The 288358-nt window shown below is 40.6% G+C and overlaps 4 protein-coding genes across 10 annotated transcripts; 3 read left to right on the top strand and 1 right to left on the bottom strand.

Annotated features, from left to right (window-relative positions):
• Nucleotides 1–90830: 90830 nt before the first annotated feature.
• Nucleotides 90831–118958, bottom strand: fam204a (family with sequence similarity 204 member A). 2 transcript variants are annotated; one of them, XM_079560615.1, is made up of 8 exons: nt 118942–118958; nt 118614–118860; nt 118136–118247; nt 118022–118058; nt 117249–117354; nt 114500–114589; nt 91568–91677; nt 90831–91085 (listed from the first exon to the last, which is right to left on the bottom strand). In XM_079560615.1, exons 2-8 carry the CDS (start codon nt 118836–118838, stop codon nt 91034–91036), a joined length of 732 nt encoding a protein of 243 aa, XP_079416741.1. In that variant the 5' UTR covers nt 118839–118860; nt 118942–118958; the 3' UTR covers nt 90831–91033. The 2 variants fall into 2 exon arrangements, with proteins under 2 accessions (XP_079416741.1, XP_079416740.1); XM_079560614.1 differs by lacking the exon at nt 118942–118958 and having other exon boundaries at nt 118614–118935.
• A 44273-nt stretch (nt 118959–163231) lies between these two features.
• Nucleotides 163232–182598, top strand: pik3ap1 (phosphoinositide-3-kinase adaptor protein 1). Its single transcript, XM_079559654.1, has 17 exons — nt 163232–163463; nt 167005–167430; nt 168848–169062; nt 169903–170047; nt 170134–170276; nt 172705–172837; nt 174244–174440; nt 174646–174820; nt 174896–174958; nt 176113–176376; nt 176572–176634; nt 178278–178471; nt 178803–178872; nt 179576–179767; nt 181073–181143; nt 181260–181360; nt 182463–182598. Exons 1-17 carry the CDS (start codon nt 163436–163438, stop codon nt 182575–182577), a joined length of 2595 nt encoding a protein of 864 aa, XP_079415780.1. The 5' UTR covers nt 163232–163435; the 3' UTR covers nt 182578–182598.
• A 2752-nt stretch (nt 182599–185350) lies between these two features.
• On the top strand, nt 185351–284514 carry sorbs1 (sorbin and SH3 domain containing 1). Of its 6 annotated transcripts, none has more exons than XM_079560573.1 (26): nt 185351–185486; nt 210074–210116; nt 210867–210950; nt 211582–211707; nt 213571–213680; nt 216315–216453; nt 217998–218140; nt 218279–218339; nt 219769–219843; nt 221081–221116; nt 222608–222707; nt 227284–227398; nt 232062–232145; nt 247644–247690; nt 253231–253409; nt 260247–261581; nt 263947–264011; nt 264347–264517; nt 268204–268250; nt 270279–270393; nt 271549–271674; nt 272656–272850; nt 275924–276013; nt 277559–277749; nt 279295–279401; nt 283107–284513. In XM_079560573.1, exons 3-26 carry the CDS (start codon nt 210917–210919, stop codon nt 283172–283174), a joined length of 3759 nt encoding a protein of 1252 aa, XP_079416699.1. In that variant the 5' UTR covers nt 185351–185486; nt 210074–210116; nt 210867–210916; the 3' UTR covers nt 283175–284513. The 6 variants fall into 6 exon arrangements, with proteins under 6 accessions (XP_079416699.1, XP_079416698.1, XP_079416697.1 ...); XM_079560572.1 differs by having other exon boundaries at nt 185399–185486; nt 277700–277749; nt 283107–284514; XM_079560571.1 differs by having other exon boundaries at nt 185399–185486; nt 277697–277749; nt 283107–284514.
• On the top strand, nt 273476–274250 carry LOC306966000 (uncharacterized protein; the record flags this gene model as incomplete). The annotated part of the gene is made up of 1 exon (XM_079560631.1): nt 273476–274250. A coding segment is annotated over one exon (747 nt), but the record flags the coding sequence as incomplete, so codon positions are not given.
• Nucleotides 284515–288358: the final 3844 nt, after the last annotated feature.

Genomic DNA, 288358 nt, shown 5'->3' with positions numbered 1-288358 from the left:
TATACTCTTGGCAAAGGGGCTGCTCCCCGGTACGTATTTGATGCCATGTGAATGACTAATCCTCGAAACGTGTGGGTGGGATGATTAACACAGACAGCGGCTCTGGAAATATGTTTGCTTTGAAAACTATGAATAATCGGCGGAGAAAAGCAGCCACTGTGTCGCTTGTAAACTCCGAGACAACGCACTTTATGACGAATTGTGTTAAGTGAAAATAAAGTGCACTTTTGTTCCGGCGGTAATTAGCCGTTTTAATGTGGAAGCGGCTGAAAGGGGGGACTTTCTGCCTCCTCTCTCTCACGGGACGGGGGCCGGCGCAGGTTTGACAAAGTGTGCTCCGACTTTAATGGCACTTTTTGTCATCAGTATTCAGGGCCTTCTCGGCGGCTTAGCGCAGACAATAATTTGGGATTTGATACACTTTTTCTTTTGCAACACCGTGCAACTTTTTTAGAGCAAAAACAATGTTGCAGAGGTCATGTTGTTGTGTCGAGTTAAAGCCGGAGGATCAAATATAGAAAACTGGCTGCCTGCACAAAAGGACATGACTGTTTGTTTGTTTTGTTTTTTTGTTTTTTATGTCTGCAGGCAAGTGGAATGTTCAATCAGTAAGTCATTTCAGAGTAGCCTTACTTACTGTCAGGAAAGGTCCCACAGTCCACAGGGTGCTGAATCACCAAGGCACAAATTCAACCTGTTATGGGCCTGCCGTGGTGGAGGGTGTCAGATGGCAATGCATCTTAGGAGGGGCGTGGCCTTGCCGAGGCACAAGGAAACTTGCAATGGGAATTACACTTTTTACATTTTGTGAGGGACTAAAAGCATATTTAGCACACACTAATACAGTTGAGTCCCAATTGGGTCCTTGAGAATGTTATTAAGTGGGGAAGCTAGCTGTTCTCATGGAGCTTGAAGCTAACGTTAGTCCATCCATCCATCCATTTTCTTCCGCTTTATCCGGGGCCGGGTCGCGGGGGCAGCAGTCTCAGCAGAGATGCCCAAACTTCCTGATCCACACACACCTCCTCCAGCTGTTCTGGGGGGACCCCGAGGCGACACCAGGCGCCGTGGGTCTTCCACCGTGTCCTGGGTCTTCCACGAGGCCTTGTCCCACTAGGACATGCCTGGAACACCTCCCGCGGGAGGCGACCAGGAGGAATCCGGAACAGATGCCCTAGCCACCTCTGCTGGCTCCTTTCGACGTGAAGGAGCAGCGACTCTACTCCGAGCTTCTCTCGGGTAACTGAGCTCCTCACCCGATGTCGAAGGGTGCGCCCAGCCACCCTGCGATCTTGTCCTTTCGGTGATTACCCAAATCTCATGACCATAGGTGAGAGTGGGGACGTAGATCGATCGGTAAATCGAGAGCTTTGCCCCCCGACTAGCGACTAACGTTAGTATTCACTGTTATTTTTGTAGGCTTTTTTTGGACCTCTTTGCTCCTCTCTATTTTTCTGTGTCTTTATGTGGTAGAAAATGCATCCATCATTCAGCATTTGTTCAGGACTGGTGCAGTAATAGGTAAAAGAGTCTTCCCCTTTTGCAGTGTTGCTGTCGTCCATAAAGACTATAACGATATCATTGTCGTTTACGCACTTTTTTAATAACCAAAACGTAACGATGATGAGCTAAAAATAGCTCTTTGGTCTTCTTTGGTGACTAAAACATGGCGAGATGTTCATGAGTGGGAGAAAGTCAGACCTTTTGCAAACACAGCTCGCAACCACAGAGCTACACGCATGACACAGAGAGAGGTCAGGCCACATGGTCTCACATGCGGCAGGCTCAGGCTCCGCCCCTCTCTCCCCTGTGCTCCAGTCTACGCCATTATCGAACCATGGTCTGAGAGCACGACTGACAGCGATTTCCCTGGGACTTTATCTTTTGTCAGGACCGTTTTAAATACCGTAGCAAAGCCGAAGCATGTTGATGACCTAATTGTGGCACTGTTAATAACAGATCTCAAAGCGATGATCAGAGGACGAGGAGAGTGGCCGCTTTTGGGAAAAGTTATGTTCACAATGACACTTCTGCCAGTGCCTATGTGGTGTAATCTGCCTATCAAAAGTACAGCCTTCATCCAAATTTCCAATACTTATCCAAATTAGTTTGTTGAAATACTAATATTTAATTACTTTTTTCAATGAAACTGACTAAAACTTGACTAAAACCTTTCGAGTTTTCATCAACTAAAACTTGAGTAAAACCATCACATTTAGAAATGACTAAAATGTGACTAAAACTAAAAGCATTTTCATCCGAAAGACTAAAACTAAAACCAAGAGTGCAGCCAAAAACAACACTGGACCCATCATCAAAAATAGTTACCTTTTTTTAACGTCTGTCATCCAAGTTGGCAGCTTTTGGTGATCGACCCACGCTCTCCAAATGTGAGCATGGGTAGTGAAACTGTCCGATAACATCCCTGGAATCACCAGAAACTGCCATGAGGAAGCTCCCTAGATAGGGAATGAAATGTTGGCATCTTTCTAAATGTAAATGTTGTTTTTCTTAAGTTTGAGTTTCTCCTAATCCAATACAGAATTGAATTATCTGGGACTAAAACACTTTCTCTCTCTGGGTCAGACATGATCATCAATCTGAAGACCCTGAATCAACAGAAGCTATATTAACCTTATATGGGTCTAGATATCAATTGGTCAAAGTGTATAATGAGTAAATTGTGAATTCAAATACATTTTTTTTGGGGGGGAGCAGCCTGTCATGATGCATTGAGGTCGCGTCCCAAAGCACCTCTTGAAAACCCCTGATCTTAACTATTTGTACATTTCCTTTCTTGTCTCAATACCCACAGACACACAGGCTCAGATTGCGAGGTACAATTGGTTGATTAAGTATGTTTTAAATCCACTCAATGGATGTACTATTTTCTCTTAATTTGTATATTTTAAGTACTACCGGCCGGTGCTTTTACATCTAAAAATACACCTTTTTACTGACAGCGGCCTAATGTGACCCACTTTTGGGCCTGGACTAATAATTATGTTTTCTGTAGAACTGAATCCTTTTCCGTGAAGTGTTAGTCTGCACTCCTTATGTAACCGTCCCTTGAATGTTTCCCATTATATCTGACACTTTTGTTTATAATCCTGGCGCGGGTCTTTCAGTCACCTCATGTGGCACGGCGTAATTAGAATCAGTTTTTCAAAACATCTTTGGAAATTCTCTCAATTCAGCGACGAGGAAGCTATCAAAAACGCTCTACCAGAATGGGCCGTTTAGCACAAAAATGGAGTGAAGGAGCTTTTTTTTTTTTTTTATGATAGAGGAACAAGCAATTAGCCGATGCAAAGCTACCAACAGTGCTCCTGCTGTCACTAAAATATTAAATCTGTCAGCAATTAGACTGAACTCTGGACACGCACTTGTGCTCGGACAAAGGGTCTAAAGGGAAAGCGGGCCGGCAATTCTTACGGCCAATAGCACGGCATTATTTATCTAAACAAGCAGGTTAGGCGCTCAATCTCCTCCTTTGTAACTTGCTGTGTGGTGAAAGGGGTACCACTTAATCTCGGGGGGCTGGAGAGGGTTTTTTTTTTCTTTTTTTTTCGCCAAGTAATCCCAAGGCTTGATCTCATTCTCCTCCATAGAGCGTCCTATACGGATCCAGCGACATGTTTGAAGGCCCTAACAGAAGAGGATGAAGGAGAAGGAGGTGGGAACGAGGAGGAAGGAAGGATCAAAGACGAGGGGAGCTCCTTGAAGGGTCAAAAGCCTAAAGAGTTTAAGCATAAGAAGGTTTCACATGAACAAGGCCGGGGTCGGGCACAAGTGGAGGGAAATATATAATAGGGGGAATGGAGAGGTTATCACGTGAGGAATGAGTAAACTAGTTCTTTTGGGGAGGGTGAAAACACACTCCATTGTCATAATAAAGACCTTTGGTTTAGACCTTTGGGTGATTCAACAGTTTCCTTTGATGCGAACAAGTGCTCGAGCATGCGCAGCTCTTTGCCATTGACCCCAGTGATTTAATGAGCTACTATTGGACCTACCTGAGGATGTGAGATGATGATTGAGAAGGTTGGGAAATGCAACTCACGACCAGTGTTAATTTTGTCGACTTAAATATTTAGTCTTCATTTTAGTCAAAGTGATACTTTTTCCCGACTAAAATAGGACTAAAACTAAAGTCAAACTAAAATTCAGACTAAAACTATGACTAAAATGTCCAGATATTTTAGTCGACTAAAATAAGACTAAATAAAAAATGAAAAGGAGAGACTAAAATCATCCAAACTTTTATTGACCGTCTGAAAAAGCCTCATATCATTTAAATTCACTGCCAAATGAACAGGTCTGTGCTTTATTCATGTGGAAGCAGTCCCATGAAGTCGAGGACCACGATTAAATATGATTATAATAAATATTATAAATATAAGCAGACTAAATTAGTCTTAATTTTAGTCGACTAAATTGACATGCAATTTTAGTCGACTAAAACTAGACTAAAATTGAAACTTTTTTTTGACTAAATCTTGACTAAAATCAAATTACATTTTAGTCAAAAGACTAAGACTAAAACTAAAATAAAATAAAATATGTTGTCAAAATGAACACTGCTCACGACAAGACGGAAATTGTTGTAAAGTGTTTGATTAGAGCCTGCCCCGTGAGCCTCATCCGTTACAAGCCCCGTTTGGTCAGAAGCAATCACAGTTCTGTCCTCAGTGTCGTGCCTAGCTGAATGTCTCTCCCCTCTTTCACCTCGAGATGTTCTTATGCACTAGGAACGTGAGCACATACCTCCTGTGTTGGCCTCCCTGCACTTGCTTCCAGTCAGTTATTCACCTTCATTCCGGAAGTTCGCGTGGGAGCCGCCATTCATTGTGCCCGCCCAGTGCTTCATTTGTAAATTTGTATTTTCAGAAACACTTTTGGTCTGATGTGATGGATTCGAGGGAAACAGGCCTAAAAACATTTGCCGGAAGACTCTCATTAAACACCATTATATAAGAGCAAATCTTTGCCGGATCCTCCTCAATATTTCCCAGATCCTTTATCCTGAAAAACTGGTAATTGGGGGATCAAAGTAAGCACTGTGCCCGCCCCTTCTCCTGTATTAGTTTACACAGGACTGAAAACGTCAAGAAATAGTTACCAACATAAAGCCGTTTTCAGGACGCCCACAGAAACAGTGCAGTGTTGACTTGTTTGTGCAAATGATCATCGAACATTTTACGCAAAGCCATGTCCTAATGTGTAGAATGAGGCCAGATCTATTCACCACAACTGCCTCTAAAATCCTGCACTGTCACTCAAAAAGTTGTGACTGCGGGTCCGAAGTGCCGTCATGCACGGGCTTAATATAGAAGATGCAGATACACGTATGACCTGAGGTGGCAGTAGTGAGCGTAAAATGGCAAACTTGCATCTAGCCCTTTTAAGATATTGTTGATGATATTCAAATGTTTGAAGGTTGACTCCGCCGCAGCTCCAGGACTGTGGAGCAACCATGTCTTTAGTGTTACTTGAGGGTGACGCAGGAGGTGAAGTGGGTCGTCTCATGATCGGAAGCTTCAGGAGTCAGCTTCACCCACCTTGCCTCCAGTGTCTGCGTACATTGGTGTATGAATGAGAGTTTGGATGGGTGACTGGTTCCTTACTGTAAAGCACTTTGGGTCCAATTAAGGTAGGAAAGCACTATATAAGCTGAGACCACTTCACCTTTAAAAAATGGCCCAGTCTGAATTGTCATCTTTTTTTGCTTGCCTTCAACACAAGCTGAGCAAATCTTAAGCATCACTATTGAATATGTTGTAATTGTTTTTGTGCTTTAATTGCATCTTATAATGTTTGTTGTACAGCATTTCAGGCAGATGTAGCTCTCAGTTGACATTGACATTACAGGGGTGACACTGTTCAGGTCGCAGTATTTTAATTTACTCTATACTCAGTAGGCTAAGTTTGCTATTTCCATGAGAAAAATGCTACTCTTAAGTATAGGCAGTCCGGGCAGCAGCACAACCCAAGAATACACAAATACTGAATGAAACTACAACACAGTCTGAGGGGGCTGTGATGAGCACTTTACTCTGAAGAGCCAAGACAAAAGCTATAAGGGAAAGAAGCAAAGACAAACAATGAGTGTGAGCTACGTTTGTGCTAATTTTAGGGCCGTCCTCTCCTTCCTGGCCTCTGATTTGCCAGAGTCTGTTTACGTCATGTTAGTTTCAGGGCAGTGCATTGACCATGCATGAGGTCACCTGGATCACAGTCGAAAACGCAGTTAAACAAGGGCAGATGGGCACCGTGCCACTGGAAAAGAGGCTGGACAATACTGTATGTGTCTCTGAAATACGTAACAAAAAGTACCATGTGTGAATGAGGCATAGATGAATACTCATGTAAAGCGCTTTGTGACCATGTCTGTGAAAGGCGCTATATAAATAAAGATCTTCTTCATCTTCTTCTTCTTCTTAAATAACGCTTTGTGAAGCTCGTCAAGCAACATACATGAATCTAAGGCATTATTCGGTCTCCTCAATGCACTCCAAGTGATGAAACACTAAACTCAGCATTAAAGACACACCCGCTGCTAACGAGACATTTACTTTTAAAAACTTCTGCTAAAAGTAATTAATCACATCTTTCAATTTAAATTTTAATTGGAGCTGTGGATGCACCCGAGCATTCATTTCTTTGAATGTTTGAGGAGCTGCCTGTGTCAGCACTAAAGCTATCACCGTGGAAGATATGGCACCCGGCCAACGATTCTCAAAGCTAGAGTTCGTTACATTTGTTTGACTCAATTACAATTAATACAAAGACTTAGCATGCAGAAATGATACTGTTTAATTCATAGTTTGGCCTTAATTATTAACTTCTCATAAAACTTTAGATGATATGTTGACGACTGAACGCATCAAAGTGAAATTAAATTAGGAGCAAAACTATATTGGTAAAGGCATTGTGCCATTCTGTACCTGTCTGATATTTATGCAATTATGTGCTTGAATGGACTTTACCTTCTAATAAGCACAATAATTACTCCATTCATTTAGCTTTCGTTTCACTCTGCTCTCTCGCTAAACTTTGCATAAAACTTTGGTGTGTGTAAATAGGTAAAATTGTTGATTAAATTATTTTTAGAAGTGTTAGATTCTCGATCGTGATGTTTTTCCAAACACAGTGCCCACTAATAAGCTCCTCCAAACTCCAAAATGCGACTTTACACTAACCAGCACCATCTTCCACTGTATACTTTTCATTTCGTACGGCGATAACATTTTATTCGGAAACTTTGGTTCAAAAAAGGTGCTCATGAGAGACTCATGAGTGGAGCTTCAAAATGCTTTCACAGCTTAAACACATTTAATCAGAGACATTTGACTGACAGGCCCTCAGTCTGTTACAATGTGGTCTTTAAGCCTGGTGCATTCCTCCTCAGCAGCTGCTCTCTCTGTGTCTCATTTAACTCTGAAACCAGCACGACTTTCAAAGTGTTAATCATGTTCAAGAGGAGTTTGGTCGTCTCAAGCTCATCTTTACCACTGTTTTACACTTTGTTCACAAGAAAATGCCGTGTGATCCTTATAGTCGTGATTCACCTTGGCCTTTCTTCCTGCTGTTACATGTGACGTCAAGAGAAGCTGTTCCATATACTGTAATGTACAGGGGGTTCGCACTCATGCTGCACAAACAAGGCCCCGGTATTGATCCCCAGCCGGACGGGGTCCTCAAACTTTTTTTCTCTGGGGGCCACATTATCGTTCCTGACTATGATGGGGGGGCCGGGCCGGGTTGGCTATAACATAGAACTGTATGACCCAGACCAACATGCAGCAGGTTTCAGAGTGAAGTAGAGATTGCTCGCCTGGCACAGTCGTCCCCACAACTATATCCACAACACTTGATTCCAGGCACATATTTGTTTAGCTGTAGTGGTTTGCAAAAAAATAGCGATCAAGTCTTCACACGTTGTTTTTAATTTGAAATACCACAGATATTCCATTTATTTTTGTTTTCAAATAAAACATCATTGCAAAAAAAGTAAGTAATAACTGCATACACTTGTGCTTTACAAGCCTGTGTCACAAGTTTCTCAAAGTACTGTCAACATTATTCATTCACTCCACACTCTGTTCGTGTAAGCTTCATTTACCACGTGGCTATAATGTGTTGTTTATATCCTGATCTCTTTTTATGTCGGTGCCCTCTGCTGGACACGTGTGGAATTCTTTTTTATTCATTTAAGTTACCCTCCTAGTGGCTGGAATGAGTATACTGGTTATTTAGGGAAAAAATATCAGAACTCCACACAGGAATGGGCTGGAGCCTGTTTTTTTTTTTAATACTCAAAAAAATACTTTAAATACTATAGAATTTGTGCTCTATAAGTCAGGGGCCGGGTTAAAGCATCTCCGTAGTTTGAGGACCCCTGCTCTACGGCATGACTTTTATTAAAGGGGGTGGGAGATTTCAACCCACTTTTTGTGTCGACAGAAAGGAATAGTAGAAATACAAAAACATGAGTACGGTGAAAGTTGTCCAGTCCAGCACATCACCAACTCTAACATTATATTTTCTCAACAAAAGTGCAACATCTGCATGAACAAACCGAAGAACCACAGATTTAGTATATACAAACATAAATAAACAATCTAATATGCACATTCACATCTATATTTTGTCAAGTTATTCCCATTCAAACCTGTAGTAAAGTGATAATAACCTTACCTTTATCTGGCACCTGTGTCACCTGTGACTTTGCTTCCTGAAAGCTTCCTTAATGATCAGGATAAAAGATAAACAGATTCATGCAGGAAAACATTGGGGTTCCAGGACGACCGCTCCATTTTTGAGCCTAGACATCTCATTTCTTAACCTTAAACAGGTGTCGTTCCCATGAATACAATACCTTTCACTAATTCGATGAATTAAAGGAACCGATGACGAAGCTCTGTAAAGCCATTAAGCGCTTTCGCAGGTGATTAAAACTAACTCGTGCCGCGGTGATTGGAGGAAATGTCCCACAGATGCGTTAAAGCCTCCTCTGTGGTGCCTGCAATTATCCAGCATTTAATGAGTGCGTCCTAATGGGGAGGAACATGAAGTCAATATTTTGGTAGCAGCCCGGAGTCAGCGGCGCTAACATCTGCGCACAACTGTATAAACGCTGGGACTCGTCGGGCTGAATGGGTCCGTGTGCGCCCTCCGCTCGCTCCGTGACACTGAGGCCGTTCAATTTTCCCAGCAGCTCACAGAGGAGGTCTGTGCAGGTGGAGGCCGCGGGGCACTGCTTTAGCCCCCTATCCCAAAAAACCCCCCACCCCGCTCCCCGTCCCGCGCGCTCTCCCCGGCCCTCTCTCTCCACAGGTGCGTATTAGCACATATAAGCTGCCACATGTTCTCGTCCCGCCACTGCCTGGGAGGCACAGGCACTCCTGGCCCATAAACATCACACTGCAAAATTAAAAAAAAGGGGGAGAATAACAATTTTGAAGTTTTGAGTAGTTTTTAATCTCGCTGAGTGGTTTTCAAATGAGGAACTTCTTCAGACGTAATTGGGGATGATTGCATTTATGTAAGAAAGAGAGAATTCACTGTACTGAACAGAACCATACACTCGGATATGTATCTAAGTTATTCAGTATTTACCATGTGGGTGTTTTTGGTTTCTTTAAGCCTTATTTATCCCAATTTAGGTGAGTTTAGTTCTTTTTTTTTTGGCACTGGTGAAGGTCAAATAATTCATTAAGTCGGCCTCGGTGTGAAAAGTTCGAGAGCCACTATCTATTTGTATTCATTTATTCTTTTTATCTGCTGGGTTAGCAATGAATAAGCGTTTTTATTAATGGCCTATTAGTATGTTAACAGATAAAAGTATAATAAACAGTGTGCTAATACTTTACAAGCTTATTAGCCTCTTAACTCCCACCTGAACCGAGCACATTTTCTCCAGCTTTACCCCAATCCAAAAGCTTCTGGAAAAAAGGTGTGAAAATAGCAACAACTGAGACGAAAACAATGTTGAAAATGTGAAAAAAGTGAGGAAAAATGGACGAAAAAGTGACAAAAAATGTACAAAAAAATGACAAAATTTGACAAAAAAGTGAGAAAAAGTTGACGAAAAATTTAGAAAAAATTGACGAAAAAGTGACAAAAAATGGACAAAAAAGTGATAAGAATTTGACAAAAAAATGCGAATAATTTGACGAAAAAGTGACAAAAAAATCACACAAATTTGACAAAATGAGATGACTGCCCAACAAAAAAAGTGATGAAAAAAAATCCAATGATGTGAGGAAAAAGATCAATTTAGTTTTGTAGGTCTTAGCTTTCAAATGAGGTGTTACACTGGCCTACAGGATTTGGGTAAAGCTGAACTGGAGAAAATGCTCTCGGTTCAGGTGGGAGTTAATACTGGAGGTTAATACATAATGAGCACACCTTAATATAAAGCGTTACCCAAAAATAACAGAATGAATGAAACTTGACATTTCTGAATTTCTTCAGTTAAAGCCACACTGCGTAATATTTCACCCAATAAACAGAAAAGGAAATGCAAGCATTTTATTTAGTGCGGTTATTTTCATTGGTGAAAATGCCTAAAATTGACCAAACAAACATTTGTTTTTGTTCTCATCTCTCCTAAGGCCTGACTGTAACTTTCCTGGGAGGGGTCTCCAGCTCGTCTCCATGGAGATGGTGACTAAAGACAACCAAAAGTGAGCTTTAAACAGGTCCACATGCAAATCCATCATCCATGTTTCATCACACTCTGCAGGAATAGCATTATGTAAGCGTAGCTGGTCATTATAGGAGCATGTTTTGTGTATGATCAAAAATGTTCCGCAGTGTGCCTTTAATATAGAAACAATTACTGTGTTGTTGGATGGCATTTTACCCAACATCATTTATTATTGTTTTATATGCAGCTTTTTATATGGCTTAGCGTTAAAATACAGATTGTTCCTTTTTACAGTGCCAGTCCTCTCTCTCTCTCACACACACACACACACACACACACACACACACACACACACTACACACATATGTTTCTTCTCCTTACACTGGAGGATAACCCCTGAAAGAATGGGCCACCTATATTTCCATAGGTCAGAAATGAAGCTGAAGCGCAGTTAAAAGTAAAAGATATCTATCCTCAGAGGCGCACTTTTGTTCCCCAGGACTTATCAGACAGTTGGGTTGAAATGTGTTGCACCTGGTTGTCTTGACAGAACCCCATTGTCATTTTAACAGCCGCTCATGTGAACGGACCGAGCCGGGGCGGGCAGGCGGGCGTTGTCGGGGGGGTGAGGGGGCCGCGCTGTCCCGACTGCGTTTGAAGTGGGCATCTGGCCGTCGCATTTGCATTTAATGCCCTTCAGATTACTTGTTTTAACTCGCGCTAAACACCTCGCCGGGTTGGGGCTAATTTGATGAGGTCATGGTGCGACCCGGTGACCCCCTGGCCCCCCACCCCCCCTCCCCTTCTCCTCTCTCGCCCCTGTCCCGCCTGTTGGATGTGTAAGTGAAACCAGCTGAGGCAGAGCTGGAGACGAGGAGGAGGTGGCGTTCGGCGCAGGTTTAACGCCGACGGCCACCGCGACAACCAGCCCCGAATTCAGCTGATTCGATTTAAGTTAATAACTTCAGCGGCTCAGGACGGTCCCATGTCTGTGCACTGTTTTAAATCAAACATGGGAACCAAATCAGGAACCAATTTGACTTAGTCGATCATGAAGTTATAAGGAGACAGAGTCGGCACATTTGGTAGATTATCATTGAGATCGTGTGTGTTTTTGAACCATAACTTTTTAGATTAATCTCTGAACCCCCACCTACATGATCACATTTTCTCTTATTATTCAGGTGTCCAGGCATTACCTAACAAAAACGCATCAAAAAGTAACAAAAACACAGTAAAAAGTAACAAAAACGCATCAAAAAGTAACAAAAACGCATCAAAAAGTAACAAAAACGCATCAAAAAGTGACAAAAACACAGTAAAGAGTAACAAAAACACATCAAAAAGTAACAAAAACACATCAAAAAAGTAACAGAAACACATCAAAAAGTAACAAAAACGCATCAATAAAGTAACAAAAACGCATCAAAAAAGTAACAAAAATGCATCAAAAAAGTAATAAAAACACATAAAAAGTAACAAAAACACAAAAAAAGTAATAAAAACACATCAAAAAAGTAACAAAAATACATCAAAACAGTAACAAAAACGCATCAAGAAAGAAACAAAAGCACATAAAAAGTAACAAAAACACATTAAAAAAGTAATAAAAACACATAAAAAGTAGCAAAAACACATTAAAAAAGTAATAAAACACATAAAAAGTAACAAAAACACATCAAAAAAGTAGCAAAAAAACACAAAAAAGTAACAAAAACACATAAAAAAGTAACAAAAACACATCACAAAAGTAACAAAAACACATAAAAAAGTAACAAAAACACATCACAAAAGTAACAAAAATGCATCAAAAAAGTATTAAAAACACAACACAAAAGTAACAAAAATGCATCAAAAAAGTATTAAAAACACAACACAAAAGTAACAAAAATGCATCAAAAAAGTAATAAAAACACATAAAAAGTAACAAAAAAAAACGCATCAAAAAAGTAACCAAACGTGATTAAAAAAAAGGGCCAACGACACGGCAACAATGCATGGAAACAATAACAAAGAAAAATCGAAGATCAGTGTTGTAGGCCTTAGCTTTCAAATGAGGCGTTACACTGGACTGTAAGCTGATTTGGGTAAAGCCGAATTGGAAAAATTGCACTCAGTTAGACTAAGAGGTTGTTGTTTTTTTTATCTAACTTCACCCCATTCGACTCGACTAAACTCAGAAAGATCAAGCGTCTCCCACAAACACCAACAATTCACGACAGATTTCATTTCATTTTCCGACTTTCCAAAAGCGCTCATTGCGTAATCGCCGCTTCTCTGCATTCGTTCCGGCGTTTGGGTGGCCCGTTAGTCCGGGTTCCTCTGCCTGTGTCCCGGGACGCCTCTACGGTCTGCGTATAACGTAACCTTTTCCTCTCTCCCCGGAGTCCCCGCGACCTCCGCTCTGAAACCTCCGCTCCTGCATCCCAGAGCCAAACGTCCCAAAGCCAAACACCCTCCGTGCTCCCACCCCCAAACAATAACAAGAGCGGCTTCTTATCGCCCCGTCGGCTGCTTTGAACAGCCATTTGTCCCAATATACACCAAAGATATGTGCGAGAATTAGGGGCTTCCAAACTGTTTAGCAAAGTCAGCTCAGGACATGCAGTAAATCTTCACACGTGAGGTTAAAGCGCACGGATGTAAACTCGGTGAGGTTTACAGGAAATGTACGTGTGTCCGTGAAAGACCGGCTTCTCTTTATTAGCATTTATTAGCAGGTTTTTGCAAGTTCAAGTTTCACATCTCGAGCACGAATTGGAGAAGGCGACGAGCGTTTGTCCAGTAAAAGCAATCTCAAAAATCCTTGGTGAAATAAAACTAACTAAAACGGAATAATATCTGTTCAGAAAAGCAGAGAGAAAGAGAGAGAGGGAGTCAGAGGTGGGGAGTTCTCAGTTATGTTTACGTCTACTTAACTTCTTGACCCCCACCTGAACCCAGCACATGTTCTCCAGTCTGGCTTTACCCAAATCTGAAAGCTTGAAAACAAAAGCATCAAAAATAGCGACGAAAACGAGGGTGGAAATGCGATAAAAGTGACAAAAACGCTTTTAACCCCTTAACTCCCACCTGAACCGAGCACATTTTCTCCGGTTTGGCTTTACCCCAGTCCAAAAGCTTCTGGGAAAAAAGCTGGGAAAATAGCAACAAAACTGAGACGAAAACAATGATGGAAATGTGACAAAAAAGTGACGAAAAATTGATGAAAAAGTGGCAAAAATGTCACAAGAAATTGACAAAAAATGGACGAAAAAATGACAATAATGCAACAAAAAAATGACAAAAAAATGTGACAAAAAAATTACAAAAATGTGACAAAAAAATTACAAAAATGTGACCAAATGTGACAAAAAAAACCACAAAATTTGATAAAAAATTGACAAAAAAAATTACAAAAATGTGATAAAAATTTGACAAAAAATTGACAAAAAATGACAAAAAAAATGACAAAAATGTTACAAAAATGAGATGAATACCCAACAAAAAATGATGGGAAAAAAATCTGATGACGTGAGGAAAAAGATCCTTTCGGTTCAGGCAGGAGTTAAGAGGTTAAAAAAAAAGTGAAAACTCGACAAAAAAAGCCATGGGGAAGAAAAGTGATGAAATGGCAAAAAAAAATACACAAAGACCGATAAAAACATGACAAAAAAGTGACACAAAGAGCGACAAAAATGTGCCAGAAAAGCAACCAAAATATGACGAAATAGCAACAATATAGAGACAAAAACACGACAAAAACGCTTTGACAATTTGACAAAAAAGTTATGATCACTTTTGTAGGTCTTAGCTTTCAAATGCGGCGTTGTACTGTTGAACTCCAGTTGAGAAGTTTTTAGATTTGGGTAAAGCCGAACAGGAGAAAATGCACTCGGTTCAGCCAGAGGTTAAGTAACTGTTTTTTTCCAAGTCAATTTTAAACAATACTTTTAACTTCTACTTGAGTAATATTGAAAGTATCTGTACTCCAACTTGAGTAAAAAATCATAGCAACTGTTGCCGCTGTGGGTAAATCTTAATTTTGATGTAAAATAGGTGTATTTCTTGTTTTGTTTCATTACTTTATTTCTCTTTTTTTACTCCACTACTTTTTGACTTGAGTAAAATTATTTAAAAGTCACGTTACTCTTACTTGAGTAAATACATAAAAATCATTACTCAGATGTAAATGGAGAGATTGACATAATAGAGTAAAAATCTAACTGTAGTAAGTGAGCTTTAAAAAGTCAGAAAAGGCTCTCTGTTGGTGTAAAGTGAAGTCCTTAAAAGCAGGGGCTCACAAGCTTTTTTGGCTGGGACCCCCAAAATTCACATGTAAACAACTGTATAAAGTTACTCTTACGCTACTTTAGGGAAGAAAAACATTTTAAAATCAAGTTAATATGTATTTAATCCGTTTATTTTGAATATTTGAATGAATTTCACAAATGATTTGCAATTTCACACTCAAAATATATTAAAAAAAACAGTAGCATTTTTCTTCTTGTTTCATCCTGAAAGCATCTGGGAACCCCACCCAAAGCCAAAGACCCTGTGAAGCACTCACCTTCATCCTTTTCTGAGTTTTATTACTCAGATGTACCTTTACTGGAGGTTTTGTCGGGGGAATTGTTACTTTGTTTTCACTACATTTGTAATTTATACTACAGCTATTTTTCTCCTTAGATTATTAAAATTATATGTCCCTTTCTTTAACCTCTTAACCCCTGCCTTGACCATTTTCTCCAGTTCAACTTAACTCAAATCTTAAAGTTTCTTGAAAAAAATCAGACATCAAAAACATAACAAAACAGGCAACGAAAAAGTGACAAAAAAGCAAAAAGATGAGGAAAAATACGACAAAAAAGTGACGACGTTGCGGCAACAACGCTCAGTTAAGGCCCGTGATTGTGTTTTGAGCTCAGTAACGACACACAAACTTAGTACCCAACTCTAAACATGAATACTACCTCAACGCCTCTTTCCTTAAGGATATTGGCCAAATAAATACATGAAAACACACTCGGTCTATTACTATTTGAGTAATTCATGAGTGTGCAGTAATAGTAGCCACCCTGCAGTAACACAGTCAGTATATACACAGTTTGAAAGGCGACTTCCTCATTATATTTAGAAATAACAACATTACTCTGCCCTCTCCTGTGAGTACAACAGCGGAGCAGTGCCTACACACAGCAGAAGACCTACACACTCGGGACATGAAAGGCTACGTGTGTGAGGAGGGGGTCTAAAAGCGCTCCCGAGGAATTCCACTGAATGGGACCCGGCTCAGATCTGGACTCAAGTGCAAGACCCTAGACCGGACTCCGGAGAATAAAAAAAAACCCACCGCCGTTATTTTTTTTTTTGAACCTCCAAGGCCACCGCCCCCCTCCTCCTCTCCCCAGGCGCCTCTCCAGTGTCAAAGGGCTTTTTGATCAGTTCACAAGTTACAGTTTTGGTCTGGGCCTTTTTTCATGCAAATGGGGGGGGGAAATGTTCAAACACAAGTGGGCCGCTCTCGGATGTAGCGTAAGAGGCGCTTCGCTCTTTAGCACGAGAGGCGTTCACGGCCAAGGACCCGCGGTGAAAGGGGGGGGGGGCGTTGAAAAAAAAACGCTCCGGCCCAGGTGGAGACTGGGCCAGGGGGCTTTCTTAAAGTCCGAGCTGCTGCGAGATACGAGAGCACAACAAGTACGTTTGATCGGAGTTTGAATGTGGATTTTCATTTGTCTGAATCAAAGAGTAACTTCACACATGACATTTGTATTTGCCAGACGAAAATGAAACTATGACTCTATGTTAATTGGCAAAATAAGCTTGAAAAACACGAGAAAAAGGGTGTAAAAACTGTCAAAATGCAACATATTGTTTTTGAAGTTGTAAATATGTGAATACGTTAATTGAATATATATTGTGTATATGTTGAACTTGCTGCAAATTAGTATGATTTTGTCATGTGAACGCAAAATAAATAATCAATCCATAAATATTATGTCTTTCTATGAATAATTGTCTCCTTCTTGTTTAATGCAAAACAATACAAAGTAAATCAGAAGGTCCAACAAACTCTTATACTTAATTATTATGAAGGCTCATGTTTGTATCATAATAGTAATCAATTATGGCTGCTGGTCTGGGTTTGTGGCCGAGGTCCGGGGGCCGTGCTCCTCTCCCTCGGACTCCTTCTTCTCTCCGGGCCCCGTCCCGCGGCTGCTTTGTGCCCTCTGCACCTCCGCACCGACTCGCAATTAAAGGATTAGGGCCAGATTATCAGAGCTATTCTCAAAACACATCACATCTACAGGCTTTCCCACAGCACCGCGGGGTCGGGAGGCTTTTTTCCAGCACATTCAGACGAGCGAGTCGCGGAGCAATCTCGAGCAACGTACAGGAGTTTCAACACGTTTGTTTCTGCGCTGGTCCTAAAGTTGTTTCTCCTGTGATTTAGTCCTAATTTACAGTTTAGTGCTGTATTTTTTATTCTAACTGTTAATCCTGGTTTTAAGCTTGGGTTTTTTGCACTGGTTTTAGCCAAAATGTCATGTTGTCCAGGGAGAAAAACATGCTTTTTTGGTAGCACTTTACTTTACACGACCCTTGATACATTGTACCTGCAACTTTAAAGCCACACCACGTAGAATTTTACCGAATTAATAAAATTGAAATACAAACATTTATTTTACGACAGATATTTTCCATCATTGAAAAATACCTCATAAATGTACAAGCAAACATTTATGAGGCTCACCCCTCCTAAGACATGACTGTAAACTTTACTGGAAGTGGGTACGTCTCCTGCTCGTCTCCATGGAGATGTGACGAAAGGCAGTAGAATTTGAGATTTGGAGCAGATTAGTTTCTCATCCAAATCCATTATTTTATCACACACTGCAACAACAGCATTTTCTGTGCTGGTCATTAGGAGCATGTTTTGTTTTGTCGCAACAGTATAGTCCAAAATGTTACACAGTGTACCTTTAAGTACAATGCAATGTGCTCTGTAACAATGTGTGATATGTACCTACAGGTTACATACACAATGGAATATAGATATAAGATATAATAATAAGATATAAGACAACAACTTGGTATCACTTTATTTAGTAACTAAATTTAGTACAATGTAATGCTCTGTAACAATGTGTAATAACTTGTACCTATGTAGTGCGTACATAATGGAATAACTTGTTAGTACTTTGTAAGTACATAATGTAATAGGACACGAGACCCTTAGGGTTAGGGCTTAAGGTTAGGGTTAAAGGCAGAATTATGTCTTATTACACTATGTACCTACAAACTACAAATACATATTATTTCATTGTGTATCTAACCCATAGGTACTTATTACACATTGCTACAAAGCACATTACATTGTACTAAAGTTAGTTGGGTACAATGTATCAAGGTAGTGTAAAATAAAGTGTTTCTGTATTTGGTGTAAAAATTACTTTAATATGTACAAAAACATGTACTGTACATCTTCTACTGTAGTCGTTATTACAATGTTAATTCAAGATTAGAAATAACAAAGTGATGGTTTTGATAAATGTGGTTCTCAGGTCCATTACAAAGGTGTCAGATCATCCTGTGAAGGGGACACACAAAAGGCAAAACTTTTATTTTGTTTATTTATTTTCAAGTTTTTGGGCCTTAATCTTCTCACAAATGCCTTTATAGTCTTATAGCCTTATAGTTTAAAGTCTTTATAGTTAATTTTTTTATCTTAAGCTATATGCTACATGTTTCATGTTGCACGATTGACTGAAAAAATCCCTAGATGTGAACCGGTTCATAACCATGGCAACAAAACCAATTCTGGTTCAGATTCTGATTCACATATAATGCTTCACCTAATCTTAATCAATAACATGTTTCATTATTTCACTGGTTCAATGTTTCCCCCAATGAATATTTGGGGACTTGTAATTTCAAGGACGATGTTCTCATAATGCATATTAATCACATTGGTGCGACAATATCAGACTTCAAACTTTCCTGCCGTGGACTTAACAATATTGTGGAGGTTGTTTGATATCTCTACATTAAAAAAAAGTGTCCCTATTCTTGTCTGGCTTGTCTGGTTGTTTCAGGAGGCGCCCGGTGGCGACAGGCCGCCATAACTGTGAACATATTGTGGTCAAAATGAAGGCGGGACGATTGCGAGGGGGTGGGTTGAACTAAAAGTCTTTGTCAAGGTCATGTTCCGATGGAAAGAGCCAACAATACCAGCTATAATCCTACGCCCCCCTCCACCCTTCCTGCTACTGCCCCCTTCTCTGACCCCCATCCCAACAGCGTAACGGGACAGAGAGAGAGAGAGAGAAAGAGAGGGGAGACAAGTGCCGGTTTGGTCCTGTCCTCAACCCGGCCACGGCCCACGGATTATCTGCCAATTAGCGCCAATTGTAGCGGACGGCATTAATGTGCTGTTCTATGTTCTGTAATACCGTTTAATTTTGGCTCGCCCTCCCCGCTCCCCTCTCTTCTCGGACTAATCAAGATTGTCAGCACTCTTTTGCCTTTTCCTCATTTAAAATAAAAGAGCGGCGGTCTAATTTGGCACTAAGCGGCGTGGAATATGCCAGGCCAGCAGAGTTGGAGAGTTAGCGGTGGAGGAAGGGGGACCAGGAAGAAAGAGGAATGGGGGGAAATCATTTTAGGGGCGATACTGTGAAGGACTTGTCAGAACAGGCCTGTGTGTCCTGCTACATTAGACGCTGGCTTTGTGTATGCGCGGCAGAAGTGGAGCCGGGTCTGAAAGAATTCAACTTAATTACACTCGAGTGGCCGCCCTCAAAATCAGACCAAAAAAAACATCAATATGTGAAAAATATGTGTTGATTTTTTTCTGCTGATGTGCTCCGATCCATATTTCTTAGATTTTGTGGCACAATAGAAAGAACCTTGAAGTTTCCTCTGCGTTTTTAAAGTCCATAAGTCGTCACTGGACCCATTCTGTTGGTTCTACAATCGTGGGTTTATTAACTAGGCCGGTGTAACGCCTCATTTGAAAGCTAAGACCTACAAAACTGATCTAAGCTTTTTTGTTGTGTTGTCGTCACGTTTATGTCGCATTGTTGTCACTTTTTTGTGCCTTTTTTTTTTTTCATTCATTTTTTAATTGTGTCACTAGCTCCAATAGTCACTGCATTTGATGTTCCGAGCTTATGATTTATTACAAAAAAAATTCCAGTCTAGTCCCTAACCCGTCATTCACTGTATTCACCTTGAATTGTGCCCGCCCCCTTTTCTCCTATCAGCTAACATGGGACTGGAAAAGTCAAGATAAAATCAGTTACTTCACAAAACAAAGGCCGCGCAGAGAAATGGTGCAGTGTTGACCTTGGACATTTTACACAAATCAATCGACTAAACATCAGATTTTAGTGTTTTTTTGCTTCCGGAAGTGTCAACACAACAGCGCCGAGGCAAGGCAAAAAGAGGCAAAAGTGGGCGGGGTGAATCACCAGTTGTTCCCAACCTTTTTCCTTCCACACACTGTAGTTTGTGCAAGGCTGTAGTATTCACTCATGTTGTGTCGCTGCTGTTTGGGTTCTCCTCCAAAAACAGAATCAGAATCAGAATAGGTTTTATTGCCATTGTCATGAATAGGTTCACAACTAGGAATTTTACTCAGCATGTTTGCACAGAAGCGCCAAACACAGGGCGACCGTTACATGGCGCCCTTTTTGTTGCTGAAAGTAGAAATCACAGCAAAGCAAAGCAAAGCAAAGCACATATACATACACAATTATACACAAGATTAGGATAATACACATCACAGGCAGAAAACCTGCTGGAAATGTGTCCAGTGGTAGGATCGCAATGCATTGTGATCTATATTGACCTGGTGGGACGGTCACGTGGGGGCTGCGCTCAGTACCCATTGGCTAAGAAATTAAAACGACCTATGGAGCTCTTGTTTGCACGGAAAACATGGATATATCTTCCAAATGGCAATGACATGCCACGAGATCAACCCTATCCGACATTATCATTGATGTAAGTGCGTATGTCACACTTCCGTAGAGCACGCAGTGTGTCGGAAAAACTTTAAATTCCTCTGTCTAACCTGGAAACCCAAAAGGCGATTGCACTTGCTTTTTTTATTGTGTTACATATGATCATGTCATTTAGTAAGTTTTTCCTGTTTCGATCACTTCCTGTCTTACTAAAAGAACAATCAGTATAATAGTTTAATCTAAGAAGACAGTTTGAACCTTTAACAATGTGTTATATATTGTTGCTTTTCATTTGTATCTGTTTCATGAACTTGCAGGTTAGGTTTCTAACATTTCTGTGACAGTGATTCCGAAAAGTGACCCTGCAAGTTGTGAACAGATATAATACATTCAAGGATCCTGTAGTGCTTGGATAGAAGATTGGGACAAAAATCTCGATTAGCGATTACGCAGGAGGCCGACCAAATGCACACCAGTACAAAAGTAAAACTCTTGTGTTTTCTTTTTGTGGCTCTTCCTTATCTTATTACAGTAGCTATATTTGAATTAACTTTCCCTAACCCTGTCAGGTCAGACTTGTTGCCTGTGTAGTGTGCCCCGGGATTAGCAGACTCCATTACATTAGCCTAATAGGTGGATAAAGCCTCCTCTCGCAGTGCACATGATCTGTTAGCATTAGCGCTAGTGGCTAACGGCAGATTTCTCATTATAAAACAGTGATGGAGGCTCACAGCTGCAGAGTGCAGGCGACGGTGCCCAAACACGCCGCGGCTCACAACTTTTATCAGAGCGAGAGGTGCCAAGAGCAGTGAAAATCTATATACCGGGCGTGTTCACACTTCAAAATAACTGCAACACAGTAGTAAAAGTACTTTATAGATGCTGCTCCAGTTACTTTTGATTTATGGGAGGAATAAACAGCACAGGCGCAATGCCAAAAGAACAAAACAATAACTTTTATTTAAGATTGAAGGATTATATGCACAATATCTCATGCAAATAAAGATCACAGTCTGGGAACATGTTTAGGTTTAAAGTAGTATTGTGAGAGACTTCATAAATGGGGGAAATATAGATATAACTACATTACTGAAGCTGTGATAGCTGTCTAACATGACAGAACTGATAAGAACCAGGAAATACGACCATATTAGTCCAGTGCTCCGGTCTCTGCACTGGCTTCCTTGTCGCTCAGAGAATAGAATTTAAAACAGCTCTGCTTGTTACAAGTCTTTTCATTGTTTAGCACTGACGTACATTTCTGACATAGAGCCATAGAAGCCCTGTGGACTTCAGGGAGGGGTCTCCTGATGACAACCAGAGTCTGGACTAAACACAGTGAGGCTGCGTTTCAGTTTCATGCAAAATCTGGAACAGTCTTCATGAGGATGTGAGACAGACCTAAACTGACAATGTTCAAATCGAGGCTGAAAACTGTTGTTTTTACCCGTGCATATGACAACTAAAAGCATGAATCTGCACTCTTGCTTTTTACTGGAATTAATTCATTTTTATGTTGATGTTTTATTGATTTTATCTGCTTTCTTGTAATTTTATGTCACTGAGAAGAACTTTGAATTGCCTTCTGTATGAATTTTGCTCTACAAACTTGCCTTGCCTTGCCTTTTAATTTTATTTTACAGTGTTTCCAGGGGGCATTAGAGAGCATCAAAAGTCATTCAATGAATTGTGCCAAAATCAAGACCTTAAATATCGTTAAAAAGCATTATATTGGATTCAAACTGGCGTTAAATCCAAATGCATTGGCAAATCATGACATGGCTCGCAGTAATAATTGAGTTTTACTGTAAAACTTTATTGGAAATACCAAATTATGGTGAAATTGAACAAATAAAGTTCAGTTTTTTTTTCTCTTCTCTCTGGTTCATGAAATATTTGCAAATCTTGAGAAATAAAAGCACACATTTTTCTGCCTTTTTGGCATTGAAATTTAGTTTTGGGGCATTAAGAAGCATTCAATTGGACTTGCTTATGCCTGTATAAACCCTGTGCTAACTGTGAAGCACTTTGAAATACTTTTAATAACTGAATTTAATAGTTTCATATGGAAATAAGACATTTAAGTGGGGTAAAAAAAAAGCTTATATTTGTGGAATATAATGGAAATGAAAATTCTGTCTTTATTTAGTTTAATTGTAAAAACTATTACACAACAACAATAGCATTATCGGATTTCACCAAAAAAAACACACAGTTACAGTGATAAATCTATGTCTAAACAGCGAAATGACTACGTTGGCCTTGAATGCATCACTGTGGCGGCTTTGAACGTGCGCCCGGGTGAAACGGCTGCTTCAATGAATGCACCATTGTAAGTAAATGAAAATAAAGACGCGCTCAATTAAAAAGCATCTCGAAGAAGCCATGTTTTTCTCTTTTTTTTAACAGTGCAATTTACCCAAATAGTTACTTAAGTTATTGTAATGCCGCGCCGCCCGCCTCCGCTCTGGGCCACGCTGCGGAGGCGTTTTTTCTTTACAAGGGAAATCCAGACTGGCACGGCAATAAACAAAGTCAACAAGCTCCCATCAATTTACGCAAACCCCAAATGATCATCTTCAGTCTGCTGCTCCCCGGGACTTTCCACCCAGGTGACTTTTACGAGACGAAATGTTTTATACTTTGCACATAATGGCTGTCTATAAAGAAGCTAATCTGCAGTTTCTCATGGGATAATGACAGAGGTGATGCGGGTGTCGAGGCATGTTAGAGGCCGCATTACGACAGTCAATGCGCTTATATTGAGATGCATGATTTCAACGACTTGTGTAAGCAATGGTTTGTGCCACGACATCGACATTAATTATAGGATGAACATAAATCGATTTCATTTCTCTGTCTGTCTGTCTGTCTGTCTGTCTGTCTGTCTGTCTGTCTTGAAAACGGCAGGATTTTTGAAACAACATTTAAGTTTGATTTTGTCTAAACTCATTCTAATCTCTCGTAATGCATTTTTACAACAAGTATCCACCTCTCAAATGGCTCTTTTCGTGAACGTCTACTACATTGTGAGGCGTAATAAAGTGATAGAGAAAAGATATTACTGCGCCGGCGTCAAAGTGCTCCAAAGGTGTTATTACGCCTCACAATATAGTTCCCTTTTTATCCGCTTATAAAATCGACACGTTTAATTTTGTGTATCTATACTTGGATCACGTAACTACTCACGTAACCGTATTTAAATCGAGAAAACGTGGAAGAGCTTGGTCGCTTCTAACTTCACCACCATTTGGCCCCATAGAGGAGAGGAGGAGGGGCTAAATGCTAACAAGATCTTTGGTCTTTTGCGTGACTGAGCACACGCGCAAAGACCAGACAGGTACACATCAACTCGTCTAAGCTCAGGTAAGAACATGTCTCAGTATGGAAAAAGTGCACTTTACCTGATTTATTTATTTTTTTGCTAGCAGTGTATTGTAATCTCAGACCAAAATGCTGTGGATCTACATCATAAAGTATTTGTAACAATTGCATGAAGTCTCAGGCTCGTATTCCAGCAAGTGACCCTAAAAAGTGACCCTGCAAGTTCTGAAATGTGCCTATAAACTCATCCATGGGAAGAAATTGGATGCTACAAATATGTTTGGACCACAACTAACACTTTATTTCAGTGGTTTCATTGTGTGTTATAAAAAATACAAGAAAATCAAGTATAGGGCCTTTAAAGGGATGATATCATGCTAGTTTAGCCATTCCAAAGTAAACTATAGGCATTTATATGATATGTTGTACCTCTACCACTGTGGAGTACTCATTTTTGTGAGCAATGTAAGTATTTTCTGTGGGTATTTTTCCAACCTGGAAGACAGGATTCAGTTGACTCCGGCTCTCTCTCCGAGGTCAGAAAAGGAGCCCCTTTTTCTTCGCCGCAAAAATGACTTTGACACTCAGAGCCATTCTTAGCATTCATTCTTACAACAGAAATAATGAACAAGCTGTTATACAAATTAAAATCAGGCCGTAAGGAACACGTGCTGAAAAGTAGCTCACATTCTGCATTATTGCACTTCCTGGATGGGGGTGGTTTTACAATCTGACGTAAGACGGTCAAAGTCAGTCCTTTACCAGGAGAGGGCGGACCTTTAAGGAACTATTTAAAGAAGTAGTGAGTACTTTTTCATACAGTACTTATACAGTACTCCTTCTACAGTACTTACTATTAATATGAAAAATCTGTACTCTAGCTTGAGTAAGAGCTACCCATAAAATAAAATAATACAAGGATTATCTTATCTAATCTTATCTTAAATAAATGTATTTTGTTTTTTGTTTCCTTAAAGCCACACCATGTAACATTTCACCCAAAAAACTGTGCATTTAGTGCAGTTATTTTCACCTAAAATTGACAAAACAAACTTTTTTTTTTCGTTGTTAGCGGCTCACCTCTCCAAAAAGACCTGACTGTAACTTTACTGGGAAGGGTTACATCTCCAGCTCGTCTCCATGGAGACGTTGACTAAAGACAACCAAATGTGCGATTTGAATAGGTTAGGTCCTCATCCAAATCCATGACTTTATTACACACTGCAGAAATAGCATTATCTGTGTCTAGCTGGTCATTAGGAGCATGGTTTGTGTATAATCTAAAATGTTTCGCAGGGTGCCTTTAATTCTTCATAATGATTAACTGTTGTTATAATCTTATCATTTATGTCACGACTGAAACATGAATCCAACAGTTACTCAGTAATCACAGCACTCAAGTAAAATTTTCTCCAAGTACTTTTTTACTCTTACTTGAGTAAATATTTTGCCTACCGGGAGAACTATCTAAACTGATAGAGCCTGGGATTGTGTCGTCAAATTTTTTTAGAGATTTCCATAATATCAAACTAATGGAGATTTTAAAATTGTGATTTTCTTGTTGTCTTAATCAAACCCAGCAGCTTCACTTCCACATGTCGCCTGCAGGGCACAGTGACTAAATGAATTACATTAAAAACTGAAACATCAGATCACGCAAAACACTGGTTACCCCATGTGTGTGATACTTGCCAGTAGTGACCCGGCAGATAAAGGAGTTGCTCTTCTAATTTCATCTAAGTTTATATTCACTCCCAAACTCTATATAACAATCAGAACAGAGCCGCGGGAAGATGTTTTAGTTAGGGGGAGCTGATTTAATTTATCCCCAAATATGCTTTTTCTGTGCATATTTCCTATTTATTAATATTGTCTCCAGTTCCTAAACTATCCACCAGGGGGTGCTGCAGCCCCCTCAGCACTCTGGGTTCCCACGGCCTTGAATCAGAAGCCCTTTGAACATCTTAAACTGCAGGACTTTGAACACTAAATAACTTAAACATCCATAATTCTGCACATTCAAATAGTATACAGTTATTTAAGGCATGTTTGGTAAATGGACGAATCAATAATGAAGCAGTAGTTCACCGTTGTCCCCAATATTACCATGAAACCCGAGAATCACCTGTTTAGCTTCACACGGCAAGCGTTTGTTCTAACAGCGCAAAGAAACATTATTGCACATTTCAGTCGTGATGGAGAGGGGGGTGGACAGAAAAAGGCCAAAAAAAAATCCTGAAATAAAAATTGTAATTTCAGATCAAAGTGAAACGTTGGCGAATGACCCTTATTACACTGTTTGAACATATAAAACGCGCTGCTGTGTGAATGTGGCAGATTACATTAAAGCCTGCCTCTTTGATGTTAACTGTCCAGACCAATTAGGCCTCGGGACACGGCAGATTCCGACGACTTCGCGGGACGGGCGCAGGTCGGCCCCCATGCGCCGCCGCTGCTGCTGCAACCGCGCACCAATCCACGCGCGGCCCACGCCAAATTTACAGGGAATTAAATCATATTTTACCTGTGATTTTGGGGGGTTCGGGAGAGCGCTCTTATTATTTGGAGAAGTGGCTCGCCGCAGAAGTTTGGGAGAGTGGCGGCAGAGCGATAGGAGGATCAAACACATTTAAATGAATTAAAGCGATGATTATGCATTAGCTGTGTAATTGATACGAGCTCGCGTCCTGTAATCAGAAAAAAGCTACTTGGGAATTTTGGGTGTTTTGTTCGAGGCATGAGTGGCATTGCGCAGTTTTACCTTTATTATTACTCATGTATCACGAAATTTAATTGACAAAAAAAGGAGGTCTGGAAAAACATCACACTGCTCAGACGACTAAATGCCTGAATTATAAGGAGCTGTGTGGATTTTGAGTATAGGGTTTTGAGTAGCAGTAACAGGAGAAGCATTTTACCACTTACTTACTTAAACACACCAATTTTCACCTGAAATGAGGCCAAATCAAAATCAATAATCATTAAAATAAACTGCTTGTTCCTCTAATGTTCTTGTTTTATTATTATTATATTATATTGTACATATATATACATAAATACTATCTCGCCTTGACTAGAAGAGTCCAAATAAACTAAATTGTTTTCACATTTACTCCAGTTTGGCTTTACCCAAATCTAAAAGCTTCTTAGAAAAAAAAGTGTCAAAATGAGATAAAACCGGCACCATGAAAAGCGATGAAGAAGTGTCAAAAACGCAACAAAACAGGGACAGCATAGGGATGAAAAAGCAACAATAAAGGGACAAAAGAGCAACAAATAACCAACAAAGGAGTGACAAAAACGTGAAGAAATGAAAAAAAAAAAAAAAAAAAAAGAGTAAAAAGCAGTCAAAAAGTGACACAGCAACAATGAGAGAAAAAAGATTTGTTTAGATGCATTGTGTAGCTTTCAAATGGGGTTACACTGGCCAATAGGTTTTTTAGATTTGGGTCAATCTTGGGTAAATTTCTGTTGTTGTTGTTGTTGTTGTTGTTGTTGTTGGGCTTTATTTATTTATTTATTTTTTTACCAAATATGGCACTAAGCAAATATGAAGAATTCTGTTTACTTTTTTTTTTTTTCAAACCAAGCTATAGAGTTATCCTAGGCATAAGGCGTATAAGGCGTATATACCGTATTTTGATCTGTATTTTTGGTTCAATGTCATATTTTAATATGAAATACAGCATCACTTTATTTTACAGTACCTTGATAAATTGTACCTAACTTAATTTAGAACAATGTAATGTGCTCTGTAACAATCTGTAACCTTTACCTATGGGTTAGATACACAATGGAAAAACTTGTATTACATAATGTAACAGGACACGAGACAGGGCTTAAGGTTTAGGGTTAGAGTTATGTCTTATTACATTTTGTACCTACAAACTAAAAATACATATTATTACATTGTGTATCCAACCCATAGGTACAAGTTATAACACATTGTTACAGAGCACATTACATTGTTGTAAATTTAGTTAGGTACAAAGTATCAAGAGTGGTGTAAAATAAAGTGTTACCGTAAATACAAATAAATATAGTTTTGTTTCGTGAAATAGACATTTCAAAATAAACCTCACTTTCCACTTCAGGTTCACTTAATGCAGAACATCCCAGTGTCTGTAAATGTTGCCAGTACTTAAAACGAGAATTAACTATAATGACATGAAAGAGAATAAAACTCCCCTTGTAAAAGTCAGTTCCCGCTCCAAGTTTTGATACACTCCATATTTACACGATCAAATGTGATGAACAAGAACTTGCCTTTCTCTCTTTCTTCTAATCACCTTGGGAACATCTGTGCGCCGGCTAATTCCCCCTTGATTAGCTCAGTGCTAAAGCTAAACACCTCACGGTTCCACTCACTGCGTTTCCTGGTGGGGCGGGGCTCAGGTGCGGTCAGAGGTCACGGGTCATTAGCGTCGCGGCTTCCCTTCGCGGCGTTAATACGGGGTCAGCTTTGGGCTCCTCCACAACTGCCCCGCGCTCTCTCTCCCTGTTTTCTCTGGGAGCGGTGAAAACAATCCTCATGTGTTCCTCCGGCCCGGCGAGACTGACCTTACCCCCAGGCACTGTACCCCCCACCCCTCACCCCGTGCCCCGCCAGCTGCTGCCCCACTCCTGCCAGTGCCCCCTCTTTGCCGGGGACTTCTCTTTGTGGGCTCGTCCTGCGTGTGAGCAATAGCGTCCCAAGCGTCAGTTTCTCTCCTCGTATGTAGTTCGTGCCCCTGCCCCGGCGCGGCGGGTTCGATCCTGGGCCTCCAAATGCCTTTTAGATCCCTAATACTCCACACTTAAGCCCTTCCTCATGGGTTCAGCTCTAGGTCTCGCGAGTTTAACCAATCCCACAGCGAGAGGCTGAGAGGTCGTGTTTGGGCGCTATAGCGTTACCCACAACAAACTTTTAAAATCCAAACGGAAAATCTTTCTTTTAAAATGCATCTCCTGAAACGCAAACACTATCTGAACCTGTTATCGCTGTTATTGGGTAGTTTGAATCAAGATTTCACCTTTTTTTTTTAAATCATGTAACAGATTCAATTCTTATTTGGGTCGTGGTCATCCTGGAGTGATGGTGGGTCTCGACACCAGAACTAGACAATGAGACAATGATTTGCTACATCAAGACGTGGGCCGGAGCTGTGCCACCAGTGCACAGCTCTAAAGAATGTTTTTTTTTTAACCATAACCTTAGCCTTAATCTGACCCTTTCTGACAAGCACTTTGAGTGCCTGATGTGAGTGGAAAGCCCTATAGAAATTTACCTTTAAAAATGTCAATATAAAATTTCAATAGAATGACTTTCCTTAAAGTCTTATTTCAATCGTCAGTGCTAAATTCCTCCCATGAGAACTGGACAAAAAAGAGGTTTATGTATCTTGATTTATTTGACTTAATTTGACAATTGAGTTTTTTTCATTTATCTTTTATGATATGTCCATTGTAGAGGACACTTGGGTGATATAGGTGAAATATGTAATTATAAATGATAAAGGATTTTTTTTACTGTACTTTAAATCTGATGTGTATAAATCAATATCAGATCAATATAATTCAAGAGAGTTAATATATTAAATGAGGTTACCTTATGGTTTCATTTCAGTTTAAAATCACCTCTATAGTGATTATGATTATGGTTTGGAGTTCCTTTATTAAATGACTGACTACATGAATGTAAAGTGACGCTGACCCCTCACACACCTGTGTTTCCACTGGTGTTTGGGATGTGAGTGTGTCACAGAGCAGTGATGTGTTTTATAAAAAATAAAAGTGCTCACTCAACCCTTTTTCTTAATAACCTCTGAGTTCTTCCCCCATAATCTAGTGCTACAGGACAGACCCAGACCTGCTGCGCCCTCAGCTGATGCTTCCTCTTCTGAACCTCCACTGTTCTGTTCTAACACTGGACCTTCAGCTCATCGTCTCCCAGCTCCAACTCTGAATCTACTGTCACTAATTAATGATTTATTAACATAAAGATCTAGATTTCACTTGAATGATGTCCACTACAAAGGACATGGAAAGAAAATGTTTTTCAAAAGGGCTTAAATGTGAAATATTGGTGGAAATGTTATTTACAAAAAGCCCCTGGAGGTCCTCTGTACAGGACAATAAAATTCAGATAGACTGCATGTAAACAGCCTGACTTACAGACACAAAAACAATGCATGGGCTGGGTCTTAGGAGGCTCGACTACGATACATCACGATACAATATGAATATTAATCCTGAAGGAAATGCAGTTTATCAGCTGCACACGTGAGTCACACATAGCACCAAGGACTGGACACTGGGGACACCTATTGATGAACACTTGAAACTAGAACTTGGATGTGCCAGCGTGTGAATTTGTGATGATCGGTGCACACTCTTGTAATTTGCTCGATGAGAAAATTCACTTTACCTGGCGAAGTGTAATGCTCTGATTGGAACTCTGCAAAAGATAGAGAAGTAGATACCAGGGCACATTGTACTAGTGTTAAACAATTATGACTTCTCCATATTGCTTTCTGTTGCGTGAAAACAAAAAAAAGCCTGAAGGAATCTCCAATTTAGGTCATAACAAATCACCCGCATGTCTCCGCACTCTTCTGAGAGAATCTAAAGTAAACCCTCTCCACGCTGAACTCCTGCTCACCGTACGGGGCTAATCTCTCGCTCTCTCCTCTGCTGTCTCAGTAAACACGCCGCTCAGCTCCACCTGTTTCATAGCCCTGAGAAATGGACTTTTCCTGGAGAGTCTGTGACCTTCGGCCCCTGAGCGGAGGATGGGGTTGCCAGCAGCGAATGCCCTCCTGTGTGGCCGACTGCCTTTTAACCCCATAATTGTTACAAGGCATCTCCCGGCCGCGGCGCAACTTGGTTTCCGGAAATGGCTGTTAAACAATCAAATAAACGCACATGAAGGGAATTCGCTATGGTCTGGCCCTGGGAGGCACAGAGGTGTCCAGGGGTGCAGAGGACACCTGGAGGATTACAGCCAACATTAGCAATGCTAGATTTGACCTGGAGCACCTCTTATATTATGCTTTGATCTGGCTTATTAAACTGTTTTCTAAAAAACACCCATAGACCTGTAGTTATTACATGTTTAATGAATTTCAATGCAACTTGTTTAGGATTTTGAAATGTGTGCACGACTTGTTTTCCGTTTATGCAGCCCAGGCTTTACTGTTGATGGTGAACTACTGAAAAGGACTCTAGCCTAAAGAAGTATCAACTTATAACCAGAGAACCCCGACCTCCTGCTCTGTCCGGGCTGGTAGGGGACTCCTGCAGCCACTCTCGCTATACTCTCACTAGCACCTCAATCTACTGCCTCCCTCTCTCTCTCATTCACTCACTCCTCATTACGGTCACTACCTGCCGCTGGATATTCGGAAAAAAACCTATGAACTATTCTGAAATACTGTGTGATTAGCTGGACTTGTAACAGGAGCACTACGGGACAGTGTGTGCTCCAAATACTACCATAGTGGCGTATATGGTACCACCAAAAAGCTCCCCTCCTGGAACCGCCACCGTAACGTGGTGAAGGGGTTTGAGCGCCCGAATGATCTTGGGAGCTCTGTTGTCGGGAGCTTCATGCCCCTGGTAGGGTCTGAGTTGACGGGTCAGACAAAGAGACCAACAGGCCCGGTTTGAATCGTGAGATCGTCCTTCTGTGGACCCACCACCTGCAGGAGGAGCCATAAGGGGCTGGTGCAATGTGATGTGGGCAGCTCCAACAGCTGCCCCCACGACCAGGCAACGGAAAAGTGGATGGATGGATGGATGGATGGATGGATGGATGGATGGATGGATGGATGGATGGATGGTACCACCAAAAAACAACTCACAGTCTTTCGATAGTCTTCTAATCCTAGCCCATAGTGTCTGGATCATAATCTTCTTCTCGTGCTTATCTAGTGCGTACTGGTGTTCCTTTTATTTAATTGCAGCATATTGGCTACGGCGTGTAGTTATACAACCCACTCCCACTGCTGCAGTTTTCGAAAGACTTGTTCAAATCGACCGAATAAAAATGATGGAAAGCAGAAAAGATGCTCCGGGAAGACAGCATGACCACGGACAGGATCAAAACAAGTTTAGTGAAGGTGTCTGGACTGTAAGCCTCAAAGGAACTTCACACCGATTTCTCAGAATGACGTTTACCAAGACGTAGTTGGGTATCTTGTGTACAAACAACGGTGTGCCAGTGCTTAGCATCAGCATTAAAGAGCGTGGGGCAAACATTACATTGCGTTTATACAGCCATAATACCCTTCGGCGCAAAAGTCTAGTCTACAGTCTGCGTTCAGAAACACAAGATCAGGCCCATCATGTTGTATTAGTAAAGACTTGGCAGACATGATCCGAACCCGGGACCTTCCTGCTCTGAGGCAAAAGCGCTCTCCACTGCACCACACAGACTCTCATCTCAAAAAGAGGTCCCACTGCTTCTGCCAAGGGAACATGCATCACCACCAATTAAATGTAGCACAACATGCAACAATTACCATTTTGAAACTCCATCTGTCATACACAGTCAATAGATGATAGTGTTTTCATTTCGTTTTGTGGTGAATATGTCAAAATATCCTCGAGTCTGAAATATTACGTGCCATTCATCCATGAACCTCCCATCAATCCCACCACTACCGCTGCCCTGTATATTAATTATCCCTGTTTTGCTGTAATTGCATTGAGAGCAAACACCTTTAGCCCGTGCTCGCTCCAGTTAAGATCACTTCATGTTGTTTGGTGTTGCATGGCGCCGCTGTCCTGGGGCAGCTGTAGATACTGGATCCACTTTGCCTTTATCACGGCACGCGCTCCGGCCCATCAGCCCTCTCTGTGCTTGGCTGCACTTGCTTATTTCTAACATTTGCTCACCTCCACACTCCCGGGGCTTACACAGACGGTTTCCCCCCACAAGCCCCTCTCTGATAGCGGGCCGAGCACTGATTGGCTCCCCCCTTCGTTGGCCCGGTGCTCCGCATACACCGCGCATGCTGCCGCGGTGGATCGCGGGTCATTCTCGCAAACCTGGGATTAGAGACAAGAGAAATTAGGTTTTTATCCCCCTCGCTTTGTTTTTGATCAAACTATCGGACTGTCTCAAACTGAGCTTCAGAAACCACTGCGGGTGCAATGACTTGTTTTGGTGGTACTCAAAGGACTTTTGCAGCTTTGTTTTTTTTTTTAAGCTTTTAGTGTGTGTGGTTTAGACTCGGTTCGCCTTGGTTTTGAACTGGTTTAGTCATTGATTTTGGCGTGGCCCAGTTGTTAGAACAATAGTCCACAAATCCAAGCCAGAACCATGAAAGGTGGTTGTCAAAGAGGCCAATGGCATCGATTGGCACCCACATGTTCATTGGGTCTGCCCCTGGACAACTGTGGCCATAGCTTAAAGTGAATGAATAATGGTCAACTGTGAGAAGCTTGTAGAGCGCAATACAATTATTATGTCAACATGGGCACCACCGAAAGCAGAATACGAATCACCAACGAGATCCGTACCACTTTTAGAGAAGCACTGGTCTAAGAATTGTCCTGAGAATTGGCTGAATGTCCTGCTTTCATCCTGGAGTCCTGTTTGTCCCTTTGATCTCTTTCAATAAGTGTTGAAAGCCACACTGTGCAATGCTTCATCCAGTAAAAAGAACACATTTCAAATATTTGTTTCCTTTATTTTCATCTTGGTGAAACAAAGGCTATAGGGCCCAACCGATATGGATTTTTGGCTGATAGCTGATATATACAGTAGGCTGATATTGTAAGCTATTTAATTTGGTGTACTTTTTTCCTATCTCTCAAATAGCCCATCATTAAACATTTATTATGATAGTAAAGGTCTCAATCATAGAATATGTGGGGTTTTCTCAGGCCGATGCTGATATGCCCTGCTGAGATTTTTGGCCAAATTGTTAGAAATGTCTCATCTATAATTATGTGTATTATGTTTCTAAACAAATTCAGTGGGCGCTTTTTTTAAAGACAAAAATCAGCAGATTCTACAACAAAAAAACAGTAAGTCTCTTAGTGGTTCTGGAATTATATGCAAAAATCTACAACTGAAAATATAAAATATGATGTTTCTCCGCTCCCCTGAGGCCTAGGAGGTGGTGGGACGGCTCAGTTTAAAGCTGTGACTGAGCTCTCTCCAGTGCCATTGTATAAGCCGAGAATGTAAATACCCAAATATCGGACGGTCGGGCCCTACTAAAAGCATAAGCTCACCACCTCTCAGACCGGACCTGTTACATCTCTAGCTTGTCTTTATGGACATATCGAAGCTTCGCCTGACTCACCTGTAACCAAACATTAGATTTAAAACAGTGGGGGTCATTTACCAAGCTACAAAACGAGTAGCACATGTAAAAGTGGATATTTGCACTTGAAAAAAAAAACACATATAGGGTTCTCTTATTTACATATCATATTTGGGCCTCTTTTCCAGATTGTACAAGAAATGAGTGTCTCACGGTCATTAGGGGTACATTTGGTATCACTGGAATGTTTGTTTATGCATTTAGAATGATGTTATGTGTGCATGCATTTAGTATGATTTATGTTAAGCTGAATAGAAACATCATTGGTCACAACATCCCCATGGGTTTCGACTTGCATTTGAAAAAGAGAAAACAGCTAACTTTTTACATGACTTCAAATCCCAAAACTTTTCCGCTCCCTTATTAATTGCTTTTGAACGCCGTTTTGTTGGTCTCCTCCTCCTGGTTTTCAACGCGGCTCAGAGAAGTCTGTCCTAATGCAGTAAAACAGCCCCCGGACCTTGAGCCTTTACTGAGTGGCGCTTGCTCCAAAGGCCCTTAGGAGACTTCAAGGTCGCCTCGCATGTGGGAACTGCTGCTCTGGCGGAAACAGTGAGCGAATCAAACGCGCCTCTGAGTGACAGGTTTTGTGGAGGTCACATCTATTTATTACTGTGAGTGGGGCTATCGCATTTACAGCCATGTAGGCCCCCGTATGTCATCAGCAGGTGGCAATGGCCTGTCGTCGAGCCGGTTATTATACAAGTGGCTGCAACTGTCTCCGAGCCTGTGTGGACTTATCCGTCAGTGCGCGGCGGCGTCCACTGTGTTTTGCACGAGGTAAAGCCGCTATAGGCAATTCGCGAAGGGACAAACTTGTCTTCCGGAATCAGATAGATGCCAAGTCTGTCGCTTACGTATGGAAAAAAGCATGTCCAGGGCGAGTTATAGAAAGTATCGCTGCTGCTGTACTGTCGCTGTTCTTTACAATCTTTTTGGCTTTTCTCAACTTTTCCACAGTAAACCAGATGCAGTGAGTTGGCAGAGGTCTCGTGCCAGGTGCCGTAGGTGTCACAACCCTATCCGTGTGACAGGAGTAAGCCATAGCTGTTGGATGACGATACATCAATCCATTTGTTTTGTATAGCCCAACTTCACAGCAATGAAACAAAACAGTAAATGAGACAATGTGAAGTTCAGGCAAATGAAGTATCCATGCAAACATAATGTCCAAATAAGTGTCAGCAGCAGATGGTGATGGGCCGCGTGGGTGTCCCCTGTCCTTAGACTCTCGGACACACCAGGGAAAACTGAAAAATCCAGTGGGAGAAAAAAAGAAACCGCTGGGAGAACCAGGCTATAGACAAACCACAGAAGAACGTCCAGGCTTTGTTGGAGCTTCAGTTCTTCTTGTCCAATCCCTGTAGGCGGGGTCCCTCCCCCCCTTCTTATAAATTTGTGTTTATTCTATAGAGCAGTGTTTTTCAACCTTTTTTGAACCAAGGCACATTTTTTTAATTGAAAAAATCACGAGGCACACCACCAGCAGAAAATGTTCTCATCAAAGTGTCTTGACATGGAGCACCGTATAGTCTCACTAGCCACAATGCCTCAATGCATCACTAATTCTCTTGTCTCAAAGAAATTAACTACCTGATATGGAAGAGTATGGTTACTCTGCCAATCACTAGACAGCATAGACACTCGAAAACGGTACATTATTTGTGGATAATAATGCATTTGTTTAAAAAAAACACAACAACTAGGTAAAATTGGATTATTTCCCAAGGCACACCAGACAATATCTCACGGCACACTAGTGTGCCACGGCACAGTGGTTGAAAAACACTGCTATAGAGATCCGTATTAGCTCCTGACTTAGTGCAGGAGCAAATCTGCCCAGGGTCTCCACAACCACATGAGTCACTATTTCGCATTATGATTAGCCATAAGACACATACAAGACAAAATGAAAGACAGGTTCTTACAATGTGAAGCTTGTGTTGTAAGGAATTTGCAGTCAGTTCCTAAAAACATACATAAAAATGATGTGAACAAACGTATGCCTCCTGAATATTGCAATATCGACTCAAGAATTTCAGCATAGAATGAAACATTAATCACCAGCTGTTTGGCTTTGCAAATACTAAACATATTAAAGAGTGTGGCGTTATTGAAAAGCCACAAATATCTGGGCACCATGACTGACAGCTCTTGCAGTTTTAAAGGGGCAAGATGCAAGTTGGCCATTTTATACTCACTACTGTCACCTCAGGTCATACGTGTAACTGCAGCTTCTATATTAAACTCGTGCATGACGGCACTTCGGACCCGAATTAACACTTTTTGAGTGACAGGGCAGGATTTTAGAGGCAGTTGTGGTGAATATGTCTGGGCTCATTCTAAACCTTAGGACATTGTTGAAACATGTAGGGGGAGGAAAATACTTCATTTTAACATTTTTAAACCCGTATAGTCCAGAACCAGTCTGTATAAAAGGGCGCCAGTGCCTTAGAAAGCTGTCATTTTAATACAGACAAGACAATGCTCACTATAGTCAGATGGAAGACCTCTGCGATATATTGTAGCTTCTTGCATTGCGGATACTGTGTGATGACGATCTGGCGATAGGATTTGTTGTTGCTTGAACCATGACGTTGCTTAAGTTTAAGACAATTAAAATCTCTCACTTCCAGCGCCAACAACAACTTTAAACAAAAGCTGCCTCGACTGCACACTTTTTAAATTTGCACAAAGGGCAACACTGCATTAACGTCAAATGCGCTCAAATTTGTTAACGAATAAAGCAAAAACAGTGCGAGTGTGTCATTGACTTAGACCTGTAATTTCAAGCCTATTGTAATAAACGTCATGGAGAGTTTCCTCCTATTGTAAAGACTCCAACATCAAACAGTTCGGTTAATATTAATGCAGAAATGACATTGCGCTTGTCACTTCGTGTCTGTGGGGCGTATTTGTTTTGTAAATATTTTAAAGTGTCGCCGTGGGTGAGTTCATCTGCGGGAATTAATTATGAAAGCGGTGTTTTAGGTGTTTACATTCACAAGTGTTGAAGAGTTCAGCCTTTTCCTTCTGAAGTGTAAAGTAAATGCGGTTTGTTCGTGCCTCATATTTGGATTGTTTAAAGGGAAAATGTCAAATGTCAAAACATTTATAAACTCAGCTATAAGTCATTGTGTCTGTGCATGCTCCCAACAATGTGTGCTGCCATTGTGTCATCCTGCAACGCACCACATGCTGGAATCAATCAATTCTGCAAATTATTTTCATTCCATAATATTATCCAGTGAATGAGTGATGAAATATTCAGCTTAATAATACACATAGATGAGAGATAGTCCATGGGCCAGACCAAATATCGGTACCGAAAAGGTGGCAAAGGCTATCGTTGATTTTTAAGTAGGTCCATGTCTGAGGTTTATATTTTTGTATGATAGCCTTTTCAGAGTTACAGCTTTATCATAGTTTTCAGCTGTTGAAGTGAACCACCCCCATGTCAAAAAAGTCGCTTTTGACACTGGTCCATATTTTGGTTGAGGCCATTTCCAGCCCATTAGATACTGATTTACACCATTGTATTTGGTATCATTGTAAAGAAGACGTTTTCATGTTTCATTTGAGCCCAAATGTACTACTCTGTGACTATTACCGTGGTAACCATAGCTCCTCAAACTCAAACCTGAGGAAATTTTTTCACCATTTTCATAAAAACAGTTTTACTATGTTTAACGCTGTTTCTTCAAAGAACATCACTAAGACAAATGTTTGATATTGGGGAACTCTCTAGACTCTGAGGATTCAGGAAATGTATAAAATGTCAGTACTTTTTCAACTTAAGGCCTCACAGTGAGCCCCGAAGTAAAAGAATGTCCATCTCACATGAGCCTCTCCCATTGAAATAAGACTATATCTGCCATTCTAAGGTTGGAACAGCTGTTGAGACTTTCTGTCCAGGAAAGGCCAATGCAACTTGAAATTACATTTGTGGAGAAGAACAGCTCTGTATTTTCAGCAAAAAGTTGTTTATCTATTTTATATATTGTAGATATTTATCATATAATATGCTATATACACACAATGCCATTCTGTCTCTTTCACTACTATACATAGTCCTGTACATTTGTCTAAAATGTCTCAATAATCCAAGATAATTCCAAAAGTGTGTCTTTGTAGACACCACATGGTTGTGCCAAAAAATACCATATTTTACACTAGATACTAACTTAGTTGTTAATGTATTTGCTGTAGAAAGTTTGTTCTGAAGTTGAATTTGAATTTGAATTTTTCATAAACCACACGTTTGAACAACATCCTTTTTTACTGATTAGTAAGTTAATAAAGTAAAACATTTTGTAAGGTCATTTCTTATTTCATTACAAATAAATAAAATATAGTAGTATGGAGATGGTGAGGTGTGAGGTGTTATAGATTATAACCAGGACATGAAGAGTCAACTCAAAACTAAAGCTTAGCCTCATCCAGAACTAAATCACAGAGGAATTTCTCCAGCTTTTCTGTTTTTTTGTGTATGTGCTGTATTAATGTATTTGAGTTTTTTGATGTTGTGTAATTTATTTATTTTCTTCCCAGGCATATTGAGTCTGTGCGCATGAAATATGCTGTATAAATGAATAAACAAAAGTTTACTTATTAGTTTTATGGACAGAACTTAAAGACACAGCCAGGAACCGGAGGGGGTCCGGTTTGTGATTCCCAGGATCTCAGGTGTTGTTCTGTTGGTTTCATCAAATCAGGACCTTCAGCTGCCCTGGGGCAGTTTGCAGCCAAGTGTGAAGTGGGATGAGTATCAGCACCTCCAAATCCGAGGCCATGGGTGGCTTTCCCTCTCGGATCGGTGGAGAGGCCTTGCCTCAAGTGGAGGAGTTCAAGTATCTCAGGGTCGTGTTCACAAGGGAGGGATGGATGGAGTGTGAGATCGATAGACAGATCAGTGCGACATCGGTAGTGATCGTTGTGTCGGACTGTTGTGGTGAAGAGGGAGCTGATTTGCTGATTGATCTATGTTCTACCCTCACCTATGGTGATAAGATCTGGGTAATGACCGAAAGGACAAGGTCGCAGATGCAGGCGGCCGAAAGGAGTTTTCTCAGTCACCTAAGAGGAGCTTGGAATAGAGCCGCTGCTTCTTCCCATCGGGGAGAGCCATCTTAGGTGGCTCGGGGACACACTGTCTCTATGTGGCCTGGGAAGCTTCGGGATCCCTTCAAAAAAGCTGGAGGAAGTGGAGAGGGATGTCTGGAAATCTCTGCTTTGCTGCTGCCTCCATGACCTGACCATGGGTTAACTATCTTACCACCATGTGTGGACTGAATGAATTCGTTTGGGCGACTTGTCTCATGTGAAGAGTATTCCTTATACTCATATTCTATCCTTTCTTCCCTAGTTATGAACTATATCTCAAGATATTTTAACTTGACCACTCAAAGCATACCTCCTCTAAAACCCCAGACCTCAGACTTGCCGATGCCAATCCTTGGTGCCGTGTACAAAGTTCAAGGGCCTGATCTTGTGACTGGCACGGTCCGTGCGCAACTCTAAACGCAACGTGGTGCACGTGCGATCTTGCATGTGGCTGCGCCACTAGGGAGAGGGCGTTGTTTAAGAAAAAGAGGCCGACTGAGGCGTGGTTCATTATAAGCAGCACTCGCGCTGCTCTTCTATGGCAACCTTCACATTATGTTCCTCTTTACATCGCGCTGCCTTGTCTTCTTCTACGTCAAATTGAAAACAAAAGCGAAATTGCCTTGAAAAGTCTGTTTGAGCGTAGGTTACGCACGGCCTACTTTGATACAGTAGATCAACACACACACCCCTAACACCAAACACACCCCTACCACCAAAACAACAACAGTTTTCCACAAATAAACCACTCATGCCTCAAGTGCCACAACACCAGGTCTGATCTGAGTTTTAAGGAGACATTTCCATCCTGTGTCAGTGTTTACCTCCTGATGATGCTCCTTGTGTAGCCACAGCTCAGTCCAAAAGAAAGAAGCACATTTTACAGGGGGCATAGCAACGTTTTTTTTCCCCAATTCAGCCGCTCCAAGAATCCTGCAGCTGTAGCGCAAATGTTCCAATACGCTACAGTTTTCTTGCAACTGCTGCATAACTCTGACCCCTCTGCAGCCGATATGATAGTTTCTGATCAATTAAATCCTGTACATTTCGTAACTTTGCGCATTCGAACGGTGTCCAACGCGAGGCTGCTGCCTCTCTGTCCCGCTCGCTCAGCTTGGATCTGCAGCGAGTGGCTGCAGCAGCGGAGGAACACTTTTATTTCTTTAATCTTTATTAAACATTGCACGCTGCATCATGCATGTTACACGTTTACAAGAGAACCCTCGCTGAGCCACCTCTGCAGGGCTCAGCATCACCTCGGGCTGACAATAGTTATATCGAGCTCAGTCAAATGCAACTAGAAAACTGTCTCTTGGGAGCTCAGCAGGCACCACCTCTGAAAGCTCTTGTTGCCTCTTGTGCACATTTTATCTCAATACCAGCATCTTTTATGTTAATGGAAGAAACCAAAGCATCCAAAGAAAATCTGTCCACACAGACAGAGGATGTAAACTCCACACAAAAACACCTACATTGAGCTTCATACTGAGAGGCAAGACAACGCTAAGCACTAAGACTAACCACTGAGGGCATGCAATCTCTCCTGCACATTCAATAATCTTTGGGCGAGATCTTCCACCTGGCACAAGGACAGCGCTGCTCCAAACAAGACAAGACCCACATTATTTTCCTAGCTTGCATGGTGCTGCCTCATGTTCTTCCTTTAGTGTTATGGGCTTCTATAAGCTCTATCAGATCAAACAAAAAACTTGAGCTAACCACTGTCCGTGTCTGAGAGAAAAAGATTTAAAGCCGGTCCTGCTGTGGTTCCAGTCTGTACTCAGCCGAAATTCACCCCTGCTTCTCCCTCGCCCCTTCACAGTCGCAGAGTCTGGTTGGAAGAAAACATAACATTGCTATTGGCCACAGATCGCCATTGTCAACTGTTGCAGGAAAAGCTTGGTTCTTGCATAACCAACTGTCTAACCAACTACAGTTTGTGTCTCTGGGAGACAGCTCTCCCAGATCTCCCTCAGCTGCAGGAGTTATGCAGGACACAGAACTGTGGCTGTGTTTAAGCTGTAGCTAAACTTACAATTTCCACAACTTCTTGGACATAAAGGTATTCCCTTCACCCTTTTCTATCAGCAAAATGTTTTTTGTACAAGGGGATTCAAGAGTGACTGAATGTCTAGCTGTCACCTCACAGCAAGACGTTCCTGGGTTGGATATCCCAAGCCATGGGGACCTTTCTGTGTAGAGTTTGCATGTTCTTCTTTTTGTTTCATGTCCCTTGAGTCAATTTTCTGTAGAATCCAGTTCTAGTACGGTAGAACACCTTGGTACTTCTAACCTAGCTTTTGGCTCAAAATCTAGCAATAGTTAACCCCCTTTTGTCTTTGTCCCGAGGGCCATTCGACTGCACAACTCTCTGGAAGCAAAAGACAATGGTGTCTGCAATGTTATATTGCTAGAAACTTTATTTATTTGCCAATTACCAATGTAGAATTATGTGGTTTCAGTAGTGAATGAGTGAAAGTGATTGAGTGAGTGCATAAACAGTGTATAGGCTACATAATATGTTTTTTTTTGTTTTGTTTTTTTACAATTTAGTATACAGGTTATATAATACAGAATAAATGTAATTTTTATAAATGTAATTTCAAGTTGCATTGGCCTGTCCTGGACAGAAAGTCTCACCAGCTGTTCCAACCTTAGAATGGCAGATATAGGCTTATTTCAATGGGAGAGGCTCATGTGAGGTGGACATTCTTTTACTTCGTGGCTCACTGTGAGGCCTTAAGCTGAGAAAGTACTGACATGTTATACATTTCCTGAATCCCCAGAGTCTAGAGAGTTGCCCAGTATCAAACATTTGTCTCTGTGATGTTCTTTGAAGAAACAGCGTTAAACTTAGTAAAACTGTTTTTATGAAAATGGTGAAAAAATGTCCTCAGGTTTGAGTTTGAGGAGCTATGGTTACCACGGTAATAGTCACAGAGTAGTACATTTGGGCTCAAATGAAACATGAAAACGTCTTCTTTACAATGATACCAAATACAATGGCGTAAATCATTATCTAATGGGCTGGAAATGGCCTCAACCAAAATATGGACCAGTGTCAAAAGCAACTTTTTTGACATGGCGTTGGTTCACTTCAACAGCTGAAAACTATGATAAAGCTGTAACTCTGAAAAGGCTATCATACAAAAATATAAACCTCAGACATGGACCTACTTAAAAATCAACGATAGCCTTTGCCACCTTTTCGGTACCGATTTGCCAGATTTTGGGGTTTGGCCCATGGACTAAGAGGACACAGTGATGATTCTTGAGGCGCAGGTACACATAAACAGAGCATTGACTAAAAACTAAGTTAAAATCTAGCTGTATTTTTGTATTTTTAACTCAGAAAATAGGCTTATGATTAAAAGGCTACATTATTACATTAAGGATTAAAGATGTACGGACTAGAGCATTAACGACTACTGATCGTCAGCTAGTCTAGTCTGTTAATGTCCACTAGTACAGACACTGCCAACTGCATGATTTGACATGAGTAAAAGAGTTTTTTTTCTTCTAAACAACGGTAAACGACCCAAAACACATTGGCAGGTGAGTTTTGTGATTCATAATTCTGTTTGAATATTACTGCAAAACCGCTAATGACACCGCTGACTGCCCTTCGCTGATTGGTTTACTCTGCTTCCTGTTTGCCTGTGTATGTTACGCTGTAGAAATCAAGTTGATGCGGAGTCTTACCAGGCTACAAGAAGGGCTCCTGGTCCAAGAGGGGTGGAAATTTGATTGTTTGCTCCTCACTTTGCAAATTTACAGACTATCACTTTGGCGCTACATTCTGATTGCAGGAGCAAAGAAGAAGCTTCTGTAAATAGAAGCGAAACTTCCTCCACTTAGCCAAAACAAGTGCAAAATTTAAACTTTACGAGGCTGAAGTTAAAAATCAGATGGCTTCACAAATGGGTATGTAATGATTGTAAACACCTCCACCTTGCTGTGGCCTTTACACTTTTACATGCAGACCACACATCTGAACATGGTTTGATTATGTGGCATGTAAACAGTCCAATGTGATATGCATTTCAGATATTTATATAATACGATTTATCTGGTCTAATTAATTAATTGTTATTGTGTGGGTTGATTTTTACATTCCCGGCTGTACTCCACTAAGGACACTCAAGTGTTCTCAAAGCCTGTCTGTCTTTTATTCATTTTATAAAAGTAGCTCACAGTAGCTGGGTCACAGTGTGTGTGTGATATGTGATAGAATGAGTTACATACACACTGCACAGATCATCAGCCATTATTTTATAAGTAGCACAGAGTGATTGAATCGTGAACAATGTCATAAAGTGACTTTGATTTAGTCTCAATGAAGATACAGTATTTTCTTTAACTTAAGTCTGTCCAACATGCAACACTGTCATTCATCAGTTTAAGGCCTCTGGGTATCTACAACTAAAAAGATGAGCTAATATTTGACAGACATGTCATGTTCATAAGACGCCATGACGTGTGTTTGCAAAATAATGTGTGTCACTTAGTTATATCACAAAAAGATTGTTTGGGTTTAAGTCTATTGTCTGCAGTAAATCTCCATAACCAGAACAATGAGGTCAGAGGCATGTGGTTACCAGACCTGAAATATTGTCAAAATGCGTCTCTTTGGTATTTTTATACAAATATGTTTTGTTTTAATGTGATCTGTTTTATTGCTGTTGCATGAAATAATATCACACACTAACAGAGGGTTTGAATTTAGACCAAATGTCCTTTTAAGCTGTAACTTTTTATGCAGGGATTTTCGACTCAGCTGCTCTTTTTGTCTAGGCTTGTCACAGTTTCACGATTTGGATCAACCACATTACAATGGGCAGTGGGGGAGATGTTGTGTCTCTGAGAACGTAAGAGAGTTCATTTTTAGACATAATTAGTGCTACATTTAGGACAGGGGCAGGCAACATCAGGTCCAGGGGCAAAATCCGGTCACTTGGTATCGGTTTTCTGGCCCCCTGAGGCGATTTTGAGAAATGTGACTGCACAGAACTAAGATTAATCCTTATTCTTGAGTTTTGGGACACCAGCCTTTTTTTTCGAGGACCAAAAAAAAGCCTAGCTCATGTAAAGCCATCATATCGGATTGAAGTTTTCAAATGTAAACACTAGCGGCGCGTCCCAATAGAAGGTTATAGTTATTTGTTGATGCAGGAGGGGTTTGGTGGCTGACAGTTGATGCAGAGGACGCCCTGCCCGTGATTCAAATGCTCCTGCGAGTGTACGGGACCATTAACTGCTGTGCTATTTACACATCATAAGCCAGTCTATTATATTGACATCCAGACGACCCGAGCCCACGCTGTTCCGGGCGCGCTCGCTGTTTGCTCTCGGCCGGCCGCATGCTGATTGGGTGATTTTCTTCATAGGACATTCCTCCGCTGCCTGACTACGTGCGCGGCCAGATCCTCCCGCTCCGCAATGGCCTCGAAAGCATCCATTACCGGACGAAAAATGAGAAAAAAGGTCAAGAAAATTGTATGGGCGGGGGAGGAGCCCCGGGCGGGCGAAGGTGGGGTTACAATCCAAGTGGGGATTAAGTTATCTTTTATATCTCTTACTTACAATAAATCCACACGTCCCCCATCTTGAAATGTCTTGTTTAAACTGCGCACAAGCATGAAGCAAATGTTTGACTTCATTTAAAATTCATTGTTGAGTACGACATCGGCGACTGGTGGGGGGGTGGGAGGGGGGGGGGGGCGCAGCAGGGATGGCAGAGGTGAGCGGCTTGTGTAGGTTTGATCCAGAGAGAGACTGTTTTTCAGGTTTATGCCATAATAGAGTGGGATATCTTTTGAAGTGGACATATAATAGTCTTAAAAGCATTATTTCAGTATCTTAGCATTGATCGTTTGCAAGGCAACAGTCAAGAGTGAGAGGCTGGACTGGTTGATTGTTGGCCTGAAGCGCCCTCTGCAGGCAGCCGTGAGGATGAAAGTGGAAACGAGCTTTCGCTTTGATCTAACGCCATGCAAGCAAATCGATGACAACACGAACAGAATTTGTACTCAGACTTTAAAAAATATGGAAGATAGTTTCATGTTCCCTCTGTGACACAATAAAGTCCAGGAAATACAGCTTGGAACGTTTCAGGAGTAGAAGAAAAGACCAAATTAAACAGGATTGTTGTGCGTGAATATGTTTTTGACCATGGGATAACATGGGTAAAAGCTCCAAAAAGTCAATAATATGCATGTAAGAATCTTATGCATGTAAGAATCCTTCATAGTTGATTTATGATAGAGGCCTGTAGAGCTGCATATGTAATAACAGTTTAGAAAGTAATAAAATGTTCACTTCTTTGTGCAATAAAAACACATTTTGTAATAATTTTGCCATTTTGCTTTAGCTTATTATATACTGTAATTTCCTGACTATCAGCCGCTACTTTTTTCCCACCGTTTGAACTTTCGCGTTTGTACACCAGTGAACACAATACTGATTACTGTGTCATGTGTTACTCTGTCGCCGTCTCCTCCACATCTGTCCGCGGTGTTCATCGGGGCGGGAGCAGCAGGATGCCCTCACGCGCTATAGCTAATGTGGCTTCAAGTGCAAAATATTATGGAGTGTCCAGCGATGTGCAGGTAAAAGCCAGCTTCGAGCGGTCACCACGAACCCAGCTCAGAGCAGCTTCAAACACCGGGAAACTCCCAAAGCCGTGTGCGCTAACATGCCGAGGAGGGCGGCTCTGAACACAGCTAAACTCCCGAGGAGGAGTCGCTGTGCGGGAAGCGCTTTGGCTTCACGTTTAAAGAGTAATATAATCAAAGTTTTTTAAAAAGTGAATGTACCTGTAGACCACTGTACACTTGGTAAAACAGACCGCACAAAGAGAAAAGTCTAAAATTTCCAACGCTGATGTTGCTTCTAATGCGCTCAGAACAGATGCGGCTCAGTCTATGTATCTAAAAATCTATGTATGTAAAAAAAAAAAAAAAAGCTTTATAAATGTTGTTGGTGCGGCTTAAATTCAAGTGCAATTCAATTTACGGTCATGTGATCAAATGTGCGCTAACACTTGATGTCAGCGCACCATGAAAGCATTTGTAAATACTTATTTTATCATTTCTAAAACATCTACAAAGCTTTTCTCATCATTTGTTACTCATTTATAGGCAGCTAAACAGTGATTTCCTTTATTGTTCAGTCAATGAATAAGTTTAGACCGTTTCTTGAACTTAACCATGTCTGACCTGTCCCTGACCTTAACCAGACTCATACATGGTGCACATTGTCACTGTTTAGATGCCTATTCATGTTAGCAACGGTTAGCAAATAGTGATCAGTTTTATCACAAAATATGTTGAGAGTTTATTATGAAATGCGGAACATTTATGCAGTTTTATTGTACAATTAATTTAATAATGTTGACTGTGTACTGTTGTCGAGTGGTCTGCAAATGCTTTAACTCCTCCAAATACTTTCTAATAATATATTTTGTCTTTCTATGTAAATTGCATGGAAATATACCTGTTGTGCGTATGCAAATTGAATATGTTAATTTGTGCTCGTCTTTCTCTTAGACATGACTATAACCATATAAATCACAAACCTGCTCCTGCCATGTATATTCATTGACATCCTATTTGACATGGTTCAATAATGGGATGGCATCCAGAGTAATTCCTGCGAGTGCTGTTGACTTTAGTGCCCCGAGTAAAAATACATCTATTTTGGCCATTGATGTGAATGAACTCTGCGTGACCCGTTTTCCAGCATCAACGCAGATAAGGGACAATAGTTTCCTTGCAGCCGCGGCATTAGAATAACAGCAGCGCACTTTCACTTTGTACGACACCACGTTAGAAATGAAACAGATCAGCCCCAAAATGGACGGTGTCAGCGTCAAACTTGGAAAAAAACATCTGGGTTGATGTCATTGCATTTCTGACATTTTGGATCAGATTTTAATTTGACTATTTTGGGTCATGTTACTTATTTAGTACTTTTTTCTTGTCTTGTCTTGTCTATTTTTTTTTTTTCAACAAATGAAGGTAATTGATAAATGATTGTGGAATTAGATATGCAAATATATGTAAATCAGGCTTCAGTCCAGGAGCAATTGCCATTTGAGGGAATACTGGAAAATATGAAGTAAACATATAAAAGAATCCCACGCATTTCAGAACACGTTTGCAAAGTTTAAACGTGTCCAAATTATCAGACAAATAGCTTCCAGAGAGAGGATAATTTGATGTTTGTTACTCGGCTTAAATAATTGCCGTTTTTTTGTAATTATCTAATTGCGGCCATTTCAATTTCAATTTGATTTGTAATTAATCGTGCAGGTTACGAATCAAAATCAATCTGGAAAATATGTCTCTGAGGCAACTTTACAGTAGTTTATAAATTCAAGACTGACAGTGAACACACACACATATGCGAGTCATGACAATGATGAATGAAGCCATAACAAGAGTGTATTGAAAATGACTTAGGAAAACTGTCAGAATATCTAAGTTTGTCAGTATGTTATTTTGTTTTTTTACGGAGTGAGACCTGCTCTGTGTCTGAATGAGACCTGTGGGACACCGTAGGACCCAGGCACTGTCGGAGATTGTGTGTCAACATTTCAAACTGAAGTCAACAATCAATTTTCTAGTTCAAAACTTCTATTCTGAAAGGCCTGATGGTGGGTTTGGGGGATTTTTCACATTGATTTTTATCAAATTAGCTTGAATCAAAAATGTTGCTATTACATTTTGTAATTAATTGTAAAAAAGAAAAAAGTGTATGTGTTTTGAGTGCATAGGATTTACATTTCAAGATGGTTGTGCTGGTAATGTTAAATGTAAAATTGACTGAAATTACCATTTTATTTTTTTTCAGTTGCGATTTGTGCATTAAAATGTTTGACTTGAATTGTTATTATACAAAACTGAAGATTGATCATTTTTAATTAACCTGTTTGACTAATAATTGATTTTAATTACACTTCATTAACAAATACCTGCAATGAATTGTAATGCAAAACAAAATAGCACGTGCAGTCAGGAATTGCTTTGAGGCAGTTTTCATGGTGAAAATGCGTAACTTGCTTTGGGTTTGGACCAACAGTGAAATTACATTGGAATAATCTTATCGATCAGCCCACATGAAAAATCAAATGTATAGTACATTTTAAACGTGCACATTTTTACACGCAAGATCAATAAAACTTAAAAATAAAGTATATAGGATAAAGAAAAAAAGATTAAATGACGTTCACTATGATCATTTGCCCCTTCAAAACCACTATCTTGTTCTGCATCAAAAACGATTCCTCATAAATTTCGCTCATTAACATGAAAATGACTGTTTACCAGCTGTTTAAAATCCATTACTGACCTCTCAATCAAGCCTTAAGCGGAGACTTTAGCGGAGTTTATCTGACTTTTTACGCCTAATAACCGAGTCCTCGTCCAGAGCGCAGCAACAAACATTTTACGCACGGGCCGCGACGTTCAATTAGACAAGTATTTGAATTGGAGAGCCAACAGATGATCGGAATGAGCGATAAACTTGGCAGACAATTTCCTCTCCTCACCTTTCCCATGAGTCCGGGGCCCCGCGCAGGCAGCACCCACACACCAGCCCCTGAGAAGAGGAGCAGCGACGGGGAGGGGTCACAGTGGGAGAGAGGCGCAGTGCGGTTATCAGGCCCCATCTAGTGGCCGGACAGGGTAAAGGGCAGGAGCGGGGCGAACAGGGAACGGGGATGGTGAAGACAGAAAGAGGGGCGCACATCTAGATCGAGGAACAAGAGGCAGTAGTCTAAAGAAATGCGTTAACGCAAGTGCATATTATTCTTTTTTTCTTTACATCCTCTAAATAAAGGTTTGTGAGATTTAAATCAGGAAATGCAGCACTTTTGTGAAATTCTGTGCATCATAAAGGAAGACTTTACCACATCATGATACAGTCTCATTGCAATTGTGTTACAGTAATTCTATATATCTTTGTATATTTTGGAATGACATTTGCAAATCTGCATGATTGTTGTCTGTTTGTTCTGGAGATATTCAGTCTGTACGTTGACTCTTCTGTCATATTGCATGTATCTCATGATAGTCTTTAAAACAGCTCTACTGCTGCACTCATTGACTAGAGCTAAAATACATCTCTGACATGTTAGAGCCATATGAACTAGACCAGAGGTCTCTTACTGATGCCCAGGGTCAGGACTAAACACAGTGAGGCAGCGTTTCAGTTTTGTGACGCTAAAATCTGGGCTGAATACACTTCTTTGTAGCTGGTATGTGGTAACTGAACTGAAATCTTAGATTTTAATGTCACCAATTAAGGTAACACTATTTACACTATCCTTGATACATTGCCTGCCATATTTAGCACAATGTAATGTGCTATGTAACAATCTGTAATAACTTGTACCTATGACATAGATACACAATGGAATAATATGTCTTTGGGTTTGGAGGTACATGAAGTAATAACCCTGACCTTAAGCCCTAACCCTAAGCCATAATTATACTTCCATTAACATCCACTGTCTCGACCAAATAAACAAATATTAACACCTTTCCTCGTGTTTTTTACTATTGATATGTTCTGTCTGTTTCTGTTTTGCTTGTTTTTTTGTGTCAATTGTAGCACTTTGAGATGTGTTCTTCGTATGTAAAGTGCATACAAATAAAATGTATTATTATTATTATTATAACACCATCACCACGACTGGATGATATGATGATAAAAATCAAACCTGGTCTGTAATGGCCTGTAATGATCTGCTCTTTTGGTAAATTCGTCGTGTTGTTCTTCTGTATACATTTTTTCACACCTAATAGATCACACTCCATCATGCTCTGAGTGAGAGACAGGGGATATAATCAATGGCAGTGAAGAGTGAACTGTCAAAAGAAGTACACTAGTTACCTCGTTACTAGTTACCTATTGCCCAGCCCTATCTACTAATAATAATACTGTAATGAGAAAAACAAGAAGAAGCAGACCGCCTCAACTTAAATTAAAATATTGAACTGATTTTCAGAATTAGCGAGAGACTATTATCCTATATTTAACCATGATACAGAAACTCCTTTCCAGAGGAGTCCTGGCCCCAGAGGGGGACCTATAGACCTAGATATAAGTTGCTGGTGTAGACACTGGGTTCTCTTTGCTGCTGGGGAGTCTCCAACTTAAATCTATTCACAAACTAATCACCATGAATGAAAACAAAGCTGTTCTCCTGTTCTGAATCCTGTTGTCGATTTGTTGCCTGACAGTTTGACGTGAGTGACGGATGAAGTGAAAATCGAGTTTGATCTGTGCAACTGCAGTCCTTTACGAAGGCACGGACCGTGAGCTGCAGTGGGTTTTATGTTTCCTTCATATGAAAACCATACAAGAACGTGTGAAAGCGATGCCCTCTCCAGTCTCCCGGTCCCCCTCTCTTTCTCGAAGCCAATTATCCAATCGAAAAGTGATCTTCGGCAAACTCCCATTGTGCGCCTCCTCCACACAATAACTGCGCCAAATTGATCTCAAGCCTCTCAAGTGGTCGGGGGCTCTACAGATGGGACCATTTTCAACTGCTTCTGGTGGCAATTTACAAACATGTACGAAAGCGAAACTCTCCCCGCAGACGGCTCTTGCACCTGTCTCCTCTCACCCGGGCTCCAGTTTGAGGAGTGGAAGAAAAGAAGGGGAAAAAAATGCAGCCGCGATAATGTCTAAGGGTGCATGAAGAAGAATGAAAGCCAACGTAGTGCTAATGTATTGTGACTGCGGCTGTCAGCGGGTCACAAAGTCAGGGAGAAGGTTCAAGAGCTGGCGGAGATTTGGGGGGAAAACTGCGGAGAATGGCAGATTTACAGTGCAGGAGGAGGGGTTTTATTTGAGAAGTGTGAAGGAAAAGGTTTCAGAAACATAAGTGTGGACCGGTCACCACATGACGTTTTGGGGATTATGGCATGGCAGCTGTAATCTTCACACCCAAAACTACACATTGATTAGATGATCAAATATGGGCACAGACAGAAAATCCCTCCCAACAATAAAACACACTCTTTTCAAAGAATATATCACTTTTGTGTCTTATAAATGTCTCATACACTGACTTATACGCTTACGTAACAAGTCTAAATAAACACTGATTGTAATTAACAGAAAAATAATGTCAAACTTTATTCATAGGTGAATGATGTGTGGTCAACCTTTAGTGCAGCTGAAGGGCCCCCAGGGGTCCCCAGATCCCACTACTCAAGGTAAAGCAGAATATTGTACACATACAGGGCCTGTTGCTTTGTTTACTTGTTCAATTTTATACCATCAATGTCATCAGGCAGTTGTGACATTCAAAAAGTAGCACATAACAGTTTTATTTTCCGATCAAATGTTGATCAGACAGTCAGAGAGAAGCCTCTCAACTCAACACTTGGGAATGAAAAGTAGGAATACCGTGTTTCAAGAACACGTTTCATCATTCCCATATTTTTCAGGGCAGATTCTCCAAAATGACCACAAGATGGAAAGTGTCAACTGAGTGACAGTGCAGGATTTTAGAGGCCGTTGTGGTTAACAGGTCTAGGCCCATTCTACACATTGGGACATGGCTGGAACATGTAGGGGGAGGAAAATACTTCATTTTAGCATTTTTGAACTCTGTATAGTCCCTTCAATGAAGCAAAGTTGTGAGGAAAAGTTATTTTATTAGTTTTTTTAAAGCTAATGAAAAAGATAGAGGTAAAGTTCCATAGCAGCTTCACTCATTTCCCATTGACATAACACGGTTGGCACGGCAACAGTTTAAAATGGTTTACCTCTATATATGTCACTTCCTGTCAGTGTCCAATAAGGAAGTGAAACTATAAACATCACAAAACAATATCAAACTAAAGTAAGCTGAGTAAAAAGTTGAGCAAAATCTTAAACCAATACTAAGTAACTTGTTTACCTTAATAAATCCTTTCCGCAGTCCCTCGGGGGTTATACAAGTGTTAATGGGATGATTTGAGGGTGTTTCATCTCCCCCTGGTGTCTCTGGCCAGAAAACCGTAATTGCAACTTTCCTGCCTCCGGACCGGAGCAACCAATACACACTAATAGAATCACAAAGAAGAAGACGCTAACAGACTAACGGGCAAAGCTAACTGCGGGCTAGCGCCACTTTAAACTGTATTTACAGGCAGGTTTGAGTTTAAAAAAATAATATATATTTCCATTGTGTAATTGGATGTACAATATCCCTCTATCCCTTTGTCTTTTCTGTCAGAGTAGTATTTACTCTCACGGACAATTAATATGTAAAAAAAATCTCAATTTGCTAGATTGGCCTCTAGGGGCAAGAGCTACTTAGTACTGCTTCAAATATAATTGTGTTAACTATGTTGATTGATTTGTGAAAGAATAGGCCATTGCTGGAAAAAAAAAAAAGCAGTGTACGCTTGTAATTTTCTATTTGTGTCACAGTGTTTGTCATGGTCAGATCTATTTCAATGAATAATCTTGGTTCATTTGATCCACACAACCTTAGTTTCACTGGTGTCTCCTGTAGAGTAAAAAAAAAAATATAGCAATAGCTATATCTGCTTTTACAAATGAACTGTTGTGCTATAGTGCTGTAGAATGTACTTTTGTTAGGACTGGAAAAGATTGTCTTATAGTGCTTTTTTGTTCAATTTAATGATGCTGTATGTTTAATTACATCATGTCCCCCCTTGTTTTTATGTGACCAGCTCAAAGCCTCACTAGCTCAAAAGCCTAAGAGTTGTTTACTTACTAACATTTAAAATAAAAAAAGCTTCCTCAAACAGCCTTGGTTAGCTGTTCCTCTGTTAACAAAGTGTCACTCATGAGCGGACCACAGGGAGCAGCAAGAAACAGGTGAACACTTCTGATACACCTCCGTTACTTCCACAATCCAAGAGCCTTCAGCCGCTCCACAAGGCGCACTTCCTCTTTCTAATCACCTCATTCTTAACATTCGTCCGTCCAAAGCTCTGACGCAATCTCCTCATCGACCACTCTCCATTCATTGCATGGTTTAACGTCCCAAATCCAGTTGTGCAAATAAACATTACAGTGAAAAGACAAGCCTCCCCAACACGCGGACCGTCCAAGTTGCGTTTTATGTCATTAATCCCTCGCGTTTCGCAGGTCCGCCTCCCAAAAAGGACGGCTAAATTGCGACTAATAGGCTTCAAATCAAGGCCTAATTAAAACTGCATTACCCGTAATGGATCTCAAAAATGAGGGGGACCAATTTATCGAGGCGTGTTTAGACAAGGGGATGGTTTGAATGAAAACACATGACGCAATAAACTGCAGCGGGATGAGCCGGAGCTGATGGGAACCTCCTGTGCGCTCGGTTTGTGTACGGAGGAAAAGGAATCACAGGTGGAGTCACAAGATGCAGGTACTCTTTTACTTTTACACGACTCAAAATACAAGTGATTGAGCAGTTCAGTTCAGGATCAGGAGGGGCGGTCTGCTGTGATTTTGTATAGATCTATGAGTTAGTTTCTTGAAAAATGCAAATCACCCTAATCCTAACCCTAATCCTAACCTTTAAGGAATAGGCCACCGTTTTTTACATACTGAGATATGTTCTTCCCTTAGCTTTGACGAGTTCTTTAGGACCTGTCTGGTCTTCACTCGTGCCTTCAATCATGTAAACACAGCGCAGACGGCGTTAGCATTTAGCCTCTCCCTCTCTCCTCTATAGCTCCAAAACAGGTCAAGATAGAAGCTACCAAGCTCTTCCACGTTTTCCCTATTTAAATATGGTTACGTGAAGTGTTCCACTACAAAGTATAATTACACAAAATTAAACAATGTGGATTTTCTAAGCGGAAAAAGGGGGAACTATATTGTAAGGCGTAATAACACCAGGAGTAGTTTGAAATCCGCGCAGTAATCTTCACTTTACTGCGCAGTAATCTTCACTTTAGTGTGCGGATGCCAAACTACTTGTGTCATTTTGTGTCATGGAATGTCACGTTTTCACAGCAGACCATCTCTCCCGAGCCAACGATCTAGCAACAACCTTGGGAAAACTCAGACAAGAATCTTCAGAGCTTTTAAACACAACTGCAGGTGTTCTGGTAAAGTTACTCTTTCATTTGAGGGTAAGTTGAATACAGTAACTTTCCAAAAATCCAAGGAGTACATTACATCATAACATTTCAGTGTCATATTCATAACAATAAGAAAGAAAAAGCTCTAAGGTATTCTTGCAAAGGGCGTTTTTGCATTAGTATTACATAAGTCCATAACAGGCGGGTAATAGCTGCATGTTTTTAATCATACACCACTTGTATGCATGAATATAATGTAAATCAAGTATTGTAAGACTAGTATTTTGTATTCTAAAGTATTCCCGCCAACACTGGTTTCCAGATATGATGTAATATGGCGTATTAGTCAACACTTCCCTTCAAGGCCAAGCCACGGAGCTAAACCAGACAAGGACTGAGCTCCCTGTCTGGTCTGTGTGCCTGTGGAAGAGCTTGGTCGCTTCTAACTTCACCCCGTTTGGAGCTATTGGGACATACTGGGAGAGGCCAAATGCTAACAGCATCTTTGGTTGTTTTGCATGACTGAGGGTACGCACAAAGACCAGACAGGTACGCATCAAGTCGTCTACGCTCAGGTAAGAACATATTTCAGTATTTAAAAATGGTGGACTGTTCCTTTAACTTAACCTGATTGTTATTTCGCACTATCTTCTTTTGTTTGGCGCATTGAGTTGCCTTGTGTACGAAATGCGTGGTATAAATAAAGTTGCCTTGCCTTTCTTTTTCGGACTTGCTTTTAAGAATCTACTTAATCTACTGTGATACGATAGTCTTTAATCTCTTAACCCCCGCCCCGCCTGAAAACAAGCACATTTTCTCCAGTTTGGCCTTACCCAAATCTAAAAGCTTCTTGAAAAAAGAGATGAAAAGGAATTGGAAAAGCAACAACAATACAATTTTGAAAAATTACATAAACATAACAAAAACAAAAACAATGAAAAAGCAACATAAAGGGGGGTGGAGGGTTATTTGTTATTTATTTTATCTTATGCTGTTCTTAAAGATGAGTTGTGTGTTAGTCTTTCTTGTTTCTTTTCTTTTCTGGTTTCTGTGGTCTACAGTGGACTGAAAGACAATTTGGTTTTAAGTTTCCAATTTAATTGAGACCAATGGTAACAGGAATAATGCAAAAATCTATAAAATATTTGATTAAAAAGATAGAATGAAAAAGCAACATAAAAATGTCAAAAAAACATGGAAAAACGCAGCGAAAATATGACAAAAAGTGACAAAAAAAGCAACAAAAAAGGTGAAAAAGCAATAAAACAAAAAACCTGAAAACACATTAAAACAAAAATGTGGCGACAATGCAACGAAAAAACGTTTAAATCAGTTTTGTAGGTCTTTCAAACGAGGTTGTAAGCTCCTGTCAAGAAGCTTTTAGATTTGGATAATGCTGAACTGGAGAAAATGTGCTGGGTTAAGATGGGGGGCAAGAGATTTGCGGCAAAAGTACATAAGCTAAGTTACAAAATAACGCAAGACTCTTTGACTTGAAATATAGTAACTGCACACTCACAGAAATGATTCATGGCAGAGTAAATTTTTATCTGTTTGATTTGATTTAAAAACTCATATTCTTAAAATGTATGCATTAAAGATAAATTGAATCTGCACAATGTGGCATCGGTTTGCTTTGAGGTGCATTTATAAAGCATTTAACCACTAAACAGCAGCCACTGGTTTAATACAGCGGCAACATCAGGCCTGGGGGAACAATTCAACCCCCTGGCATTGAACCACTGGGCACCAGGAGGATTTTGAGGAAATAATGATTATACACAAGAGTGATAAAATACTCTAAAAAAAAGGCTGAACATACTGTCAATACATTGGAAATTTCCTTGGGGACTGACTCCCAAACAACATCTGTGAGGCTGCATAAGGCGCTTCACTTTGGGCCACATAAAAGACGGGTCTGCAGTAAAACAAACTCGCCGAATACTGCATGAAATTAAAAATCAACTGAGCAAGTGCAAAAGCGCAAAAGCTGTTTTCTATTCATTTGATTCCACAGTTCTTTGCGCCTCTATACATACAGCGGTGAAACTAACAATGGCCCTGTATCTTTGGCCTTTAGAGCCACTTTGTTCATAATTGTGACTCTAATTAACTCCTCCTCTGCATCTCCTCTCTCTCCTCTTTCCCTTCCCTCCCCTGCTCCTCCTCTGCAGCTGCATGTATCTGCTTGTTGCGCTGATTTCCCAAGAGTCGGCCATTTATTCGTACGCCTATTCCCGACCACAGAGACTTTAATGGAAATCCCCACAGGAAGAGGGCGGAGGAGGTTTGAAAGCAGTTTGTGTTGAATGTGCACGAGACAGTCACCAGAAGTGGATAGCACCATGTTATTGTTTATTGAGTAACACTTTAAAGACATATATATTACCGCACTACTTTTATATTATTTCAGTCGGTTCCCAAACTTCTTCAGTGATCCCAGCAACCCTCTTCACGCTGACAAACTACTGTGTCTGAAGAGAAAGAAAGAATTCTTTCATTTCAAAGTTTCTTAAGCCGTCATCTTGGCAATTTAGACAATTCACTCTTTGCTTCGTCAGCAGCTCTAATAATCTGTGTTTGGCAGCAGGTTGAATAAGAGTGGTAAAGAGCCTATATCTATAGTTTGGACTTTTGTTGGACAGAAGCTTTGGTTTGGAATAGCTTGTTTTACTCAATAAATGAAATGAAATCCAAGCATTTATTTTATTGCAGATATAGTTGAATTCAGTGACTCTGTAAATAAAAAATATTAATATTTTGCTAATCCTGAGTGCCTCGGCTCCAATATCAAAAAGTTGCCCCATGACCCACGAGCATGAAGAGCACCTTTGCTGTGAGTGCTGCTACTGACTGTAGCTTTACTGGAAGTGGGACGTCTCCAGCTTGTTTCCATGGAGATGTTGACCAAAGGCAGCCAAATATGAGCTTTAAATAGGTTAGGTCCCCCTTTTATGTGTCTTGATCAGCAGAGGCACGTTATTCATGCTCACCAAGTAAAAAAGGTGGGAGACAACTGTTCTAAATGTTACACAGTATGCCTTTAAGTAATCACAAACACATCTTCAGAAATAGACTCATTGGACTTCTTAGAGAGATTCAAGTAAACATATGGAACAGTTTATTAGGCTATGAACTTTTTTCTTTGTCCACAAAAACATCATATACTCAACAATAACTATGGTATAAGGGGAAAAACTGCAGGCAAAACTGTTGGTCTCTGTTGGTCACGTATAAACTTTCAACTGCAAACAAAAAAAAAACCTTATTTTCACAATAACATGTTTAATCATTTCACTGATTCGGTGTGAAAAATTGTAATTTCAAGGGCTTTTTCTCAAAGTGCATTTTTCTCACATTGGGGCGACAACATCTTCACGTAAGTAGCATCTACTGACTTCAAATATTCCTGCCTTGGACTGAACATTATTTTGACGTTTTTTTTTCAGCGGGATTTTTCAATATCAAATACCTAGCCTAAATTATTGAGTTTTTGATTTTTAAAAAACAAGGCAAAATTACATGAATAAACAGCTTATCTTAAAACTAAACAAAATATCCAAAATCACCTCTGAAAATGTCTTTGTAACTAATGTGTCAACAAAATAAAACCATGCATACAAACCTGCCTCGATCCGTTATTCAGATTTCGTCGCCGAAAATATGGGAACTTTGGGGCAATTTTAGGCTTAAAAAAAGGCATCTAAATTGTTGTTCAGTAATTACAGCAGTAATAACAGCAGTAACAACAGCAGTAATAACAGCAGTAAAAGTGGTAATACTTAAATTACTACGTACATCATGTCTTACAGTTTGCGGCTTATGACTCTATTCAAAAGCATACAAAAACAAGTAGTCAAAGTCTCTCCATGGAGTTGAATAGTGTTAATTCCCAGTCACTTGTCTGTCTAAACCCCTGGGACGTCCCACCTGAGACCTGCTGTCTAAATGAATCACCTCTCTGATGTGGGAGCAACCAGAGGGGAAACTCTGGCTTTTATTATTTAAGCTTCACTGAGCTCACCCAGGACACAGGGGACAGCACTGCAGCTCCTTACGGCAGATTACTGAGAGGAATTAAGAAATGACCACAACACAAAACAACTGTACATGGAAAGATCTGGGGCGTGGGATCGTTTATGCCCAGTTATTGTTCTTAATGAGTTTTTGACCTTTTTTTATGTGCTACAATCATTTACAAAAAAATCTCACACTACAAAAGATTACAGATAAAAAATGTTGTAATACAAACATGACCGCGGTATCAAACATGCTCCTGCAAGACACCTACAATGGCCTTGTGATGCATTTTATAATACAAAATGTACTTGCACCTAAAGTTGGGCTAATAGTGGGTTCAAAGAAAAGATGATGATGAAGATGATGATGATGATAATGACCTATGATGTCCTGGTGCCAGCAAAGATATGAGTCAAGTTTAGCCTGATGACTATAAGATCATGATCATCAATGTCTTGTGCTCACACCTCCCCATTTACATTAATGACTCCATTCGAGTTAAAATCCATTATGCTGCTACTTTGTGACTTCCCTGTCTGTGAAAAGTGCTATATAAATAAATATTACTTAGCCTCCACAGTGCTCCAGAGCCTGTCAATCAAAGCTTCAGGCTTAAACTTTTTATGTTTACAGCACAAAAACCAGCATGGTGAAAAATATGATACCCACCCAGGCATTGTCACATGGCAATTTTTAGAAAAAAATAAACTCTTTGGAGCTTGTGCTAGTAAGTTGGAAAGACACTGGACTGCTATTTAAAAAGTGTATTTTGGAGTCACCTCTGGCCACCAGGGGGTGGTATTGCAGGAACGTCAGCTCGTGGCCATGAGGACCAAAGAGAAGCACGTTCCTCGCCCATTGGTTAAGAACGCATGTTGGTTCCATTTCGTTCAATATATATTTTCCACCAATAAAAACTAAAGTAATTACATTGAATGATTTATTTACTGTTGTTCTTTTCACTGGTCCATGTCATAGACAGTATATAAAGAATGGACTAAGGGAGGGTGTGTTCAACATGGGCTTACTGAAGCTCGGCCATGCTAGCAATTTGGCTGTATTTTTGGAGCCAGCTCCATATATAGAATAAGGCAAAAATGAGAGTAATAATGAAATGAAAAGAAAACAAATAGAACGATGTTGCGAATGTTAAGACAAAAACATGGAGGTGGAAATGGCCTGCCTGTGTTCAATGATGACTTAAAGTTTCAATGGGAAGTCCTTTAGAGCAATGAGCTTCCAGAGCCTGACACCATTTCCTAAAGGCTTTGGGAAGAAAGAGGCTTTAATAGTCCATTCTTAATAAACACTCCAGTACAGTTTATGGTCCATATCTTACACGGTAGTGATGTGCGAGTCGACTTGACACCCGGTCGGGTCGGGTACCTCAAAAATACGGCAAACTTCAGGTGCGGGTGGGTCGGGTTACAAACACACTTTTTTTCTTATCCATAAATGCCACACAAAGTCGGCTGAGTTTTGTTGATGGGGTAAACATTATCATTAGCAGGTTTTGTTTAGATGACACCTGGCCTATCGCTTCTGTATGACTTCATCACCGCTACAAATGCACACGTGAAAATAATGCATCAACAAGATGAAAGGTAAAACTAAAATAACAAAGACACAGCATCTTACTAACCTGAGGAGAGATACTTCTTGATTTTATATATCAGGACCTCAGCATCGCATTGTCAAATATTACCATAATGTTCAAAACCCTCCCTTAAAGAAACAATGCCCCCCTCCCACCCCCCGACATCTGTTGTGTTTCTTTACCGGAGTCAAGTCCAGACCTGCGTGCACCAATTACCAGTCGTACATTTACAACTGTGGCTTTTGGCAGCTGTTTGTCCAACACAGAACTCGGCGCTCGGGGGAATCTGGCAAGGCACCTTTGGGTAATTTGGTGAGCCCTGTCAGCTTTTGATTACACGTCTTACTCTGGTGTTCCCTTGGGTTAAATTATGCCATACAAATTCATTACAGTACATAATATACAGCACTGTATTATTCGTAAACCCCAATAAACAGTTGTTGCTAAAGAGGCGCATATATCTGTCATTTTGGGCTTTTTATTTTTTTTAACGACTGCAGCTTACAATATAGGTTAATTTAATTATGGGAACATATGGAGATCCCTGTCCCCTACTGTCACATTGCGAGGGGCATGTAGTGACTTGATTTTGCCTGACAACACCCGCTGTGCCGGGGCGCCTTGCTCTGCTCCTCTGAGGCTTTTTTGTGCTGTTTCCAATAATAATGTCAACACAACATGCTATTTCTGATCTGCATCGCCCCATTTACACCTGCGGCAGGGCATTACACTGTGGGATACGACCCACGGTGACATAATTACAGGTGACTTAATGGACATCTATCACTGTCATTGGTTAATATGCTGCATGTGTGTCTTAAAAAACCCATGTTGTGTTGATTTCTTTAAAAACACAGGTCCTAAAGAAGTGATCCCTCTGACTTGTTCTCTTTTTAATGACAGTTTGCAGGAAAAGGTTTGAATTTTATTGTGTTTTTTACTTGATTTAACACAATACACAACTAAATACCAATAAATGTGAGTTTAGTAGATAATTTTCTAAATCATTTGCTGCATCCTAGAATTTTCGGGGGACTTTCATTCTCACTTTCATTCTTGGCCAAACCATTTTTGGTGTTCAGCTATAGTTATGATCCCTTCAGTAATATAGACGTGAGAATAAATGAGAAGGTGTCCACATTTTTTACAGGTAGCATATGTAATTCATGGCAAAATGTAAACAAGCAGCAACCTCCCTCTCTCTTGGTACAGCTGCGTTTTTGCAAACTGTATTTGCGGTTTCTGTGTTCCTTACTGTTTTGCCAGATGCTTTTGTACGTCTTTGCCGTGTTTTAGTGGTGATCGGTGTATTATTTTTTTACTGCAGAGAGTCCATCATGGTTCTGAAGAAAACAGCTTTTTAAAGGTAAACAAACAGCTAGCTTGTGTGAGCTAAAGACATTTGAGACCTACACATTTTTTCCACTGAAACACTGAAGAGGCACCAAGAGCCCCCCACACCTGCAGCACAGTGGAGGCGTCACAAGAGGAGTTACAGCAAACAATGAAGGGACAAAGGAGAAGATGGTGAAAGACTGTTGTGGAGCGGAGGGAAGCGGTCGGAGGAGGTGGGGGAGCTGACCAGTGCAGGACACCATGCTCTGAAACAAGGACTAACCCAGGAGGCAGTGCACCGTTTTAGAGGATCACTCAAGGCAGCCAGCCAGGTTTCCTCCGGGTGCTATGACCACCAAAAACATGCTGGTCAGGTTGTACAATGGTAGATAACCAAGAACATCGTGGCCAAGCGCAAGAGCTCCACCGCTGTGGTCATCGTCTACGGATTTCCCATCAACCAGTGCTCCTCCTGTGACCAAAACAGTGAAGATGGCGGCCACGACACAATTATCTTTCACCAAAGAAAAAAAAAGAGTGGAAAAAGAGTGGTGCGCACTGAATGGGTGCTGCTGCCGGATGCTCTCTCATCGAATGCAATTTCTCCATCTGTGAGATCAATAAAGTATCATCTTATCTTATCTTATCTTATCTTATAAAGTACTTACTTACTTAAAGGGACTATACGGAGCTTAAAAATGTTAAAATTATGTATTTTCCTACCCCTACATGTTCCTAGCCTGGCTAACACCAGACTAAAATCACAAGTGATATTTAGTCTGGGGACCACCAATTCATTTTCTCGTAGGAGAGGTGTGGTTTACGATCGTGCATAGTCGTTTATTGGGCGACACGAAAAAAAAAAAAAAAGTCTATCATGCGTCTGCACGAGGCCACAGCCAATCATATCATCGTATGAGATGACGTATGACGTACCCGCTGTAAACCTTTGAGATAAACTATTTAGAAGACGGCCTAAAGCTTGATCGAAAAATACCATCGTGTCTGCTGCTGTCATGTTGGATCCGTAAATAAACTTTTTTTTTTGATCCGTAAATAAACATCTTGCCGTCCCTCCTCGTTCTGTGATTGGTTCCCAAATCCACGCGAAAATTTCGGCCATGGTCCCCAGGCTGTGCAGTTCGAAATGATTCGAGCGCTCACAGCAGCATGACGTTAGCCAGGTTAACATGTTCCAGCAATGTCTTAAAAAGTTGAAATTTTTAAGACATTTAAAATATCTTAAGCACTGTCACTCAAAAAGTTGTTACTTTGGGTCTGAATTGCCGTCATGCACGAGCTTAATATAGAAGGTGCAGTTACATGTATGACCTGAGGTGGCAGTTGTGAGTACAAAATGGCCAACTTGCATCTAGCCCCTTTAATAGGAATGCAAATACACATTTTGCCATAGCCACATCCAGGTAATTTTACTTAAATAACAGCAAACATGCAAATTACTGTATGTAGATTTCTAAAATGTGTTGGACACACCCCTGGTCACCTCAGAACGTAACCCAAATGCTGTGTTGAATTTGACAATGTTTTTGCTCTTTAACTGCCTAATAGCCCATTCAAATGCCTCCTTCAATCATTAAGAATGACTAGCATAACACGAATCACTGTGTTAAATGCAAAGTTTGAGGATAAACAAAATGCAATTGTCGGCCGTGTTCAAAACAAATAGTCTTGTGCATTTCCTCCCCGTGGTCTTCAAACCTATACTGTAATTAAAACCTCTAGAGCATGTAAATACACATAATAAAAATGCATAATTATAACATTCCCAAGTCCACAGCTCCTGGCTCCGTTGTCCCCCCAAAACGGACTCATTTCAAACACAGCAATTCACACTCGCTCCAGCTTACGCGCAATGGACTTGGCAGGCGGCATCACAATAGCTAAAGGAAAGTGATTTATTTTCTTAAAGTAATTAAATGCCTACTTGATCGTTCCCTTTTTTTTCAGGGGGGAAATGTGGCAAGCAACAAATTAAAAGAGTACTCCATGACTAAACCTGTTCCTGGGATTGGCGGCGAGACATTACAAGCCAAATGCTAATCTCTACAGTAGTTTTCGAGCAAATAATTTCTGAAAAAAAAAAAAAAACATGCCGTCGTTTCCTGCTTGCGCATGAATATTAATTTCAATTTCTGTAACCCCACTTACTCGCACAGTTTAATTAATGACGCCTGCTATCGAATGCGTTTAGGACGTAATGGACAATGCTGAATTTTGAGTGTTGGAGAGGAATGCGGCTTTTGCAAAAATGGTCTGGCAACAAACAAGAGATTAACCGTGTTTTTTTTTTCCTGTAGTTGTTTTTCATAGAAGCAAAGCCAAGGGGAGGGGTGCTGCACAGTATTAAGCCAATAACTTTGAAATGGCGCGTGGGAGGAGCTATACCACCACGGTCAGGGAAGCTGGCACGGACGCTCCCGTCGCCTAATCCATACCATAATTCCTGATCTAATTAGCAGAAGGCTCAGAGTGCAGGCTCCAGAAAGGAGAAAGCTACGAGGGAGGATTTGCGACCGGAGAAGCCGAAAACTCTGGAAAAGAAGAACAAAAGAGGTGTAGCTGAATGATGAATATGATGGACAAATAGGCGGCATGACTGTAGTTGGCTCTCTCACAAATAAGGTTTGAGTGAAGCCTTTGTGGCTGGTTTGTCGAGCCTTCGGGACCATGAACCTTGCTCTATGTCTCGAAAAATATGTCCGATCCCATTATTTTGGGTGCATCGTCATTGACATTTTTTGTTTAAAATTTTGAAATAATGTCAAAGTATTATGTCCACTTAATAAAGGACTTTTAACCACGTATCGGATTGTTGTCTTTTTTTGCCTAAAGAAAAGATAATTTTGAGTGAGAGATTGGGCTGGACAAAAGTTATAACTGCCTCGGAGCACCATCTGCAGGCAGCAATGGGAATGACAAGTTATAAAACAGTGAAAAGGAGCTTTCACTTTCAACTAATGGCATGCAAGCAGATCATTTGTGACACTTTAGGGCTCATTAAAGGAACAGGCCACCGTTTTTCCATACTGAGATATGTTCATACCTGAGCTTAGACGAGTTGATGCGTACCTGTCTGGTCTTCATGCATGCCCGACCCGTGGAAGAGCTTGTTCGTTTCTAATTTCACCCTGTTTGGAGCTATAGGAACATACTGGGTGAGGCCAAATGCTAACAACATCTTTGGTCATTTTGTGTGACTGAGGGCACACAAAATTGAGGGCACCATTCTGTGATATGTTCTTACCTGAGCTTAGACCAGTGGTTCTCAACCTGGGGGTCGGGACCAATTTGGGGGGGGCGCCAGATCATTTAGATAAAATATACTGTACATATTTTTATTTTCACAATCTACTACTTTATTGTAGCATGTGTTTGCTATTTTACCAGAATGCCATTATTTGATTGTAGTTTGATGAATTTTATTTCAGCCATTTGTTTTTTTTTCTTTGTTTTTTAAGAATTATGTAGGCTAATGCTCCTATTTCTCACAGTGTGACCCGGGCGGGGGGGTCACGAACCCCTTTACCTGTTATAATGGGGGTCGCGGCTCCAAAAGGTTGAGAACCACTGGCTTAGACGAGTTGAGCGTGGTAGCTTCCAACTTCACTCCCGTTTGGAGCTATAGGAATATCCTGGGAGAGGCCAAATGCTAACAACATCTTTGGTTGTTGTGCGTGACTGGGCGCACTCACAAAGACAATAAAGGTACGCATCAACTCGTCTAAACTCTAAGAACATATCTCAGTATGGAGAAAACGGTGGCCTGTTCCTTTAACCATTCGTTTGCTCATGTGCAAAACTGGATCAGTCATTTGCATATTTTTTGTGCGTACCTATGTTCCTCGGGTGCGTTTTTTTTATATGTACATGTACATGAACCAATCACAAGTGATGAGAGTGAAACGCCATACATATATCAATCAGCTTAACCCTAACCCTGCCCTAGCCACTGACCTTAAGGATAGTGGGCTGGTGCCTAATCTTAATACATCTATGTTCCCATTACATAGGTACCGGGGAACATAGGGCTGATCCTATTTTCCAGCTAGCACGGGGCCAGAGATTGTTTATTGTGGGTTTTCAAATGTTTCATGCTCCCTATATGGCACAACAAAATCCAGGAACTGAGCTGTTAAAGGGTAGCTTAAATCGATAACTAAAAATGTTGCATATTTGAAGACGCTGTAATCGAGAACACTGCTCTTGAATATTTCCTTTGAAGTCATTTTATGAAATAACCTCTGTCCTCGTAATAAACTTAAAACACATCACAGTGCCGGAGTATCACTCAGGTTAAATCTCTGTGTTTCTCTTTCATGTGGCCACTCCACCCCACGACCTCTTCGGCTTCAAAGAGTTCAGCTTCAGACTGGCCACTCGCTGCAGGTGCACAGAGGAAACACTGATGCAACGCCTGAAATGAACCCATCTAAAAACGCCCACTCACCCAACTCATCCTGCGCGTGGGTCTGTGTGGTCAAAACATGCATCCGCGATTCAAATTTACAATATTTGGAGGGCCCACCCCACCCCAAAAACCTGTGAGGAGATAAGGCGGGTCCCCAGGGTAAAGCTCCTCTCCAGATGCAGAACACCACAATGCACTGGCAGAGGATTAGGCGGTTAAACAGCCGGCAGCAGCGCGTCTATCAAGAGCCTGGATAACTACAGTGATGCATATAGTCCATTGTGCTCTTATAATGCATTTAGTGTGAGTAAACTCCCCTGCGATGGATCTCTGCGAATAAGGAAATTGAACACAGTGATTTAGAGGTAAGATAGAAGTGCTTACCAGGTCAAGCGGCTCCCTAGCGTAATTACTGCGGCGCCAACACAAAGGGCATTGTTATTGGACATGTATAAAGCTGCATATTACCACGGCAACACAGCTGTTTCTATCAGCCGACACGAGCGGCGAAGACACAGGGCGGGCATCAATTTATAACCGACTTATCTAAAGTCTCTAATTACTTGGTTTATTTGATAAACAGAACAAGGACAATCCTTAAACGATTTAGCCAGATCCAAGGGGGATTAATTTCTCACTCCTTGAAAAACAAATCGCTGGTAGAATCCCTTATTTCAGTCTTTAATCATGCATTAATTAGGAGCAATAGGGGCAGCAGTTACACTTGGCATTTACAGAGATTGCCGGAGAAAAAAGGGCTCGCATTAGCCTCTCCAGAGGAGGCACAGACACATCAGGCCGGGACAAAGACGCCACAATCAGCAGCAGCAGCAGGAAGCGACTGCAGCTCGGAGACTGGAGACTGAGCTCAAACTGGGCTCAAACACAGCCAACAGTGAGCTTTTCTCACACAAGCCTCGGCCTGCACAATGGGTTTAGATCGAAAACATCTCCATTTACCGGATTTTCAAGGTCATTAGCAAACATTTATTAAGGCGCATGCCGGCTGCAAACAGGGAGTGAAGCAAATCCCGAGAATACAGCGAGATACTGAGACGTCACACGCAAATTGTTGTGCAATGTGATGAAACCTGACAGAGGTTAACCGGTCTGGACGGTGCAGGCCTTTCTGTGGGGAGCTTGCATGTTCTCAGTGTGACTAGGTGGGATCCCTGTGGCTTCAGTTTCTCTCATCAACCCAAAAACCTGCAGCTCAGTGATCCTGACCATCTAATCGGTGCTTCTCATAGGCTGCCCAAATTAAGGATGGGTCAAATCCTGTATTGAAATACAGAAGACAAATGGGGACAATAAAATACACCTTAACTGTAAGTGGTGTTGAAGAATCCTCGAAACAGGCTAGTCCCTCTAGCACGCTGTTGGGACAAATGTAAAGAACTACATTCACAGTGAATGTAAAGAACTACATTCACTGTGAAAAAAATGCAGAAGTTTATTCTTTTAATCAAATGCAGATCAATGACACTGTTGTAAAACTACTGGCCTCCTCAGCCTCTCTTTCTTCCCATTGTTGAGTTCTTCTTGGAGAAATGTCCTCTAAAAAAGGGCATTATCCTCATGAAGACAATCCATTGTACTCTCTTATTTATCTGCACAATTGCACTGGAGACTGCACTTCTATGTATGTCTATGTAAGTGCTCAATACTGTTGTGCCTCATGTCTCAATCCCATGAGTTATCGTTGAAAAATGTCAACATCTCGTTATGTCCTGTGACCTGTGTATAAAAAGGCCTCTCGTGGCATCAAGCGCAGTGGACAAAACTGCATCTAAAATTAATGTTTTGAAGTCGTTTCGTTCGGTCTCGTGTTTCGTTCGGGCTCTGAATAAAGAGGTAGCTTCTCAGCCAATCTCGGCCTTGTTTGTTTAAGGTAATTACAGCTTGTCCTCCCATCCTGCTGGCCCAGATGATGCATGAAAATTACCATTCGCCGACTTCAATCAGAGCAGAGGAGGAGACGCCAGGCCAGAGAGAGAGAGAGAGAGAGAGAGAGAGAGAGAGAGAGGACGGGGGGAGGCATGACAAGAAAGGGCACAGTCTCTCGTTAATTAGCTGGAGTTGCTAATCAGTTTAATAAGGCTGAAGTTGATGGTAAGAGGTCCCCTTTGGCCCAAGCAGTGCTAAGCTTAGCTCTGTTCAGGGCCCGAGCTCCCCTCACACTGTCTCCACCCAGTAAACATGCAGGGTCTCTTCGCTCATTGTTCCTTTTGCTCGTGAGGAGGCAATTTCACAATCTGTGGCCAACTCACAATTAGTGTCATTCTCTTAAATTCCAGTTGAACTTTTCAGGACAGGATCAAGCTTCACAATCTCCCATTGTCTAAAAGTGGACCTAATTGAAGCTCGTAAGCATGGTTAAACTTTACATTTCACGAGCTAAAATAGTGAGTGAGAAATGTGTCACTTTGGCCTAGTGCGCCATCTACAGGCAGCAGTTGGAATAAGAGACATAAAAAACATGATACAGTTTTCTTTTTAGTAAACGGCATGCTTGCATATCAATGGCGCCGTAGTGAACACACTTTGAGCACAGCTTCTCAGATCTAATGATGATTCATAGATTTATGGTTTCCGGGCTCAGTTGTTTTCTAAATAAAATGCAGGAAGTCCAGAACAACACACTTTTTACTGCCGAAGATAAAAGAAATATAGCAAAGTAATCTTAATGCGCATTACTTACAAATGCGCATTTTGTGATTCTGAACCTCGGACCCGTTTCAAATTGAACATTCGAAAGAGTAGGGAAGACCGGCGCAGTATGGCGACGTCGCTTTTGTCCTTTTCATGGCATTCATATAATTTCATGACATTAATATAATTTCTGTGGTTTCTTTATCAGATGTGTATCCGACCCCACTTAACCTCTTAACTCCCGCCTGAACCGAGAGGATCCTTTTCCTCACGTCATCAGATTTTTTTCCATCATTTTTTTGTTGGGTATTCAAGTCATTTTTGTAACTTTTTTTGTCTATTTTTTGTCTATTTTTTGTGTCAAATTTTTATCAGATTTTTGTCATTTTTTGTCACATTTCTCTCATTTTTTCGTCAATTTTTAATCAAATGTTTGTCATTTTTTTGTAACATTTTTGTCATTTTTTTGTCACATTTCTGTCATTTTTTTTGTAGATTTTTTGTCAAATTTTGGTCATTTTTTTGGTTACATTTGGTCACATTTTTGTCATTTTTTTGTCTTTTTTGTAGTCAAGTAGGCTTTGACCTCATCTACATGACAACAGCTGTAAACATCTGGATTGTTCATGATTTTAGATGTTTGGTGGCTAATGCTAACAGCCATAGGAAAAATACATTAAGCAGGCTAACAGATGCTGAAAAATGTTGCGCTCTAGCTGACTTGCTAACTGTCGGCATACGTTAGGATCGAACGCCGCTTCTCCCTTTTATTTATAAAGACTCCATTGAATACAGAAAAAGCTCAAAAAAGTTGATTTTGCGTGATAATATCCTTTTAAAACCAACTGACCTTCCTGTGTGTTAAAGGCTTGCACCATTTTAGGCAAACCATTTTGAATGTTTTCCAAGGCAACCAGCTGAGATTCCAGACAAACCTTTGCTTGGTATTTTCAAGATTTAAATGTTCAGTTTTGTCCATATAACACCAAACCTGAATGCCCTAAAGACGCTCTGTTTCACTAACAGCGTGAAAAAAAAAAAAAAAAAAAACGTGACTGTATACGTAATGCGTAAAACAGACAAACAAATGCCTTTACAGCCATACAAAACTCCTGCACTCACCCCCTGCCGGCAGAGGTGAATGAAGGTCTGATCAGAAGCTGTGTGGACTTTATAAACACAAGGGTATAGCTTTAACGACAATCTCCACCCCCCAACACTATGGGAATTTTAAACTTCTTTTATACATTTCATGGGAGTTAATTAAATGGAGGCCTTTTTTCAGAAGAATATGGTGCGAGGTGCTCAGTGGCCAAACGCAGACAAAGAAGCTATAATAATTTAGCGATTCAATACAGCTTTGATAGCATTCAGCCTTTTACCAACGGAGCTGGGCAGATGTCTGGGGTCTGTTTCACTCCTTTCTTCTTTAATGGCAAATCTCATTATGTCTGATATCCCCATATAATGAACCGAAAGGAACAATGGACAACGATGCAGCACAGTGGAGGTATTTAGGACCTGTCTGGTCAGAGGAGGTCAATGAAATCCTGCTTACATGGGAAGAAAGAAGTTAAATAGTTTTGTGTGCATTAACTGACCAATTTGAATGGTGCAAAATTGAAACGTCATTTTTAATTATGTAAATAATGTGAGAGTTAATCATTGTTTATTTGGTTGGGACAGTGCATGTTATGGTGGCATAGAAGTTAGTGCTTGGGGAATTGTGCGGGTTTTGCTTGCTCTCCCTGCGCCTGATTCCTCAGTGCTCTGGTTCTGCCTATCACTAAAACCATATAGAGGACTTTTGAAACCTCATTGAGTTCATAAAATGAAAGCAAAACACATGAAACACAACAATTTGTCCAACATTTACTCACAAACCCACTCTCATTCCTACTTTGCAGAGACACTGGGGGCAGCACAGGTGAAGTGTGCGCTGGTTTGAGCTGGTTGGCTCGGTGAGAGTGCATACTCTCACCCTGAGCCACTTTTAGCCCTATAGTATAGAACTCACATCGCGTGAGAAGCTCAGTTACCCGGGAGGAGCTTGGAGTAGAGTCACTGCTCCTTCGCGTCGGAAGGAGCCAGCTGAGGTGGCTCGGGCATCGGTTTCGGATGCCTCCTGGTCGCCTCCCTCGGGAGGTGTTCCAGGCATGTCCTATTGGGAGGAGGCCTCGTGGAAGACCCAGTACACGCTGGAGGGACAATGTCTTTGAGCTGGCCTGGTGTCGCCTCAGAGTCTCCCCAGAACAGCTGGAGGAGGTCTGCCTGGATTAGGGAGTTTGGGCATCTCTGCTCAGACTGCTGCCTCCACGACCTGCCCCTGGATAAAGCGGAAGAATATGGATGGATGGATGGATGGATGGATGGATGGATGGATGGATGGAGTATTGAACTCAACAGTCAAGCCCGAAGTACAAATCTTCGCCATAATCTCCATGGACTGTTCGAATAAATCATATATAAAGAGTTTAGATCAATGGGCGAGGATAGCGCTTCTCTTTGGTCCTCATGGCGGAAAGCTGTCATTGCTGCAATACCAACCCCTGGTTTCCATGGACGACTCCAAAAGAAACTTTGTAAACAAGATTCCAATGGACATTGCACCTCCCTAGCACTGCTTAAAAGCCTGGCTCCAAAGAGTTTCTTTTTATTATGTGATAACATGGCCATGGCGCCTTTTGCTCTGCCCAATCCCAGACCTCAGAAGCTAAGCAGGTAAGGGCCTGGTTGGCAGTTGGTTGGGAGACCGTTTGGTTCACCACAGAGTGTGGCGTGAATGAATAATGACGACAGTGTAGTGCTTTGAGAAACTTGAGAAACACATTACAGGTGAAAGCCATCATTATTATTAACGCTGGGCTGGGTATCATTTTTAACAACGCTGGATTTTGTGCTGCAGAATTAAAAAGTTTAAGCCTAAGTCTTTCATTGATAGGCTCTGGACCACTTTGCCCTTTTAAGGAACATGCTCTGCAGGAGGAGCAAAGTGTGCCATGTTAATTTCACAGACCAAAGGGGCTCATCTCTCTGTATATTACAGTATATCTGGTTTAGATACACAACTGAGACTAATCGACTATGTACTAACTACTGACCATCACACAGATATTTTACGAAAATGCCAAATTCTTGAAAATACTTTTTTTTTTGCACTTTTCTGTGCAAAATGCTTTTATAACTGTAGAACAGTTTTTTTAAGTTTGGAATAAATCCTTCATTTGAGAATCTAGTACAGGCCGATCTTAGCTCCCAGGATCATCCCGGCCGCTATAATAATGAAACAGTTATACACTGGTTAAATCCTTAAATCCTCAAAGGTACAGCCAGCGGAGGACGACCACAGAGAAGTGCCCAAGAGGTTCCTTGTGCCAGGACATTTGTCAGCAGAACCTAGCAGGATGGGTAGTGTAGGTTCTAAAATTATATGAAGCCAGCATGACTCGCTGCGCCCTTAGCATGTCGTAAAGTAATCCAACACCGTCAATAATAAAATCCATGGAGTCAAGAAGTGCAGTTAAAAAACTCTTTAGTGAGAAAAAACATACATTACATGACAGACAGACAGGGGATTACAAAAAAGGGGTAGCAGTGGTCTAAAAACTGTTTGGCTCCATTCTGTGCCATCCCCACCAATGCGACACTGTGCGGCGTCATGATATAGCGACACCTATAGCCTGACCAAACAAAATGTGACAAAAAACCAATTACCAAATACCAAAATGAAGAAAAGTAAATAAACCAAAATAACCATAAAGTTACCAAACAAAAATAATTATGTCTTAAACTGATTGAAACTATTTACAGAACAAAACATAATTTAGGCTCCTACATTACCGGCCCCTAATTGTTAGCAAGTTTACGTAACAATTACCAACAGATTAATTCATTAAAGGGAGCCTCAAACATAGATGGTTCAAGGAGTCTAATCAGGTTATAGAACTCATGTCTCTTCAGCTTCTTGTAGTAGACACAGCTTTGTCACTGGCCGCAACAGCTCAGAGCTTTTGGTCCTGACTTTGACTTGACGGACGAGACCTTTTCTGTCGGGAAAAGTCTCTACCACTCTTCCAAGTGGCCATGAGTTTCTGGGTGAGCTCTCATCCACGATCATCACTATATCTCCCACGTGAAGATTTCTTCCAGTTGTGGACCACCTCTGGCGTTCCTGTAGCTGTGTGAGGTATTCTTTACACCAGCGCTTCCAGAAGATATCTGCCAGGTACTGGACTTGTTTCCATCTTCTCCTGGCATATTGTTCCTCCTTATTGAAAACACCAGGGGGCAACAATGGTTTAGTTTTGAGCAAAAGCAAGTGATTAGGCGTTAGGGCCTCCAAATCATGCAAATCTGAAGAAGCTCTTGTAATAGGTCTGCTGTTAATGACCGCTTCTGCTTCACATAACAGCGTATGTAAGCCTTCTTCTTCCAAAACTTGCTCTTTCAATGTCACATTCAGTATCTTTCTTACAGAGCGTATCAATCGTTCCCAGCAGCCACCATGGTGCGAGCCTGCTGGTGGGTTGAAATGCCATGCAACTCCCTTTTGTTGCAGATTTTTTGCAATTTGGCTGCTGTTCCATTGCTGAATAGCTTGCTTCAACTCCGCATCCGCTGCTTTCAGGTTGGTACCATTGTCAGAGTACATCTCCTTCACTTGTCCTCGTCTTGCAGCAAACCTCCTTATTGCATTAAGACATGCGTCCGTGTCCAACGAAGATGCAACTTCCAGGTGGACAGCTCTCACAGCAAGACATGTGAAGATGACTCCATATCTTTTTACTTGAGCTCTTCCTCTTCGCACCAGGAAAGGACCAAAGTAATCCATCCCAACTCTGGTAAAAGGCGGATCGTCAGGTAGCAGCCTACATTCAGGTAAGTCAGCCATTAATTGTTTCCCAGTAGAGCCATGGAGCCTTCTGCAGGCAATGCATTTTGAGAGCAACTTCCGGATAGCTCCACCAGCTCCAGAAATCCAAAACTTCTCTCTTAATTTAGCCAACATGTGATTTCTGCCTGCATGAGCTGTAACTTCATGAACGTTTCTCAACACAAGAGAGGCAACATGTGACTGCTTCGGTAGAATAACTGGCTGCTTGAGTTCAGCTGGCATGGCTGATCGACTCAATCTTCCACCCACTCTCATCACTCCGTCTTGAAACACCGGACTTAATTTGTGTAGTGGGCTACTTCTCTTGACTCTGTTGTGTTCCTTTAACGTCATTATGTCCTCTTGAAAGTACTGCATTTGGAAATATTTCACAATTTCTGTTTCAGCTTCATCCAAATCAGCATAAGTCAAATCAACTCCTTTGAATTTTGATTTCACATCCATCATTTTGTGATCATTATTTGAAGTCAACATTTCCTTTCTTTTCATCCTCAGCTCCATCAACAGCGTTTTCAGCTTGAGAAACCAAGCAACAGCTCGCTTCAACTTGATCCAGGAAGAAAAATGAAGCATTAACTTGCCTGTCGCATTGCTGAGTTGTACCTGAACCGCGTGTATTTGAGCCACTCTCTTCACCTCCAGGTCTTCACAAACCAAAACTGTGGGATCTGGATTGGTGGGCCACAGATCAGGTGACTGGAGAATAAAGTTCGGTCCAGACAGCCAATTTTCACTCTGCAGGAAGGTCTCTGCCGTGAGCCCTCTGGAGGCACAATCTGCAGGGTTAGAGATGGAATTCACATACCTCCACTGACACGGTTGTGAGTGCTGCAGAATGGCTGTAACACGGTTCGCCACAAAGGTTTTGAATCTTGACGTTTCACTGTTCAAGTACTTAATGACTGCTGTACTGTCAGACCAAAATACTGAGTCTTTTAGCTCCAACTCCAGCTCCTTTCTCAACAGCGTGTCCATCTTCACTGCCACTGCAGCAGCTGTGAGCTCCAACCTTGGGATAGTGGGCGTTTTCAGAGGTGCGACTCTGGCTCTGGCCATCAGCAGAGTGGACTGTGCATCACCAGTGTCATTATGCAGCACCAGGTAGCTTGTCGTGCCATAAGCATCTTCACTCGCATCAGCAAAATGGTGAAGCTGTGCAGAGACTTGTTTACCAAAGTGCTTAGTTTTGATGCATCTGGCCACTCCAAATCCTTCCAGCAGCTTGAGGCCAGAAAGCCACTTTTTCCAACTTTTGATGATGTTATCTGGTAGCTCTTCATCCCAGGAATATTTCAGACGACATAACTCCTGAAGAAGTCTTTTCGCTGGTAAAATGACAGGAGCGAGCAAACCCAGTGGATCAAAAATGGAACTAACCAGGGAAAGCAATCCTCTTCTGGTGTGCGGACGCTCTTTGAGATTGATTTTGAACTTGAACTGATCCATTTCAGCACACCACTGTATTCCCAGAGCTCTCTCCACTGGTAAGCAATCTTTGTCCAAATCCAAATCTTGAAATCCAGTAGCTCGTTCATTTACTGGTATGGTATTGAGCAGTGTTCGGCTGTTACTGGACCACTTTGTCAGCTTGAAGCCTCCTTTTGCCAGCATTTCCGTCAGAGCAGCAGCAAGTAAAACAGCACTGTCTTCATCCTTGACAGACTTAATACAGTCATCCACATAAAAGTTCTTGAAGACTGTTTTTGTTGCTTCTTGGCCGAACTCAGCTCCAAAATCAGTTGCACATTTTTGCATTGCAAAAGTAGCTACACTTGGTGATGACGTAGCTCCAAAAATGTGTACCAACATCTTGTGATCCACCAGCTCTTTACTGTAATCGCCATGAGGCCACCAGAGAAATCTGAGGAGGTCTGTATCACCATCACTCACTCGTACTTGATAAAACATGGCCTCCACATCAGCCATCATGGCAACAATCTCCTGACGAAATCTCAAAAGCACTCCAACTAATGAGCTTGTCAGATCTGGTCCTTGCAGTAGTTCTTGATTCAGAGATGTTCCTTGAAAACTGGCTCCAGAATCAAAGACAACGCGCAGCTTTTGTTTAACAGGATGTCTGACTCCGTGATGAGGTAAGTACCATTTTCGACCAGCAGATGTTGCATTTTCAGCGTTTGTTATCTCCTCTGCATAGCCTTTCTCCAAAATGTTGTCCATAAATGCCACATATTCCTTGTAGTAGCTGTCATCTTTGGAAAATCTTCTCTTTAGATTCAGTGCACGTTGCTCTGCCACTGATCGATTTTTTGGCATTTGCAGAAATTCATTTTTGATTGGGAGACAAACACTGTAATGTCCATTTTTCAGCTCTGCAGATCGAGACACCATGGAAATAAACTGATGATCATCCTTTGACATCTCAAGCTCCTCAGTTTGTCCAGCATCAGGAAAGTCCTGTTTAAACTGAAGCTGCCACAACTCATCCAACCTGGCAACTGAAATCCTGTTTACAGTCACTTTAGTCCATGCATCATCCTGTTTGGTCTCTCCTCCACCTCGCAGCGGCCCGTTTATTGTCCAGCCTAGTATTGTCCTCACAGCGTATGGTCCGTTACCCACACTTTTTACCACTTGAAGTGGTTCCATAGCTTTGGGTACATTTGCTCCGATGAGCAATCCAATGTTGGCTTGGATAACAGGGATTTTCACTTCTTTCAGGTGGGACCAATTATTCACATCTTCTTGGCGAGGGATGTTCTCTTTGCTTACTGGAATCGACCTTTGTGAGTAAACTTCAGACAACTGGATGAAGTGCTCACTATCCAAACTGCTGATTTCCAGTCCGTTCACAATACAAGTGTTCACAACAGATTCTCTTCCCATTGTCCTGAGCAAAATACTTGTGTTATGTCCATTCATATTCAGTTCATTTATCAGTGACTCTGTGGCAAAAGTAGCTGTGCTTCCTGGATCCAGAAATGCATAGGTATTTACTACTTTAGTCCCTTTCACAGCTTTCACACACACCGGCACAATAGAGAGTGTGCAATCTTCTCTACCGGCCCCTGTGTGACGATGAGTCTCCATAGTCTGTACCAGAGCACTTGACACTGTTTGTTGCTCATGGTTTTCATTTGTAGATTGTTTTGGTTTAAAATTCATGTGCAGCAAAGTTGGGTGTGGTCCTGAACACTCTTGACAAGTTGCCTTTTCTTTACAACTATTGCCCATATGTCCGTGTTTCAAACAAGCAAAACATAAACCTCTGCGTCTCAAAAAGTCAATTTTTTCTTTGTGCGACTTGGCTTTGAGCTTCCTACAGACAGCAAGACTGTGATGCTCTCCTTTACAGTAAGCACAAGGTTTAGCGTTTGCATCCACAGGTATGTATGACACTTTCTGATTTTGTGATGTATCATCTTTGTTTTCCACCAAGGAAGAAACAACTGCTGTGCTGAAGACTTTCTTGGACTTTGGTGGATCTTGGACCCTTGATTTTGATCTTTGGTGGAAGGGTACAAAGTCACTATTTGTTTCTTTTATGCTTCCATAAAGTGGATGTACCATGTATTTGGCTTGTTTTGTAATAAAATCGACAAAATCCTTAAATTTGACTCTCCGTTTTGTTCTTTCTTGTAAATCACATGCACATTTTCTCCAAGTTTCTTTAAGTTTGTAAGGAACTTTGCTTACCAGCAACTTGATGTTTGTAGTGTTGTCCAAATCTTCCAGGTAAGTGATATCTGACATGGCATTGGAGCATCCAGTGAGAAACAGTGCAAAAGAGTGTAGTGCAGCGCCATCTTCTGACCTAATTGTTGGCCAGTCCATTATTTCTTTCATATAGGCATCTGCAATTTTAAAATCGTCTCCAAAAAACTCTTTTAGCAAAGTCTTTGCCTTAGTATATCCAGCGGTCGGCTCCATATGAATGCAACTTTTTACCAGTTCATGTGGTTGACCACTGGTGTATTGCAAAAGAAACTGCAATCGGTCGCATGCATCACTTGTGCGGCCCTCAATGCTGTGTTCAATAGATCTGATGAAGGTCTGAAATTGAAGTGGGTCACCGCTAAACGTTGAAATTTTTATTTCAGGAAGTAGAGTAGCCTTGTGATTTTTCACCAAATAGTCAGTAACACTGGCCTGTTGATTTATGGCTTTGCACAAGCTGTCAAAGGCTGGCCCGTCAGCTAATTCCAGGTTAAGGGCTGTTGAGGCTCTTGGTGGCATGACTGTTGGCAGTGGTGTTTTGTTTCTAGGATTGGGTGCTGATGAAACATTAGGTGCTGGCCAAACATGCCGAGATGAAAATTGGGATACAGGTGGTAGTTCTCTGTGCATGTTGTTCATTTCTGATCCAGCAGATGGCAGCGGCTGTTGCCTTTCCAATGGTTGCGCCTCTGAATAATCAATGTCCAATACATCTCCATCAGCATCGTTGTTCACACCACCATCACCATCCTCATTATCACCGCCATCACTGCTAAAGTCAGAACGAGCCTGGACGCACTGTGAGCTGTATTTTTGCAACACCTCCATTTTAGCCTCCGACTCAGCCAGTGCGGTTTGAATGTCATGCATTTCTTTCTTTGCTTTAATTTCCGCCTCAAGTCGTTTTTGATGCGTCTCAAACTCCACGGCTCTCAGCTTTTCTTGTGCCATTATTTCAGCTTGTTCTTTTTCGATAGCCAGCTTTTCCTGTAGCGCAGCAGCTTTAACTTGTAATGACGCGCGTTCCAGCTCTGCCTTTATCCTGATGGAAGATGTTGAACTACGGCTTCCATGAGATGAGCCCGAACGCCGACTTTGCGCTCCGCTCCTTGTTGACTTATTGTCCACTTGGTCAGCGCGTAAAGATCTGACCTCGACCACGGACGCTGGTGCAGGTGCCTTTGCGCCAAGCACACCCACCGCTGCGTGCTCAGTTTGTGCCGTAGGTTTCAAAACATTCTTCATCCAGTTCTCACATTTCCAAAAGTAGTCATTTATGTGCTTGTTTTTAGGTTCAAACCACGTATTTTGATCCTCCACATAATCCTCTTCGGACATATAGTTCATAAGCCCCGCATTTATTTCACAGAACTCTTGATGCAAACTGTGATAATCCACACGTACTTTGTTTTTGACAACATCTGCATTTTCATCCGTTTTCATTAATTCATCAAGGTGATTAATCATTCTTGATATTTGAGACAACTTTTGTTTGCGTGCTTTTAGGTACCTTGTTTTGTAGTCCTCCATAGCCCGCTCGGTCAACTTTATTGTCCGTTTTTCTCCAATTTGCTCCAGATCTTCCGACATTTTGATCGTTCTTTTTCCACAATAATAATCCACGAATTAGGAAGGAACGAATAATCCACAGAAATGTCCAGAATATCCACGAAAACGGCTTTTATCCAAGGTAGTCACTCGTGCGTAATAGCCGCACCACGGCGTGGTCCAGGTTAGCAGCAGCAAACAAAGAGAGGCTAGTGCTTCGGCGTTTTCGTCTTCAATCACCGTTTTGACACAAAAGTTCATGATCCACTTGTACTCATCTGATTGTCGGGTATTTCCACTGTCCAGTAGTCCATTTGGAGCGAGTTTTTAGACTAAATGTAGGTTCTAAAATTATATGAAGCCAGCATGACTCGCTGCGCCCTTAGCATGTCGTAAAGTAATCCAACACCGTCAATAATAAAATCCATGGAGTCAAGAAGTGCAGTTAAAAAACTCTTTAGTGAGAAAAAACATACATTACATGACAGACAGACAGGGGATTACAAAAAAGGGGTAGCAGTGGTCTAAAAACTGTTTGGCTCCATTCTGTGCCATCCCCACCAATGCGACACTGTGCGGCGTCATGATATAGCGACACCTATAGCCTGACCAAACAAAATGTGACAAAAAACCAATTACCAAATACCAAAATGAAGAAAAGTAAATAAACCAAAATAACCATAAAGTTACCAAACAAAAATAATTATGTCTTAAACTGATTGAAACTATTTACAGAACAAAACATAATTTAGGCTCCTACAGGTAGCCTACTGTACATGTTTTGGATTGGAAAACTGGCACACCCAAAGCGCACGCAGCTGGAGGGAAGTTGTGCCACATAAAAAGGGTGTCTTGTGTTTGTAATAAGCAGACAAATAAACTAATAAGTACAAAGTAAGGCATAAGATACAGCATAAAAAGTTTCTCCAACATGTTTACCAATCACACTTAAAATTCTTTTCTGTGACAGTTGTATTCTTTAGGGCCCTGTAGTTTCAATCTGGAGTTTACTCAGAGGAGAGTGAGTTGGAGATAAGGCCGCCCCACATCGCCGCTCCGCTAATGATCGTCCGCTGTTACAACACAAAGACAGAGGGGAAGCAGATAGAGGCGCGACATAATTTAAGCCTTGCTAAGTGGGCCATTGTTATTCAAATGATAAATTATGCTTGGCACAGCTTTTAGAGTCACTTTTACAAAGCGTTGCTATTGTTTGTGCCCAGACGAGGTTTTAAGAGTGGGAAAAGAGGGAATTACTTTGGGAGAGTTCGGAGTTCCTGGGGGCTTGGGCACAAATTGGTTCGCTGCTCATCAAGGCCTTCCTTGAGTCTGACACAAGCCTCCAACACGGCAACATTACGATTTATTACAAAAGGACTAAAGCGCTGCACGAGGAGAACACAGCAGCTTAAAGAAAACTAGTCAACAACATGCTCAAGAAGTTCAAAGCCGCTCCGATAGCAACAACAGTACAGCAACAGCTATGTTAGGTTTCATTTAGGAATGCTGAACATTACTTTATTTGTGTCAGTATAACAGAGAAGAAGGAGGAGGAGAAGAAGGAGTAGAAGAAGAGGAAAAAGAAGAAGAGGATAAAGATGAAGCAGAAGAACAAAGTGAGGAAGAAGAAGGTAGAGAAGAAGAAGAAGAAGAAGGAAAGGAGATCAAGGAGAGGAAGAAGAAGACGAAGAAGAAGAGAGAGAGAAGAAGAAAAGAGGGAGAAGAAGAAAAAGAGGAAGAAGATCAAGGAGAGGAAGAAGCAGAGGAAAAGAAGAAAAATGGTGGCCTATTCCTTTAACAGGAAAAATGCTTTTGCTGCCTTACAGATGCCACAACTATATTTAAAAAAAAAAAAAAAAAAGGATCCGACTTGACGCATAGCAGCGACCAACAGCAAGTCAAGGCAAGGTATGTTTAATTATACCGTACATTTCGTACACAAGGCAATTCAATAACCACTGTGTTATTGTCAATGACAATTCCTACATAGTATTTTTGGTTTTGTGTAATAACAGTCATTTGCACAAAATACACTGGCTTTTAAAATGTCTGCCTATGTTCAGTATTTGTCTGCTCTCTGTGCCGTTTTCTAGTCCCTGTATTCCCTGACATTGTGGCGTTCTGTCTTTAATACTGACAACAGTTTTCCTTCAAAAGCTCATTCCAGTCACATGCGGCCCCTTCTTTGAGCTCTGACCACGTTCTGAGCCCTATCAGGTGCAGGTGAGGCTCTGCTGAAGATGTCATTACCTCTGCAGGAAGTGTTAAATGCTTCCATAAAGAAACATGAAATATTCATTAAAGTGGTTAATAATTCATTCAGATAAATGTGGTCGGTCGAGAGCGTATGAATGCGTGATGGGTGCAGGCTCAGCACTTTTCAGCTCAGAAATGTTTTTATGAATTTTATGCCCCTATAATCACAAAGATAGCAATGGGAAAAATTAATTGAAAGCTAATTTTCATTTTTTGTTCTATAAGTTATGCTTAACGATAAAATAGAGACGTTCTAAGCACTTTTTGACCACAAAACAATTAAAGAAAGTGTCATGCCGCTCTATGCTTTTAATTACAAGGGATTTAGTGCTTTTTATCTAAATGTTGTGACCTAATTTACAGTTTTGAGCAGCTTTCGAAACACAAATGAGAACCATGGCCTCAAAAACACTAGAAATAGGCATTAAGAAAATGCAGGTCTCATGGGTTTACAGGGAGAACACATGGTAATGGTATCACTGCAGACAGGAAAAAGTTGAGTTTCTGTTTGGGAAACGCAAAAAAGGATAACAGTAGAACATGGCTACAATCTGCAGTGGCTTGTTCATAAACATGTACTGTCCAAACCAAGAAAGTGCATGCGAGCAAACTGTATGAGACCATTGTGTGTAGCTGGTTTCTCACAATAAAAGAACTAAGCAACCTTGCAACTTTCAAAGATCAAGGAGAGGGAGGAGAAGAATCCCGAAGAAGAAGAACAAGCACAAGAAGAATCCCGAAGAAGAAGAACTAGCTTCTTCAGGAAGAAGAACTCTTGTGCTAGTTCTTCTTCCTGAAGAAGAATTAGCACAAGAAGAATTCTGAAGAAGAAGAACAAGCACAAGAAGAAGCCTGAAGAAGAAGAACTAGCAAAAGAAGAATCCCGAAGAAGAACCAGCACAAGAAGAATCCCGAAGAATAAGAAGCAGCACAAGAAGAATCCTGAAGAAGAACTAGCACAAGAAGAATCCCGAAGAAGACGAACTAGGACAAGAAGAATCCCGAAGAGGAAGAACCAGCACAAGAAGAATCCCGAAGAAGAAGAACTCTATACATTTGCCCAATATTGAAGATTTTGTCAGCCTTATGTCCAATGTTTGTGAATCTTAATGCTCTAAATAACCATGTCTAGCTCCAACATGCTTTTATTTATTGGTTGAATTTATTCAGGGTGATTGGAAGAGTCAGACGGTCGGGCGCCCTGTCAATGTTGGTAAAATGAAGCCAAAGACCTGGAAAATTCACATTGAGATTCCAAATGTAACTCATCACTGTCACAGATGAAACTGAGGATGCTAATTATGATTTTATTTCTCCTGTCTGTGTTTTTTCTACTGCTCCGGTGAAGTGACATGACGTGCGTTTGTCGGTGTGACGGTGACATTTTAGCTTATTTAAAGACCGGTTTCATTCTGGCGCCGCAGAACCCCGCGCCGCGTTTTAATTAGTCTAATCACCGCTCCTCAAAAAAGGCCACAGGGTTATTTAACGCTCGTGTTTGTCAAGATGCACAAAATTATCACACAAAAGACATGCCATTTATTGAGTCGCCGCAGCCTCCCAGTGTTTCAGGCTGCCACTGTTGAGAAATGATGCTTTAAAGACAAACTGAACTGTGAAGGAGTGACTTTGACAGCTTGGAAACAGTGGTGGCGTTTGAAGAGACTATTTAAACGCGTTCTTCATATTTTATACAGAGATAAAAATATTCTTCGAGCCTATATAGGTTCTGTGTTTTTCTCCAGTTTAGTCCTGATTTCATCGTGACCTACGCTGGATTGCACTCGGGAGGTCAAATATTTTAGGAAATGGTTGTTATTATGAAAAGTTTGAGGCCCGAAGTTCCCAAACTTTTCGGCCGACCCCAAAAATCACCATGAAAACAACTTGGGACCCACCACTGTAAAAGATAGCTTGCATTTATATTAATTTCAGGTGCAAAACATTTAAAATCTAGTTTGTTGATCTTTGTTTTGGGAGTATATTTTAAATTTGGTCTAATTTCTAAAATAACACGGCGCAAATTCAACCTGCAAGACTAATTTCAGCATCACCTACCTCCAGCTAATGATCGCGTTTGCATGGTCACACCTCCACCTCAGCCAATCAGCACAGAGCCACACCCCCACCTCAGCCAATCAGCACAGAGCCACACCTCCACCTCAGCCGATCAGCACAGAGCCACACCTCCACCTCAGCCAATCAGCACAGAGCCACACCTCCACCTCAGCCAATCAGCACAGAGCCACACCAATCATCGCCCGCGGGCCTGCGTCACCCCCGGTTGGAGCTATAGGAATACATTGGGAGAGGCCAAATGCTAACAATATCTTTGTTTTTGTTTTTTGCGTGACTGAGGGCACGCACTAAGACCAGACAGGTACGTATCAACTCGTCTAAGCTCAGGCAAGAACATATCTCAGTATGTAAAAATGGTGGCCTGTTCCTTTAAGCTCCAGGGTTCATGGCTCATCAGCTTCCCAGCTGTTCTGCGACCCACCTCCACCCCTTCATGCCTCTTCTCTCCGTGCACAGCTACATCCTTCACCGGTCTCCCATACCACCACTACTATCCAGACTCCAGGGAAAGACATCCCTAACTCTAACCTACCCATCTATACTAACTTTAATCCGTGAATCGATGTCTTCTGTCGGGGCCTGATTGCCAAAATATTTATGTATGTCAATAAATCTTTCTAATCGTCTGCTTTTGTCTCCGAGTCTATCCAGGTTGAAATACTGCTTTCAATCAAAAAAAAATATTGGCTTCAAATCATCTCCTGACCCCTGAAGGCACAAACCATCACTTTGGGAACCCCTGCACAAGGCTATTGGGTAGATTAAAAAAGCTTTTCAACTTTTAACTTACATAAAGTGTATGTTTTGTTTTGTTAACAAGCAATTTTTCAACTTGATCATGGCTACACTACAAAATGTAGTGTAAAAATAAGTACATTTTGCTTGAAATAAGTATATTATCCCTTGATTTTAGACGGTAAGAGATAAGATAGATAATCTGCCAATGGAACAAGTATTTTTGCACATAAAACAAAAAAAAATAAAACCTTATTGTGCTTAAAATTAGATAATAAATCTCATTTTACTTGAAATATGTGTTTTTCATATTGTAAGTGCAAAACTAATCATTCCATTGGCAGTTTTCTACTTCACAAGTCAAAATATTGTTAATTCCAATTTTAACTTATCAAATATGACTTTTTGCATTATATGGGTCATTTTACATGGTCAAGTCTTCCAGATGCCTTTTAGATTTTATTTTATGTTGCGTTTTCTGAAAATATAATGCCTTAAATGTACAGTTGGTTGATATGAATATTCACATCACCAATAAAGCACTGCATTATCTACAATCTACTTTAATGCACGATGATGATCTCTCTTAAAGATTAATTTTCTTCATAAATTGCCCATGTTGCAAATCCACATCTCCTCCTCTGACCTCTCTCTGCATCACTAAGGTGTCTTTTTGTATCTTTTTTTTTTATCACCTCCATCAGATTCCTCTTTTAGTTAATCCTCCAAAGCCTGAGATTGCACCAACAGATAGCGCCCGTGTCTTTCTGGCGCTGACACATGTTCCCCTTCACACAACGGCAGCTCTCTATAAACCTTTAATAGGATTGTTGATGTTTTCTTATTTTGCCCTGCGTGCCAAACAACAAACACTTTTCTTCAACATGCGCCCAGAGGAGCTAAGAGACTTCACAGCACATAACTCCAGGTCAGGAGGCTAAGACTGGCCCCGAGTTACAGACTGCTGACAACTGAGCGAGCTCCTCCACGCGATGAGAGGGGAACATGGAATTTTTCAGGCTTAAAAAAAAAAACACAATCCATGGCCGCTCAAGGCACTATCCTGTGTTCAAAGAGATTAATAAAGAGAGATGATAGTGATACAAAACTAGCCATGTTCACTGATGTGAGGTTGGAAAGAGGCTACAAGCTCCATGTAAAACCATATTTAAGTTTATCAAAGGCATAATTAGTGCAATTTATGGGCGAATTATGTCTTAGATTTAAATAGCACAAAGTCATTCACTATACTTCTCACACTTGGAGGTAACAACATACAGTACTTCTGTAAGGGGGGAGTGACTGAGAATAGGGTGGCTACCCATCGCTAACCGCCTATATCAGGGTTTCCAATGGGGACCTTGAGCACTTGGGACTTTGAATGAAACTAAGTAGAATTTCAATTACTTTCAAAGGAAAGTTGTTTTTCAGTAAAAGGTTTTACCTTGCCAGTATTTTAGATATATTGTGAACATAACACTTTGCTAAATACTGAATAATTGATGTTTAGTCGCTCACTTTCCTCGAGTAAGGGGGTACACGGTGTATAAGTTAATGCATCAAGAGAGAGTGTGACAAAAAAGGTTGGGAACCACTGGCCTATGACCTGTTTTTCACATCAGTAAGGCAGTTTGCAGATTAAACAGTAGTATGAGTGTTTCCCCTTTGAAAGTGTATTGTTATCACAGATTGTACATTAAGAATGGACCAACTGTGGCCTATACCTCTTCCTACCCTGATGGGGCTGGCTCTGGAAGTTTCAGGTACTTGTCTAAACATGTGCAACATCGTCCATGTAATTTTATCCTTTCACTGATTTTATTGTATTCATTATTAATGTAAAAAATATGTACAATAGGTTCCCCTCTAGGGCCAGGACTCCCCTGGAAATAAGATTCCTAATCTCAGTGGGACTTTCCTGGTTGAAGAAAAAAAAATTAAAAAATAACGGAGCTGGCTCCAAATACCCAGCCAAATTGCTAGCATGAACGAGCTTCAGTTAGCCCGCGCGCTGCACTGTGGGGGAAGCCACAAGCCCAAAGTCCATTCCTCATTTACAGTCTATGATTGTAATTTATTTTCCTGTCAAAAAACCCCCACTTTTTTAGCAGATTGACAAGAGAAGGAATGACCCTTGAAACATGTACTGCTGTGGTGTACAGTACTAATGTATCTTACTATTACATTTCTTTAACAAAAAGGAAGAATATATCCAAATGAAACTCAGGGAGACAGAAGCACAATCAACAAACTTCCCAATCTTTTCAATTTTCAAACATATTTACCTATTTTGCAGGACAACTAGGTGTACATGTTATTTGTGAAATGTATGTATGTTTTTTATTCTCTTCTGCATTTTGTCTCATGTAATGTCTATTGCTTTTACCTGCCTTAGGAATATCAGCCTTTGTGCTGCTGGCTGGCATATTCACATTGAAGCTTTCTGATGACATGTTGATCAATATGCATTGTCCTAATTCAAATAAATAAATGCAAAAGTAAAAAATAAAGTCTAAAATTACAGATGACCCTGCTGTACCGCACCTGATGAAGCACAAGTCCCACAGTTTGAGAACCACTGGTCTAGGAGATTGGTCTCATGCAGCAAATACATCGTCATCATTTGCAGAATGTCTCCCCCTCCTCCTCCTCACTCCAGATTCACTTACTGTCCGAATGTTCCAGTCAAACCCAGTGCTTCACCTTCAGAGATGTGACAGAGTTGCTGAGGAGTTCTCCGTGACTTCAGAAAGGCCCTAAAATCCATCTGCCTTTATCCCGTTAATGAAGCATCTGTGTTCTCTCTCCGCGGTTGTATTTTTCGCCGCCGTCATCAAAGTGAAGCAATCCCACGTCGTTCTTTTGAAGCGCTTAACACAGTTTCAAGTCTTGTCTCATTATAGAGATAATTAATAGTTTAATTAGCAGCAATTCTCAGCAAGTGACAGCTCCTGATGAGGTTTGGTGTGAATGATACAGAACGCATCTGTCGTCAAAGCTCACCATGTGTTTCCATATCTGCTCTTAACTCCAGCGACACTAAAACTTTACTGCTGATGTTTCCGTATTTTTATCCCCGCGCCGATTTGACCTACACAGCGGCGCGTCCAAATATGTGCAATGCAAACAACTTAGGTGGATTAATTTTAATTCCCATTACCTTCAAGCAAAGCAATCATTTTTATAGTTAGTGAAAATACGCAAGGTTTATGAATAAAAGCAATTATCACTGTCCGCTTTTCGGCAACGTCCTTTTTTTTTTTTTTTTGCAATTAGCAGCAAATCTGAATTTACAATGTAGAAATGGGGGAGGATTGCAGCAGATCACAAGAGATCCAAGCGGTTGAGAAAATGCTAGTAAAATGTTAGCTAAAACTTAATATCAAGCGTGGGTTTAAATGACTTGAATTGAGAATATTAATCTTGTTTGGAGCGGCTTTCATTCATTTCCGACCAAGTTTACTTTGTTTGTCTGAGGTGCAATTTTCTGACCCCATTGGCAAATAAATTAACCTGAAATAAAGACTCTTTTAACTTCTTAACCCCTGCCTTAAAGGAACAGGCCACAGTTTTTCCATACTAAAATAGTTCTTACCTGAGCTTAGATGAGTTGATACAGACCGGTCAGGTCTTTGTGCGTGCCCGTGGAAGAGCTTGGTAGCTTCTAACTTCACCCCCTGTTTGGAGCCATAGGGATATACTGGGAGATGCCAAATGTTAACAGCATCTTTGGTCTTTTTGCGTGACTGAGGGCACACACAAAGACCAGACAAGTACGCATCAACTCATCTAAGCTCAGGTAAGAACATATCTCAGTATGGAAAAAACGTGGCCTGTTCCTTTAAGCGATTTATGAAAAAGTTCCTTTAACCAAGCGCATTTTCTCCATTTGAGCTTTACCCAAAACTAAAAACTTTAACTGTAGCTTACAGCCTCTCGACCTGAAAGCTAAGACTTACGAAACTGACAGTGACATTTTTCACATTGTCGTGTTTATGCAATTTTTTTGGAGCTTTCCTCCGCTTTTTTCCTTGCTTTTTGACACTTTTTAGCCATGTTTTCGTCACGTATTTGTCAATTTTTAGTCATCTTTTTTATTGTGTTACTGTTGCCGTTTTCATGTTTTGTTCAAGAAGCTTTTAGATTTGGGTAAAGCCAAACTGGAGAAAATGTGCACGGTTCAAAGGGGGGTTAAAGGAACAGGCCACCATTTTTCCATACTGAGATATGTTCTGATTATTGATGCGTACCTGTCTGGTCTTTGTGCGTGCCCTCAGTCAAAACGACCAAAGATGTTGTTAGCATTTGGCCTCTCCCAGTATATTCCTATAGCTCCAAACGGGGTGAAGTTAGAAGCGACCAAGCTCTCCCATGGGCACGCACAAAGACCAGACAGGTACGTATCAACTCGTCTAAGCTCAGGTAAGAACATATATCATGCATGTTCTCTTTGTGCTATCAAAAGCACAATTCTCAAAGGCCTTAAGGTAATCAAATTTTTATAGCTGCGAATTTTCCAGTATTAAAAAATTACCTGTATTTTGCAGTAAGTAATATAATTTGTCTGCGAGTTTTCCAGAAATTGTAACTTGCATGTTTTCAATCAGAACCTACTCACAACCCACATCTACTTTATAGTGTTTATACAGGGAACTGGTTAGACCACTCTTGTCCCAGTCAACCAGCAGATAAAAAAAAATTCTAATCACTGGGTTGGCACAATTTTGTAGTCTGGGAATTGTAGCAGCATCACTCCAGTCCACTTTACTTGAACCCAGATTCACTTCCAGGGATAGTTTTGTGCAGCGTGTGAATGCAAATTCTGACCCTGGTTTCCACCAACACACATCAGCCAAATAAACGACTAAAACATTAAAACATGTAAATTTAACCAGTGATTTTTACTAATTTTTCTCCCATTAGTCTTCAATTTAGTTTGTAAGCTTTGAGAATATTCCATGAAGTGCACAATGGTGCCCTTCAAACCAAGTGTGAAAGAACCCTATCTTTGTATCTGTTTTTTGTAGTATTTGTTTCCAAGATGTTTTTGCCCAGTGCAGTTGAATGCATCTTTCCAAAAACGCTGTCAGATTAGAGAAATTTGAATGTCTGCAACCCCCAATGAGGGAAAAAACGCGACTAAATAAAGTTCACTCCATGCTTAGTAAGTAAAAAATAAATAAAAATCTCACTGAGACTAAAATGTTCCAACAAAAACATGGCCTATTTCCGGACAGTACCTGCACCACAGCCTGAGAACCACTGATCCAATACCCCAGCAAGGACTTTCTATGAAGTCGGTGCTAATTTCTAAAAGTGAAAAACGGGGAGAGAATTCGCTGTAGATCAAAGCAGATCAAAGTGGGAGAGAATACACTGGTTTAGAGGAGTTTAGAGAAGCTGAAGGAGCTCTTAGCACAATGACGAGCGAATGTAGGCTTATAGTAAACAGCCCGCGCCTCTTGTTTGGGCTCGAGACAATGCCGTGTGTCTCTGCATGGGCGAGGGCCAGCAGCAAATCCCCCCTCCCCTCCTCAGCAGTTTACGGACGCTCGCAAACGCCCGTACAGCCAAATTTCATTTTCTCCCTACAAATCCTATCGCACATTATCCTGTACATTGCATTAGGGACATAATCTTCCCTTTCTCTTCGGCGGCAGAAGAATGAAGCGCCTTCGTGATTAACCCACTTTACAGCAATAAATAAACGCATCATCCAGTAATGTACACCAGATTTAATTTGACGGGGGGGAAACGCTCAAATCACGGAAATGCAATTCAAAATAACACAATGCAGACACCAATGGGCGCCTTAGGAATTAATTTCGATCTGTCAATTTCCCTCTCCCTCTGTGGATCATTGCTGGCTTATAATTTATACGCTAAATGAACACAGTCAGAGGTTGTAAATACTAAACTACTGCTGAAAGAGAAGCAGCTGGGGAGAGAAGAGCACTACCAAGGCACTGCAGGAGTCAATATAGTGCCCTGGCCTACACTCAAATACAGAGACATAGTTAAGTCTTCTCATTTAGACGCAGACCAATTCAACTGTACCTCATATAGACAAGAAATCAACACAAGGACGCAGTGTTAATCAAGTGGTTCATGTCATTATTGACCCCTAGTGGCTGGAGTTGGTATCTTTGTGGTACATGGTTAATTCCAATGTACTTACAAAAAACAACAGCTCCTTTATTGACCACTTGTGGATTCTGAAACTACTGTACTCATTTCTTCAGACGTAACTGTAAACTTCGAGAACTACTGCCTACACTTTTGTCACAATGCGTATCACGATACTCAAGGCCGATCCGAAACGTATTGCGATGCAGTATGTGATTATGATAAGTAATATGTTTACATTAAAATGTGTAAAAAGAAAACAGTCATGTGTCCAAAGTTTAAAAACCACATGCCATTTGACATTTATTAAAGTGTAAAGACCAAAAAGCAAAGAAAAACAAAATGTAACAAAGTGCTGTGTAACTGTTACTGGAAAACAAAGGAGTGTAGGATAAAAATGCCTCCAAACACAAGTATTGAAAGTATTGTGATCCTGACTTGTGGTTTGTGAGGGAATGTATCCACCCACAATGTTTTCTTGCCCATTAACTAAAGGTTTTGGTTCAATGGGCGAGGAAAGTCCTTTTTGATCCTCATGGTGGGGAGCCGACATTGCTGTAATTACCACCCCTGACTCCAAAAGACACTTGGTAAACAGGATTCCAATGGTGACTTTACACCACCCTAGCACTGCTTAACTTCTTATCTCCCGCCTGAACCGAGAGATCTTTTTCCTCACGTCATCAGATTTTTTTTCCATCATTTTTTTGTTGGGTATTCAACTCATTTTTGTCATTTTTTGGTCATTTTTTGGTCAAATTTTAGTAATTTTTTTGTCAAATTTTTGTCATTTTTTTGTCACATTTTGTCACATTTTTGTCATTTTTTCGTCACATTATTGTCAATTTCTTGTGACATTTTTGTGACATTTCCATCATTGTTTTCGTCTCAGTTTTGTCACTATTTTCACACCTTTATTCCAGAAGCTTTTGCATTGGGGTAAAGCCAAACTGGAGAAAATGTGCTTGGTTCAGGTGGGAGTTAAGGGGTTTTAAAAGCCTAGCTCCAAAGAGTTTTTTTTTGTTGTCTAAAAATTGCAACAGTATATCCCATGTGACAACGTGGAGCTATGTATCATATTTTTAACCATGCTCGCGCGAGAATGTGGCTTTTTGCCCTTCTAAGGAACAAGCTTCGTAGGAGGAGATTGAGCAGCCATGTTCATTTCACGGACCACTCTGGATCATTACTATGACTGGGGCTGAATGCTGGTTATCTCGTCCATCTTACATCTATGTTTTTGTTGCTCCAACCATTGCATCAGTGGAGAATCTTTGCAGTCTTTGTGCTTTTGGTTCCCGACTATCACATAAAGCCCATGTTGCTCTTGGTCTCCCATCGTTTCTTGGCTTCAAACCTGCAAAAACACAAAACAAAGCAATGAACAATTCCTATCGCAATTATATAGAAACTTGTAGAGTTCCATACACTTTTTATCAGTAGGAACCTCAAACCCTGCCCTCCAGAGGCTGAGACCATCACATCTCAACATCTGACCAATAGGCCTGTCATAGTGATTACTATACTGACTTTATCCTTCTGTTTAATTACTTGAACAATTTTGCTGATGCAGATTGACTTTCATTGTGATTCATGTTAATTGCAACTTGTGTGTTATTGAAGATACACTGTAACCAAAAATGTGCCCAAAGAATGAGATCAATCTGAACATCCTGAATGACCAGGTTATTCCATCAATAAGAAGATGATAATGCCAGGGAATCAATGACAGTCAATTTTACCTAGCCCCATCTCAATCAAACATTACAGGACTTCCATTGTGTGATGTCTTCTAACACCCGGCAATGTAATTTTTTTGGACATAGGGAGATGGCGTACCCCCAGGCGATCTCCTTCTTCCTCTTCTGAGCGGCCTTCAAAGCTTCCTCTTCCTGTTTTCGTTTGGCGAAGTCACGGCAATCAGCGGCTTGAGCGATTTTCACAGCCAGCTTTAAACACAGGGAGAGGAGAGACCATCAGAGAGGACAGCCGTGCTACGGACCTGTCAGCACGGCTTCATGTCAATCTCGACGCTCCTTTATGAAACATATCACGCCACGTCTGATCAAAAATAGACCGAAATGGCCAACGCTAATAACAATTGAGGCATTAACGCGTGTCAAAGTACATGCAAGAGGGTTTACTTCAATTTCATCATTTCATAGAGTGTAATTTTGTTGGCTGGATTTGACATTTTGCTTTCCAAGATTTAACCAGTTTACTCCGACAATGTAATTAATTTAGTATTTGCTTCTTCACAACATTCATAAACTCATTTTGAAGGAGTTAACACAGCTAATTTCGGTGGCAACTTCAGTAGAAATTGAATCTATTTGTGCCAATAACAATTATAGTGAAGCAATAAAGTAACAAGTGGAATGTCTAACCAGTGATCCTCAAAATACCGAACTAATTTCTTCATACGTGCATGTAACTGCAGCTGCACGATATGAGAAAAACTTCAGATATTCAAGAACTACTGCATTGTTTATTATGCTAACAATTAGGGCTGGGACGATACACTTTTGTCATGATCCGATACGTATCACGATACTCATGGGCCGATTCAAAACGTATAGCGATGCAGTAAGTGATCATGATGAGTTATATGTTTACCTTCAAAACAGTAAAAAGAAAACAGTCATGTGTCCAAAGTTTATAAACCACGCCATTTGACATTTACTGAACTGAAGTGTTAAGATCGAAAAAGTAAAGAAAAACACAAAAGGTATCACTTTATTTCACACTACCTTGATACTTTGTACCTAACTTAATTTAGTACAGTGTAATCTGCTTTGTAACAATCTGTAATAACTTGTATCTATGTAGTTCATACACAATGGAATAATGTGTATTTGTACTTTGTAGGTAAATAATGTAGTATGACAAATTACCTTTAGGCTTAGGACTTAAAGCAGTACTAAGTAGCTCTTCCCCCTAGAGAGGCCATAAGCGCAACTGCAGGTGTAGTAGCAAGTTACGATTTTTTAATTTATTAATTGTCTTGGAGAGTAGACAGGAAAGGCGAAGGGAGAGAGGGTTACTGTGCATCCAATTATACAATAGAAATATTTTTTTTCACTCAAACTTGGCTGTAAATACTGTTTAAAGTGACGTTAGCCCGCAGTTAGCTTTGCCCGTTAGCATGTTAGCTTCTTCTTCGTGATTACATTAGTGTGTATTGCTTTCTCCGCACCGGGGGCAGTCAAGTTGCAAACATGGTTTTCTGGCCAGAGACACCAGGGGGAGATGAAAGACCCTCCAATCATCCCATAAACACTTGTATTACCCCCACAGGCACTACGGAAAGGATTTATTAAGGTAAATAAGTTACTTAGTACTGCTTTAAGGTTAGGGTTAAAGTTAGGGTCTAATGTCTGCTTATGTACCTGAAAACTGCTAATACACTTTATTCCATTGTATATATAACCCTCAGGTACAAGTTATATAACACATTGTTGCGAAGCCCATTACTAAAGTTGGCAGGTACAATGTATCAAGGTAGTGTAAAATAGAGGTTTACCGCACAAAATGTAACAAAGTGCTGTGTAACTGTAAAAAAGGCTTCCAAACACAAGTATCGAAAGTATTGCAATCCAATTCAATCCGATATTTTGTCCCAGCCCTACTAATAATATTTCAAGAAAGTATGTTCCATTAACATGCTTTTTGACATTTGTTTGGCAAAAAGCATGTTGATGATTTAGCTTTTCTACAATGGATATACCGTGGATGAATGAGAGCCTTCACAAATACTTATTTGGTAATAATTTTCTGCATCATTATCTTACACTTTGTTGGTTAGAAAATGTAATATTGATCTAAAACAAAACATCCAGTAGTTTCACTTACTGATCCTCCAAGCGAGCTAAAAAAAATCCTCGCCCTAACCCCTTCTCCCCTTTTGCTGTGTAGCTGTTTTCAACAAGAGGAAAAAGGAAAAGAATATACACTGGTCGGCATATGTGGCTGAGGCTACAGCAAGTGTCTTTACTTTGCGATGAAGGTTGTAACATGGTAAAAAGCTCTGAATAGTAACACCTATGTAAAGGAAACAAAAAATGAGTCAAAACAATCTCAAGAAATTGAGATACATTTTTGAAAACATCTAGACTTTTGTAACTTGTTAAGTTACAATGGTTACAATGTGATTTTTTTTAGGCTGTGTTATCAAAAATGTGTATATAAACATTTGAGCCTGTGGTGGTCTATATACAGTATCTATGTCTAATATTATATATAGGCTGGCACAAACAAACATACAAACATACAAACCCTCATATCCAATTCACAAGGGGCTGTTTGTACAGCTAACAATTTTTGTCTTTGGACGGTGTAGTGCCATTTTGTGCGCCATGACATGTTTCCAGGCATTATGTTTGAACTAAAGGTCAGATGTTCATTGTGAATTAGAGCTCGGTATTTTAATTGCTTTTATGTGAATGTTATGGCCACACTCGATGATGAAACGGCTCCTATCGCTCTCTGTTTTTTGTGCTGGTGCCTTTTAGTGTCACCTCACATTGTTTTTCATTATGATTACCTCTTTATTCCCTTGTTTACAGAGCAAATGAAACAAGACTTTGAGTAACAATGCATTTATTACACAACAGCATTTTCTATGTTCATGTTCTATGTTTTTGGGGGCGCTGGGGTAAACTGCTCCGCCCCCTTGCTCGCGGACTACTCCAGGCAATCCCTCGAATCGAAAGTGAACTGAATGACCGTGACAGCAAGAGGCAAACATTGGAAATCCCACCGACGACATGTGCACATTGTGAGGCAGAATAATCCCAATAACCCCAGCCACATCGACGTGCGGGAAACAAAGGGAAAAATCCTGCCTCCCCTGCTCCACTCACGAGACGAGGTTTACTACTGAGGCAGAGGACGACTTCGATAAACAACTTGGAACAATTTCAGCAAAGCATTCGGGTAATTCTGTGTAATATTCACATGGTACAAATGCAAGGGGGAGGGGGGAGTCAAAGTGTTGCGGTGCTGAAGGAATGTACCATCACAGGACGACAAAGTGTAGTTTACTTAAGAAAAAAATGGCTTAGAAACTTTTCTTAAACAAGCAACAACACACAAACTTTGCTCTAGATCAGGGGTGACCAAAGTGGGGCCCGCGGGCCATATTTGGCCTGCTGAAACAATTCTGTTGGCCCGCCAGAGAGTGACCTACTTTTGCACGCATCTGGTTAATACTAACTCTTCCATTCATTCTCAATGGTAAATGTGGGTGCAGTACCCTTTTTGACCACCAGGGGGGGGGGGGGGGGGGGCGCTGTTTCACTCCTTTCACAAAGTTAAGGTTGTGGTGTTGTAGCGTCTTAGTACTATCAATGGCTAAAAAAAAAGAAATTAAAATAAAAAATAAAAAATAAATAAAAAGCAAATAAAATAAAGTAACTATTATTTTTTGCAGTTATATGTGTTTCGTGCTTGACATTGCCGTGTTTGGCCCGCGACTCACAGGCACTTTTTCATTTTGGCCCTCAGAGACAAAAAGTTTGGGCACCCCTGCTCTAGATGTTCCACTGGACCATAAGCTACAACAGTTAGCAGGCAAGAAAAATATATACGAAAATATGCAACAAGAAGTGAGAGACTGAGCTATGGGTTTCGAATTGGCCGGAAGCGCCCTCTGCAGGTAGTAGTGGTAATGACACAATTTAAAACAGGGAACACAAGCTTTCACATCAATCTAATGGCATGCAAGAAAATCCATGGCACTGTGAAGAGCAAGCTGGATTATGGTCTTTCCAAAGAATCCACACTGAGAGGACTTAAAATGACCCTTAACTTGTGACAGTTTTCAAAGTTTGTGCGTTATTTTCATTGGTAGTTGTAACTATCCGCCTCTTGACCAGAACTAACTTGAAAAAGAGGTTTTTAATTGCATTGGGGGTTATGCACGGTGGTGCAGCGGTTTGTGCTGCACATCAGCAAGAAGGTCCCGGGTTCAATTCCCACCTGGACGGGGCCTTTCTGTGATTTGCATGTTCTCCCCGTGTCTGTATAGGTTTCCTCCGGTTACTCCGGTTTCTCCTACTACTAAAAATATATGGTGAATCCCCCAACCAGGTGATTCTGACCATCAGCCTGGCTCCACATCTGGAGATGGGTCACCGGGAGTGGCAGTCGCCCACTGCTCCTTACGGGTTACCACTGCGGGATCGAAGGATGGGTCAAATACACATATAGTAGAAGGTCAGTTATCAAGTCAGATGCTAGCAAGCGCAAGCTGAAAATAAAAACAAGCTGATTGTTGGTCATATATTATGACCCCAAATGAGTCAATTAGAGAATGCTGCGTGATTAAACAATGAGTAAATAACTCGACTGATGAATCCACTTTTGCATGTGCTACTCCTTTTTGCACATAAGCAAATGCTTGGTAAATGACTCCCTCAGTGTATAATGAACTTCAGTTACTGTGTTAATTAATAGGCACATGAACATTACTGTATTAGCAGCTAAAATCACAGTGGAGCCGTAGCTAACATCAAGCTAGCTAAAGCCATTTTATTTCAATTCATGTACTGCCCACGGATATGTATTTACATAGTCTGTCATCACAAACAACGAACATGAGACAATTTTAATAAAATATACTCAATAGAGCACTTCAAATTGACGCGTTATTGATTGAACCTGACTATTACGATGCTGTAGCTATTAGCCAACATTTAGCCTGTTTTGAATCCTAACACACACTGCCTCTGAATGTTTTTTTAGTTTATTAGAAAATAAGTTAAGAAACACAGATCAGAGCGCTAAAGCAGTTGTAGATGAAACAGTGTAACCCAAAACTGTGTGAATGAAGCAAAGATACTCTACCCTAACCAGTGCTTAATTTGTAAATTTGTATTTTCAGGAACACTTTTGGTCTGATGTGATAGATTGGGGGAACAGGCCAAAACATTTGCCGGAACACTCTCATTAAACACCATTATATCAGCTGCATTTTTTGCCGGATCCTCCTAAATATTTCCCGGATCCTTTACCCTGAAAATAATTAAATTGGGGGAATGCGCTCCCCCAAACGGGGGATCAAATTAAGCACTGACCCTAACCCTAACATTTTTGATTGGTGGACATCCACACTACAAGGCAAAACTGAAGAAATGTCAAAGTGCCAATTATTAGTACAACAGTTGCTGTTTTAGTCATAACTTAAAGAAGTGTAGAATATTTGCCAACCAGAGGAAAAAGAACAGTTACTTTGTGCTGTTCTAAGTCGCCATTTGAGGCCAGAAACATTAAACGTAAATATATCAAATGTATTCTACGATTGTCCACTAGATGGAGTCAAGAGCTCTCATTTTCCAAACAGTATAGTAATAGAATAGCGGCTTCTGGAATAGTATAGGGGCAGTGGATGGATATGCCGCACCATTTAAAGCCATGCTGCAAGAAACTGGTGCTATCTCGGTCACAGTGGCCTTATAAGGTAAGTGGCATCACTCTCAACAGATGATTATCAAATTTGAGTCTGTAAAGATTAACTATCGTCTGTTAACTTTGGATCTTAGACTCTTGGACTCATGAACAATTGCCTCTCGAAGTACAAAAAACCTGCACGTTCGGCTGAACTGAAACAAAATCAAGAAACCGTTGGATGATTCTGTGCAACATTCACATAACATAATCAAGTCAATGGGAGGGGGAGGAGGAAATCTTAAGGTAATGAAGAAACCACCGCGGCGCCACTTGGAAAGGGGAAAAAAAAAAGACCTGCTTGAAAAAAAAAAATGTTTCAATTATAATTAAGTGGGATAAACTTTATTAGAAAGGCTGAAACTAAAATATCTCCTAATGCATGCTGGGATTAAGCAGGTCAGAGCGAGCAGGCAGGAAAAATTAAACTCTAAAGGCTTTTTATCACCATATTTCAGGAACCAAGGGTGTAAAATGTTCTAATTTAGGGATACATTAAAAGCTATAAAGGTCTTTGAAAAAGATTAATGGTACTTTGCTTGGATTTAAGATAAGGGCCCCGGCTGGCTGCTGGTGCTGCTGCTCTGGCCGGGCCCTCAGGCATTCATCTATACAGTCACTGCAGATTTGTCAAAGCCTGCAGCGCGCATACTGTCACAGCCCTCCACTTTCTCTCCTCTATTCCTTCTCTCCTTCTTCTACTCGTGCGCTTTACAGCTTTTAAATCGTGTTTTGTGCGGCTAAAGAGTCGGACGGCTGATTGCTCTTACATTAGTGCCCAGATTTATGGAGCGATGAATGGGGAAAAGATGAAAAAAGGGGGTTTTAGTTCTTCACTTTTTAACTGGGTGGTTCTGACAAGCTCGGAGGGACAAAGCGATGAGGATTAGAGATGGTTCAGGCCTGGTTTAGTCATGGCTAAGTCCAAGTACAGTGCGGTTTGACCATATTTTACCCAGCCCTCGAATGACTTAACCACATATGAACCTATTTAACCCACAGATCGTCTTCCAACAAAGCCTGCAATTACTTAATGTTTCTGTTGATTAGCATTGGCCAGCAGTTTGTGTATACAGTCAAGGTGTGTTGTGTTTCTTTGATTTGGATCTTGACAGCTATGGCCTCCATACACTCATGTTTTTGTGCATTTCTTACTCAGAGCCCTCACTTGCTTTGCGGGTTTCTAACAAAGCTTGAAAATGCATAATGTTGTGTTGATGAGATGAGCATAAGTGTATGAAGAAAAGTGCTGTTTCGGTGCTATTTCTTTGACTTGGATCTCTTACACTTTTTTTTAACCAATTGAGATTAACAACCAACAGATACAATTCAAAGGGGGTGTCTCAAGTGCTCTCAATCTGTTCATACATGCTTACTTAGAATCACCAAGCTTCCAAATACTGGTTTGCCAGATCTAATCACGGCATAAAGGAGCAAAAGGCTTAATAAAAATGTCCACAACACAACTATGGACACGTTTGAACTTGGACATTGCTAATGCTTTTAATTACCCCATAATGTAACCAATAAAGCATCTTTGTTTGAAATATCCAGCCTCCTATAGCCTTGTATATCTAAACGCGTGGTTAGTTTTGTTATGGCATTCCCCCCCGTTTGTTTTAACCAGGCCCAAACCTTAATGTCAGGCGAGTTACCAAGGAGACCGCGCAGATCCCAGAGACAAAAAGCCCCTCGAAAGTCTGATTAATCAAGCCTTGCAAACAGCTTATTTCCTTTAGCCTGCATGCAAGTATGAAAATGAGATTGGGGCAGCAGTACATTGTGCAGATTTGTTCATTCTTATCTGAACAAAGCCAGCGGCAGCTTATTTCATGGATCACTGGCACTGTCGGCTCCGCGGCGCCAAGCAGGTGACGGCTCCTCTCTCCGCGCTAGAACGAAATTAGCAAAAAGTCGGCACAAATTAGCCTCTCATATTTTCAGTAATATGACATTATTTTTCATTTACTTTTTTTGATCCACTTTTCAGGATTTCGCGCACCCCTCCCCGTGCGTGCCAAATCCTTTCACATCACAGGCGGCGGAAAATAACAGTAAGCCGCGCGAGAAAGAAAGAAAGAAAAAAAAAAAAAGGGAGTGAATGCAGGAGAAAAGGGAGACCTCGGTGCTTCTTTGTTTGTGGAGGTCTTACACTTAATATCATCGTACACTTTTTTTTTGCAAAGGTCTTTGAAAGCGCGACTTACCGTCCAGAAACGTGAGCATTATCAACATTAAATTTAAACAGATTAAATGTACAATGACTAAAAAGCATTTGAAATATATTTAATTGAAAAAAACAAAGCCTTGTAATATGTTGAGCGTCCCTGTCAACACAAAAGTCCTGTCCATAACTTCATATTACATTTTAATCGCATCCATAGCTCCAAAGTGATGAAATAGCAACTAATATACATATATAATAACAGAATAATGCCATAGTGTAGGAAAACCCCTCTGCTATTTTAGCTATAACGCTCTTACAGCTCATATTAGCGCACAATTAGCCGCTGTCTCTTTGCCTCTGGCTCTTGTGTGGCCCGTAGACGGAGCAGTTAACACACGGTTTATTCTCTGGATTAATGCTCTGACCTTTGGAAGATCTGAAATATTCATGGAGCACAAAGGAAAGAGCGGCGGCAGAAGCGGCAGTGGAGGCAGGAGGAGGAGGAGATAGGACGGGCCGCGCCGAGGGTTAAGTCAACACCAGCGCTTTTGAGTGCATTAAGTCTGGGTCGTCCCGGAGACTCACGCGCACCCCCGAAACATGAGGGTAGATCGCATAAGCACACTGATTTTTTTGGTGCTGGGAGATTTAAATGGTATACTATAGCAAGCCAAGAAGAGTAGTAGAGTGATAATTAAACTAAATGATGCAGGCAGAATTTGATAAAAGTACAAAAATAATCGACCAGCAGTGCAAAAACTTTCAATAACATATGTTCCATGTCCCACCAGACAGAGCTCAAGATTAAATCGAACTAAATCCTGTATGAACCAGAAGAACACCACGTATTACGATATCACAAAATGAAAATGAGGACCACAGTATCACCAGCGGGACACGCACCACAGTTTGAGAGCCGCTGTCATAAGCAAATACATCAAACTGCGCTTACATCTTGAAGCCAGGCCTTAAATACAACTATGGGTTTCATATCCTGTCGAAATGGAAAACAAGAGGACATCTAAGGTGAAATCTCAGCGCTCAAAAGGCCAAATTGTGACATTTCGTGGGAAGAATAAGTTGCATATTTGTGTTTCAGGTCATTACAGAAAACGCTGCCAATAGCCCAGTCCCTGTGTAATTGCAAATTTGCAGTTAAGCATAAGGCTACCTGCACAGCGGTGTCTTACCTTAAAACCGCAGTGGCAATTAAACAGCAGGTGCATCAGAACAATGGTGCACTAAATGAGTAGGAAATTACTTGTCTGTGTGGATAAAGTGTTAAAGCTCCCATTAACAATATGAAATAAATGATGGCTTTAAGGAAGAAATGGCCTTAAAGCCATTCATAAAATCCCTATCCAGGACGCCTCTTCCAATTAAAACGTGTGAGAGGTGGATTAACAGGGGCTATATGGCTTTGGCTGGCTAAATCACCTCCCCGAGCTGCTCCGCTGCCTTCAACGTGTAAACGATTAATGAGTGGTCTAATTCCCTTATCACAGCACCTTAATGCCTAAATAATGTGCCCTTAGTCAACTCTGGGAAGCAGCGCCCTATAAGAAAGGAATGAATATCAGATTAGGCAGCTCAAATGGTTTTTCAGCACTATTTCTGAGGACTAGAGAAAAAAAAAAACTTGGTTCAGATCCAAAGCTTTTTACAACAAGAAGGTGAAAGGTCGAAGGGTCAGTGGATACCACCCAGGCCGCGCTGAAAAGACACGGACAGCAGGGAAGTTTTTAAGCTAGTTCTTAATGGGGGTAATAGACTCAAGACAATGCAAATGAGAACTTAAAGGTCTTAAATGACAATGAGAGTGACACCAAAGCAACAGCAGATGTGTTTGGGCTGATTAGGTAATGTGTGATAAGCAAATGTAGCAACAACAGCGGAGGATGGCGAGTGAGACCTGGGTCATGGACCACCATCAAAATGTGGACACATCAGCCAATCCGCCCTTAGGCCTGAAAGTAAAGGTAATATAAGCTTTATTTAAATTTACAGCTAATCCATGTGTAAATCCCAACCCAAGAAGGAAACCAAACATGCACGGCAACAAAATGTTTAAAATATAGTTGCGATTCAAGCTTGTATGAATGGCAGCTAATTCTGTGAATGTTGTTTGGACTTTGGAATAAAAATGAAACTTTCTAGAGTTTAATAAAATGTACAATGTTTTACCCTTATCAAAAACATACAGTACCTGGAGTTGTGTTTGGAGTCATTCACACATTTTTGCATAATCTTTGATCTCCCACAACTATTTAAAGAGCTATAGCACCTGTCTTAGGGTTTTGTTTTGCCCATACTGCACATTTCTTCTCTAATTTCGCTCTCAAGCTTCTCCTGCAGCACCCTACTCATAACCAGGGGAGCTCACGGAGTCACTGCAGACCTCCCGCCCAAGATCCCACTCTGTCCCAAATCTCACCCTCCACAGCAGAGCAGCAAAAGGCTAAATAACCCTCCAGAGCTTCGGTATTACTAAACCAAAAGCTACTGCTACTTCTGGTGCTAGCACTAATGTTTGACAATTTATACACACGGAAGGCCAACACAAACTTTGAATAAGTTGATTTGAATTTAGATCAATACTGCAGAACTAATACTTGTAAAAAGCATAATACCTCTGCTTTTATTTCATGGACAATAAGGGGAAAAGACATAATAGTAAAAACATATACAGTATATCGCCCAAAGGCTCCAGTAGAATATGTTTCAATAGGGAAAATACTATTGTGTAACGTTTTTTAGATGAATGAATAATAATGAGCCAGGACTGTAAGCCTCATAAAAACGGCTTACATAAGACGGTATTGCACTTTACAAGCCTGTGTCGCAGGTTTCTGCTACACTGTGGTCTGCTAAACTGGGGCAGAATGTCCATTTACCACATGTGTTTATATCCTGGTCTCTCATTATGTCAGTGCCCTCTGCTGGACACGTGTGGAATTCTTTCCTTTATTTATCTGCCGCCGAGTGGCTGGACTGAGCATTCTGGTTATTTCTTTAAAAAATCCATAACTTCGCACAGGAACTCTTTTTCTTTTTGACATTCTCAGAAATTTGTGCTCTACGAGTCGTGGGTCTGATTGAATCATTTTGCCGCCTGTTGGAGACCCCATGGTGTAGTGGCTTAAGGCAAGACACAGCAGATGAATAGGGAAACTTTTTAAATTTAGGAGATATCAAGTTGAAATTTCTGCTGTAGATTACTGACAAAAATATGAAAAATAAATGTATTGCAAGTTTTCGGTCATTTTATATTTTCATGTAAAATGAGGTGTTTTCTGACTAAAAATGCCCAAAATGGCCACTATTTTTGGTGCCAAAATCGGAATGATTGATTGACTTATTATAGTTATGAAGATATTTTCAGAGGGGAATTTTAATATGTTGTTTATTAGTGAAAACATCTTCAGGTTAGAAATTAGATATGAAAGACCAAAACCTTCAAAATATGGATAAATGTGAAGTCTGTTGGTGCTATTCAAGTGGAGATATTGTCGCACCAATGTGAGGAAACTGCATTTTGACAAAATGCCCAATGAAAATTACAATTTCCCATTTATATCTATGGAGAAACATTGAATCAGTGCATTAATTAAACGTCTTATGTAAAGATGAGGTATTTTTATGTAAAAAAAAAAGTTTTGCCTGTAGTGTTTCCCCTTAAAAACAAACGTTTTCCGTTCTCCATCGGGGCAGCATCACAACACCCCTCTGTATCTTCCCTCCACTTTGACAAACTGTATCCAACCATACACAAAGCAAAGGCACTTCAGGGACGTCACACATTGAACGCTCTGCCATTTTAATCTGATGCGAGATACGTGACACATCATCTTTAGGGAGACGGCAAGAAAAAAAAAAAAAACCTCCAAAGTTCCCCTGCTTTGTAAAGACTCCATTATCTGCGCTCTCGTGAGTAGCTTAATGGGGAGCTTTGAACTTACAATAATAATATGCCATCAACAGTTTTATAAGCTAATTAGAAAATAACTGTTTAATTAATATGAGTGAGTGGCACTAAAATGGCAATCATGAAAAAGGAAACCAAGGGTGCTAAGCTTCCACTACCACCAATTAAGGAGTAATTACAAACAAATTATATATGTGTTTTGCTGTGGGCTTCAACATAGAAAAAAAAATGGCTCTAATTAAAAGAGAAAACATGTTAATTAATTAAACAGCACACAAATCTACATTGAAAAGTATGCTTTGTCTATCAAGTAATTAACGGAATACAATAATCCAAATGAGATTCCCAGGCATGTGATAAAAGCTTATTCCAAAATCCATTTCCAAAATTAATGGGCGAAAATTTAATGTGAGTCATCCCCGATACAATAAAAGTTCATCCGGTGATAAATTGCGTGCGATGAAGGAGGAAGAACAAAGACAGGAGTTTTGTTCAAGAACTGAGTGAAAGAGGCCCGCGGGGGATACGAGGAGATGTGGGCGGGGCAAAGTACGAATCTGATCAAAATACTTTCCTTATAAGAGTGGCTTGTTAATTCCTTTATAACAAACATAAGGCTACTGCAAAGAAGAGGGTCATAGGGGTGCCTTCAGGGGTCATTTATTTACTGTGGATCCTAAAAGAGACCTGCCATTTCATACTATTGAAAATATGGTGTATTATTTATTTATTTCTGAAATTAACTTGTTATTTGGCCCAACTCACAAGTGCCATTTTAAACTAGAACTTATATCAAATATGTTATAAAATAGTAATGAGATATGTTCTTACCTGAGCTTAGATGAGTTGATGTGTACCTGTCTGGTCTTTATGCGTGCGCTCAGTCACGTAAAAAGACGAAAGATAGTTAGCATTTAGCCTCTCCTCCTCTCCTCTATGGGGCCAAACGGGGTGAAGTTAGAAGTGACCAAGCTCTTCCACGTTTTCCCGATTTAAATACGGTTACGTGAGTAGTTACACGATCCAAGTATAGTTACACAAAATTAAACATGTCGATTTTCTAAGTGGATGAAAGGGGTACTACTATAAGGTATACTGTAAGGCGCAACAACACCTTAGGAGCACTTCGACGTAATATCTTCTCTTCCATTGAATTCTCGGTGCAGACATCAAAGTGCTCCTAAGGTGTTAATACAAGTGAGGCTAAATTGTAACAACATCTCTGGTCTTTTTGTGTGGCTGAGCGCACTCCAGGTACCCAAACAGGTACGCATCAACTCGTCTAAGCTCAGGTAAGAACATATCTCAGTATGGAAAAACGGTGGCCTGTTCCTTTAAGTCTTCTTAGATCAGTCAGTGCATTTGGGAACACCTGGCTAATTAGAAAGATTTGAGAAACTCTCTGGACATTTGCCATTCCAGAAAATCATTTGCACATTGAAACTATTTCCACAAAAAGCGCTTAGACGATTTGACACTTATAAATCATATCATGTATAAAGCGATTTCCAAACCTGTATTACCAAGCGTCTCAAAGCGCCACACTGTAGTCATCATTCATTGACACCGTATACTCAAGTAGCCACAGCCGCCCATTAATGCCAATTGGGGTAGATTGACAGAAGCGAGGCTGCCAATCTGTGCTATCGGCCCCTCTGAACACCACTCACCCACACTCTCATTCATTGTACATGTTTTTAGTGGTAGGGGAAACAGGAGTACCCGGAGGAAAAACACGCAGACACGGGGAGAACATGCAAACTCCACACAGGGGATCGAACCCGGGACCCCAGGCGCTGCACTGTGGTTGCCCACTGCTCCTGACAAGTTGCCCCACTATCAAGAAATGATGGGCCAAATGCAAAGACATTTCCCCGACTTATCAAAACATCAAATTACAAAATTACAGCAGAAGAGTAAATCAAAGAACACGTGTGCTCTCTGCGTGAGCTCAGCTACTGAAAATGACTGGATATTGTACACAGTATAACTATAAAAATGCAAACACACACAAGACTGTGTGGTTCATTACAAAAAGAAGAATACCCAACATTTATGAATATAATAAAAAGCTTGTTACATTTTATAACAAAAGCTGGTCATGCCGTGTTAGTGCCTATAGTGGCCCCATAGCTCTCATCACACCTATTAGAGTGCATTACCACTTCAAAACACAAACCCCGCATAGTCTACCTCACCACGGGGTCCCATCTAGCCAGGACCTCCAGCAGCACGACACATGAAAGAGAAAACTTACTCTGCTTTAGACCATTTGAGAAATCAAAGCAAGAAGACACTATATGGGAAATGTCACACAAAAGCAGCCAGCCCGTCTTATTATTTTCCAGTGTAATACAGTGAATTAGTTTGGTCTCTGTAGACTCCAGTCAGATGTGGAGAGAGGGGGGAGGATGAATGAGCCACCTCTGAACTAAAGCAATCTGAAATATACATTCATAGATGTACAAACCCATCAGAGAAGCAAGTCATTCAGAGCGGACAGTTTGGACGTCAAAGGGAATACTTATAATTTCAGGTTTTGACAAAGCCTTAAAGGAGAAAGATGAAATGTCCACTACTTTAAAGCAGTATTTCTCAACTTGATTGTGAGAAACTTTCAAGGGAAAGCCAGATCAGGACACAAGGATACGATTTTTGAATATCAACAGATCAACACAAACAGTGACCAAAAATGTCACAATGTAAATTAATTGTCCACAAAGCAAGTTACCTAGTTGTTAACAGCAGCTGCAGCGAGCGCAGTCCAGGTGGATTTGTTACAGTTTGGAAAATCACAGCGGTGCTTCTCTACAACTTGCAAGAACTATTTCTGTGCTTCTCAATAGGTTAATACTCCATCAAATGCCTGAATTAAGAACACCCCGCGCTCAGTTCCATTTGATCTATGCGATTTTATTGTACAATTGTATAATGACAATAAAGTTCTTCTTCATTGATGACTTTCAGACTTCTCACTTTCCGTTGGCCAACAATGTAGTCTTTATCACTGCTCCATGTATCTGGACTGTTCATGAGGAATTGTTGTGGTCAAAGCTGTGAAAAGCTGCTTGGTGTATTGTGATATGTGTCAGACAACTGCTTCTGAGGTCCTGTGAGGTTGAAGGTAATGTGTCAAGGATGAGATGTTGTTTTCTTGTCAAGCCATGGCTGACTTCAAGTGTCCAGAAAATGACTTTATTGCAGCTTTTGCAACAGCTTCATGTTGTTTCTTGAAGCTCACACAGCAACTTCAAAACATTCTTTAAAGCAGATGATGTGCATACGCATGTGAACCAGGCCTTTAGGTCGACCTTAATCACAAACAAGTCGAAAGTTCAACAGCTATTCCCATATTGAGGCTTGTGGCTAGAAACGGTTCAGAACGGCTTTTCGAAACTGGTGCAGATGCCGAGTTAAAAAACCCTTCTCTACCATGGAAAAGTCCTGTACAACAGAAAGTCTACACTAGGAGTGTCCAAAGTGTGGCCCGGGGAAGAAATACAGCCATCATATTATTTTTTGTTAACACTCAGGCTTTTTATTGAGTTGACGCACACTGCCAGAGATGGTACTTTTCACTGCAAGTTTAATAATTACGTACAATCATAATCCGAGCATGTTAAGGCCATACCGCCTTTGCTCTGCCCGATCCTGTCAGATCTCAGAAAGCTAAGCAGGAAAGGGCCTGGTTGGTACTTGGACGGGAGACTGTTTGGGAACACCAGGAAGCCTGGGTGAATGTAGTGTGTGAGTGAGTGGTGGTGGTCGGAGGGGCCAATGGCGCAGATTGACAGCCTTGTGTCCGTCCGTCTATCCCAGGACAGCTGTGGCTACAATAGTAGCTTACCGCCACAGAGTGTGGCGTGAATGAATAATGCAATGTAAAGTGTCTTTGAGGGTCCAGAAAAGCGCTGTATAAAACCAACGCATTATTATTAGGATAATTATAGTGTGAGACAGAAGGTGAAGGCCTAAACATGAAGCTGCATGGGTAAAATCTCTACTCAAACCAACCAAGTGAATGTTTACCTGCACTGACCATTGCTAGAGATACAGAACACACTATTTTCTATTGTTAAAAAGTCCTGCATATACAGGGTAACACATTAGCCTGAACTACACTGAGTTGCTGATTTTCCGAATGAACTTGTAAAATATTCATAGATGGTTAAACTGTATCGAAAATCCCAACAACACAGCACAGAGTAAGGTCATACAAGGTGCCCCCTGCGCTATAGACTCATCTGACCCCAAACTTTGTCTCTCTGCTTTTGTTCATTTGCCCCATTGATTGAGTATTTCCATCATTAAAGCCCATTAATTGTCTATGTGAATGTGCATTATCAGCAGCCACCATTGTGTTTGCGGCATTTGAGCATGTGGCGAGTTATAATATCCCTCATTATGAGCGGCTCAGATTTCAGAGAGAGCGGCAGCGGAGAGGAAAGCCCCACTGTCCTTGAAACAGACCCTTTGGAAACGCAGCCTGAGCACAGAGGAACAAAGGTGCAGCTGCAGTGGAGACGCGCTTTCGCTCAGACAAAGAAATATTTAAACCTTTTGATAATTTTAGGCTTTTCAGACTAATTGTGCAACGTGTAAAAAGCTAGAACATAACAGACAAGACGGCATCGAACAAATGAAGACCGTTTAAGGATGAAGTGAACATATCAATCATTTAACAACTAAAATAAAATAAAAAATCTTTCTGTTCAAATGTCACCTGAGGAAATTATGAGGGGTGGAAAACAGTACGAAGATCCCACTGCCGCTGACACTGTGACATAGAAGGATGGGTCAATGATAATAATAATAATGGCCTACACTTGTATTGTGCTTTCCAAGCCTAGTTTTTCAACGCGCCACACTGTATTATCACTCTGTCATTATTCATTCACTCCACACTCGGTGGTGGAGTGAATGGCTATAATAGTAGGCTGTGGCTACTATTATAGTCACATGCCATCACTCGCACTCTTTCATTCTGGCCTATATTGTACATGTTTAGTGTGTGAGGGTAAATCGGAGTACCCAGAGGACCCCTACATGCAAACTCCACTCTCCAGGGGATCGAACCCGAGACCTTCTAGTTCGAGCGCTAACTGTTTGGCCATCGTACTGCCAAATGCAGGAAATAACTGTCCCTATACTCCAGAACGTAAATCTGTTTTACCTGCTTTCATTAAAGCCACACTATAGAACATTCATGATTATAGGCTGCTAATTAGCAAGCTATAACCTCTTAACTTAAAGCAGAACTAAGCAAACCACACCCCTAGAAGCCATGAACGCCACTGCAGGTGTCGTAGCTTGTTGCATTTTTTTTTTCACTTATTAATTGTCCATGAGATACTATGCTGACAGAAAAGACAAAGGGAGAGAGGGATATTGTACATTGTGCCACAACCCAATTATACAATGGAGATTTTTTTTTAACTAAAACTTGGCTGTAAACACTGCTAAAGTGTCGCTAGCCTACACTTAGCTTTACACGGTAGCCTGTTAGCTTCTTATTCGTGATTCTATTAGTGTGTATTGCGCCTCCGGGTCAGTGCAGGGAAAGCTGCAAGCCTGGTTTTCTGACCAAAGACTCCCCCAATCATCCCATCAACACTTTGTATTACCCCCAGAGGGACTATGAAAAGGATTTATTAAGGTAAACAAGTTACTTAGTTCTTCTTCAAGTCGCAAATTAGGTTATCAAAAATAACCTTTTTGAAAGAAGACATAGAGACTAATTAACAAAGCGTTTGCTCAGGTGCAAAACACGTAGAATGTGCACAAGGAGAAAAGATTTGGGGTCTCAGTACAGGCACTTTCAAATGGTAAATTAGGTGCAACATGTCCACAAATAATGATACCTATAGGCTATTTTCCAGCTCTCGCTATTTAGCATGTCTTGAAAAATGACCCCCCAATGCATAATGTGTCTGTAAGCACAGCAGCAGCAGCATCTCCATGGACACGAGCTGGTGATGTCCCGATTCCAGCAAAGTTAGTAGTTAGGTCTGAGGATGATTGTTTGGGGATTCTCTTTTTTAGCCAACAAACATGAATGCTTGTGTTTTAGTGTAACTTAAAGCGAGCAGCTAATGTCCAGAATGATAAGGCCCATCCACATACAACCTTGATTTCTCCAAGACTTGTAGCTCCTTCTGGCCGGAGGATGCAACAATCCAACCATCTATCCAAATAAACATATTCTGGGTAGAGTCAACATTCAAGTGGCAAAGCTAATTTGGATTTTGAAAAACGTATAGCAGCCAAACAGCACTATATCATCATAACAGTGAAGCCACGCGGCTGAACTCTTCCACTGACAGGCGCCATGTTGTTTCATCTGTACGTGTCACTCACTCAACATTATGTTAATTACAGATTTAATTAGGCCGCGTGCAACTTGTTCTAAGTGAAATAATGTGCTGTAATCAAAGCCTGGCAGCCCTGTCCTGCTAATTGGAGGACATTAACCTTATAATCTGAGAAGCCATTTTACTTTGTGTCTATGAAAAGCAACATCCCTAAACAATCAATGGACTCCTGTAATTGCCACACAGAAGACAGCATTAGCGAGCTTTAATTTGTGCTGAAGAAGTTGTAATTTGCGGCACAATCTTAATGCTTTAGCTAAAAAAATAAACTGCCTTCTTTATCAATGCGGTGCTTTTTGTAAATCTTCAAAAAACATTTACCAAACTCAACCTGCTTTATCCGAGCAGTGCGCCTCAGAAGTTGGTTGGATGAAAGGCGCTCCTATCAGGAACATTTCTAAGACGTCTTCAAAACAGCTTTTATTTTTTTTACTAAATTGTTTTCACGTTTGGAGATTTAGAAGTAGAGCAGAAGAAATCATTCACTGATGTGCGGAACGCTGAAACAAACATAATGTCTCAAAAATAAAAGCTTTTTCCCCCATATCTTCCCTCAGTTTGCCTTTGCTTTGTGGAGATAAAGTGTTGGAGATTGGGCTGAGAGAATACTCCTCAGCCCAACGTTTAGCAGCGATTTCTTTACAAAACAATGCCTGGAGGGACCAACAGGCCTCTTTAGTTCTTCACAGCTGTCGGGACGTTTTTGCATTTTTACGTCAAAAACCTGTTCCTATTCTCCCAGTGAAAAAGAGCTGCCATAGTCATGTCGTGGTGTTATGACCGTAAACACATTAAAACATCTAAGCTCCACTCCGTACCAAATGAGGCACTCAATTATAAGCCTGAAATTGATTTTGGCCACAGCGGGGATTATCGATCCTCTAAATGTTTGTCGCAGGGCTCCTTGTCAAAAAGTGGGAGCCAAGGCAGTAAACAAATATGGCCGCTTTATCCGAATCACATAATCCTTTGGAACTGACGCACAAGTTTTCAAATTGTGTTAAAATCACATTTTAAGTGTCCTGAAGCTGATATGACTGTTATGAATAAATTCTTACTATACATAATTGGCGTACTTAAAATAAAAGTATGCAAATAACCTCACAATTCACACTAGACAGTCCCACTTTGATGTCAATATAATTTGCACATTGTTCTTTATCAGTCCCAACACTGGGAGTTATTTAAAGGTGCACTATGCAACTTTGTGAAAAAAAAAATCTTACTATTTGTGTATATGTGACCTTGTGCAGTGGCTCAGTGGCTTTATGGATGCAGCACGGCACCTTTGCTTTCCCTCTTTCCTCTATGATGCTCCAGAATCAATCGTTTTGGGATTTCTGGACGGTTTCTGGTACGAACTCACAAAAACAACTGATACTGGAGTGTCATTAAGGCAACTGTGAGGGAAAGAAAAGGTACCACGCTGCACCCATAAAGCCACTGAGTCACTAAAAGGTAAAATTATACACAAATAAGATTTTTTTTTTTACTTCAAAGTTGCATAGTGCACCTTTAAAGGGACAAGATGCAAGTTCGTAATTTTTATGCTCACTACTGCCACCTCAGGTCATACGTGTAACTGCACCTTCTATATTAAGCTGGCGCATGACGACACTTCAGACCTGAATCAACACCTTTTTGAGTGACAGTGCAGGATTTTAGAGGCAGTCGAGGTGAACAGGCCTGAGCTCATTAAACACATTAGGATATGGCTGGAACATGTAGGGGGAGGAAAATACTTCATTTTGAACTCCGTATAGTCCCTTTAAGTATGGTTTTCTAGACAAACATTTTTTTTTTTATCAAACAAATATCCATTTCACTATTGCCTGACCAAAAAAAAAGTTACCACAAAAAAAGTTCACGCCTTTAGTTTTGATTGCTGCACGCAGTCACTGTGGCATTGCAGTCATTTTTCTCCAAGATCTTGTATTGATGATGGGAGAGTGTGACCACTGTGCAAAGCCTTCTCCAGCACATCACAAAGATTCTCTCTGTGGCGGCCAATCCATGTGTGAAAATGATGTCTCATGTTCCCTGAACCACTTTTTCCACAGTCTGAGCCCAATGAATCCTGGCATTGTCATCTTGGAACATGCCTGTGCCATCAGGGAAGAAGAAATCCAATGATGAAAATGTAATAACCTGGTCATTCAGGATGTTCCAGGCATCAGCTGATCTCATTCTTTGGGAACATTGTGTTGCTGAAACTTGACCTGACCGACTGCAGCGACCCCAGATCAAAACAGTTGGTTAAAAGGCAACTTTTGTTTTTGGTCAGGCAGAGTATCTTTTGTTAATGAATCATTTTGTTTTGTTGATACCATAAGCTGTTGAAATATATAAACGTTTCTATTCCTTTATGTTTCCAGGCCACATCGCTTCTTCACACCGTTTACAACTTTCCAAGATGGCCGACACATGACTTCCCGTGCGAATGAAGTTATCAGCGCTGAACAACGCTCGGAGTCTGCCAGGCGGCTGTCACGTCCCATCACGGTTTTGGCACGGAGCGCGGCAGGTGCCAGGAGCCGAGAACCGAGTACAACGGGCTGCCGCTAAAACCAGCCCACCGCACCGTAAGAAGCTTTCTGAGGGTGCCACTCACGTCTGCAGCTCCTGCTAAAGTCCCTTTATTTGACCAGTCGCTTGTGGTAAAGATGAGAAATGGGTCTGATGCTGTGGGCTGATGTCTATTAAACGCAGGAGATGACAGGGCCAGGCTGGTAATGCCACTGCAATGAATAGAACAAGGGATTTCTCTATATTTTAAACATGGAGGTATTTAAACAGAGTGCCACGCAAAATGGTTGTCGATGAACATGCAGAACATGCATAGTCTGGGGGTGAAAATAGCGATCAAATGTTATTCATACACAAACGCAACTAATACAAGGTGGTATTTTCTTTGTACACAAGCACTTTTATGTTACATTCCAAGCTATACCTTTCTGTTACAACAGGTTGATAAATAAACTCCTAATCCTCAGAAAAACAAGGACATTATTATTATTGAGCTCGGTAATTAAGAAAACCTTTTAAATGTTTGACGACCTGTACTAAGAGCAAAACAGGAACGTCTCCATGGTGATGCTGATGATGTCCCTCTCCCTGCAAAGTTGCAAGTCTTCAAAACAGCCGTATAGAAATTGAGGCTTGATTTTATACAATCAATTTGGTGAAACGTTATGCTGCATGGCTTTGGGTAAAGTCTTTTCCCAAGTTATTTCTTTACCTTATACGTAGTCTTTCTCTGAAACTTGGTGCCGAAACCCAAAACAATGGCTGGACAGTCTGAATTATCTAACTTTATAAATATTGGTAAATCTTCTTTCTTCATTTTTAACAGTGATGGTGACAACAGTACCTGGCAGAAGCAAGTCAAATTTAATGAAAATTTAATGCCCAAATACTACATTTTAACGCAGGCAAAAAATTGGGGGCACTATTAATTTCTTAAGATTTGCAAAGATTTCATCAAACAGCAGAAAGAGATTGCATTAACAAGCAACTATTGAGCAATAAATGTGGATAATTCCAGCAAAAACTTCAACTGAATATGTTTTGGACCATAACTTATAACACTAATTTTGATGAATTTTCCAAGGTATTGGGATCTAATGGCAGTTTGAATCCAATTGAATGCTTATAATGCCTATAATGTCCTGCGGAAACCCTGCTACATTCATGTTTATTATTTTGGTGGCTATACAAAAGGGAGATTTTTGCGTCCTACAGCAGTGTTTCCCAACCAGGGGTACGGGGACCCCTGGGGGTACTCGAGGACCTAGCAGGGGATACGTGGAACTATTTCAGATTGAAAAAAGGGGAACATGTAACATACTTTTTATAGGAAAAGCTATATTTTTTGGGTAAAATGTGTTGCTTTGGAAGAATTTTATAGGTTTATTTTGACTGCACCATTGTCCCTTTTCTTACAAATACCACTTTTAAGTAACTACTTTCAAAATAAACTGTAACACCCTTGAGGTAGGGGGTACACGGTTGACTACTGAATGGCCAAAGGGGTGCGAAAGACAAAAAACGTTGGGAACCACTGTCCTACAGTACAAATACATGTACGTTGTAGCTAAAATAGTTGAACAAATGTTATTCCAAAAAGACAAAAGACAGCAGTTCAATAAACATGGACACACCAAAAACTACAAAAATGACAATCACTTTGGTCCTCTCTGTCCATAGGCCTGTTTACACAAGTAGCTTAGCCTCGTTTCATTTTGCCGCTAGCTTAACATAAAACATCATAGAATAGAGTATTTCGGCTCTTGGTGATACCTTCGAGTTGGTAGGAGGCATAAAAGTAAACTACATGTTTGTCATTATGAAAGAAGCTTATGCGGCCTGTAAGCAGCATCCATCATGAAACAAAGAAGTTTAACTTTGATGGTTGAACACTGCAGCGGAGAAGTCACTGCAGCCGCGCGTCTTTTAAAACCACAATTATATGTGTGTGTGGGCTACATTTTATGCTAAATTAGTTTCAAACCACTTGATCCTTGATGCCTGCCAAGACGGTTCGTTACAAAACTTCAGGCACTGCATTTAGGGACATGTACACTTCAAAGGTATGAAACTCTTACCTGGAGAGTGATTTAACAGTCGGCTTGAAAGCAATGTACCCTTCATTAAAAAGCAGAGCCAAAAGTCCTTTAGACACTGCCGCACTTCAAAACTAAGGGGAGGGCTTTCCATTAACTCAATGGGAAAAGGCTGCAGGACTGAATGGCGGGAGTCTGCGTGTGTTTTTGTTCCTCTATGTCTTTGCGGCGGAAATGGCCACGGATCCATTAGCCTGATTTGTCACAGCAGGAGCACCCCAAAGATCTGTTATCACGTACCTCTCGAGTGGCGAGGCTGTCGCTCATCTCCTCCGCCTTTGCAACGTCCCCTTCAGCGATGGCCCTCTCTATGCTCTTTTCTAGGCCGGACTGCAGAAGACGGAGAAGAAATTTAGATTTTTTTTTTAAATAGGGAGAGAGAGTGAGAGTGAGAAAAATATCAAAGTAACTTCACAAGTCCCCAGGGCCTTATTTTTAATATGATTGCCATTACTACAAATATGTAGATTTCCCTTCACAAATGAAAACCTTTTTGATTGGATATTAGTGGGGAAATCTTAGAAATGCTACAGGAGATTATCAAACATAAATGTGATTCTTTAATTACACACTTCCATTACAGGCCCGTTGCTGACTGAGGGGGGTGCAGAGGAGCGGCCCCCGGATACTGATGGCGGAGCAGTTTTGAGTGATGCGCCTATCTGAGGAAACGGGACACAGATTTTCACAGGGCCAGCATCTCATCACCAAAGAGACGCACCAGAAAGAGCCTCTGATTACGAACGCTTGGGTGAAATCACTCTACGCCTATGCGAAAGTACAGTGTCATAATTAGCTTAAAAATGCCAAATATGCAACAATATAGCAGCCTGGATTTGATTGCGCTTCATTATTTTCTGTGTATACCGAGGCTGACACTGATACAGTCGAGTTTGAAGTCTCAATTATCAGCTATTGTGGCAAAACTGACAGATCATCACGCTTTGTGCCAAGAAACACATTTAAGGTCAGAGAAGAAACGCTGTCAGCAGAGGGAATAATAATATCTCATTGCTTTGACAGCTTTTAACTTTCCTGCTTGTGCGCAAGTCTCCCTAAGTATGAAATGAAATCATATATTAATTACAAGAAAGTGCATTTGAGGAAGGAAGGCAGTCCTCATTATGTCGACGTGACAAGTTCTTTCTCTTTCAGCTCGTTAATCATTTCTTTATCCCCTCACAGTTGGCCCATTCAAAACGAGGCCACAATCAGCGAAAACTCAATTTTATGGTTTTCCAAGATAAATTAAGTACAAAATACTCCCAAATAATCATTAAAGGGATTTCAAATTGAAATGAAAAGACTTTCTATTCAGTGGGTCAGCTAAATGTTCATCAGGCATTTTGCTTCACTGGCAATTTACATGCTTTTACATTAACCACTCATTTATTCTTATGAGTGGGAAATGTTTGAACTCAGACATGTTTCACTACTTGTTCCCTACATTTTAATAAAAACACGAACACTAAGGCTTTTTGTTAACAAATGAATAGAATAAGAATATCCATATCAGTGGAAATGGTAAAGATCTAGACGTCTACAAAACAGGTGTAAACCTAACTTTACATCAACGTCACCAGAGCAACATACACCAGTGTTTCAAAACTGGTGGGTCGCTTGCTACCCACAATGGGCCCAGGTTGTTGCAGATAATGATAATCTATAACATTAAATACATTTTTGATATAAATCTAATTTTAAAATCATCTTTATTTCAGACTCGTGGTTCACTTACAAAAGACTAGATGTTAAAAAGGCACTGAAACGACACTGTCTCCAGAGTTTAATGTGTCGCAATCTATATTTGTGGTGGACACACTACAATTTCCTTTGTCTTTCTTAGACTTGTTGAGTCTACACATAAGCATTTTGATATTTTCTGTTGTCAATCGTGACTGCTTCGTTATGAATTAATGTTTTTGGTGGACACTCCTTATTAGAGATGGGCCAAGATCTCGTGCCACAAGATCTTGTGAGATTAAAAAACATGATTTAGTATATTGGTTTGCACTTGTAAATTGATTTTCATTTACTTAAACTGCTCAATAAAAGGAATTTCATCTTTATTTATTATTACAAATTACATGTCTCGTGGAATTTGTGTCTCGGCCCACCCCGACTTCTTACATATACTGTAAATGTTTGTAGCACAGTCTGTAAAATGCTCACTTTATCACTGACAAACATTTCTGTGGCATTTGTCCATCTTGGCTTCCTCAAAGGCCTCATTACAGGCCACCAACGCAGACTGACTTTCTTATATTTAGTCCAAAGGTGAGCATTGTACAAGGTAGTAAATTACGGTTTGAATACATTCAGTTTTGCCTCAACGTTCAAGTAGAAGTATTAGCCTGGGTATACAACACTTACTACCACATTGTTTATAATGTCATTATCTGACATGTCCTCACTGATGATGTGAACCTTATAAAGTCTCAGACTGCACATTTTCTTCAAGTTTAAAAGAAAATGCTATACAGTATTTCTATATGCTGTATATTTGTGCATAATATTTTAGATAAAGTTATTTTAAAATCCGAGCATTATAGGTGTCCAGTGCCTATAATGGTGTTTCAAATTTCCAAATTCCAAATATCTCCAATCCCAAACTGCAGTGTTATTGCCATATTTAGTTATATTACCCATGGTTCTCTAATCTTGTGCAGCTCAACACCCAGTATCCAAACCCGCTCTTATTCTGTCAAGCGACATTTAGGTTTTCAGTGGGATTCTTACATGGAAAAACCAACATCTCATTTTAATCTCAGCCATGCAAGAATCCTGTGTAATCTTATCACTAAATGTAGCCGAACATAATCCCTAATATTCTTCTCAATGTCAGGTCGAGTTGCCATAGTGATTCTTCTAATCCGAGCGCCATATCATGTGAAACAATGAGCGGAAACACAAAGGATGTGAAGGTAACAGCTCCGACACACAGTATTAAACCATGGCAGATAAGTTGGGAGACAGCAGCCTTTGTTACCTTCGGAGGGGGTTTGGAGCACGAGGGGGGTTGGAATCGATCATTTGCGCCGAAATACTGCTTAAGCTCATCCCAGTGCTCCTCGGGCTCCTTCTCAGGCTCCCTGCTAAAAAGGGAAATTTGTGTTAATGTTCGCAGCATGTACAAGGCGTTTAGCACAATCTTGGCACTTGGTGATACTTGGAGCTGGCAGTAAACTGACATTAGTGCCATTCTGATTTAGGCTTTAATCTCTGTTTTCCCATACATTTTAATTGGCTCTCTTTTTTTAAAGTTTTTATTTTTGGCCAGTGGGCTTTATCGACAGTACAGTACAGGGTGACAGGAAGTGAAGAGCTATTGAGACTGAGGCAATGTTTCATGCAGAGCAGTCTTACCCACTAGGCTATCGGCGTGATAATTTATGTTACATAGATTTAAGCGATCCGTCACTGTGTTTGGTATAGAGTCTTTATTTGTTTTTCTTTTTGGTCTCTGTACTCAAATACACTAGTAAGATTAAAACTATCAAATAGCCTGGGTCAGTTCCGACTCACCAAATGTTTATGTCATTGTCTCTAACCAAATACTCCCCAGAAATCATAGTTTGCAGTCAACTGTTATAAATTCAAGAGTCCACTGTTTTCCAGGCGTAAGGATCTGATCTTAGCCTGATCTTTGACGATCTGATCTTTGACAACATACTCCTGAGCTCTATGGCACAGTTCGTAATTAACCCAGTCTAATATAAACTTTACAGTACGTTATATTGAAAGCATTACTGAAAATTTTACCTGGTGTCTTCAGGTTGAGAACTATTCATTGTAGATCCTGTTAAACAAGAAACGCTTTAGAACAGAGGCACTTCGCACCCTGATCTTACTAAAAAAATTATAATGCATGAACACCTAGACGGTCTGTAGTGGCTTTGTCACCCTTCTTTCTCCGTCTTCTTTTTCTTTTTCTCGAGACTTCTACTATTTCTGCTTCCTCCTTTTTCCTTTGTAGATCCTTGAATTTCTACAAACAAAACACACAGCAAGAACATGAGAGTTTGAGGCTTTAAAAATGTGTCACATATTTTGCATAATTGCATACAGAATAGAATAGAATAGAATAGAATAGAACTTTATTGTCTGTTCCAGAGAGCACAATTTTGTCTTTTGTGTTAGCTATTGTGAGGAAGATGTACATGTACATTTGATTGATTTATGATTTGTAATTAGTTGTCTGCACTTTTACCTTGTATTTTACCTTTTACCTTTGATTGCACATTTTCTGACTATCTGCCCCTCTAATAGTTCATAATAATGATAGAGGCAGTGAAGAAGCCAAAAAAATAACTACCAGAGTTAGCTTGTTGCTTAGCATCCCTCTTATACATACTTGCCACATGTCCTGAGATATTCCAGGCAAACTGCACTGTGCCTCACTGTTTGCATCCCATCCGCTGACACTGACACCTTGCAGAGCTCCCATTGAAGATGCTGCGTTTTCCTCTTTGGATCTTAACTTCTCATCCCTCTCCTCCTCCTTTTCTCCCACATTCTCCTCTTCGTCGGGACTAAGGTCGTCTTCCGTAAAACCTTTTGGCAAGAGACCGCTGTACATAGCGACTTAACTAATCCCGGTCCTATAATGTGAATAACAAAAAGCTTTTCTTTAAAACAGACACAGTTTGTGATGAAATACGCGCGGAGCAAGGGGAACTTACTTCCGGGTAAACAATATGACGTAGAAAGCAAGTAGGCGCGTGATTGGCTGAGAGCGTTTCCTGGCCATAACAAGCAAAATATTGAGAATCTAGGCGCTAAAACGGATACAAAAAGTTATATTTCAACACTGTAGAAGATTTTCACTGTGTATTGCGTCAATACTTCCTTCATTGCAGGTGTGAAGTCTGCGGGACACATTTGGGAATTTTAAAGACCCTAAATTCGAGGTAGCGTTGTGCAACATTTCTAATTGAGGTGAGTGAGGCGACGGGCAGGTCCGTGAATTACCAGGAATCATTCAAATGTTAACCTATATTTGTGTCATGTTCCAGGAGAGATAAGGGTCCCTCTATGACCAGTGGTTTGCAATTTGCTCAAAGTGCTCTGGGCATTACATTATTATTAGAATGATTAGCATGCAAATCTTGTATAGCCGCTGGCTCTGGCACAGGCAAATCTACCCTTAAATTGCTCTTTCACACTCATTCACATTAGGCTTTCTTTGGGTTGCATCTTATTGCAAAGCCAGAAGTCTGCATAAATTATGGCCCTTATATTTAATGTGCTACATGTGAATGCACATTAGACACTTAGGGACATGTAAGGATGCATATACCAAGTTCAATTTTACACTGAATAGAGTGCCAGGCTGGACAATAATAGAGGATAGTTGAGAATTAAGACATGGAGGTGTTGCAGTAGTAATAGTATTTATTTTATGTAATAGATGACTATGTAAGATGACTATGTATTTAAAAAGGTCTTAAAAATGTTTCATGATTTGTACCTGTCAAGTCTGATTTAACTTTGGCTTCTTAGTTCAAACATCTGACGTGAATGGACAACTTGACGAGTAAAGTACTAGTGGTTTACGGACTTTTTATTTTTGATTTTTTTACTGCTGTAGCATAGAGTAGTGCCTCCAGTGTATTGTACTCCTTGGTCCGAAATGTTAGAACATACTGTAAGTAAAAGTATGCCATCCTTATGTTCATAAATATAGTTAAAGCCACACCGCATAGGATTTTGCCCAATAAATACAATTAAAATACAGGGATTTATTTTATGACACATATTTTCATTGAAAAATACCTCATAAATGTATAAAAAAAAGATGTGCTTTTGCTGTGAGCGGCTCAGCTCTCCTAGAACATGACTGTAACTTTACAGTGGGTACGTCTCCAGCTCGTCTCCATGGAGATGTCGACTAAAGGCAGCAGGATTTGCGATTTAAACAGGTTAAGTTCTCATCCAAATCCATTATTTGATTACCCACTGCAGTAATAGCCTTTTCTGTGTCGAGCTGAGCATTAGGAGCATGTTTTGTACTGATGGCAACAGTATAGTCCAAAATGTTACGCAGTGTACCTTTAAGTACGTCCTGTGGTCTATTCTGAACAACTGCCTGAACCGTATACAGAGTTGAAGACAAAGTAGATACAAGAATTATGCTTACTAAACAAAACAAATGTTCTAATTCATGAGAGTAAATAGTTATACTTTCTTTTTTGTTCTTCACAGGGTTTCAACTGGTATTCCTGAAGTAATAATATCTGCAGAGCCAGACCGAGCTTCGGACCTTTTACTTTGTAAGTAATAGAAAACAGTCGCACGCATCCTCCTATTGTTAATATGCAGTAAAAAAGAAAATATAAATAAAAGCAGCCAGCTGTTCAAATAGACCAGGGGACCTTTCCTTCTCCTTGACCCTGTGAAACTTTAGGAGCAGTCAGAGGAGCTTTGCAAAAATGCGGTGCGTATTAAAGCGGCCTGATGAGGCTTATGCGGTATTGAATGTCATCTCCAACATGTCAAATCTCCATCTCATCCCCTAAAATATGCGACTATTAACTGCTATCACTCACTCGGCATTATCGGGGCCTTTAATTACGTGTGTGACAAGTCGACGATGATCCCCGCATCTTTTGAAGGTGAACCCCCCCCCCCAAAGTTTAAACAAATTTGGCCCCCACGCAAGAAGCCGTTCATTATTGATTGCTTGACTTTGTATTCTATTTCACAGTTGAATTATTGTCTTTGCTTCGTTCCAACCATCTCTCTCTCTCCCTCTCTCTCTCTCGCTCCTCTTGGCATGTCCCACAGTTCATTATTTCCGTCATTTCTTGGTAATTTGGAGTTTGGCTGTGTAAAAACTTAGAGCCTCTTATTAAGTTTTGGCCACGGCGGATAAAAGACAGGCCTGTAAGAGCACAGAGATAAACTAATCATCTTAAAACCCTAATTATTAGTATCTTACTTTGACAGGCTGTTTTTTTTTTCTCCTTCTTCTCTTCGCCAGGCCGCCAAATTGAGCTTCAAATGGGGGGAAAAGGCGTATCTTCTTGAGCGGAGTGGTAATAATTTTAAGTCATTGCCATCGTTCTTCTTGGTGTGGCAGAATTCATTAGCGCAGATTAGCGCTGTGTGTACAAAGTAAATGAGATATCTAATGGCAAACGCGGAGGTCCGGGTGCTCGTAATTTCCTGGCCAATGTGGAGAGGATGATGTTAAGAGGTGATTATAGCGTGTGTTTTGACATCTTCGCTGCGATGTGCTGTAGATTTGACCGGGCAAAACAGTAAACCGCTGACCTGCGAGCCCCTACACTTGAGCTTGGGCTGTCCAAAGGTGATAAAAATGAATGAAGAACGAATCAGATTAAGCCAGTGCTGCGCAGAGCCAAGCACATTTCTCTAGTGAGGATACACGGCAAGTTAATTATGTGTGTAAGGAGAAGGTTGGGGAAAAATAATAAGATTACAAAGAATAATTTGCTGATATAATTACAGCAAAATTGGGTACACACAATCGTAAAATACATGTATTGCTTGACCCGGGTTAGCCAGTGAAATAAATCCTCCTTCTATAGCCTTTGTTAATTTGTTTTTATCATCTCCAAGTGGTGTTTGTGCAGGCAGTCCAATTTGCATGTGTAATTCCACTGTGCAAATTGACAACAAGGAGATAATTCGAGAAAATAGGCTGGTTGCAGGCCCCCGCTATCTTCCCGAGCCTATTCATTTTGAGGAAGCGCTGAGGCATGAAACTCATACATCAACTATTTCCTGACAACGCTTAGGCTTATTGTCCCCTAAAATGTCATTACAGCCATTATTTATGAAGCTAATTCATTTATTAAACCATATTTACTCTGACAGAATTTGTCACATTCTATCCATATCCCGGCCATTGCTTTTGAACAAAGGCTCTCGATGGGTTTGTGCCAACGCGTAGCGCCTCGCAAAGTTTCGAACCGAGACTATTTGTCATTCATAATAGTTTGAATGTTCGCGGAAATTTTATTGACTTTATTCATGAAAACTTTTTGTGGCGGATTGTACCTCGTGTAGCTTCTGAGAATAGGGCGTAAAAGGCTATTGTAATGGGAGGTTCAGGGATAATATTGATTCATATTGTGGCAGATGGGGGTAACACTTTACTTTACAGCTCAGTAATAGCGTTATAATAGGATGGTAATAGCATGGTAAACTAAAGTAATAACAAGGTGACACAGTGATTTTGTTTTCAACATGAAGTACCTCATTTAACCATATAGTTAGTTGTTGTTGTTCTTTGTTTTTGTCAGACTGCCACATGTTTTTACTGTAATCTCTACAATCTAAGGTGCTTGTATTGTTTCCAAATTAAAATGTAAATACAACAGCAAACATATATTGTGTAATCTTTAGTGTGATAAAAAAGGGAGATAAATTGGATCAAGAACTCAAACAATGTCAAACAATACATAAAAAAACTTGGCGGTAAGCTACTATTGTAGCCACAGCTGCCCTGGGGTAGACTGACAGAAACAAGGCTGTCAATCTGTGCCATCCGCCCCTCCGACCACCACCAACCACTCACTCACACACTCGCTCGCCCAGGCTTCCTGGTGTTCAAACGCTCTTCCCTGCTTAGCTTCCGAGATCTGACGGGATCGGGCCTTGCAAAGGCGGTATGGCCACATATACAGAGAAATTATATTTGTTAAATATGTCAAAGATGAGAGTTAAAAATAGAAAGTTCACGAGTGCTAGTTTTGAATGCTGCTGTTGAGGGAAGTTGTTGTTGTTTCTAGCAGTGGGGGATTATACAAGTATTTACTTTTTTACTTTTTTTTTCATAACAAACTCTTCCATTTCGACATGCACTTTCTTTTCATGTCTTTTTTGTGCATTGGCTTAATGGATGTGTACAATGATGTTTTTCAAGGTCCATATAAAATTAATTCATAAAAAATGCTGTGCAGTATCTCTCTATAGTATATACTATTTACTGTACATAATAACTTTTCATGTTCTCCCCTGTGTCTGTGTAGGTTCACCGTCAAAAATATGTGGCCAGGCTACCCCCATTGGGGCCGGGACTAGAAACATGTTTATTTTATTTATCTATTTCCCTTTATTTCTCCAGGTAGGGCCGACTGAGAACCAACTTTGGCCAAGAGGTAGCACCACGGCAACCAGAGCCAAAGTTTCAGTACAACATACACATAACATTCTGAAATGACTAACTTGTTAAATAATGGTCAAATTAAGTGCAGCACCTAAAAGACTATAAAATACAGTCAAACATGGTTAATATTATATGCAAAACAATGTTGCTTCATCCCTTGTTACGCTGCTGTTTGCTTCATATTACCCTTTTATCCCTGTGCTCTAAAAGTAAAGTGCGACCCAGATGGGACAAGATGTCTTTGTTACATGTTGGTTCCTTATTTTAAAAACCAACGAAGCGGTTTATGAACATAATCTCTGTAGTTTTCCCCATGTACTGGCATTTACACTGCCAAGTATTGAATTATCGCATGCCGACACATTACGACGTGCACATTGTATTGTTATCAGTGCGTTATTCCCATGTTGCAGCTTTACATGTTTAGTCTATGTAGTGCATGCAGTCTGCGTTAACCATAGTGTAATGCACTTTTATCAGGCAGTATACAAAGGCCTATAGCTGGGCACGGTTGATTGATCCAATTATTTTTTTATCATCAATGATTGGACTCAGAGTGACATTTTAGTTTAGGTAATTGTCGGAGTAACCTAAATGTGTATTCTTGTTGATATTCAATATACTTAAAATGGATTATAGATTAAAATGAAGTTGTAATTAGCATGAAAGACATAACATACGTTGACTGTGATACATACTATAGGGGATTAAATGGAGTAATGATGTTTAATTATCTTATTTCTGTAAGTTCTGATAATAAACATGCAAAAAGAGGACATTTACTAAGTCACTTTATCTTATTGTTTCAGTTTTTTCTTTGTTCAGAGCATGTTTGGAGTCTCATCAACTCTGAGATTTAGACAGACCGAGGACAACTGGCTGGAGATGTCATCCTCCTCGCTGACAGGTATGAGCGGTAACTGTTATGTCACTGCTCTTTCACTTGATTTAAGAAATTCACTTTTATTTACTGCTTTTTGTTTTCTGAAGAAGAGAGTTCTGGAAGCATTTATACCAGGAAGGAGACAAAGAGGAAGACCGAAGACCGAAGACCGAAGACCGAAGTATGGATGGAACAAAACCATCACAGAGATGTTTGGCTCCAGTGGAACACGCGAGAAGAATGACAGAGAGTTGAAAAGAATTTCGTGATGCCATTGCAAAGGTATGATGATAATGAAGATTATTTTCCCGGGAAATGCACCAGAATTCACTTGAACACTCCCTAAACCGTATCTCTCGATAAAGATAAGAGTGGAGGGGTTGGATGGGGTTTCATTACTAAAATCCAAAACACAACACGATAAAAGTTCATTATTTTTTAGATGTGTCCTTAAAACCGCATTAGTTTGTAATATAGGGAGAATTCCACCTTCTCCATAATCTCCCTCATAACCGAGCTGTGTTAACCTCACTTTAATCAGATGAACCGCTGCTTTATTTGAATTCCCACTCTCTAAATCCTTCCCTGACAGGCCCCTTCCCAAATGACTGTATATTAGTCATTTTTAAGGCACGGCTAAATACCGTATAGTTCCCTTTCTGAAGCCTGTTGCTGCTGACTTATAGATGTGTCAGTTTAGCGCGGCACACTCGGTGACACTGTGGATAATTTGCAATTGTGGGCGATGAAGTAACACGTCTTGGGGGGTCATACATTTTAATGCTACGCGCTCTCCCCCCGGTACACAGCCGTCATAGCACTCGGCAGCTTTTTCTTTCGACTTTACCTGTCACACAGAAGCACTCGTGACAGCAGCGGTTAGCGGCGATGACGAGCCGCGTGTTTGAACTGTATTGATTTGGAGGCATGACGTTTTAATTAATACAGGCTGGTAGCTGTCATACAGGGAGCCCTTTTGGTGAAGGTAGGAGGCAGGAGAGAGGTATACAAGGAGGAGACAGCGGAGTTATGGGTAATGCATTTACTGCAAAAAGAATGGGAAACGGGATCAATGCAGAGGGCGTAGAAATGTGTGTCATAATTGAATAAGATGCAATTCTGCCAAAGTCTAGTCACTGCTTTAAAACACAAATTGGTGAGACAAAGTATGCATTATTGTCAAATTACAAATTATCGTTAATGTCACTAGAAGCCACATTTACGGTACACATTTTTAGCGAAGCTGCAAGGTCACTTAAAAATGTGCAAAAGTTCAATTTCAGTCTTAAATTTTCCTCTTTTGTTTTGCTCCAGATTTATTCTATTTTTTGTTTTGAAACAATTTGATGAGAGAAGACAATTACTCAAGAGTGAAGATTTTAGATAAACTGTTAAAATAACATTGTTATTGCATTATTCAAGCCCTAGAGTGCACATTATTGTCTCTATGCTGTTGTGTAGCCTTTGTGGTACTAGTTATAGTAGTAGTAGTAGTAGTAGTAGTAGTAGTAGTAGTAGTAGTAGTAGTAGTAGTAGTAGTAGTAGTAGTAGTAGTAGTAGCAGTAGTAGTAGTAGTATTAGTGACAGTAGTAGTAGTTGTAGCTGTAGGGCTGTCTAATAATTACTATATCATTCAATAAATGACAGATGAACAATACATTTTTGGGCTCAATATTTATTATTATTATATCTGTACATGTATTTGCATTTTTTCCGTTTTTCTAATGTTGTACTTTATGTTTTACCCGAAGTAAGTTGTGTTTCATTGTATTTCATGTTTTTTTTTTTGGGAGGATAGGATAGAAAGTACTTTTCGGACAAAGCCTTTTCTGTCAGTTGTAAGCTTTAGAGGTAGTTTCTGAGGCATAAAAAGGTTTATTGTGGTATTTTCCTACTTCGATATTTTGATCCTTAAATTTTGTTGTGACAGGCCCAAGTAGTAGTAGTAGTAGCAGTTGTAGCTGTAGGGCTGTCACAATAATTAATATATCGACTTATCATTCGATAAATGACAGATAAACAATACATTTTTGGGCTCAATATTTATTGTCTGTACATGTATTTTCATTTTTTTTTTCTAATGTAGTACTTTATTTTTTACCCGAAGTGAGTTGTGTTTCATTGTATTTCAGAAAGTACTTTTCAAACAAAGCCTTTTCTGTCATTTGTAAGCTTTAGAGGTAGTTTCTGAGGCATAAAAAGATTTATTGCGGTATTTTCCTGCGTCGATATTTCAAACTTTCAATTTTGTTATCGCGACAGTAGTAGTAGCAGTAGTAGTAGTAGTAGTAGTAGTAATAGCAATAGTAGGAGTTATGTGGCTCACTTTTGAGATACTGGAGCAGTCACAGCTGTAGCATTTGTAGTTTTATCTTTGATTCGATGCAGCTTTATGGTCTGTTCTGCTCCATGTAAATGCAGAGAATCAAAACTTAGTTTCTCTCAATCCACTTATTAGCACCACTTTATTAGTATAATAGTTGTAGTATGCCTGTAGTAGCAGCAGTACTTTATTATTAGCGCCGACAATCAGAACTGGCTCGCTGTGAGAGACGACCAGGGGGGAAATTAGGTAACTTTGCAGCACTCCATTGAACAGCAATAAGCTTTGAGGGGCTTAGCAGCATAAACACATTACGGTGATGAGATCCATCAGCAGTGGTGTGTCAAATCTATTGGCGCCCACAGCCCCAGCTCAGCCCGACCTCCGCTGGGCCTCCTGATCCACGCTGCAGCAGTGACAACACAAACAGCTAAAAGGTGCCGAATGTGAAGCAATTAGCTCGCAAATCCCAAAGTAATGCATTAGGCTAACCATGCTACGGTGAATATTAATTAAAGTTTCAGAACGCTTTGCTGACTATTTAGTGCTTAACTGGCTCTATTAGCACTAGGTGGCATAGACTTAATTTAATATCACCAATTATTGCACATTTGACCTTCATTATAGTCAATCAATGATATTTACTCCCCTTTCCGATTTGATTGCAATTCCCGGTATACCCATGGGGCGACACGATTATTGAAAAAACCTAATTGCAATGTTTTTGGGGAAAGACTTGCTATTGGGTTTGTAATTTTGTTTTGAAATAAAGAATCAGTTCACAGTGCACTTTTTAAATAACGTCTGAAGCATCAACATCTGAGAGAAGACTGAACGATACCAAATTTTGAAGTTCGATATATTGAGGCAGGAAAATGTCATGATGAACAATATTATTGACTCCTCAGAAGCATAAAAATGACAGTAAGCGTCTAAAAGGGCATAATCATACCTTACAATACCACACAATGTGCAATAAACATGGATAGAACTGCATTGAAACTCAATTTGCTTCAGTTTAGAATCGCCGTTTTACAAAATAAAATGAGGAAAAAGATAGTTATACAGGCCCAAAAATGTTTTGTTGATGTTATTTATTGAACGATAAATAGATACAGGCGTAATCGCGTCATCGAAGGGGGCGTGGCCTCACCGAGGGGGAAGGAAGCATGTTTTGGGAAACACCATTTTTGAGAAGGGTCTGAACGCAGGGGCACGTGATCAGTGGAGCTCCAAACTAACCCTAATCCTAACCTTAAGGATAGTGGAGTTTAACAAAGGCGTTTTACTGAGATTAATTTACATAACTGTCGCGAGAAAAAAAGTGGTAAAAGTTTACAAATTCAAAAATTAAGTATTTTTCCTCCCCCTTCATGTTCCAGCAATGTCCTAATGTGTAAGAATGAGCCCAGACCTGTTCAGCACAAGTCTGAAGTGCCGTCATGCACGAGCTTAATATAGAATCTGCAGTTACGCGTAAGACCTGAAGTGGCAGTAGTGAGCATAAAAATGACCAACTTGTATCTAGTCCAAGGGTGCCCAAAGTGGGGCCCGCGGGCCAAATTTGGCCCGCCGAAACAATTCTGTTGGCCCGCCAGAGAGTGACCTACTTTTGCGCTGCCTGTGGTTAATACTAACTCTCTTCCATTCATTCTTAATGGTAAATATGGATGCAGTACACTTTTTGACCACCCACGTCAAATTGGGGGCGCTGTTTCACTCCTTTCACAAAGTTAGGGAAACACTGTTGTCTTGGTATTTATCAATCACAGAGCGTTATAGCATCAACTTTCACAGTTTTCCAACTTTTATTGCAAAGGTTGTTAACATCAACAACAGTATATGTTAAAAAATACTTATAAAAGAATTGATGCTGAACTGACACTTTCAAAATAATCTAATGTGGCATTTTCTTTGAGTTAACGAAGGAGGTAAAGTTACTGTAGATGCTGTAGATACAGTTTTTTTTTTGCACTAAATTGCCACAATAGTTGATTTTGTTCTAGGCTTTTGCCATAGTTACCATTTGTTTTAATATAGCATGTTATTTGCATGGATAGAATCAAATGCAAATGTAGGCTATCGAAGACATTAAAAGAAAATAAAGCAGCTTTATAATTTGCAGTTATATGTGTTTCACACTTGACATCGCCGTGTTTGGCCCATGACTCAGAGCCATTTTTTCATTTTGGCCCTCGGAGACAAAAAGTTTGGGCACCCCTGATATCTAGTCCCTTTAAAGTACTTTTTGAGTAATTGGAGAAAATGCACATTTTTCTCTTCTTTGTTCCCCCCTCTGACTGCATGAAAGATAGCCATACTATATGGTAATTATTGTGACAGCCCGAACTGATGCACGATTTTCATGCATACATGTTTGTTGTGGCCTAAATTACAGGGTTAGAAGCTTCTGTAAACAATAATTGAGACAGATTTTTGTTATTTGCGGGGTAATACTATGTACCTAATATGAATAGCTGCAGTCTTTGCAATTTGCTAAATGTGACCATTCATCTCATAGACAGTAGAGTTTGGAGTTTATGTGTTATTCCTAAATTTGCCCCTTTTAGCCGTACTGTACATCTTGTCCGAATCACACTGAGACCTGCCACAGCTCAGGCCTGTGTTCATTTAGCCTCCATCCACTGTTTTTGATGTCAAATTGGTGTAATGTGTGCTCTGCGTCCCCTGATGAACCGATACATTTAAATTGAAATATTTCTCCTCAAAGGTAACACTCTGGATTCCCTTTATCTGTTGTCTCTTCTTTCTTTTTTTTTTCCATATCATTATAGCCTCTTGCCTCTTTTTTTGATACTTTCCCAGATGGGCATGAAATTAGCCTGTTTTGAACCGTTTTGGGGGCCAATCAGTGAGAGCCGTGATGTTATCTGGACCCGCCTGCCCCGCGCCAGAGCTCTGCCCCAAAGGTGAAATTGTGGACTTACATATTCATAGGTTCACTGCATGGTTCGTTAGCACAACAGAGAATCATGGTACTGACATGTCTTTGTAGCAAACAGGATTAGAGGATAAAATAATACACACTTTATCAGTGTTAAGGTCCTGGGTTTTCAGTTTGTACGTTCTTCTGGGTGTTCCGGTTTCCCCCAACAACCTGAAACATGCGCCATAGGATTATCCTCCAGTAAAGTAGTCCACGGTAAAAGGTCTTGGTGGCTGGACTGCAACTCCAGACAGGTCGCGAAGCACACAATAAGCCACATACAGTATGGGCATCATAGCAATAGGTAAACTAAAGAATGGACAGCTCAAAAGTAGTGGTAGAGATTAATGTTAAATAAATGATTGTAGGAAAATTCATCTCTGCTTTTACTCCTCCCGGCAGAGCAGGGCCCAAGGACACTTCTCCAGATCGTGAGCCTGTATCTTGGTTTGAAATACCCAGCTGGAGGGTACATGTGCTGTATGTATATGTATATGTATACTGTAGGTTGTTGCCAATATTTCAGACCTATGGCCCCTCGTGACTCCAAACCGATAACATAAAATAAAATGTTGTTATTATTATTTGTTAATTGTGGATTTTAAAGCTGAACTGTGGACTTTTTAACAGTGAAGTCACGTTAAATATTAAATATAATATTGAGCACACACTCATTTGGACTAAATCACTGCAAAAAGTCATATCTTGATTAGGGCTGCAACTAGCGATTATTTCTGGTTATCGATTGATCTGCAGATTATTTTAACAATTAATCGATTAATCGCTTGAGGACGTGTTGTTAGAGTAAAATGAAAGTGAGTGTTTGTAGGAGGTTCTTTAAGCTTTGAAAATGTCACTACAGCTGAACATGGTTTGCGCATGAGCACAAACACAAGTTTCTGTGAACAGGACTTTCCTCATTTGAAAGCTAAGAACCTCCAGAGTTCAAAGCCTTAACGACTGGAGGCTGCACTGGCACTAACTGGGACTTTATCAGGGACAGAGCTGGAAGTGAGGAAGTTTATTTACTAACTGGTTTCAAAGTATAGGATCTGGCAACAAAAACAGTGGAGTTAATTCTGCTTTCTGATTGGATAATTGTCTTGAGGCACAGACAGATCATTTATAGTAGTTTTAAAGTAGTCTTTCATTAAAAATACTAAATATTCATATCATTTTGTTCTGTATTTGAGTCTGTGTAAACCAGAAAACGATTAATCGATTAGATGTTTCAGCCCTAATCTTGGTAAATTAAAATTACTGGAATTAAGAAAAGACTACAGATGAAAAATAGTCCTCAGATTAAGTGCTGTATATTTACAGTCATGTTTATTAACATGCACTGTCCCTGTAATAGATAAATAAACATTAATATGCACAAAGAAATCACTCAAAAAAAGAGGAAATACGACAGTAGTAAATGAGACAGCAAAACGAGTCATTCCTTTACAACACTAAGCTTGGTTTTTCAGGAAAAAAAGTTGAATACTTTTCCGCTCTTGCTGGTGCCTTTCAGTGACAGCGCTGGAAAAGCTCGTATTATTGTTCCTACAAATAATTAAATAATCATCATTAATATTTCCACTGCGAAGCCAAAGCCATTTTCTCATTATTTTATTTGAATGTCAGAAGTGATTGTTTCCTGCAATAGTTCAACATCCTTAATTGACTTTTTGCACAAAACGCCAATTTGGCAAGAGGCAATTACTTGGCTCGTTTGACTGATAACACACCGGCTCATTTTGCCGAATCAAAACGCCGATATACAGTTCATTCCGGACATGTATTATGTCCACTAGGCACTAGGGCTAATATCATCATCACATATATAAACAATGTCCTGGTTGTAGCTACAATCAAACATGTTCAAGGGGCTGGGGAAACACTTTAATCCAATTTCCACTACGTACATTACAATATACGTATGTTTGCACGTGTAGATATAGGTGGATAAATGTAACACTATAGCCTCTATATATGTATGCACTGATTTTCTAATGCTTTGTCCTGTTATGATTTGAATGTGGCGAAAGCTGATTCAAAGTAAATGGCCTAAAGGCATATAAATGTTTTATAGGTTGTATTCTGACTCTACAAAACCTACAGTACATTCTTGGCTATAGGGAATTTAGACCAATTTGCCTTTACAGTACACACATGTTCAGATAGTGCGTAAAGAATACAAAATAATCCCATTGCACCACACACCTTAAACCCCACCTTAAATGAGAACATTTTCTCCAGCTCGGCATTGCCCAAATCTAAGTACTTCTTGAAAGAAAGAGTCAAAATAGCGGCAAAAAAAGAGTCGTAAACAAGGATGAAATCGCAATCAGAAAAAGAAAAGAAAAGTTGCGGAAATGTGACCCAAAAGTGACACAAAAAAGTTACAAAAAAGCAACCAAAAAGTTACAAAAACATGACAACACATGACACACTTTTTAGACGCTCTGTCTAAAAAGTGTTGACGTCTTGTTTTGTAGGTCTTAGCTTTCAAATGAGGTGTTACACTGGCCTGTAGGCTGTAAGCTCTCCAGTCAAGAAGCTTTAAGATTTGGGTAAACTGGAGAGAATGTGTTCGGTTAAAATGGGTGTTTAAGTCCCGTGCCTCGCGGTCCAGCAGGCTGTGTTTCGTCGGGGAATCCCACCTCGATTATCTATATTAGATATATATACAAAAGTGGGAGATTGAACTTGTACTAGCCTAGAAGGAGGGGAGTGACTCGAACATGACCGGGTACTGCAGGACTTGGCCTAAAGGTCTCACTGTGGCCACACCTGTTGTTGCAGAATGGCCTCAACAAACCTCCACGAGCAATATGGACATGCTGAACCATGCATGATATTTTTCTTCTTTGCATGAGTTTGTGGAAACGGGGCTCGGGCGACTTCTGCAGAACACCAGCCGACATGGCACACTTTGGTTGCCCTGTTACACATTACACAGAGCAGGACATGACTCCACTAATGTCCAAATCAATGTCTCAAATTCATTTTTAACAACATTTCAGTCATGTATAAAGTTGTACTGGACCTCATGACCATAAACCAAATTCCCTTTTCATAAATCTCCGCCAGTTAGTTTTAATACCTGTCTGTTGTATCTATTTAGCGCCGTGATTGACTGAAATCTCCGCCACAAAGGGGCTGTCTGCTAATGAAGCTTATGAGCCGCCCCAGTCAGTTCATAGGTAAGCTCTCCTCCATCACCGCTGCATCAGGCTAAAAAGGACTTTATTTTGTGGAAACCTGAGAAAGAGAGAGGAGAGAGGAGAGAGAGGGAGAGTCTTGCCTTCCTCATTACACTGCTGTCATTTACTCTCATCCCCCGTACTCTTTAGCGGCATTAAGACTGGATGTAAATTTGACAGTTAACGCTGTTAGAAAATGGCTAGTTCAAGAAGGGCAGGAATTAGAGTTGGGCATTAGCCGGCGATAAGCTCCTTCCCCCTGCCGCAGCGCCTGCTTAAGATTCATGGGAAAGTCATCATCAAACAACCTTATCACAGCTCTGTTGACGGTTGAGGAACACCATCACTATGATAATTTTTTTTATAGCTGTGAGCCAAAAAAGCGCCCTTTTATTTCAGCCGTTTGTTAATGAGATAGCAGGCTTGTTGGTATGGGCGAATGCAAACTCTCCACTCCACGGCGGCGCTTGTTTGAGGCCCCTCTGTTTAATGTTGCAGGGAAGAGAGAGAGAGAGAGAGAGAGAGAGAGAGAAGGGGGGGTCGGCTAGGCTTTTTATGCACTCCTCTCCAAGTGCTCTGTGTACATTGCTGAAGGAGGGCCCTTTATGTATGTGTACCTTTGCAGATCAGTCGCTCAAAGAGGGGACAACACGGCTATATCAACAAACACTCTCCTAACAGGCCTGTAGCTGGCACCTGTCACTCACCTGGGATTTAGCCATAGATCTGAGCGCAGCCAAAGCAGCCGAGGCCCATTGAAGAGCTAGACTCCTGCCAGCAAACGCCATGTGATCAAGTCTATTAATGATGAAACGGCTTCTTTACTCGGAGAGGCTGTCTTTGTAAATGAGGTCCATAGGCGTCTCACTGTTAGAGGTATATCACACTTGCAGGAGTCAGGCTGCTCAACTCAGAGAAAATAGCATGATTTATTTGTATGTCGGCAAACACAATGTGCTGTGTGGTTTTTCGATGCATTGTTGCACCTTCACTTCATGTCTGTGCAGGTGTTCTTTGAGCGTTCTAGTTTCACTTATCACTTAAAACATGTACAACAAGGCACACTCTATGACAAGGACTCTCCGGTAAAAGAGAGTCTGATATCAATGGGACTTTTCCGGTTAATTAAAAGAAAAATAGGGAAATTCATATTTGACATCGACACACACTTCAAACGTAACGTGAACCCAATTACGAGAGACGCTGTTAAATTCCTGCCATTGGCGAAGCCTGCTGTTTTTGTGTCTACGAACAATACCTTGTTTTCTCCACCCTGCGGGAAAGTCTTAATTCATAATTTGTGATCCTCAGGGAAGCTGGAGGTGCACAATGTACTGTAATTGTGACTTGCGCGTGTTCATATTTATGATTGTATATTGTCTTTAACATCTCCTTTAAAGATTCCACTGTGATCATTGCAATACCAGTCATAGTATTGCATGTTTTCTCACCCTGGGTTTCCTATACTGGCCCATATGTGTTAGCTACCATGGCTAAGCTGCTTTCTTATGCGAACTGCGGCTGTAGATACCAGAGAGTGATTTTGGCTTGATCACTGCTGGTGCTTATGAAGGGGTCAGAGATAGGTTTAATCTGTCAAAATCCCAGCCACAGGAGAGCAAATTATCTCAAACTCACTCTAATGATTTTGAAAACTTTATTTGTGCTGCAACTCGGACAATGGAGGAATTGTCATGGTGCAGGTTGAATTTGCAGTTCTGCCGGTATCCAAGACCCTTCTGAAAGTATTGGTTAAGAAAACACATTTTGCATAATTGCATCTGTCACTTAAAACAACGTAGTAGCCAAAGGTGAACCGAAAATGGTGCACGAACCCATCACCCCCCTGCTGGCCGGGAGTTGCATTCAGATCGGTGTTTGTCATGTAGACTGGGACAAGACTGTTTGACAGGTTTTGGGGGAAAACGGAAATAGGAGACGAATCTTTAGCCTAGTCGGATTAGACTTCACATACAAACGTAAAAAATGGTTATATTTTGACAGCATTGATTTCAAGTTAAGCTATTGTAACTGTTTGATTTTGAAATATTTTAGATATTGGTTGTAGTATTCTTCTTTTTCTTTTTCTTTTTTCCTTTTTTTGGGGGCGGGGGTTCGTTCTATCCAATAGCCTTTAGTTTAATCTGAGCCGATTTCTTCCGCCCCTTTAGAAATCAAGCCATATTTCAATATTGAATAGTGTACAAAATTTAAATCTCTAAATTGTTAAAAGCTGACATGGCGTAACATTTAGCTCAGTCTATTTTTATCCAACATTAGAATGATATACTTATGTTCATTCACTTCTGCCATGTTGATTACAAGCTCACAGACAGTTGCTGCTGGGCTGTACCTGGCTTTAACATGTTCACGCTGTGTGCCACTGCGATCTTTATGCTTCCCCTTCACCGCAGACTCTTACGGGGAGCGCTGAAAGACACTGACAGAGGGAGGCTGGCACCGCTGCAGTCTCTAAATACGCGGTTAAGTTGCTACATTAGACGTCTCGAAAATGCTGACATGGCTGTTAAGGTGTTTAATAGCTTTATTTCACTCCGTGTGTTGATGCTGTTCAGACTAATAGGTTTAAAGACATACCTCGGAGCAGCGGTTCTCAAATTGTGGTCTGCGTACAACCGGCGCTTATGCTGTTGTTTTCGACCAGCAATGCAAGAAATCACGTGCCTAATTTAGAAGGATAGGCCCAGTTCAGTCCTGTAGACCTGTTGTTTGGATCGCCCTGTTGTCTGTAAAGGTGATTGTTTTGTGGTGTTAATTTAAGCCGTATTTCAATTAATCTTAAAGGAATTGGCCACTGTTTGTCCATACTGAGATATGTTCTTACCTGAGCTTAGACGAGTTGATGCGTACCGGTCTGTTTTTTACGCGTGCGCTCAGTCATGCAAAAAGATCTAAGAATTAATTTTTTCGTAACTAGACTTGGATCGTGTAACTACTCACGTAACCGTACTTAAATAGGGGAAACGTGGAAGAGCTTGGTCGCTTCTAACTTCACCCCATAGACGAGCGGAGAGGCTAAATGCTAACAACATCTTTGGCCTTTTTGCATGACTGAGCGCACGTGTGAAGACCAGACAGGTACGCATCAACTCGTCTAAGCTCAGGTACAGTGCAGAGAAAAAGTAAGTGCACTTTTCTCACATTTCTGCCTAAACTGGTCACTAAATGTGGTCTGTTCTTCATCAAAATCACAGGAATGATTAACCAGTGTCTGCCCGAACTAATAACACCCAAACATTTACATTTGATCATATTTTTATTGGCCACAACATGTAAACATTCACAGGAGAGGAATAAGTAAGTACTGAATATCACTGAACTACAGCAGTTTTGTAAAGAGGAATGGTCCAAGATTCATCCTGATCGTGAACGTCTAATCTAGAAAAGCAGTTATTGCTGCAAAAGAAGGATCAGCCAGCTATTTAAAACAGGGGTTCACTTACTTATTCCTTGCATGCTGTGAATGTCTCAGGTTTTTCTACAAAACATCTGGATAAACTTGTGAATTATTTTTTCTATTGATGATAGCACGTTGTCCAGGCCTTGAGGCAACAAAACAGCCCCACACCATGATGCACCAGACTTCACAGTGAGGAAAGGGTTTTGATGTTGATGTGATGCTCCATTTGTCCTCCACACATGACGTTGTGTGTTCCTCCCAAACTATTCAACTTTGGTTTGCAAAAGAGCTCTTGGATGCACCACAGCACTACTGGAAAAATATACTGTGGACTGTTGGACCCAAAGTGTCTGCGTACACTGGTGTATGACTGACAGTGTGAATAGGCTTTTGAGTGCCTAATATCGGTGGAAAAGCACTGTATAAATTGAGATTATTCTCCATTTTCAGCCCGTTTGTTGATCATACGTTTATTTGTTCCTGTAGTTGTCAACTTTGTGTCGTGGAGAGACGATTTTCTTCTTTGCCAAACACCAACGGCCAAACAATTGTAGCCCACAAAAAGGACAATTTTCTACAAATGCCAGTGTTGTGCATCATATTCCCTAATGGGGTGTTTTGCCAGAAAAATGTAAAGTATTGACAATCTAACCCACAATTTTACAGTACTTTAACAGGCATCTGTTCTCTGATATGTGTAATAATATTTCGTAAAATTATCCGACGTTGCCTGCCCCCGATTTGGTCCTTCGAAAACCATTAACGATACATATGAAGTGCAGATGTGGACCCTTTTTCTCGACTGTCTGCTCTTTGGTCTGTGAGCTGTTTGTCCAACCGTCCCTTTGGCTGTGAACCACTCTGTGTCTGTGTGGGGCTCTGTTATTTAGTGCCACATTTGGAGAAAACTGCGAGACGGCACGTTCAGGCCCATCCAGAGTGCTCGGCTGTGTTTCCCATTCCCAACACACACCGCACTTAATCATCTCATTAGTTTTAAACAAAAGAAGATTCAGGATGGTTTCTCAAAAGTCTTTTACTCTGGTCTGTTTGCCATTTTCTTATTTCTAAGTATTTGATGGAGTTAAAAGCTCAATAAAAGCTCAAACAAAACCACTTTACACCGAATTTATGTGGGAAAGTCACAGATGTCACTAAGCGGCACAGAATAATTGTTGAAAAGAAGCCGAGGACCATCGGCATCTAAACAGTAGATGCAGTTTATTTTCTGGTTCCGTGTTAAAGACACTCCACAATGGCAAAGTGAAACAGTTTTTTGATATTGAACCAAAAACACTATTCGAATGTCAAATGTAAACTGAGCAAAAAGCAAAAAACTCATATTTAGTCAGAATTTAGTCAACAACAAAAAAACAACAAAAACGCTGTCTCTGTGGTAATTTCTTCCAATTCTATAATTTACTTCTTTACAAACACAATCTGCAATGCATGATTTTGTTATTTTGCAGTTCATGTTTAACATAACCCATGTGCTGCCTCTTTACACTGGCTCTAGTTACAGGATAATGTTTTATTGTTTCTAAATGCCTGAATGGGTTGGCTCCTCTCTACCCCACAGAGCTTCTGTCTTTCCATGTCCCAGCCAGGACAATGATGTCAAACCAAATATCATAGATATATACCGAGATCGCTGCTGAAGACTAGACGGGACAAGGCTTTGGCCATAGTGGTGCCGAGACTCTAAAACGCTCTTACAATGAACATGAACGCTTTAAAGTCTTTATTGAAAACAAATGTGTATGTCCAGATGTTGAGCAGATCTTGTCGTTTTAAAGCAATATTAAGTAACTTGTTGACCTTAATAAATCCTTTTCGTTGTCCCTCTGGGGGTAATACAATTGTTAATGGGGTGATTGTGGGGTTTTCCTCTCCCTCCGGTGTCTCTGGCTAGAAAACCATGCTTGCAACTTGACTGCCACCGGGTCTGAGCACAAATACACACTAATAGAATCACGAAGCTGAAGGTAACAGGCCAACGGGCAAAGCTAACTGCGGGCTAGCGCCACTTTAGCAGTATTTACAGCCAAGTTTGAGTGAAAAAAAATAGCTCTATTGAGTAATTGGATGTACAATATCTCCCTCTCCCTTTGTCTTTTCTGTCAGCGTAGTATTTACTCTCACGGACAATTAATAAGTAAAAAAAAAAACGCAACATGCTACGACATCTGCAGTGGTGCTTATGGCCTCTAGGGTGCATGAGTTACTTAGTACTGCTTTAAATGTTATATTTGTTTCCATGAATGTTTGCGATTTGTGCTTCCATAGCCTGTTTACAGCACCTTTGGCAGCAGTGTTGGGCTTTATAAATGAACTTGATATTTCAGTCTTCTCTTGAATGTTGAGGCTCCTGGACTGGGGCTGGGCAATATGATGAGATAAGATATACTGATATCGTCATGTCATGATTCAATGGTTTTTCAATTTAATGCAGCTCTGTGCTCGTGAAGTGGGACCTTTCAGAAGCTACAGATAGATTTAGGAATGTACAAAAGCAAGATAACGACACTACGTGCACATGAACATTGATCGTGATATTTTTCATTTGCCAAATCACTTAGCTTGAATTGTAAATACTTTCCAAAATAGTATGGCACGAATAGAGATTTTGATTTAATGTTTTAAAGTGAGCCTGGAAATCCGCCATGCTGGGGCGACGAGCAAACATTGTCCATAGACTAACACGAGCTAAAAACAATAGAAAAGCAGAGAAACGATCCGTGGGACAACACTGCGAGCTGCGGCCGCGCTGAAATCAAAGCGGTTCTGACTACACAATCACTTTTTTTCCACATGAAGATTCACGATATGCCCAGAAATGACTATATCTGAACCCACACTAGTGAAGTATCTGTTGTGGCGTCTTTCTAAAAACCATTCCCACTCATAGAGAGAGCAGCCATTGTTCTTGCTTCACCACTTTCCTAAACTCCTCCAGTCCCAGCCGCCGCAGTTTCCCTGTTTATGCAAATATAATGTAATTTTGCCCTTTATTGACACGCAGGGCTCCCATACACACGCGATTATTCAGTGTTTACCAAAGCTTCCACATTACTTAATCACATTGACAAAATCCCCATTCCCTTTCATCAGTGGCACACTCAGCTCTGTATTCGTGATCCTTTTTGCCCTCGTCCTCTCTCCGTCGCCTGCCTTTCTCTCCTGTTCGTTTCGATTGCGCGCCACATGGCTGTTTATTCTGTTGTGGATGACTGGATTACCCGCGCTGAAATAGCTGTTACTGTTAGATTTTAGGTCATCTACCAAATCCATTAGAGGCAAATATACAAATAAGCCCACTTTTCTCTGCCATCCACCCTGGTCTGTTCCCTCGCATTGTGCTGTGGCACCAAAAGCTTACAGTGCTATTAATAGAAGGTAATCTGTGGCCATTCTGTGCACTAATATTGTTTGTCATCATTGTGGCTTGGAAATGGAGGCTAAATGATCAAACAGTGTAGTAGGTTAAATACATTTTAGTTTGTTTTGATAGCACGTAGATGCATGTCGCCGCAAGCAACGCATTTGAACCAAGTCCATGATTAGGAAAGTATTAAAGTCTCCTTTTCTCTTAAAAAGAAAGGTGGCACGGTAGTACAGCGCTTAGCGGTTGTGCTAGAAGGTCCCGGGTTCGATTCCCACCAGGAACGGGGCCTTTCTGTGTGGAGTTTGCATGTTCTCCCCGTGTCTGCGTAGGTTTCCTCCGGGTACTCCGGTTTCCCCATCACTAAAAACATGTACAAAAGGACTCCCCTGAAAAAGAGATTGTTAATCTCAGTGGGACTAATAAAGGTTAATAAATAAATTTTAAAAAGTCAGTAAACAAGATATTTTAATACAACTTTTCACTTCTTTAAGTTTTTGCCTTTGCATCTAGTACCATGGGAAACCAAGAATAATTTGTTGTATACGATATAGACTAAAAGTGGTTTTATCTCTAACTGTGTAATCTGCACTAATGAGATTTATGTTCTTAATAATAGTCAGGGTTTGTTGCACAGTGGAAATTGCATTTGTCTTGTTTTTCATATTTTACACAACGATAGCTTGTTTTAATAGGGTATTAATAGCGGCTTTGGCTGGACACAGAACAAAATAGTCCTCATTATTGCAGTATTATCAATATTAGAAGCTGTCGCTGCAGCGGTGTAATAATTCATAATGTATTCGTTTATAATTAGAAGGTTTAATGAAAGCGATACTGCCGTATTAGTTATGAGGTGTACAGTTTTTGCAGAAACACGGCGGCTTGTTCACTCGGTGCGAGTGTCCACATGAAAGAAAGAGAGAGCAGCAGAGAGCATTGAAGCTAACGAAGTGCATTACACACTTATTAAAGTCATTTTCTCTGTGCCTCCGAGACCTGGCCCAAAACACTTTCAAATTGTCATTGTGCGGCGAGGTAGGCGACGCTCCGCTTTTCCCTTGTTAACTTTGAAGTAGAGCAGAAACGTATAGGTACAGGGGTGGCATCAAATAATCAGCAACTTCAAAAAGCACGCTGCCACTTAGCACTCCTAAAGCTAATGTCCCCGAGACATTCAGGATGGAAATTATTCAAACTCATTTAGTGGCAGCAAATTGGTCTAAGTTCAATCAGAAAACAGACTGACACTGAACAAGAAGTGCAGCCTAATTATTCTTGTTTGTCAAATGAAAATTTCATTTGGGCCGAAATGAAACCTCCGAGCTACTTCTTTTAAGGTGAGCTGCTAGTTGTATTATCAGCTAAATGCAGTAAAATCCATAATCATACGATGATAATGAAAATGGTGCCAATGTTAACATTCAGGCCTGCACTGCCCCGAGCCATCCACGATAAAAATTAAGTACCATAGTCCTCTGCCAGCGCTGACACCCGGGCCGCTCTTTAGCCTCTTAGATGCGTTTTTGCATTTTAAAAACTTTATCAAAGCACTGTTGCAATGTGGAAAATGTCAACGTGAATTGCACTGAAGGCAAATTGGAATTTCATTAATAGTAAAATTATTGCTTTTGACTGATGTAGTGCTATGCTTGTTAGGAGCGGGGAGTGGAACGCTGCCTGTCTGGTCGCTCCGTGTCCCGTGCCATTCGCTGAAAGTTACAGATCTGGGACTTTCTAATAATAACGCTGGAATCACACTAAGTTACAGGAATTGGGGTCCCATCAGGTCTTTTAATTACAGCAAATAAAACTGGCGCAGCATCCAATATCAATTTCAAATGTGTCAATTCTTAATAATTGTAAGAATTTTGTAGCGATGCTCTCCACGTCCTCCTTTTGTATTGCAATGTATGTCGTCTACATGAAGTACATTGCATCAACGTTTTAGTATTTAAAACCACAAATCAGGGGGACATAAATTTGCCTGTTTTAACAATTGTTTGTTCACCATAACACGCATTGGTGTGGGACCTTTTATTTTTGTCCTTGTCTAAAGATGGATGGTGAGGCTCCCCACGTTGGTGCATTGAACAATTCCCAGCCTGCACTTTGCACCATAAGTGACAGGACAAGGGTCAGAGGGGTCTCCCCCAGATAGTTTTTATTGGCATTGACAATATTTTCAGTAATTTTATACCTCAACAGGAATATGCTGTGTGTTATGTGCAAAAAGATATTGAGAAAATCATCTGGGGGGTCAGAGAATATGCGCTGGAGGGTTGGATTTGGCCTTGATGTCACCTACTACTGCACATATTTTGTAATATTGCGTATCTCTCACCAAAAACTACATGCACTAATATCAAGTTCAGTTCTGTGAAAACCCCAAACAGTTAGATTTCACTCCCAGCATCATTTGTGTTCTGTAATACCACTGAACACAGCTTCTTTACTCATTATTCCGCAAGAATTTGAGTAAAAAGCTCAAAATCAATTCAATATGTTATTCCCAACACCATTGTATGAAAAACTCTTGTGGGTCGCGTGATACCATCGCACCACAGCTGTCTCGTTCCTGGTCTTACATTGTGGATTTGTGTCTGTCTATTGTTGCTCGCGGCGTCTATCTAATCTTTAACCATTCTGCTGGGGCCCACCGCTCCCACCGCAGTGCACTGGTATCTGAGCGGCTCAGCACAAACCTGCGGAGGGGACGAGGGAAGGTGCGGTAACTATATCGCCTCACTCAAACGTACGGCTCGTTTCGCCGAGACGCTGCTGTTTATTGATTTACTGCTAATCCTCTCTCTGTCAATTATCCTGCGCCGAGTGGAGAACGGTGTCAAAGAGAGGAGAGGGAGACAAAAGATAGGCTTCACTGGAGGACTGGCATAAACAAGTTGGCAAATTTTTTGTTTTTGTTTATGTGCAGTACAATTTGACCGCACATCTGTATTTCTAGTACTTTTTTTTTTCATTGTTATCATGATTAACCACAGCCAACGCCTTGTTGAAATGGGATGCAACATTTCTCAGTACTTTATAGATTAAGGCTGTGTTGACAAGAGACATTATGATCATACAACATTTTATCCCCCTTGCTCACCCACACAGTTATACTCTGGTCCGATTTTGATACATTTCTGACCTAGTACTCGGAAGTAGATTAGACAAATAAACTGTAGTAATGAGTATAGGATTCGTGACACTGCAGCCACAACTACTACAATGTCATATATTTGAAAAAAGACGACCACACCCACACATCACTATCGTCAGGTGCTCGTCATAGAATTATAACATCATGAAAAAGTGCATTTACTTCTGTTATTCAACTTAAACTGTGAAACTAATAGAGTCATGACATGCAACGTGAGATATATTTTGATTATTTTGGCTCACAGCTTGTAATAACCCCATATTAAAAATCTCAGAAAATTAGAGCATTTTAAAAAATGGACTGTAAGCCAAAATCAAACAAAGGCTTGTCATGTGTCACTTTGCATGTAATGAGTCTATATCATATATTAGTTTCACAATTTAAGTTGAGTCACAGAAGTAAATGCACTTTTTCATGATATTGTAATTATATGATGAGCTCCTGTATATCAGGGGTTCCCAAACTTTTAAGGCCGTGACCTCTCAAATCACCAGACCAACCACTCAGGTCCACTGTAAAATGGAATTAGTATTTATAATAGATTCAGGTGCACAACATTTAAAATCAGGTTTATTCATGTTTCCTTTGATATTTCATATTTTCACACAAAAAAACATACCGGTTACAATCAAAAAATACTTGATGGATTTGAAAAACATCTCGTGACCCTTCTGTGGCACAATGTAACAGACAGTAAGGCTTTGGTAAGTTTATTGGAATTTTGGGGCTTGGTTATTCTAAAAAAGAAAAAAATGCACCAACAAACGCCTCAATCAGTGCTTCCCAACATGTTATTTTTCTTGAAGCCTTAAGCTTGTGCTGACCAAACTGTGGCCGGGCCCCCGACAAAAAACATTGCAATATGAAAATGATTCAGCACCAGCAATGTGTTTGTTTCTTTCCTATAGACTCCTTTTCTAAGCATTTTTTATGTGACGTTTATGAATTAATATGAAGCGTGTACACGGACTGCGCACTGTATGGCCAAATAATTGCTATCTCTTATTAGGTGACTTGATATCCATCTCAAATTATGATTTTTTTTTGTTTGCAATACACACCCTTAAAACAAAACAAAAAAACTGGTCCCACCCCCCAGGTTGGGAATCACGCTAAATACAAAACAGCAAATCCCACGCGCATTTTCTGCAGGGCCACCTTACATTGAAGACTGTGCAAACCATCAGATATTAAGTTGTTGCTCAGTCCGAAAGCCGCTCTGTATTCATATTGAACCGCAATGATTAAAGATTATTAGAGAGCGGAATCGCGTTCGCACCGTTTGCCAAAGAAGCAGGCAGATAAAAGAAAGTACCTCGCTCTGATAATTACTGCGAATGTGGCAACACGGTGAAGCTAATGCCCATCTTGATACCTGCAATCCGGCTCTGGGCTTTTGTGCGATTCGAGGGAAATTCCGATGACACAATGTTGTCACTCTTTTCATCTCGTTTAATGGCACTATTAATTGGATTTATAATGATGTTTTAAGCAAACTTATTTCGGCAGACATCTTTCAGCCAATGGCCCGCACGATAACGCCGTGGAGTACATGTCTGGCATACCGCGGTCCTTGTAATCCGCGCAAAAAAAAAGCGTCGCGGCGCATTCGCAGTGGAGCTCTGACCTCTTGTGGCGGAGTTAGAAACTGCAGGGAAGGTCTAAACGCACTCAAATTAAGAGTCTGTAAAGCCACTGTACCCTGCATAATGATGTTAAGTATTTTTTTTTACAAGAGCCTCTGGGGGACGTTTTGCGGCAATAACTAAGGCCGCAGTCGTTTGGAGACGGGTTGGAAAAATGCTCGTAAAAAAAAAAAAAAAAATTCTCCAGGCTCAAAGTGCAAGACTGTGAAGGAGGTATTGTGGCGCCTGAAAAGGGGCCGGTGCAGGAGCAGACAGGTTTGACCAAGGAAATGCAGAAATTCTACTTTTAAATTCAGTCTGCTTGTGATATGCTCTGATAGGCCTACTCATCCTCAAAAATGCATGTACATAAATGCATAGACCAAAGATAACAAAAAAAAACAACTTGTCTACTTAAGACTTTGTAAAAATTTAAACACTGCTATAAATGCTTGGAAAAGCGTACTCAATTTCCAGCTGCAGTTCTGCGGAGAGCTGCGAAGTGTGTAAAAGTAAGTGGAGATTGTGGAAAATGTTGCCGTTGTGCTACAGCTACCGCAAGTCTTTCATCCCCACTGCTGTCAGACTGTACCAGACTACTGTCAAGTAACATGTGCAATAACAAACATACAAGACTACTGTCAAGTAACATGTGCAATAACAAACATACAAGACTACTGTCAAGTAACATGTGCAATAACAAACATACAAGACTACGCGCAATAATCTCTGCATCTGCGTCACTTATCAACCACTTGCACTATGACTGTAAACCTGCACTGACACTTTTTTTTTTTTTTTATTGTAGTCTGTTTGTTTTGTGTTTTACTGTTTATACTTTTTGCTCCAATAAAGTCCCTTGGTAGTCATTGTATATAAGATACCTCTATTTACTGTTTAATTGTTTACCATATTTCCTGTCTATTCTGCACACACTGAGTGTTTCCGAGAGCTGACTGTACCAAGTGAATTTCTCCATTGTGAGATCAATATAAGTTTTCTTATCTCATCTTAGCTTTGTCTATACGACTGCTTGTATACTTTCATAACTTTTTTTGTGTTTTAGTAGAGGTAGCGTCCAATAGTTTTTTGTGATGTCCAATAGGGCTGGGTAATGTAACGGCAAATTATCATTTTTAAATATTAAGTCAACCAATATCTTTGTCGCAAGAAGCCATGATTTATTCCAAAATTGATGACAAATAGATATACAGTAGATAATAGACTTGGCACAGTGGCACTTAATGTGAAAAATAAATAGGTAAAGGTTTGAAATCTGACTGAGATTTAGATTTTTTTGCAACCACAGCCTAAAGTAAGAGCATGTGGTAATTCAACTTTTAATTTTTCTACTTTTTTCTTAATTTAGCGGTGACTCCCGGTGCTGATCCCACACACATTATTCTAAGTTTACTTTGCTGCGCCGCCATCACCTGTATTCCCCTAAAACACCCTAAATACTCCCCTAAGTACCACTCCTCATTGTACCTGTGGCTAAGTGACCTTCTCCTTCTCTTCACGGAGCCGTCTCTGTCCTGGACAGACCGTCCCGCCTGGACCTCTGCCATGAGCCAAAACAATGGTGTCCTGTCAGGCAGAGTCTCCTGAGCCGCAGATAACTTTTGGACTCGGACCAGCTCGATATCATCAAGAATCCACCGAAAAGGACCCAAGAAGCCTCTGCCACCGAGGAGAGGAGCGTCCAAGATTTTAGACAGGAGACAGGACGGGGCAGACAATGCAAAGTGGTGTAACAGGAGGTAGACCAGACAGTCGAACCCACAAAGTTATGCTTCATATAGTTTGTACTGCACGCTGGGATTGACTGCGGTGGTTGTTCATTTTGTCTGTCCGCAAGATCTATTAGCATCTATTTGTCTGTTCTCAAGAATGAATTTATTTATTTATATCGTTTTTTTTAGTGCATGTCAAGCAAGAATTTTGGTTTGATTCGAACTCCAGCCACAAGAGGGCAGCAAACTTAATCGAAGAAGTGTCAAGTAACACATGGAGTCACAGACCATTTTATCTATTTAAAGCTGCGGTATAATCAATTTAATTCTCGAAGTAAAGTAAACTTCTTTTGGGACCGCAGATCTACTTTGTAAACGCAGTATTTGTGAAAGAATAACAGACCATGCGCGCTGTTGTGTCTAAATATAACACATTTTCCACCAGCGCGAACCAAGAAGTCAGAGGCTAAATTAGCACAGTGTTAGCATTGGCGGTCCGCGGTGTTTACGTCTCTTCTCTGTCTCGCGATGAACTCTGGCTGGGATGTGCTTCAAATTAGCTCAAGTGAACGACCGGGATTTGCAGGAGGGTCTGTGAGAACTAGAAACGCACTTGGGCAACAGTTGAGAGATTTTACTCAGAGTTTGGAAATGGGGTAATTTAGGTTGTGCAGCTTTTAAAAAACACACTTTTAAGGCTCTGGAGTCTGGACCAACTTTTTTTTTAACATTTTCAAAGGAAGTTTGAATTGTTCGTTGTGGTCCAAACTAGAGGTTGGCCGATATTAGTTTTTCTAAGGCCAATGTGGATTTTGATTGGCCGATATGCACAGCCGATATTTTGGCCAATTGTTAAAAATGTCTCATCTATAATCCCATGTATGATGCTACTAAACTGTAAAATGTATCAGTGTTGCCTGTGACAGCAGGGGCGCCAGTGCTTAATTTGATCCCCCGTTTGGGGGAACGCATTCCCCCAATTCAATTTTTTTCAGGGTAAAGGATCCGGGAAATATTTTGGAGGATCCGGCAAAAGATGTATCTGTTATAATGGTGTCTACTGAGAGTGTTCTGGCAAATGTTTTGGCCTGTTCCCCCAATCCATCACATCAGACCAAAAGTGTTACTGAAAATACTTTACAAATTAAGCACTGAGGGGCGCTTTATTAGGAGCATAGGGCTGATTTGTTCAGGACATTCCTGTTTAGTAGAAACTTCAGAGGGAGCTTGTTTGAAAGACAAAAAACAGCAGATTCCAAAACATATATAAAATAGGTTTACAAACTTGTGACCGATTTTCGCCATACTGTTTCTCAGTTCCTGTGAATTTCTCCGTTGTGAGATCAATAAAGGATTATCTTATCTTCCTCTGAGGCCTAAGAAGTTGTGGGAGGACTCATTCTAAAGCTCTGACTTACTGAGCCCTTTCCAATGAGATATCGGCCTTGAGCAGCATGATATCGGCCGGTAGCTGATATTGTAAAATAACCAAATATCGAGCCGATATGTTGTTCGACCTCTAGTCCAAACCTATTTCTGATCTTTATAAAAGATCCAAATTATTCACAAGAACCACTTACACACTTCAAGGTTCAGATTAAGTTAATAGTTTAGTAATACTGTGCACAAAGCATGCAGATGTCAATTTCTCCACAAACACCAGCGAACATAACTTCAAAGGAGCAGATGGATTTCACTCCACAAGAAGCTAAACATCAGCTATGGGTCCTTTCAATTCTCTGCGCAAATGCTCACACCTTAAAGGCTTGCATCAACTTTAACCATAAAATGTTCCTTTTTTGTGTAATATAACCAACCCGCTAACCAACCAATAACAAACCTAATGTCTAACAGCTCTTGAATACGTTTGCACTGCGGTCGGCCACTGCTCCTGACGCTTTGTCCCAGCTGCATTGAGGGATGGATCTATGACTGCAAAATATGTCACAAAATGTTCATTATCACAATATTAGATGATGTAGTATCCATATTGCAAGATTTACAGACCCTAGATGGGTCACACGCAGACAACAGACAAATATCTTATTAAAAATATCTGGTTGAATCACGTCGCCTCATCGTCAGTGGTCGTAATGTTGCGGCTGACCTGCTTTGAGCCAACATTGCGCCTCCTTGTCCATTGTTGATTCATCTTGCGCCTCCATCTCTGTCTGCCCAACGCATCCTAATGAGTCTGAAACCTGTCCCATTTACTCCACAATGAGGATAGCTGGCAAACTTTCTCTCTCAAATGAAACTATTATCTCCAACTAGACACGCACAAGGCCCAATATAAATAAATAAAGCGGCACTTATCTATTGGCCAGTGCATGATTACTGTAGCTCCAACCATAGACATCCAAATTGACTGTGTTATCGTGTCGGCGACGAGAGAGAGGGAGAGAGAGTGTAGAGGGACTGTACTTGAAAGCAGAACGATCCTTAAATGGTAACTCAAGATGGCCGCCCGATAAGGTGTTCCACAACAGTTTTGATCAATGAAGCATGCATTCAATATATTGCCTATTTAGATTGGGCAGATAAACTTAACTGGTGTCCTAAGTGGGTTGTAAATCATATTTCCCTCAGTAGAAGGTAATGGCTCTGCGGCCCTGTTGAATCCCTAATGTTTGCCCCCGCTAAAAGGCAAGAAGCGACAGGGAGACCTCAGAGCGTCGCATTGTGCCGAGGAGGACTTTGTGAATGCGATGAAATATTTATAGATGTCGGGCGGGCGGCTTTGAGGCTCTGTCCGCAGCGATTTGACCAACCTCCGCCATGTTAGAGTGAAGGAACAGAACTGAATTGTAGGCGACAACAGCCACATACTTATACAGTGATAGCATGTTGTGAATGTGCCTGGTTTGGACATTGTTGGTTCACCGGTTGATGTCAGAATGGGTTTTTGATTAAGTCAGAATAGGTCAAGAGCAGGAGATTGACAGCTGTAACATGAAGTAAGCGTTTTCTTTTTCTGTGTAGTTCACTGGTTCTCAAAGTGGTAAATGTACTTCATGTGGTATGCACGGTCATCTGCAATTTAAGTGTTACAAAAATGTACTACTTTTTTCGGTACTTAACCCCTTAACTCCCACCGGATCCGAGCACATTTTCTCCAGTTTGGCTTTACCCCAATCCAAAAGCTTCTGGAAAAAAGGTGTAAAAATAGCGACAAAACTGAGACGAAAACAATAATGAAAATGTGACAAAAAAGTGAGAAAAGTTTGACAAAAAAATAGCAAAAAAAAGACAAAAAATTACAAAAAAGTGACAAAAAAATTGCAAAAATGTGACAAAAAATTGATAAAGATTGGACGAAAAAATGACACAAAAAAGTGACAAAAATTTTTTAAAAAAAAAGAGTTACAAAAATGAGTTGAATACCCGACAAAAACATGATGAAAAAAAATCTGATGACGTGAGGAAAAAGATCCTCTCGGTTCAGGTGGGAGTTAAGAGGCTAAAGGGGCTAGATGCAAGTTCGCCATTTTATACTCTCTACTGCCACCTCAGGTCATACGTGTAACTGCGCCTTCTATATTAAGCTTGCGCATGACGGCAATTCGGACCCGAAGTGACACGTTTTTGAGTGACAGTGCAGGATTTTAGAGGCAGTTGTGGTGAACAGGTCTGAGCTCATTCTACACATTAGGACATTGTTGGAACATGTAGGGGGAGCAAAATACTTCATTTTAACATTTTTAAACTCTGTATAGTCCCTTTAAACAAAATGCAGGAACATATTAAATCATTTGAAATGCCGAACTCCACCAAATAGAATGCAGCTTCAAATCAAGTTGGATTCCGCTAATGTCGTCAAAACAAAACAAGAGAAAATGGAGTAAAGTGAAGAAAAAGGAAATCCTTTAATTGCTCATTTGCTCGGTGGCTTTATTACTATTTTCAGTTTATATTTTGCCAAAAGTAACTCCAAGTAGTGTAATTCAGCAAAACAATGTAAACAGTAATATGTACATTTTCAAAGCTGTAACTACTAATATAGAATATATTTACAATTTTAAAGGGACTATACAGAGTTTAAAAATGTTAAAATTAAGTATTTTCCTCCCCTACATGTTCCAGACATGTCCTAATGTTTAGAATGGGCCCAGACCCAACACAACTGCCTCTAAAATCCTGCACTGTCACTCAAAAAGGTGTTAATTCGGGTCTGAAGTGCCGTCATGCATGAGCTTAATATAGATCCTGCAGTTACGCCTAAGACCTGAGGTGGCAGTTGTGAGTATAAATGATCAACTTGGATCTAGTCCCTGTAAAGTAACTCGCCAAACACTGTTTAGTAATGCATTTGGTCTTTCTCTGGTTTGGACATGGCTTACACCCAGATTAGACTTATTTTATTTAAATTTTACATCGTGATTCGATCTTGTTCCAGGCCTGGTGATGCGGTGATGCTTAGAAGGTTAATAAATATGTCACAGGGTTGTACTCAGAACGAAGCTTGAGAATCGCTGCCTTAGTCAATGGTGGTTGCAGGTCATGATACTTGAATACACTGGCTTCTTCATATTACGAGTATGGGATAGTGACGTGTTCGCTGTCAGAGATACATTCTCTTAGGGCAGTAAAATTACAGTCATTGCCATTAACAATTCACAAAGATTGCAGTAATTCAGGCAGTGCATTATCCTTAACAAACAACAAAACATCCTGTTTCCAGCCCTGCTGTGCAAACTTCACATCTGTTCTGAAGTACATATGATTCTTATGTGAGCAACTTATATTTCAGTCTTCACGTGAATTGTGTTCCTGTGCTGGTTTGAAATTGGGAAGTAAATGTTGATTTTAAAGACACACTGCGTAACATTTTGGATTCTACACCAGTATACTGTAAAACATGCTCTTAATGACCTGTAAGACACTGAACATGCTCTTTATGCAGAGGGTAATCAAAGAAGGGATTTGGATGAGGACCTAAACAATATTTTATCTGATATTTGGCCTTTAGTCGACATCTCCATGGAGACGAGCCGGAGACGCCCCGCTCCCAGTAACAGGTCAATTCTTTGGAGAAGGTTTGTTTTCTATGTTTTTAGGGGGTCTTCAACAATAAAAATATCTTGAACAAAATACATACTTGTGTTTTATTCTATTGGGTGAAATATTATGCAGCGTAACTTTAAAATGTAAATCTCAAATCAAATTTTGATTGCAACTCCAACTCAAGTCCAACTGAATTTTGCTTCAAAGTGTATTTAATTGGCCCTTTTAAATTCTCAGTTGTCCAGTGAGAAAAACAGGTACTTTTTGATACATTCCGAGTCCTTTAGGCTATGACTTCAAAAGACCGGTATTTCATTTGACAATATAACCACTTCATAGATGTCTCCGTCCGGCAGAATAATATAATTTATTTCACTCACAGTATTCATACAATTGTCACACACGCACATAAGTAAAAGCCCTTTGTGCATTGTCCTGCCACACAGATGGTACCTGCAGAAACAGGTTTTTTTTTTGTTAGAGGACTATGGTTTTGCTTGACTTTGATGTAATTCCTTCTCGCATTATTGTAACCCTTATTCATTGTGTCCTTTCTCCCTTTGTGCGTGTTGACCGGCTCAGATCCCAAATTGAAATAGTGGCTTTGAGCAGTATTTCACACAGAAAGCTTTTGCCACGTTCCAGCCTAAGTGTGAAGTGAATTTTCTATGGGACAAAAAGGTTGAGAGCGGCGGCTGTTGAAAATGTCCCGTACCTGCTGCCCCTCTTTACCAGTCCATGCGATGCTTGTTTAATAATAATTGGATCTTATCCCGCTGTTTGCTCATCATTTTCCTGTGCCCGCTTATTTCCACGCCTAAACTCCATTTAAGTTTTTAATAACATTTTAGAATAGTTCCAATGCAGGTAAACACAATCAGATTACCTTGATGGCTCGGAAATGTGTGTCTGACGGCGGTTTATGGGATTTATTTATTCAGGAGCGGACACAAATGGAGCCACTTTAACCGAAGCAAACAATCGTATGGCAGAGTGGAGAGGTTTACAGGAGAAAAGAAATGACAATATAGATTTACCATTTATTCCGATGTGTAGTGCCACTAGAATAAGGCGATGCCTTGTGTATCTTTGTTTGTGTAGTCGTTTCAGTCTGTTGCAAAAGATGGCAGTTATAGGTATGATAACTGAAATGGCAATTGTTGTGTATCTGCAGTCTCATTGCACTCTCATTATCGCACATATTTATTGCATCGTTCTTTAGATTGGCTTTGCAATGATATGTCAAAGCAAAACTGGCGGGGGCGTTCTTAACTTTCATCAACCGTCACAGAAGATTGAACGCTTCCTATTTATTCTGAATATGACTGTATGATTTATTTTTAAACTTGCATTGAACATTCACTTCAGCTGGAGTCCTGAGGGTTGACAAATAGGGCTCTGTTGCTCTATTGCACTATGTGGTATGTTCACACGTAGACCCGCTGCTATCACTTTATGCACCTACACATCTGTAAATACAATCCTGCTGTTGTTTTGTGTGTTATTTTACCTTTTATTTTTTATTTAACATTCTTTATGCATGCCCATGTAAAGTTTTTATATCTTTTTTTTTTCTAAATTCTGTGTTTTAGGTTTTATTGTACCGAGAAAAAAATCCTAGTTTGTGGACCTGTTCGCAAACAATGGCAATAAAAACTATTCTGACGCTGGTTGGTCTCAAATCCCAGCGGCACCAAATGCACACTGTTGTTGCGTCCTTGGGCTAGACACTTCAGCCTACGTACCTCCAGTGTCTGCGCACATTGGTGTATGAATGAGAGAGTGAATGGGTGACTGGTTCCTTACTGTAAAGCGCTTTGGGCCTGATAAAGGTAGAAAAGCGCTTTATAACATTTACCATATTGATCAAATTGGGCCATATTTTGCTCATGGACCGTAGTTTTCTCATCTCTAGCCAAGCCATTTTGATCACATCCATTTACGTCATAGTCAGTGGCGTAGCTACGAGGGGGCCGGCGGGGCCACGGTCACCCCCAGCTTGAGCCTTCCGCCCCCCCCCCCCCGTGCGGCCTGGGTTGAGGCCGTGTAATAAGATAAAAATAATAATTTAAAAAAAGACATAGCCTGAAAAAATTCCACAGCAGAATATTCTCATACATAGCCCAAATAGGCTACAATGCAAGGCAAAAATTTAGCTGAACAGTAACAAGTGCAGTGTGTTGTGAGTAATTAATGAACATTAACATTGATAAATTAATAACCCTGACATTTTCGCAAATAAATAATGACTAAAATTAATGCCTTTGTGTCCCATTATTTTTTAATTTTCTAGCACTATTTTGGTTGGCTGATATTACTGTAGACGACAGCAGACATTTATCATCTTATCAACCTCTTAACCCCCACTTTAACCGAGCGCGTTTCCTCCAGTTCAGTTTTAATCTAAAGCTTCTCGACTGGAGCTAACAGCCAGTGTAATGCCTGATTTGCAAACTAAAACCTACAAAACTAATCTAAGATTTTGCCTTGTGTTTTTGCCGTGTTGTTGTCACTTTTTCATCATATTTTTGACTCTTTTTCGTTTTCTGTAGTGTTTTTTTTGTTGTCGCTTTTTTTGTAATTTTTTGCTGCTTTTACTGCACCCTAAAGCCTGTCATATGCCCAAGGACATTTAGTGTAGAAAAGTCATCCTTGTTAATTGTGATAATTGATCTGTAACATGACAATAAAATATGACTTTATTGATCTTACAATGGAGAAGAGTCACTTTTAAAGCAGTGCTAAGTAACTCTTGCCCTACAGGCCATAAGCGCAACTGCAGGTGTCATAGCAAGTTGCAATTTTTTAACCTATTAATTGTCCGTGAGCGTAAATACTACGCTGACAGAAAAGGCGAAGGGAGAGAGGGATATTGTACGTCCAATTACACAATGGAAATAACTTTTTTCACTCAAACTTGGCTGTAAATACTATTTAAGTGGCGCTAGCCTGCAGTTAGCTTTGCCCATTAGCCTGTTAGCTACTTCTTCGTGATTCTATTAGTGTGTATAGGTTGCTCCGTTCCGGTGGCAGTCAAGTTGCAATTGTGATTTTCTGGCCAGAGACAGGCAGATACTTAAACCCCGGTATCGGTAGCTAAAAAAAAAGCTGGATCGGTGCATCTTTATTCCATTCTTATTTGGATCCTAGCTTGTCGTGATCAGCTGAGAACTTCTGATTTATAGGATTTGTGTTGGGAAGTATTTGCCTCCCTTTCACACTTTGCACTCTTCATCCAAATATTGTATGATAACCTTAAAAACATAGAATTTGAAGGGTCCAGCGCTTCACGGGGACAGTTTAGGTTACTCCCTCTATAGGGCCCTCTCTTTGTGCAAGAAGGGACCTGCTTTGTACAAGTGCTCGGCAGCTGCTTACCAAATGAGCTCGCAGTGTCTCCCTATCAACTGTAAATTTCACTGTCACGTTTTATCATATTATCAATGACCACTCAATTTCCCCGTGCCACTCCATCTCAAGCTCTGACCCTCGGCCCTATTACCGCGCTGTAATGAAGACCAATGGACCTGTAATTGGTCTACATTATACCAGATCGGGTAACGTTAGCCTTATTTTCTTATCACAATGAGTCCTGCTGGTGACTCTCAATGAGAAACCAAACACACGTCTATTCTTATGCAGGCCAACATCCAAATAACATTTCAGAGCCTTTTTTCAGTTTTCCATTTCAAGATTGCACCCTATATCCTCGCTCTGGCCGCTTTGTTGTGCGCGGCTCGCCTCCGTTTTAAGAGCGTCCCGAGCAGAGGTATAAGAGCGGGGGGGGGGGGAGATGCAGATACGGGGTATAGAGCTTACCTGGGCCGAGGGGAAGTACAGTGACAGTCCCGTAACATGAGAGCAACGTGATGGGCCATATTAGAACCACTGGAAGCCGCATAGTGAGAGGATTTATTTTTTATTTAGCTCCATTCTCGCTTTGTCTGGTCCTGATTTTACATTTTCTAAGTCCTGTTGACACACTTTGATGAAATGAACAAATTGCTTACCACTTTTTGTATATATTTAATGGAATGTAGTCTTCTAATATCATGCAGTCCTAACACTACTGAAATATAAAATAAACTAATTTCAGAAACTCAAAATTCAACTATATTTGATCAGTGCAGCAAAGTTATGGTTTGATTTTTATCCCTGCTGCAATTTGATTTCATAATGACCATTGTTAATGTAAATGTATGGGAGTGCATTTTCTCCATTTCGGCTTTACCCAAATCTTAAAGCTTCTCAACTGGAGAGCGACGGTGTAATGCCGTATTTGAAAGCTAAGGCCTACAAAACTGATCCTAACTTTTTTGTCACGTAGGCGAGTTGTCCACGTTGTTGTGACTTTTTTTGTTGTGTTTGTCGTGTTTTTGTTGCTGGACTGGATGCAAGTTGGCCATTTTTATACTCACTACTGCCACCTCAGGTCTTATTGCGTAACTGCAGGGTCTATATTAAACTTCGGACCTGCAGTAACAACTTTTTGAATGACGGTGCAGGATTTTAGAGGCAGTTGTGGTGAACAGGTCTGAGCTCATTCTACACATTAGGACATGGCTGGAAGATGTAGGTGGAGGAAAATACATAATTTTAGCATTTTTAAACACCCAATATAGTCCCTTTAAGAGGCCAAAAGGTCTTGTTTCCATTGTATTGTCATTAAATGAGGAACTTAAAATCATATTCTTCTTGGAAACTCGCTCTGTTTCACTTTTAGAAGAACTTTCCCTCCAGTGGAACCTGCGGGGGAAGTGTTGACTGAGGCCTCACTGTGACCTCAGTCTGAAACTGAGCAACAGCTGATTATTTTAGTGGTCGATAGTCAGACTTTTTCTTTTTGAATAGTCAACAAATATATTGTTAGGGCACATCTGAGATCTTTATGAAATTATGAAAACATTTATGAAACAGTATTTCACATAATATGTATTGATTTGAAGGAAGTGTTCTTGCACTACAAGTAAGAAAAAGAAAAAACATCTCATATTACTTAAATAATTCAACTTATTATTAATCTCAGTTTAATTGAAATTGTTGTTGTTTTACTTGTCAAGTAAAAAATAATAATTAATTTAAATCACTTTCATGAATCTTTACTGAAGGGTCTGCAACGTTCAACATCAAAAAGCCACTTTGGCCAATTTCAAGTCAAAAGAAAAGAGTTAAAATAGTATTTTTATACACAAACAACAAAGCGTACATAATATTTATATTGTTAGTATGATAATAATTACAAATACAATACAAATTTATTGTAAAATCTTTGGCTCATACTGTATGTACCTTAAAGGGACTATATGGAGTTTAAAAATGTTATAATTATGTATTTTCCTCCCCCTACATGTTCCAGCCATGTTCTAAGGTTGAGCCCAGACCTGTTCACCACAACTGCCTCTAAAATCCTCACTGTCACTGAAAAAGTTGTTGTGTCGGGTCCGAATTGCCGTCATGCACGAGCTTAATATAGAAGGTGCAGTTACACCCATGACCTGGGGTGGCAGTAGTGAGTATGAAATGGCTAACTTGCATCTAGCCCCTTTAATACTGCAGCAGCTTATCGCTCATACACTTTACTTTTCCATCAAAGAGCTGCATTTGGAAATATCTCTTTTTATGTTTATGTAGTCACACATTGGACTCATTAATGTATCCATCCATAATTCACATTTTTTGTCCCACACTCACAGACACGCTCTCATTCATCCTGGCCTGTTGTACATGTTTTAGTGTTGGGGGAAACCGTAGCACCAGGAGGAAACCTGCAGAGAACATGCAAACTCCACACACATGTCCGTGCAGGCTTTTGACCCTCTTTGCTGAAAACACGGCACTTAAAAGGACAGGATATTGGCTAACAAGGCTAAAATAGGAGCTAAATATTCCCTTATTAAACTCAGGCTGTGGGGATTTGAGTAGATCCACCTAATAGACAGTGGTTTCAGACAAAAGGTAACGCTGCGGTCATGCTTGTGGAGGCTAATGGAGGAGTTAGGAGAAATTAGGAAACTCTTTCTCTGCAGGAAATTGTTCTTAAAGACAGGTCACCGATCGGGCCGCTGCTCACACTCAAAAAACTTCTGCGGCCGCCATTATGAAGTCAAACAGAAACAAAGCTAATTGGAGCACGGCAAAGCGGCGCAAATCGATTTCAGGGCTTAGAAGTCAGGGTCGGACAAGGCCAGGGAACTCAGAACAGGAGGTGAAGTTCGGTGCAGGCCACACAGGCTAAAAATGAGGGGATTCACCGGGAGAGAGAGGGACACAATGTTTTTGAATCCCTTTTTATTTATTTTTATAAGTACTTTGAAGATGATTGTTTGTTCTTCGGTGTATTGTAAAAGCAGACATAATGAAGAATCCATATCAAATTCAATTCCAAAGAAAATAAGGCTTATTTCGCTTAAATAGAACCAGGCTGGACTTGGGTATTGTCAGAAGTTGAGGCCTGTTTAGTCCTTACTCTGGGATCAGCAGGAGACCACTCTCTGTGGTTCATATGGGACCAACATCACGTCACTCTCAGTAATGTTTTTTTTTTAGTGTAGAGATATATCTCGTTATTTTTTATTCAGATTCTGGGGTCTTAACCTCTTAACCTCTTAACTCCCGCCTGAACCGAGAGCATTTTCTCCAGTTTAGCTTTACCCAAATCCTGTAGGCTAGTTTAACACCTCATTTGAAAGCTAAGATCTACAAAACTCATCCAAATGGATCTTTTTCCTCACGTCATCAGATTTTTTTCCATCATCATTTTTTGTCACATTTTTTGTCATTTTTTTGGTCTTTTTTTGTCATTTTTTGTCACATTTTTGTCATTTTTTGTCACATTTTTGTCACATTTTTTTGTCACATTTTTGTCACATTTTTTGTCTTTTTTAAATCAATTTTTTGTCATTTTTTGTCTTTTTTTTGGTCTTTTTTGGTCTTTTTTGGTCACATTTTTGTCAAAGTTTTCTCACTTTTTTGTCACATCTTCATCATTGTTTTCATCTCAGTTCTGTCGCTATTTTCACACCTTTTTTCCAGAAGCTTTTGGATTGGGGTAAAGCCAAACTGGAGAAAATGTGCTCAGTTCAGGTGGGAGTTAAGGGGTTAAACCCCAACTTAACCAAGGCTATTTTCAGTTCAGCTTTACCCAAATCTAAAAGCTTCTTTACTGGAGTTGACAGTCTATAGGCCAGAGTAACACCTCATTTGAAAGCTCATTAAGACCTTCAAAATCACATTTTCATCACATTTTTGCTGCACTCTCATAGTTTTTTTTTTGGCCACTTTTTGTTGCACTTTTGTTGCTTTTTTTGTGTGTGTTTTCATCACTTTTTCACCCCTTTTTGTTGCATTTTTGTCACGTTTTTTGCTTCACTTTCATCAGGCTTTTAGATTTGGGTAAAGCCAAACTGGAGAAAATGTGCTCGGTTCAGGTGAGGGTTGAGGTTAAATTAACACCTTGGGGAAAGGCCTCAACTCTGACAATGTTCAAATCCAGGTTCTTTTTACTCCTGCATTTGACAACTGAAAGTATTATCTGCGCTTAATTTGTATTTTGATGTTTAATGGATTTGCCTCGTCTATTAAGCAGTTTATTATAACAAATCCAGTAATGTTTTTTTATTGACATGCACGTGACAGCGTTATCTCCTATGCTTCCTTACATCTTTTTTCGTCCTGGTGGTTTCTTGGTGGTCCTGACTTCTCCTCTGGCCTGTCTGGTTGCCGTCTGCCGCCCTCTAGTGGTTGAACTCCCTCAGTGCCATATGTTGCTCAAGTCCGGCATTTCTCAAGCAGTGGCTAATTTCTCAAGTGGTGACTAAAGCCTTTGGAATCTGCATCCTCACATGAACCACTGAGCGTCATGATGAACTCACGGAATTCACAGAAACAGCTGAGCAGCAGTGGAACTCACCAGATATTTAAGTTCCTTCCTTTTTCATGATCATTTCGGGGTGGAATAAATCTCCAGTTTGGCTTTGCCCAAATCTTAAAGTTTCTCGACCGGAGCTTACAGCGTAATTTGAAAGCTAAGACCGACAAAACTGATCTAAGATTTTTCTTTGTGTTGTTGCCGCTCTTTTGGTCATATTTTTGTTGCTTTTTTTGTCATATTTTTGTTGCCTGTTTTGCTGTGTGTGTGTGTCGCGTTTTTGTTGCCTTTTGTTGCATTTTCATCGCTTTTTGTCGACTATTTTGTTGCTTTTTTGTTGCTTTTTCATCACTTATTTTGCCTGAATTGTCTCTTTTTTGTTGTGTTTTCATCACTTTTTGTTGCCTGTTTTGTCACTTTTTTGTTGCTTTTTCATCATTTTTTCTCACCTGTTTTGTTTTGTTTTTGTCACTCTTCTGAGGCTTTTTTTGCTGTGTTTTCATCCTCATTACATCTCGTTTTTGTCGCTATTTTGATGTTTGTTTTTTCAAGAAAACATGCTCTGTTAATAGGTCAGGTAACCTATAGTTCACCTGCTAAGTTAAAGGAATAGGCCACCGTTTTTACATACTGAGATATGTTCTTACCTTAGCTTTGACGAGTTCTTTAGGACCTGTCTGGTCTTCACCCGTGCCTTCAATCACGTAAACACAGCGCAGACGGCGTTAGCATTTAGCCTCTCCTGCTCTCCTCTAAAGCTCCAAAACTGGTCAAGATAGAAGCTACCAAGCTCTTCCACGTTTTCCCTATTTAAATATGGTTACGTGAAGTGTTCCACTATAAAGTATAATTACACAAAATTAAACAATGTGGATTTGTAAAAACGGTGGCCTATTCCTTTAAGGTAGAGTCATACTTTATTAATCCCCGTAGGGAAATTCATTCTCTGCATTTGACCCATCCTCAATGCCGCTGGGGCGACCTGTAGGAGCAGTGACCTGGGCAGACATCTCCATGATGTGGGGCCAGGCTGGTGGTCAGAAACACCTGGAGGATTCACCTATTGTACATGTTTTTGGTGGTGGGGAAAACCGGAGTACCCGGAGGAAACCTACGCAGACACGGGGAGAACATGCAAACTCCACACACGTCCCTGGTGGGAATCGAACCCGAACCTTCTTGCTGTGAAGAACGAGCGCTGTGCTACCGTGCCGCCGTGCCGTTGTGCTAATGCTTTATTCTGATTTCATTTGCGATCATTTATTTCTACGAAAATGTTGCAAAAGCTTTCCTTTTAATGTGTCTTCACTTTTTCCACCAACATGAGCGTCTGCTATTTTAACCACTATAGGAAGTCATCAATCTATTTCAGTCTTTCAGCTTCAGTTTTTAGGCTGTTGCCACTTGACTTATGTCTCACCAGTGTTAGGTCACATGATGATGAAAATGGTTTGCACAACCACGCAATAAACTATCAGCATGTGAGCGCGTCCAGAAAATGTGTCTTATTGTGTATATGAAATATTTGAGCGCAGTAATAGTTAGTGAGTAAGTTAGTAAGTTAGTAAATATTACTGACACTTCCTGTTGTGTCTGCGTGTGACATGTTCTGTCCTTGATCCTGAACTCACAAACACAGTGAATTTGCCAGTGAAAGTCACAAATCACTTTACGAGGTGTTAAAGGGCTTGATCTTGTGGTCAGGTTAAGAAATGTTTAAAGAGACTAGATGCAGGTTGGTCATTTTATGCTCACTACTGCCACCTCAGGTCTTACATGTAACTGCAGATTCTATATTAAGCTCGTGCATTTTGAGTGACAGTGCCGGATTTTAACCTTTTACCACCCGCCGAAACCAAATCCATTCTCTCCTCTTTGCCATTGTCGTCACTTTTTATTTCCCTTTTGTGTTTTTGTCACTTTTTTATTACTCTTTTGCTGCTCTTTTGTCTTTTTCTGCTGGATTTTTGTCACTTTTTTGCTGGATTTTTGTCTTTTTCTGCTGGATTTTTGTCATTTTTTGCTGGATTTTTGTCACTTTTTTGTTGCTCTTTTGTTACTTTTTTGTTGAGTTGTGGTCATTTTTGTCGCTTTTTTTGGTCACTTTTTAGCGTTTTTTGTTGTGTTTACATTCTCATTTTCTTCTTCTCGTTTTTTGCCTCTGTTTTGAAGAAGCTTTTAGATTTGGAGAATTTGGAGAAAACATGTTCAGGTGGGAGTTAAGAGGTTAAAGGCAGTTGTGGTGAACAGGTCTGGGCTCATGCTACACATTTAGACATGGCTGGAACATGTAGGGGGAGGATAATACTTAGTTTAAACATTTTAAACTCTGTATAGTTCCTTTAAGTACAGGCACGTGATGAATCTTTAGAGAGTATGAAAGTACCTGTCAAGGTACCTCTGTAAACAATGCAACTACGATTCAGGGTGTTCTCTGCCTTAGGTCCATATTTGTTGGAATATTGTTGCTTTTTTTTGTCACTTTTTTGCTACTTTTTGTTGCATTTTGTTGCTTTATTGTCGATTTTTTGTTTTGTTTTCACATCCTCGTTTTCTTCTTGTTTTTAGTCACTGTTTGGCTGCTCTTTTGTCACTTTACATCCTCCTTTTCCCTCTTTTTGTCGCTGTTTTGACACTTTTTTACCCCCCAAGAAGCTCTTAGATTTGGGTAAAGCCAAACTGGAGAAATATGATCGGTTCAGGTGGGAGTTAAGAGGCAAAGTGACAAATGTTAATTTTGATGAGTAAAATCAATGTATTTTGTGTTTTTGTTACTTAATTCTTCATAATATCTTCTTTTTACGTGTTCTCGTGGTAATTTCTGTGAAAATTTTACATTATAATTACACATTATTTCAAGTTTTGGTTCTCATCATTAATGTCGCTACTGAAACTTTTACGCTCCAACAGTTCAGCACTCACAGCACTCAAGTCAAATTTTCTCTAAGTACATTTTCACTCTTAGTTGAGTAAATATTTGGGCCCACGACTTTTTACTTCTACTTGATTAAGATTATTTTAAAGTAGCGTTACTCTTAAATATTTTGACCTTCCCCAGAAAACATTTCCTTCAATATTATCTGCTGAAAAAGCATACACATTATCTGAGTCTGTTCTATCATTGTCTTATTATGAAAATGTAGTTTATTACATTAGGTCTAACAAAATCAATTCAGTCTTGGGTCTGTAGCCTTAACCTCTTAACCCCCGCCTTCACCAAGTGCATTTTTTCCAGTTCCGCTTTACCCAACACCTCATTTGAAAGCTGAGACCCGCAAAACGGATCTTTTTCCACGCATTGCTGCCGCGTTGTCGACATTTCTTTTTATTGCTTTTTTTGTTCCTCTTTTGTCACTTCTTCATCACATTTTTGTCACTTTTTCGTCACTTTTCTGCTACACTTTTGCTGCTCTTTTGTGGCTTAATTGTTGCACGTTCATCGCTTTCTGTCACTTTTCTGTTGCTCTTTTGTGGCACTTTTGGTGCTTTTTTTTTTCCATCACACATCTGTGGTCGCTTTTCTCTTATTCTTTGGTCGCTTTTTAGTCGCGTTTTTGTCGCTTTGCCGTCACGTTTTTGTTGTTTTCATCCTCGTTCTCGGCTCATTTTTGTCACTATTTTGACACTTTTTTCTCTCAAGAAGCTTTTAGAGGATAACATGGCTGAGGCCTGGGGCAACCTGTCTGTGCTGCTGACCTCACTGCAGCACCCTGGGAGTTTTCGGGAGATGTCTTGAGCCAGGAGGGAGTAGCTTTGCTGGAGTGCATGGTTTAAGTTGTAGGAACAAAACAGAAGACCCAAAGTAAACCTCATTATTCAAACTCTACATAAAGAGAATCCACTGTGCCACATTTTCTGCTATGGTAATGTCATCTGTAGCAGACAATAGCTTTTTTAATGATTTACTATTGTGGGATCAGAGAGTTCATACATTCATGACTATCATTCAGACAATACCTGGATCTATAGCAGCACAGTAAACCTTAACTGCTGCCGTTTGAAGGTCATTTTTTATCAACCCACCATTCATTATTGTTTAGTTACTGAGTGAAACTCTTGCACCTTGGTAAGGAAGTGCGAAAACGGAAGTTCTGCACATCAGGTGAAACCATATGACCATGCTCTTTAAAAATACATGTAGCCTCTGTCCGTTTGTGTTTAGTTAATGCTGGTTTTAGTTGCGTTTAATCAATTGTTTTTATGACTAATTGTGCAAGGGTCGATCTGATAACGCAGTGTTGCGGCACAGAGACGTTGGCTTGGTCGTTTTCACTTCTTCAACTGTTTCAGGAAGTGGGGCCATGTCACTAAAATCAGGAAACTAAGCTATTGCTATTTATACATGAGAGCGAGGAGGTTTTGAGCTGCTGAGCGCTCGTGCAGTTTCAGTGGAATAGAGGCACAGAGCAGGTGAACCTGACCCGGAGAGATACAGAGTTGTTCTGGGGGTCGATGATGCTCCACAGCAGGTGATTTTGGGACTTTGGTGAAACTTGGCAACATGGATGAAGACCTACAGAGTGTCCCAGGTAACTTTGTAAGCTCAACTTTGAATTAGAGGCTGTTTGTTAAGATGTTTACTTTCCCAAGCTTTTGTTTAATCTGCCTTATTTGCCATCTGATGTATGATTAAAAAAATATAATAATAATATGTGTATTGTTTTGAAAATGGAGTTTAACGCTTTAGAGCAATGTTTTTTGTAGCAACTAATAAAATAGCTTTCAAAGTAAATCCACAATAAGAAGTTTATAAAGAAAAGAGGCTGAAATAGACCTAAACCTTGGCTAAACGATGACTAATCCGAACAAAACTGGGTGTAAACCAGGAAAAGACCAAGCTTAAGCATAAATTACAAAAAGTACAACCATTTGCTCTGCACGTGAGAGTCATGAAACATTGTCACGGTGACTGAATGTTAAATGTAGCATGTAAATGTGTTTGCAAAGACAGGCTGTGATAAATCATCAACAATGTCGAGGTTCAATTGTTTAGTTCCATTCAAATAACCTAGTTTCGTTTAGGCTCATCATCCATAGCCTACATAATTCCAGTAATGAGATTTTTAAAGATGAAACTTCTTTGTGGTAATAAAGATAAAGATCTGCCCATGCCGGCGTCTGTCCAGGCTTAGTGAAGCTTGAAAACAACTTTAAAGTGCATTCATTTCTCAAATTTTAAGAAAACAACAACAAAAAATACAACAGTTGAAATTGTAGTTAAATAAGTGCATGTAGTTTTGTGGAGCTGCTTGTGCTTTTTTGTCTTTTCCCCAATAAGTCATCAAATTTCTATTATTGCTCAAGTATGTTTTTTACTCAGCACTAAAACTCCCAGGCATTTGCTCAACAAAGGAAGCCAGCCTGGTACTGCATGGCCATACAAACAAAAGAGATTATTTAACTAACTCTTATCATCGACTTCTATTTGCATTCTGTTGAGAAAGTTAAATATTTTGGCTGCACACCTCTGTTTTAGGATCTTGTCCTGCCTATTAGCATTTGTGTCCCCTTTCCTGTACCTGTTAGCGTTGGTGTATGTTAGCCCGTGCCCAGAGGTGCCCTGTTTAAATGCTGTAATGAACGCTCTAAACGCTGTGAACAGTGTTGATTCAGCCCCGTGTTTTTCGCCCGTGTTTGCTCAGCTCCTCTGTGGCTCAGCTGCCGAAAACACACAGGACGCTCATTGATTTTGCGCCCGCACAGTCACCTTGAGGCTCTCGGGCCGGACAGCTGCCCCTCTGTGGAGCCTTTTTCACTCTCCGACGCAACCTGCTGCAGCTCAGAACGCGCCCAGTGTGGAGTGATCGCGCTAATTCGGGAGATGATTGCTGCGTTTAGCTCTACATGCTTTTACAGGGGTCCGTGGTCGAGTTTAGGTTTGGCAGAAAGAACATTAAGCTCTGTGGAGGGGTTAATTTCAGTCATTTGTGGGGTTTCAACCTGGACACATTCCTTCATTTAGCTCATACCGTGACCAGTGATAAGTTATCCATCAAGAATGTTCCTACAGTGTTTGTTTTGTGAATCATATCTCAAATGCCCTGTGCTGTAACTTAAGACTCTCTTGTTAATGAGATTTTGAGCCCATAAATTATTAACAATATCAGAAGCTTATAAGTTTTGTAAAGGATCAATGGAGCCTCTCTATCGATGAGGTCGAAAATTATACCAAAACCTATTTTTTTGATCTGCTTGGCCTTGAGCAAAGCAAAGGAGTCTATGGAGGAAGTTAATCTAAAGTTCCCGGCACGGACGCTATAAGAGGATGGGAGCAGGAAAAGGCAAGGTTTGATACACTGCCTGGCACTACGAACAAAGAAAAAGGTCTCACGATCTGATATTTCATTGAGTTTTGTTTACAGCAGGCATTTGTTGTTTCAGTAAGCTTCTAAATCAAAAGATCCAATGTTGCGTACATTTTTTTATCAAGATCTTGTATTGATGACGGGAGAGTGTGAACCACTGCGTAAAGTTTTCTACAGCACATCTCAAAGATTCTCAAGATCTGGACTCTGTGGCGCCCAATCCATGTGTGAAAATGATGTCTCATGCTCCTGAACCACCAGGGGCGTAGCTTAGGCAGGGCAGGCAGCTGTTTCGGCCCCCCAGTACTGGCTCATTATGCACAGCTTTACAATGAATACTCGCTTGGTAAGAGTTTTCCTGATGATTGTGGTGCTGCTGTTACATTATCTCACCACTAACGCTATGTGACGCTGTTTATCCCCTTCAGCAGACATGCTTTAGTGAGTCTTGGCTTCTTAATTCTCAGAACGAGAAGTGGACGTACTTTTTCATGACTCCAACCCATTCTATTTTCCTATATAAGTGAAACCAGTTTACTGTAACACAGCATGACCTAAAGGACCTCATGCCTTTTGTTCCCATAATAATACAGAGACCTGAATTATGGGAGTTGTCAGGTGACCAACCCCTCGTCCGCTCTCCCAGTGCGTGCTTGAATGGATGTATTTGGCTTCTGGTTTCCATTGAACGGATTTCACACGTTTATATTCTTAGTAGTGGTTATTCTAGTTTATTGTGTATCTAGCAGCCTATATAAAATACTGTATGATATATGGCCCCCTGTGAACCTTTGCTTAGTGCGCCAAAGCACCCTTGCTACGCCACTGTGAACCACTCTTTCACAATGTGAGCCCGATGAATCCTGGCATTGTCATCTTGGAATATGCCCTGGTCATTCAGGATGATCAGCTGATGTCATTCTTTGGGCACAGTAGTGTTGCTGAACATAGACCTGACCAACTGCAGGAACCCCAGATCAGAACAATTAGTTAAATCCATGTGCTGATGTTTTTGGTTGTATACATTTTTTTTTTAAACACAAAAAAATTTAGTTTTCTGTGTTTGACCTATTTTTTTTTAGGAGTCGTGACTTTGCTCCAGCAGTGCCTGACCATAATCAAAAAGCTTCTTGGGGAAAGAATGAGAAGAAAACAAGGATGTAAACGCAACAAAAAAGTGACAAAAACTCAACCAAAAAGTGCCGAAAATTCAACAGAAAGTGACAAAAATTCAACAAAAATGTGACAAAAATTCAACCAAAAAATGACAAAAAATCAGCAAAAATGTGACAAAAATATGACAAAAACTCAACAAAAAAATGACAAAAACTCAGCAAAAATGTGACAAAAACTCAACAAAAAAATGACAAAAACTCAGCAAAGATGTGACAAAAATTCAACAAAAAGTGACAAAAATTCAACAAAAAATGTGACAAAAATTCAACAAAAATGTGACAAAAACTCAACCAAAAAGTGCCGAAAATTCAACAAAAAGTGACAAAAATTCAACAAAAATGTGACAAAAATTCAACCAAAATATGACAAAAACAACAAAAAAATGTGACAAAAACTCAACAAAAAAATGACAAAAACTCAGCAAAAATGTGGCAAAAAAACAAAACATTAAAAAGGTGACACAACACAGCAACAACGCAAGGAAAAAGATCAGTTTTGTGGGTCTTAGCTTTCAAATGAGGTGTTGCACATTCGGTTTAGGCAGAAACCAGTTCAACCTAATGATGCTAAATGTTTTCTTTTTCTCCAGCTGTACCTGAACACTTCTCCACATACGAGCTGCTGATTCTCTACACGGCTGAGGCTCATGAATGGGCTGCATACCTCCAGCACATCCTCACCTCCTCTAAAAAGTTTCCTAAAAAGTCTGTCGTATTGTACGCCGTGGGCCCCGAGGACCAGCTTCACGGATACAACTTTGACTCTTTCCAGCACTGCAAATGCATAGTGGTGCTTTTAAGCGGCACCTTTCTGGACGAGCTGAGGATCCCTGAGCTCAAGAGGGCGCTGCAGACGCTGTTGTGCCCCCCTCACAGAGTGGTGGCGCTGTTGTGCGGGGTCCAGGACGACCCTGTTCTAACAGACAGCTTCTCAGACTGGCCTTACTGGAGGAAACTGTACACAGAGGACGAGCCGGCGGTGTATGTGTCCACCATCCTGGAGTCTGTCAATGAGAGTGAGTCTGATACGACACAAGTGCTGGTTTCACTCATTTGAAAGCTAAGAATATCCACAGTTCAGTCACTGAGCTTTAACAACTGGAGGCTGCACTAGCGCTTGATTGGAGACAGGAGCTGGGATTGTGAAAGTATGAGAGACTGTTTTCATGTTTTTTGAGCTGAATTTTGCTTAAAGGAGCTATACCTGATTGTACAAGGAAACAGGGTCACTCAAATTTCAAATTGCTATTTTATGGTCCAAACTCATCTAAAACTTTCCTAATGCATTTACAACATCAAAATTCGTCACAGGGACTGAGTTTAAACCAGGTTTCACAACTTTCAGGGAGGAAAACTAAAATAAAATAAAAAGCCTACTAGCCTGACATTTTATAACTGTTTAAAGGGCTTTAAAACCAGTGTTTTTTGGACAAGTGTCTGCTTTTACCATATACTAAAGGACAAAACCAATTTTATTCCCATAACAGAAAATAAAAAAATCAGGGATATCGCCTTTAACCCCTTAACTCCCACCTGAACCGAGCACATTTTCTCCAGTTTGGCTTTACCCCAATCCAAAAGCGTCTGGAAAAAAGGTGTGAAAATAGCGACAGAACTGAGATGAAAACAATGATGAAGATGTGACAAACTGAGAAAACTTTGACAAAAAAGTGACGAAAAAATGACAAAAAAGTGACAAAAAATGACAAAAAAGACAAAAAATTGAAAACAAAAAAATAGACAAAAAATGTGACAAAAAATGTGACAAAAAATGTGACAAAAATTACCCAAAAAAATTACAAAAAAGGGAGTTGAATACCCCCCCAAAAAAAAGATGGAAAAAAATCTGATGACGGGAGATAAAAAATCCATTTAGATGAGCTTTGTAGATCTTAGCTTGAGGTGTTACACTGGCCTACAGGATTTGGGTAAAGCTGAACTGGAGAAAATGCTCTCGGTTCAGGCGGGAGTTAAGAGGTTAAAGATCTGGCAACTATGAGGCTTATACATTTGTTGTAATTGTGAATAAATCAACAGTGCAATTGTTATCAGTAAGATTTAATTTGAACATGGTTTTCTCATATTTAGGGACACATACAGGTCACGTTAATGAATTATATAAAAAAACAAAGCAAAGCAAACTCATAAAGCCTATTATTTCCTGATAGCTCTAGTCTAAACCATTATTGTTTTTTTTTCTAATTTTTAATGTCTCTCTTTAACATGAGACTGTAACATACTGTATGTTATGCCTAATAATCAACAAGATCCACTTTCCAGTGACATTGAAGGCCACAAGGCAAGTTTTCCTCTCAGATGTTTCACAATTTTCAACAGCTTGCAAAATTTGCCACTTGTGACAGGAGGAAAATGTAGGTGAAACATCAAACGACGGCACACAGGAACTGAGTTGGTCTGTGATGTTATTTTTAGGCAGGATGCGGCACGTCAGACACACGAGCGCGGAGCACGTCACCGCAGCGTCGGCAACTCAGAATCCCACGTCTTTGAAAACCGACGGCGAGGTTTCACCTGACCCCGAGCAGAGCGAGCCGGAGGAGGCAGAGGCTGAGAGGAGGGAGGAGCTGGAGACTGGAGCGACAGACCTCAGCTGCCTCACGGTGCAGCCCAACAGAGTCCGCTGTGGGGTACGACAATTTCATACTTTACTCATTCACTTCCAGGCCGTGAGCTCCATATCCGCAGCTGCCCCGGGGTAGATGACGACGGACGCGATGCCGCCAATCTGCACCTTTGGCCAGTCCGATCACCAATCACTAACACATTCAGTCACAGGCATATCAGTGTCTTGCCCCATAACAACAGTACACATTGGAGAATGGTTGGATCTGGGATCAGAGATGAGAGGTTTTGGGATTTTTGATTCTTTCTAAGATGCAGTAGGGGGCCAGTGTGCCTTTATCGAGGTGTCCGAACTGTGGCCGCTCTGACTTTTTTTGGTGAATTGGCAGATCTTATTACCTAAAACATGATTCACCAACTTCTGAAACAAAAAGTAAATTGTGACTTCCTGTTGACAATTTGAAACATGTCATCACCAGTGTGTGGCCCAAAATTAGAGCTTTGAGAAACTTAACTCAATGCGGGTTTGTAAAGCGCGATACAAGTGTAAGAGGTTCACTTTCTACTTTCAGTTTCTCTGCTTTGGGCTCATGATAATACTGTATGATGACATGATGTTGACGGCAAGGGAGGCTTCTTGCTCTATTGGTGTTTTTTTACTACAGGTTTCATCATTCGTCACAGTTATAGCAGCAAAAACAAACTTTTTTTTATTTGGGAATGAGCTGGTTTTAAGGTTCAAAGCCTAAATAAAGGTACGGGTTAAAACTCGCCGCATATTGAACATAAATGTTCAATATGCGGCCCACAAGTGAAAAAGTTTGGATACCCCTGATGTAGAGCAACCTTTTGACATAGCAAATCTTAATGCTAATTTAATGTTATGTTGTTTTGTTGTATTGCAGGACAAGGAGACAATTTACATCATTTTCCAACATAAAATAGATGAATATTCGGAATTGGAGGTGGAGTTTTCATCAGAAAGTTCAGACTCAAAGAGGATCCCGGCCAGAGTAGAAAACAGCTACACTCTGACTGTCACTGCACCTGGTACGTCTCGACAGGAAGTCACATCGACAAAATCTTTATCAGTATTTACTAAACCAAAACCCACACATCTGTGATGTTTTTTGTAGATTTTCCTGCCGGAGCTGTGTCTCTTACATTGCACACAAATGAGTCGAGTGTGAGCCTAAAACCTTTGACCTACTACACCAACCTGGGGGAAGTTAGCCGCTTTCTTGACAACGCAACAGATCCAGTCAACTTTATCTGTCAGGTAAGAATGGGCCAGATCCGACCCACCGAACAACCTGCTCTGACCCGATGCGACACACCGGTCCGCACTGGGCTATGTAAGATATCAATTGAACAGCTCTGCTTTACAACATCAGGCGAGAGTTCCAGTTGACTGGCAGTGCGATGTACCTTGTATCCGGCTCCCTGTGGGGAATTAGCAGTTTCACTCAGATCATGAATGTAAAAATGATGCTTTGTATAATGAGCAGCTGCTGGATGATCATTGACGTGTTAAAAACATCATGTGGGATGTTTTTTCTTCTTTGGAGGATTTGTGGGTGTTTGTTAACCTCTTAACTCCTGCCTGAACCGAGAGGATCTTTTTCCTCACGTCATCAGATTTTTTTTTTTTCATCATTATTTTGTTGGGTATTCCACTCATTTTTGTAACTTTTTTGCAATATTTTGTTATTTTTTGTCACATTTTTTTCATTCTTTCGTAAATTCTTTATCACATTTTTTTCATTTTTTTGTCATTTTTGGTCATTTTTTATCACATTTTTGTCATTTTTTCGTCCATTTTTTGTCACATTTTGTCACATTTTTGTCATTTTTTTGGTCATTTTTGTCACATTTTTGACATTTTTTCCGTCATTTTTTTAAATCAAATTTTTATCACATTTTTGTCATTTTTTGTCACATTTTTGTCATTTTTTCGTCATTTTTTTGCCAATTTCTTGTGACATCTTTGTGACATTTTTGGTACTTTTTCATACGTTTTTCGTCACTTTTTTGTCAATGTCTTCTCACTTTTTTGTCACATTTCCATCATTGTTTTCGTCTCAGTTTTGTTGCTATTTCCACAGCTTTTTTCCCAGAAGCTTTTGGACTGGGTTAAAGCCAAACTGGAGAAAATGTGCTCGGTTCAGGTGGGAGTTAAGGGGTTAAATCGACATCACATTCTGAACTCATCTATTTCAAAACAACCAGTGTGCCTTTACCAGTGTGCACCCTACACAAAGATATAAGCACATTGTAAGTGATTATGCATCAGTAACTCAATGCCCGCCACACAATCTTTAAATAATTACTTATTTGAGTGAGACTCGCCATATTTCCCGTAGGAGATAAAGGTCCGGAACGGGACAGGAAACAGGTTATGTGCATTTCAAGCCAACCAAAACTGATCTGATATTGCCTGGCATCTGTTTTTTTTTTCTTTTCTAAGCCACATAAGAGTAGAGCTGATACATATTGTTTTTAAATTTGTTGACTTGCACCAAAGCTTATGCCTCCAGTGGCTTGGTTGCCTTTTGCCTCCTAAAATGTGTTACTATTGTGTAAATCTCTTAACCCCCACCTTAACTGAGTGCATTTCCTCCAGCTCGGTATAACCCAAATCTAAAAGCTTCTTGACTGGAGAACTTACAGCCTATGACCAGCGTAATGCCTCATTTCAAAGCTTAGACCTACAAAACTGATGTTTTTTACATTATTTTTCATTGCATTTTTGCCACTTTTTCCATCGCTTTATCTGTGAGTTTTTGTTGCTCTTAAGTGGCTTTTCCGTTGCATTTTGGTCACATTTTGGCCCCCTTTTCTTCACATTTTTGTCTTTTTTTGTCACATATTTCTCATTTTCTTCTTAATTTGTGGCAATTTTGACGCTTTTTTCAAGAAGCTTTTAGATTTTAGTTATGCCAAACCGGAGAAAATGCGCTCAGTTCAGGTGGGGGTTAAGGGGTCAAATCATTGAAATACTTTAATAAATAAATACACATTACAGTCGTTTTCTCTCAAATTCTGTTCCCTTTTCAACTCCTCCGTGAATCTATTTAAAGCTTTTTCAGTCATTGTTCATAAAAATAGACATCCAGTTACAGAGCGGCAACTTCACACAAACCTCTTATTATTACACCCTGTGGTAAATGTAATAACAGTAAAAGGTTATGTTGATGTAGCAGCCGCCTGTTCATTCCTGTATTGTTTTTATCTGAGGAAACTAAAGCTACTGTATACAAGGGAGTGGTCACTTTTTATCTTCCCTTTTTATGTCTGAGAAGAACCTCACTGACTGAGTAACTACTAATGTGCTGTGTTTATGTTTATATGGCACATTATATACTGTAATCAAATTCAATTGGGCAGAACATTACATAAACTAGGTGAGGGTGATATTCCTTTATTCGTTTACTTAATGATTCCTATACTTTTATTTTATTCCTGTTGGCTTAACAGGTCCAGGGTTTTTGAGGTTTTACCCTAAATTGCAAAGCTCTTTTCATTTCAATAGAGATTTCTTGTCTGTAATCATTCCCTTCTCGGATCAATGCAGTTCGTCTCGTCTTGTGACTTTTCGTTGTGACATACTTGTGACTGGGTTCATTGGCAGCACAGCATTAAAACACCTTTCATTTTTAACTGTTGTATACCTAAATGACTGGCAATGCCCTGCTGTGTTTCCCCAGGCTTTTAAGTTACAGTCGAACACAACGGAGTCCTTAGACAACATGCTGACTGAGTGTCTAAAGTCCAAGATACCGGCCACTGGACTGCAGCTGTTTGGGATCCGGCAGATAGAAGAGGACAATATGACCTCATGTAAGTGATGTTCAAGAATCTATGGAACACAAAACACACTATTCATTTGTGCAGAGAAGATTATTTTTTAGAGAAGATATAGATTAAACGCATGATAAGACATCGGGCATTAATAATAGACTTCATCATTCAAGACATTTTTACAAAGCCTGGTCAAAATAAGTCGCCTCCTGGATCTGGAGCTTGCTTCAGTTTATCAGATCTGTCAGGACCCGATGGATTTATTTCTCTTTTCTTCCTTGATGGTTTCCTGAGGCGACGGACATGCTCCAAAATAACAATGCCAGGATTCATACATTAAGAGTAGATGTAGGGAGCATGAGACTATGGGCCCGATCTTGTGCATCAAAACGGAGACGATAGCGTGACATTTTGCGCTCAGTAGGAGCGCACTTTGTGATCTTGCCACTCCAGACTTAGCGCATTTAAGTGGGAGGAGACACAGATTTTCCTCCAACCAGATCGACTCCGCAGGAGAGTGGTTGTGTGGGGTGAACATGTGCTTTTGTTTTGCTTCGCGTTCACGCCAAGCGCGGGCAGATCCGCGCCACAGCGGACGCTGTAGCTCTTTTTCTCTCGAGACGTGAACATCGTTTAGCTCACGATGGGGTAAATAAAGTTTTTAGTTTGACCTGTGAGAGCCTAAGGCTGTAGAAAGAACGCAAGACAGTGCAATGTAAACGAGGAAGTGAATGTCAGCCGTGTTTCCATCAGTGCAGTCACCTCCTCTTGTGACGCCCCCTCACAGGTGGTGGAGGCGAATGGCACATATAGCGCCGCCACTCGGAAAATAATTCGCCAAGAGCCTGCGCCGCCCCGTGCGCCGCCACAAGATCTGGCCCATAATGTTCACACATGGATTGGCCACCACAGAGTCCAGATCTTAACTCCATTGACAATCTTTGGGATGTGCAGGAGAAGGATTTGCCAATGACACAACAGAGTGCCCCTGTGTTAAATCATTGACTCTCAAACCTAACTGGGAAACACTCTACCCGGCGTTTATAACGATGCATATACCCATTTTTTACAGCCATATAAATACCAACTAATATTTGACTTTTTGGGGCAGTACCTATTCTTGGGCAAACATGTATGACTATGACTTAATGCAATAGAAAACCTTTTTAAACGCAGATCACTCATTCGGAGAAGCTTTCACCTCCTACAATTTTGAATGTCTTGTAAATGGTTATATAAATATAATATAAAAATATAAATTTATTAACCAAAGATCTACTAAATTCTCCATAGGCTTTCATTGACACTTACAGGAAGCTTACACCCTACAAAAATGCAAAAGGGTGACGTTACATGAATGGGGTTATTGGAAGCTGTTGTTGAACCTGAGGAAATGGGAATACACATTTTCACTGCGCTGATACATAGTTTCTGTTGTCCTTTAGGTCAACGAAACGAGGAACTTCCCACACTACTCCACTTTGCCGCTAAATATGGCCTGAAGAAGCTCACTACCGCCCTCCTGCAGTGTCCCGGAGCACTGCAGGCCTACAGTGTCATGAACAAGGACGGGGACTATCCCAACACCCTGGCCGAAAAGTGCGGCTTCTCCGACCTGCGCCAGTTCATGGATGAGTTTGTGGTAAGTGGGAAATGTAGTAAACGACTGTCGTGTCAGCAGCCTCCACAGGGTGAAAGTGAAACAGCTGCGGTTTGTGGAGGTGCACAACTGTAAAACTGTAACATGTTTCACACTTCATGTTCTCAGTGTCTTTAATTGAATCTGTCGCCCACTTTGCTTTCTCGTTCGCATAAACTGAGTGGATGTGTTTTGTGGTGTGTCGTAGGAGACTGCAGACATGTTGAAATCTCATTTAGAGGAGACCATCGACCCGGAGGCAGAAGGAGAGGTGTACGAGAGGATGGCCACGTCGTCTCAGGACATAATCATGAACTACTCTCGCTCTGAGGACATCTATGAGTCTATGTTGGGGATCAACCCGGAGTGTGCAGAGGACTTGTGTAAGACTAACGCGTTTGCTCAGCTTAAGTCTGGAAAACATTACGGATTTTGTTCATTTTGAGGTTCAATTACAGACGAGGTGATGACAGCTGTGGATGAGAACCCAGAGGAGGCCATGCTCAGAAAGTTCTTCCAAGGTATTTACTTGTGTCATTGAGTTTCTCCACTCTGTCGTCTTCTAGGGTTAAAATAATTATAAGAGCTGATGGTAATTATTCAGTTATTGTTTTAAAGTGGACACATCATGCAAATCGACTTTCCTTGAGGTTTAAACCATGTTTGTTCCCTCGTCAAAGACAGACCTGGAGTAGTATTTCACAACATTCACACAGTTTTGAGTAATCCTCGGACAAAGCTGTTTAATTTCGCTGTGTCTTCTTCACGGTGTCAGCACTTCATTCTGTACTTCCTGATTGCGTCATTGTTCAAACTCAAAAAACTGTCAAACACATTTTTAAAGCCCATAATCCAACTTTATCAATTGTGAACAGTTTCAAGTTATTTTTTAAGAAATGTGTTCCTATAGCTGCTCCTTTGCCTGAATTTCATTGTTACTCTTTAATTCTTACAGAGACATACTGTATTTTCAAATAATAAAACGTAAAATATCAAAGCTGAGGCACCCAAGATAAGGTTTTTAAGTCTATTTTTATTATTTTTAGGCTCCATGTGCATGACACAGCCACTATAATAGATGACCAAAATATCACAGTTAAAAGCACTATATATAAGTAAAATCTAAGGTAATTTTTATTATTTCATCAATATTGACCAAGTGTGGAGTAGAGCTGCTGCTCCTACATGTCAAGAGGAGCCAGCAGGGGTGGATTCCTCCCTAGGAAGGTATTTTGTGCTTGCCCCACTGAGGGGGCCCCTATGGAAGATGAGGGGGTCACTGGAGGGACTATGTCTCTCAGTCAGGGGACACCTTGGGATCCCCCAGGAAAAGCAACTGTTTGCGGATAGGGAAGTCTGGACATCCCTGCTCAAACTGCTGCTTCTACCTATACTAAAATATTTGTCATTGAGAACCAGAAAACAGAACAATAATGTGAATTTAATACATAATAGAATATTTCTATTAAATTTGCATCATTTATTTGAGCTGAAATAACCACGTAGCTTCCTTTAGTGCTGTCCCAGGACCAACAGTATCAAAACTAATTTTTCTAAACATAGAATATTTGTTTCAGTGCCTGCTTTCAATACTTTTTTCTACACCAGTAGTACCTAATAACTTCTTCCAGTGAAACCTTTGCAATAGGTTTTTATAATTTTTGTGTATTTTCAGCCAATCCTGAGTCCAGTGCTGCTCCCCAAAGTGACACACCGGACCATGCGGTGGAGGAGAGAGAAAACCCCGAGCGCAATGAGTTTGACCTGATCGAGGAAGAGGAGGACCCGTATGACCTTAATTTACACGATATCTACGACACAGTGGACACAGACATCATGTACACGCCGGGAGTTCAGAACCGCCCTCCCGCCCCTGTCCCCCGTCCTGAACCAGAACCGCAGCGGGACCAGGACAAACCTATGGCCTACATCAGCAGAGGTAATGCAGTCAGGGGGCACATCCGACTCTATTCATTTTGGGCTTTGGCTCCCAGCCCTGCCCCACTGTGGTAGTGGCGTTGGGTTACTAGCTATAGGAATTATGGGATTTGTGTTTCATTTTTTTTTACCAAAAGTCATTAGTTGTAGTAAGTATAAAATTAGACTTACTGACTTTTATCTTTTTCTTTTGCAGTATTTTCGGATAAAAACCTGCCCCAGTTGAAAAGAGAGTCTCAAGACAAGACATATGCAACAGGTAAAGCTCTGGAAATAAACACAAACACAGAAGTAACATATCATTGGCACCTTTGTTGATCTCGCTGAAGATAGATAGATACATAAGGGGCCCGATCTTGTGCATCAAAACGGAGACGATAGCGTGACATTTTGCGCTCAGTCGGAGCGCACTTTGTGATCTTGCCACTCCAGACTTAGCGCATTTACGTGGGTGGAGACGCACGCATTTTCCTCCAACCAGATCGACTCCGCGTCCAGGAGAGTGGTTGTGTGGGAGTGGGGGGTGAACATGTGCTTTTGTTTTGCTTCGCGTTCACGCCGAGCGCGGCCGATCCGCGCCACAGCGGACGCTGTAGCTCTTTTTCTCTCGAGACGTGAACATGGTTTAGCTCACGATGGGGTAAATAAAGTTTTTAGTTGGACCTGTGAGAGCCTAAGGCTTAAGAAAGAACGCAAGACAGCGCAATGTAAACGAGGAAGTGAACGTCAGCCGTGTTTCCATCAGTGCAGTCACCTCCTCTTGTGACGCCCCCTCACAGGTGGCGGAGGCGAATGGCACATATAGCTCCACCACTCGGAAAATAATTCGCCAAGAGCCTGCGCCGCCCCGTGCGCCGCCACAAGATCTGGCCCAAGGTGTCCGTTGTCTTTATATTTGTTTTGTATATGTTAAAGTTTATGTTCCTGTAAGTGATTACATCAGCTTTAGATTCACAGAAAAGCTCTGAAACACATTCTAATGGCAGAACACATCAGCCCACAGCTTTCCCGCAGCCGAGTCCCTCATTCATATGACTCTTGAGGTTAAACCAGCATCTACTATCTCTAGATTAGATAAAGCCACAGCACTGAAACTGCCCCCCTTCTCCAAAACACACACTCATGCAGTCTGTGCATACCTCAGTGTTGATGAGGAAGACATTTGCTTCTGCTCGATAGTAGCAGCACAATATTTACAATCAATAAAGTGTGCACCAAATTAAAAGAAAACAACATTTAAACTTTTCTGAATCAAATTAAAGCCAGGCCTTTACACTATTTGTAACTGTGTCGAAACTGTAGAAAGGAAGTGGGTATAGCTGTCAAGGCAATTATATTAGACCAAATATTTAGCTCTACAACAATACATGTATGTAATAACAATAACAAATGCATATTAGCAGGAAGATGCTACATAAGTGTATAGAGTGTTTGTTTATTTATTTATTTAGATATAGTATGTTCTTTAGATTCCTTATATATTTTTTACTAAATACGAGCTGCAGTTCATCCGAGAAAAACTGCTGCTCGAGTTCTGACGTGAGCCAGGAGCCATATTAGTCCAGTGCTCAGGTCTCTGCACTGGCATCCTGAAAGCAGTCGTGTTTAACTTTATAGACAAGTGACAGTTTTTCAGCCACACTCTTTATTTTTAATGTAACTTTTTATATTTTACATACTAACACACACTTCCTGCTCTACCAATAGACCTTGCCTCTTCTTGTTTCCTTTTGCAAGACGTGTGTGTGTCTGTGGTTGGCGGTGGGTATAAGGGTCAGAACGGCTGTAGAACAGTGACTTCCTTCCTCCAAAAGTGGAAAAAAGAATTAACTCTGACCTACTCTAGCTCTTTCAAAAGCTTGTCCAAACCTAGAATTTAATTTTGCCGTCTTGTTTCCGCAGCTCGGCCCCCGTCCCTGAACCAAAGCGCCGTGTACGACCCCTACGCCGGGATGAAGACGCCGGGGCAGAGGCAGCTCATATCCCTGCAGGAGCGCGTCAAAGTCGGGGAGATCACCGTGGAGGAGGCTGTGCAGGAGTTTAAAGCCTGGCAGTTCGACCACGACCGAAGAGCCCACTCCATACGTTACCAGCAGGTCAGTGGAGCTGTGAGAGAGAGAGGAAGGGGGGGGGGTTCAGTGGTTTTAGCATGAGATAACCCACCAATCATTTACTAAGATAATTTCCGTCAGTGTAATAAGTGACTAGACAAAGGGTGGGAGTCATTCTGGGTGGGATTTGGGAGTTAAAGTGTGAAGCTGATGTATTAGGCTAAATAATGGTAGCTGCTCAAGTGATTATGACTGTACTAAGAGGCGCTTCATACTAAAGGCCATTGAATGTTGAAAAGGATCAAAGTGGTCGAAGGAGGGGAAGTCGGATGCAGAAATATTTATCGTAAAAAATATTTATCCATTCGTCTTTCAGGAAAATCTCAAGAGGTTACGAGACAGCATCACCAGACGGCACAAAGAGAGAGAGAAAATAGGACAAACAGGTAACCTTTGTTTTGCCTTATTGTTTTGTATTGTTTTGAAACCCGTATTGAAATACCTTTAAAGTGGACATATCACAGAAAAATGATGCTTTTAAAAATGTAGTACCTCAACATCGATATTTTACATTTTATAATCTGAAATAATGTCTCTGCAAGCATATATAGTAATGATGGGCAGGCAGCAGTGGGAATGACACAGTGAAAACACACTTTCATTTTCTGTAAGCTGAATGCAAACAACTTTGCTTCTGCTGCGTGGTGAGTCACAGCTCCGACAATATGACTCTTCATGCTAAAATAATCATCCATTTTGCATGATTTTCAATGAATGGCATCATGCATATTATATATATCATTATTTATTAATTCATCTGGTTGAGACAGTGCACGTTAATGAACAAACATGGGACTCATGCATGTAAATAAGCTACACTGCATTGTAGCCTTGAACTAATTTCCATCCGTTGTCCCACACTCGTACTCTCAAACACACTCTCATTCATCCTGGCCTATTGGACCTGCTTTCACAGTCATTAGTGGGCCAAGAGTGGTCTAGAGTTCTGCCGGGACAGGAAAGGGTTACACTGTACGCCACATCAAGCCAACCAGAGTCAAGTATTACAATCTCTACATGTGCCACAATATGTGAAAAATGTTGTTTTGTAAAGTTAATCCCATGATAATCTGTTGTTGTCTCCTTCAGATTTTGAGATCACAGCTCCTTTGCAGACGAACCTGTACTGGGGCTCAGCGGCCTCTCTGGAGTGCGCTGTTTATGAACCTACGCCTCGTGTGACGGCTCTGCCTCCCTCTGCGAATCCCCCCACGGCGCCCCCTGCTGGACAGGGCATCAAGAGGGGCAGCTGGAAGAACGGCAGCACCTCCAGCACCTCCAGTAAGTATTATAGTGTACTCAGATGAGGTTTAGGGTTAGGGTTAGGACTCAATGGACCCAATGGACTCAACCTGTAACAGTGTCATTCAAGTACATCGTTGGGTCACTTTAATTACACTGAGCATGAGCTGCAACAATTGGCTCACTCTCTTTAAGGCTGATTCAGAACAAAAAAGTTCACTCAAAACTCAGTACTCCTGTAATATTTTATCTTTTCCAGAAAGGCCCTTCTGATCCCGAGTTCAGACAGAAAGAGCGGCGTTATTTTGGACAGTCTAAGCCAAATTTATATCCAAATGAAAGTCAAAATTCTATGCGCAGCCTCAGGTGGAAGGGTTCAAGTATCTCTGGGTCTTGTTCATCATGAATGAGATGGAGTGTGAGATTGACTGACATATCGGAGCGGCGGCGGCGGTGATGCGGTCGCTGTATCAGACTGTTGTGGTGGTGAAGAAGGAGTTGAGTCGAAAGGCAAAGCTCTCGATTTTTCTGGTCGATCTACGTTCCTATCCTGACCTACGATCATAACATCTGGGTCATGACCGAAAGGACGAGATCGCAGATACGGGCGGCCAAAATGAGTTTCCTTCGCAGGGTGGCTGGGTGCACCCTTAGAGATAGGATCCGGGCGGGTCCCATAAGGAGGAGGATCCCAGGAAAGACCGAGAGGACACGCTGGAGGGACCATGTCTCTCAGCTGGCCTGGTGCCGCCTCACGATCCTCTCAGAGCAGCTGGAGGAAGTGTGTGTGCAAGTCTATGCATCTCTGCTCAGTAAAGTAAAGTAAGTGAAGTAAATATGTAAATCGATGGATAAAATCTAATGAATAACAAAAAACATTTGAGTAATATGCATTTAGAGCAGTGGTTCTCAGGCTTGAAGGTCTAAATATGGTTCTTTAGATACCTTTCATAGTTTTGATGATCTGCTTCATGCTTAAAGCTCCATTCATCATAGAAGGACACACTGCATGTGGATACTACAGTACATGGACACCAGAATCACGGGTTTAGAATAATAATAATTTGCTCATGAGAAACTGATGTGTTTTCAGAGAATGGACAGGGAAGTATTTTCAGAAACCTTCGTCTAGCTTTGAACAGCAGCGGGAAGATTCTCGCATTGATATTTTAGACTCTGTCAGTCCCCTCTCACGTCTTGTAAAATGCAACAGTTTTGTTTTGACGCTTTTGGCGGCGACATTTGGCCAAAGCCGTGTTACACCACCGCTCACCGCAGACATGGGCCGCACGCTGTTTCCTGTTTCCTTTTGCACATTTGAACAGTTTTATTTTCTCTCCTCAGGTACAGAGAGCAACAGGCTGAGCACTCACAGCACCATGAGCTTCAGCAGCGGCACCGAGCCCGAACTAGAGGTGAAAGCCCGAATAAAATGTTCTTTCAGTATAATCGCAGCAACGTCTACCTGTTTTAAAGCACAACATTTTTACACATTTTTGGCAAATTATTAACATTTGCAATTCCTTTTTAGGACCCATTAGACTGTCTCCCTCCTCCCGCTCGACCCCCGCGTCCGTCTGATCCTCTGCCCCTGACCCCGCCCCCCAGAGTCCCCCCACGGATCCCAGAGAGGTCAGTCTTTCAGAAAACATCGGCACCCCAAATGACACAGACAATGGGATTTTTGTACTGCGTTTTCAAAATGAAGCCTGTGGACGAGGACCTTTTATTACGATAAATACCTCATAAAAATGTTATGAGATTCTTAAGAATTATGCTATAATTAACAAATTTGGCGTAGCAAGTCCAACTCAATGGTCAGCGGTCAGTTCTTTTTCCCCACATGGAAGCTCTGAAAACACTGCATACAATATTTGAACCTTGTGAAACTTATAATAAACTGAAATAATGAAAAAAATAAAGAATGATTTGCTCAGTCACAGTTATCAGAAGTCACTGCTGTTTTCGTAGCCAAAAACAAGCAGCCACACGATGAACCACTTAAAAAGGAAGTGACACTTTTAACAAGTAGCTCTTCCTGAAAGACCCGCAAAAACAATGCTTACTGTAAATGCTTAGTCTTTTTTGTTTTGTAAAGAGTTTATTTTTGTTAGATGCATTTTTGAGGGCTGTGCATATGAGTGAGATGATTCCAGCAAAAGTGCCAGTCCCTCTATCGCACGTATTTGCTCAGCAGATGACGAGAAGAACAATGAGGCAAGTTTTTTTTGTAGGGCACAGTTTTTTACACTGTGCTTTACAGAAAAAAAATATGCATTGAAATAAAGACAACATCAAATTAAAAGTGGAGAATGTTGACGTTTCTCTGATGTTACGGTTCACTTTATTGTCCGCATGGTCCTTTGCATCTGACCAGTCCTTCAATGCCACCGGGGCAACCTATAAATGGGCGACCAGGTCAATTCCTATCTGGACGATCCACCTATTGTGCATGTTTTTGGTTGATGAAGGAAAACCAGAGCAGCTGGAGAAATCGCATCCAAGCACAGGGAGAGAAGCATGTCAACTCCACCTATGACCTTCTTACTGTGAAGCGAGAGCGCTAACCACTCAGCCAGGGACTATCCCAATACATAAGTCCCCGGTACTGAGAGCATAGTCTGCCTGCGGTGAAGACGATGAGCTTCTCTTCCTCTTGCCTGTGTTCTCTGTGTCATTATATGACATTGTGTTTATTAGTAACACAGTCTTTGTTTTGATTTACGTGTTGCAGAGTCCCTGAGAAGATGCTGAACGATCGATATATTTCATGTCCAACGCGAGCCCTGCCTCAGCTCCCACAGCGTCAGACTGAGGCGGCGCCCCCTGTGCCTCGCCGCCAGCGATGATCCACACTCCTCACCAGGGCAGTTACACAACATATTAAAGACTGTGAACATAAACAATCCACATACATTTTTTTTTCACTCATGTTATATTTTCCATCACAAATGTTCTGTTGCGATCCTTTGACCAATGTTTAATATGTACAGTGTGTGTGACCGATTTGTAGCATTATCTTAGGTTTTAAGTTAAATTTATCTCTTGTCATGACTTGTTTGTTGCAGAATAAATTGATTTGCTCTTGTACTGCATTTGTCATCTCATCTAAAATGCGTCCCTTTTTGTTATTGTGGGATCGTTCTTACTCTCTTACTGTTACATGTGTTGTGAAGCAGAGTTAATGAACTGATGGATTTAAATAGCTTAACCTCTTAACTCCCGCCTGAACCGAGAGATCTTTTTCCTCACGTCATCAGATTTTTTTTCCATCATTTTTTTGTGGGGTGTTCAACTCATTTTTGTAACTTTTTTGTCATTTTTTTTGTCATTTTTTTGGTCATTTTGTTGTCTATTTTTTTGTCAATTTTTTATCACATTTTGGTCAGATTTTTGTCATTTTTTTGTCAATTTTTCGTCACTTTTTCGTCTAATTTTTGTCATTTTTTAGTCACATTTTTATCACATTTTTGTCATTTTTTTGTCATTTTTTGTCATTTTTTTCCCCACATTTTGTCACATTTTTGTCATTTTTTTGTCATTTTTTCGTCTAATTTTTGTCATTTTTTGTCAAATTTTTATCACATTTTTGTCAAATTTTTGTCATTTTTTTGTCATTTTTTGTCATTTTTGGGGTCACATTTTTGTCAATTTTTTGTCATTTTTTTTGTCATTTTTGGGGTCACATTTTTGTCAAATTTTTGTCTTTTTTTTCATTTTTTTTTTCATTTTTTTGTCTTTTTTGGGGTCACATTTTGTCACATTTTTGTCCATTTCTTGTGACATTTTTGTGACATTTCCATCATTGTTTTCGTCTCAGTTTTGTCGCTATTTTCACAGCGACAAAACTTTTGGATTGGGGTAAAGCCAAACTGGAGAAAATGTGCTGGGTTCAGGTGGGAGTTAAGGGGTTAAATAGCTCCTGTAAGTGAGAGTGTTTTTGTATTCTCTTTGTCAGTCCCACCTCTCCCTTTCCCCAGGGGCTGCAGAAAATCTAAAAACCTCTTCCAGTAAATTCGTTTGCAATACCTTTCATGATCACACGATGGTGCTCCATACTTTGATTGGACCGTCATCGTGGCACGGGGAATTCATGCAGATCCAAAGCACTGCATCGGGTATAAGTGACTTCACAATTTGAACTTCCCTTCCCACACTGTAGGAACACACAGTTATTTTGAGATAAGCTTTTTGATTAATGAACCATGAGAATAGGCTACAGCTTCCAGTCACACTTGTCCAAATCAAATTGATTTGTTTAGCTAAGGCTAATAGTAATAATAAAAATTATAATAATGGATTTTATTTATAATGCACTTTACATTTGGTAAACAAATCTCAAAATGGCAATTCAACAATTCAGATGGCGCGATTGTGAGAGCTAGAAATGAGTTTGGACCAAACACAGTTTGAACAGGAAAAATCATGTACCCGGCGTTTTAAAGATTACAGTTAATCTACTGCGTTGTGTGTTTCTTCATAAACCTATACGAATAACTTTTTTTTCAACTTCCTTTTCTTTTCTTTTAAAACAAGATAAGATAGAACTTTATTGATCTCATAATGGGGAAATTCACCTGCTGTAACAGCTCTCAACAACACTCAGGTTCAAATGGAAAATGTGCAATGAAGTAATAGTAATAAGAGGTTAAATTGTAAATAATACGCAAATAATGAAGCAAGTTACTGTAAATATTGTATTTGGACTCTTGTGGAGGTGATCCTTCAACTGGTGCTTCTTGTAGATTTATATTTGTATTTTATATAGTGTATAAAAAGTTGCATTATGCAACTTTTTATGCGGAAAAAAAAAGTGGATATTTGTGCATATTTGACCTTGTAGTGACCCAGAGGCTGTATGAGTGGTTTCCATGGCACCTTTACTTTCGATCACAGTGGTCTCTCTAGGACGCTCAAGGATTCAATTTTATTTATTTTTTTGTAGATTTTCTGGCGAGAGCAGAAAAGTAAGCAGTAAAAACCTTCCAAACAATTGATCCTGGAGCGTCCTTGAGGCCACTGTGATTAAAAGCTGACCACTTATTCAGCCTCTGGGTCACCACAAGGTCAAATATGCACAGACATCAACTTTTCTTCGCATAAAAAGTTGCATAATGCACCTTTAAAAGTCCATAGACAATCAAACGATTAAATATGAAATACAAATACACATCTACAAGAAGCACCAGTTGAAGGATCACCTCAACAACAGTCAGAATACAATATTTACAGTAACCACCTGACCAATCATACAGCCACAAATGTAAACTTTTTTTCTTTTTTCATATGAAAAGTTACATAATGCACCTTTAAGTAAAAATGCTCATTGTGCATCAGTGGCCCGAGGGAATAGATGAACATTAGCTACTATATGTCTGGTATGAGCAATTTGTCGTGCAAAGTCCCTGTCAAATAAATCAATTAAAAATGCATCTTATATGACTATGAAAATTAGAAAAGAATATAAAATATTGAAACAGGCAATCAAAAATATTAAAAAGTCAACCTCATATTTAGCCGGACACTGTGCTCATTATAATGGCCAGTGCCTTTATTGTGAAGGGCCTTGTTCCGCGCTGGTTTGCTGAGCAGCTGCTCTCGGCACGTTGAGTTTGACGCAGCTGATCCCGGGGAGCGTGGTGCGTGTGTGGAGAGTGCTGACAGGACGCACGCAGCTCAGTGGAGTGTGTCCGCGCAAGCTGAGCGCTCTACGAACAACACACTGGACACGGGAAACCTGGATTACCCCCACGGCGAGGTACGACTCTCAGACACCTCTCATGATGTTGCCTTTATTGACATGTCTTTCTTTCAACGTTTTCCATCGAGTTTCGCGCGTAAAAGCTTCATTGATTGTGCGGTTCTTGTCTTTTTTTTCTGGCCAGAGCGTGTGTTGGTTGACTTGAGTCCATAGATGCTGCTTGCCTTGTTCTGTGTCCCGACAATTCTGGCACCGGGACAGTTACTGCAGTGGATCCATACAAGGGGAAACGCGAGCCTCTCTCTCGGCGCAGTGCTCTGTAACTAAATCCCCAAGAGGAAACCCAAATTCACACCGGGGCTGCTTTTAAGGAATGAGACTCTCCTCCACTTTAGGCAATAGTTTGGACAGACCTTTTTAAGTTGAATAGAGATGCGCCCTTGTAAAACATAGCATTGTACTGCGCTCGAATGTGACTGTACAAATGCACTTTGATGGGGAGATGCATATGCGGCAAACAGGTGCGGGAATTACTGTACACTGAAGCGCATTGTTGCCATACCAGCTCTCTTTGATGCTTAAGTGCAAATAGTGTCCGGTCACATGCCCTTATTTGCAGATAAAGCTTTGATAGCGTTCCAAATGTAAATAAAAGCAAGCTCATATGGTTGGTTTGTTGATGTCAGCCGAAAAATAATGAGTAAAGCTGCCCGTGGATTGTGGACTTGCTGAATAGAAGTTTACTGTATTTTGGTTTAATACAGCCTTGATATGTCAGCTATCGCTAAACCATTTGGGAGCATGTGTCCTTGGTGAATGGTTTGTGAACTGTTTTGAGATGCTTCTGTTGTCGGAAGTGGAAATCGCTTTTTCTGCAATAGTGGAAGTTGTCTATCCGCTTGCTGCAGTGGATTCCAAACAGCTTTGTTTTTGTTTTGTTTTACAGAGACACGAAGCGATATGGAAACACTTTTTCCCCTTTGTAATGATCTATCTAAACCTTCAACCGATATAGTCTACTCGTGACCAAATCATGGTTCTGCCTTTGGTCATAACTGCTCATGAACAAGCTTCCAGTTTATGTTCATATGTGTTAAAGAAATAGAAGATAAAAAGTGTTTAAAGGAACAGGCCACCGTTTTTCCATACTGAGATATGTTCTTACCTGAGCTTAGACGAGTTGATACGCACCTGTCTGGTCTTTGTGCATGCCCGTGGAAGAGCGTGGTCTAACTTCTAACGTCACCTCGTTTGGAGCCATTGGGATATGCTGGGAGAGGCTAAATGCTAACAACATCTTTGGTCTTTTTGAGTGACTGAGGGCACATAGTTCTTCCATACTGTGATATGATCATACCTGAGCTTAGACGAGTTGATACGTACTTGTCTGTTTTTTGTGCGTCCCCGTGGAAGAGCGTGGTAGCTTCAAAACTTCACCCCCGTTTGGAGCCATAGGGATGTGCTGAGAGAGGCTAAATGCTAGCAACATCTTTGCACTTTTTTGCGTGACTGAAGGCTCACTGTTTTTCCATACTGAGATATGTTCTTACCTGAGCTTAGACGAGTTGATACGCACCTGTCTGGTCTTTGTACTTCACCCCCCGTTTGGAGCCATAGGGATATGCTGGGAGAGGCTAGTGCATATTTTTGCTCCTCGTGCAAATGTTTTGGTAGGGAAAGCAAAGTCCCCTGCTTTACTTCGTGCTGCTGTTGCCTCCCAAGACACTTCACCCACTTAACCTGTGTGAGTGCTGAGAACAAGCCAAGAACAATGCGGTATTATTCAGATAGCGGCTTCATCCTGTCGTGAATGGGGTCAAAAATGCACCGTGCTGCATCTCAACATAATTATAGTTCTTCATTGTGGCTGTCGTTTCTCATCGTGACATCCACACAGCTGTTATGTAATCGTGCATTAGTGTTTGGCCGCCGGTATTGACACAGCGCTTCTCCTTGTCAAACTTTGCGCTCCCCTCTGACAAACAGGTCGTCCCCGGGCTTCACAATTGGCAACACGCGACCTGTTAGCGGCTACTACTGCTGTAAATAGACACTCGGTTGTACGTCGGAGTTGTCAAAGGCATCAAGGTTACAGAGCGAGGCAGGGAGAGGCTGGTTGTATTGGTCGTCAGTCAATAAGCCGTCAGCGCGAGCACGTTCATTCATAATTTTACCGAGCTGAGGGAATGCCGTAACGAGACGCTGGCCACAAAGCTTGATAAAATATTAAACCAGACGCGAATAATTTATCGAAGGCCACAAAGGCCAAACCAGTGTGACTGATTTTCGTCAGCCGTAGGTCTCTGACATGTGGGGCTTTTACAGGCTGCCAGTGGAGATATCTTATCAGTGCACCGTTTGCTTTGCGCGTGTTGTACTCGCTCTCCGACAAGTGTGAACATAATGTCAAAATGTTCCAGCATTCTTCAAAACAAGTTGTCAGAAATGATAGATCTTGGGGAGGAAAAGCCGCTAATTAGCCGAAATTTGGACAAACCAATTTAGTTATTATGGTTTTAAATTGGAATCAGTCAACAAATGATATGCATTACTAGAGATATAGAAGGACCGAACATGGGGAACCTGAATGAGATCTAAACTCGGAGTGACCCAAGTGTGATACAGCCTAAAGGTCTTGTATATAAAGCAGTTGTTCTCAAACTGTGGTATCAGATCAGGCTCCTTTGCAGGTATTGTCATTGTGCAATTTAGGGACAATTGTCTTAGTACATGTCCTCCTTTTGACTAGCCATTGCTTGCAAGAACTACTTGAATCATGGTTTACCCCGACTAAAGAACCTGGGCTAGTCCTAATTTACTTCTGGTGGTAATCAGACAGCCCAAATATGTCCTTAGGTCCTACTTGGTGTTAAAAGTTTGTGATTCAGTGAGCTGAAGGATGTCTCAAACACTATGAATACAAGACTATGTTAGAACTGCAGCAGCTTGAATCAGAAAAACAAAACAAAAAAAGGTCCAAATAAGAACAACTCGTAATAAACAATGTCCATACTAGAGCTTCCTAGGACTAAACCAGGGCTTGAAATTGAGGTTATGGTTGAGCAAACAAAACATAATCAATCCAGGACTGAGAACTCCAAAGAGGATTACAATTTACACCAACTAAATCAATGTAACAAGGAAAAAAGATCTAAATTCTCCTTGATCTGAGACGGAGTAGCCGATAGCTCGTTTGAGACACTGTCCTTCTCTGTGATATTTCTCTAGAATCAGCCTCAAGCACAGTTTCTGCATCTCAGTGACTAGTTTTTCTGGTCCAGGTTGAATATTGACTCGAGCTGGGGGAGAAGAGAGCGCTCCATGGTTTATAACACTCACTAATGTTTACACTGTTTAATAGAACCGCTCCATCTGCGCTCAGACACCCAAACCTGCACGCCTCTCTCACGTTCAAACGGAGGTGACGAGTTACAACCCTCATTGACTCCACCGTCCTTGACTTGGCAGGAGTCGAAGGTGCAAATAAAGTGCAGCTTGACTTGTCTCTTCGCTGAATACCTGGGAAGTACTTGTTGTATTGCATTGACAACTTTTACTTTGCCTCATCGTCTTATGTTGTCAGTATTTAAACTCAAGTGCAAACTACAGTGCAATTGTGCAATATTTGTTTTCCTTATTCTCGCATGTGGTTTCTCGCCGTCTTGTGTGCAAGGTACGACAAACTTAGAAATCATTGTTTGTAATTTTACAATTCATATTTGCAAACTCAGCCAAAAAACAAACAATGCATCGAACTTAAAGGTTCAGTTTTAGTTATACATTTCCCAATTTTAGTCTTGTTTTGGTCCTGATGTGTTTTTTAAGTCTTCTTTCACACAATTTGCTGGAAAACTAGTTACTTCCAATTTGTGCTTCAGAAGTAGAATTAATTAGAATGGCATGTTGTGTTGAAATGGTTGACCAAAACACGCAATAATATTGTTATCGCAAAATTGGACAGCCATGTCGCATATTGCCAGTGTTGCTAAGTTTAATCACCAGTGTTGCTAAGTTTGATCAGAAGAGAGGGAAAAAAGCTGGAGAGAAGACAGGCAAAAGAGAGTCAAAATCATCTTGAGGGTCAGAGGTTCTATGAAGGAGGGTCGGTTTTGGCACCGGGGCCTGACGTTGCCTACCCTGATGTACGGGCTTGAGGCTATGCAGAAATTGTACCTTTTTCCCACATAGCATCAGTTTAGTATGACTAAATGCACTGGTGTTGGAGTGGACCGGGCAGTCACTGTTGTTGAAAAGTGCTAAAAGTCTTATAACACCTAATAATCAATCACTCAAACCTTAAAGGGACTATACAGAGTTTGCAAATGAGCCCAGACCTGTTCACCACAACTGCCTCTAAAATCCTGCACTGTCACTCAAAAAGGTGTTAACTCGGGTCCAAAATGCACGAGCTTAATATAAAAGGTGCAGTTACGCGTATGACCTGAGGCGGCAGTAGTGAGCATAAAAATGACCAACTTGCATCTTGTCCCTTTAATAATAAATAAATCTGTGTAATTTGCTTTATAACACAGATTTATTCAATCAGTGTGTCAGAGCATTTTGTTGCTCATAAGACAATTGTCTTGTAAATTCCTGTAAATTACACTATATTTCCTCAAAACAACACATTTGAACATTCTCAAGTCTGGTAAAAATGATTTAAATGGCCCGAGCTACATTTATTTTTTAACTCTCATGCATTACACTCGATGAGGGCCGGTGGAGACGGCTGTTTTTGAAACCTGTTTCATCCAAATCCATCACTGATCCTGCAGTAAATCAAAGCTGTAAAAGTGTGTTTGAAGAGAACGACCTGTTGAAGCGTTCACACAGAGGCTGAGGAGAGAGAGAGAGGGAGTTCATGCCTCAATATTTTATCAGTGAGTTCGAATTACACAGATCATCTATGGAGCAGATGTGTCACCGGGCAGCGGTGAATCTGAAAACTGTGTCAAAGATTTGCTAAACTAAGCCACACATGTTAATTATTGCTCAGAGTTAAAAACACACACACGTAAGAGTTGTGGGTTCTTAGAAAAAGAAGAAGTAGAAGTCCAGCTTTTGTCCTGTTTATTTGGCACAAACCTGCTTGTGACCCGTGATGAGAACAGATGCTGAAATAGAGTCATATGTCAATGATTTACTTTTTTGCCCTGGAGGAAATTTGTATTAAAAAATAAATGTCTGTCCTTGGCATTTGAGGAATGAGATATTAGAAATTCAATTTAATTCCATTATACAAGGTCAAACATAATAAATCAATTACATCACATGGGTGGATGTATTGGAGCTTTTTGGGACAGGGATGCCTCATTTTAGGGCTTGGTGATGCAAGTTTTTTTTTTTTTTTCTCTTATTGAAGAAATCTTAATTTTCAAATGACTTAAATTGGGCTTTTGTGCAGTGAACAAGCATCTTAGAAAGACAACATATTAGTAATCCCTAAAATATTGTTTTATACCACTTAAATCCTTTGCCAGCCAGCAAACCACCCTTTAATCCATTTCCCTTTGTTTCTTAGCCCATTTCTTGCTCATTTTCAGTCAGTTCATGAAAACCTCTGGACTCAGGTCTATTGTCTGTTAATCGCACGTATGTCCTCGTTCAATGAGGCGAATGCTACAAACACAGGTTACCAAGACAACCATTACCCCATCACCCAATCGTGAGCTGTGATTGGTCGGACGGGACTCAAGTGTTCTTGATCGCGAGCTCTGATTGGCCGAGGTGAGTGGACTGAAGTGTTGTTCTACAGCTGTGGAAGGCCTGAGCGCTCACACACAGCCGGTGTGAAAACGAGTCTGCTTTGATGATTGGAGGCGTCTGATACGGAAAATTATGCAAAATATTTACATTCTAGTATATGTAGTAAATGGGTCGCATGTTGCCAATACAGAAAGGAAATGCTGAAAGTGCAGAGGATATTGACACACTACTTGGATGGGAAACAGCTTGGGAACACCAGGAAGCCTGGGGTGACTGTAGTGCGCGAGTGAATGATTGGTGGTTGTCGGAGGAGCTGATGGCGCAGACTAGTGTCTTCTGTCAGTCTACCCCAGGGCAGCTGTGGCTACAATAGTAGCTTACCACCACTGAGTATGGAGTCAATGAATAATGCAATGTAAAGCATCTTTGAGTGTCTAGAAAAGCGGCATATAAAACCAATGCATTATTTTTATCATCTCTCCTCTTTGAGTTTAAAAGCCATTGTTTTCCTTTGATGTGTGGTGGAAAATTGACTGCCATAGTCATTATTTCATCATGATTATATGGTGTCTGTGTAGTATTTGGATTGTAGTTGTTTTGTGATTTGTGCTTTAGAATGAAAATTCAGTTCACACAGTGCGTTTTTTAAACACATTCAGGAGCAGCAACATTTGAGAGAAGACTGAAATATAAACGGCTAGACTAATACAAGAATTTCATGCATTTCAGGACATGTTTATGGTGCAATTACACATAATAAGACCCCATGGAAACAAGATATTTAGCAAATTATATTGTAGTTATTTGTCTTTGCATTTTTTTTTATGTGTCCTATATCTAATTTTAACCTTTCCCAGAATCTGACTAAAAAGGTGTACCTCTTTTGTCGCATATTGACACTTTAAGTTGGCCACAAACAACAAATCATAACTGCACAAATAGGGCTAATCTTATGATACTTTTGCAAAGAACTCTAGAGTAAGAAAGGGTTTACTGTTAAAAAAAAAACAAAATATCAAGTATACTTCAAGTGCAACAATAAAATTGTTACTAGCTGAAGCGTATACAGTTCAACATGCGCCGCTGTAATAGTGTTTCTCTAACACTTAGATTGGTGGTATTGTGTTCATGGCTGCTCAAGGTCTGGGCACACAGAGGGGGCGCATGTAAACACCGCAGTGAAAAGGCGGTTTATTCTTTGGTGATGGATTGGAACCGGCCCCTGTCTCTGTCTGCTCCCTCCAAACAGACTGACAGACAGCAGCGGCGTGGACAGTTGTCGGACACAAGTATTTTAATAGGAAGCAGCATGTGTCGTCGGCCGTCACGCCTCGAGCGGCAGCGAAATGATCAGGCGACACTGAAGCATGGCAGGATTGTACACACTCAATACAAAACACTACAAACAAGGACCCAACTTTATCACCGTGAATACGTTAAAAATAGCAGTCACTTAACTGCTCTAGTTTAGGCTTTTCCATTGTTGATTGGAATAGAGATTCAGATTTCTGGCCACGTATTTCTTCATGATATTAATATGATTGCTAGAAAATGTTGATAGAAAACTCATATGCTTGCTCTAAGCTTGGATAAGGTACATGAAGTATCACATCATGTCGTAAGTCATAGGATAACAAAATAACTCTTGGCAGTAAATGGTTTGCTGTTAAAGTGACCTTATTGTGATAGACATATTATTCATGTTATTAGCTGCTGGAAACCCAATGCAGATCTCACATGTTTCTTGATGTGAGCTTAAATATATTTTTTCTGTGAAAATGCTCATTCAGTGTGACAATTGAGGACATATTGTGTAAAATCTGCTTGTTTGAGTTGTAATGTTATAACCTTGTTCCCTCGTCAAACCTGTTTCATTCATGCAGTTTTGAGTATTGCTCGATTTATTTATTTTTTTGCGTCATAAAGGGAACACAAACTGTCCTCCAGATTACAGAGCCCATAATCTATCACTGCACCAGTTCTACGCTCAAGCTGTGTTCTTCATGGCGCCATGGATTTGCCTGCATGCCATTACCCGAAAGAGAAAGCTTGTTTTCACTGTTTTATATTGTGCCGTCCTCACTTCTTCCTGCAGAGGGTGCTCCAGCTCAATTGAAAGTTCTGACCAGCCCAGTCTCTTACTCCTTAATGTCTTTTCTTTACATAGACATTGTTTAAAAGTTTAAAACATGAATTATCAATGCTGAAGTAGCCAAAATGATGTTTTCAAGCCTCACTGTCCACTTCAATGTACTTTTTCAAGACGTCAGAACAATAAGAATAGTATTGTTGTTCTCTGTGCTTTGTATGACAGTGCGGTGACAGAATAATTCAGTCCCAGGTTCTCAAGATGTTCTAAAACTCCTCAAAGCATTTATGTTGCCAGAATGCCTCTCTAGTTGGTCTGTGCCAGGCTGGTCTGATCCGGTTGTATCTCCATTCTGATAAAAGCCCCTGGGGTCCCACTGAGTGCCCAATTCACACGAGGATACCTTCATGGCACTTAAAATGGCGGGATTATCGCCGCTCTGTTTATGTTCACGTTTAGCCGCCACATCCTCAGACTCAATTATCAACTCCTCCTGTCACAGAGTTATATTGGGAAACACAGTCACTGCCTCCACTCTCCGCCGGAGTCAAAACATCCCATCGCTCACACTCTCCTCAATTGTCATGCTTCTATTATCTAAGCTCAGAGGAATCTGTGATGTACAGTTGTGGAGCCGGTTATCTGGTGATGGCATTAGGTCCACGTCATGCTTGTTTTGACACATGCTTTCTTGAATAAACTACGTTGAGTATGTTTTTGCCTGGAAGGTTTCTTTTTTTATGCGTGCTGAACTTTGGTAGTAGTGTGATTAGCACTTGTTATCTATTGGCTTCAAAGTACTATAGATAACAAGAGGAATGTACGTGAAATTACACATAAACAGCAAAAAAAAATAAGCTACCGGTCAATAAAGGTGGGTTACAATACCTTTTTCAAGATATCTAAAATGTATTGATTTAGAAACATTTTTGACACGCAGTATCTGAAAATAACGTCAATTTTTCTGCATCAGGTCAGGCATTTGTGCTAAGTGGATTTTTTTTTGATTGATTTAACACTAAATCGGATACATCTTTTTTGATTTTGGGGATTGCTTTTATTGTTTTTGATATACCAAAATGATGTACAAATGCAAATTATGTGACAACCAACCCCAGTTCCCCCTAACTGTGGACAGACAGGCACCAGGAAGGAAGACATTATAAAGACAATACACTTTGGCAAAATCTGTCCAAAGGGTGAAAAAATTATCTGGTTCAGTAAACCCAATGGGATTTTTGGAGTCAGCACTAGGCCGGTCACGATAACAAATTTGCTGTTCGATTTATTGAGGCAGGAAAGTATCACGATAAACAATATTATTGACTATAATGATACTAGATACTGTCAACTCTCAGGCATAAAAGTGCATCATTCTTTCCTAAAATATCACACAAGCTGCAATAAACATGAAGTACATTGAAACTCAATTTTCTTCAGTGAAAAATCTAAGTTTTACAAAGAAAGACGATAAATATCGAGCGCAAAAATGTATCGTTTATCTGTTTTTATTGAACGATAACTCGATATAGTATTTATCGTGACAGCCCCAGTCAGCACATCAAAATTGTCCAAAATCAGCTCACACCAAATTTGTTCTGAACCAGAGCATTCATTGTACATTCGATTTAGATTGATAGTTTCAGTTATTACATGCACAGCTAAGAGAGCTGTTTTTAGAGAACTGTTTTTAGCCCGGATTTGAACACTGTTAGAGTGAAGGCCAGTGTCACATCTTCTCCAGTTCTCCATCAAAGTGAAGCACAGCCTCATCGTGTTGCAGTCCAGACCGTGAAAACCAGCAGGTGCATTGCTCAAGCATTTATCCATTCAAATTAAGTTGTTTTTTTATTGGATATATTGAAAAAGTTATATGCCAAGGGGCCAAATGAACGGCCTAACATTGCGATGATGTGCTAACTATAGCATGGCCGATGAGGGTTGTTGTTTGCTCGTCGGGGGTTTGTTTAGTCTTTGTTACACTTCATCTGAATCATCTGTGGGCAGTGACTGTTATCCTGTTTTCGTTTTATGGACACAATACTGTAAAAGTTATGGATTTGTTTATAAGAAAATGATCTTATCTTCTAAATATCGAGGGAAACAAGTGATGAAAGATGTAACAAAAGCAACTGCATCGTGCATAGAGGCATTGATACAGGGACGTTTTTCTTCTTCTTCCCACTCCTCCCTGTTTTAGACATTTAATATTCAAACACACTTTTATTCACAGTGTGTTGTTGATACAACCATTGATCTTAATGCAGACTATCGAATCAATTCATCAACAGCCCTTTTTGGCAAAGACTCACTGAAAATGGTCCAGAGAAGGTTTGAACAATAGAGTTATGAGGTTTTGTACATGATAAATCCTTGTCATCTTCTTTATTATCATTGTTTTCAGATCCAGTATTACCTCAGATTGCTGTGTTTAGCGTTACAATTGGAAACACCATGACTGTGATTCATGTGTGATTATTTGGTATTATCCGATGAGTTTATTTGATTTGTTACTATGGATTTCTGGCACATCGAATCCCATCACATTTGCCGCTGCTCCATTATGTTGATAATAAATTATGCAACTGTATTTAAAAGCGTGAGTCATTCGGGGTTATCGCGGTGTTTTGCTCGTGAAGCTTTGGGGGATTTGAACTCTTGACTCCTCCACGTTAAGCTCCTGAGCCTCTTGAGCTGATCCTCGTCCCGGGACCGCGATCCAACTTCTCTCGGTTTTGGATTAGGGCCTGAGCAACCAACACTCTGAAGATGTATCTCTCTGGGCAAACGGTCAGCTCCCTCGCATTCTTATTACGGCGGCTCGGAAATCCTAGCGCAGCAGAAATGTGCTGGCTCTGGGTCGCGCACTTGTAGCCATGGTTTTATTATGAGCACGTCCCAAACACAGATCTGACGTCATCATTTTTTTGGTCACATAGACATGTTTATTGAATTTGAGTGTTTCTGGGTGTAACCTTTGCGTAAAACATAGCTGAAAGGAAGCCAACAGCATAATTCTGTGCACCACTGTTGCAAGATTTGTGAATGATCTCAGAAATGCATGAAAATACATTTCGTTAGAGTCAAATCTTCTTGTTAAATGTTGGTAGGTTGTTACATCTTGTATCCAGTGCTTAACACGGAGTGAAACATGAAAAAACGCTATTTTGTGGGCATGTTGCATCTAATTTACCATTTGACATTGCCTGTATTACTGTATTAGGGTCCCAAATCTGATATGTAAAATGAGTTTTTCTGGGACTAACGTTGTTTGGGCTCTAGTACCAGGCCTGACTAACAGATATTTGATTTGATATAAGAGAGACTGACTAAAGTGGCCTTGAAATCTTTGTCTAAACTAAAGTTACTCTTTTGACTCCAGTTGTCCTAGTGATAAATCCTTTAATGCCGAGGGGGGCGACCTGTCAGAGGATGACTACGGTCCAGTACTCTGGAACCCAGGCCTTGGTCAGGACTACCGAGCTTTGATTTACTGTGTTTGACTGAGGTTGATTTTCCTCCAAAAATCTTGACTTTAGTCGTGTCTACCTCTAGACACAGAGAGAAAATGTCAACTCCACGCATAAGGACCATGACTTTGCCATGTCACCTACAAATACATGTTGTGATGCCAACTCAGATAAGTAAGTAAGTGCTCTATTTGTCATTGTACAAGCGTACAGCAAAATAGGTTTCAGGTGCAACTGAGCCACGCTGCCATTGTTGGTGACCCTGCCCAGAAGGAGGTCGGGGAAACCGTAGCACCGGGAAGAACCCGGCTGGCTGCCTTCAGTGCTCCTCTGATCCTCTGAAACGGTGCAGCGCCTCCTGGGTTTGTCCCTGTTTCAGAGCGTGGCCTCCTGCACTGGTCAGATCATCCACCTCCTTCTTCCTCTTCCTCCTGCGCAGCTCCCTCCGCTCCACTACAGTCCCTCATCATCTTCTCCTCGTTTGTCCCTTTTTTGTTTCCTGTTGCGCCTCTTGTGTCGCCCCTACTGTGCTCTGCAGTAAAAAATAATCCACTGAACCCCAAAAGTATCCAGTAAAACAATGTGGAACACAGAAACCACAAATGCAGGTCGCAGAAACAGGCAACAAATGCAGCTGTACCAAGAGAGAGGGAGGTTGCTGCCTGTTTTCACGTCGCCATGATGCAAGGCAAGGCAAGGCAAGTTTATTTGTAGAGCACAATTCATACACAAGGCAATTCAAAGTGCTTCACAGTTAAAGCAGCATAAAATATAAGAAAAACAAATACAATCAATAAAAACATCAACATAAAATTAATCAATTACAGTAAGAGGCAAGAGTGTAGATAAAATACTTTCAGTTATATGCATGTATATGCATATAATATATATATATGCATCTTGAGCACTATTTTTCTCTGTCTTAAGCACTATTTTTACTTGCTCGTTCACACAAAGTTACCTAACCTCTGTTTTGTCGCTCCTTCTCCTCTGGACATCAACATAAAAATGTATCAATTACAGTAAAAGGCAAGAGTGTAGATAAAATATTTTCAGTGCATGGTGATTTGATGCTACATAAAGACATAGCACCTCTAGTTTGATCACTCTTTGTTCCCTAGAAAGCTTCATCTTCTGAAATAATTTTGAACGCTGTTTTATAATAGCAACTAACAGGGAAATTGGCACATCTAAGCTCTGTGTAACTTCTTGAAGTCGACTTGTTAAGTTTAGAGCCTGTACTGTGTGAGAACAGTTGGCTCTAAGGATATTGTTACATCCCTGTGTCGCTGTCATCAACATCTCAGTTCAATTATGCTTTGAAAGATTTACTTTACTAATAAATCACTCTGACATTTTCAAGCTTTTTATTTTAGTTTTTCCTCCAAGTGAAAGTGTGTGACGCTCTAGTGACTATCCCATAATAGTCTCTAAGCCCTGTCCATTACCGACATGTGAACAGTGTAATCCTATGGGGGCCTATAACTGTGAGTCAATTATACATTTCCTTTTATGCTGCCGTTGTTTGAAATGAACTTCAAATAGCTTCAGTTTAGGAATGCTCAGAATCCTGTGCAGGCTGTTTATGGAAGTCCCGGGACGTGCCTTTGGACCTTTTGGTGGAGGGGGGTGGGAGGGTCTCTGCTCTCTGTTAGGGGGGTCTGAGCTACCGGCCGATCCATGTTTGGAGCTGTTTGGTGGGATCCGCGCTCTGGCTGCTGCAGCGCTGGAGAGCTTCACTGCTCTGTCCCGATTGTTGACAAAGCAGAAGTCAATGGGTGTGTTACGTAACCGTCCCATAGTGCGGCGGGGGGCGAGTGACGGGAGCCTTTTGTGTTCTGTTTTAAAGGAGACATTCACATTGAGTTTGTGTACAGCAGTGGTCCTCAACCTATATGTGGCGCGGACCAGGAGCGTAGTATGTATATGCTACTTACAGAAGGATTTAGCATTGTTTAGATAGATCCATTTGTTAACCTCTTAACTCCCACCTGGGCATGTTTTCTCCTGTTCTCCAAATTCTCCAAATATGATAGCCTATTGGGGAAAAAAAGCGTCAAAACAGTGACAAAAAATTTGAAGAAAATGAGGATTAAAACGCAACAAAAAAGCGCCAAAAAGTGACCAAAAAAAAGCAACAAAAATGACAAAAACCCAACAAAAAAGAGCAGCAAAAAAGTGACAAAAATGCAGCAAAAAAATGACAAAAATGCAGCAAAAAAGTAACAAAAAAGTGACAAAAATGCAGCAAAAAAAGTGACAAAAATGCAGCAAAAAAGTGACAAAAAACACTGCAAAAAAGTGACAAAAATGAGATGATGATGAAATAAAAAAAAAAAAGGCAAAAGACAAGAAAATGCATTTGGTTTTGGCGGGTGGCAAGAGTTTAATCATTATTTAATCTTGTTCTGTCATTCTCTATTTTAGACTATAGTCCCCAACTTAGTCTGGACCTCAGTACTGCCATACTCTTAATATGCTTAATAAATAAGGCTGAGTAGACAGTTGCATAAACGAGATGATTAACGAATTAAATCAGAATGGCAGCATCATTAATTCATTGATCTCTTTAAATAAACAGGCTGTGACACGGTTAAGTGCAATGGCTGCAAATGTCAGGACCCCGGCTGGAGCGGAAGGCAAAGTTTGTGGACGATGGGCAGATTTTGTTTAGAATTTTTTTTCAGGAAGCTTTTAGATTTGGGTTAAGCCACACTGGAGAAAATACGCTTGGTCCAGTCGGGGGTTAAGAGATTAATGTTTATTTACAGTATTATTACAACTTTGGTCAAAACCTCGTCTGATCCTCATGGGATTTGTACCCCGGGCCCATCCCTATAATCCAATCTTGATTTAGTCCCTGCTTTGGTCCGGTTTAGTCCCGGTTTAGAAATAATGCCCCAGCATGGGAGGACAAGTCAAATGCAGAGACACATTTCCCCACAGGAACAGCACAGTGGACTGGCTTAAGTTTAATTAACAAGCACATCTTCAAATAAAATAACTTAAGGGTTAGTTCTGATTTAGTCCTGGTTTAGTCATTTAGTTTTGGTTTAGTGGCTATCACTTGGTGGGTCTGAGGGATTTCTGCCGGGCCTGTGGGACACAGAGCGGCCTGGTACCACTCCTCATTGTTTATTTATAGCAGGGATCTGGAGTCTGCCGCTGATATATGACTGTTTGGTCCTTCTGCTGCAGAGGCTCAAACACAGCTGTACATCACGCGCCTTCAAACTGCATTATCTGTCTGCACACTGACGTTTAGTGGAAAACGGGAGGATGAGCTCATTTCTCTGTGACTTCATGACTATTAAATCAACAGGCGATTGGACGTATATACAGCATATATATGAATGTGAAGAGTGTTTATAAATGTCTGGATAAAGTCTAGCCATAGCCATGTTTACTGAAAGTGAGCAATAGTGCGGAAACGACATGAAGGTCCATCTCTACTTTAACTTTTGAGAATATTATGGAAACGCATGCCTTTAAACAAGCAACTTTACCAAAGAAGTATCAATTTAACACTTGTTTTGGGGATTTAGCTGTAGAGTGCCAACAATCCAGACCAGTTTTCATGATATTTGTAGCACCACAGCATATTCTATGTTATAGCTATGGACACATGTTATAGTTCGTTTGAAGGCTCTCCGTAGGTGAAAACAGTTAACAGATTAACTCCTCTCTCCACCTCTCTCCTCTCTGGACAGACACTAACATTATGGGAAATGCCTAAATATCTCAGTTTCAAATAAATTTTCAACGGCAACATTGTTGATATGTTTTGAAACGTCGCATGTACATTTAAACAGCCTGGTTCTCGGATTGAAGACTTTATCAGGATGTTTCTCAGCTGTCCTTGGATCACTTTTGACCATTTTCAGAGAAATGTTAAAATCCCAACTGGGAACATGGGAGGCCGCTCTGCTTTGTCAAACGCACTCCAGGGAGCGAAAGAGAAGGGTCGGGTTTACAGCTGTTCACTATGCAACACCACGCCCCCTCAGACAAAAAAAAAGAAAAGAAACAATAATATACGGTATATATAAAATGTTCAGATCTTGACTTTTCACAAGTTTTTGATCATTTATTTCACTTATGTTCATCACAGAGCTACCAAAATCACACATAGTAAGGCGTCTTAGAGTGTCTAGTTTCGTAATAAAAACACAACAACGCTAAAACGTGTTTTTCCGTTTTTGGCACTCAATGTGTTAACCACTGGCTTTATGTCATTTTACTTTACCTTATATATAAACAGGACATCTTTATCTGTAATTATCATGAATCATCACCAAAAAGTGATATTGTAGATTTTATGAAAGAATTTGGATATTTAGTATTTATTATTTGTGCCTATGGGCCTATGGGTTTTTGTATAGCAAAAACAATTATCGAAGTTTTTATTTTGGTAATTAAATGGAAGGGCTTATTAACTTGTTATAGATTTGGTCTGGCAGAGACAGGGTACACACTCAGACAGTTCAGTCTGAGCTACTTAGAGTTCTATTTTTAGAAGAAAAGCAGGTGATGTTCAATCAGGTAAAGCTTAAATGTATGCTACAATTAACTACTACTTACTATTATTTAGTCTGTACAACCGTTTTGATCGGTATAGTTTATCGTTATGATCATTTCAGAAGTATAATTAGATTATGGGGTGCCATAAGCCTCTTAATGGGAAACACTTTGACAGAGTAATCTTTGAATAGGAACAGACTTTTGTCACATCAGTGTGTTACAAATAGAGCACACTAATAGAACCCAAATGCACTGCTTCAAATCAATAGCTTTTGAGATCAATAGGACAATATTAGGACAAAATGGATTTCTTTTCTTTTCTCATACTTCATTATCCATGTAGGGAAACTGTCCTCTGCTTCTGACCCATCCTTCAGTGGCTCTGTGTGCCATCCTTCAGGAGCAATGGGAGAAAATAAAGCAAGAACATTGACATTCTTTAAGCTTTGGTCACACAAGGTTGACACAGGCAGTTTAGGCGCCATTTAGAGCGCTCCTTCCTGCTTTGTGATAAGTTTAATAGCAGTTGTTTATGGAGACATCGTGTGCGGCGCAGCAGCTGATCTCACGTTGCATTCCTGACACTTGCTCTTCCCTGACTGACCTTTGCATACTTTTCACATTATTAGAGTTACCACAAGTGCTCCATCACCAACATGGAGGTATTCAGAACAAACCGGTAGCACATTCCTCCAGTGTCCCACCTGTTTCAAATAAACTGACCCCCATGGGATGGTCTGTACTGGGCAGAGATGGCTGGAGTGGCTTGTGCTGTTCCTTCACCATGGTTAATTCCTTCTGCTGCCAGCGGAGGGCGCCCCATGCAAGAAACAAGATACTAAGAGAGTAGTCCATTCTCATCAAGTGTCTCCTCCAGATAATATGCATTTTTCTGAGTAGAGGTCGATTGAGGTCGACCGATATATTGGGCCGATTAAAGGCCAATATCTCTAGAACCGAAAGTGATAAAGGAAAAGACCTGGAAAAGAGCTCAGTCACAGCCTTAAAGCGAGCCATCCTACAACTTCCTAGGCCTCAGGGGAGCTGAGAAACACACATACACTCCCATCGTATTTGATACATTTTATTTTGCAGACTTCTGTTTATGCTTTCAGAAGCAGAGAAGGGACACAGCGGTTAGTGCTTGTGCTTCACAGCCAGAAGGTCTGAGTTCGATTCCCACCTGGACGGGGCCTTTGTGTCTGGAGTTTGCATGTTCTCCCCGTGTCTGCGTAGGTTTCCTCCGGGTTCTCCGGTTTCCCCTACCACTAAAAACATGTACAATAGGCCAGGATGAATGAGAGTGTTAGAGAGTGTGCATGTGGGACGATGGATGGAAATTAGGCCAATGCTACAATCCGGTGTGGTGTGTTTACATGCATGAGACCCATGTACTGTATGTTCATTAGCATGCACTGTCCCTACCAAATAAACCAAAAATAAAAACATATATACAGTGGGGAAAAAAAGTATTTGGCCAAAATCCAATAGAATGTCTATGTGAAACTGACCAAATACTTTTTTTCCCCACTGTATATGTTTGGTTTGGAATCTGCTGATTTTTGTCTTTTAACCTCTTTACCCCCACCTTAACCAAGTGTCTTTTCTCCAGTTTGGTTTTACCCAAAGTGCAACTTTTTCCTTAGTTGCCATGTTGTTGTCGCTATTTTCATTTCATATTTGTCACTTTTTTTTGTCGCGTTTTTGTAGATTTTTTTTTTTTTTGTGCGGCTTATTTATTGTGTTTTTGTCACATTTTTGTCTCTTTTTTGCTGCACCTCGATCCCTTTTTTGGTCACTTTTTGTTGTGTTTTTGCTGCTTTTTGGTCACTTTTGATTGCTCTTTTGTGGTGTTTTTTTTTTTTTGTACACTTTTTGTTGAGGGTTTTTTTGTTTTGTTTTTCCGGTTCAGGTGGGGGTTAAGAGGTTGAACAAGCTCCCTCTACATTACCTAAACTTGAATGTCCTGAATAAATCAGCACTGCAATAAATGTAATCTAATAAAGCGCCCCCTGCTGACACAGTTCAACACTTACATATTTTGCAGTTTAGAAGTGTCATAGAGAGGATTTTAGACACAGCATTTGTAAAAATCAGACAAAAATATTGATGGTGCATATCGGCATCGGCTTTAGAAAAACCCATAACGATGAACTTCTAATTCTACGTTACAAAAGTGCTGAATACTGTATATCTTTAATTCAAATCTTGGCCTTTTCTCAAGATCTTGTAAACAACATTTACAGTTCGAATCTCCCTCAGACGTTTTATCCAGAATCACTTCAGAAAGATCCTCAAAACTAAAAGTAATTGAGTAAATGCCACTGCGGCGCTGTTCTGCTCCTGGGACGGGTGCAGAGTTGTGAGTGAGTTGGGACGGGGGGTGATTTTTAATGCCCGGGTCGCGCAGTTGTTGAGTGGGTGCTACATTCCCAGGTGGCATGTGGTGACAGGTCCATCTGGGCGCGCCTGGTGTCAAAAACAAACATACCCCCCAGAGAGGCATGGTTCAAGGTCAAAGTCGGGGCTGTCCTTATACCCCCCTCGGTGCGGACGGGACCCTCAGAGCCGAAACGGGACATCCCGGGAGGATACAGGCTAGAGCTGTGGACGCTGTGGACTGCTAGTCTGTCAGACGCATCAACAAGTGGGTAACGCTTTAGATTGAACTTGCTCTTTTGGGAGAAGCGGATTTTAGACTGGTATGAACGTGTTGAGATTAGGTTTTGAACTCTGCTGCCTGTATTTAGACGCAGGGTCAAAGCAATCTGACCTCGTACGATTTCATAATTAAGTGGCAGGATTGTCACCGACGCTCCAAATTGTTGGTTGATGATGGAATTCAAATCTATTCCAGGTATCGCATTGCTCCATCTACCAAACGGTCACGATTCAACAAATGTGTTCTTTCTGCTGCTTTGTGGTAACTGTAGTTTGTTTTATTCACATATGGAAGCTGAATTTTGTTTTTAAGTTACAGCTGATAAATGCACTGCTCTAAGTACAGTAACATCATGAACTCAGCAGAACATACCGAATGACCAGGTTATTCCAACGATAGATTTTCTTTCTTCCCTGATTGCACGGGCATTTATCAGGCTTATATAGAGGAAGAGAGGTTCAGGGAGCATGAGGCAGGATTTTAACCCTAACCAAGATCATTACATGATTTGAGAATGTTTGGGATGTGCTGGAGAAGGCTTTGCGCAGTTTTCCGACTCTCCCATCACCAATATGAGTTTTTTGTGATGAATGAATGCAATCTGGACTGAAATATATCACTTCAGAAGATTATTAAAACAACGCCACAGCGAATATGTGCCGTAAATTAAAGATAAAGATGCTCCCAATGCTGAGTATTTACAATTCCAGTTATAAAAGTTGAAACCAATGCTGAGGTGCTCAAAAGTAGGGTATATAAGCCACATAGGCCATAGGCTATGCGTGACGAGGGCTGGGAACCGTTACATTTATTTTGATACCAGTACTTAAACTATACTTCGTTCTCGATACCTGAACGATACTCTATCCGAACTCTTTCCGATACTCTTTCCGATACTCTTTCCGATACCTATGCTAAAATATTTGTCATCCAGAACCACAAAACAGAACAATAATGTGTGGTGGAACATCCTTAATTTTACAATATCAGGTTCATCTCTAATGTCAAGAAATGTGTGAAAAATGGGGGGAAATTGGGAGAAATTCTGGCATAAAATAAGGGGAAATTGTGGGGGAAAAATTTGTTATAAATTGGGTTAAAAAAAATGGTCGTGAATAGAGAAAATACGAGTAATAAAAAATGAGCAAAAAGGGAAAAGAAAATTGGGGAAATAGCACAAACATTGTTTTTTTTTTATTAATAGGAAAAAATATATAAATAAATAAATAATCTTTGCAAAATTTGGGCAAAAAATTAGGGAAAACATCATTTATTTGAGCTGAAACAACCAAGTCACTTCCTTTAATGCTGTCCCTGGACCAACAGCATCAGAACTTGGATTTTTTTCTGTGCCTGCTTTCGATACTTTCATTTTTTCAATTCCCGTAGTATCTAAACCTTTTTACGGTACACAGCCTTATCCACTTTGCTCTATGACTTTTAAAATGCAAACAAGCTTTTACCCTTGGCCTGTTGCAAAAATGCTATAAAAAAAACGCGTGTTTGAACTTCGAGCTCAGAGTTTCTGCCCCAAAGCCATCGCTCCAGGACTGAATATGTACACAGGGGAATTACTGGTAGTTTTAGTCTCATGTTTGCCTTTGGCCTGGTCGATACTGGCTCCACCGCTCGCTGGAAGTGTTATTGCTGCAAATAATTGAGCTTCTCGCAGCCACAAACAAGTCCCCTGCTGTCATGGGAAATGTCGGGGGCCTGTATCATGTTTTTGTGCTTTTTCATTCACTCAGCGTGAGTTCGAGTGATCTTCAAATGATTCATTCAATCTTTTTATTTACTTACATGACATGACTCTCTTCCTGTTTTCTTATGTTTGAAGCTGTGAAAGTTGGAGGTAGTTATTGCCCTCTGTTCTTTGTGATTGTTCACTTAAACGTGCATTTCAGGTGCGTGAAAAGATGTGGGGATTTGGACTGTTACTTAAGCGACACAAACAGCATTTACAAAATATGAAAGCAAAGGAAATGTACTCCATAAGCAAATCAAATGCATGATAAAAATGAATAAAAATAAAGCAATCGTCTAACTAGAATTAAGAGTTAATCTTGTCTTGAGTAGCCTATAGTTTTGACATTTTCTCCAGTTCAGCTTTACCCAAATCGACCGGAGCTTATAGCCTATAGGCCAGAGTAATGTCTCATTTGAAAGCTAAGACCTACAGAACTGATGTAAACTTTTTTTGTTGCATTGTTGCCTCATTTTTGTCACATTATTGTCATTTTTTGTTTCCTTTTTTTCCTCACTTTGTTGTCATGTTTTTGATGTTTTTTGTTGCTTTTTCTGTTCTTTTTTGACGCTTTTTTATCACTTTTTGTCACATTTTTGTCATTTTTTGTTGCTTTTTTCATATTTGTTGGGTCTTTTGTTTTTTGTTGCTTTTTCATGTTTTTTTAGTCACTTTTTTGTTGCTTTTTGCAGTTTTTAGTCGCGTTTTTGTCGCTTTTTTATTGTAATATTGTTGCTTTTCCAGTGCATTTTCATCTATATTTGTATGCTTTTTTTTTAGCTTGATTTGGGTAGTGCTGAACTGGAGAAAATGTGCTTGGTTCAGGTTGGGTTAAGAGGTTAACTACTCTAATTTACCATCTTTTTACATCTCAAAGTGCTTTATTAGTCATTGCACAATTAGACGAAATCTGAAATAGATCAAATGTGTGGGGTTAGTCCTGAGCAATAAGAAGCAATGTGTTCAAATGTGTCCAGAAAATCTCAGAACAATAAAATAATCCATGTCTGTACACATTTGATTAATATTCTTAATTTGAGCCATTTAAAGTAATCTAATAGTTATTTGTATTGAGTCTACCCCAGCTGCAACAACAGAGCGAGAGGAGCTGTCCAGACTCTGGCCCTGTACCTGGGCTCTGAATGTCTTGCTTCTTGCACTAATTGGATTTTACAGCGTAGATTAGTCTTGTCCAGGAGACGGATGCTTTGCCTGTTTTCTCTCAGACTCGACTCTTCCTAAAAAGGTGATCGTTCTCCCGCCTGTTTACTCTGCAAACTCCACTCTGCAGCTCCTCATGTTCTCATTATACCTATCGCACGCCGACATCTTAAATCACCGCTTCTGAGAGAGGCTCCACGTGAGTTTTACGGTATTAGAATTGCAATCGGGACTGAAATCTACAAGAGAGCGCCGCATCTGAGGCAGGAGGTAACAGCATTTGACTCAAGGGTACAGAGATATTTTAATTGTTTGTAAAATGTTTTAATTTTTGTACATAGTTTGGACAGTACATATTCAGTCTTCAAGGCTTGGCTACATATTGTCATTTTGGACTTTGTAATATATAACATGGCACATGGCTAAACCTCCGGCACGTCTGACCTGAAGGATGGGTCAGATGTTCAAAATTATTATCTTGTTGCACTGATCTCTAGTAATTCTGCCATATTTTTTCACATGTGCAAACTAAAGTATCTGTCCAAATCCATGACGTTATACAAATTACACAGCGGAAAAAAGCAAACTAGTGTTTCCTCTAAGGGTAAAAAAAATCTGTCTTTGCTGCAGTGTCCTTCAGTTGGAGATACAGAAACCTTCAGATGCAATTTGCATTAAGAGATTGCACATTGGAACTCAGATGATTGCTTAGAAGACTTAAAGGGGGGGTATTATGCAAAATCGACTTTTTCAAGCTTTACATCATGTTATTATGTCATTCCCTCATTAAAAACATGCCTAATGTGTTGCCTTGGCACATTCATGTATTTTTGAGCAATCTGTATAAACTCTGATGGCGGCCATTTTAGGGATTAGTTTGCCTGAGTCCTCCTAGGAACGCCCCCACCTCCCGGAGACGCCTCCGAGCCGAGTAACCAACCACTGCTCCTCAGCAGAACCCCCTCCCCACTGATTCCACAGACAGTGTGTGGAGGGGGCGTGTCGGAAAGGGTCAGAGGTTCTTAAAGAGACAGAGGCCTATTTCAAGACATTCACTACAGCCATTTTGAGAGTATCTATATAACCAGAATGCTCCTTCTAGCCACTAGGGGGCATTCAATTATAAAAAAGGAAAGATTTCTACACGTGTCCAGCAGAGGGCACTGACATAATAAGAGCTCAGGATATGAACAACACATTATAGCCACGTGGTAAATGGACAGTCTGCCCCAGGGCGGCTGTGGCTTCAATAGCAGCTTACCACCACCGAGTGTGGAGTGAATGAATAATGACTATGTTGTGCTATGAGGAACTTGTGACACAGGCTTGTAAAGTGCAACACAAGTGTAAGCCGTTGTTATTAAATGGGCTAGATGCAAGTTGGTAATTGTATACTCACTACTGCCACCTCAGGTCTTATGTGTAACTGCAGCTTCTATATTAAGCTCGTGCATGACGGCACTTCGGACCCGAATTCACACCTTTTTGAGTGACAGTGCAGAGGCAGTTGTGGTGAACAGGTCTGGGCTCATTCTACACATTAGGACATTGCTGGAACATGTAGGGGGAGGAAAGTAGGCTACATAATTTTAACATTTAAACTCTGTATAGTCCCTTTAATGAAGCTACAGTGAAGTTGGGGCTTTGACCAAATCACAGCTTATTATTATTCACAGCTTATTGGAATCATTTTCTCTATTATATGTGGCCTGCGACCCGCCGTGGGAGCTGAATTTTGGCCCGCGACCCAAAATGAGTTTGACACCCCTGGTATAGAGCCTGGGCTTGACTGCTGTACCTGTGCCTCCGTCTGACCCGAGCTGACCCTTGTGTCATTGTTTTCATGTTTGTGCAGTGAAGAACAAAAGGCGAAAAATTGGGTTAATGTCAAAATGGTGCATCGTGTTGTAATGTTCCTTCAAAGTTCACTTGAGGACGCTTTACGAAAAAAAAAAGTTGGCTCATTGGCTGCACTTCTTAAAAGCTTTTGGGGACGAAGAGACTGGGCGGTGGGGGGGCCAGGAAGTGCATCGATTACATTTACGAGGAGTGATGGAGAATGAATCTGAACTTTTTGATGCTCTGGACACAGCAGCAGCAGGACGCGGGGAGGAAGTTTTAAAAGCCCTTTCTGTTTCTTGTCCCCGGGGGCTGAGCTTGGCTGTAATCCCGTTTTCCTTCATCCATTTTAGGCCTTGGACTGGGCTCACATCGTGGGGAGTGTGTGGAGGGGGGGGGGGGTGGTTGAGTCTGGGCCAGGACTGCAACTTTGACCAACTCACTGATGGACATAAACATGCAAAACAGGGACATAAACATTCAAAACAGGGTTAAAACTGTAAATACAAACACAGATTATAATCAGGAGAAATTATAAATGTTTGGGGGAATGAATACAGTTCCCATGACTCTTGTGAACGGGAAATGCTAAATCAGTGCTAAATAAGAGGAGAGAGGAGAAAGCGCACACAAACGCAGGTGAATGCTGAGTGTTTATTGGCTGTAGCTTTAGTAACCATAGCGACCAGTGCCATGAGGACGTCTCACTGTTGTATTTACATTCTCCTGTCCCAGAGCAGGCTTCCGAATGTATTTTTAGAGACTCGAGGTGTCGCCAATAGCCCCGCAAAGATGTCCCAGCATCTGCCGTATTCACGATTATTAGTCATCGTCCAAACTGCAGTCAAATCCTTAACCCTGTATCACACTCAGCTGCTGCTTGTCCAGTGATGTCCAGACAAACCGCTGCATCACCAAAGTGTCAAAACCATTTAGCACTATTTAGAAAATGCCTCGCAGATCCTCAGGTCGTGATGTAGCATCTACTGTATGTGTAAGTATGTGGCACAGACCGGATTGAGACGCATCGCGAGGTGAACTTGATCACCTTTGTATCACGTTTCACTGTAACACAAGCATAAGTCCAGCGTTTCACTGTAGCTTCACCTACTGTAAGTGGAGAGGACATGTTTTATGGAATCTGGGGATATAGATTTGACAGAAATGCCTAATCCCCTAATGATCAGCTTGACACTACCAACACTTTTTCTTTTTTTGCTGTGAATTATCATGATAAAGTATTTGGATGCAGGAAGATGTCTGAGGAGAGGCAAAACTACTTTCACTATGAATACAATACGCCAATAAAAACATCCATAATGACTCAAGTGCTTGTATTTTCTTTCATTTGCTGAGTGAAATGTTCTGCAGCATGGCTTTAAGGCCACGTATAATAGACATTTGATCTATATCAATGTGAAGATTAATGCGACTTGTTTTGTCTCGTTTCAGGCCTCTCCAGTAGAGGGCAACGCCAGACCAAAGAGGGCCCCGAGTAAGTACCAAGCAAAACCACATTTCTTCTTTGTTGAGTCTCTGCAAAAATATATAATTTAAATGAGTTTTTCATCATTCATTAGCAGATTTGCATAAAAATTAATAATTCTCTTAACTCTTTTTAAGCCTTTATTAAGACCTGGTCGATGTATCTTGGTTTGCCATCTTTATTGCCATTTTGCTCCCTTTTCCCAAGAGCATCCTATGTAAACTTTAGACATTTAGATTAGGGCTGAAACGACTAATCGATTAATCGACGACTAATCGATTATTGAAATAGTCGACAACTATTTTAGCAATCGATTAATCGTTTTCTGGTTCACACAGACTAAAATGGAGCAAAAATGACATAAAAAATGTCGTATTTTTGATGAAAACCTACTTTGATTTTATATTTAGGGTCTGTAGTGTTGTGTACATTGTAAATTTCATTAATAGAGCCTTCAAAAATCATTTCCCTTTAGTTTACTCCATCAACACATCCTCAAACAGTGCCATTTAACCTATAATGTGATAAAAAAAAATTAAAAAATAAAATTTTCCTACACCATTCACAGCCAAGCAATTAATCGATTAATCGTAAAAATAATCAATAGATTAATCGATTACAAAAGAATCATTAGTTGCAGCCCTAATTTAGACACAGAGAGCAACCAGTCACATTTTCTGTTAGTGGGTGCCCTTTTAGTTCACTTTTATAAGATTTATGTGAAAGTCTAAACCAGGTCTCTCTCGCTCTCAACTCCAGCCCCCGGTCCCAGGGCGGTTTGTGCTGTGAAGATCACGCCTCTGTCCACCATGAAGGGCTCTCCCGACCTCATTCCTCCCACAGGTGCCTCATGTCTAAGCCTCATCAATGTTTCAGCAGCGACAACCACGGGACGTCCCATACTAAACACCACACCATGTCTCATACACACAAAGGGATGAGGTTGGAACTCATGTATTAGCAATAAGCTTTCAATACCAAGTGGGGACAATCTTTGGCTTACAAGTAACAAGGGGCATGTTTAACACAGTCATTAGTTTTAAAGGGGCTAGATGCAAGTTGGGCATTTTATACTCACTACTGCCACCGCAGGCCATACATGTAACTGCACCTTCTATAATAAGCTTGTGCATGACGGCAATTCGGGCCCGAAGTAACAACTTTTTGAGTGACAGTGCAGGATTTTAGAGGCAGTTGTGGTGAACAGGTCTTAGGACATTGCTGGAACACATAAGGGGAGGAAAGTACATGATTTTAACATTTTTAAACTCTGTATAGTCCCTTTAACACAATAATACACTTTGAAGTAGAAGAAGCAAACTTTTTCAGTCACTGGACCCACTTCCATCCTACCTACTTATGACCAAACAAACTAAAAAAAAAAAGAACTGACTTGTATAATACTTACGAAGTAATTTCTTTCCCCAGAGATGAGAAGCCTCCATGTTTAGACTTTGTTGTTTTTATGTCCCAGCTCTGGACCCCAGCCGAGTGTGTAAAGGGAAGGGAGTGGTGACTCTGAGAGCGACTCTGGTCCAGATCGACGATGAGGGCTGTGACAATGACGAGCCAAATGTCAATGTCATCACCGCCACAACAAGTGAGTGACAAACACAGACTCAACGACAATCAAATAGACTGCGTTTCTCCAGATGTTATGTCCTCTTAAAACAACAAAGGAACACGTTTCCTTTTGGATTGGTAATGAATACATCTTTCCATCCCTCTGTTCTAGACCTATACAGTATGCATGTGATTCTTGCGTTAGTTTAAATGTTTAATTTTTTTGTGAGCACTGTACAGCTCTATTACCACTATTATAACCCCCAACCTCATTAAGCACAATAGTTCCAGTCAAAAGTATTTTAGTAAAGTGTTCTGCATGCAAATAAATGAATGAAAAGTACGGAATGATTGAATGTGGCACGAATCTTTGCACAATTGTGCATTCAGCACACATAAAATACTTGGAGGAAATCAGCCCTTTTCCGTTTGGGTCATTTTGTATTCATTGCCTGTCATTTGTATTCAATGTCCTTATTCACGGTGAACTTCAAGCCAGGTCTAGTGGCTTCATCCACCAGGCTGTCAGGAGGCTGAACTCTCTCCCTTTCCTTCTCTGCTCTCCCTCCTTTGGATCTTGCAGTCCACAAACATCTCCGTACCTCTTCTGAGCAGTTCTGGTGTTTTACCACACCATCAATTTGTTACCATGCCTTCAGCCAAAAACGATTGCTCACATGATCTTTTACATTTTTATAATTGCAGATGTCGCTCCAACTTTGCTACTGCATTAAAACCAACAAAGCCCTTGCGGATAAACATACATTATTTAACCTCTTACCTCTTAGCCTTAACCGAGGGTATTTTCTCCAGTTCAGCTTTATCCAAATCTAAAAGCTTCTCGATGCCTATAGGCCAGAGTAATGCATTTTTGTCACATTTTTTATGTGGTTTTGTTGTCTTTTCGTCTCTTTTTTTGGCTTTTTGTTTTGTTTTTTATTGTCACTTTTTGTTGTGTTTTCAACACTTTTTGTCTCGTTTCTGTCGCTCTTTTGTTGCATTTTCGTCCTCGTTTTAGTCTCTCTTAGTTTCTATCTTTATGTTTGTTTGTTTTTTTTTGTTTTTTTGAGAAGCTTTTAGACTTGGGTAAAGCAAAACTGCTGAAAATGTGCTCGGTTCAGGTGGGGGTTAAGAGGTTAAAGTTTTAAAAGATGAAAAAACAGGTTTATCGGTTTATTCTTATATGTCCACGCTAAAGGACTTTCTCTGTAGTTAACCGCCCTGTTGATACAGCACACTCAGCGTTGATGCTTTTGTAACCTCTTTCGCCTCATATCTCATCATCATACAAGTCATAACTGTCCATAAATAACCAGACGTCTGTCGCAGTCGCACAGCAGGGTGAGAAACACACACTCCGCTGTTGAATCTGCTCTGTGGATGTAAATATTTATCATTTTTACTGCGCCCTTTGCTTGGACACATTCCTCCGCTGCCTATGTCCCACCGCACTGTTATACAACATGTCACGTTTTGAAGCATATGGAGATAAAGTGTGACAGCTCATATTTTCGAGCCCTTGTCAAAGCCACCTTTTGTTTGAGGACGTCCCACTCTGGGCTTCTGCACGGGGAGGGTGGCTCCCCTGTCGGTGCGTCCAGCGCATCGGCAAAGGCTTTTAATTGTGTGGCAGAAAGGCCATTGGAACAAACAGCCCTCACAGCCAAACTCAATAGCAGCTTTGTTTTGGTCACAAAGTTGAAAGATTGCGGGGGGTGGGGGGATCCGTGCCTATTTCCTCCGAGATAATAAGCATAAAAACCACTAAGCAAAGCGGCCGCGCCACGACCATTAGCCGGGTTTGTTGTCATAAGTTTATCTATCTGTCAGTGCAGGCAGCAGTGTCACTATCATTGTTGTTGTGGCTGCCAAACGAAGCGCTTGTTTTGGACTCTCGCAGGCGGCTGGACGGGGCAGATTAACGGAGATGAGGCTAAAACGGGATTGGCTGAAGGAGGCAGCAACAGCAACTCAGCAGATTTACAGACAGTGAGCAGCAAGCAGTGCCAGGTTAGTGCACTTACAATGTCATGTGCAATGGGTAAATCAATGCTACTTTTTATGCACTTTTTACAGGTTTTTTTTTTTAAGATTGTGCACATGCATATTTTTAACATTACTATATATTGATTTAAAGTATTCTATTTGTGTGATGTATATTCATGAAGCATAAAAGGAAACTTGTCTTTTTTTAGACTCACAACTAGGTTTGCGATTGGCTATAGCAAGTGCTTTTAATTTAACCTCTTTACCCCCACCTGAACCGAGCACATTTACTCCAGTTTGGCTTTACTCTAATCTGAAAGCGTCTTTAAAGAGGGGGTATTATGCTTTTTTCAATCACACTACAATGATGACCAAACCTTCTGTTGGTCTGTAAATGCAGTAAATTAGAATAACTGCCTTGTATAAAATTGCACTCTCAAAATGGCTGTAGTGAATGTCTTGAAATAGGCCTCTGTCTCTTTAAGAACCTCTGACCCTTTCCGACACGCCCCCTCCACACGCTGTCTGTGGCATCTGTGGGGAGGGGGTTCTGCTGAGGAGCAGTGGTTGGTTACTCGGCTGGTGACGAAAGCTCGGAGGCGTCTCCAGGAGGTGGGGGCGTTCCTAGGAGGACTCAGGCAAACCTATCCCTAAAATGGCTGCCATCAGAGTTTTTACAGATTACTCAAAAATACGTGAATGTGCCAAGGCAACACTACAGGCATGTTTTTAATGAGGAAATGACATAATAACATGATGTCCTTTCCTTGAAAATGTTTTGCATAATACCCCCCCTTTAACATTAAAGTATTCTACTTGTGTGATGTATATTCATGAAGCATAAAAGGAAACTTGTCTTTTTTTAGACTCACAACTAGGTTTGCGATTGGCTGTGTGCACAATAGCAAGTGCTTTTAATTTAATTTAACCTCTTTACCCCCACCTGAACCGAGCACATTTACTCCAGTTTGGCTTTACTCAAATCTAAAAGCGTCTTTAAAAGAAAAAAGGGTCGCAACAACAAAAACACAACCAAGAAATGATGGAAAAGTGATGGAAAAGTGACAAAAAGCCACAAAAGAGCAAAAGAAAAGTGACAAAAATGCAATACAAATGTGACAAAAACGTGATAAAAATGTGACAAAAAACTATGTAAATGTGGCAAAATGTGACGAGAACACAACAAAAAAGGGACAAAAAAGGGATAAAAAAGTGATGAAAAATGTGGGACGAAAACATGTGTCAAATGTGACAAAAAGATTAGAAAAATTGACGATAAAAGATCAGTTTTGTAGGTCCTAGCTTTCAAATGAGGCGTTACACTGGCCCATAGGCTGTTAACTTTTAGAGTGTGAGTTTCCTTAAGCTGAATGTGAGGATACAGGACAGTTTGTGATGCTTGTACTACCACATAGTACCACACAGGCTCATGAAAACAATGTAAACACCCTCCTGTTCAACTACATGTGGTTTATGTCTTGCACACCGCTCCTATAAACACGTGAACTCACAGTAGTAAAGACATTCCTTATTAGAGTGCAGTGGTTCTCAAAGTAGGGCCCCACAAAGCTTCTCTACATTAGAGGTTCTCAAACTTTCCAGGCCATGACCCCCAAGATCAACAACAACAACTCGGGACCTCCTTCTGTAAACTGTTATAAGCATTTATAATCATTTAAGGTGCAAAACTTTTAAAATCCGGTTTAATGTTGTTTGTTTGGATACTGTATGTTGACACTAGGGTCAGTTTGACTAAAAGATGTTCAAATTCAAATTCATTGTCAGAAATGTAAAAAAAATATTGTTTCTAAATCAACCCCCTCTTCAATGTCCTGCGACACACCAGGGGGTCCCGAGCCCCACTTGGGGAACCACTGGTCTACATAACACGTACACTAAAAAATATAGATTTTTAACCTCTTAGCGCTCAAGCACACTTTCACCAGTTAGACTTTACCCAAATCTAACAGTTTCTTGAAAAAAGCAACTTAACGGTTACAAAAAAAAGCGTCAAAAACACAACTAAAAGCGACAACAGTGCAACCAAAGTGCTTCAAGAATGCAACAAAAACAGCAAAACAGTCAGCAAAAAAGTGGCCAAAACGTGACAAAACGGCACCAAATAAAGTGACGACGACGCAGCTACAGAGCAAGGAAAAATTTTAGATCAGTTTTGTAGGTCTTGGAAATGAGGCGTTAAACTGGCCTATAGGCTGTAAGCTCCAGTCGAGAAGCTTTTAGATTTGGGTGAAGCTGAACGGGAGAAAATGTGCTTGGTTAAGGCGGGGGGTAAGAGGTTAAATGAAATATACATTTATTTGCACCATTATACTACTTTAAACCACTATTTAACCAACAGTTGTTACTTTTCATGTAACTTTAGCTGTAAAATAATAACACATTTCTCTGATTAGAGTCAATATGTTATTAATGGGAGGGGCCCCTTGAGATTTTCGGATCAATAAGGGGGCCGCGACGTCCCGGGACTTTGGGAATGGTGGCTACAGTACATGATAGATATAAGATGTTCCATAATAGATTTCTAAACTTCATGTAAGCCTCGTGTTTTTCTAGCTGCTCAAATGAAAGTCATATTTTGTGTGTCTTCTAATATCTATGCATCTCATTGCTGCACAATTCTCATTCTTCTCATCTCAGTCCCAGGTGAGCTCTCCGGACAGTGTGAAGGAGAACCAGGCTCCTCTCTCAGACTGTCGCTATCTAAACTCCCAGGGCTCAGTGTACCCCTGCACCAGCGCCGTCAACCCCACCATCGTCCTGCTGCAGCACAACAGAGGTACAGTTACATCAGGAGTGCCGATAGTTAGTGCAGGGCATGAATGCGTCACCATCACTGTTTTTAAAAAGTGTGTGAGCTGTGTGTCTCTTTCTGTGTGACTTCAATCCACTCGTTTCACTCGTTTGCTTGTTCCCGTCACATGTCACTGTCTCCTGTCTCTCAAAACAGAACAACAAAAGCTCCTTTATCACTCTGAAGGTATGGATTTGTAATTTTCAGATTTACTCTTTTAAGCTTAAAGTGCAAATGACAGATTTTAATGCTTTTGAAAATATTACTTATTTAGAAGGTTAAAGGGACTATATGGAGTTTAAAAATGTTTAAAGTAAGTATTTTCCTCCCCCTACATGTTCCAGCCATGTCCGTATGTGTAGAATCAGAATCAGCTCAGACCTGTTCACCATAACTCCCGAATATAGAAGCTGCAGTTACGCTTAAGACCTAAGGTGGCAGTAGTGAGTATAAAATGACCAACTTGCATCTAGTCCCTTTAACGTCTGTTTTAAGTGAATAATTATCATTGGATTTCAGTGAAGCAGCAATTTAATGAAGACATGTTGAGAAATTAAAGTGATTTTATTTGAATTTTTAAGCTAATGTTTAAAAGTTTAAAATTGATGGCTTTATCTATGTCACTTCCTGTCAGTGTCCAATAAGGAAGTGAAACTACAAACATCACAAAAATGTAGCAAAATCTTAAATAATCGTGTTAATTATATTTTAGCACAAATTGTGTCTAATGTGTCGTATGCACTTTAAACTAATGAATGATTGTGCATGTCTTAAACCTAAAGTAAGCAAATCAAGCCACACCTAACTGTGACAGACTGGCCATAAACTAGCATGCCCCCCCCCCCCCTCTATAATTAGCCCTTCAGTAGAAAGACCAAACCAGACTTTTTAAACGCAATAAAGAGAGGATTCATCATGGATCTGTTTGCAAACTATCTTTTTTCCTTGCAAAGCTTTATTGCACTTGGCCCTCAGCCCATCAATGGTGACCAGTTTAAGGCCTGGGCACATAGTCTGTGATGCTTTCTATGCCAGTCTTGAACATAGCTGTAAACACTTAGCTGTGAATACTGGTAATATGGTGCTAGCCTGCAGTTAGCTTTGCCCGTTAGCCTGCTTCTTCTTCGTGATTCCATTAGTGTGTATTGCGCCTCCGGGTCGGAGCAGGGAAAGAGCCCCCCAATCACTCCATAAACACTTGTATAACTCCTAGAGGGACTGTGAAAGGGATTTATTAAGATAAACCAGTTACATAGTTCTTCTTTAATATATTCATTTATTTGGGGCAAGTGGCAAAAGATCAGAAAACTCTGGCTACTGCTCCCAAAAAATAACAATAAAAACAAAATAGGCTTTTTGTTGCTTCCTTCAGAATTTCTAACTTCAAATAAATACTGTTTTGCATAAACTTTTCATTGGGATTTACTTTCTCTAAGATAAATTAGCTTTTACCAATGTCAGATTATCAGTTGCTGTAATCCGTTCTCTATAATGAAGTATTGATGGTAACAGTGATTTGCCGTTTTCAGACCAAACCCCAGAGCGAGACAAGAGTCCGGAGCTGGGCAGAGACGCGCTCAGTCCTGTCCCGGAGATGGATGGGAAGAGGCTGCGGCTGTCCCTGCACTCCCCCATCCTGAGCCCAGTCAACAGGCCCATTGTCCCGGTCCGGGTAAGACACACCTCCGTCTCACTGCCCCAAGACTTTACAAAAGAGACTTCGATTTACTTCTGTGCAGTCGCTCAGTTCTTCCAAATGTACTGTTGAGTCCGGCTGTGGCCCAAATATCTCCCTTCCCTCTCGCTGTAGAACACTGAAAAGTCCAAAGACTGGTACAAGACGATGTTCAAGCAAATCCACAAGATCCCAGGTATGATATTTTCTTTGCATAATGTTGGGCAGTGGTTCTCAATCTGTGGTGAGAGCACAGTGAGCAGTACACACAGGAGTATTTACAGTTTTGAGCTGACAATTCTACACCGATATCATTTTTATGGTTGTGTTTGGGTGTAAATGTGTATCTTTAGCTCTGCAGATCTCTTGTTTGGCAGAATTTAGTCCCTCCTGGGTAAATTCTTTGTCTGATTTAGACCATGAGTTCTCTTGGTTCAGCGTTGCTTTAGAAGGACTTGCTTTTATTCTTCAGTCCCCATAGAAACCTTTTTTTATGGCCCTGGCCATTTCGGGCCTTCGAGACGATATAGTCCCGGTTGATTTGTTTGTGTGTTTGTTTTTTTCTTCTTTTTAATCTGGTTTTCTTATTATTTTGCCCTAGATAGACTTTTCTACATATTTCTATGCTACACACAAAGTCCAAGATTACATAAGAATATGGCTGGGTGATATGGCAAAGACAAAAGAATGTTGATTGAATTTGATTTTTGTCATATTTAAAAAGTAATATACGTCAGTAGAGAAGTTGTGAGCGCTTGCTAGATCATCTCTGTTTGCAAGAGAAACAGGTGCTCATCGCGATCTGAGGGCCAGAATGTACTTTAATAAAAGACCGGATGAAGTACATTAAAAAATAATGCAGAGTGCCTCGATCCTGTCACTTTTGCCATTACAGTTCATGAAAATACAGTGCATTCTGAAAGAAAATCATTGAAAATGGACTTGAGCTTACACAAAGTACTCCAGTATCCTCACAAAACCATTCATATAATTTCCTCCAAACACCAAACCACTGCTGTTGCTGAATGGAGCTTAACAGTCCCACTCACCCAGAGTTCAGTGTTCAGGGGGAGGACCACAGCTCATGAAAACAGTTGGAAGCAGAGGGAGGGAGGGAATTCAGCTTCTTGAAAGCCTTGTGGATAAGCTTCAGTCGGCGGGACCTGAGCAAATAGTGTGTATTATGGTCATAAGTGAGTCAAGGTGAGCCTGGAGTCTCTCTACAACAGTCAGCTGCAGAGACTCAGCTCCAGCATCATAAAGGACCCTCTGAAAACCTTGAACCACCTCTTCCGGTATCTGCCATCGGGACAGAGGCTGGCGGTTCCAAAAGGTAGAACCAAGAGATATAGAGACAGCTTTATTCCAGCAGCTATTGTCTTTTTTAAGCCTCAGTAACTGTAGATCTGACGAGTGCAAAGCCCTGTGCTGAAAGATGAGAGTGACCATAGTTGTGATTGTGATTCAAACATAATATTCATTTTGCAGCCCTTTTAAAGCTGCTACATTTTGAGGACCACTGTTCCACGCGGCTATAACTGTGTGTCCACCCCATGCCTGAGCTGTGTTTGTTGTCACTTGTGTATCACCTGTGTGCTTTGTTTCTCCATCACTGCTGAGCTCAGAGCGTGTTGAGGAAAACCCTTACCGTCCCACCTACATTTTCCCCGACAACTATGACATTCAGGTCAAATGCAAAGGTATCCCGCTGCAGTGATAACAAGGCTAACGCTGGCTTCGCCGGTCTGCAGCCGCACTAGGCTCTTCCAAATACTCCAGTGTTACTCATTGCCATCGCCTCGACAAACATTAGCCACAGTCACTGAGAGTATTTGAAAGGATTGAACTAAAGTACTAAAGAGAACTGTTTCATCACTGCAGGTTTTATGCACAATAGTGGGTGTTTGCTCAAGCTTCAATGATATAAAACAAGATCTAATTCATAATATAAATATTCTTCACTTGGATGAATTGGGGGAAAAAACTAGGAAATGTACTTCTAATAAGCAGAAAAGAAAGGTTTTAGAAGTCTGTTGACTGTTAGCACTGTGCAGACTTCTACCTTTTGTTGCATGAATATTGCAGTGATGAAGCTTACTCACCTTTTTTCCAAAACCGCTTACCCTTAAAAGGTCCTGAAATGGCCTGACTTAACATGACTAAGCTATAAAGGTAACACATTTCAATGTCTCTACTAATGAATATGTCAAGTATAAAATGTGTATATGTTTAGTTTTGACATTTAAATGTTTATCTGACTTCTACATGTTAAAATGCATCATTACTGGACATGGCTGCTCTGAGTTGCTTATTGTAGTGTTGCCTTCTCACCACTAGATGTCAGTGTAGCGTTGTGTATGTTGCCACAGTCGGAATGGACTCAGGATAGAGCTTTTACTTAACACTTTTACGTGTCCAAGTTTTCAATTTGATGCATTATTATATTGTGTTGAAAAAAAAGATATATTGTGATTAATTATGGTTTGGTTTCTATTCTGCCAACTCTTCTCTTGGTTTCTTCCCAAACTCTCTGCAAAAACCAATAGCTCGCATTAACTGCATTCTCAGTTTCCAGTATTTATTTACCGACCCCTTATCAACATGTAGATTCACTTCCGTTTTCCAATTTCTTTTATTTGGCTGTCAAGCACATTTCTAGCGAGGCTGTGGCCCTTTGCTCATAATGCAGTACTTCAGAGAGACGTTGAAGTGTATTGATGCTCAGATCCTGTTTTTAGCGCAGAGACGTTTCCAGTAAGAGCCTCTATTGGACACACTTTGATTGAAGAAGCTAATGCCCCGGCTAATGGCGAAAACGCTGTGAATAACTGCTTTGATTGTCCTCCTGTTTAAATATTTAGTAGTGCAATTGTCAATATTGAAGACAGGCTCCAAACAATAAATTATGTTCATTGCTTTTCATATTTATCTTTGTAGATGGCGCGTCAACACCCTTTTCCTACTTAGAAGAAGGTGAGTTAATACAACCTAATTGCATTATTGCAGTAATTTTAAGGGTGGTACGTATGAGTGTCTGTGGTTACTTTACATCAGTGTTTCCCAACCTGGGGTACAGGGACCCCAGGTACTTCTTTCCACTAATCATTTGCAGTAAAATTTTTGAATTTCATAGTGTTTTTGCTTTACTTTTAACACAATACACAACTAAATACCGATAAATCAGTTTAGCGGATGATTTTCTTAATACTTGGCTGCACCTTAGAGTTTAGGGGGTACTTTGATGAGAAAAGCAACCCAATATCTATTCCTTAAAGCAGCACTATGTAACGTGTTACCATAACCATATTAAATCCTTTTCGTAATCCCTCTGGGGGTAATACAAGTGTTGATGGGATGATTCTCCCCCTGGTGTCACCTGCAGCTTTCCCTGCTCCGGGTTGGAGTCCCCAATACACACTAATAGAATCACAAAGAATAAGTTAACGCGCAAAGCTAACTGCGGGCTAGCCCCACTTAAACAGTATTTATAGCCAAGTTTAAGTGAAAAAAATGATCTCCATTGTGTAATTGGCTGTACAATATCCAGCTCTCCCTTTGTCTTTTCTGTCAGTGTAGTATTTACTCCCACAGACAATTAATGAGTAAAAAAAACGCAACATGCTACGACACCTGCAGTTGCGCCTATGGCCTCTAGGGGCATGAGTTACTTAGTACTGCTGTTGGCTGTTTGCTTTTAAACTTTTATTACTTTTTTTATTGCCTCATTTTCCCTTTGTTTTTTCAATGTGTATTAGTAGTTTGAAGGTACACAATGTAATAAGACCTAAACCCTAACCTTAAGTGTTTTGGCCCCACTCGAAAACGCAGCAGCACATCTCAAGGGGCATTTTTTAAATAAACAATAAACAAGCCACCTGAAACAGGGGCTTGCTCGCACAAACCAAACCAACTTAAAACTAACTAGCGTGAATCGTAGAAAAGCTATTTTGGTAGTCCAGTCAATGATTTAGCTTCTCTACGATGGATACTCCCTGGATGAATGAGAGCCTTCGTAAACATAACTAGTGTGTATGCACCCGATAAAAGTATGTGACTGAAACTCATCTAACGGCCCTTAGATCGTTCAGAATATAGCATTTTATGTCAACTTTCTTTCTTTCTTTTAGTCTGTTTTCCCTTCAGTTAGTCAGTCGTTTTTGTTGTTGTTCTTGTGATATAGAAAATGAGGAGAAAATTCAATGGCATGTTCATTCACAGGGCATTTAAAGTCATTAAATTAATTGCTCTGTCTGAAATTGGACTAAATGTTTTGCTCAAAAGTTTTCCATTGTGTCCAAATTGCTTTTGAATGTCAAATTTCCACTCATTCCTCTGTTCGATGGAATGTTTGCGAATCATCAGACAAAAAATGTGCAAAAAATAGCATTAAAAACATTAAATTTGAGCCGCTGTTGCCTGTATAAACCCTACAATGTCTAATTTGTGCATCTTGTTTGTCTAAAGCCAGGACCGTCCCGCGTTCGAAGAGTGACATGCAGGTGGACTCCCGCAGTCGGACGCTGCCGGTGCCAACGCGCTCCTCGTCGCTCAAGCCCACAAAACGGTCAGTCGTCCTTCTCAAAAGAGCAGTGCCCTGTTGCCATGGATACACATGAGGTTGGAGCATTGGATTGTGGATGGGCAAATGTAGCTTGCATTCAAGACTATATTTGTTTGTCCTCGACAGATTTACGGGTTACTTGCTGCAGCCATTTCTATAAAAGTCCAATTTAACTTTGTGTAGGATTTCATTTGGCTCTTGGGTGACTGTAAGTACATGTACAGACTTGTTAAGGACATGAGCAAACTATTCTTACTATTCTCATAAATATCTGTCTGGTTGCAAGCATCAATCTCTCCCTGATTCTGCATGTCAGTCATTTGTCATTTGCCCAAGATGTTCCTGGGCATCAGGTGTTTTGCCATTGAAGTCCCAATATTGTTTTGGTTACTTTGAGAGGAACAATGTGATTGCTTCAGTTTATAGAATGGTCTGTAAAGAAGGTCAGGTGCCCTTCAGGGTCAAAACGTAAGTACAGGCACATAGCAGAGAAAAAGCCGAAGCACTCTGATACCTGGTTAAAAGTCGTTTTTAAGATTAGATCAGGGGTGCCCAAACTTTTTGCAAATAACATACCAATAACATGCCAGAAAATCAAAGATTGTAACAATATAGTGCAAAACATAAACAACAGAATCACCTGTATCTCCAGCAGTTACTTTACCTATTTCACTTGTTAACTCAAAGAAAATTCCATATTAGATTATTTTTTAAAGTTCAGCATAAATTCTTTTATGAATCAATTTCTAACACATACCTTTGTTGATGTCAACAACCTTTGAAATAAAAGTTGGAAAACTGGTAGTTGACGTGCTAAAACACTCTGTGATTGATAAACACCAAGACACCTCAACAGTGTTTCCTCAACTTTGTGAAAGGAGTGAAACAGCGCCCCCAATTTGACGCTGGTGGCGTAAAAGTGTACTGCATGCATATTTCCCATTGAGATTGAATGGGAGAGAGATAGTATTTATCACACCGGCGCAAAAGTAGTCATTCTCACTTTGGGAACCCCTGGATTAGATGGTATATATAGTATATATAGTATATATAGTATATATAGTATATATAGTATATAGCCAATATGTTGAATCTTTGCAAACCTGGTTCTAGATGTATGCTTACTTAAGCTGTAATTAAAATGTCCTTTTAGATGTTGCAGGACTGTATTTTTAAGAGACTAAAACTTTAGTACATATTGGAGATGCTTCATGAAGCAGTGAAATGTGATTACATTTGTTTGAATAAGAATTAAAAGTTGATTTAAGCGAATAAATGTACATGAAAACTATACAAATATTAAAAATATTTGGACTAAATCTTGACTAAATCAGAATTTAATTTTTGTCAAATTGAATGTAAATTTGTTAAGATTATGGCTACGTCATGGCTCGTACAGGCCAGTCCCCCCAGTGCAGTGTTTGACAGACTGCACTGGTTATGTCTTAGTCCTTGCTTTGTCCCGGTTTAGTCCTGGTTTAGTCCTGGTTTTCCGTCCTCTCTCGCCCCTGTCCACACATGTCGGTGCTGACACAGTGCGATCCGCTCACTGCAGTTCCTGACAGTCTGACACAGCGGAGCAGGTGACGGAGGATAAACTTTAGCTCATCAGTTCTGTCCACGGCACACTGAGCTCTGATCTTTGACCCCTGCACATGTCTGAAGAGATGCACCTCAAACACCTCGACGCAGCTGCAAGGGCTGATGGGTAAAATTACTGTCACAAGGACAAAGCAGCATGGGCTTATGCCAAGGACTGTGGTGGCGGTGTTTGTCAGCAGCAGTGGCTGAAGTAGAAGCGACAAACATTTGGAAATAGTTACTGTGGTGTGAACCATCGCCCCTCAGCCGCAGGAAAGCTTGTTCGAATCTCAGCAGATGATTCCTGAGCCCGACACTCATACTACCCACAGTCACAGTTTATGGTTTTAGTATTGTATGTGCAAATACCTGAAGATGGTACTGGCCTCTGCTCAATTCTGCCCACTGACATTATGTGCTTGAGCATGAAGAGCAGAGGACATGTTTTCATATTTTTATAATCATCTCCTATTTTAAGAAAGTGAATAAATATACATCACAAAAAATATATCACTGTGGGCTATCATTCAGGCTAAATCAGTGGTTCCCAACCTTTCACCTAGAAACCCTCCTGCTCACAGAGACGGCCTGGGACACTCCACAGTCATAACCACAGCCCCTCAGAAAAATGATAAGAGATAAGGACATTGTTTTGATAATTGGCATTTCTTTCCAGCAGATAAACTGAATGTGGGGTGTTTTCTGCAAATGCTAGTCTCTGTGATGACTTTACCTTTTAATTTGCTCCAATAATGGCACTTATATGACCTGAACCAGCCTTCATGATCAAATTAAAAGGCTGCTTTTACTACAGAAAGACAAAACAAATGTTATTGGACTACTACAAGAAAAAAAGAAAAAAAAAGGACTATTTAACACGTGTAAAAGAAGAAAATGTGCAACCTTCCACTCTAACCCTGATCTCAGAGGTCTAGATCGCTCAGAAGTTTGGTAAAATAACCATAACATGCACGTAACTCAATATACGTAACTAATCACTTCTGGGCCACAATTGCGTTAAACCTCCACAGTTTTGTTTTGCTGTTGCCGTGTTTCCTCTGTTTGTCAGTGGGTTGGAGTAAATGACAGATGAACTATGCTTGAGTGTCTCTGAAAGGGAAAATATGTGCAAAGGGAGTGGGTGACGTAATGCCCATTCATCCCTCTTTTAACGCACAATGGACAATACCGTTCAGTGTCATCAGGAGAGTTTCTTTACAGACTGATGTTTTGCCAAAAGTAGTTTAAGTAGAAAGTCAGAATCTCAGCTCAAAGACAGAGGAGGTTTTATTGCAACCACTTTCAAAATGTACACAGTGTTATTCATTTAGTGTATTAACTTTATGTCAGTGACTATGTTTAGTATATGATTTATTACAGTGTTTTGATCTGAATGCTGAATGAAGTACATGAGGCTGTGCAATGTAAAGATGAGGAGAAAGAAAGGGAAGAAGCAAAAAGGGCTTGTTGCAGTCGACCTCGTCTTTCTAAGCCAGGCCTCTGAGTCCTGGTCACGCAAGCACTAGCGCACCGTTTGTTTGCATGCAAGATGTCACACTAGTCTGCGCTGACGCTCTTGTTGCATCAGGCGGAGGTTCGGGCCCTTAAGGTCTAATTAAGTAATCTAGTCATCTTTTTTTTTTTTTTTTTCCTGGCCGATATAACAATAACACTATCTGATCCCTGTGTTTGTAGAGCTCATCATGCCATGATCCGGTGGTTTTTCAGTTTAATGCCCCTCTAACTCCGACAATTTTGCACACCACTCATCCTTTCACAGTCTTGTCTTTTTCTGAGTGAGTAACAGGGGAATATGACCAATCGCAGGGAAGCGTTGACTTAAGCTTTAGTTGCCATCTTAAAGGGACTGGATGGAAGTTGCCTTTTTTTTTTACTCGCCACTGCCACCTTAGGTCTTACACGTAGCTGCAGTCTCTATTTTAAGCTTGTGCATGTTGGTATTTCGGGCAGAAATCTAGGCCCTTTAAAGGGGCTAGATGCAAGTTGGCCATTTTTATACTCACTACTGCAACCTCAGGTCATACGTGTAACTGCACCTTCAACATTAAGCTAGTGCATGACGGCACTTCGGACCCGAAGTAACAACTTTTTGACTGACAGTGCAGGATTTTAGAGGCAGTTGTGGTGAACAGGTCTGGGCTCATTCTACACATTAGGACATGGCTGGAACATGTAGGGGGAGGAAAATACATAATGTTAACTCCGTATATTCCCTTTTCGTGATTTTTATATATATCTTGATCTGGGTACAAAGGAATGTACCCAGATCAGAATGTAAAAATGTACGTTTAGTGTAATCGATGAACAACTTATTTTGTCATAAGCAGTATCTCTTAAGCTTCATGTGCTCAAAACTGTGTAAAATAAATAGCATTGCAACATTTTCAAATCAATTCAGAAAAATATTCTCCAGATCAGTAGTTTGTCAAAACAAGACTTCAAAAACACACCAGATCAGGACAAAAAACATACTAAAATTGTAGCATTTAATGGAGATCTGCACAAATTATCGGCCACAATATCACATCGTTATATCAGGTGATGAAATATCTGTATTGCAACAAGCCACCATGTAGCTCAAAATCTCTAAAGTCTTCCACCTTACTGAGATTGTCACATTTTTTTACACACTCAGCCAATAAGTTTGAGAACCACTGCTTCAGATGAATCGATTTGCCGCCACTGAATCACTGCCCAAAAAGTCTGCAACAATTCCTGTTTTCATTCATTTGGTTATTTGTTTTTTCTCAATGGAGCACTTGGTTTGTGGTCAGTATTTACTGCATCACGAGTTTTTGCGTCACTCCTGCAGCATCGACATTAGCTGCGGACCGAAGTGGCCTTGGCGCGGACGGACGCAGCGTCTCTGAATTTAAAAATGTGGTTGCCATGGAGACAATTTGATAAGCCCCCCTTCCCCTCTCTCCCCTTTCTCTCTCCCCTCTCTCTCTCTCTCTCCTTCTGTTTCGTCTTGCAGGAACGAGTGGCAGCCTCCGGACAAAAAGGTAGACACCAGGAAGTACCGCGCCGAGCCGAAGAGCATCTTTGAGTATGAACCTGGCAAATCCTCTGTGTTGAAGCTGGAGAGAACGGTACGCTCGCATCTACCATTGATTTATGCTTCTTCTTTTCTTTTTTTTTTGCATGTCGCGTTGTCAGCCCACACACGCACACACACACCCACCGTTCTGTCACCTCTCGACAGCTTACAAGGCGACGTATGTTCAGCCTAAATTGCCACATTCCCGAAGGGTGTCCCGTTGCTTTGACAGACGATCACGCCTAAAGGAGGGGGGGGGCAGAGGCAGACTGGATATCGCTTACAGGCACGGCTATTGTCCTCACCTCTTTTCACTTTAAGGTTATTGGACCTGATCGACTCGCATACACACTACGGGGGAGCCTAAGTGCAACGCTTTCTCTGTGCGTGCAATTTAGTGGTGTTGCTTAAAGCGCCTGTGTTCTTTGAAGACAGGCTGCCGTCCTCTCCTGTCCACAGACCTGTGAAAATTGCTCAAAATTCTAGAATTGGTTGCACATTCCATGAAAATAAACAAAGTAACAAAAAAGCAATAGTGGCGTTTACGTAAGGCTGGACAATAAATCGCAAAATCTGCTTTGGTCAATCTCGATAATCGTCATGGGACATTGTAATCGACAGTTTTACACAATAGAAGAATTTTGTGTGTTAAATGAAACTGGAGGAAAGCCTTTGGTTTTGTTTGCGCTGAGGTTCGTATTAAAGGTCTGTCTTAGTCATACCTGTCAAGTTTTGGTTTCAAAAACACAGGACATTTTCTAGCGCCCGCTGCGAGCCCATTTCATTCCCGTCTTACCAGCCCAATCAAGCTCCAAGACTGGGCTGAAATACGGTAGTGTCCCGGGCCAAAACCTGGCACTTGACAGCTATGGTCTAAGTTCATGCATCAAATCATATTTTTTAGCATGAAATAATACAATCGAATCAAAAATCGAGATCGATCAATGTGACAAAACAAAATCTTGGTTCATATTTTTGCCATATTGTCCAGCCCTAACTTATTTTTCAGAGAGAGAGAGCTCCTCCTGTTTGTTTTTGGCTAATGCAGCTCTATGTCTGGCTGCAGATATGCCGGATTTAGCTTATAATGTTCATTTGATCAGAAATAAGGAGTTTGCCCTACCTGTATTATGATATTGTGCAAAGAATTTCAGTTGCCTGTTAAACTTTTCAATAGCCAATATAGATACAGACGGCATCTCTGGACTCACCCATATATGGTCATGTTTGAAAACAGTTAAGGGGGAAAACAATTTGGAGTAAAATCTAAACTTTCTCTAATTATTCAAAAACTACTTCCACAAATGCTGAATTCTGAATATAGTTTTCTACGAAATAAAGATACAAAGACATGGAGAGGAGCAAAGTGGTTCAACAGCCCATAAATACATAAATAACGGAGAATGCTGACATGATTCATTGAACAATCTGCTGTGAGAAAATATCCATGTGGGCCTGATTTACACTTGACTTTATTTATGTGTGGTAAATAAGTTTATATTCCACCAGAAAATGGCTAAAAAATATTCTTTTTTCCCCCTCGGCAAAGCCACGCCCCACTTTTATGACGCGATGCTGTCTGTATCTATAGTTTAACATTGAGGTGGAGGGCAACTGAGAATTCCATAGTGGTCACCATGGTAACTGTTGAATTGCTGATTTTTATTATTTTTTTTGTCTTAGTTCTTGGCAAATATCTCTGTCATTACTGAGACAATAAACAAAAAGCAAAAACTGTTTCAAAGTTCAATGTCTCCTTTGTCAGCATGTATAGACTAAGGTCCAATTATTAAAGGATCCTAAAGTGGTGACAATATTGCAAAACATATTTGTGGCCAGGGGAAATTACTTTCAACCGTAATAATAATACAGAGGTTTTGTTTTAATTCAATCACTTCCAAATACCGATGATACCACATTTTGTCAATTCAATTTTAAGGCGTTCTTTCATAAACTGCCTTTCTCCCATAGAGTAGTTGTAGTGGCTCAATGCCCTGTGCTATTAGCCACTGTATAGGTGGAAGGTGTACAGAAGTTCTTTAAGCACACCTGTCTTCAAGAATACCAAAAGAGTCCAGCAGAGTTGTTAAATCTGATTTATTTTGCCTTAAATCAGCACAAAACCAAGAACTCTGACAATGACACGGTCAAAAATCATATCGCCTCTGCACCGTCTACCACCTGGTGCCAATTTCCTGTCCTTTTATAACAGCTGTGTGTCCTTACAAGAAAGGGTAAACCACATTTTACAGGAGGCACACATACATAGGACAGTCAAAATGGCTCCTACAGTAGTACTGGCACCTGCCCTCCAACTGACATTATAATATCATTACATTCTACACATGAATGCAACCTATGACTTTTAAAATCCATAATAATCGGCCTCAGAAAAACCCATATCAGTCGACCTATAGTCCCATGTTTATATTGCTAATAAATTATGCTCCAACATTCTACAGCATCGTTCAGCTTTTGTACTTCTCACTCTTTGTATAATGTCCAATACACATGTTTATGTCGCTGGCCCGCTCTCATAGAAAGGCCAGTTATTATATAATAGCCGATTATGACGCACATGAAGCCGGTAGATTGCGTTAACTCAGCTCTGGCCTGATCCCACCGTTCATTATTGAAAGGAAGTCTGTCCCGGCTCATCCCAGGACCACGGACAATTACAGCCTTGTTGCTTTCCCATTACAAACTCATTTGCTGCGGGTCAGCGTCCTGGCGCTGCCCTGTCTAATATTTACTGTCTTGGTGGTAAAAAGCAGACATGACAGATTAAAAGCAATGCTCTGCGTGTCGGATATATCTAAAAGTTTCAGATTTCCCTCTGTTTCACCTTTTGCTGAAGGCCACATCTAAAATCTATAAAACACGTCTGTCTCTTGTCAGGGTTTGGCCTCGGGCTCATCGTCTCCTCAGCCCCAGTGGGATCCGGAGCCTTGTGTCGAACATATGTTTCTGCTCCGTTTGCATTTGCCAATAGTTCAATATTTCAATACTTTGTGTTGAAGGGAATTACACACTGTTTCTGAAAGCGCCTCCATCCAACCATCTAATGCCTCTGTACAGAAGCCCACAAGAGTCAGTCGCAGTTTATAGCCTATAGGCCAGTGTAACGCCTCATTTGAAAGCTAAGACCGACAAAACTGATTTTTTTGAAAAACTTAACTTTGTTGTCGTCATATTTTTGTCATGTTTTTGTTGCATGTTTCGGTCACATTTTTCTGCTTCATCAACAGTTACATTACACACACACAAAAATGCGCCCAAAATGCATGGATGAAATGTGGCAAAAACACAACCAAAAACGTGACGAAAACTTGAGAACAAAGACTAGGAAGAAGCTTAAAGAGGGGGTATTATGCTTTTTTCAATCACATGGCACCAGTCTATAGCACACTACAATGATGACGAAACCTTCTGTTGGTCTGTAAATGCAGTAAATTAGAATAACTGCCTTGTATAAAATTGCTCTCTGAAAATGGCTGTAGTGAATGTCTTGAAATAGGCCTCTGTCTCTTTAAGAACCTCTGACCCTTTCCGACACGCCCCCTCCACACGCTGTCTGTGGCATCAGTGGGGAGGGGGTTCTGCCGGAAAGAACCTCTGACCCTTTCCGACACGCCCCCTCCACACGCTGTCTGTGGCATCAGTGGGGAGGGGGTTCTGCTGAGGAGCAGTGGTTGGTTACTCGGCTGGTGACAAAAGGTCGGAGGCGTCTCCAGGAGGTGGGGGCGTTCCTAGGAGGACTCAGGCAAACCTATCCCTAAAATGGCTGCCATCAGAGTTTTTACAGATTACTCAAAAATATGTGAATGTGCCAAGGCAACACTTCAGGCATGTTTTTAATGAGGGAATGACATAATAACATGATGTAAAGCTTGAAAAAGTCGATTTTGCATAATACCCCTCCTTAAAAGGGACTATACGGAGTTTAAAAATGTTAATACTAAGTATTGAGTAGAATGAGCTCAGACCTGTTCACCACAACTGCCTCAAAAATCCTGCACTGTCACTCAAAAAGTTGTTACTTTGGGTCCGAATTACCGTCATGCACGAGCTTAATACAGAAGGTGCAGTTACACGTATGACCTGAGGTGGCAGTAGTGAGTATAAAATGACCAACCTGCATCTAGCCCCTTTTAAATGAGTTTTGTAGCTTCTAGCTTTCAAATGAGGCATTACACTGGCCTATAGGCTGTAAGGTCTCAGGTCAAAAAGCTTTTAGATTTGGGTAAAGCTATAAAAAATGTGTTAAAGTGGGGGTGAACCTGAACTAACACAACATCACTTTTTTCCCTTTTATTTAATTTAGTTTGTGAATATTAGCCTGATCATACGGCCATACAATGCACTGCTCGTAATTTCTTTCCAAATGGCCATCTGCTGAATGTGTCTTATGGGGTTGGATAAATGCAATGCTTTGTTTCATTGTTTTTTTTTCTCTAGTGGCATGTTTTATTTTTCCACTTTCTCTCACTTATCCAGGGCTGTCACAAAATCTCTCCTTCCATCCATATCGTCACTCCAAATCATTCATGACTCTAAAAAACAAAAATGCTCTCATTGTCCTGTATCACTCATGTAACTCCTTTGGCTGCCACACTCTGCTGTTTCCATGATCATTTTCACAGATTGTCCTCATCTGTCTGACTGTGTCTCTTGTCTCTCTCCTCCTCCTCCTCCTCTGTGCCATGCCCCTGTAGACTCGGGATGTAAGCCCCGACGCGATAGATTTAGAGAATGAGCCCTGGTATAAGTTCTTTTCAGAGATGGACTTTGACAAAGCGGTAAGTGGGCGCTGTCTGATCAGGGGCAGCTTACTATCATTTACTGCATGAGATAACATCTATGTCAACCCCAAACAACCTGTCTCTGTCTATAAGAACTTTTTCATAATACCATGTGGAGAAATGCACATTAAACCCTGACATGAATAATCTGTTGCCACACGGGAGGAAGATAACTGACTGTCACTGTCCCATTAACAGAGGTTAATGGAAGCTATTTTTACCCCCCCGATTTAACTGCATCGCTCTATGCAAATGAACTGACAGGTGCCTTTTTAAAGCCAGAATCGAAGTGACATGAGATTTATTGTCGCAATTATTTTAACATGATTTACGTGTTAATTCTTTAGGCTGTATAAGATTGACTTTCACAATACAACAGCGCAGTTTCACCCTCAAATGCAGTGTTTTGGCAACTGTTTTAATCAAATGTTAAGCTAATTCTTGAGAAATTAAACATTTTTCATCCTATTCAAGTTGGACCCATTTTTTTAGATAGCTTGCACAGTGTATGTCCAGATCAGTGGTTCCCAAAGTGGGGGTTGGGACCCCCTGGGGCGTCGCAAGATGATTTCTGACATTTTATTTTATTTTGATTTAAAATGGCATATTTGAGCAAAATTAATGTCAAAATACAGTGTCCACACTAACATCATTTAACCAGATTTTTAAATGTTGTGCGCCTTAATTTATTATAAATACTAATTAAATTTCACTGTGGGGGGGGTGTTGGTTGGGTGATTTTCGGGGTCACAGACTGATAAGTTTGGGAATGCCTGCAGAGTTTCCGCGCGGCACTAAACATAATTAAAGGGACTAGATGCAAGCATGCAAGTTGTCATTTTTATACTCACTACTGCCACCTCAGGTCTAACGTATAACTGCAGTCTCTATATTAAGCTCGTGCATGACGGCACTTCGGACCCGAGTTATATAACAGCTTTTGATTGTTGGTGCAGGATTTCAGTGGCAGTTGCGGTGAATAGGTCTCGGCTCATTCTACACATTAGGACATGACTGGATCCTGTATGGGGAAGAATATACATAATTTTAACATTTTTAAAATTCCATCTAGTCCCTTTAAATGGATTATGCCAAAATGAAGGCCATAAAAGTCATTTAGAAAACTTTTTTTTCCCTTGGAGACAGAACCTGCTTAATGACATCGCTCAACTGTTTTTTTTTGTGTGAATTGGTCAAAAACAAAAAAAGTTTCCCATGGTCTCCAATTTGGTTTTGAATATCAAATCGTTCCTCTCTTTAATTGAATGTTTACACATTTTACAAAAGGAAACATGCCCAAGATTTTCTTGCATTTGCATAACATTTGACTTGCTGTCTCCTGTAGAAACCCTGCCCTGGTCTAGACAACATTATAGTGAAAGGTTTCAGATGACATTTCTACACAGGGCTGTCAGAAGTCATTGGTATTGTTGTGTAGGCCGATATTGTAGCTTGTCACCACTGATGATTAGGTTCAACACGGCTGGATTTTCCTTTTGAGTTATAAGTTATCAAAATAGAATTGAATTGATCCAGAATATCAGTTTCTATTGTTGATTTGGCTCCTGTAAACTTCCTCTTGACTAAAATGATATAAAGTGACATTACTCTTACATCAGTACATATTTGTCCACCCACATACCCAGCTCTGAAAGGGACCAATCAGATTGTTGCTTTCGGACCCTGCCCAGTTCCCTCAGCACCAGTTTAGTTTACTTATCGTCCACAGCGCGTGTCATGAGTCGTGTGATCCTTCACTCATCGCGCATTATGCTCACAGAGGCCGAAGTCCAAACGAACTTCCGGATCAGAAATAACCGCTGCCTGTTTTATACCACATGAGTTTAGGACGCTTTCCAAACGGGGACAGACAGAAAAGAGATGAGTGTTTAGTTTCATTTCAAATCCAAGCCTGGCCTCTTTAAATCGGCACCAGACGAATGCTGCTGCAGTGTTTAATGTCTGTCTGTATCGCAAGACTGAGCCAGCGTCCGCGGCACCAATCATGAGCTAATGTCCCAGGCCGAAATACACCAGCCTGTATGGATACATGTTACGCTTGTAAAAGTCTCTCTGAACGCTCATGTCCGTGACCTGGATTAAACCAGCAGGGCTTGACTTAATGGTCTCTTGCCAAACACTGGTCGATTTCTTTTTTGTTTGTTAACATTTTACTCTCATGTTGGCCAATTTAGTTCATCTGATTTTGCACGGTAGGAAAAATAAACATGGCACACCAGATCTAGTCCTTGGTATAACCTGCTTTTATTGTGTTTTATATATTATTATAATCAACAATAGGTTCATTAGCTGTTATTACATTAGAAACAAGCTAGATAAAACCTTAAGTGGAAGGTGGAAACAAACTATTTATATACAAACTACTTGTGAATGAAATCAACGGTAAAACAGAGAAAACTTAGACTAAAGCTGGACTTTTGAACCAGTAAACAGATAGCACTAAATCAAGAACAAACTATAATCAAATTAGATCTTAACCAAAACTAAACCAGTGATAAATTTGATCTCAAATCCACCTAATAGCTTTGGTCGACAATAGGCATGTCATTGTTTGGTCTCCAATGGAAAATTCCTGGATGACTGAGAGCCTACTCAACATTTTATTTCTACAATTTATGTTCTTTATGCTGACGATCAGTTGAATGATGTGGAACATTTACAACAGAACAAAGTCATTCATTGTTCTCTTAGTATTTGAACAAAGGAACCACCTTTTTCAAAAAAAAAAAAGGGAAAAAAAAGTCTTAATTTATGGCTGACTTTTATAGAACAAAGGTAAATCCAATCATTTTCAGTATTCCAGCATTGTTTACAAGGAAAGAGTGCCCAAGGTCAGTTTGACTGAAACGTTGCAGCAATAAACTTTACAAGAGTGAGTCAGTGTGAGGGAGATTTTTACTTTTACACACAGTATTTCAACATGGAAATGAATGAATCATTTCATCTTTGTTACACTACAGAGACAATAAAGACATTTCCTATTGATTCCCTTGTGCAGTGGCATTAATAGTACTTACATTACATATATATTTTGCCCTTTTAAAATTGTATATTCATTGTAAGACACCCCCCCCTGAGTGTTTCTTGAGAGCTGATGGAACAAGTGAATTTCTCCATTGGGGGAACAATAAAGTCTTATCTTGTCTCATCTTATCTTTTTAAGTTACAAATCGATTTCTTACGCTTTATTCCCATACATTTTTAAACAAATTTTAAGACAACTGCCTCAAGTCAAGATAAGATAAGTCTTTAATGATCTAACAATGGAGATATTCACTTGATACATTCAGCTCTCAGAAACACAGAGTGAGGAGGATAGACAGGAAATGTGCAAACAGTTAGATAGCAAATAGAGGTATCTTAATCTACAATGACTATAAAAAACTTCATGGGGGCAAAAACTATAAAAATGTAGACACATACATTTTACATGACATAACATTCGAACAGAACACGACTAAAAGCAAAATAATTGGGAGTGAATCCTGTTACAAGCTTTGGCTCTGGAGACTTTGGCTCTGACTCTGATTGGTTATGAATCGCAATAGACCCTTGGCCGTCTAAGAAGCCTGAGAACCACCATTTTTTACCTGTCTTGCACTTTTAGAAGCAGGAACTGTATCATTTTAGGTTACAACCAGTGAGCTAGTGTCCCAGTCCAGAGACCCGGCCTGTGGGTAGATGCCTTTATGTAAGTATATAGGCGACTTGGTGGATGCCTGCCCGCTGAGCTCGCCTTGATGCCTGGCTCCTGGTTAATGTCACAGTCACTTCCAAAGCTGCTCGAGGAATGTGCAGCATGTGACCTTAAGCTGGCCAGACGCTGTGGCTCAATGGGGCTTGATTGACGTATCAGAGTTCGCTCCGTCTGGCTGCATAGAGGAGATAGGGCTGTAATGTTTCTCAATGGAGAGTAGCAGCGTACGTGACTTAAAGGCTCATCAGAAGAAGCTATGCGTTGATTAACTTCTCAGAGTTTTCGACTCCTTGTCTGCTGTTGTGTTGAAGAAATAAGGCTTTAAATTCTCTATGGAGAGTTTTAAAGGAAGGGCAAGTCAATCCTTCATTGAAAATCAAGTATGCCTACCCAAATTAGTAGCCTAGCCATCCAGACTCTCCTACTTTCCCTTTAAGTGTCTGATTGAAGTCACAGATACACATTTGTTATCAGAAAATGTAAAAGCTGTCCTGCGCTATGATTATAAAGGCATCTGAAATTACAGTTAGGAAGTACCAGTGGGTGCTATATTTGTAGTGCCTATAGCCAGAGGAGGGTAGTCCCCAGCTACATTGCCCAAGTACATGTACAGTGCTTTTTAGGTAATATTATAATGAAGTATCTGCATGCACACTTAGTAACTCCTCACACTGAGTTAATCTTTAAGTGACAAATCTTCATTTTGATGTGGAAATTAGATGTATTTTGTTTACTGAAAGCAGAACTAAGTGTCTTGTTTACCTTAATAAATCCTTTTCGTAGTCCCTCTGGGGGTAATACAAGTGTTAATGCTTGCAACTTTCCTGCCTCCGGGTCAGAGGCGCAATACACACTCATAGAATCTTGAAGAAGAAGCTAACAGGCTAACAGGCAAAGCTAAATGCGGACTAGCGCCACTTTAGCAGTATTTACAGCCAAGTTTGAGTGAAAAAAAAAGATCTCCATTGTGTAATTGGATGTACAATATCCCTCTCTCTCTTTGTCTTTTCTATCAGCGTAGTATTTACTAAAAGTAAATTATTATTTTTTTATTTAGTAAAATAAAACGCAACATGCTACGACACGTGCATTAGTTGTTTAGTTCTGCTTTAATTCTTCATAATGATTTATTTTGATATGTTTTAATGGTATACTATGAAATACTTGGGCCACTACTTTTTACTTGTGCATGAGTAAAATGATCTTAAAGCAACGTTACTCTTACTTGAGTGCGGTAAATAGTTTTACTTTATCCATGTCTGGTGACAGCGCTGCATGTGATGGAGGGCTGTGGTAGTATTTCTCAATGGGGAGCTCAAAGGAAAGGCTGAATTACAGATGGCGTCACACGGAGTCAGGCAAAATAGTTTTGTTTCCTGTCAAGACTCATCATAATTCCACCTTTCGCTTTGGCTTTGTACACAATATTCAAGCAAAAGTGACCAATGGGTATGGATATTCAGATATGCAAATGAGCTAGACGGCATAGATGAGTAGCACATCCCCCACAACCCAAATAGCTGCTCCACTCGCAGCATGAAATTCCTTTGCTTTAAGTTCTCCCATTCTCCTCATTTTCAACTTAGAAGAAATAATACACAAATCTGCTCTCCTGCTTCTAGGAATCAACATTTCACCCCAAAAATGTGTCTGGTGGACTGAGTCTAACCCAAGCATAACTCCATTACATCAAATAAAAGCGCTCTCACAAGGTTGAGTTCCGGGAATCTTGGAGGAATGTTTGCCATTGTCCAAGTTTTGAGATTTATTGAAGTTACGTTAAGAGAAATAACATTTGCCTTTTGTTCTTGAAGCTTGGAAGCTAAAAGATCTGTAACTGTTAAATCACTTTGAGTATCAGCTTTAGTTCGAGTGTCGTCGAGGAGAAAGCATCCGAAATATTCCGCGGTGTGAACTATGTCTGGGAAGGATCTGCCCAAGCTGCTGGTAACTTAAAGCAATGGGGTCCTCCCAATCACACAGCTCGAAGGTTAAAATAAACAATAAAACAATGCAAGATTCCTACTTTGATCCTTTCCTTCAAAGATCTAGTTTCATTTTAATGGTTGGGAAAGATCAAGCTGCCGGACTATAACGTTTATAATAAATATAAAATTACTATATCGATTTATCGCTCAATGAACAATATTTATGGCCTCAAAATGTATCGTTGGTGTGTTTATTAATCTTTTTTTCCCACTTTTTTCTTTGTAAAACTTTGATTTTTAACTTAAACAAATTACGTTACATCATATTCCATGTTTATTGCCGATTATGGGGTGTTTTAAGATAGTTCAATGCATTTTCTTCAATCATGTTTCAGCCTGATCTAATAACGTTAGAGTGAACAATATCGTATATCGTGATATATTACCTTCAAATTAATGATAACTTTTTGAACAGAATAAAAAGAAGTTGATCACACTGGAGCATTTGTTAATAATTAGTTTGTCATTTATAAAACAAAGCTTTCCATAATCATTCGGTTGTCCTTTATTTTATTTTTACCTGACCTTTATTTAACCTCTACCCCCCCCCCGCCTTGACCCAGCACATTTTCTCCAGTTTGGCTTTAGCTAAATCTAAAAGTTTCTCGACTTGAGAGTAGCAATGTACCACCTCATTTAAGATCTATTGTAACTGTTACTATGTCACATGTTTGAAGCGTTTTTGTCGCTGTTTTGTTGAGTTTTTCGTCATATGTTTGTCACCTTTTTGTCCCTTTTTTTTGTTGTATTGTTGCTTTTCAAGCACATTTTTGCTTTGTCGCTTTTTTGTCACTATTTTGTCGATCTCTTGTGGATTTTGTTGCATTTTCATCCTCGTTTTTGTTTACGCTTTTTTCAAGAAGCTTTTAGATCTGGGTAAAGCCAAACTGGAGAAAATGTGCTCAGTTCAGGTGGGGGTTAAGAGGTTTACCAAAACAGTCCTACCAGTCTCTTTTTCGGGGGAGTCCTGGCCCCAGATTGGACCCTATTGTACTTTAGTGGTAGGGAGACATGGTGGGAACATGCAAACTCTACACAGAAAGGCCCCACCCGGCTCGGGAATGGAACCTGGGACATTCTTGCTGTGAGGCACGAGCTTTAGGCAATGAGCAACACTTTTTTTTTGTAATGATTAAATAACTATCCATGCTTTATAAATGCTTGATTGTGTGTAGTTAGACATATTTGAGCAATTAATTAAAAAAAAGAAACCTCTTGGAACCCACAAGTTCTCCGATGATTCGTCATAAGTTGTTGGATATATTTTAGGCCACTCTGTGTGACTTGGCAGACGGACCAGCCGCCCTCATGACTAAGACATCAGCACTAACTGTCCCTTCTGATGCCTCTCTGACTCTGCGGTGGACTATTGGCCTTTCGCAGCTTTCCGTCACTTCCCATCTTCCCAGAGCCGCCCTCCAGTCACCCAATATTGTGACTGACGCGTGGATATAATTACAGTAATGGCCCCTCTCTCGATTAATATTAATAACTTCAGAGGTGTCTAAAACCATACACTGTGACACTAACCGTTAATCATGTGTGTCAGTGGACGTGTGAGAGGGGGATTCCTGCCATAGCTGCAGTCAGGCTGAGTGACTCCATCTGGGTCTCCGCGCTGACGCACCGCACTATCGCCACACATGGTCACTGAGGCAAAGGTGCGGGAGTTATTCGCGCCGCAAAAGCTAATACTCGTGCATGACTACTTTGACAACTGGTATAACATGTAGGCATTCTCAGGCTGGGGCGCTGCCGAAGTCGCCTGCTCCTCCAGTCAGGGCGCCGTTATGCAAGGAGTATAACAGCACCATGTTACTGCTGCAGCAAGGTGGCAGCTCCTGGGTTCAATCCCTATAAGCATGCGGGGCCTTTCTCTGTGGAGTTTGCATGTTCTCTCTTCCCCGTACTATGGACTCCTCTACCACTCAAAAAACGTGCAATGAGCCAGAATGAATGAGAGCTTGTGCGACTCGACTGAGGGACAATAGAAGGAAATGAGCCCATGACTGCAATCCGGCGTGCAGTGTTTACATGCATGAGTCTCGTGTTAATTGATATGCACTGTCCTGACCAGATGAAACAAAAACACAACCACTACTACTACTACTACTACTACTACTACTACTACTACTACTACTACTACTACTACTACTACTACTACTACTACTACTACTACTACTACTACTACTACTACTACTACTACTACTACTAGGCATGCACCGATCCAATACTGGTATCCAACATCATAGCCCAATCTGGAAAAAATAAGATATCGGGTATTGGCTACAAATATCTGTTACTAGGGCTGTGCAATTAATCGATTATAACAGTAAACGATTACAAAATTAGCATAATCGCAAAAACTCGATTATAATTTTTTTTAATTTTTTTTCAAAGCAGACTTGCTTATTTCATGGCGCTGGGATTATTTTCCCTTCGCTTTTCACGTGCCATGGCTCATGCTTTTGTCTGACATAAAAACAAACAGCGCTGTGTGATGATGTCATCAGGCCGCGCTGCTCAGTTTACTTGCGCCGGTGTGAGGGCTGGCCAGCAGGGGGCAGGTGTGAAACAGGGTGAAATCATTTGTACTTTTATGACTGTCCAGAAAACATAAAACATCATCATAGTGTTTTGATTAATAAATAAATAAAATAAATATAGACTTTTTTTAAAGGCAACAAATAATCGTTTGAATAATCGTGATCTCAATTATGACAAAAATAATCGTGATTATTATTTTTTCAATAATCGAGCAGCCCTATCTGTTACTGAACCGATAGTTGGCTCTTTTTTTTTTTGGGCTTTCACTCTTTTAAACCTTTTATAATTTCACCAACTAAACCACAGAGAAGATGGACATGCTGCACCTCGTTTTGAAGCGCAGAACCTGGAGAAATTTAGCTAGTTTAACCTCCGCAAATGTATTTTTAATCGCCGCTCAAAATGCCACGGCAGCAACAGTTTGTTGTGCTAGCGTCAGCATAATGCGAACGGCAGCTAACCGAGGCTGGGACAGAAACTATGATTGGATCACCTGAAGTAGCCCAATAAGTTTATGAAAAACTGTTAAAGAATAACTGATTGTATTAGTTATGCACAAGTTAAAATGGTCAGATCACGGTTGTTGTTTATATAATGTAACCGAAAAGCCACTTTAGAATCATTTTCATTTTCATTTTATTTACATTTGGGCTGGTTCTCATATAGAACTTGTTTTAGTTGGAGTTTAGACCCTTGGTATAGTTTTTATATATATTTTGTATAGTTTAGACCTGGTCCTGTTATGGAAAAGCTTTACATTATGTTTTGTGTTTGGTTCTGCTCTGAAAGCCAAATAATAACAGGGTTTCCGCGAGGCCTAATCAATCAAATCATTCTATCTAAACTTCTTGAATAATAACTTTAACTTCACTATTTTTCCTGGGTAAGTTTGTCTTTTTTTTGTAAGATTCTGGTCTAAAGCAAAACATTCAGCTGCAATTTTGGCTGAAATGATCCACAATCTTGTTCATTAAAAGTTTCCTGATGTGTCCAATTTGCTTCTAGATGAAAAAAAAATCCCCTAATTCCTCTGTTTGATTGAATGTTTCCAAATCTTTAAAAATAAATTCTGCCTAGATCTTTTTTATTTGTGGCCTTAAAAATGAAGTATTTGGATTGCATTAAATTTGACTTCCTGCTACCTGTATAAACCCTGCAATAACCTTTACTCTCGAGTCATCCATATTTGGGACAAGTGGGAAGATGTTGTTTTGATGTGGCGCATCAGCACCGATAAGGCGTTGGAAAGAATGGGCCTCGTGTTACAGTGACCTACTCCAGATAGTTATTCTGAATATGAGGCTCACACGCCGCTCCGGTGAGTGGCTGGGGACACCTGTTTGGAAACATGTGTCTGAATTCTACACAAACAGAGTCATCGCTGCAGATCTGAGTCACTGCTGCAGCCTGTGGCCATATACAGAGATACAGACTGCGCCCGGGACAGGAAGGGACCAATTATAAGGACGCACTCATTAGTTTTATTATTGAATCAAAGAATTACCAGAGAAGGCACCCAAAACAATCATTTACATTGACGTTAATGCACACAAGCAGCTGCCTATAGTGTTTTCTCTGAGCACTGGGCCAATATGGGACAATTTCCTGATTCCTGTCAGGACTCGAGCTGCAGATGTTAATTTGCATCAACCTGTCCCCCATCTTCTTTTATATCAGTCTATCACTGATAACTTTCAGTACTTTTCACACTACTCTCATTCTCTTCATCCTATTAGGTCCATTGTATTATGTAATGGGTCAACACAAGTATGCAGTGACACACATTTTAAAAAACAAAACCTCTTTTTAATAAAGAAAAGTTCATAAAGTGTCGAGGTCTTGTAAATAAGCACATTAGGATGACATTCCTAAGACCAAGATAAGGCCCTCAAGCTTGCTTCCTGTTTACTTTCCACTGCAGGCTCTGACTCTATAAGCCCCATTACCCCAGGGGTGTCAGCCTGTTGTCCCCTGTCCCAGATCGGGAAAGGGGCGGGGGGGTTTGAGGGGGGGGCGGAAGAGTGGATGAGGGGGGATAGCGCAAGAAAGAGTTCCAGATTATTCAATGACACTGACATGGAACATTAGACTTAAAATAGAGCAGACTTCAGACGGACCAGACTAATGCTCTTATATGAAGATAGGTGCTTATGCTGGATGGTTATGAATGACTTTCCAAATATGGCCGCCACTACCTGTTTGGCAAGGCAAGGCAAGTTTATTTGTAGAGCAAAATTCATACACAAGGCAACTCAAAGTGCTTCACAGTTGCATAAATACAAGAAAGGAAATAGAATCAATAAAAACATCAACATAAAATTAATCAATTTCAGTAAAAGGCAAGAGTGCAGATAAAATACTTTCAGTCATATGCACGGGCAAAAAGAACTGTTTTCAGCCTGGATTTGAACATTGTCAGAGTTGAGGCCTGTCTCACGTCCTCATGAAGACTGTTCCAGATTTTAGCTGCATGAAACTGAAACGCAGCCTCACCGTGTTTATTATTGACTCTGGGAACCACCAGGAGACCCCTCCCTGAAGTTCTCAGGGCCCGAGATGGTTCATACGGCTGTAACATGTCAAAGATGTACCCAGTCTATTCTCTGAGTGACAGGAAGCCAGTGCAGAGACCGGAGCACTGGACTAATATGGTCGTATTTCCTGGTTCTAGTCAGGACTCGAGCAGCAGCGTTCTGGATGTACTGTAGCTGTCTGATAGCTCGTCTAGAGAGGCCAGTGAACAGGCCGTTACAGTAATTTTGCAGCTATTGCCAATATTCACAGCTCTGGATCTTGAGCTGCAGTATAAGTTCATGGTCAAGAACACTGTACCGAGCTGGGGAATTGTACATGTTTTAGGATGATGGTATAGGTAATGGAGCCCTTGAGAAAACCAACCATGCGGGCTTTATTACTGCAAGAATCTTCAACAATTTCTGCTGTTGATAACTCCAGCTACAACTAAAAACAAGTACTGCTGTCTACCGTAACCACGAGAAGTTTCCATGTTCGATTCGTGGCCAAACCTCCACAATTATAGAGGGTGTGCACTGGCATCATTTTCAGACGAAACAGAAAAGCTGCAGACTGAGTGTCAATACAAATGATGATAATAATGCACACTTGAGACTCATTTTTGCCGTCTGTTGCCATGTTGCTACCATGCTGCGTCGTCACTTGCATTCCCAATCTTCTTGCAAGATACTGACCTGGAGCCCAACTACCTAGATGCTGCACAGAGGTCACCCACTCTGCCTCTGAAAGGTCAAATGCAGAGAATGTTCCCTTTGGGGCACATAGAAAGTGGAGATGATTTGACAGGATGAGGCTGATGTTGCACCGGTGAAGTTGCAAGTTTATGACGAAAGGGTGAAACAAAGTTGAAGGGTTTAATGTCGACCGAAGTAACTTAGGAAGAGGGGGACCTTTCCAAGGATAGAACCGAGACTGGCTCATGGTCTTGATGTACAGTACGGTCTCACAGTGACACCTCGGTCTTGTGTCACGCTTTACGTCCATGTGGAAATACGGTGATAAAATAGGAAACTTTCTGTTGAAAAACTTAAACTTTAATCTGCACTAAAATCTGTTACTTACTTTCATAGCAACTCCTGCACACTGTCATTAATGTGTTTAACCAGCGGGAGCTTTTGTTTAGACTAGTTGCGTATCAACAGAGATAAGGCGTCGGAAAGAGTTGGGTTATTAACGATCATCCTGCCCCGGCAACTCAGCGTGGAAGCATGCGGCGGTGGCGAGATGAGCCGGTGGGAATGCTCCTTGTCTGGTCATCAGCGCGAGGGGAGAAGTGTTTTTTGGCTCGACATTGTGGAAGTGTACCGGGGGTGGGTGGGGGGGGTATAGCGGGGGCATTAGCGGCAGGGACGGCCTGGCTGGCGTGGCGGGGGATTGTGCAACACTATTTGCAAACAACACTTGCGCTTTTTTTTTTATTCGCGGTGCCAGTGTCTGTGTTATTTTTACCCTCCGTGACGTCGGCAGGAGAGGCGAGCAGCGGAGACAGTGGGCTAAAATTAGGCGGAAGTCTAAACCATTCAAAATGTGCTACCGGGCTGCTACCTCACCGAGTGGCCACCCCTTCTGTTCGGGACACAAGAGCCGCTCCAAAATAACAGCTGTGTGGAAGTCGCGGGACAGGGCTATAGGGCTGGGACACGGGGACTTAAGGCTTCCGGGTGATTTATGATAATGTTCCCACTATAGGCATGCACAACACATACACGCAATGCAAAACAATGGGACAATGACAAGATGTTTTTATCGTCAAATTGGCTCAAAGGAGTGGAGTTGTTTTGACTGGCAGAGTGAATCTTTTGCAATCTGGCTTTGTTTTTGCCCACTTGTTGACATAGAGGAACTTGCATCTTAAAGTACAGTATGGAAAGGCCATGCAGCTCTTATGTTGCATTGCACAACCAAAGTAAACAACTTTTGTAAGTGAAGATCGCCCCATCATGTAACCAGCCGTGCCTAAAGTGCGGCCCGATTTTTGGAGGCCCTCAAGCTTCTTGTTGAATTGGCACACATCAGTGCTTTTTACTGCAAATGTAGTAATTCTACATAATTATGACCTCAGAAAGTAACATTTTTCAGTGGGTCTGAGCTGCATTAACCTCTTAACCCCCGCCTGAGCCGAGCACATTTTCTCCTGTTCGACTTCAACCAAATCCAGAAGCTTCTTGAAAAAAGGTGTCAAAATAGCAACATAAAGATGAAAACGGGGATGAAAAAGTCACAAAAGAGCAACAGAAAAGCAGCAAAAGTGACAAAAATGTGATGAAAAAATGACAAGAAATTGATGAAAAATTACAAAGAATTTACGAAAATGTGACAAAAAATGTACGAAAATGTGACAAAAAAATGACAAAAAATTGATGAAAAAGTGACAAAAATGTGACGAAAAAGTTACAAAAAATTGATGAAAAAGTGACAAAAATGTGACGAAAAAGTTACAAAAAATTTCCAAAAAATGACAAAAAATTTATGCAAAAAATGTGACGAAAAAGTGACCAAAAAAATTGATGAAAAAATGACAAAAATGTGACGAAAAAGTGAGAAAAATGTGATGAAAAATTACTAAAATGTTAAGAAAAATGTGACAAAAACTGATGAAAGGGTGACAAAAATGTGCTGAAAAAATAGAAGCTTGTAGATTTGGGTAAAACTGAACTAGAGAAAATGCACTCGGTTAAGGCGGGGTAAGGGGTTAAGTCTAAATGGCGGCCCATGATGAAAAAAGTTGGGACACTCCTGTAATGTAAACACAAATTATGGCTATCATTACAAAACTCTTACTGTCAGAACACCAGAAGATACTGTCGTTGTCCCCCCAACATTAAATCTCTGGTGTTTTGGTCATAACTATGTTGAATATAAACTTAACCCACAGTAAAGTCAATGCTATTTGGTTTTGTAGGAATTCGATTTGCCCAATTGACTCGACCGCAGTTTTATTTAAGGCTTTGGTCGGTCTATTATTTTGAAAGTGTCAGTGTCTTGGAATGCCTTTTGGAAACCATCGTGTTATTGTGGTCTGAGCAGTTCAATATTATGATTGTCAAATTGGCAGCTCACTGGACTGTCCTAAAACATAAGATCATTTTAAGTGCCTCTAGAACAAAATACAACATGACCGTATATTTCACCCTCTGTATCAGGCGGATCTACTTTGTTGCTTGTTGCCTTGGATGCTTCATAAATTCTTAATCAGCAGCTCCTCGACTTAAACATTTCTCACACTTCTGTTGTATAAGTATGCAAATTAGACCAATGGTATATGCACTAATTTTGTTTGGCAAATTCTTAACACATACACACTGCGGTGACTGACATTATTTTGTAAGCAGAATATTGAAGGTTTTGCACACTCTAGTACAGTAGGTCGGGAGCCCTTGAGAGGGGGGGGGATCCTTTCAATTATCAAAAATAAACAATTGAAATACATGTTGCATGTTTTATTCCCCGCCTGAGCCGAGCGCATTTCTCCAGTGCAGCTTTATCCAAATCTAAAAGCTTTTTGTCACATGCTTGAAGCGTTTTTGTCTCTTTTTTTATGTGTTTTCCATTGGCTTTTGTTGCTTTTCATCGTTTTTACCACGTTTTTGTCGCTCTTTTGTCACGTTTTTGTCGCTCTTTTGTCAAATTTGTTATTGTTGCTTGTCTGGCATGTTTTTGTCGCTCTTTTGTTGCTTCTATGTCCGTTTTTGTCCTTTTTTGTCGCACTTTTTGTGGCTTTTTAACATCATTTTTCGTCGCTTTTATGTCACGTTTTCTTCACATTTTTGTCACCTTTTTGTTGCGTTTTCATCCTTGTTTTTGTCGCTATTTTGACCCTTTTTTTTCAAGAAGCTTTTCGATTTAGCTAAAGCCAAACTGGAGAGAATGTGCTCAGTTCAGGTGGGGGTTAAGAGGTGATTTTAAAATGTTTAAAAAGTAGGATGAGAGGGGATAACTTTATGTAATGGGGTCCCCAGCCAGTTTGTGAACCCCTGCTCTTGCACATGCTGTATATCTTTTTAATAACAAGTCAAGACTTTATACATAATAATTAATAACTAGATATTGTCTTAAATTGACCACTAATAAATTCCCTTTTTCCCTTTCTCATTGCTCATATTGTGTCCTCGTCTTGTTTCTAACACATTTTACTCCTTTCTTTGCACCGTGGCTCCATCCTCGCATTGCCGTTTCATTACTTAGCGTCTGCACGTCTTGTAATTCGGCCTTCCCGCTCCACCAGCTGGCTGATTGTCCCCGGTCTGCCTCGCTGGTAATGAGAGCGCCTCAAAAAGCAGCCCCGGACAATAGACCCTCGCCTCTCTCCGCGCCCGTATTGGCCGATCGCTCCCCCCCCCCCCCCCAAATCCCGCCCCCCTTTGCTACCCAAACCCCGCCCACTCTCCCTCCCGCCCCGTCTCTCTCCTCCACTCCTCTGGCTGCCTCCCTAACCAGCCTCCTCCTAAACCTCCCTTCCACCTACCTACCGCTTGTTTCCCCCCCCCTCCCTCCCTCTCTCCCTCTCCCTCCCAACTTGCATGCGAGCCAAAACACTCCCAGTGACCGGTCCAGAAGGGAACAGCTAGGACCCCCCGCTAGCCACAACATTTAGCCCATAGACGCGCACCGAGACGCTCCTGTCCAGCTACAGCTAATGCTTTTCTCCTAGCTGTGGGAACCTTCCTAGTGGATCTATCAATGACTTCTTTGTTTGGTTTGTTGCAGAGTGCCCCCTCGTTCACCCCCCTGGACACATCCTCCGATCTGCAATAGTAAGTGTTTCTTTCCTCATTTTTATTTTTATTTACATTTTTCCACCCCATCCATAGATTGTTCCCCTGCATGTGTAGCTCGCTGCCCACAGCAAAGCACCCCTTATATCCTGAGGAGCTCGGGTTAATTTTGGAAAAAACAGCAGTACAATGTGTCCCGTGTCTAAGCTGTATCATGCTGTTTTTATGGGGGTGGGTTGTGGCTGCTATTTGCTCTGTTATTTAAAGCACTAACCTGGCTGTCATAGGGACACGCCGGGATGAGTGACAAGAGCCGCGCAGCCGCTGCAAAAAAAACAACCTTACCTGCTGTTGAATGGACCTACTGTGCATCAGAACACATGGGCAGGACTAAACCTGGGGCTAAGCTCGAAACCAAAACCGGGACTAGACGAGGCGCAGACCAGGGATGAATTGGGCTAGTCGAGCGTTCAACCCAGAATAAGGCAGATCCGACCCTGGAGTCACCGAAAACTAATAGAGGGCTTAGCCAGAGTGACACAGGACTAAACCAGGACAACATTAGCCCCTAGATCAGCTCTAGACCAAACCAGAACTGAATCAAGTGAATAGTTGGACATTTATCTACATGGGGTCTTATGTTTAAATCCTGATGAACCTTTAAATCTCTATAAACATGTAGTGTGATGTTCATGTGATTTGTTTAGCAGTTCATATTTCAGTCTTCTCTCAAATGTCAGTGCTCCTGGACATGTTAAAAATGCACATAGTGGACTCAATATCGTTTTTTAAGCATAAATCGCTAATCTAACGCCTATAGCTGTGAGAGAAATTGATGGAACTTGCACTATGTCAGGACGGAACCACGGCCAGATGAAGTTTTAAACCACATCCAAACTGTTGTCATCTTCAAATAGTACGCGGCGCACGGATATAAATACACAGGCAGCGCTGGTAACACAGTAGGATGAATGGTGAAACGCGCTTAGCCCTTTAGCACCTTTGATCTTTTTGTTTGGTCTGACGAGATTTACATCCGCTATTTTTGTTTGTGTCATAAAATGCGCGGAATTTCGGAGCGCGCCGCGGTGCCCGGTGTAATCCCCCGCTCCAGCGAAAACAAAACCTTTGCCTCCGTTCTCCACAATGCAACAGTTTCCATCTGCTACAGCCATTATGTCACACGCACAGCCCGAGGCCTTGAGGAAAGTTCACCTCATGGTGCAGTGGAAAAGGTTTATGGCAGGTGTGGAAAAGATGTGTTAAGGAGGGAAGTTTATGTATATAATTTGGGGGGTTTTGCTGTTGCTGCTGTGTCTTTGTGCAAGACATTTTACCCATCAGGCTTGTGGGAAAGTGCTGGTGAGTGAGTGGAGATGTTGGCGTGGATAGGCAGACATATTCTGGTCCGTTTGCCTCGGGGCAGTAGCTCACAGTCACCGTCTGTGCGGTGGTTTGGGGCCAGAGTTTGCACAGAGTAGGTCGTCTTACAATCAGAAGACTGCTTTGCTTGTGTGAATGGATTGAGTGAGTGAGTTGTTGGTTGGTGTTTGTTTGCAGCCGGAGTAGATGGCGCAGAATGGCAGCCTCGCTCGCGTCTGTGGCTACAATACAAACCAGTATCCAGTGCATGACTTCAGTGTTCGAGAAGCTTGTCAACTCAATGCACAATGCAAGTGTAAGAAGGCGTAGTAGCACTTTGAGAAACCTGTATTGCATTTTAAAAGCCTGCGTCACAGTAGTACACGCCAAAATGAATGAAAATTAATATCTAGATTAAAGTAAATGTCTCAAATTGAGCGTAATAATTTAGATTTGAGTTGTTTTGATTAGTTAATATTCAGTCGGGAACTTGACCTAGATTATTTCACTTGTTCTGAGGTGTTTCGGACTTGTTTCAACACATTTTGCCTTTATTTCGGGTTCATTCATTTGCCAATGGGGGTAAGAAAATTACACTTGCCCCTTTGGCAGTTTCACTGTCTTATTTCAAGCTCAGAACCAGTGAGAAAAGTCTGCAAACAAGCAAAGTAAACTTGGTCCAATCAGGAAAAGGTCTAAATGAGTGAAAACCACTCAAAACAAGATCAATATTCAAGTAATTTAAACTGATGCTTGATATTTTGTTTTTGTTCTGTAGAAGTAGTAGTAGTAGTATTGTTGTGCCTGTTAATGAACACCTCTATGATGTAAACACACCACGCCAGATTGTATCTCCATCCGTTGTCCCCCACTCACACTCTCAAACACTCTCATTCATCCTGGCCTATTGTACATGTTTTAGTGGTAGGAGAAACCTGAGTGCCCGGAGGAAACCTACGCAGGCAGGGGGAGAACATGCAAACTCCACACAGAAAGGCCCCGACCTTCTAGCTGTGAGCCATGAGCACTAACCACTGCACTAGGACTGCTCGACGTAGTTTATCACAAAAATCCTGCTTACAGTATACAGTGTGTAGTGTTTCATACCTCAAAAGAAAGGTCCAGCTCTAAATGTTTACCATTGTGAACAGAAAGGTTTCTTTGGCGGAGGTCAATGCTTTCTAATTTGGAAGATCCAGCATTTGTTTTGTTTTTTTTGCCGTTTTGTTTATTTTTGTGGGTCAATACTCCTTTCTTCGCCTTTTATCATGAGAGGAACCAAGGCAACCTCAAAGTCCTCGTCGCAGTGGCGTATTTGTGTTAATTTTAGAGGGAGAAGTGGCTTTTTGATGAAGGAAGCTGATGGGTTGTTTTCAAAGGAAACCTCGGGTCATAAAGGCACTTCCTTCAAAGGAGCACATGTCGGGAGCAGGATGTCTTTCCCCTTCGGCTCCGCTGCAATGAGAGGCTTCCACGGGACAATATTTGATACCGCAATGCAAAACACATGTGGACTTATCAGCATGGGACGTCCCAGTAGCCACTTCCCCCTCGGGATTATTATTATATGGAAATGTGTAGATGAAATAGCCACACGAAGTTGCATAATTGAATCTAAGGCTGGGGTATATTGGAAACACATGCTGTGTGTTATTGTTGCTTGACTGGGAATATAATTTACAAGCTTGGAAAATCCCATTAGAGCAGCAAAGTTCAAACTGAATGGGTGTTAATTGTAGTGTTTTGCACCTAAAGATAGATATTAGAGATAAGAGATAAAATGTTTCTTGGTGAGAGTGACTCGACTTGGATTCAGACTCTGAGTTTAGTTTATTGCACTTTCAGAACTTGGATTTGGACTTGCAAAATGAAGACTTGAACTTGGTTTTTGCTTGAACAAGTCCTAAGTGACTTGATTTCTGACTCGGACATGAATAACGATGACTTGAGAGTGACTTGGCCTCGAAAAATCTCGACCCAGCTACATCACTGTTGTCACATTTGTATTACATAACTTCCCGCCTCTCGTAGTCACCATAATGTTCTGCTAAGTCAGTCCACTTCACAGTCGTCAGGCCCATTGATTTCTTTGGCCACGCTTCTCTTTCTTTAACTGTGATTTGACTGCCCTCCCTTTGCAGTCAGCAGTTCCCATCATTTTTTCCAGGCCTCTATGAAAGAGCTCCTTGTTGAGACTTAACACGCTCACAGTAACGTATCCGTAGCTCGTGAAACCCGGTACGGCTATACTCCGCGATTGTAAAAACACATTTACTTCCTGCTCCCTGTACGGACGGCTTAAACGTTTGTGTAGCTGTCCCGTCCCGTCAAGCCGCCTCTGTCACTTTAACGGCTGTGTTTATCCATAAAAATAGATCGGCACATGAAAGAGCTGAACCTGAGAGCTGCAGGTGCGCGTCACTCCATGTGGGAATGCTCTCGCCAATATTTATAGGCCCCGTGTCCCGCTAGCCTCCCAGGAATGCCAAGGTATCTGCGCTAGCTTTAGCCTGACATCAGCCCCTCGAAACTTTCCCAAACTCCCACTCCTGTCTGGCTCCTTCTGTGTGGGATTACGGAGGTCCACGCTGCTGCAGGCAGAGCTGGCCCACGTTGGTTTAATTTGGATCAGATGGTGGTGTTTCTGCTTCTTATTTGGCTGTTAGTGTTTGTAAATTCGGTGGCCAATTATTAGGTGGCAAACAAGGGCTGTGTAATCAAATCACAGTCCTGTGGCCGTCTTGGCACCGCGTTCGGACTGTGATTGAATGAAATTGATTTTGTCATGTGGTAAATGGTACTGAGTGTGGTAAATGGTACTGAGTTGTTGTTGTTTGTTTGGAAGGTCCATTGTAGAGCCATATTTGTTTTTTTTCAGTAATACGAAAAGGGAAATCTGAATTTTTCATTCTTTATTTTGCCATATTGACCAGCCCCCAAGCAAATGTTTTAGTTTCGATTATATTGATGGTATAATATACAGTGTGATTGCATATGGATCCTGACCTACATTTGGAAATCAATTTGCAAGATGCCTCATTAGTAGTAAGTAAGTGCTTGATTTGTCATTGTACAATTGTAAAAAATGTACAACGAAATTCAGATGTTGAGTTAGTCCTGAGCCGCTGCGACTCTGCCGTCGCCATTATGAGCCGACCTGACCAGCATGTTTTTGGAGGTGGGGGAAACCAGAGTACTGCCGAAAGTGCTCCTTTGAAACCTCCTGGGTTTGTCCCTGTTTCAGAGCATGGTGTCCTGCACTGGTCAGCTCTTTCACCTCCTCCTTCCTTTTCCTCCTGCAGCTCCCTCCGCTCCACAACAGTCTTTCACCATCTTCTGGGAAGATTGTAGTAGGCGAATATAACCTGTCTTATTCTCCAGCGAATGGACATTAGTCAGAACAATAGTAGGGATAGAAGATGAGCTGTGAGTCTTGCCCGGATACCTCCTCGTTCGACTCTTTTTTTTGTTTCCTGTAGCGCCTCTCGTGACGCCTCCTCTGTTCATCTGTGCATTTCATATTTGAACAGTTCGCTGCTTTCTCCCTATTGTGTATTTCACATCATTACATGACCCAACCGTTGGCCTATTTATAATCATGAGCCTCTAATGTCACAGGGTCACGGAGCATGACCCGCTGTTGTGCAATGAGAGGAACATGGTGACCATTATTGTTGCTTTTTTTTTTCAATTATAGACAAACATTGTGGTTTTTGGATGCACTTTTAAGCACAGGAGACTAAAACGTTGATTTTAAAGTGTAAAAGTTCAAAGGAGAAGGAAATCTTACCTGCACAGCAAGTTTTACGCAAAGCACTTCAGACAGGGCAGTTTTACCATTCACAACCCGTGCTGTTAAACTACCTAATAGCCTCACATGCCCTGGGGTAGACTGACAGAAGCAGCATTTATAGATTTTTTCTCAATAGACTCATTATCCCATAACTTTAGCCCCATAGGTTTTGTCTTTAGAACGCTAAATGTCTCATAATCTGTGATAAACCACAGATCAGAACCAAATCAGGACAACAAAAGCATTAGAGAAAGTCAATCCCAGTACTGGACGATCACCCACACTATTTTAACCACCTTCTTCTTCTAAATAAGCTCCATACGACAGCCCATTATCCTATTGTCCTGGCCCTGTGTGCATTGTAAACCCCTGTACTGTAAATGAATGAAAGTGTTTAATTACGTGTCTGCGTTCCTGTGTCTAGTTCCTCGAGCAAATCCGGACTGAACGAGGTGGAGCAGGACCGCGGCTCGTCCCCCACCGAGCCGGCCGCCCCAGAATGCGACCGCCATATTTACAAGAGCGTTTTGGAGGGGGGCGACATCCCGCTGCAGGGTCTACGGGCCCTGAACAAGAAACAACCAAGCTCCTCTTCTTCTAAAGGTATCGGCCTGCACTCACTCCATGAACTGTGTCTGTTGTTGGTTTAAGAAAGTGGTTCCCCGACTTTGCAAAGGGGGGTAGTGTCTCAAAATGCACACTTTTGTTGCAGTCCAAAGCCCCAAAACATATAGTGAAGAAGGTTGTATGAGCAAAATTCAAGTTGTGGTATGGATTTTAAGTTATTCTCTACTCCTTTCAATGTGAAAAACCCGTGAAGAGTAAATCAACTCACATTTTTATTTTCATCAAAAATGCCATGCCCTCCTTTTAACCAGAATACTTTCATCTATTTTAGTATCTGGTACTTTGCCACAGTTTGAAGCCCATTTCTTCAGGAGACCCCTAGTATCGCATAACCCATGTATTATTGGGATAATTTTAGGCCCTGAGCCACAGTTTGGGAACCACTGCCTTTTTATTGTGAGAACGGAGGTTGCAGAGTTCATGGTGCATTTAACGTCTTCCCACTGAGGCTCTTCTGATGAGTTACAGACACCAGATACATGTGTTTCCTTTTATCTTTACGTTCAAATCCATGTGTTTACTTTGCTCCCAGGCGTCACTGCACCGTCCAATCACATCGCAGCATTCATCCCCCCCCCCCTTCAGCAGCTTTGGGGCCATCACTGTTGGGCATGTTCATGAATCTAGTGCAAGAAGCCTATTGTATCAACACTATGTGATCTGTGCATGCGCTCCAATATCCAGTTCCCTTCAAAGAGCTTAGGGCAAGTCAAAAGTTTTTTTTTTTAGTGAGTGAGTTTCAATATTTAGTTTTGTCCTTTTGAAGTATCCTTTGGCAGCTCATCATTTTAGCAAGGATGGAAAATGAACAGTCAACAAACACTTTGAAAATACCATTTGGACTATTTTTGGACAATCATTTGTGCATTTATTCTAAAAGACTGAAAGAGCCCACTTTAGGGTGCAGTAGTTAATGTAAAACTTCTAGACATTTTGTCACTTGCCGCCCAAATGTGTTGCTTGGTTTGCATCATATTTACAGCAATAGCAAAGGTGACATGATGTTTGCATTGCTAATTGCTGCCCGACCACCCACTTTCCAAATTAATATCGGTCTGGACCAATGACCGCTGGCTGCCCTGCTTTGTGACGGCGACACGAGGGGCCGCCATTGTTGTAGTACCGCCATATAGTGTCCCATTGGAATGCATTGCACCTTAGACAGGTTAAAAACAACTTTAAAGCCTGGTTTCTGATTTTCTTAAACTCTCTACAGCTCGATATTCCTCCTGTGATAACGCTGGGTTAGTTAGAATTAAATTTCCCCCTTGAAAGTAGTTATTTTGTCAAACGGGGAGGAGTGAGTAATGACGGTCTATTAATAATATGTCTATGGTCTGGACTTAATCCCTTTGCAATAGTTGCTTATATACAGTATCCGCACCGGACCTAAAGCAAGACATTTGAGTAACGCCTGTCGACTTCTTTCATCTTTGTACTGCAGATGCACGGCCCATTTTACGCAAATCTGTCATGTAATAATGTAGGCTTAGTGGCTCACATTTAAGCAATGCCAGCTTATTTTCTGACTCCAAAATACAATACAGTGGCTAATTTCCATTCCTTAGGTTTTAAGTTTTCAGGCAATGCTCAGTGCTTATGCGTTTACCTGAGCCTCAAGAAAACTCACATAGAGCCCTGGGGTCTGTCCTCTCCTCTCTACTTCTCCTCTATCTCACCACTCCTCTCTCCTCTCCTGCCCTTCTCTCTTCTCTCTTCATCCTCCTCGTGCATCCAAGGTCTGAAGCTAGCGTGGTTTCAGTCCCCCCGAGTGTTAGACTTCAGTGTATTCCGTGTGAATCAAGTCTGTGCATTTGAAAGAAAAAGTTAAAAGCCAGACAGTCTTGGCTTCAGCTCGCTCATAATGGCTGAGTATGTCCTGAAGAGACACGGGCAGAAAGCTTTGATTACTACAAAATGCAGATAGATTTCAGTATTTTTAAACAGTTGACTAGCATGTTTTGTTTCAATTTGACTAAAACAATTCAACTAAGAGCTCTGTATGTTTTTACTTGCTTTGGAAAACACACGGCCAGACTCAGGGGTGGTCTCGTTAAGTCCGGGGAAGTTCACCTCTGAGATGTTCCCCCCTCTCACTTCAATCGGCCGCAGCGCCAGTAACCAGTCAGGCTTATCTTGAAGGGAGAGATTTGTAGAGGGATAAGGAAGTAGATGAGTTGCACTTTAGGAACCCTAGAAAACACTGGACGGGGGGGTGAGCGAGGGGGGTAGACATGAGGAAGTCAGCTGTTCGGAGAAGGGACAGCGGTGAAGCAACTCTGGTCATAAATGACGTCAGAGGAGCATGCCAATGAAAAGAGAAACTAGCAGCAGGGAGGTAGATAAAAGTTGTTTACTCTGGAGACTCAAAGCAGTGTAAAAGAGTATATTTTACAAGCTACATTGTTGAAAATTTCCTGTTGATAAGTTGAACTCTGGGCTTGGATAAGTGTTCCCGACTAACACATTTGTGACATATGAAGCTAACAATAAAAAGGTTAAAACAAAGGCAGTTTTTGCTCATCGTCAACTGACCTGTGGTTTCACTTCTATTATCCCACACCAGAGGCGATTCTCCCGAACAATAACATTCAAGCAAACATTCAGAAAGCGTAGTCATGCCCAAAGCGAGTCCTGATTCCCAAACAGCATCACGCCCGAGTCTTGTGCTCTGTAAAAATATCCCCGGTGTTTTTTAATAGAAGCTCGCACATCTCGAGGGCTTCTCAGTGGCTACAGTTGTAACACATTCGAGGCCACATGTCTCCGACGCGCTTCAAGAATGTGTCGTTTTGGAGGAAAAATGCATCGCACAGATGGCGGGTCGCAGCGTGCGCCGTCGTCGGCCCATCTGTACTGCAATCGCGCGTCACCGGAGCCAAGAAGACGCTGTTGATTCTTAGAACGGATTTCAGACATTCATGATTTGCGCTGTGCAGTTTAGCAGCGATTCGCGAGGTGTTTACAGCATAGTAACACCTCGGAACAACACAGTCTGAAGTGTTAGTCGAAATTTCTTGTCTAAATTGTCAGTGCAAGTCCGTCGAGCAAATGGAGCAGTATAAAGACAAACATGCAGAGTCAAACCAGGGGTCAATTGGGTCTAAATAAAAACTAAGTGAGGTCTAATTGTGCACCAAACTATTATCATTACAAAACCAGGACAAGCAAAAAGTATTTTTTGTTGACAATCAGGGCTATTGTGAAACAGGTATAAGTTAAAACTGTACAATGGCTTAACCTGGACCATATCAGAAGTAAACAAAGTGTTATGAAGGTATTTAAACCTTCTAAACCAGTCTATGCTACGTCTAAACTATGAGCAGGAGCTAAAGCTGCTTTCATGTACTATGGGAACAAGTGCATTGTGTTCAAAGGCTTTTGTGATCGTTACAAAGTGGAAAACACACTGGAATACGCTGCATTGGAGAGAATTCATATGAGAAAATAGCCTGCTAACTGCTGAACTGCTACAGCATCTGCTTTCATCTGTAAAGCATAGGAAGTTTGACTTTTTTTTTTTCTAAGAAATAAAGATGTTACCCTAATCAGTGGTTCCCAACCGTATTTGTCTCCTGCACCCGTTGAGTCTTTAATTTCTACTCAAAGTATCCCCTAAACTCTTAAGGTGCAGCCAAGTATTATAAAGTTATCCTCTAAACTCCGATTGATTCAGTATTTAGTTGTGTATTGTGTTAAAACTTAAAAGCAAAAACACTCTTTTTACTGCAAATGATCATCGGAAATACTACTGAAATCCTGTTCAGTTTCACCTTGTTTTTTTATCAAGAATATTTCCAAATACCCCCTGCTAAGTGCTCGCGTACCCCCTTGGATCCCCGTACCCCTGGTTGGGAAACACTGATCTAAATTATGAAAGCTAAATAAGAGTATGACCTCAAAACAATTGGCTGCTCTCTGTCATCTCGGACACTTTGGTATCAAAATTGTTTCCCAGTGGGCATTCATGTGCAATTTTCAATTTGTGACCATAATGCCGATCCGATGTGAAGGCAGAATAAATCAGTAGATCCAAACCCTTGTCTAACTAGGACTAAACCAGGGTCAGACCAGGGCTAAACGAGGACATCAGGTCACATTTGGAAACCATAGATGATTGAACTTTATTTACGGCACAGCAGACTATCGTGTGCCTTGCCAAAAGCCCTATATCACAACCTGTCTATAGTGAAATTTATAGGAGCACCTACGGTAGCGAGCGGAGGGGGTGAGCGCAGGTCATACCAGAGTCACGTGGCACAAATTGAGCCTTGAACCAAAAACAGGAAACGATTACTTTGCGACATATGTTTAAGGAATATTGTGTCGATATTTTCACATTCATACAGCGTTTATTTTATGCTACAATGCCCCTTGAACTCTTACATATCTTCCTGATGTTTGACGGGGGCAAATCAATTATTCATAGTGCACCGGGTCCCATATGTTGACTTCTACCCTACACCAAAACACTCTCATTTATTTATACACGGCCATAAAAAGGCACCAGCGGAGTTTAACTAAGCAAATAGGTAAGAGCCTCCCATTAAATTATTACTGCGTGTTCAGCTATGTGTCCAAAGAAAGAGGTCACCTGACAACTTGGTTATTTATTCAATGTGTGCCATGATTAAAGCTACAGGTGGTCAATGGGCACATACTTTTTAGCTGAACTTAGGTTGGGTTGTGTATTTCCATTGTGTATTAACCTCTATAATGTGAGCAACTTTACAGCCTGGATAATTACCAGGTAATTGTAGCATTTATACTTTTAAATTTTATCACAGCATTTACTTGTATATTCATGCATTAGGGTAATTTAGGCTCACCACTTCTTTACTATTTCGTGAAAAGTGGTATTAAAAGTTCCCACAAGGTTAATTTAGGCTTTTGTGGGGCAACTATTCTCTGGTTAACTAAGCTCCAGCCAGAGAGTTTTCAGACCAATGAGCTTTTTCCCATTCAAAGAGTTTTGGGTGCAGCTCATGCTTTTTATAGCCCTGACTGTATCTGCTATTACTCACTGTAATTTACATACGACCTCTGCACATCTGTAATGGTTTAGGCAGATGTTTCGATCATGGTTCAGTCATAATTCCCATGACTCAGAGTGAGTGTAGCGGAGACAGAAACGCTACACCAAGAATGTAGATGGAGGAAACAGTGAACATTCAATTTTCAGTCCATTCAAAGCCAAGGAATCATTGTTCGACCCACTTAGACCTGTGGTTCTCAACTTTTAGGGCGTCGGGACCCACAGTCACCCTGGGATGACAAGCCATGGCCCAAATATGGACTTAGACTTGAAAAGTATAATGTAAAATATTGTCTTTTCCTCTAAAAATGTTGAAAATAACCCCAAAAAACTGAAATTATGATTAAAATCAACCCCATAACAGTAATTTTAACAGATTTAAGTAGTGATTCTATACTTTTTCTGTAAGTGGCGACCCACTTTTGGGTCCCGACTCACCAGTGGAGAAACACTGGCTTAGACAACACGGTAAAAAAAAGGGGAAGTGTGTGTTGCTTTTTTGCTATTGAGAGGAAACCTAGAAATACCAGAAATTTAGGGCAGTTTCTGGACATTCTCCTTATTATGTCAATAAATAATAGCATTATATGCAAACAAATGGTTGACTTATATTCATATAAAATATGAATATAATTCAACTACTTGTTAGCTTTCATACACAACGATCTTTCACCAAAGAAAAAAAAGAGTGGAAAAAGAGTGGTGCGCACTGAATGGGTGCTGCTGCCGGATGCTCTCTCATCGAATGCAGTTTCTCCATCTGTGAGATCAATAAAGTATCATCTTATCTTATCTTATTTTACACGGGACAGGTTGATCGACATCTACTTAAAAGCGCTATTACTGATTTTATTTTTATTTTTTTAACAATTTTGGACCAAATGTGTTTTGCCCTCCGATAGTATATTGTAAACTCAAGACATTTGTGGAAATATTGCTGTGCCTCTTATTATGAAGCATTTGTATCCTTTTTATTAACTTGCAGGCATTTCTTTAAAAATAGACCCTGAAAGGTGTGAAACAAGTTTATAAACTGCAGAACTGGGATACTTCAAATGTGAAAGAAAAGTTAGGGATGAGTTTGGACCACAACAAGAGTAACATTTTCTGGCTCCTCCTTTCATTGTTTGCCATTTAAAAAAAAAAAAAATCAGGTATCGGGCCTCATATATTCAGGTTTATTGAAAATAGGATCTGGCAACCCATAGTACACAGGGCTCTTTCGATGGTGGGTGGGCTTAAGGGGCAAAGCAAAAAAACCTTTTACATTGTGTTTTATTGTATTTGTGAGTAAATCCACATGTAATTTGTAATCAGCAAAATCAGTATTTGATTTGGACAAGTTGATCTCTCATCTTTGAATATAGATTGATTTGAAAAAATGAAACATGTAGATTGGTTGTTAGATGTTAGGTGGTGGACATCAGGGGCACTTGCCATCACACACATTGATTTACATTTGGCTTTTTTGTTTTTTTTTAAGTTTGTCATAATTGCGAGCAACTTGTAAGGATTATTTTTTATCTGAAATATGCTTAAATATTCAGCTCAGAACATGAACAAACCATGACTTACCATTGGTTTCAGCCTCTCTCCTGCTGTAACATGCTGCCCACACTCATCAGCGCTTGATGCTCTCGCTGCATCAAGTCTCCTGCTTCCCCATTACTTTTAACCAAAACTGATGGACTTTTTTAACCTGTGTGTTTTTGTGTGTGAAGCTATGGACCATTGTAACCTAATATGTTGTTTATTCTGTTGTCCTGCATGCTTACCAGTGGATTATAAAGGTGGGAATGGCTATATAATTTCACCCTCCTCATCAGTAACTAGTCGCTCGGTTAATGGCCTTGCTAACCATTGTAAGAATAAGAAGCCACTGTCTGCTGCCAAAGTGTGCATCCCCCAGATCCTCCCGTCAAAGTTCAAGCCCAAGACGCTGCCCTCTGGTGGCGAGAGCGAGGACGGCGGCGGCAGCAGCAGCAGCAACAGGACTCGAATTGTCCGGCACCCAAAGGCTCACAGCTGCGAAGACATCTACACAGGGGCATGTGACTGCAACGGGGCGAGGGATCTGGAGCATTTGGAGTCCAGCTGCAGCGCCGACTTTGCGGATGGCTTGAGGAACGCGCTGCCCCCTGCTGTCAGGAAAGGCGCGGCTGAGTTTTCGAGCTTGTACAGAACCATGCACAACATCCAGAGGCCCTGCTCAGTGGGGTCCAGCCCTCACGGCAGCGTGCGCAGCTTGGCCTCCCTTTTCGAGAAGTCCCAACCCAACGGGGGTGAGAGGTCGGAGGGCGAGGGTTGCATTCCCCGCGAGTCTGTTTCATCCCGGGTCAGCGAGTTCGAAATGATCATACAGAGGAGCGGGTCGCAAGTGCCCATTCGCTCCTCATCGATGCCAACTTTGAACTCCACGTCTCAGAACAACAGCAAACAAAGTGACTTCATGTCTGCTGCTGTGTCGGCCGAATCCCTCCTGGTCACGAGCCAAATTGAGAGCGTGAATGAAAAAGCTGCCCCGCCAGAAACGGAGCAAGCTGAATCACCGATGAGCGACGCGACGGAGGAGGAGATGGCGACCCCCGTGGAGGAAGCGAAAACTAGGCCGGAGTCTCCCAAACAGCCCAAGATCATCCTAAGTAAAAGCACCCCAGACGTGACCACGGACAAAACGATCGAATCCAAATTGTTTCTAAGCCCCCACAACCACCACCATCAGCACCTCCTCCATCATCTCAACCACCAGCACCTCAAACCGTCCAAATGCAAAGGCTCCTGTCCCGCGTCCTACACCCGATTCACGACGATCCTCCGGCACGAAAGGCAGCAGGCCCAACAGGAGCGCCCCGCCCCTGCTACCCCCGCCGCTACTCTCGAGAGGAAAACCACCTTACCGGGCAACCTCTTCCTCATGTCGCCCGCTCCTTTCCGCCTCCGCAAAAGCAACCAAACCAAGAGGTCGCTTTTGGCCACAAAGGTGACGGCGACATCAGCCACGAGACCCCACATCCCGCAGCGCCTGTCCTCCCTGGAAGTCCTGGGACGGCTAAGTAACGGTGACAGCTTGGATAACGGTTTAGACGCGAATGGGAATCTTCTGCCGGACAGAGGTGGCTATTCATAGTTTTTCATCTGTTTCTCCTCTCGACATGAGCGCCATCTCGTGGTCACTCATCTCTTTTTGGACCGTTTCCACCCTGTGTGCTCCTCTCAGAAATGGGACATCGCTGCTCCCTTCATCCCTGTAGTCTGTGTGTCTGTGCCTGCCGTGATAAAAGTGACTGGGAAGGCCTCATCTCATTCTGTGTGCTACTCTTTTATTGGTTTGTAGTCTTTGGTAGTTTTTTTTGTTGTTGTGTTTTGGTAGTTCTCTTTTTGGTCTTGCTGTTGTTGCTGCCATCATTTCTGTGACTGTGGGAGATTTAAGCATTTGGTAATGTATAATTCACTGGTGACATCAGGTTTGGGGCGTATGCAAGGACCACGCCTGCTTAAGCATTACGTCAGATAAGTCGACATGAAAACATGTGTGCACGAATCACCCAAATCCAATCAACTTGGTACATGATACAGTAAAAGTCTCCCAAGGTTTCGCATCCCCAATCCTGTGCATTTTTTCACTATATTATTATTATTTACAAGCTTTTAAGTAAGAAAAAACTTACTGCCAAAACAGCATTGTGTTTCTTTTCACTCAAATGCTAAGGACTGACATAACTTTGTATTTCGCTTATTTATGTCAAATTAGTATAGGCTAAAACAAACTATAAAGAAGCATCTGCTTTTTGAATTGGAGACTTCCATAGATTTTCTGTAAATCTGTTACACCATATAATAAAACTGATAAGAGAATAATAACTATACAGAGTTTAAAAATGTTAAAACTAAGTATTTTCCTCCCCCTAAATGTTCCAGCCATGTCCTAATGTGCCGAATGAGCTCAGACCTATTTACCACAACTGCCTCTAAAATCCTGCACTGTCACTCAAAAAGTTGTTACTTCGGGTCCGAAGTTCCGTTATGCACAAGCTTACTATAGAAGCTGCAGTTACTTGCATGACCTGAGGTGGCAGTAGTGAGTATAAAATGACCTGCATCTAGTCTCTTTAATTAGAGTGGCTCAAAATAATGTTGTTTGACAACCTTCCCATGTGGATCCGTGTTCCTTTTGGGGTAGAACTCTGTGAAACCAATTAGATACAGCCTATTGTTGAAAATTGGTTTTGCAGAGGTGTAGTTCCTCCATATAGATGCTGTAAGCTGAGTAAATTGTGTTTATGAGGTAAATGGTGGACCATAATGAAGGATTTGTTGAATTTGTGTTTGTAAAAGTTTCATATATGTAAAAATGACATGGACATAACATGGTAACTTCTTCTGCACTGGGCGACCCCTAAAAATCCTTCAAAAAATTTGAAAAACAATCATATGACTTCCTACCCCAAAAAGAAAAACGGATCCACAAGGGAAGATCCACTTTTCAAAAAAAAAACATTATTTTGAGCCACCCTAATGTTAATCTGTGTACAATAATCTACTTTCACCCTAAAACATACCTCTTTTTACACATCTATTTCTTGCATCTGAGCAAGCACTTGCGTCTAAAATACTTCAAATTAACTTAGTCGTAATTTAGTAGTTTACAGACTAACAATGGTTCTCAACTGGTGTAGCTTTGGAGGGCACAACTTTAACTTATTATGGCACAGCCTGAATAAAAGTTTCATATTAATTTTGTCCAAGCAAAATAATTTACAAACAATCATATTTGACAATTGAGAACCATATTCCTACTCAATATGTCAATGTTTAAAGGATGTTTAGTTCAACAAGCAAAACAAGGACTCCAAACTTTTCTAACTAGGTCGAAACTCTCCCAAACATCTGTACTGTGAGGGGGAAAAGTGAAAACATTTATAACCGTCTCAAAATACCCTTTCATGCGTCTGTAATGTCTAAGCAGGCTGAAAACGGAACCACATTTTGCATACGGTTTGCAAACTGATGTCTCGCCCCATTCCCTTTTGTTGATATTTTTACATCCTCCATCTTCCTTCTCCTCGGTTTGAGAGTTTTGTTTGACGCACTCAGGAAGTTTCTCCTTTTTTGATTTCTTTCATGCCACTTTCCGTTTGCCGCAGTGAAAGCCGTTTCATGTTTTCCGGGAAACAAACATGAAACGCTGTTGTAGGAATAGGAGATTGTTATGAAGTAGATATTTTTGATAATTGAGAGTCTAGGTGTCATAGTGGATGCTCGGTAGATTTTTTTTAGCTCTAATTTTATTCATAAACACACATTGTATCATTACTGTGTCTGTGTGCATGCACAAATGTAGCATTTTGATGTGTGTGGTTGTCAAGCATTGAAGGCATGCATTGTTGTAGCTCCTGCTCTGTTCTGTGTTAGATAAAGACACATGTTTTTAGGCTGAAAACTGGTTATAATGATGTCCACTTTCTGTTCATGTTTCAGACTCGTCTCCAGCTCACAGTGAGAACCAAGATGACGTATTGCGGAAGAAACAAGGCGACAAAGAGGTGAGAAAATATCCACTTTCCGTTCTGACTTTGCTGATTTCCATTAGTTTAAAGCTTAGTTAGTTAGGGTCTTGAACAAGAAGTGTGTTTTTGTGTTGATTGGCAAGAAGGTTCTTTACTTTTGCTTCCCTAAAATGAGGTAATGCACAGATGAACTGAAGTGCTTACAATTATCAGTGTTTCCTCAATAAATGGATTGGATAGGAACTCTGTGTTTTGGTGTGGTCCGACCTAGATTTTCAGACTTCTCTTTTCCGCTGTACTGTGCCATGTGATATTTTGTTTTGTACTTTTGTTATGAACTCTTCTTCTGTGCTTTGTTTTCTTCCGGGCAGAAAATCCTGGAGCAGCAGCGGCGGTTGAAGCGGGAGCAGGAAGAGGCAGACGCCGCGTCCCGGAGGCACACCGGGATCGTCCCGACGCGGCACCAGTTCATCACCAACGAGCGCTTCGGAGACCTGCTCAACATCACCGACAACTCCGAGAAGAGGAGGTCCGGAGTGGAGGTATAAAGCACTGGGACCGTGGGTACTTTTTATACATACTTGTGTTCCCTCGCCTGAAACAGTCCAACAAGCCAGACAATAAGGGCTGGTTCTTCTATTATCGTCCTGAATATGTTTAAGGGGTCTCCATCTTTTTTCACCCTGTGAGCAAATCTATACCCAATATACCTTTTAGTCAAACTGTGAATAAATGGGTATTTTTACCGTCACAGCCAGATTTAGGAGTCAATATGTGATGAAAAAGGTAAAGCCTGTTTCGTCACATATTGACTACAGTATTTGGGTTGACCGTACACAACAGCAATGCAAACTTCACGAATCAGGCTATATATTTACACAAATTACTATTACAACACACTGTTTTGGGGGAAAAAGAATGTTACCATCCAAAAAGAAAAACACAAATGAAAGTATAGGGCATTTAACTAAAGACTTAAAGCAGAACTAAGTAACTTGTTTGCCTTAAATCCTTTTAGTAGTCCCTTTGGGGGTAATACAAGTGTTGATGGGATGATTGGGGGGTCTTTCATCTCCCCCTGGTGTCTCTGGCCAGAAAACCACACTTGGAACTTCGCCTCCTATGTGTCGGAGGCCCCAATACGCTCTAATAGAATCACAAAGAAGAAGCTAACAGGCTAACGAGCAAAGCTAACTGCGTGCTAGCGCCACTTAAACTGTGTTTACAGCCAAGTTTGAGTGAAAAAAAATATCTCCATTGTGTATTCGGATGAACAATACCCCTCTCTCCATTTGTCTTTTCTGTCAGCTTAGTATTTACTCTCACGGACAATCAATGAGTAAAAAACTACAACATGCTACGACACCTGCACTGGCGCTTTTGGCCTCTAGGGGCATGAGTTACTTAATACTGCTTTAACTTTACATTTTCACAAGAAAAAGAAAAGGCATTTAAAATATGATTCCACAAACAAATGCTGAAATGTTAAAAGCCTTTGGGGAAGTCCCAGTGCCCCCGTAGTCTCTGTAAAAACTTCGGAAACACTGCTAATACTGTATAATTTTCATATAAAAGCAAAATGAGTCCACTCCACCCAAACAAAAACAAAAAACAATTCATGAGTACTTAATATGATTACATGTACCTATTGTACATTTTAGCAACTTGCAAAACTAAAGTAAACTTTCAGAAAGAGCGAGTGGATACTCGATCCAAGTACAATATCCCAGGACGTGTGCTTATCTGAACAGGCAGGAAGACGCACACAGGCCGTGACAGGCTGAAAGACGGGACAGGACGTCAGCTGCGAGTTGGACAAACAAATGGTGAAAATGCTCTGGACATGGAAACAGTGCAGTAGAACGAGTCAGAATTTTCTCATTATGTCACACTGTTTACAAAGTAGGAGAGAGTCCTTTTAAAGCATTGCTACATACTCTGCATTTAGTTTTGTGTTTGATGTGCAGCTTCCTGGCCTATAGTGACTCCAGTGAATGAATGACTGGACGTTCCTGTATCTGCTTATCCGCACGTTTCTGTCAGCTCTGAGCGAACACAAACCAGCTGCTGTTTGGTTTGGCCGCTGTCTCCGCACTGTTGTTCTCGATGACACCTCTCACACACTCCGCTGCTGAAGCTCGGGATCAATGTAATAAACATGACTAAAGATGTTATCTGGCATGTATTACAACTGGGTCAAAAGTATTGTTTAGAATAATATTTACAACTCCAGAAGTAGATAGTGCAGCTTGGGTTAATGTCTATTTAAATAAAGCTATTTAAAGTGCATATGATACATTAGACACAATTCTTGCCAAAACGTAGTTAACACAATTATATTTAAGATTTTGCTAAAAACTGTACCCAGCTTTCTTTAGTTTGACCATTTTTGTAGTTTCACTTCCTTATTGGACACTGACAGGAAGTGATATAGATGGAGGCAAACAATTTTTAAACGGTTGCCGTGCCAACCATGTTATCTCAATGGGAAATGAGTCAAACTGCTCTATGGCATCTTTACCTATGTCAGTAGCCAATGGTGGAAAGGAACAAAGTAAAAAGTACAAATTATTGGTACTTTTACTTTACTTAAGTACATTTTATGATGAATACTTTTCACTTCACTACATTTTAGAGCCTGTATCTGTACTTTCTACTCCACTGCATTTTTAAATTAGGTTTAAGTAAAAGTATTGACTCTCTAAGATGAGCTGGTTTAGTCCCAGTTTAGACTTGGTTTAGTGGTTTACTCCTTTAGACCTGGTTTAGATCTGGTTGAGACGTGACCTAGTTTAGTCCGGGTTTAGACCTGGTTTAGTTCCTGTTTTTGACCTGAGTTTGTGGTTTAGTTGTTTAGACTTGGTTTGATTCAAATGATTTAAAAAGTCCTCCACATTAAACTCTTAAATACTTTTACTTTTTGCTTAGAAAGTACATCAACAATGCATACTTTTATACTTTTGCTTTTACTTAAGTACATGTTTGGTCCTGTATCTGCACTTTTTTTTTTAGAATATTGAGTACTTCTTCCACCACTGTCACTAGCTTAAAAAAAAAATCACATAAAAATAACTTTTCATCCCAACATTTCTTCATTAAATTGCTGCTTCACTGAACTAAAACCATAATTATTACTTACAACAGATGTGATCAATCTAAATCTATCTAAATCTATCAATCTAAAGTCATATTTTCAAAAGCATTAAAACATGTCACAACCACTTTAAATCAATCAATCAATATAGCACTTTACAACAACACCAGGAAGTGCTTCACAGAAAGATAAAACAATTTAAAAACACAAAAATTATTGCATCCTAGACATAATTCAGTTCATTCTAGGTATTTAAAGCCAGTTTGAAGAGATGAGTCTTTAATCTGGACTAAAAAAGGGACAGATCCGGGATCCATTTCACTTTTTATAAATACGCCATAAATATTACCTAGGCTGTTTGTGTCCCCCCAGGTGTGAGGGGCATGTTCTTATGAAATATGGCTTTCACTCGTAATTGTAAATGTTGATTTATTCACAAGTACACGTTTCAAATGACACAAAACCAGCTTTGAAATGAACATAAAGGGACTCTCTCCTACTCGCATCTGCCAAACTAAACTGGCACAGCTCAAATCAAGTCCAGAATCAAATCCTAGTGCAAGCTTCACACATTCTGGAGGTTCTTAGCTTTCAAATGAGGAATTACCTTTAAACTTAAACATGTTCACGCTGATGTTTTATCTATCTTACTGACAGTGTGAAATGAAATGGATGGGGGGGCGTTCTTTTTACCCACAGAAGTGAAACCCTCGCGCTCCGCTATATTTGACGCGTCGTATTTTATACACAGCGAAGATACAAATCAATCACTTTTAAAGCTCCACTGAAAGATCTTAAATAACCGGCGCCATGATTTTTGTCCCATAGGCATAAACGAATTCCCTCTTGTCATAGTTTTAGGGTGTGTCTGCCGTTGACAGGCCGGTCCCAGCCGCCGCTAGCGCAGGGGACCAGTCTGTCTGTCACAGCGCGTCATTCCTGTCATAGCTCCGATATTTATGTTCGAGAGGCCAAGCGGAGGACAGCGGCAGATTTACAGTTCACCAGAAGAGCTGTAGCACAGTGTCAAATAAAATGTGCCGTGTGCCGTATCAAGTTTATCCGGTCAATGAGTGATTCAATATAGAAGATATGTTACGTCGAGAATGAATTGTTTATTTTGTGTCTTTGCAGAGAACTCCCGCCATGGCCCGCTTCGACTTCAAAGCGGAAACGTTAAAGTAAGTAAAAGTAGTAATTATAATCGTAGCAGTGGCACCGGTCCAGCCTTTCTACTTCCAATACCAATACTTGGGCTTTACTTACGATACTGGAGCATCCCTGATAGTGGTCGAAGCTGTAGTGTTTGTAGCAGCAGCATTAATATCAGCAGTGGTGTTAGATGCAGTAGTAGGTCAAAAATAGATGGAGTAGTAATACAGCAGTGGCGACAGGACTCCGGCCTCCTCCTGAAGTGACTGTGCTCTGAAGACTTGTAAGATCTGAGACAGTCTCCCCTTCGATGTCTGGGAATATCCCACGTTAAATATAAAACTCAAGTGAAAGAAACCCACTCTTTCAACATTTTCTTTTGCTGCGAACATCAGCTATCCTGTATATAGCATTGCAGCCATACTTAAAGCAGCACTAAGTAACGTGTTTACCTTAACCTCTTAACTCCCACCTGAACGGATCCCATTCTCTCCAGTTTGGCTTTACCCTAATCAAAAAGCTTCTTGGGAAAAAAGCACCAAAACAGCCACAAAAAATGAGAAGAAAACAAGGATGTAAACACAACAAAAAAGTGACAAAAATTCAACAAAAAAGGGACATTAATTCAACAAAAATGTGACAAAAATTCAACAAAAAATCAACAAAAAAATGACAAAAATTCAACAGAAATGTGACAAAAAATCAACAAAAATGTGACAAAAATGTGACACAAACTCAACAAAAATGTGACCAAAATAAAAAAAATAAAACATAAAAAAGGTGACACAACACAGCAACAACGTGAGGAAAAAGAATGAGGTGTTACACAGACCAATATAATGGCCAAAGAGGACAGAATGCATTTGGTTTAGGCGGGTGGTAAGAGGTTAATAAATCCTTTTCATAGTCCCTGTGTGGGTAATACAAGTGTTTATGGTATGATTGGAGGGTCTTTCATCGCCCCCTGGTGTCTCTGGCCAGAAAACCACAATTGCAACTTGACTCCCACCGGACCGGAGCAACCAATACACACTAATAGAATCAGAAGAAGAAGCTAACAGGCTAACGGGCAAAGCTAACTGCGGGCTAGCGTCATTTTAAAGTTTGAGTGAAAAAAAATATTTCCATTGTATAATTGGATGTACAATATCCCTCTCTCCCTTCGCCTTTTCTGTCATTGTAGTATTTACTCTCCAAGACAATTAATACGTTAAAAAATCGCAACTTGCTACAACACCTGCAGTTGCGCTAATGGCCTCTAGGGGCAAGAGCTACTTAGTACTGCTTTAAAGCCCGGGACATCGCGGCCCCCTTAGCGGTCCGAAAATCCCCCAATAACAGTTTATTTACTTTATTTTATAGCTAAAATGACATAAAACTCCACATTTAGCCGTGGATGTAGGTAAAATACCAGCAGATAAATGAACATTTCCTTTCAAAATCTTTTTTTTTTTTTTTCAATGGACTTGACAAGCTTTAGGGGGCCCCCTGTAGAAATAGCAGCTGGAGTGAAATTTGCCTTAGTATCTGTAATTGAATGGTAATAATAGCGGTCGTGGATTGAATGATTATTGTTTTAGGGAGTGGAAAACACAGAAACGTGCAAAACCAGCCGTGCCTCCCTGTGTGCTCTCTGAACCTGTCAGCATCCATCTTCACAATGGAGGAAGCTAAATTATATGCTAAAGCTTGTAAAAACAGTCCTCCTTTCTCCCTAAGTAGTATTTCTGCTATTATTGGTTGCTAAAAACACTAAATTGACCCAGCAATGTCTAAACCCCAAAAAACACTGACCGATTATGAATGCTGTTCTATATTGGGCAGCTTTGTGGTTTACAATGCTTTACTTATAGTACTGTAGCTTTGAATTATAGCTTTGAATTATTATGTTTTCTTTGCCCTTGCTAAAACTGGAATTCAAACATTAGAAGTTGGAGAAGTCATGTGATTGACGGGGTAATGTAGTAGCACAAGTCGACATAGATCAGACAAAATACTTCAGAGTGGAGATAGATATGGTTTTCTTTTGCCAATAAGAACTTTCTGTTTGCTTGCAGGGAGTTGCCGTTTCAAAAGGGAGACATTGTGTACATCATTCGGCAGGTGGACCAAAACTGGTACGAAGGCGAGCATCACGGACGGGTGGGAATTTTCCCTCGAAGCTACGTCGAGGTATGAACTTCATTATAGAAATTATTGTTTTTAGTAGATTGTGCTCCTGTAATGGTCACTGTTATAAAGTAAAATTAACAATCTTTTTTTTTTTTTGTCCTTTATTTTACAGCACAGTAATAACTATAGGGCTGGGTATTGTTAAATGATACCAGTTTGGTATCGAAAAAAGGTTTAGGTACTACTGGTATTGAAAAAATTAAAGTATTGAAAGCAGATACCAAAAAAAACGTATATATCTTTAGATCCAAGTTTTGATGCTGTTAAAGCATTAAAGGAAGTGTCTTGGACGTCTCAAATAGATGATTTTTCCCCCACGTTTTTGCCCAATTTCTTTCTCTATTTTTTCCACCCAAACAATGCGCAATGTTTGCCCCATTTTTCACAATAAAAATTTAAAAAATGCTTTTTTTTGCTCAAAAAAATGTCTTGTTTTCCCAATTTTTACCCCTAATTTTTGCTAATTTTTATTACTAATATTTTCTCTACTGCTCCCATTTTTTTTTTTTTTTTACCCAATTTATTCCCAATTTTTGCCCAATTTTTGCCCAAATTTTCCTAAATTTTTCACACATTTCTTACTATTGGCGATGAACCCAATATTGTAAATTTGCAGATCTTCCACACATCGTTGTTCTGTTTTCTGGCTCTAGATGACAAATATTTTAGTATAGGTATCGGAAAAAGTATCGTTCAGGTATCGGTATCGAAAACCAAGTATCGTTCAGGTATCGGTATCGAAAACCAAGTGTCGTTAAAGTACTGGCATGAAAAAAAAATAACAGTACCCAGCCCTAGTAATAACATGATTATTGGATTGAAATAGCATAGTAACTCGGGATCTCCAGAAATAGTGCATTTTGTTGCGTAAACTCTCAGTCGTCCAGAAATGTTCCATCTAAGCGGAGATTAGACTGGGTTGATTGAATAGACGACGTTTCGCTTCTATCTTAGGAGGTTCTTCTCTCTATTGTAGACAAGAACTTCCTCTACTCAATGAGCCCTCTCCAGTCCATTGATTCTCTACAAATATAAGTGATATGAAAAGTCACATTACCTTAATAATAAATAATGTTTCCTTGTAATTACCATGACACTACTACTAAAGCTATTGCTGTTCTGTAAAGTAAAGTCCTACCATGACTTTCTGTGCAGCTCCTTCCTCCGACAGAAAAGGCCCAGCCAAAGAAGAGTGCCCCAGTCCAGGTGCTGGAGTACGGAGAGGCCATCGCCCGCTTTAACTTCAACGGAGACACTGTGGTGGAAATGTCCTTCAGAAAAGTATGTGTAGGATCGAGATACACACATCAGACATTACATTTTTGACATTATGCCTTTAGTATAGTAGTAGTAGTATAGTAGTAGTATGCCTATTAGTATGCAGTAACATACGAGGAACACCTCACAAAAGCTATGGAGAACCAGCTCAACTTTAGGGTCAAATTGTATACTTTACTATCAAACATTTTTAAGCCCAGGCAAATTGCTGTTGTCTCGATACAGACGACATTCCTGGAATCATCCATATATGGTCATGTTTGAAAACAGTTAAGGGGGAAAACAAGGGGGAGAAAAATCTGAACGTTTTACTTACTTAAAATACTTTAAATGCTGAATTATTATTAGTTTTTACTAAATAAAGATACAAAGACATGGGGAGGAGCCAAGTGGTTCAACAACAGCCCATAAATACATAAATAACGGAGAATTCTAATACGATGCCTCATGTTAGCATCATGCTAATGCTAGCGACTAGCTAGCACTAGCTACGACTGCCGTTTTTTCACTTCTACTGAACAATCTGCTATGAGAAAATATCCATATGGGCTCGATTTAAACTTCACATTATTTATATATGATAAATAACTTCATATTCCACCAGAAAATGGCTAAAACGAGTGGAAAATTGTGTTTCCCAAAAGATTCTACTTTCCCCCTCGGCGAAGCCACGCCCCCTGTCGCAATGTCGCGATGCCGTCTGTATCTATTAGGCACTTTTACTTTAGACTAGCGAAAAAAGGTGAACATCTCAGTCAGAGCTAGAACCTTAGTGATTGTCCAGTATATCGTTGCATCATGTGATACGCATATTCATCAAATACTGCAATACAATTATTGGTATTGTGCAGCCGACATTGGCCTGTAATAAATAATAAGGTGAATTCAAACTTCTGCCTAAGACAGTATGCAATCCAATATGAATGCATGCGTGTGGTCATAATGCTTGATGTTTTGTTTCTAACCATCACACTGTGTTTTTAGGGAGAGAGAATAACCCTGATCCGCAGAGTGGACGAGAACTGGTATGAGGGTAAAGTCGCGGGCACGAATCGTCAGGGCATCTTCCCGGTGACGTACGTGGAGGTGCACAAGAAACCCAGAGTCAAAAACGGAGTGGACTATCCCGACCCGCCCATCAGCCAGTCGCCACAGCGCAGCACCACGGCCTCTCCACAGGTAAGAGCGGCTGCCGGACCCAAACACTGTCGTACAGATGTGAGATTGAAGTTAAAATCCTATTACAGTATGTTTAAATGAGAGTCCAGCTCCAATTGTTTCTCTGCTTTGTTTGTTACTTTCCTTTGTCCCTACAGGTTCTAGTTCTGTTGTTAAAAATGTTTTGTTTTATGTTTTACAAAAAGATATAAACTGAGCATAAAGGTCTGGTCTAAGATTTGGTTTTGATGTAATCCGGCAAAACTCACAAAAAATCTCGATATTTTTAAAGGCTTTATGATCAAAACTGAATGAAATATAAACTTTATTTTTTCATATGTGAGGACAAGTTGCTTACTCACAGTTCCTGGAGTGAGTATTTCTATTTTACAAACAAAATAAAAGGACTCGAGTAGAAGTAAAAGGCATTGTGTGATAATAAACTACTCTTAAAAGTGCATTTATATCAAAAAGTTACTTTAGCGCATGTAGTGCTTGGGTAACTGAGTACTACCTTTACCTGTCTCTTTGGTTTAACTTTGCTGAATTATAAAGCTTACATTTTACAATAGGTTAATGGATTGCTGTATAATAGGTCTAGTTCATCCATTTTAAAGCCTACGTTTACAGTTAAGATTAGTTATATTTTTCCCCAAATTTCCTTTGTCATGATTTCTGTTCACACCCTTTTGATCTTCTCTCACTCCTCTCCTCTCTCATCTGTTTCTTCTTCCACTCCTTGTACCTAAAGCTGTACCGTAACCGCCTGACCACCTCGCCCCTGCCCCTGCCCCGCTCCCCTCGCCGCTCCGTCTCCCCCGAGGTCCATGCCATCTCCTCCGAGTGGATCTCTCTCACCGTGGGAGGGGGAGGCAGTCCACCCGCCGCCCCCACTCCGCCTCTGCCCCCCCTGCCCAGCGCCTCCTACCGCCTGGGCGAATACCTGCCCCCTCCCTACTCCGCCAGCCCCATCCCAGCTCTTGTAGGCAGTCCCTATTACAACTCCCCCATGGCCTCTCCGTCAGCGTCGCCCTTGCCCCCGCCGTACCCGCCCCGCCCCAGCTCGGCCACGCCTTACCTGACCTTCACCCCGGCCCAAAGCGAGGACTCTCCCCCCTCGCCCAGGCACCTGTCCCGCAGCGGCAGCCCCAGCGCCGGCCCGGTGCTGGAGGGGTGGCTCAAAGGGGGGGATAAGGAGCCCTCAGATTGGGCAGAGGGACTGGCCGCTGGAGGCAAACACAAAGGTCTTGCAGAGGTATCAGCCGCATGGTGTGAGGTGGTGCATCCCGAGCGCACGCCAGACATGGGCTTCACCTACTTTCTGCGTCCAGTGTCCGCTCAGTGTTGGAAACAACTAACCTTGTATTTTATGTTTAGGGTGCAACTTTTGTAGATGGATTTCCAAAACTTGAAAGGTGCACTATGCAACTTTTTATGTTGAAAAAAAGTTGATATTAACTTTTAACTCCCGCTTTTAGTGCTCCAGTTCAACTATACCCAAATCTATAAGGTTACAGCCTGAAAGCCAGTGTAACGCCCCTTTTGAAAGCTAAGACCGACAAAACTCATCAAAATGGGTCACATTTTTGTCACTTTTTCATCATATATTTGTCACTTTTTCATCAAATTTTTGTCACTTTTTCATCATATTTTTGTCACTTTTTCATCATATTTTTGTAATTTTTTCATCATATTTTTGTCACATTTTTATCACATTCTTGTCACTTTTTTATCACATTTTTGTCACTTTTTCGTCATATTTTTGTCATTTTTTCATCATATTTTGTCACTTTTTCATCATATTTTTGTCATTTTTTCATCATATTTTTGTCACTTTTTCATCATATTTGTCACTTTTTCATCACATTTTTGTCACTTTTTCATCATATATTTGTCACTTTTTCATCACATTTTTGTCACTTTTTCATCATATTTTTGTTACTTTTTTATCTAATTTTTGTTACTTTTTTAATCACATTTTTGTCACTTTTTCATCACATTTTTGTCACTTTTTCATCACATTTTTGACACTTTTTCATCACATTTTTGTCACTTTTTTATCACATTTTTGTCACTTTTTCATCACATTTTTGTCACTTTTTCATCACATTTTTGTTACTTTTTTATCATATTTTTGTCACTTTTTTATCACATTTTTGTCACTTTTTTATTACATTTTTGTCACTTTTTCATCACATTTTTGTCACTTTTTTATCATATTTTTGTTACTTTTTTATCATATTTTTGTTACTTTTTTAATCACATTTTTGTCACTTTTTATCACATTTTTGTCACTTTTTCATCACATTTTTGTCACTTTTTCATCAAATTTTCGACACTTTTTTATCACATTTTTGACGCTTTTTCATCACATTTTTGTCACTTTTCACTTTTTCATCGCTTTTTTGTCACTTTTTTGTCGCCCTCTAGTTGAGTTTTCATCCTTTGCTATTTTGATGCTGTTTCAAAGTAACCTTTAGATTTGGGTAAAGCTAAACCGGAACCAATCCGAAAAAACCTGAAATAAAATTTATCCTGAAGCATCATAGGAGCCACCGGGGTGGAAAGCCAAGGCACCAGGCTAACCATCCATACAGCTGCTGGGTCTAATATCAACTTTTTTCCACATAAAAAGTTGCATAGTGCACCTTTAACTAGCAGCAATGCAAAGAGTCCTTCTGGCTCATTACATTTTGCATAGGATTAGTCCTTAAGTGTTTCTTCAGATTCAATTTGTCTTATATGATTCCTTAAGGCTGATTTTGTGACCATGTAGGTTTGTTTTTGGCCTGGTTTGAAATTGCTAACAGAGACACCCTGAAAGTTGTAGTTTTGCAAAGTTATGAAGCTGCTCCTCTGCATGTAGTGTGTTTAACTAACAAAAACATGTCGATATTTGTGCAGGGATACTACAGTCTTGTTCCCGCGTGAGTTGCATGTTGTGGTTTTCTCACGCTGAGATGTTGACGGCCACTGAACTTTTGGTGTGATCGGTCTCTTGTGTTTAATACGTATTTTCGATTACAGGTGATCTGAAATCCTTACTCGGACCATTCTGGTAGATTCATTCTAAAATGAACTCTCTGATTTGCAGCTCTTGAAAAATGACATCGACGGCCGCAGCTCCAGAAGCCCGGTGATGCTGTTCGACATCCAGGAGAACAACAACGTCAACTCCTTTGCGGTAAATTTGCGGCAGATTTATTCTCATAACTCGTGTCAAAACAATACTGACTAGACCCCATCCACAATCAATGAAAGGAGGAAATATTGGATCAACATCTGTGAACTGAAGACTTGATAAATGTGCTGATTGTGTTATTGTTTCAAATGGTTCTCAAATTTTGAAGGGTTAAAATTAAACTGAAATGAATGAGTTACTAAAGCATGAATGAAATTATTATCTCAAATCAATAAAGTCTTTGAGTAGATGACACATGCCATATTCTGGTGTATACTAGTATTAATCTTTAAATATTAAACAATAGCACATACACTGTCAATGTGCTCCAGTTAGTAACCGTGGCTGTGTTTACATGGAGACCAAAAATCTGATCCTAATCTGATTTCTGGAGTTCTTCTATTTCAGTTCTATTTTTGTTAACGTTAACCTCTTAACTCCCACCTGAGAGGATCTTTTTCCTCACGTCATCAGATTTTTTTGTTCGGTAGTCAACTCATTTTTGTAACTTTTTTGTCATTTTTTTGGGTCATTTTTTGTCACATTTTTGTCATTTTTTTGTCATTTTTTTGGTCAATTTTTTGTCATTTTTTTGTCACATTTTTTATCACATTTTTGTATTTTTTTGGTCACATTTTTGTCATTTTTTCGTCAATTTTTAATCAAATTTTTGTCATTTTTTGTCATTTTTTCGTCAATTTTTTATCAACTTTTTGTCATTTTTTTGTCACATTTTTGTCATTTTTCGTCATTTTTTGGTCAATTTCTTGTGACATTTTTGCCTCTTTTTTATCAATTTTTCGTCACTTTCTTGTCAATGTTTTCTCACTTCTTTGTCACATTTCCATCATTGTTTTCGTCTCAGTTTTGTTGCTATTTTCACAGCTTTTTTTCCAGAAGCTTTTGGACTAGGGTAAAGCCAAACTGGAGAAAATGTGCTGTGTTCAGGTGGGAGTTAAGGGGTTAATATACATTATCTGATATTCATAAAATCTAGAACCCGGAGTTTTGGATTCTCTCATTTCTGAAGAGAAAGTAAACCCATCAGATATGATTTTTGGGTTATCTGATTTTTCAGACCATGTGAACATAGCGAGTGTAAAATCGTTCATTTACATTTTTGTGTGCATGTTTTCTTCCCATAACCTCATGTAATATTTGGGATATTTGTAAATTCAACATATGCTCATTTCAGATACTGATCCAATGTTTTCTATTGATTTAGATCTTAACTCGTAACTCATTCTACATTTAACTGACTTATAAACCATGCATTTTCTATTTAACTCTCATGCCTAAACTGACTTTTCTTCTAACATGCACTAATCTTTCACTTCCTCCATCTACTTGTGTCTTGCCTTTTCATGCCTTCCTCCCCTGGGCTTCTCATCGCCTCCTCAACTCTGCTTGACTCCTGTCCTACTTCCTAAATCCTACTTACGGGACCTCACTTCACTCTTCCCCTTCTAACACCCTATCTCCATCTGGGACACCCCTCCTCTGCTGTGGTGTGTTCCGTTGCTGTGCCCTCCTACCTACCACCACTAGGAGGCAGTGTGCAATGAGATCTTGAACATAGCGGAGACGTCGGTGCGGTACTGTAGCACCATGTCGCACCCGTTTCCTGTTGACTGTCACCCCAAAGTGCTCCCTCACCCCAGTAAACAGTCTCTCATCGTTTCCCAGCAGCCCCTGTCCCAAAGCAGCAGCCCGGAGCCGGGACGTCTCAGCTGCGGCGTGTGAGTATGACCTACCGCACACTCCCCATAAGATTTATTGTCCTGTGCGGTCACAGCTCTGGAACATTTGTTGTAAATGTTTAATATTGGAGTTACACATAGTTCTATTGATGGAAATCAAAGGAGTTATTCAAATAAGCCCCAAATGTATCAATTACACAGTCACAGCTAGAGTTTAAGGCTGTTTAATTTCTGAAACTATTCAGGCCATGTCCCCCAAAATCACCAAACCAACAGCTCGGGACCCTTTTTGTAAAATATAATCAACATTTAAAATAATTAACTAGCAAGACATTTAGCATCTGGTTTATTCATGTGTGTTTAGATGTATATTTTATACCTCAATTTCACTAAAAATACTGCCTTCAAACAAAAATACATCAAGTTCAATGTACATTTTAATAGTATATGAGGATTAATATAAATGTAATGCTTTTCTGAGCCATTTTAAGGCCTATATACTATGTTTTTAATGCCACAAATAACTGCTCTGAGGCGAAATTTTGATATTCAACTTAATTTGACACAATGGGCAATTTTGAGCTTAAAGATTGTGTACATTTCTATTAAAACTGCAGCTGAATTTGAGTTTTAGAACAGATTTTTTGTACTTTAATGAATGTGTGCAGTAAAAATAGTTCTATGGATTGAATCCAATTTAATGCTTTTTAAAGCCCTGCGGAAATCCTGAATTTGCATCATGGTGGCCCAACCTTTTTTTTTTTTCTACTTGTACAGACAGTATGGCAGGAGGGGTTTTACTTACTGAGTTCTGTGAAGGTTTAAGGATGGTTTTAGGGTTGATTTGTATTTACTTAAACTAAAATATTGAAAAGATGCAATATCCTGTTGATAAAATTATATTTAATTTGATGAATGTGGGTCTAACAAAAATATAGAAGTATAATGAAGCCAATAATAGCCAATTTCCTTCTATTTTACTGGTTTAGCACCCCCCCATGTACAGTTCACCAAAAGTACTTTGGGTTTAGTAGTACATTCCATCATTACAAACCAGTTTAAGAGTTTAGTATAGGGCTCTATTACATTTCTTTTAACCCGGTCTCAATCTTTTTTCCCGCTTTTTTTTTAGCCCGATCTTACTTGACCTCTTAACTCCCAACTGAACGGATCCCAATTTCTCCAGTTCAGCTTTACCCTAATCAAAAAGATTCTTGGGGAAAAAGCACCAATAATGTGACAAAAATGCAACAAAAATTAAACAAAAATTTGACAGAAATTCAACAAAAATGTGACAAAAACGCAACAAAAATGTGACAAAAACGTAACAAAAATGTGACAAAAAGCTCAACCAAAAAGTGACAAAAATTCAACAAAAATGTCACAGAAAGAAAAAAAAGAGAAAAAAAACATACAAAAGGTGACACAACACAGCAACAACGCGAGGAAAAAGGTCAGTTTTGTGGGTCTTAGCTTTCAAATGAGGTGTTACACAGCCAAAAGAGGACAGAATGCATTTGGTTTAGGCGGGTGGTAAGAGGTTAAGTGAATATTATCATAACCTTGTCTCCTTTGTTTCTGCAGCTTCCAGGCCTTGTACACTTATGTCCCTCAGAACGATGACGAGCTGGAGCTTCAGGAGGGAGACCTGGTCAGCGTCATGGAGAAGTGCGATGACGGCTGGTTCGTGGGTACGTGTCTCGACAAAAGCCCTGAGCCTCGTGCCTTAAACCCCCTGTCACTGCCCGGAAAGATGGGGCATATAGGGTTTCACAGATGACAAGCAAAGCATCGTGCAGAGGATGTTGCGATGCCTAGTTATAGTTTTGCAATACAGACTGGGACTGTGCTGTCATAACCGGTCACTTAATGCAATCATAAACCAATAGAGATTTTGAAATGTAAATTACTCTATTAGAGAAAAAGTTTAGATTTAGTGCTAGTTTGTATCTAATATAATAATTTGTAATGACACACAGACTTCTTTGAATGACTTTTAATGCCCTGCTGTAAGCATAAAAAGGAAAATCCAAGGCACTCTTCTTGTGTCTAAAAACCTTTATTGTTATTGGCTACTACTACACACCTTTGTCAGGAAGGAACAAGAATTCCTTAAAACGATTCAGTATTTGAATGTGTATTGGATTGACTATAAATGCACTAGTTTGAATGAATGAATGAATAAATATTTATTCGGACCATAAACAAAATATAAAAACACAAACTTATATGAACACAAAATACAACCTGCCATGATTAAGGCAGTTGTGAGCTCAATATGAAATGTGCAGCTCAATACACTTATATTTTAGGACAAACAATTTTGTTTTACCTTTTGCACATTTTAGATAAGGCTGTCCGAAAAGGGGTGGGGGGGAAGTAAACACTTCCCCCCCACTTTAAAACACACAATTTAATCCAACCCCTTTTAAGTACTCTCAGTATCTTGCTTTTTTACTTATTAAACTTCCTTATAACAATGATTTGAGCACTGTGATCTAAATCCAAGTTGTCAGGGATACAGTGTGAATACTACCTACCAATCAACATCTGTTTTACAACACCTGAACATGAAAAGTCATGTATTTTCTTCAGATACTACATACCTAGAGATTCTTTGTATCGATACTTCAACTGTCTGATATTTGGACATCGTTTAAGGCCTACATGTAGTTTATTCCATATTTTAAAATTAGAAAATAAGCTACATACTACTATCCTACATTTTGCGCTTGAAAATACTCATTTGATGAACAATATCTAAGATTAAAGGGGCGAGATGCAAGTTTGCCATTTTATACTCACTACTGCCACCTCAGGTCATACGTGTAACTGCAGCTTCTATATTAAGCTTGTGTATGACGGCACTTCGGACCTGAATTAAGACCTGACTTGAGTGACAGTGCAGGATTTTAGAGGCAGTTATGGTGAACAGGTCTGAGCTCATTCTACACATTAGGACATTACTGGAACATGTAGGGGGAGGAACTCTGTATAGTTCCTTTAAGTGTTAAAATGCTTTACTCCGTACATTCTTACCAACAGTGCGCACACACATAAGTCATGTCTCTCCACCTAAAGCTCGAGTCCCTCAGATCTGCATCCACTGTCACTTTTAAACATATAGAGTTTCTTGAGATGACACTCAAGGCCTCACACGTGTCAGAGGAGCGTCCTCGACAGTCTCCTCAGCAGATCCGCACTCACACAGACACATATAGAGTTACTGCAGACTGACAGGAGCGTGACGCAGTGTTTGAGGGAATGCGTCCGTCCCTGAAGTTACTGACATCAGGGTTTGGAAAAAGGGCTGCAACATTCAACACCTCGAGAAGTTAATGTCCAGCGAAACAGCCTGACACCAAAAAAGGTTCTTATCCCTGACAACATGCACCTTTCTGTATGAAGGGCTATGAAAGACATCAGACACCAAAAACTTTATGAACGTTCAAAAACAGAACAGCTGTCATTGGTCTGCAGTTGCTGTAGGGACTGAATACTCACTTTGAAATGTATATATTTTTATAAACTTTTATTTTATGTCTATTTTAAAACTGCCCATAGCTACTCCATTTTGCCAGCCCGGATTTTTTGCATTCTCACATTTCATCACTAGAAGCGACACCTTCGAAAGCAGCGAGTTAACTTTGTCCCACAGGAGCGGAGACGAGCGTCACACCAAGATTAATGAGATGTCCGTTTATCATTGAATCCATCATCAGTGCAGCGTGTGGAGAGGGAGTGTGGGGGTGAGGGGAGGGTGTACAGAGCAGGATTCACTACTGACACCTACTGACAATAAATGACATAGCTGAGGCCTGCTTTAATGTACTATTGTTGGATAACCCGTGCAGAATTCTTACCAACAAAAACAAGTATGATATTTCACGATATCAGTGTACTACATAACAAAATAAGGTTACGGTTAAGGTATACTTTATTAATCCCCATAGGGAAATTCATTCTCTGCATTTGACCCATCCTGAATGCCGCTGGGGCGACCTGTAGGAGCAGTGAGCTGCCAGCGTGGGCCGGCGCTCAGGGACCCATCTCCATGATGTGGAGCCAGGCTGGTGGTCAGAAGCACCTGGCTGGAGGATTCACCTGTTGTACATGTTTTTAGTGGTAGGGGAAACCGGAGTACCGGAGAGAAAACCTACGCAGACACGGGGGGAACATGCAAACTCCACACAGAAAGGCCCCGTCCCTGGTGGGAATCGAACCCGGACCTTCTAGCTGTGAAGCACGAGCTAGTGCTAGGCTAGTGCATGTCTATGGTAACTAGTAGCCTGCATTAAAAACCTCTTCAAAATCATGGGGTAGTCATCCAAACGTTGCCACATCTGATGTGTAGAAAGCTCCTTTGTGAATTCCACGTTTAGTGATGTTGGCTGCAGGTAATCTTCTTCTTCTTCTTCTTCTTCTTCTTCTTCTTCTTCTTCTTCTTCTTCTTCTTCTTCTTCTTCTTCTTCTTCTTCTTCTTCTTCTTCTTCTTCTTCTTCTTCTTCTTCTTCTTCTTCTTCTTCTTCTTCTTCTTCTTCTTCTTCTTCTTCTTCTTCTTCTTCTTCTTCTTCTTCTTCTTCTTCTTCTTCTTCTTCTTCTTCTTCTTCTTCTTCTTCTTCTTCTTCTTCTTCTTCTTCTTCTTCTTCTTCTTCTTCTTCTTCTTCTTCTTCTTCTTCTTCTTCTTCTTCTTCTTCTTCTTCTTCTTCTTCTTCTTCTTCTTCTCCTCCTTCTTCTTCTCCTTCTCCTTCTCCTTCTCCTTCTCCTCCTTCTTCTTCCTTCTTCCTTCTTCTTCCTCCTTCTTCTTCCCCCTCCTCCTCCCTCCTCAACCCCTCCTTCTTCTTCTCCTTCTCCTCCTCCTCCTCCTCCTCAGTAACCTAGCAGATCACTCCGCCGCTGCATAGCTTACAACCAGGAAGCTGATGCTGCTCAAATATAAGTTCTTTTAAATGCAAAATGGTTATATTTAAACAATAATTTAGTTAACACAGACATTTATATCTGTAGTCTGGTGTTATAAGTGATTTGCCTCAGGTGCACTGTGCTTGGTCAGACTGTTTTTAATGCAGGCTACTAGTTACCATAGACATGCACTAGCCTAGCACTAGCCTAGCGCCACGAAACTCTTCAAATAAAAGGACTGCATGAATTAAAAAATATATATATATCCACAAATCAACAACACTCTGGATAACTAGGAAATGAGGCCCTATGTCAAGAATCCTGAAATATCCCTTTAAACATAAAAGTCTATTGTAAAATCAACGTTACTTTTTGCCTGTAAATGTGTGATGACCCTCAACCAGCAAAGGGCATTGTCATGATCACTATGCACAGAATCATGATGACAAAATGTTTCCTTGTTCCTGATGTGTGTTCTCTGTTTGTTTTCGCAGGAACCTCGAGGCGAACGAAACAGTTTGGGACTTTCCCGGGGAACTATGTGAAGGAGGTGCAGCTCTAGAGTGGACTAAAGTAACACACTGTTGCCTGTGGAGCGCTTGTGTCGCGCATGGCCTTTGGTTAGAGAGAGCCCCCCCCCCCAAGTCTGAACCAGGACAGTCCTTTTGTCTGGGAAAGTGACAGCCGGTCCGAGGTATGTCGCGCTGCAGGAGGAGTGAGAGACGGGGGCGCTGTTGAGACTCGCTGCCCACAACTACAACCTAAGTATTCGCCACAAACTTCAACCTCACAACGGACTTTCATCTCTGTCAAATCCTGCCGTGGTCCGCTCAAAACTCAAGCGTCCGTATTGTCCGTGTCATAAAATGTTTACAGTTTTCTATCACCTTGGAGTCAAAAATGCAGAGGTCGGCAGCAGAACATAGGGTTACGGAGAGGAGATATTACTACGTTTGGATTTTGAATGAGGAAAAAGTGTCTACAAAGTGTGTGATTGGAGCTGTTTGTCAAATGCTAACCTTTCAGAGGCTGGGAGTTTTATATTAGTGGCTATATGCTGCACTCATTGCCACAAACTATAGATTTATAGATCTAAAATACTGAATTGAAAGCCGTTTGATTACAAAATTGCATGCTCAAGGAATCTGTGAAGAACTTTTCGAATTTTAGTAATTCACTTTTATTGTTGTTAGTCCCTAAAGATTGTAGCTGGTCATTAAATGGTGCTGTGGTGTTTCGCTTCGGCACTACATCAAAATAATCCACCATATCCTGTAGTAATTCAATGTTTAACCCCAGTTGTGCATTTCTCCAGTAGCCCAGTGGCTGGGTAGTGTAGCCCTGGTCTGACCCCGGCTCCGGTCTGACCACAGGACAGGCGTGGTACCGCTGCACTTCCTGTCGTGTCATTTTGGGAGAGTCCACTAGAGCAGAATATGAATCACTGATGAGTGAACTGAAGAGAGCAGAGGAAGGGCGGCGGGATTTTAATACCGCGCTCATAACCGTTGTAAATGTGTGCAAACCAAAATCCTCAGATATAGGATGTATTTTCTTATACAGTGAACAGTATAAACAAAACCACTTCATCTCAACTTTAGCCACAAACAGGCCTTTCCCTTAAGGGGAGACACTACAGGCAAAACTTCTTTTTCAATTTTGGGCCAAATGGGTCTCTTAATATATAAACTTTCACCTGGAAACAAAAACTACCTAATGTTCACAATAACATGTTTAATTATTGCTGATTCAATGTTTCTTCATAGATTTATTTGGGAAATTGTAATTTCATTGTCATTGCATTTTCTAAAAATGCATTATCTCACAATATCTTCACATTAGTAGCACCTTAAGACTTCCAATTTTCAAGCCTTGAACTGAACAGATCTTTTTTCAAAGATTTGAATGTCTAATTCTGATTCACTGATTTTGAATTTCAAAAAAACAAGGCGAAATTTAGATTTTTACAGATTTTTCCACGAATAAACAACTGAACAGGAAATCAAAATCTCCTCTGAGGAAGTCTTTGTAACTCAAATGTCGACAAAATAAAACCATTCATTTAAACTTGGCTCAATCCATCATTCAGATTTCCTTGCTGAAAATATAAGCAATTTAGGGCATTTTTAGGCATAAAAAGCCTTATATATGAAAAGAATGACACAAAACTTGCAATACATTTATTTCTCATAGTTATGTCAGTAATCTGCAGTAAAGGTTTCCCGATTCACCTGCTCTTTTAAATCATAATACAGTAATAAAATAAAATGTCGCTCAAAAGAGTGAACTGACTTTTTATTATTAACCAAATCATTTTGTGTAGTATTTATTTTTTATGTCAAAGCATTTTACATCCGGCCTATAGGTCAACCACAATGCTAGGAATCAAAGAGAATTTCATCAGGCTACATAATATGGGAAAGCATTGTGATATTAGATTACTGTCGTGAATTTTGCAATATTCATTTTATTGCAATATTTCACTATGATTTCAACACTGTCCATTAGTAATATTAAGAGTTTTTTTTTTTTTTTTGCACCAAATTGTGTCAAAACAAGACTTAAAAAAAATACTAACAAACAAATAATGGCTGAAAAGGAACTAAATTAGGAAAATCATGAGTAAAACTGAAGCTTCCATGCATTTCTGTTTTAGGCTGTGTTTGCAAAAATTCCTAATTCTCAGTCCGATACTGGACCTCAATGATTTAGCGATATATTGTGACCTCCCATTGCGATACGAATAATTTGGTGATATATTTTGCAGCCCTAGTTACAACAGGAAACAGCTTTTACTACAACATGTATTGGCAACTAATCAAACACACAACAACTCTACCATGTAAATGTTAAAAGTGACCTTTAAAATAGTACTTTTTAAATAAAGCTTTTTCCCTCACACAGAGACACTAAACAGTAAGGATATTCATTTCCCACTGTTAAGAACTATCACTTTCCTTTTCCTGCCTGTTTGAAACATCTGATTTGAGTTACATTTAGCCTGTTTTGCAACTAAATCATTTCTCCAAGGCCTGATTTGTCTTGAAGCTATACAAGGTGCTCTCCTCCCTGTAACTTTACTGACCATCGCCCTGTTTTTTGCTGTGACCTGCATGCATCGCGAGTATTTAAAGTATTTCGGTCCCTCGAGATACTGTCTGAGTTGCCGATCTTTCCCAGACATTTCTAATCAAGCCGGTGCCAGTGACTATCAATGGGCCTTCCATTTCATGATTGCCTTATACTAGTACACAATGTGAAGTATTCAAAACAAGAGAGCAGTAAAACTCTGAAGAAACTATACCACTGGTGTATGTAGTATGTTGTTTACTATTCTATAACGGAGTATTTTTGCATCTGAATGTCGTGCAGTGAAAACCACCACCTCGGTGAACCGGGAGACAATGAAGATAGGGGTGGGCGATATGAAAATGAAGCATGATTTTGGAAAAGGAGTTGAGAGGATGAAAGGCGAACTGCTCAGAAACGAGGTCTGAGGTCTGAACTACATGGTTAGCAGGTTTTTCCTCACGATTGCTATATAATACCCCATGGAGGCAGGGTATTTAGTGTTGGCAAATGACTTTACAATGCCAGAATTATTGCAACTCACAAGATTTACTAGAGTTTGTGTTTCTGGGCAGCAGTGAATGCCCCATACTCCTCCTATGGGTCGATCTACGTCTTTCTCTGCGTGATTGATGGGTGGATTTCGATTGTGGATTCGTTTTGTTGTTTTTTTGCCATATCGCCCACCTCTAGATTAAGTTTAATGTGTTGGGAGTCCAGTCGTAATCAGTGTTTGCCTTTCTGTCTATCGGTCGTTGCAGTGTAGATCAGAAGAGATTATTTTTGCCAACACATCGATGCTATTTCAGATTGATAACATGTTAAAGGCTTCACAATGTTGGTGTTGTTTTTTTGCCTGTTTTTAATCCAATGTCGAGGTTTCTAAGCGTGTTTTCCAAACCCATTTCATCCCACTATAGGCAGATATATGAGATATGAGATTGGGAAGTAACATTATGCGGGCCTACATGTAGCTTAAAGGGGCGGGGAGTGTATAGCTTTTGGTGACCTCTAGTGGTAGATAATGTTCATACTTTATGAGCATTTCGTGCAGTGAATCTGGAAAAGGTTGGATCAGTTTTATAAAAGTCTACAGAATGTAACCACAAACATGTTATAATAAATCCCTACAGCGGCGATTATGACTACCTTAAAACAATTTTATAAAGAAGCACTTATAAGAAGCACATTTAATTTGCTTTCAACACGTTCAGTACAACATATAGTTCTACCACGACAATCTTTATATTATGTTTACTTACTTCTTTCCTACTTACTTCTTTCCTCTAGTTATGCACAATTTCAGGAGGAAAGTATGTCATTGCCTGGTCTAAACTACAGGGTTAATGGGTTTCACACATAATAACACCCCGTGGAAACAGGACATTTTGTCATTTGCAAAGGACGCTACACAATGGCAGTCTTTTTAATTTGCTGATTGCATCCATTCAAATTGAAATTCGGACCGTGATTAAATATGCAGGCCGGTTGTTATTCCCAATCTCGATCATTCTTGAGAAATGACACTCTCAGCTTTCTCCAAATGTGGGATTAAATGGGTTTAAATGCTTTGGTAAACCTTACTGTAGCTTTTTACCAACTTCATCTCAACTTTCCCTGTGGTTTCTGCTCTACCTGAAGTATGAATGTACGGACTCTGAATGTGGCAAAGTGTGTTATTTCACGTTTGTATAAAAAAAAAATAAGACAGAATATTTTGTGAGGAGGAAGGATTTTTTTTGTTGTGTGTAAATATGTAAGATAGTGAAATTTTAACTGCGTGTGACGTGACGCGCCTCGTGTCGCCTGCAGTTTGTACGAAGGATTTTTGGCAAAAGCACAGAGTGAGAGACGCATAACCAACATCACGCTGCCATTTTTGTTTTTGTTTTTTGAAGTAATGCCTTATGTTTGACGCTAAAACGTGCCTCATTGTCCTTTGTTGTTTTTTTTAATACCACAACGATGTATTTGGTTCTCCCCCTTGTTATGTAGATGGGAGAACACTAACTAAAAAGCAGTTAAAAAAGTGTGACACCACGATAACGCTTACTCCATGTTCATCAATAACTACCAATAATAATGATACGTTTGACGACACGCACAAAACCCGCGACAGGTTTGGTTTGTTTGCTTCAATTTGCAGTGCTGTTACATTGACAAGTATTAAAATAAAAGTATACTGTACACTGCTGTGACTTCGGTATTATGCAATATTTAATAAACCATTTAAAACACTGGGGCTGAGTCTGGATTCTCATTCATTTGAACATGGGCCTGTGGATACACTGTGTCATTGCATCAAACAGATAAGTGTAACTTCCTCCAGTTAAAGATAAAACTGAGATAATTGGCCTTGGCACAAGCAAAGACAGGATGTCATTTGGTGAGCTTGCACTAGAACCTAAAAAAATCACGTTAGAAATCTAGATGTAATCATGGACTCTGATCTGAATTTCAACATTACATCAGTGGCCATGTAAACAACACTGTAAAGATAAACTGTTGCAATAGCAGGAGAAAGAACCCAAATGCAAGACCAAAAGTCAATGCGAAGGTTTAACAAATGTATTTTCCAGACAGGGGGAAGAGGGCTGGGGCCAGTGGAGAAGGTGGAGCAGGTAGAGCAGGTAGATATCGGGCTAGGGGCCAGTGGAGCAGATAGATATCGGGCTAG

The sequence above is a fragment of the Gobius niger genome, assembly GCF_951799975.1.
Source record: "Gobius niger genome assembly, chromosome: 7".
Lineage (NCBI taxonomy): Eukaryota > Metazoa > Chordata > Actinopteri > Gobiiformes > Gobiidae > Gobius > Gobius niger.
This window is presented reverse-complemented; position numbering and strand designations above follow the sequence as displayed.

Excerpts from the sequence above, each read along its gene's own strand:
- pik3ap1 (XM_079559654.1), top strand. The coding sequence starts at position 163,436 with ATGGATGAAGACCTACAGAGTGTCCCAG. Across the intron at positions 178,873-179,575 it reads AGAGAAAATAGGACAAACAG|ATTTTGAGATCACAGCTCCT; the intron begins GTAACCTTTGTT and ends TGTCTCCTTCAG. Across the intron at positions 179,768-181,072 it reads CAGCACCTCCAGCACCTCCA|GTACAGAGAGCAACAGGCTG; the intron begins GTAAGTATTATA and ends TTCTCTCCTCAG.
- fam204a (XM_079560615.1), bottom strand. The coding sequence starts at position 118,838 with ATGTACAGCGGTCTCTTGCCAAAAGGTTTTACGGAAGACGACCTTAGT. Across the intron at positions 118,248-118,613 it reads TATCTCAGGACATGTGGCAA|AAATTCAAGGATCTACAAAG; the intron begins GTATGTATAAGA and ends TTTTGTTTGTAG. Across the intron at positions 118,059-118,135 it reads AGCCACTACAGACCGTCTAG|GATCTACAATGAATAGTTCT; the intron begins GTGTTCATGCAT and ends CTTGTTTAACAG.
- sorbs1 (XM_079560573.1), top strand. The coding sequence starts at position 210,917 with ATGAAGGGCTCTCCCGACCTCATTCCTCCCACAG. Across the intron at positions 218,340-219,768 it reads GCAAATCCACAAGATCCCAG|AGCGTGTTGAGGAAAACCCT; the intron begins GTATGATATTTT and ends TGCTGAGCTCAG. Across the intron at positions 264,012-264,346 it reads AGAAACAAGGCGACAAAGAG|AAAATCCTGGAGCAGCAGCG; the intron begins GTGAGAAAATAT and ends TCTTCCGGGCAG.